The sequence below is a fragment of the Dreissena polymorpha genome, chromosome 16 (genome assembly GCF_020536995.1).
Source record: "Dreissena polymorpha isolate Duluth1 chromosome 16, UMN_Dpol_1.0, whole genome shotgun sequence".
NCBI classification, from domain to species: Eukaryota; Metazoa; Mollusca; class Bivalvia; order Myida; family Dreissenidae; genus Dreissena; species Dreissena polymorpha.
In genome coordinates, this window is record NC_068370.1 from 2,207,869 (window position 1) to 2,451,661 (window position 243,793).

General features: G+C 36.2%; 6 protein-coding genes and 4 long non-coding RNA genes across 11 annotated transcripts; 3 read left to right on the top strand and 7 right to left on the bottom strand.

Moving 5' to 3' along the window:
• Positions 1 to 7,928: 7,928 nt before the first annotated feature.
• LOC127862719 (beta-1,3-galactosyl-O-glycosyl-glycoprotein beta-1,6-N-acetylglucosaminyltransferase-like) lies at positions 7,929 to 17,145 on the bottom strand. Its single transcript, XM_052401979.1, has 3 exons — positions 16,838 to 17,145; positions 12,893 to 13,033; positions 7,929 to 9,639 (listed from the first exon to the last, which is right to left on the bottom strand). The coding sequence occupies exons 1-3, from the start codon at positions 17,143 to 17,145 to the stop codon at positions 8,367 to 8,369; spliced, it is 1,722 nt and encodes a 573-aa protein (XP_052257939.1). The 3' UTR covers positions 7,929 to 8,366.
• A 24,950-nt stretch (positions 17,146 to 42,095) lies between these two features.
• Positions 42,096 to 43,377, top strand: LOC127861860 (uncharacterized). Its single transcript, XM_052400577.1, has one exon. The coding sequence runs from the start codon at positions 42,365 to 42,367 to the stop codon at positions 42,881 to 42,883; it is 519 nt and encodes a 172-aa protein (XP_052256537.1). The 5' UTR covers positions 42,096 to 42,364; the 3' UTR covers positions 42,884 to 43,377.
• Positions 43,378 to 71,555: 28,178 nt separating this feature from the next.
• On the bottom strand, positions 71,556 to 94,440 carry LOC127861865 (uncharacterized). The gene is made up of 3 exons (XR_008040329.1): positions 94,194 to 94,440; positions 92,718 to 93,051; positions 71,556 to 71,924 (listed from the first exon to the last, which is right to left on the bottom strand). It is a non-coding gene; the product is annotated as an uncharacterized LOC127861865 (long non-coding RNA).
• A 4,098-nt stretch (positions 94,441 to 98,538) lies between these two features.
• LOC127861862 (uncharacterized) lies at positions 98,539 to 100,219 on the bottom strand. Its single transcript, XR_008040326.1, has 2 exons — positions 98,882 to 100,219; positions 98,539 to 98,722 (listed from the first exon to the last, which is right to left on the bottom strand). It is a non-coding gene; the product is annotated as an uncharacterized LOC127861862 (long non-coding RNA).
• A 19,514-nt stretch (positions 100,220 to 119,733) lies between these two features.
• On the bottom strand, positions 119,734 to 148,773 carry LOC127861863 (uncharacterized). Its single transcript, XR_008040327.1, has 2 exons — positions 148,656 to 148,773; positions 119,734 to 123,439 (listed from the first exon to the last, which is right to left on the bottom strand). It is a non-coding gene; the product is annotated as an uncharacterized LOC127861863 (long non-coding RNA).
• Positions 121,384 to 133,813, bottom strand: LOC127861855 (uncharacterized). The gene is made up of 3 exons (XM_052400571.1): positions 133,277 to 133,813; positions 129,455 to 130,455; positions 121,384 to 129,282 (listed from the first exon to the last, which is right to left on the bottom strand). The coding sequence occupies exons 1-3, from the start codon at positions 133,606 to 133,608 to the stop codon at positions 128,930 to 128,932; spliced, it is 1,686 nt and encodes a 561-aa protein (XP_052256531.1). The 5' UTR covers positions 133,609 to 133,813; the 3' UTR covers positions 121,384 to 128,929.
• A 165-nt stretch (positions 148,774 to 148,938) lies between the features above and the next one.
• On the top strand, positions 148,939 to 150,556 carry LOC127862720 (uncharacterized). The gene has a single exon (XM_052401980.1). The coding sequence runs from the start codon at positions 148,939 to 148,941 to the stop codon at positions 150,523 to 150,525; it is 1,587 nt and encodes a 528-aa protein (XP_052257940.1). The 3' UTR covers positions 150,526 to 150,556.
• Positions 150,557 to 152,567: 2,011 nt separating this feature from the next.
• LOC127861854 (uncharacterized) lies at positions 152,568 to 159,931 on the bottom strand. The gene is made up of 3 exons (XM_052400570.1): positions 159,243 to 159,931; positions 153,442 to 154,445; positions 152,568 to 153,281 (listed from the first exon to the last, which is right to left on the bottom strand). The coding sequence occupies exons 1-3, from the start codon at positions 159,572 to 159,574 to the stop codon at positions 152,929 to 152,931; spliced, it is 1,689 nt and encodes a 562-aa protein (XP_052256530.1). The 5' UTR covers positions 159,575 to 159,931; the 3' UTR covers positions 152,568 to 152,928.
• Positions 159,932 to 159,946: 15 nt separating this feature from the next.
• On the bottom strand, positions 159,947 to 184,043 carry LOC127861867 (uncharacterized). The gene is made up of 3 exons (XR_008040331.1): positions 183,997 to 184,043; positions 160,878 to 161,007; positions 159,947 to 160,036 (listed from the first exon to the last, which is right to left on the bottom strand). It is a non-coding gene; the product is annotated as an uncharacterized LOC127861867 (long non-coding RNA).
• Positions 184,044 to 184,209: 166 nt separating this feature from the next.
• LOC127861850 (ATPase family AAA domain-containing protein 2-like) lies at positions 184,210 to 242,080 on the top strand. Of its 2 annotated transcripts, none has more exons than XM_052400553.1 (27): positions 184,210 to 184,388; positions 189,774 to 189,883; positions 190,176 to 190,204; positions 199,621 to 200,009; positions 200,215 to 200,394; positions 201,930 to 202,035; positions 202,673 to 202,858; positions 203,443 to 203,572; positions 213,286 to 213,402; positions 215,436 to 215,550; positions 216,222 to 216,363; positions 216,745 to 216,893; positions 218,276 to 218,524; positions 219,016 to 219,106; positions 220,670 to 220,984; positions 222,144 to 222,309; positions 222,638 to 222,824; positions 229,739 to 229,924; positions 231,252 to 231,387; positions 232,349 to 232,545; positions 233,452 to 233,611; positions 233,923 to 234,045; positions 234,900 to 235,048; positions 235,580 to 236,611; positions 237,965 to 238,025; positions 240,732 to 240,982; positions 241,369 to 242,080. In XM_052400553.1, exons 1-27 carry the CDS (start codon positions 184,284 to 184,286, stop codon positions 241,447 to 241,449), a joined length of 5,142 nt encoding a protein of 1,713 aa, XP_052256513.1. In that variant the 5' UTR covers positions 184,210 to 184,283; the 3' UTR covers positions 241,450 to 242,080. The 2 variants fall into 2 exon arrangements, with proteins under 2 accessions (XP_052256513.1, XP_052256515.1); XM_052400555.1 differs by having other exon boundaries at positions 235,595 to 236,611.
• The last annotated feature ends 1,713 nt before the right edge of the window (positions 242,081 to 243,793 follow it).

Below are 243,793 nucleotides of genomic sequence, written 5' to 3' on the forward strand. Positions count from 1 at the left end.
AAAAAAATCTAAATTGGTACCTGAAATGACAGTGTCTGTTAACTTTTAGTATAAAGTTATTTTTTGTCAGTTTTTGCATTTTTGAAAGGTGTGGTGTGTATTCTAAAATGTTTTCACCAATTCTTTGTATTTGTGTACATTATTTGATTTATTTTTTTAGGATAGGTAAACTTCTGTCCTAAGGTGGTTTAGTTGGTATTGACTGATTGGCATTTGTTTGTCAAATTGGTCAATACCATTAATAGCAGTACACATAAACCTTTTTGAAATCTATGATGTGCCATTTAGTCATTATATGTTAACCCTTTCCCACTCAGAAGCAAAGTGAAAATGGCTATGTGCAAACAGCATAAAACCAGAACAGCCTGTGAGTAACTCGCAGTCTGTTCAGATTTTATGCTGTTTGCTGCTCATCAGTATCTAAGGGTTGTAAATGAAGCCTTCAAAACTAGAATATAGTAAGAAAGGTCTACAATTAAAGCTGGCCACACCCAGGGGGTCAAATAGTTCATATAGACTTATTTTGCAAAATAACTTATCAAAATAACTTAAAATATCAATTTTTTCTCTTAAACTGCAAGGCCCAAAGGTTTAATATTTGGTATGTATATTGTATTGTGGTTGTCTACAATTTTTGCACGAATTGCTCTCTGGTCAAAACTAGCCATGCACCAGGGTCCAATTCTTAATTCTTACACCTAAAAGTGTGTATGCACGATTTTGTCAAATATTTATGAATTTATATAAAATGTGTAAAAAACTTATTATACATATATTTCAATATAAATTAAAATAAAAGATAAGAATAAAATGTGTCGAAAAATGTGAACCAAGCCAGATATTTAATACTGAAATCAAAAATCTCTGTACAGTCGAATTCGCCAGCATGCATGTACGATGTGAATCTAAATTTAGTTTTAGTGCAGATTCGTTCACAAAGACACAATTTTGTTTTACGGATCATTTTAATTTCCTGCAATGATATCTATTCATACGACACACAAAGAAGACGAATGCTTTGGTTATTGTAGGAAAATATGTACGAAATGTCTGCGTCACAATTGGCTTGGGGCGCTAATTTGTCTTTGCTGCATTTTATGAAATTCTTCTTCAATGTATAATTTTCTTGCCTATTTTGTGCTATTGTAACATATTTTTCATCAATATATTACAATTTAACACATATAAAAATCGTGCATACACACTTTAATACATATTAAACATTGACAAAGCTAACTGTATGAGAATGTTAATGGGGTTTAAGGTAAGACTATCAGAGTTTGAAAAAAATGTTGGTCTGCCGGTCCTGACTGGCAAATTTTACTCAGAACTGACAAGTGATTTAAGAAAATTGGTTCGATTAACTGACAAAAATATCCAATCATAATATATAAATTCCTAGAAAAAGCATTGGAAGTGACGTCAAATCCAACAATTTCAGCCCATTTCATGACAGTCAAATTACTATACAGGTTTCAGGAGCAGGAATCATACCATATTAAAGTAAAATATTGGTTTGGATCACATTAAAATGCAATAAATCAAGTCGAAAGATTAAATAATTAAACAATTATTATTAAAATAATAAACCACAAATAATCCAAGCTCAGCTGAACTGTAGACTGATTTTGACTACGCGAATCACGTGCATAACGCAATCACAAACCTTAAAACAGACATTTAAACAAGCACCATCTTAAACTTCCTAACAAGATTTATTTATGAAAACTTTTTTAAATTCACATTTTACATTTTGTGCAAAGTAACCCGTATTAATTGTGATCAAAATCAATATGTGTGTTCCGATCCCTGTGAACGATGACAGCTAACTTTCTTTTGAGCTCAATGTCAACAATGTAACAGTGTTTTACTGACAACAATATACCACGGGATCTGTAGCTCAAGATTTTTCACATGGAAAATGAATTTATCCTTACCAAGGCAGTCAAACTTTCTATTTATATCCACTGTGGTTTCTTCCCTTTCCCATTTAAATTTGTTTTTCAATAATTATTAAATCTCTGAGATTTTGTGATATTCGTTCCTTTGTTCAATAATTAATATTTCACAAAGGCGCCATTTGCAAATAAAACAGCAAAGAAATATGAAACACATTTTAAAAGACCGATTTTTATTGGAACATTGGCAAACGACAGCAAATGACATCGCTCGTTTCAAAAAATGCTTAGGCAGAATCTACCAGAGTAGTATGCGGAGAGGTTTCGTTGGCCGCGGATTTTTCTGGCCGCTTATGAAATATGCCCTTGGAATCGGTCATTTTTTTTTTAACAAATGTAAGCCAATCGTAAATGACCCCAGGACAACCCGATCCGCGGAAATCCGCAGAAAAAACACACCCCTGTTCAACCAATCGTAAACGAGGATTTTCACAAGTTTTCCGAGATGCCTCAACTTCGAAGACAATACAAGTGACTGAATTCTGGTGATTACAGATGATTTCGTTTTCAAATTTGTATCGTTTTCAAATTAAAATATTACAAAGGTGCCAAGCCTGGCAATAAAGGCAAATTAAATCCTGCTCTGTCAGATAAGGTCGAAAAAAAAAAGTACAATGAGCACAGAAAAGAAAGAACTTTTTCTAACTCATGGCCATCTGGACAATATTGGCTTGAGTTTGATGCCTCAAAGAGAGTAATGATATGTTTGGTAAGCCTTAAACATGGCTCAGAATCGAATTCAAACAACTTAAATATTATTGGTCATAGATGTGTGTTTGTCTTAAGGTATTAAATAATTCCTAACTCTGAATTGTCATGAAATCTAACAAAATTAATTATTTAAAGACATAACAAGGGACAAAATTGTCACAAAACCAGGTTTTCATTGGGCCACGACTTTTATATTTCTTGGTTTACAAAACCGCCGACCCTAATTTTTGGAAAATGGGAAAAAAAATAAAATCGGAAAATCGTCTTTTTTTTTAAATATTTTATTCCCGACCGCACTTCAAAATGAGCGAAATGGGAAAAAAAACGATCCGGTTTGAGTACGGTTGCGAATAAAATCAAGTAAGTACAATCAACGATTGGTTCACATATATTGCAGAGATCGGGATATTTTTCAATGTGACACATTATGTACCAGTCCTTTTATGGGCACTTCTCAAAATTTATTTCGGGTAAAAATTACAGACAATAAGAAAATCAGCGTCAGTCAAATGTCGACCCCATCAAAATTTATTTCCGTGTCTGTGACGCAACTATATTGTTTAACATGTTAATTATATTAAACAAACCCGATAGTATTTGATAATAATTATAAATAATCCAATAAAACACTGCAATTATTTACGATATATGTGTTTAGGAATTTTGTAAACACGTCCGCCATAGTTTATAGGAACTGTACAGAAAGTTTGGAAATCGGAACAAATCGGTATATCTCGGAAAATCATTGATAAATGTATTTGTCGTTTCAATGCTTAGTGCCGAGTAATTTCGGCAAATCGGAACTCAACTTGTGTAAAACACTAGCTCAATTAACCGTTAAACTCCGCCTCCGTTCTCTGCAAAAGATTCGAAGGCGGGGCTATGCACGTGCTTTTATTAAATTGGAGGATTGCAATTGAGAAACAAACACACGATTGGTTCGGCATATGGATTGCTAGACAAAGGAAGCCAATTTTTTCGGCGCGAAATTTGTCGCTTTATTGCTTCCGACAGAAAGCGGCTTTCCTTTGATGACGTCAAACTGTCAATTCACACAGACTGCACATTGTCGGAAGACTTTAACTGACTCCTTGTTTACAATTCCAGTAAAAAAAACACTTGCTAACATTAAACTTTGGATTAAATTATCAAAATAAAGCAAAAGCGAAGTTGACAAATATGATTAAATTAATTCGCGTTAGTTCAAATAGGAGGTTTTGGGGATTCCGATAATGACGTCACGTTTGCGCATGCTCAAATTTTGGCCGTCAAAACTGCGGCCATTCTGCTATTGTTTGCATGTGATGAACCGCATCGTGATAAGGTTACAATCATATTCGCGACCTTTTTGAAGAACAAAAAATACTCAGAACTTGAAATTTTTTCAGATTAAATTGAATCCAATGAACGAACACAAATAAGGACGAAAACAAACAACAAATTAATTGAATTTATGTAATCAACATATAGAATCTGATTTGAACCTATTTGTCTGTAAAAACTTACCTTGTTACAGATTAACTAAATCCTCTTGATAAATTTAAATCATTTTATTTAATTGTTCACACCAGTTTTGACACTCTTTGTTTCAGCATTTATAATCCAGTGTTTAATTGCCCCTGCCCCTTTGTTTATCACAAACCGATTATCTCGATATAATCGGATATTGTCCAGGCATTTACTAAGAAAACAGTGTGTAATAAACCCAGGGACCTATACTTGTATGACTCTGTGTGGGGTCTCTGCATAAACCACATGTGTCTGGTCATTAAACACAATTTATGATACCTCCATGTCATCTCTTAGCATATTAAGTAAAAAACTTAACAGTTGCTTTAATAAAATATTTGAACATATTTAAAAAATAGACATTTGTCCGAAATGGATTAACAGCCAGTTTAAACATAACAATAAAGTGTTTAATAACTATACATTTAAAATATTTTTCAAATTTACTGCTACACAATTCAAGTATTTAACGGGTACCTGCAAATGTAAACTCTGCTATAATGTGTAAAGATCGTGTGTTACTGCAGTATTCGAAACATCATCATGAAAACAAGCAATCACGTTTTGTCATTATTAACGGATATAAAATACTTGCGTAAAACAAATTAAATGTGTAGATTTATGGTATCATTAAATGCTAGATTTGTATCGCTCATTATCAATAGAGAAGAGTTTTCAATATACATGTACATGCAAAGACAGTTCAATTTGCAAAATATGCAGGTGTAATTTTCAATTGGAATGCTTAAATTATTAATATTTTCATTCAATGTAAACGAAACGAAAATTTATTCAATGTAAAAGAAAATTAAAACAACATTTCAAGATTGAAAAATCAAATGTATTGAGCTATTTAAGGGCTTTGTTTTATAACTGATTCAATACACCCCTTACACTAAATTTCAATCTCTGATGAAAAATAACACTATCGCATCCTAACCACTTATAATAATATTCAAATTATTATATGTTTTATAATTTTTGAAATAGAGCCTATCATTTATTAAAGTCTTACTTAAAAAAGAATACGGGTATTTATAGTTTTGTTTTGTGAAATTGTAAGTATTAAGTCTTCCGACGAACTTTACTCTGATACAATGTAATAGGCCGCGATCGAGAAGTTGACGGCCAATCTATTTTTAGTAACGTAAAACCCCTCTTGTGACGTCACACAAAAACCTCCTATAAGACGTTTTGCGTTGTAAATCAACGAGTTTTCATGACAACAACAACTTTGACAAACATTACCGCGACGATCTACCTCGATTTTTTTTTCATGTACGATCTCATAAGTCGAGTAAGAGCAAACACATACCGGGTAATTTGTGTATGAGTAGTTTATCTTATATAAGATTTATGCAACGGGCATCGCATTGCGTAATAGTGCGCATCCAATTATGGAAATGAAGCGCAGTTTTTCGTTTTAATGGGAGAAGAACGCATGTCATGTAATGGAGTGTTTAAAATTGCCTGATGTTACATAAGGTGCTGTTAGGACTCATTTCATTTGAAGATATAGATGTGTTTCATTGCATAATTTGATTGTTTGTCTCTGTGATAAGGTTATAAAATAACTTTTTTTTCCAATGATGTTTTTTTTTTTTTTTTTTTTTTTTTTTTTTCGACCGCCCGATGGACCATTTTCAAAATTATTTTTGTAAACCAATAGAAAAAAAGTCGTGGCCTTGTGAAAAAAAAATCTGAAAAAGGGAGAAAACTCAAACTGAACTTTTGAAATGACCAAAAAAAATTAACCCCCTTTGTAAGTTTTTTTTTTTTTTTTTAAATCTATTTTAGTCGTGGCGACCTTGACATTGGAGATATTGACGTGATTCTTTCGTGGGACACACCGTCCCATGATGGTGAACAAATGTGCCAAATGATTTTAAAATCTCACAATGAATGACATAGTTATGGCCAGGACAAGCTCATTTATGGCCATTTTTGACCTTTGAACTCAAAGTGTGACCTTGACCTTGGAGATATCGACTTAATTATTTCGCGCGACACACCGTCCAATGATGGTGAACAAATGTGCCAAATGATTTTAAAATCTGACGATGAACGACATAGTTATGGCCCGGACAAGCTTATTCCGCCAGCCCGCCAGCCAGCCAGCCCGCCCGCATTCGCCAATCTAATAACCAGTTTTTTCCTTCGGAAAACCTGGTTAAAAACAAGAATAAGATATTGTTAATACCAGAAATAACAAGAGGGCCCGACCTGCCCAAAGTCGCTCACCTGAGATAAAAAGAAATGACCTGTTCTTTGCAGCCCAACCTCAATGTCAGAAGGAGTTGTTGCCGTACGGTCAGCGCCTTGTTCCGTCGTGTCGGTCTTTGAAGCGACGGCTCCAACAGTCGTACAAGTCTGTCAATGTTGTCAGAAGAAAACCTGTACCTCCGGCGCACCTCATCGTCCGTCAAGTCCGTCTCCTGTCGGTCAATTCGCCTGAATTGTCGAGGTCTGCGTCGTCTGACCAAGTGAATGTCGGCCATCTTTGTTGTGGTTAAACACGCTTACCATGGTAATGAAGGTGGGTAAAAATTAACCATGGTTAGTGCGTGTTTAAATTTCGTTAAATCGTTTATACAATTGGATTAACTTAACTACGGTTCATTTTAACCATAGTAAAAGTATTTACTATGGTTAAATCGTTTATACAATTGGCTGCTGTTCTTTGCAGCCCAAGATATTGTCACACGTTCGTTTACCATGTGCTTTTTTCTTATTTGTTCTTAATTACGCAAACATAATGATTAATCCCGAATGTTGTTTTACATTTCGTGACATCATTTGACGTTGCAACGTCATTTCAGCAAAATAACAAAATGCGATTGGTCAATAAACGAAACAAGAAATCGTCAGAGACGGGTGATGCTCCCCAAAGGTTTTTTTGTCACAATTTTGCACTATATATTCAGATAAAAGGAAACATCTTAAGGGCACAGTAGTTCGGGAGACAATAATTTGTTTATATAAAATTTCAAAGGGCCATAACTCTGTGAAAAATCATCCGACCAGAACCCGCTGAAAATATGCACATCTCCTCTTGGTAGTGAAGCTTCCCATAAACTTTCATTGAATTCCGGTCATTAGTTGCTGAGAAATAGCCCGGTCAAGAATTGCACTATATGTACAGTTAATGGGAAATTTCAAAGGGCCATAACTCTGTGAAAAATCATCCGACCTAAACCCGCTGATAATATGCACATCTCTTCTTGGTAGTAAAGCTTCCCATAAAGTTTCATTGAATTCCGGTCATTAGTTGCTGAGAAATAGCCCGGACAAGAATTGCACTATATGTACAGTTAATGGAAAATTTCAAAGGGCTATAACTCTGTGAAAAATCATCTGACCAGAACCTGCTGATAATATGCACATCTCCTCTTGGTAGTGAAGCTTCCCATAAAGTTTCATTGAATTACGGTCATTAGTTGCTGAGAAATAGCCCGGACAATAATTGCACTATATGTACAATTAATGGAAAATTTCAAAGGGCCATAACTCTGAGAAAAATAATCCGACCAGAACCCGCTGATAATATGCACATCTCCTCTTGGTAGTGAAGCTTACCATAAAGTTTCATTGAAATCCGGTCATAAGTTGCTGAGTTGCTGAGAAATAGCCCGGACAAAAATTGTGCACTGACGGACACACGGAGGGACGGACCGACAGACGAAGAGGCGACTATATGCTCCCCCCAAATTTTTTTTTTAGGGGAGCATAACAATAAGCCAATGTCAACACTTAAAAAGTAAATTACACATTTGTAAGATAAAAATATATGTAATGGTTATATTACATGGGAAACAGGGTATGGCATGTGATAAATACATAAACGTGATAATAAGACTGTATTCACTGTTTAAATTATACATGCAATGTGATACATACAACAAATACACAGGCCCTTATTCACCAGCCACTTTGACTTAGACTAAGACAACCGGTAAGTATAATTATGTATACACAAAAGACTCCTCGTTGTGCATTTTCAAACTTAAGAAAAGTTATTACAAGTTAAATGACGTACATGTATATATCTTTTATTATCAAATGTAAAATATATACTTCAATGATGCATTTCTTAAGATCTTTAACGATACCTGTTTAAACTCATTAAATATCAGTATTATAAAAAACACATTTTGAAATAATTATTTAATGGTTACATTTAATGAAATTTTATCCAACTTTATTTTTCACAAAGTCCAACTGTGTGTAATAGCTGGTGTCGAAAGTCCAACGCCCATAATAATAATCTCTGGTCCGATTAGCAATCAACTCTTCCAGACAATCGTAAGCATATGGATGGAAATCTTGATGAAGTTTGTTAACAAATAAACTCTTGCTCCTGGCCAGCAGGGGTAGGTCACCCGTTCCTATGATACAGACGCCCCTTACTCTTTTCCCAGCACACGGGATGCTGCCCCTGTTTTTGAATCTTGCTATGAAAGATTCAGCTGTCTTATTACCGGTGTAAGCCCCGTGTGCACCAAGGCTTGGATTGTGATTCAGGGTGGCAAAGAAGGTCTCGTCTGGAATGTAAGTCTTCTTCGTCCAGTTGTAGAATTCAACGGCCTTCTCGTTGTGAAGAGCAAATTCCACGAATGCCCGACTGAGCACTGCATGTACCACCCCTTTGACGGGTTTGATGTTAAAGGGTGGAGGACCGGCCACTTTCCATCGGGGAGACCAATTCCCTGTGACATGTTCTACGTCGTTTGATCCGTTGAAAGCTGTCAGAATTTGTACCAATTCAAAGTTCGACTTGAGGGGAAACTCCTGACCTGTCAGGTTAATAAAGTACTTCCATTTACGGCTACGTCGAATGAGATCCTCCATGCAAACTAGTTCCGGTGTAAGAACGGACAATTTGCCCCATACCACATCGATCCTTTGAGACGCCATAAAAACATTTTCAAAGCATCCCGTAATGGAAACGACTGCTTTAAATATTTCGTCACTGGTTTTATCATCCACGTGAATACAATAGAAATTCTGCGGCCTGTAAATTGCACGCAGAAGTCGCTCGAACATTTCAATGTCTTTGAACATTAGAATGCTAAAAGCTATGGGAAATTCTCTTTCAAGCTCTGAAAGTGTGTCAGTTATATAGCCTCTATGAAGTTTAAAGGAAGAACAATTTGCAATCCACTTTTTATAATCATTTGGCTGTAAGTGCGTTCGCTTTAGGGTTTTTGTCAACATATTTGCTCCATTAAGTTCACCCATATCGCCCTTGAAAAGTGCTTTGCAGTTGACATCAGTCACTAATGCACCTTCTTTAAACATGGTCTGTGGTCCAGACAGTTGGCTCGTAGTCGACAAAAGCAGCGCTGGTAGTGAACAAATTCCAACTGTCACAATTGCACATTTCAGTAAAGGCGCCTTAGCTAAGAATGCCATAAACCTGACACAATGGCGGGGCATCGCTGCATATAGTTTTGGTTCAAATCTGCAAATCAGAATAACAGTTGAACAGTATTGACACACAAACACACAGCAAGCAAGATGGCAATAGATCAGAGGTCATCTAGTAAACAAATGTAATTAAAAAACAAATGTTATTCAAACAGTACAGCCAACGCGAAACAAACATAATCCTCGGTTATGCCACGGCAAGAACGTTACTTCTTGGCGGCTGTGTCGTGTGTTCACACAGCAAATCGCAGAGGCACGCGGCATCGATCCGCCCAACGACACCAAATCAGTATTAACCTCACGTACTTTCGCGAAATAAATCCACCGCGTATGTATATTGAGTGCAAAGATATACACCTACATGTACATTTGTGTAGCGTCAAAACATAGATTTATGCTACTTTCATTGTTATTATTTTCACGTTTTAATAAGCGGATATGATTTTTATGTGATGCTTTATAGACTATTTATATAATATATATACAGTAGACTCTGCCAATACCCGACTCTCCGAATATCGGAAATCTCCCGATTCTGAACTGTCGGGCCAGTCCCGTATTTTCCACTTCTATTTCTTTGTTGAAAAATGTTGAATAAACCGAACTCTCTCAAAACCGGAAACGGAACAGATATCTCCTTGAATTTCGTCATTTTCAACGTAAAATACATTGAGTAAACCGGACAGTCCAAATTCTAAAGACGCCCGAGGTGTGTAAATTACAATACCTAGTCAGCACGGCGCGTGCGGTTTCACACATTCCAATCGCGCAATTATCGATAATCGGATTAAACATGCCATAAAGGTGTCAAGTTGTAACTGGGCTATTGAAGTCTGATTAAATAATGTAAAACAAACTGTGTATGTCTATTATAGACGTGCGGTAACACCAAAAAGTGATTGATGCGATCGTGTTATTAAGCTTATGATAAACAATTTAATTACAAAATTAATGCATGCCGTTGCAACGATCACTTTCTTGTAATCTTCTTTAGAAATGTGCACTGAAGCAGAGAGTGATCTCGGACTTTTTAAAAAAATCGTGAACTTCGCACATGTGTAGGTTTTGACAAGACTTGCTGAGATTATGAATGTCTTGAAAATATGACGCTGTTTTTTGCGTGTGTGTGCGTGTATGTTTTGTGAAATGTGTTATGTCTTGAATAATAAATCGCGTGTCCACAACAATCGTATTTATGTCGTAATACGTCGAAATTGTCTATGACGTTTGGCGTTTCCTATTTGTAACAAATAAAAGTTAATTAATTCAGAGCTATTTAAAGCGAACTCGAACAAGACTCGCTCGCCTTTATGACAAATATCACATAGGCATGTACATGTATAAAGCACCACGCTCACTTTGGGATTATTCAAACAAGTCAGTATGGAATGTTTATTGATTTTAATCAAATTAAACACATTTTTTGAAGAATACTTAAAACATGAACATTATGTGAGTACAGTTATCACATGTTACATGTACATATATATATGGTTTGTTCATATTTCGGCAATATATTGTCTACTCTTGGTAAACCGGAACTCTCTGAAAACGGGACCATCAGGCCGGTCCCCAGACCGTCCGGTTTACAGAGAGTCTACTGTATATATATATATAGTATCACTCAAATACATTCAACACGTAATGTGCCTCAACAAATTATAATTGAATTAATTACACACAACTGCAAATGTGGCATTCGATTCTCAAATGAGCATTATTCAATTTTTAATCTGAAACACGCTTCCGAATTTAAATGCCAACGCGACATTTACAATTAAATAAAAGCGTCAAATAAACAGTGCTTTATCCTTTGTCTCAATAAAAAGCGCGCGAAAATTATGCAGACATGTAGAACGTTGCATGGAAAGTGTGGGTGTATTTAGTGTTGTACATGTATAAAAAATCACATACGGCAATTTATGCGTTTTCAGTGGAAAAAAAAAAACGCCTTGATTAATGGACGTTATTTCATCACATCTTTAAATAGAAACAAATGCCAAAATTTATTTGACACTTAAGAAAAATGGCGAACGTTTATATTTCTTGAAATTCATGAGAACCGTAAATATTTACCAGAATTTGCTTTAAAAGTGGAATATACAGGATAATCAGGTAATGAGTAATGAGTAGCCACGGAAAAATATTAAGTATTCAGTAATAGATGCATTTAATTAATTATGATTTTAAATATTATTATAATTGTTCTTTTACAATTTATTGACTAACTAATCATTTTTAAAAGTTTTTCGGCGTAAGCTGTATTAAGCCAGCTTTTCACCCTGACTTGACCTTTGTAAGTGTCCAATAATACTCAAATAAAATTTCCCGCGGCTAGGTACGAATGAATACACTTCATTTATTCCATTGGCTGATTTGAGTATAACACCAGAACATTGGAAACATATCCGCGTCTTTGTAACACTGTTTTACTGCATGAAACAATTTTATCTCTAATGAAAAGGCTCAATAGATAGAACAGTTTTACAATCAATTTTCCAAATAAATACAGTTTGTGCGTTCACCTTTTATTTTCAGAGAATTACCAGCGCAAAAGCGGCCATTTGTGAAAGTCAGAGTTTATATACAGTTCATCACCGGAGTTCGCAGAAGGGGTTGCGATCATTGGTCTTACTGACAATAACGTAGTGACTGTAATGCATTGCATTCAATCCGCAAGGTATCAAGGTCAGTTTGCGGTCAGTTGCAGAAATCTTTATATAAACGCCGTCTCGTAAACTTTGTGCACTTGAAGTCTGTTTTGATCAGAAAGATACTAAATAAAGATATTCGGCGATATTATTGTGGTATGTCAATCATCGATTTTTAATATGGTTTCAACATTTGCATGATAAGGACCAATTTTGATAAAATTAATTAGAAATTTTTATCCATTTAGACCAGTTTATTAAGCATGAGCACAATAATTCACTATACTATAATTATTCAATTAAATAAGATTCGAGTATTGCCGGCTGACCTATATGCACTCGTTTATTTTCATGTTGTGTTTTTCTTTTCTGTAAATATAGATATCTGAGCAATAATATCACATAAAGCAAAATAAGCCACGAAATCTGGCGCAACACCCCGTAATTGATTTGCATTATGATGTAGCTAAGAACTGGGCAGAAAAAAGGCATCCGCTACTTTTTATCTCATGGAGATAACTTTTGATCGTTCATAAACATCGACCACAATCAACGCCGTATATCTTTTTTAAAGATATTTCTTGTTTATTATATGATGCTCATCAACTCGGCGTCATATCGCAAATTGCGGCTTGCCTCGGTGGACAGAAGCGAAGCATTGCGGCGAAATGCGACGTGCCGCCAGATAATGACGCGGCTTCAACTGCCGACTTGGCATTGACTCGTTGGGCCTTGACGCCGCGGATCGCGAAATATGTTTGTTCCGCGTTGTTTGTACTGTAGTTACAATACAAATATTACAAACTGAAAGTATCCAATATCTTAAACATCAAACTTTATGGAATAACTCGCTTAGGGTCAATCCAGGTAAAATCAGACAGGGGTAAAAAATCGGACACCTCATAAAATATCTTATTATGGGACATTAAGTTCATCAACACCAGTTATTTTAGGATCTTATGAGTGAGAGAGTTATTCTTAGAACTGATATTAAAAAAAGAATACTATGTCATCGGGAATTCCTCTTGCATTTAAATGAGTTCTGGGATATTCTGCGAACTACCGCATAACGGGTGCCATGCTCAGCTGCGAAAGCTTGTCATAAGAATTTTTTTTAGAGGTCAGTGACCTTTGACCTAGTTATCCAAAATGGGTGTGGCGTGTAGAACTCATCAATGTGCATCTACATATGAAGTTTCAAAGTTGTAGGTGGAAGCACTTTGATTTTAGAGCCAATGTAAAGGTTTTAGCACGACGCCGGCGGACAACGAGCAGGCTATGACAATACCTCGGGAGAAACAATTTAAATACATACAATATACAGAACTTATATCATGTATATGCTTTTAAAAATGTAAACTTAATTATGATACAAGTAAATAGGAACACTGCATTATGTGAATATGGAATAAGACATCAAACTGGGAATAAACATCATGTTGGTGATTTTCTCAAACAAAACTATTCATTTCATGATCTTAATTTATTTTTGTTATATTTTATCTTTACTTCACGCTTAATAAGCAACTTTCCATGACTTTTTCATGAACAGTGATTGTATGTTTTTCATTTTAACTGTAGTTTTAAACGGTGTTCATACGCCGCATGGACACAGTTTCATTTTATGAGAATTAAAAAAAATAAAGTTTTGTAGTAAAATCAATTTAAATGATGATTTTATATATGCAAGAATATTTTAATTATAATTTATCAAACTAAATAAATACAACATGTAAAACTGCATATTATGCACTGTTGAAAAAAACTAAATTTATTCCCAAATTGATGTCTTGACTTATTCCAACTTCACATAATACTGTGTTCTCATTTAAACTTCTGAATTATTTTATATAATAGAGGCTGATACCGGCGGCTGAATTAAACAGGCTGCATATCAATAATAAAGCAACTTAAGCAAATAAAACCTATAATTAAATTGTCTGTCATTGATTGTAAATTAGGATTGTAGTTTAATTTTTTTTCCTGTACAGTTGTGTTAACTTATAAAAATTGTGATTTTAACAATAATTTTCAGTATCTTTTTGTTCCCTGAAGTTGTAAATTTTAAGCAATTTAACTTTTATTTAAATATATATAATTAGAAATAAAATAAATATCTTACCTGTAAGTCATAGCAGAGGTATTGAACTCATTCAGCATCTGGCTTAATACCAATTTCACCTGCTGTTGTTATATATAATGGTCATAAATGGTTTAGACTTGCTCTGACCCACAATTATGTAATGACAACTAAGTATGCAAGATCAAAAGGGTGCCATTAATAGGCTGTCATTAAGATCTCAAAATGAATAAGTTTTTTGTGACTTAGTCCTAAAGCTATCACAGCAAACTGTGAAAGAATTTATGTCATGTTATAATCTTTGACATGCATTGTTGACCATATTATAAATATAAATCATACAAACTCTTAACAAACAATCAGATTATAATGTATGCAAGTGGTGTTTCAAATAATTAAATTTTGTTTATCTTTTAAACCAAACTAAACCAGTGCAAACATGTCTTTGTGACAACAACTATCAAAGCGCTTAAGGCACTGAAGTTGTTCGCTATTGTATAATCTTAGGCACAACTCAGTTTTCAAAATTATGTTAAAGCTTTTTATATCGCAAGTTTGAAATGACCACAACCCATTCAAATTTATAAAGAGTGTGTCTCATAGCACAGGTCGAGATGTGTTGTTTTTTTCAAATCATTAATAAAAAAGATAGTTTAAGCTTCATTTTGGGAAAACAGGGCTTAAAGCATATGCATTAATTGCCCTCCCAGTACCAGAGACTCTCTTTAAATGAAACCACCATACAATCAGAAAGTGTTGTCCTTGATTAGCCTGTGCACATTACACAGGCTAAGCAGTGTGGACAGTCTAATCTTATCTGACATGCATCAAGCCCCATTTTCCCTGAAAGCAGCTAGTATGTACAGTTTTCAATGATTAACACTAGACTGGCCAATATCGTCTTACAAGCTGTTAAACACTTTTGATTACATACACACAATGCAGTGTACCAGTGGTGAACTATAAACAAGGCAGATGCCCTGGTAAGAGCAGACGCTCCTAGCATTCTTTGTCTGCATAATTTTACTGCAGGTAGTGCAGAAAGGCAGTGGTTATCATTCCTAGCATAGCTAATAATTGACTGACCTGCAGTCATCGTTCTCAGCGTAGCTGTCAGCAGACTGACTTGCAAAACTGCCTCTCTACTAATATCAAAGCGCTGAAGGCACTTAAGTTGTTCGCTATTGCATAATTTAAGACGCAACTCATTTTTCAAAATTAATCGCAAGTTTGAAATGAACACACGCCATTCAATTTATAAAGAGTGTGTCATAATGCACGGGTCGAGATTTGTGTGCACTTTTTATCATCCTATTATTTTATAGAGATAACCATAAAGTTTCATTGAATTCCGGTCATAAGTTGCTGAGAAATAGCCCGGACAAGAATGCACTATATGTACAGTTAATGGAAATTTCAAAGGGCTATAACTCTGTGAAAAATCATCTGACCAGAACCCTGCTGATAATATGCACATCTCCTCTTGGTAGTGAAGCTTCCCATAAAGTTTCATTGAATTACGGTCATTAGTTGCTGAGAATAGCCCGGACAATAATTGCACTATATGTACAATTAATGGAAAATTTCAAAGGGCCATAACTCTGAGAAAAATAATCCGACCAGAACCCGCTGATAATATGCACATCTCCTCTTGGTAGTGAAGCTTACCATAAAGTTTCATTGAAATCCGGTCATAAGTTGCTGAGTTGCTGAGAAATAGCCCGGACAAAAATTGTGCACTGACGGACACACGGAGGACGGACCCGACAGACGAAGAGGCGACTATATGCTCCCCCCAAATTTTTTTTTTTAGGGGAGCATAACAATAAGCCAATGTCAACACTTAAAAAGTAAATTACACATTTGTAAGATAAAAATATATGTAATGGTTATATTACATGGGAAACAGGGTATATGGCATGTGATAAATACATAAACGTGATAATAAGACTGTATTCACTGTTTAAATTATACATGCAATGTGATACATACAACAAATACACAGGCCCTTATTCACCAGCCACTTTGACTTAGACTAAGACAACCGGTAAGTATAATTATGTATACACAAAAGACTCCTCGTTGTGCATTTTCAAACTTAAGAAAAGTTATTACAAGTTAAATGACGTACATGTATATATCTTTATTATCAAATGTAAAATATATACTTCAATGATGCATTTCTTAAGATCTTTAACGATACCTGTTTAAACTCATTAAATATCAGTATTATAAAAAACACATTTTGAAATAATTATTTAATGGTTACATTTAATGAAATTTTATCCAACTTTATTTTTCACAAAGTCCAACTGTGTGTAATAGCTGGTGTCGAAAGTCCAACGCCCATAATAATAATCTCTGGTCCGATTAGCAATCAACTCTTCCAGACAATCGTAAGCATATGGATGGAAATCTTGATGAAGTTTGTTAACAAATAAACTCTTGCTCCTGGCCAGCAGGGGTAGGTCACCCGTTCCTATGATACAGACGCCCCTTACTCTTTTCCCAGCACACGGGATGCTGCCCCTGTTTTTGAATCTGCTATGAAAGATTCAGCTGTCTTATTACCGGTGTAAGCCCCGTGTGCACCAAGGCTTGGATTGTGATTCAGGGTGGCAAAGAAGGTCTCGTCTGGAATGTAAGTCTTCTTCGTCCAGTTGTAGAATTCAACGGCCTTCTCATTGTGAAGAGCAAATTCCACGAATGCCCGACTGAAGCACTGCATGTACCACCCCTTTGACGGGTTTGATGTTAAAGGGTGGAGGACCGGCCACTTTCCATCGGGGAGACCAATTCTCTGTGACATGTTCTACGTCGTTTGTTCCGTTGAAAGCTGTCAGAATTTGTACCAATTCGAAGTTCGACTTGAGGGGAAACTCCTGACCTGTCAGGTTAATAAAGTACTTCCATTTACGGCTACGTCGAATGAGATCCTCCATGCAAACTAGTTCCGGTTGTAAGAACGGACAATTTGCCCCATACCACATCGATCCTTTGAGACGCCATAAAAACATTTTCAAAGCATCCCGTAATGGAAACGACTGCTTTAAATATTTCGTCACTGGTTTTATCATCCACGTGAATACAATAGAAATTCTGCGGCCTGTAAATTGCACGCAGAAGTCGCTCGAACATTTCAATGTCTTTGAACATTAGAATGCTAAAAGCTATGGGAAATTCTCTTTCAAGCTCTGAAAGTGTGTCAGTTATATAGCCTCTATGAAGTTTAAAGGAAGAACAATTTGCAATCCACTTTTTATAATCATTTGGCTGTAAGTGCGTTCGCTTTAGGGTTTTTGTCAACATATTTGCTCCATTAAGTTCACCCATATCGCCCTTGAAAAGTGCTTTACAGTTGACATCAGTCACTAATGCACCTTCTTTAAACATGGTCTGTGGTCCAGACAGTTGGCTCGTAGTCGACAAAAGCAGCGCTGGTAGTGAACAAATTCCAACTGTCACAATTGCACATTTCAGTAAAGGCGCCTTAGCTAAGAATGCCATAAACCTGACACAATTGCGGGGCATCGCTGCATATAGTTTTGGTTCAAATCTGCAAATCAGAATAACAGTTGAACAGTATTGACACACAAACACACAGCAAGCAAGATGGCAATAGATCAGAGGTCATCTAGTAAACAAATGTAATTAAAAAACAAATGTTATTCAAACAGTACAGCCAACGCGAAACAAACATAATCCTCGGTTATGCCACGGCAAGAACGTTACTTCTTGGCGGCTGTGTCGTGTGTTCACACAGCAAATCGCAGAGGCACGCGGCATCGATCCGCCCAACGACACCAAATCAGTATTAACCTCACGTACTTTCGCGAAATAAATCCACCGCGTATGTATATTGAGTGCAAAGATATACACCTACATGTACATTTGTGTAGCGTCAAAACATAGATTTATGCTACTTTCATTGTTATTATTTTCACGTTTTAATAAGCGGATATGATTTTTATGTGATGCTTTATAGACTATTTATATAATATATATACAGTAGTTCTGCCAATACCCGACTCTCCGAATATCGGAAATCTCCCGATTCTGAACTGTCGGGCCAGTCCCGTATTTTCCACTTCTATTTCTTTGTTGAAAAATGTTGAATAAACCGAACTCTCTCAAAACCGGAAACGGAACAGATATCTCCTTGAATTTCGTCATTTTCAACGTAAAATACATTGAGTAAACCGGACAGTCCAAATTCTAAAGACGCCCGAGGTGTGTAAATTACAATACCTAGTCAGCACGGCGCGTGCGGTTTCACACATTCCAATCGCGCAATTATCGATAATCGGATTAAACATGCCATAAAGGTGTCAAGTTGTAACTGGGCTATTGAAGTCTGATTAAATAATGTAAAACAAACTGTGTATGTCTATTATAGACGTGCGGTAACACCAAAAAGTGATTGATGCGATCGTGTTATTAAGCTTATGATAAACAATTTAATTACAAAATTAATGCATGCCGTTGCAACGATCACTTTCTTGTAATCTTCTTTAGAAATGTGCACTGAAGCAGAGAGTGATCTCGGACTTTTTCAAAAAATCGTGAACTTCGCACATGTGTAGGTTTTGACAAGACTTGCTGAGATTATGAATGTCTTGAAAATATGACGCTGTTTTTTGCGTGTGTGTGCGTGTATGTTTTGTGAAATGTGTTATGTCTTGAATAATAAATCGCGTGTCCACAACAATCGTATTTATGTCGTAATACGTCGAAATTGTCTATGACGTTTGGCGTTTCCTATTTGTAACAAATAAAACTTAATTAATTCAGAGCTATTTAAAGCGAACTCGAACAAGACTCGCTCGCCTTTATGACAAATATCACATAGGCATGTACATGTATAAAGCACCACGCTCACTTTGGGATTATTCAAACAAGTCAGTATGGAATGTTTATTGATTTTAATCAAATTAAACACATTTTTTGAAGAATACTTAAAACATGAACATTATGTGAGTACAGTTATCACATGTTACATGTACATATATATATGGTTTGTTCATATTTCGGCAATATATTGTCTACTCTTGGTAAACCGGAACTCTCTGAAAACGGGACCATCAGGCCGGTCCCCAGACCGTCCGGTTTACAGAGAGTCTACTGTATATATATATATAGTATCACTCAAATACATTCAACACGTAATGTGCCTCAACAAATTATAATTGAATTAATTACACACAACTGCAAATGTGGCATTCGATTCTCAAATGAGCATTATTCAATTTTTAATCTGAAACACGCTTCCGAATTTAAATGCCAACGCGACATTTACAATTAAATAAAAGCGTCAAATAAACAGTGCTTTATCCTTTGTCTCAATAAAAAGCGCGCGAAAATTATGCAGACATGTAGAACGTTGCATGGAAAGTGTGGGTGTATTTAGTGTTGTACATGTATAAAAAATCACATACGGCAATTTATGCGTTTTCAGTGGAAAAAAAAAAACGCCTTGATTAATGGACGTTATTTCATCACATCTTTAAATAGAAACAAATGCCAAAATTTATTTGACACTTAAGAAAAATGGCGAACGTTTATATTTCTTGAAATTCATGAGAACCGTAAATATTTACCAGAATTTGCTTTAAAAGTGGAATATACAGGATAATCAGGTAATGAGTAATGAGTAGCCACGGAAAAATATTAAGTATTCAGTAATAGATGCATTTAATTAATTATGATTTTAAATATTATTATAATTGTTCTTTTACAATTTATTGACTAACTAATCATTTTTAAAAGTTTTTCGGCGTAAGCTGTATTAAGCCAGCTTTTCACCCTGACTTGACCTTTGTAAGTGTCCAATAATACTCAAATAAAATTTCCCGCGGCTAGGTACGAATGAATACACTTCATTTATTCCATTGGCTGATTTGAGTATAACACCAGAACATTGGAAACATATCCGCGTCTTTGTAACACTGTTTTACTGCATGAAACAATTTTATCTCTAATGAAAAGGCTCAATAGATAGAACAGTTTTACAATCAATTTTCCAAATAAATACAGTTTGTGCGTTCACCTTTTATTTTCAGAGAATTACCAGCGCAAAAGCGGCCATTTGTGAAAGTCAGAGTTTATATACAGTTCATCACCAGAGTTCGCAGAAGGGGTTGCGATCATTGGTCTTACTGACAATAACGTAGTGACTGTAATGCATTGCATTCAATCCGCAAGGTATCAAGGTCAGTTTGCGGTCAGTTGCAGAAATCTTTATATAAACGCCGTCTCGTAAACTTTGTGCACTTGAAGTCTGTTTTGATCAGAAAGATACTAAATAAAGATATTCGGCGATATTATTGTGGTATGTCAATCATCGATTTTTAATATGGTTTCAACATTTGCATGATAAGGACCAATTTTGATAAAATTAATTAGAAATTTTTATCCATTTAGACCAGTTTATTAAGCATGAGCACAATAATTCACTATACTATAATTATTCAATTAAATAAGATTCGAGTATTGCCGGCTGACCTATATGCACTCGTTTATTTTCATGTTGTGTTTTTCTTTTCTGTAAATATAGATATCTGAGCAATAATATCACATAAAGCAAAATAAGCCACGAAATCTGGCGCAACACCCCGTAATTGATTTGCATTATGATGTAGCTAAGAACTGGGCAGAAAAAAGGCATCCGCTACTTTTTATCTCATGGAGATAACTTTTGATCGTTCATAAACATCGACCACAATCAACGCCGTATATCTTTTTTAAAGATATTTCTTGTTTATTATATGATGCTCATCAACTCGGCGTCATATCGCAAATTGCGGCTTGCCTCGGTGGACAGAAGCGAAGCATTGCGGCGAAATGCGACGTGCCGCCAGATAATGACGCGGCTTCAACTGCCGACTTGGCATTGACTCGTTGGGCCTTGACGCCGCGGATCGCGAAATATGTTTGTTCCGCGTTGTTTGTACTGTAGTTACAATACAAATATTACAAACTGAAAGTATCCAATATCTTAAACATCAAACTTTATGGAATAACTCGCTTAGGGTCAATCCAGGTAAAATCAGACAGGGGTAAAAAATCGGACACCTCATAAAATATCTTATTATGGGACATTAAGTTCATCAACACCAGTTATTTTAGGATCTTATGAGTGAGAGAGTTATTCTTAGAACTGATATTAAAAAAAGAATACTATGTCATCGGGAATTCCTCTTGCATTTAAATGAGTTCTGGGATATTCTGCGAACTACCGCATAACGGGTGCCATGCTCAGCTGCGAAAGCTTGTCATAAGAATTTTTTTTAGAGGTCAGTGACCTTTGACCTAGTTATCCAAAATGGGTGTGGCGTGTAGAACTCATCAATGTGCATCTACATATGAAGTTTCAAAGTTGTAGGTGGAAGCACTTTGATTTTAGAGCCAATGTAAAGGTTTTAGCACGACGCCGGCGGACAACGAGCAGGCTATGACAATACCTCGGGAGAAACAATTTAAATACATACAATATACAGAACTTATATCATGTATATGCTTTTAAAAATGTAAACTTAATTATGATACAAGTAAATAGGAACACTGCATTATGTGAATATGGAATAAGACATCAAACTGGGAATAAACATCATGTTGGTGATTTTCTCAAACAAAACTATTCATTTCATGATCTTAATTTATTTTTGTTATATTTTATCTTTACTTCACGCTTAATAAGCAACTTTCCATGACTTTTTCATGAACAGTGATTGTATGTTTTTCATTTTAACTGTAGTTTTAAACGGTGTTCATACGCCGCATGGACACAGTTTCATTTTATGAGAATTAAAAAAAATAAAGTTTTGTAGTAAAATCAATTTAAATGATGATTTTATATATGCAAGAATATTTTAATTATAATTTATCAAACTAAATAAATACAACATGTAAAACTGCATATTATGCACTGTTGAAAAAAACTAAATTTATTCCCAAATTGATGTCTTATTCCAACTTCACATAATACTGTGTTCTCATTTAAACTTCTGAATTATTTTATATAATAGAGGCTGATACCGGCGGCTGAATTAAACAGGCTGCATATCAATAATAAAGCAACTTAAGCAAATAAAACCTATAATTAAATTGTCTGTCATTGATTGTAAATTAGGATTGTAGTTTAATTTTTTTTCCTGTACAGTTGTGTTAACTTATAAAAATTGTGATTTTAACAATAATTTTCAGTATCTTTTTGTTCCCTGAAGTTGTAAATTTTAAGCAATTTAACTTTTATTTAAATATATATAATTAGAAATAAAATAAATATCTTACCTGTAAGTCATAGCAGAGGTATTGAACTCATTCAGCATCTGGCTTAATACCAATTTCACCTGCTGTTGTTATATATAATGGTCATAAATGGTTTAGACTTGCTCTGACCCACAATTATGTAATGACAACTAAGTATGCAAGATCAAAAGGGTGCCATTAATAGGCTGTCATTAAGATCTCAAAATGAATAAGTTTTTTGTGACTTAGTCCTAAAGCTATCACAGCAAACTGTGAAAGAATTTGTGTCATGTTATAATCTTTGACATGCATTGTTGACCATATTATAAATATAAATCATACAAACTCTTAACAAACAATCAGATTATAATGTATGCAAGTGGTGTTTCAAATAATTAAATTTTGTTTATCTTTTAAACCAAACTAAACCAGTGCAAACATGTCTTTGTGACAACAACTATCAAAGCGCTTAAGGCACTGAAGTTGTTCGCTATTGTATAATCTTAGGCACAACTCAGTTTTCAAAATTATGTTAAAGCTTTTTATATCGCAAGTTTGAAATGACCACAACCCATTCAAATTTATAAAGAGTGTGTCTCATAGCACAGGTCGAGATGTGTTGTTTTTTTCAAATCATTAATAAAAAAGATAGTTTAAGCTTCATTTTGGGAAAACAGGGCTTAAAGCATATGCATTAATTGCCCTCCCAGTACCAGAGACTCTCTTTAAATGAAACCACCATACAATCAGAAAGTGTTGTCCTTGATTAGCCTGTGCACATTACACAGGCTAAGCAGTGTGGACAGTCTAATCTTATCTGACATGCATCAAGCCCCATTTTCCCTGAAAGCAGCTAGTATGTACAGTTTTCAATGATTAACACTAGACTGGCCAATATCGTCTTACAAGCTGTTAAACACTTTTGATTACATACACACAATGCAGTGTACCAGTGGTGAACTATAAACAAGGCAGATGCCCTGGTAAGAGCAGACGCTCCTAGCATTCTTTGTCTGCATAATTTTACTGCAGGTAGTGCAGAAAGGCAGTGGTTATCATTCCTAGCATAGCTAATAATTGACTGACCTGCAGTCATCGTTCTCAGCGTAGCTGTCAGCAGACTGACTTGCAAAACTGCCTCTCTACTAATATCAAAGCGCTGAAGGCACTTAAGTTGTTCGCTATTGCATAATTTAAGACGCAACTCATTTTTCAAAATTAATCTCAAGTTTGAAATGAACACACGCCATTCAATTTATAAAGAGTGTGTCATAATGCACGGGTCGAGATTTGTGTGCACTTTTTATCATCCTATTTATTTTATAGAGATAACTTAGACAAATAACAACAACATGGCCCTTTTTGGACGTTCTGAAAGCATAGAAAGCATGATGAAAATAGTAATGAGAACTGAATATCAAGACAATTTGCAATAACCGTCATATTAAATGAATATTGTTGTATTATCGAATACCTATCTCACTAAGAATATAATTTCATGATGAAAATTCTCTGTACAAAACTTTTGATTTTTGACACCATATACAAATTCAAAATATAAAATAAGATACTTGATGAAAATAAAAAATAAATAAATCTGAGAGCAATATCTTTTACTCACGAATTAGGTAGTCATAAAGACAGCCCTGTTGACCCGTACTTTGTTGTTTATGCATTACTTGTTACCCTAGCAGTTCACAGGGTGTCAACAACTCTGACCTAAACATAGGTATAGAGCACTGATGCGCTTTTTTGGCGTAGCGGTTTTACCCAGCTTTTCACCTTAAATGACCTTTAAATAATGCCAGCAGACATATAAATTGAGAATATAAACAGAAGGAACCTTATACTATTGCTTTGTTTTCCCGATTCTATTAATAGCCTCGAATTATGAATTACCTGTACTACGTCATTAAGACACAGCAGATAGTGAACTATTTTTATCATTCATAAATAATTTCTTCTGCGACACGTATTATACAAACATTGTTTATTGATTCTTTTCTATATAAGCTCCGTTAAAAAATATTCCATTTGACACAATATTCGCATAATGTTTCCATTTGTGAATGAATATAGTTGAAGAACTCAAACCTCTTGCATAAATTATACAACCCTTTCTCGGGCAGATACGGCAGGTGTGGCGGGTAGTAGGCTTTCCTTAGATAAGCTGAACTGACTTGAAATTTTCAGTAACAACATTAGCTGTTCGCTATGCGAACAACTAAAAATTGTGTAAACCCTATATATCCTATTGCCAGAGATGGACCAGAAAATAGACATCAAGTGTAACTGTACCAGATCATGAAAACCTACAAAAATAAACAAATATACAAATGACAACGTGCATTAAACAATTATTAAATTGATCAAATAACTATGAAACTATTACTATAAAATCTTCAAATATGCAAATGACATAAAGCAATTTACAAATATTCAAATGACAAAATAAATTATTAAAATAACACTATGAAAATATCAATAGAACAAATGTTCTAACCAAGTTTCATGAAGAATTAACAACAAATGGCCCCTGGCGGCCATGTTTTTCAACACACACCTGAACCATTTTTTAACTCGTCAAAGATATCATTGGGACAAATCTTCTGACAAAGTTTCATAAAGATCCGACAATAAATGTGGCCTCTATAGATTTAACGAGGCAAATATTCATGTCGCACAATGGAAGACAGACAATTGACAAAAGGTGATCACAAAAGTTCACCATGAGCAAAAAATATTATGCTCATAAAGATTGTCACCATGTTTGAAGACGATAATTATTATAAAAACTAATTGAGTAAAACAAAATCAAGATATGATAACAACATTTGTACTCAGCAAGTGTCATTCAAATTGAACTAAAAATGTGACTAAAAGTATTCACAATGTTTCACTATAAACAACTGTAGACATACAAAAAACTACCACCCCCTACGAGTCTTTTAACAAACATGAACTATTTATTTTCAGACTCACCTTGCAATTATATTTCCAATAAAAAAAATCAATACATCCATTTTTAAACAAAAATCTTTGATAATCACACAAAACAATTCAGACATTTTCAGGGCTATAGATAACTTTTGGGGTATATTGGGTAATCACCCCCTGTTTTTGACAATAGGGTTTTTGTTAATTCAATAGAGTTTTAGCAAAAATGTTCACCGCCTAATTTTGAGCTTATTTGAGTTTCACCCCCGGTTTTTTAACTCAATTGGGTAAGTTAGGGAATGACACATATAATATAAAACAAATGTTCTATGGTTACTATATTATTTACACAAATGGAATTTAAAAAGGTACCTGTACATAACAACAAACAATTACGTTAGTAGAAATCAGATGGGTATACGAATAATTACAACAATACCCCAAAGATTGATAACCACTGTAAAGACTGCCTTCTTTTCTTTATAGGATGGCTTATTAACTATCAGGTGCATTTTTGTACGGAAAATAACCAGTCTTAAAAATACGCAAGGTGTTCCTAAGCATTGCGTTTTGTGACGCAAGTATTTTTACTGGAATTACGTTATTAAATTTGTATTTGTGTTTATGTACGCTTTATATTGAATTTAATTATGTTTTTGGTTATTTTAATTGCGTATTAACGCAAATACGCTTGTTATCTATAGCCCTGACCTCATCAATAAACTGTGTGCCTCAAAATTTATATCTTCTCTTATCTACAGTGCCACACATCAAAGAAATAGCACAACAAGATATCAAGTTGCTGATCTAATCAAAGCGCTGAAGGCACTGAAGTTGTTCGCTATTGCAAAATTTTAGACGCAATTCATTTTTTCAAAATTAATCGCAAGTTTGAAATGAACACACGCCATTCAAATTTATCAAGAATGTGTCATAATGCACGGGTCGAGCTTTGTGTGCACTTTTTGTCATCCTATTTATTTCATAGAGATAACTTAGACAAAATAACAACAACATGGCTCTTTTTGGACGTTCTGAAAGCATATAAAGTATGATGAAAAAATAGAACTGAATATAAAGACAATTTGCAATCACCATCATATTAAATGAATATTGTTGGAATATCGCATACCTATCTCACTAAGAATATAATTTCCCTGTACAAAACTTTTGATTTTTGACACCAGAAACAAATTCAAAATAAACAATAAGATAATTGATGAAAATAAATAAAAAATACATCTGCGAGCAATACTTTTTACTCATGAATTAGGTAGTCATAAAGACAGCCCTGTTGACCCGTACATTTTTGTTTATGAATTATTTTTTACCTGAGCAGTTAACAACTTTGTCAACAACTCTGATCTAAACATAGGTATAGAGCACTAATGCGCTTTTTCGGCGTAGCTGTTTTACTCAGCTTTTCATATTACTGACTTTTACATAATGCCAACAGACAAACATGAATATTTTTGAATATTTCATAGGCTGATTCGAGATACAACCTCTGAACTTTGGCTGCATCACTGTGTCTGTGCTCAGTACAAAGGATGTAGCACTGTTCAGTGTAAGGAATTTCGGACTACCGGTACTCTCTGTATGTTCAAACGACACAAATTATGGCCCAGTTACAATTACGCGTTAAAATCCATCACGCAGAATTTCAGTTTTGCATTCAAGATGAGAAAACAATCATTACCGAAATATTATTGTCACCATAAGACGAAATAGTTTAATTATCAAACCACAATGTTTGGTGTAGTTGGTCAGCACGTCTGGAAAGCGTTCCTGAACGTCTGGATAGGCTGTCATTATTAACAAGTTGTCCATTTTGAATTCAATTTTGTATCAAAAAGCATTGTGCTCAAATGTGCCATTTACAATTTGCAATGAGATTTTTAATGACCCTTGTCATGCGAAAATGGGTCTTATTCCATATGCACCCATCATATATATAATATATAGCCCACTCAGCCTGCGCATCTCTCAGTCTGGTCAGGAGATACATAATGATATCATAACATATTGAGTGATTTTATAGCATTCAGCATTGCCTCTGACCTGACTGTGCAAATGCACATTTTGGGTTTAACAAACTGCTGGCCGAAACGCATAAGATCCATTTTCAAATGACGCGGCTATGAAGGTGTGATTTAATTGTGTCGAAAAACTGCGTATATATCAAATATTAACATACTTTTTTCTATAGTGAAGAAATATACTCATAATAAGGCATGTGAGGACACATATGATGTGCACTCCCGTAGTATATTTTGTATCTACTTACACCAAAGACCTATAGATTAAATTATATCCTATAGGTATTTGCTAACACTAATGTGTGCTTTGACAATGCTAACACACATTTCATGCGTTGAATATGCAACTTACACGTGAAAAAATACAACACAATAGTAAAACTTTTGTTTTCGTTTTATTTATTTATTTTGAAAAGTAAATTGCAAACTTTATTTCCAAGTCTGCGTATATGCCGACTACATTTTTAAAAGATATTTCTTGTTATATTTAGTTGTTTTCAGTTTTAGCGATTATAAAGCATTTTTGAGGTTGTCTAAAGTATGCCTGTAGTTATTGGTGAACTCATGTCCAGAGGTTTATAAATTGAGAACTGTGAATAGGAGGTTTTTGCGTGACATCACAAGAGGGGTTTTCCGTTACTAAAATTAGATTGGCCGTCAACCCTTTCCATCGCGGCCATTAACATTGTATAAGAATAAAGGTCGTCAATGACTAAATACTGACAATTTCACACAAACAAACTATAAATACATGTATTCTTTCTTAAAGTGAGACTTTAATGAATGATATTTCAAAAATAATAAAACATATAATAATTCAATTATAATTATAAGTGGTGTGAATGCGAAAGTGTAATTTATCATCAGCGATTGAAATAAATTGTAAGAGGTGCATTGAATGTTATAAAACAAAGCCCTAAAAAGCGACAAACATTACATTTTTTTAATGTAGTTTTAATTTTCTATTACATTGAATGAATTTGCGTTTTGTTTTCATTGAATGAAAATATTAATAAATTTAATAAGCATTCAAACGGAAAAAAAACCTGCATATTTTGAAAATTGAACTGAACTGGCATGTAGGCCTACATGTATCTTGAAAACTCTTTACTAGTGTTAATGAGCGATACAAATCTAGCATTTTATGATACCATAAAATATATATATATAATTTATTTTACGCAAGTATTTTATATCCCTACTATGATCAAACCTGTTTGCATGTTTTCATTATGATGTTTGGAACACTGCAGTAACGCACGATCTTTACACGTTATAGCGGAGTTTACATTTGCATGTACCCGTTAAATACATTGTGTAGCAGTAAATTTGTAAAATATTTTTAATTCATAGTTATTAAACACTTTTCATTGTTATGTTTAAACTGGCTAATATACATTACACATTTTATAGTTCCTGTTAATAAATGTCGGACAAATATATTCAAATATTTTATTAAAGCAACTGTTAAGTATTTTGCTTAAATGACTGATGAATATGCCAATAGATGACATGGAGGTATCATAAATTGTGTTTAATGACCAAACTCATGTGGTTTATGCAGGGTCACGGCCGTTAATCACGCGCGCCACCTCTTTTTTGAGATGCATTAATAAATGAGCCAATGCAACTTCCGAGTTGGCGCTCAGGCCAGGATGTTTTGAAATTTAACGGATAAATTTACAGGGTGATTAGGTTTAATATGTTTTTCAAAACATTTCGCAATATTTTAAATAATTGGCAAATGTAGTGCGATTCAGCATTATAAATTCATCTAAAAATGTACAGATACATACAATCACAACCCATTTGGAAACGTGAGGACCTTTCTAAGTTGTGGCATGGTAGAATTCGTAAAAGAAAATCGATGTTTTTTGCCTGTGTGACGAGCAAATTCCTGCCAATTAAATCGCTCATTATATAAAACGATTGCTTTGAATGCGTGCACAAAAACATCGGCTTCTAGCCAATCTAATAGATAAATTTGCATTTTTCCAAAAGAGATGGAGCCAATGCCAAGGAGGTGGCGCTCAGATTAGGAGGTGGCGCCAATGCACATTAATAGCTATTTTAAAGTGAAATATTTTATGTTATGGTTTCTATTATTTTTACAGGACTTACATTATGTTTTGTAAGTTGACTACTTCAGCACATTTGCGTCGTGTGCGTTTTAAATTACAAGAAGTAGTTTCTAATAATGTATTGATGGATTTAAACGTTTGTCTTTGTAAGATAACAACATTTAACATGTATTATAAAACAAGATGTGTTTGTGAAACACAATGTCCCCCTATATGACGTTTAACCTTGAAGGATGACCTTGACCGTGACCCTTCACCACTCAAAATGTGCAGCTCCATGAGATACACATGCATGTCAAATATAAAATTGCTAGCTTCAATATTGCAGAAGTTACATTACATGAGCAATTTTGACCCATATATTTGACCTAGAAGGATGACCTTGACCTTTCACCACTCAAAATGTGCAGCTCCATGAGATACACATGCATGCCATATATCAAGTTGCTATCTTCAATATTGCAAAAGTATTCATAAAATAAGCGATTTGGGCCACATATATTTGACCTCTGACCTTGAAGGATGACCTTGACCTTTCACCACTCAAAATGTGCAGCTCCATAAGTTACACATGCATGCCAAATATCAAGTTGCTATCTTCAATATTGCAAAAGTATTCATAAAACAAGGGCTGTTTGTAAAACATGCATGCCCCCCATATGGGCTGTCAGTTGTAGTGGCAGCCATTGTGAGAATACGTTTTTTTGTCACAGTGACCTTGACCTTTGACCTAATGTAAGTTATCATCCGGAAACCATTGTACTATTTCGAGTCATTGTGACCTTGACTGAAAATCAATAGGGGTCATCTGCCAGTCATGATCAAGGGGGGAGTGAGAGGGGGGTATAATGTTTGTTTTTTTTTTTTGGGGGGGGGGGTGAGAGCGGGGTATACTGTGGGGTGTGGTTATTTATTAGATGTTTAAAAAATAAAAATTTTTGGGGGGGTGGGGGGGTAGGGGGTGTAGGGGGAGTGAGAGGGGAGGGGGGGGGGTGTAAACTGTGGTGTTGTGGTCATTTATTAGATGTTTAAAAAAAAAATTGGGGGGTGGGGGATGAGAGGGGGTATAATGTGGGGTGTGGTAATTTATACGATGTTTAAAAAAAAATGTGGGGGGGGGTGGGGGTTGGGGGAGTGAGAGGGGGGTATAATGTGGGGTGTGGTAATTAATTAGATGTTTAAATTTATTTTTTTTTATTGGGAAGGGGCGGGGGGGGTGGGGGGGTAGGGGGTGGGGGTGAGAGGGGGTATAATGTGGGGTGTGGTAATTTATAACAGTGTTTAAAAAAAATGGGGGGTGGGGGGTAGGGGTGGGGTAGGGGGTGGGGGGGGGGTAGGGGCTGGGGGTGAGAGGGGGTAATAATGTGGGGTTTGATTTTTTATTAGATGTTTAAAAAAATTTGGGGGGGGGGTGGGGTGTAGGGGGTTGTAGGGGGGAGTGAGAGGGGGTTATAATGAAGGGTTTGTGGTAATTTATTAGATGTTTAAAAAAAATTGGGGGGGGGAGGGGTAGGGGGAGTGAGAGGGGGTTTATAATGTGGGGTGTGGTAATTAATTAGATGTTTAAAAAAAAAAATGGGGGGTGGGGTGGGGGGTGGGTGGGGGGAGTAAGAGGGGTGTGGTAATAATTAGATGTTAAAAAAAAAATTGGGGGTGGGGGGTTGGGGGTGGGGTGGAGGTGAGAGGGGGCTATATGTGTGGTGTGGTAATTTATAGGGGGGGTAGGGGGTGGGGGGGTAGGGGGTGGGGGGTGAGAGGGGGTTTAATGTGGGGTGTGGTAATTTATAAGATGTTAAAAAAAATTGGGGGGGGAGGGGTAGGGGGAGTGAGAGGGGGTATAATGTGGGGTGTGGTAATTAATTAGATGTTTAAAAAAATATTTGTTTTTGAAAAAAAAAATTTGGGGGGGGGGTGGGGTGGGGGGGAGTAAGAGGGGTGTGGTAATTAATTAGATGTTTAAAAAATTATTTATTTTTTTTGGGGGGGGGGTTGGGGGGGTAGGGGGGTGGGGGGTGCGGGGGGGGTGATGGTGAGAGGGGGTATAATGTGGGTGTGGTAATTTATAGGGGGGTAGGGGGTGGGGGGGGGGGTAGGGGGGGGGTGGGGTGAGAGGGGGGTTTTAATGTGGGGTTGTGGTTATTTATTAGATGATGTTTAAAAAAAAATGGGGGGGGTGATATCCTCTATTCATTAAACATGAAATTTTAACCTATTGCATTTGTTTCCCCTGTATATAAGAAAGATATAATAGTGTATTACCTCCCCTGTCCTGCTTATATTTATATTAATCAACAAAATTAAACATTTACACAATATTTTATATACAAAATATACAAAAAAAATCATATTCTGATAATATTTTTACTGATCCACTTTATTTTACTCAAAGGATGATGTTTCATTGGACTGATAATTATAGATTTAGGATTACAGACCAGTTGCTTCAGTTATATTGTTCAGAGTTCGCCCTGTTGGCCGTGTATGCATTCTTGAGTTATTACTCAAAAACCATTTTACTATTTCAGGGTCACCGTGACCTTGACCTTTGACCTAGTGACCTCAAAATCAATAGGAGTCATCTGCGAGTCATGATCAATGAACCTATGAAGTTTCATGATCCTAGGCCCAAGCGTTCTTGAGTTATCATCTGACAACCACCTGGTGGACAGACCGACAAACAGACTGACAGACAGACCGACATGAGCAAAGCAATATACCCCCTCTTCTTCGAAGGGGGGCATAATAAGCGATTTGGGCCACATATATTTGACCTCTGACCTTGAAGGATGACCTTGACCTTCCACCACTCAAAATGTGCAGCTCCATGAGATACACATGCATGCCAATATCAAGTTGCTATCTTCAATATTGCAAAAGTATTCATAAAATGAGTGATTTTGACCACATACATTTGACCTCTGACCTTGACCTTTCACCACTCAAAATTTGCAGCTCCATGAGATACATATGCATGCCAAATATCAAGTTGCTATATTCAATATAGCAAAAGTTATTGCAAAATGTTAAAGTTGGCGCAAACCAACCAACCAACCAACCAACCAACAGACCAACAGACAGGGCAAAAACAATATGTCCCCCACTACTATAGTGGGGGACATAAAAATGTTAACGCAAAAAGACCGAGCTATCTTCATTTTTTTCGGAGTTGATAGTGGGAAAAACAACATAAATGAGCCTAATTAAGATTCGTTGACCTTGGTCTTTTAGTAAATTAAGTATTTGGAATAACGGCCAAAAATCATTGTTCAATAATAAGTGTTATCTTATACTTATTTCGTGAATTATCATACTGAATACAAATATTGATGTCGATGCATTATTTTGATAACGTTGAACATTAAGTTATTGGTTTCATTGAGTATTACACATTTTTGGTATACATCGTACAATATGTTTTATTCATGTTGGCGACTTCTCAATTGAGTTGATCACTTATATATTTAAAAAACTACATCTAATTTATTATAGATTGTGTTTATGTTCTGTAAAGATTTGGTATGTTCGTTGAAAAATAATTTTAATATAACAAATAACATTATCTATGAAATGTACGTCATGTGATAATGTCATTGTGATACGACTGTTAATTGATACATCCTGCATTAGCTGCCACCTCCTATCATTAGTGCCACCTCCTAAGCATTGGCTTCATCTCTTTTGGAAAAATGCAAAATTATATAATACGTCGGCAAGAAGTCCAATATTTTTGTGGATGCAGCATCTAATTTATGTTGTACGTAATTGTTTGATGCCGTTAGCGATTTAATTGGGTGGACATTTTCACGTCACACAGGAAAAACTCATTGAAATCCTTTTTAAAACTCCACCATTCCACAACTTATAAAGGTTCTCACGTTTTTAAATGGGTTGAGAATGTAAGTGTCTGTACATTCTTGGACGAATCAATCTTTTCCCTGAATTGCACTACATTGCCCGATTTTAAAAATAATGCGAATTATGTAGAAAAAAACATGTGAAATCTTATCACCCTGTAAAAGTGTCCATTAATTTCCAAACATACAGGCCTGAGCGCCACCTCGGGAGTTGCACTGGCTCATTTATTAATGCATCGCAAAAAAAGAGGTGGCGCGCGTGATTAACGGCCGTGGGGTATAAGTCCCTGGGTTTATGACACCCTGTTTTCTTAGTAATTAATTGTCTTGACAGTATTGGATCATATCGAGATAATCGGTTGGTTTAACAAGGGGCAATTAAACACTGGGATAAAAATGCTGAAACAAAGAGTGTCAGAATTGGTGTGGACAATTAAATAAAAACAATTACAATTATCAAGGGGATTTAATTATTCTTTAACAAGGTAAGTTTTTACAGACATATAGGTTCAAATCAGTTTGTGTTGATTAAATAAAATCAATCTTTTTGTTAATTGTTTTCGTCCTTATTAATTTTGTGTTCGTTCATTGAAATCAATTTATTCTGAAAGAATTTTAATTTCTGAGTATTTTGTTGTTCTTAAAAAGGGTCGGGAATATGTGTCAAGTAGAAATTATTATGGTAACCTTATCACGATGCGGTTCATCAAATGCAAACAATAGACCAGTTCATTGTTATTGTTTTGATTCCCAATTTTCGTGCATGCGCAATGCACTGGTAGGCAAAAGCATGGGTAACAGTAACGCAAAACATATGGATAACGACACTTGTTTAGTCAATAAATCGAAAAGAAACTTCGAAAAAACAACACCTAAATAATATTTCAAAAATATAATATTAAGTAACAAAATAATTTATTAAGACATTTATATTTGCATCTTAAAAGAATGCGTCATTGGCATCAAAGTAAAGATCATCTGAAGACTGAAAGACCGACAATTTGACACAACAAAGAGCTTTATGCATAAGCCGCATTATCATTTGCAGAAAAGCTTAAATAAATTACAATAATGATACATCTGATTATAAAATTATAATTATCAAAGGCATGAGTACGCTAGAGTAATAAGAAATGAGTGGTAGAATGTGTCAGGGGTTAGTTGAAACAGGGACGTACTACTAGGCCATATTAAAAGCGAAGTGCATGACGATATTTACATGTAGTTTTAATTTGGATAGGTTTTGTACAGAGAATGACACTATTTAGGAATATTACAACTGAAAAACGCTACGTCACATGATGCAAATTGAACTGTGTAATCATGTATATTGTAAACTCGTTAAGTACTAGTGAGTATGAGTGTCATTAATCTTACATTTTAACACACATATATATACATGTTTATCTATATACATATTGTTTCATTATTATTTTTTTTTGAAAACATTATTTATCGCTGTTGGTGTCAAATGTAATTTCTGGTTTTTATGATGTTGTTTGTGCATTATCGTAACATTAAATCTTCATACGGAATGACAGAGTCTTAATTTACTGATACCCGCTAAATACGTTTAATGTTTTTTACGTACATTTTATAGATCTAATTAATAAATAATTTATGTTTCATAAATTAAACGGGCTAATATCTTTACGGTGTACTATTTCCGATAATCTATATTGGACATTACTTTAAATTTGTACAATATGTAACATATCTAATTTAAGCAACTGTTAAGTATTTCGGTGGTAAATTATTCAACCAAATGACTACTTAATACACCCAGAAAGCGAAGACATCTTGTCATCATCAATTGTGTTTAATGACCAGACTGTCATCTGCCACCCAGTGTGGTTTACGACACCCTGTTGTTAGTTAAGTCTGGACAATATCTCATCAAAACGAGATAATCGGATTATGCAGAACAAAGGGGCAATTTAACACCGAAATACAAAGGTTTACATGATTTTATGATGCAAACAATCAAAAGAAAAATATTGCATTTAATTTAATTAAATATTTATTTAATGTGTCAACAGTTTTAGTTTTCCCAGCTAAATACCATTAGGGTTAATTTCTATATGTTGTATATTTGGAATTGATCTATGTATTGCTTGTTTTCAATCATATTTGTTTCAGTAAAGTAGAACATCTTGTTGGCATGTTGAAAAATAAAATCTAAATATAATCGTTTAAATATAAATGATCACGCTATATTTCTCCCCATTGATTGTGTCTTTCTTTTGCCTACCAATGCAGTCCGGAAGTAAACACGCAGGTGCGTTAACTGGTCTATAGCAAAATGGCAGCAGTTTTGACGGCCAAAATTTAAGCATGCGCAAACGAGACGTCATTATCGGAATCCCCGAAACCTCCTATCCCTTGTCAAAAAATAACCCACTTTCATACCAAAACACACTTAAACCAACATAAAACTGTGTTTTTTCTGAGTTTTTCTTAGTGGAAGTTGGTTTTTGCTAATAAAAGTGAGTTTTATGTGCGCTAAACTGTGCTTAACTGAGTTTAAAGTTGGTTATTTTAAGAAGATGTGTGTTTAAGCGAGTTTTTTTCTATAAGAAGTCGGTTTTTTGAGTGTCAAAAGTGAGCCTTTTTATTTATGAGTTGGTTTATGTGTGTTTATGTGTGTCTTTTTGTTTTATAAGCGAGTCTTTTACAACAGAAGTTGGTCTTTTTTTAAACAGAAGTGGGTTTAAGCGAGTTTAAATTGGTCTTTTTGTTAATTAGTTGAGAGCTGCAACGAGGCTTAAAGACTCACTTTAACACACTTTTCAACAAGTTGGTCTTTTGTTTATTAATATAACTCATCAATGAAACAATAATTCTTCAACTGGGTCTTTGTTTGATGTTTATAGCCATAAATAATACAAGTCAATTGTAAAGGGGCTTTTTTACAGCTTGTTTGCCATTGTCCCTATTGTACATTTGTGTGCTCCCCATAATTTTTAGGGAATATTGGATGAAAATGGCTCTTTCAGAACATCACAGGTTCACAGATGGACAACAAGTATCACTGACAAAAACTATAACAATGGTCAAGCTTAGTTTTATACATGAAAATGAAAGAGTTTGTGTTTCACTTTGATTTTTTTCTTTATGTTTGTTTTTATTATAAACAATATCTTATTATTGTTTTATGTCTTAATTTTTTTTATTTTTTTTTTAAACAATCTTATATGATTGTTTATATTTGTTTAAAACAGTATTTACTTGTTAAATCTGCATATTTAAATAATTATGGTATTGAAAACATTATTTTGAAAATAATCTATTTATTTTTGTACATAAGTTATGCAAGATTTTGATATTTTCATATGATACCATCATATCCATTTTCTTAATTTGCAATAAAATAATAAAATGCCAAACATGACCTGTGTTACATAAACTGTCAACAAAATAACAAGACAATACCTAAAAACACCCTTATTTCACACCACTAACAATAAACAGATAATAATCTGTCAGGCATTCAGAGCTAAACAGGGTACTGATTATCTAGGGGTAGATAAGGCTACTGATGGGGTTTGCCTAGAGATAAGGCTGTGTGGAATGAGATATGAGGCTTTTGATTGGCTAGGAAGAAAACAACAACTTTTGAAAAACAAGCTGGTGTCAGCAATTGAATATTGAGCTAAATTTAATTCAGCAACATTAATATAAAGAAGTGAAAGACTTATAATGGTGAAATTCTGTCAGCATGAAGTATTGTGTGATGAAAACAATGTGTTTTTTACTGCAATGTTGAAATCAACAATAAGTTGGTTGGAAAGGAGGTTGAACTGCCTGTTGTTGTTTTTTTGGAATACTGAAGAACAGTTTTAAGAGGTATGTATTGTCATTTCTTCATCCCTTTTTTATTTAGTTTATTGAATTCATTATGATCATTATCATATTTATGTATTGTCACTAGGAAATGTAAATGGATAAGTTATTGTATTGCAATTTAAAGGAAAAACAACACAATTTGAAGCAAAAATAGATAAACTTGCACATGAAAAAGTGTAAATGTTGTGTACAGTGAATAATTATGGTTGTGTTTCATGGTTATTGTCATCTTAAATTTTATTTATAGCTATTTCTGGTTATAACTGAACGGATTTCTTTCCCTCATACTTAATTAGAACTTATATATTTTAATTTTGAAGGTTAAACTCTTGCCACAAGGCAAAATTGACATTGATGGCCTTCGGAAGATCCTTTGGAAAGAATGTGCATCATCGCCTGCCTGATGTATGGACTTTTATACCTGGTTTTTACCCTGCACAAGCTGGCAAACTTGAGGGGAACAAGAGTGGGAAAACCTCGCCCTGTCCTTGACCAAGAAAGCTCGATTTGTTGAGAGGTAAACTATACAGGTTATTGCATTTACAATGCCACCAGACCACACAGCCAAATGAGACCACGCATCTTGGTACATTTTCAAACTGCATTTTCTACCAAACGCAATTTCTTTTAATAATTGATGAAAAGTGCTAAGTCACATGTGATCACGGGATTAACATTTCAAAAATTAACAAACAAAAACAACAAGCAAATAACTTAAATTTATTACTATTAAAGCAACAAGATTACCATAACAGCAATATTTCATAGTTAAGACGTGGAACGAAAACATAACCAATCATCATGTTTGAAGAATGCCTTGCCCTTTTGAAAGTGATATGGTATTAATCCTTTGCAGATCAACTGGCATAAGAGATGCTCAAGAGAAGAAGGACACAAGCAGCATCAATGGTACATGTCGCTCCAGCACCTGCTTTCCAGGTCTCTCTACCAGCTGCTTTCCAAGTCCCTCCACCCGCCAAGATCAGGTCTAGGTCCCTGCACTGGCTGCTGTCCAGGTCCCCTAGCAGTCAAGGTCTCTCCAGTGGCTGCTGTGCAGGTCCCAACACCGTATGCCGTCAAGGTCCCTCCATAAGCTGAAATCCAGGTTCCTCATTCCACTGCGGTTCAGGTACCTTCAACAGCTGAGATCCAGGTCTCTGCAGCAGCTGCGGTCTAAATACTCCACCCGCAGTGGTTCACTGCGGTCAACCTTTTGCTTTAAAATCTTCCATAAATGTCTATTATTGTATAATGTATTGTAAAAATAATCTGTTTGTATTAATTTGCGGTGTACTATTTTTGTCATATAAACATAATTTTCGTACACATTGTGTGTTTTTTCCTTTTAACCACATGGAGCTCATAATGAAATGTTGTAATTGCTTCACAAAAACCATTTTTTCTAGAACATATCAGTCCAAAATTATTGTTTTCACACTGCAAAATCCCACCTAAGGCTCACAAAAAACCTACTTTCTTAAAAAAACTCACTAAAACACTGTTAAAACCCACAAAAATCAACTTACCCAAACCCACAAATTGCTTTTGTTTTCTTCACAGATAAAATACTGTTAATAACTAGGTTTAAAGCGAGTTAAAAGCATGTTTTCACTGTGAAAAAAACTAAGAAAGGCGTGCTTTCAGCTCACTTTTCGCTCACTTAAAAACCGTGTTTAGCCTGCTTATAGCTCACATTAAAAACACACATTTTACCCACTTAGAACCAACTCCACAGACAGAAGTTGGTCTAAGCATGTTTAAAATACCTCAAAAAAACAACTTGTAGAAAATCATACTCACTTTAAACACACTTATTAGATGATTAAAAAACCCACTATGTTGGTTTAAAGCGAGTTAAACCAAGATTTAACTCAGAAAAAACCAAGTCAGTAAGCTAAAAAACCCAGTCGGTAAGCTAAAAGCGTGTCTGAAAACCCGCTTTGAGCAAAGTGCAAATACCCCAGAGTGAAACACAGCTGCCTGAAGAAAACTCACTTTAAACCCACTTAAGACGGTTAAAAAACCCACTATGTTGGCTTTAAGCGAGTTAAACCAAGATTCAACTCAGATAAAACCAAGTCGGTAAGCAAAAAGTGTGTTTAAAAGACTCGCTTTTAGCTCGGTGCCAATACCGCAGGGTTTAACCCAGTTTAAAACTGGGTTATAACCGGATTTTGCTCACTTTTTTGACAAGGGATATAAACAAGCTTAACCTTCTATTAACCTTCTACTAATGCGTTGCTAGCATCCGTAAATACAGAAGAGCTCTGATATCTGTTGAGAACAAAAGAACGTTTCCCAGAAATCCCCTCTGCAGAAGCATGAACGAGGTTACAAAACAGACCATTGGTATTATTATTTTAATTAATTGTTTTTTATATTCGGTTTTAGCGATTATGAAGCATTTGTGTTGTTGTTAATCGTATCGCTGAAGTTATTGCTGAACTCATGTTCAACGTTTTATAATTGAAAATATAAACAAGCGTAACTATTTGCGTTTGTTTTCCCGAATCTATTAATAGCCTAAGATTATGAATTACCTGTACTACGTCATTGAGGTGTATGTGAGAGCAAGGAACGACAACTCTGCGTGGAGATTGCCGTGCAATCGTACTCTCCCTTGTTAATCGGCAGCCACATCTATTAATAGCCTCAGATTTATGAATGAGCTGAGCAAAAATACTATGTCACGAAGATGCAGCAGAAAGTGGACTTTTTTAATCATTCATAAACAATCTCTTCCGCGACACGTATAATACAATCATAGTTTATTGATTCTTTTCTATATAAGCTCTGTTCGAAACTATTACATTTAACACGATATTCATATAATGTTTCCATTTGTGAATGAATATAGTTGGAGAACTAAAACCTGTTGCATAAATTATACAACTCTTTTTCGCGCGGATACGGCGTGTGTGGCGTTAGTAGGCTCTCCGTATATAAGGCGAACCGACTTGAATTTTGAGCAACGACATAAGCTGGTCGCTAAGCGACCAACTAAAAACAGAACACTAGGTTCACTCAGAAATGCGTATTGATTTTGTGCTCAGGCAGCTGATAAGGGTCAGTTGGAGTAATTAAGTGTGCATTCATGATTGGAATTCAAACAGTTCAAGCTATGAACAGTTTTTTCTCACTAAAGTAATTTTCTGCGAAATAAATATTACTACATTAAACTTTGAGAATATTTGACTAGAATGTAAACAAGGTTTTATTATAGCCATATAAGGAAAAATGCCCCGCCCCCTGGTAGCCATGTTTTTCAACCAATCCAAACCATTTTCAAACTCGTCCAAGATATAATTAGGATGAATCTTCTGACAAAGTTTCATGAAGATTGAACAATAAATGTGGCCTCTAGAGTGTTTATAACAAGGTTTTACAAATTTGAAAGCCATATATAGCCATACATGTATAAGGAAAAATGCCCCGCCCCATGGTAACGATGTTGTTTCAAGCAACCGGAACCATTTTCAAACATGTCCAAGATATCATTTGGACAAATCTTCCGACCAAGTTTCATGAAGATGACAATAAATGTGACCTCTAGAGTGTTAACAAGGTTTTACTATAGCCGTATTTAAGAGTTTATTTATTTTTATCATATTTTCACGTTTTGACCAGAAATACTTTTTTTTAAATCCAGACTAAGAAAGTATGTGCTACAAGAATGTTCTTCAGTTGGAAAACTTACTGTAAATAAATAGCTCATTTTTATATACCAATATTAATACATGTAGTTGTATTTTTAAGTCATTAAGCATTCAGAGCTACATCCAAGTTGTAGAATATTTACAGAGCTAGGAATTTACACTGTAGATTATTGGACGCATATATACGACACTAAAAATTCCACTGTAGATTATTTGGACGCATATACACTATTGAGTTTCTTCTCATAAAAACATGATCTTAATTATCTATATTTGTTTGTCCATTTGAAGATTGTTTAAGGACACAATATAACAATTATAACACAATGTTTTAACAGTTTTACTTACAACATTTGACAAGTTTTCGTTTAAGTGTTTATGTTTATCACTAGTTATTCAAAAACAAGCCATATTTTGAAAGTAATGTATGAAGATGTTCTGTTAAAATGATCTGGTAGTAAACCAATGTTATCAAACCAGGGCAATACAATTGTTTGGATGCTGTCATGAGTGCATTGCAATCAACTCAACTTTAGGAAATCGAGTAAAAAAAAATAAAAAATTAAAGTAACAACATATCCTGTGAAGTTAATGTTCACTTGTATATTTCAAATAACAATTTCAAAATATTCAAATTCCCTGAGTAAAACATCCAAACCAGAGGCCAGGAAGTTCAAACATCTAGTATTTATAAGTTTACATGTACGTAGCCCTGAGTGTGTCAAAGGCTGAGTTTGGTATAAATATTGACTGTTAAGTTTCTGTACATATAGTGCTAGATAAAAATGCTATTAATGATACAGTTAGAGAAAAAATGGTGTCAGAAAGAAAGAAGTCAAAATGTAACATATTACTAAACTGTCAAAAATTCCTATATTTTTCTTGAAAAATGGCTCAAAACTCCTATATTTATGCTGTTATAATTATTTACAATATTAAATAATTGTTTTTATATTTTCAGGTTACTATGGTCACATCATCCACAACACACAGTCACAATACTGGCCACTTAGCCAGAGAAGTTATGAAAGTCGGAGAAGAGATCAAATCCAGTGTCGCCAACAATCGTGGGAACCCAGGTCAACTTTTGAGTGAAACATCCAGTATGTGTATTAGTGGCTGCTGGTGAGCCAGACACATTAAAACATGTTGTTAGACGAATTAAACGTGAAAATACAACACCAGAACCAGCAAATGTAACAGAAATACCCGAGATTCCTGAAGAGTTCACAACCACTGGTGGGGTTGGATAAGATACCATTCTTACTTTATGACAATTACAAACCAGATCAGGAAAATGAAAACAGAATTGTAATATTTGGAACTGAGTTGGGATTAAAACATTTATGTGATAGTGATAAATGGTACATGGATGGAACATTTGGAACCGCTCCTAAACAATTCAAACAGCTGTTCATCATTAGACCTGCTGTCAGTGACGTGTTTGTGACGTGTGTGTATGCATTCCTACCGAACAAACAACAGTCTACGTATGAAGAAGTGTTCGACGCTGTGATGGATGCTTGTGACGGATATGAACTCACACCAAATCCAACTTCAGTCTCTTGTGACTTCGAAATATCAATCCACAGAGCTATCAACATTATGTTAGGTCCTCAGGTAAATATCCAGGGTTGTTTTTACCACCTTATGCAGCCAACATGGAGAAAACTGCAAAGTGATGATCTGTCAGTTCTGTACAAAGAAGATGATTCTATTAAACACTTCTGTGGAATGAGCGATGGGTTGGCATTTTTGCCAACAGACTGTGTGCAGGAGGGAATGCGGTACCTGCGCTCAGTTGAGCCAGAAGAACTCCTTGAAATATTGGAATATTTTGACACTTATTATGTTAGTTGCCCTTACTATTCAACCCAGGAGTCTTGAGGAGTGATCATTAGTGGCCCTTACCATTCAACCCTGGGGTCTTGAGGAGTGATCAAAATTACCCGAACAAACAATCTGAGGTATCCAGTTGATATGCGGAATGTGAATAAAGTGACTCTGAATGACGGGTATGTACCAACAATATTTGTGAGTCTTGGAACAATGGATTCGCCTATCTAGTAGGACAGAAGAACCCCAGTCTGTGGTATTGTATGAGTAGTATTCAGAAGGATCAGATCAATGTGATGACAGAACTTGAACGGTTGAGACAGAGTGATCAAGTGAGGAAATGGGGTGATGAGTGAAGTGAAACAGTACCAACAGAAATTGAAGAGTCTGTGTCAACAGTTCTGGGAGGGAAAGAAGACTGACGTCTCTGCATTTCTGCAGGCGCTTGGACATTTGATCAGATTTAAAATTTGATGACAATGTAAGTTTTGAAAAGTGAAATATGAGAGGATGTCTAAAGTGTGCAAATAATATCATGTATTTGATTTTATTATATGAGTTGTTCCAGTAAGACTGATTAAAATTGTTCAATGGTTCAATGGGTTAGAATGTATATTATTGCATTAATTAATTCCAGTAACAATTTCTAGTTTTTCATATAATATAATGTGTTTTCAATTTACAATAATCATTAAATGGATTTATTGTTATAATATAAAATATTCAGGCTGTCAAGTGACCCTTTATCAAAAAGTAGGAAAAAATAGGAACTACTTTTGCAAAAAAAAGAAGCAAAAAAGTAGTAACTTTTCCCTCAAAAGTAGGAATACATAGTACACAATCTTTAGATACAGGTCCACGAAACATAGCTTGAAACAGAGCATGAGTGCCATCACATGTTTTGTACCGGTACCCACTTGAAGCTACCTTAAGGGCCCAGAGGATTTCAGCCTTTTGTATCTGTTTCTTGTGTGATGGATGTACTTGCATACAGATACATTTATCCCCACCACCCTGAGAGCTGCGTGGCTTTGGAGCACTTCCAAACAAACGCTTTTGTGAATTATCATGCATGTTTTTCATATTTTCCTTGTGATTTTGTCCATCTGCATGACTTATCAGTTGATTAGCACCAGAATTACTACACGAGATGGACTTCATGCAGGCAGTACAATATCCTGCAAAGTGTTTTTCCACTGTTGTCCAACTTCTCCATCCATGAAGGGTTAAACTTTGTTTTCCCACTAGGCATTTTAGCACTTAAAGTGTATCTATGATAATTAAGCTTCAAGCAAAGCTACCCTGTTAAAGAAGTATAGTTAGATGCTGTCCATTTTGGTGTCTCATCAAATAAGTGGTTTGAGATCTTCTGTGTATGGATATAAAAATGGTTATATATTGTGCATGTTATATCCTTAAGCAGAAGATCAAATTTATTTAGTGATACACCAACTTGTTGTACAAGATTAATACTAGTATATAAAGCAGTGTCAATGCTTTGCTACTGCTTCATTTTGAAACCTTTAAATTGACAATAGGGTGCAGTTATAATGACATAAGTTATATTTAAAATGACTGGTCATTGCAGAGCAGATTATGCAACTGGAGATAGGATCTTATCACCTGACATCTTTTATGACATCATTGATTGGTCAATGAAACAGTTGCACTACATTGTTTATTCCAGTTTCAAACTAGCAAATTTGTTGAATTGATATCCCCCGCCAATATGCTTCTGGACACAAAAGTGTTATATTTAACACTAAAAAAGCATTTTTTAAGATACAAAGGGCCATAAATCTATTATTAACAGATGGTGTACAATGCCATTTGGCGTGCATCAACATCTTATCCACATATATACTCATACCAAGTTTTAATGAAATCCGCAAAAGCACTTCCAAGATATGGCTCATATGACAGACAGACAGACAGACAGACAGACATGGCTCATATGACAAACAGACAGACAGACAGACATGGCTCATATGACAGACAGACAGACAGACATGGCTCATATGACAGACAGACAGACAGACATGGCTCATATGACAAACAGACAGACAGACAGACATGGCTCATATGACAGACAGACAGACAGACATGGCTCATATGACAGACAGACAGACAGACATGGCTCATATGACAAACAGACAGACAGACAGACATGGCTCATATGACAGACAGACAGACAGACATGGCTCATATGACAGACAAGGGCGATAGTTAAGCACCGTTGTGGTCAACACAGGCATGGTGGCCAGTATTAACAAATCTCATCAAATGACAATGTCATTACTTCCAAGTCGCGATATACTGAGCCTGGCACACAAATCGAGCAAACTTCATCCGTTAACAAAAATGAAATTGGCTGCTTTCGATATATCTGGAGAGCTTTGCAAAAGCAGGGCATACCGAAACAACCAAGATACCTTATTGTCGAGTCATGGAGAATTAGCACGCGAAAACAGTGTGAAACATATCTGAAACAAGAGGGCCAAGATGGCCCTAGTTCGCTCACCTGAGAGGAGTCGGTTCATTCAATCTTTACCTAATGTCAAACTTGACCTAGATATTTTACCAGACAAAACTCCTGGTCAAGTTTCATCATTATTGAACCAAAACTCTGGCGTAGGGAGTGTTTTTGTTTTTGTAAGATTTGAAATGGTGACCTATATTTTGAGTTGACCCCCCTTACCAAACATAAAACTTTGCTAACAAGGATTTTGTATAATATAATGAAAATTTGGACAATCTAAGGGCAATAATTATGGCATTAATTATGTGATTTTGCTCATCATCAAACTTGACTGAGATCTTTCAGCAACTTTGATAAAGAATGCTTGAGAAATGTGAATGCTAGAGTGTTTACAAACCAAATGTGGACGGACGGACAGCGGACAAAGACCAATCCTAAAACCTCACCTGAGCAATCAGGTGAGCTAAAAAGTGTGTTTCACCGATCTGAGCCATTTTCCAACTTGTCCATGAAATCAATAAAACCAATGTATTGACTAAGTTTCAAGATGATTAGGCAAAAAATGTGACTTCTATAGTGTTCGATCACAAGGTTTCTCTCTATATAGTCACATAAGGAAAACTGCCCCACCCCCTGGCAGCCATGTTTATTGACCCATCAGGACCATTTGCAAACTCATCTGAGATATATATAAAACAAATATATTCACCAAGTTTCATGATGATTGGGCAAAAAATGTGACTTCTAGAGTGTTCACAAGCTTTTTTTTACTATATTAATAAAAGAAAACTGCCCCCCCCCCCGGACAGCCATGTTATTCAACTGACCGAAACCATTTTCCAACTCAAATCGCCTATCAAGGAAACAAATGTTCTGAACAAATTTCATGAAAATTGGGCAAAAAATGTGACTTCTAGAGTGTTTACGAACAAATGTGGACTGACGGACGGTCGACGGACAAAGACCAGTCACAAAAGCTCACCTGATCAATCAGGTGAGCTAAAAACAACAGCTGTCACCATAGGATGACATATGCCCCCTATAAACGCTTTGATAGAAGTTATAGCATTTTTCGAATCCTAAACGCAGATTTCGAAACCAAAACGTGGACCCTAAGTTCAAGCTCAAGGTCACAGGGGTTAAAATTTGAATGCGTATGGAAAGGCCTTGTCCATATAAACATGCATACCAAATATGAAGGTTATATCTCAAGGGACATAGAAGTTATAAGCATTTTTCGAAACCTAAACGCAGATTTGGAAACCTAAACGCGGAATCTAACTTCAAAGTAAAGGTCACAGGGGTAAAAAAATTTGTGCATATGGAAAGGCCTTGTCGATATACACATGCATACCAAATATGAAGGTTATATCTCAAGGGACATAGAAGTTATGAGCATTTTTCGAAATCTAAACGCAGATTTTGAAACCTAAACGGGGACCCTTAGTTCAAGGTCAAGGTCACAGGGGTAAAAAATTGTGTGCCTATGGAAAGGCCTTGTCCATATACACATGCATACCAAATATGAAGGTTATATCTCAAGGGACATAGAAGTTATGAGCATTTTTCGAAACCTAAACGCAGATTTCGAAACCTAAACGTGGACCCTAAGTTCAAGGTCAAGGTCACAGGGGTGAATAAATTTGTGCGTATGGAAAGGCCTTGTCCATATACACATGCATACCAAATATGAAGGTTATATCTCAAGGGACATAGAAGTTATGAGCATTTTTCGAAACCTAAATGCAAAGTGTTATGGAAAGACGGACAGTCCGATCACTATTTGCCCCCTTTTCTTCGAAAAGGGGCATAAAAACATCCAACCTCAAATAACAATTAACACATAAATGAAACACAACTACACTGTATCATTATGAAAACATTAATAATCAAAGGGGAGTAACTACTGTAAACTTAAATGCAATATTTAGAAGAGTTGTCTCGCATGTTACATGATCTTAATTCGTGATTGTTTGCAAGCCTTTTTACTATATAAATATAAGGAAAACTTCCGTGCCCCTGGCAACCATGTTTTTCAACAGACCGGAACCATTTTCAAACTTAACTCACGTATCTAGGAAACAAAAGTTCTGACAAAATTTCATGAAAATTGGGCCAAAAATGTCACTTCTAGAGTGTTGACATGATTTCACTATATACAAATAGAGAAAAATGCCCCGCCCACTGGCAGCCATGTTTTTTCACCGATCTGGACCATTTTCGAACTCGTCTGACATATCAATAAAACAAATATTTTGACCAACTTTCATGATGATTGGGCAAAAATTGTGACTTCCAGAGTGTTTACAAGGTTTCTATATAGCCAAATAAGGAAAACTGCCCCGCCCACTAGCGGCCATGTTTTTCAACGGACCGGAACCACTTTTGAACTCAACCAACATATTATTAAGACAAACATTTTGACAAAGTTACATGAAGATTGGGCATGAAATGTGACTTCTACAGTGTTTACAAGTTTTTCCTTTTTTTGATCTAGTGACCTAGTTTTTGACCCGCCACGACCCAGTTTTGAACTATACCGAGACTTCATTGGGACAAAGCTTCTGACCAAGTTTCGAACTCGACCGAGATTTCATTGGGACAAAGCTTCTGACCAAGTTTCATGAAGATCGGACAATAAATGTGGCCTCTAGAGTGTTTATGTACAAATGTTAACGGACGGACGGACAGACGACGGACAAAGACCGGTCACAAAAGCTCACCTGAGCAATCGGGTGAGCTAAAATGGATACATTATTGTGAGGGGAAAGAAAATCCATTTAAAAAAGATATAAACAACATTTTGTTTTTTTTAGAATTGCTTTACAAATGCGGGGCCAGTTATACGGCTCTAGGAACAGCTAGATCAGCACTGAGTTGCTTTGTGCGGTTAACGGGGCATGTGGATATTACACACAATGAATTACTTGCACGTTTTATGAAAGGTGTGTTCCAAAGAAAGCCGGCGTTACCCCACTATTCCACCACCTGGGATGTGAAAACAGTACTCTATTACTTGGAACATATTGATACGAGTACTCTTTTGGCGTTATCGTGTAAAATGTGCATCATTTTTTCAGGTCAATAGGTCAAAGTCACTGTTACCCCTAATAGAAAAACTGAACCTCAACTCCTAAATGAAAGTGCTTGTACTTAAAACATTCAAGCTTAATATATACTATCAAGCACCGAGAAAATTGGAGCCCAGCACCCGTAGGTGGTGCTCTTGTTATTCTAAAAACTTACAAAAACGCAAACATTTTATACCTTTAGTAACGCTATAAATATCTTCTTTATATTGGAACAAGAGCTGTCAGAGGACAGCGCGCTCGACTATTCGAGTGCTTGACAGTATAACATAAGCCATCATGGGGAAAATGTTCATATGCAATAATTTATTAGACGATCTTTCAAAAATAAAAAAAGGAAAAAATATATAAAATTTGGGGGGGGGGGTTTGAGAGGGGGTATAATGTGGGGTGTGGTCATTTATTAGACGATCTTTCAAAATTAAAAAAAGGGAAAAAAAAAATTTGAGGGGGGGAAGGGGGGGGGGGGGTAGGGGGGTGAGAGGGGGTATCATGTGGGGTGTGGTAATTTATTAGATGATGTTTAAAAAAAAAAAAAAAATTTTTTTTTAGGGGGGTTTAGGGGGGGAGTGAGAGGGGGGTATAATGTGGGGTGTGTTAATTTATTAGATGGTTAAAAAAAAAAATTGGGGGGGGTGGGGGAAAGGGATTTTGGGTAGGGGTGTGGGGTATTTTTTGGGTGGAATCCATTGTGGTATTCAGGTAAGTGTTGTTTTGTCAAAGTAATAATAAAATGTGATCATAAATAAAACAGTTATGGCAAATTAAGCAAAATGTTCAATTATCTAAGTGTAAAAGGGGCCATAATTATATCAAAATGCTTGATACAGTGGTCTGCTCTTGTTTATAGGTTGGGGTTATGTTGGTAAACAAGTATGCAACATATAAAAGCAATATGTCAAAGGATATAGGAAATATTTGGGGTAGTACGCAAACTTTAACATAGATTTATCAATAATATGCATATTCTAAGTATAAAAGGGGCAATAATTATGACAAAATGCTTGATAGAGTTGTCTGCTCTTGTTTATAGGTTGGGGTGATGTTGGTAAACAAGTATGCAAAATATGAAAGCAATATGTCAAGGGACAATGAAAATAAATGGGGTAGTACGAAAACTTTAACATTTGCTGCATATTCTAAGTGGAAAAGGGGCCATAATTATAACAAAATGCTTGATAGAGTTGTCTGCTCTTGTTTATAGGTTGGGGTGATGTTGGTAAACAAGTATGCCAAATATGAAAGCAATATGTCAAGGGACAATGAAAATAATTGGGGTAGTACGAAAACTTTAACATTTGCACGCTAATGCTAACGCAGACGCTAACGCAGACGCCGGGGTGAGTAGGATAGCTCCACTATATGTATTTTAAATATAATAGTCGAGCTAAAAATGTCTCAGACAACTTCCGCAGTTGCTGAGTGGTCTAAGGCGTTAGACTATGTTTTACTGATCTGACAGGCGCTGGTTCCAATCCCACAAGGTGGCTGAAGGAGCTTATTTTTTTCCTTTTTGGAGGCAAAATATAAACAATACTCTAAAGGCTGATCACATGGATCATTTCCTTCCTGATCATCATACAAATTGGTCCAAATGTTTATCTAAATGAAATCTATGTCAAGTTTTAAAGTGGGATATGTGCAGTCAAAAACTCGCCATGTGTAATAACCATTACTCTATCATCTAAAACCGGGGATAAACCTGGGCGCTATTTGCTCTTGCATTTTGTTAATGAAAAACATATTTTTCAGATCCACTGAAGAAGGGAATAGACCTGCTCTGCAGTGTAGTGGTCTTTGGCGACCCAGATACGTGATATCTGAAGACCAGCTCAGAATATTGTTGGAGTTTGGTTTTAGTAACCGAGAGATAAGCAGAATTGTTGACGTCAGTGAATCATCTTCTGACACGTAGATGACGATACCCTTTTGGAATCATGGTTGATGTGCTTGGGACCAAACGCTTGTTTAGTAATAAGGAACGCATTACGCGACGGTATTTCAGCAGCGAACAGTGTTCAGGTGATAGACATGTTAAGTCCATACAGAAACAATGAGTCTCCAACCACTGCTAACATTTGTAACATGTGTATAAGACTTGCAAGGTTTTATCTGATCCAAAATGCTATGTTTCCGTAAATGAACATGGGTATTAATACACAGCGCGGTTAGTTCACCAATCCTGATAGTGTGTCAGGCCTATTCAGAACTTAGACCGACTAATGACAATAATGATGACATGTTATCAACAATAGACCCTATGTCAGGTGAGGATGTTGCCAACACCCAGCATCTGTGTACGGTTTTGATCGACTTGCCTACGTCCTATACCTCTTACAACGAATTCGAACGTGAATTCCTGTCCATACTGCTCTCTGGGTGGTGGGAGATTAATTTCGTTTAAATTCGTTGATCATTGTGTAATGCACTCCGATTTATAAACTGGATTCCCATTGAAATATAATTACATGTGCATATGTGCAACAACGAGTCTTGTGATATGATTATGTATATCTAGGTTACCCATCAAAGGTATCAAATACGAGCATGACCGCAACCTTAAGTGTCAGATTGAGGCCTACAAAACGGGGACTTTGCAGCTAAGGGTAAGTGGCAAATTAAATGGTCATAAATGCATTGTAGTGTAATGGATATGGTGTCCGCCTAGCGACCGGGAGGTCACGGGTTCGATCCCTGCCGTGGGAGCGTTCTTTAGATCTCCCCAAAAGACACCAAGTACTGGTTCTAGGCCCAGGAAACGGACTCGAGAGCCAAGGGCTTTCAATGCAATCCAGCTAAAATAAATAGGTTTAAACTAAATGCATTACTTGATTTTCAAAGATTATAATATATTTTGGTAAGTATTTATTAAAGTGCTCTTATGCACATGGTTTTCATTAAAATCTCTCATTAAAAAACATGTATGTATTTTTAAAGTTGCTATTAATCAGTTGGTGAACTAAGTTGACGTCATGCTGTCGGTTATGTCATAGGAGATAATCAAACTTGGTGAGGAATGGAGAGTTGCGGACATGTCGGGACTCTCCAACAAACTGATCGACGAGAAGAAACTTCAGGAAATTGACCACCTATTAGAGAAGTTTCTGCAGCTGCAGGAAGACATTGCTGACTGCAAGACCGAGACAGGTGTGAAAAACCTGGTAAGGCGAGTAGGATGCCAACTTTGTGAGAGGCTTGCAAATTTTATATTTTGAAAAAAGTCTATGAAAATTAAATGAGTATCGCAGCATTTTTAACCTATATTTTTAACACATCTTCAAGACGGCACTTTCTAGGACTCCACCGCCATTTTCCAAATTAGCTAGTGGCTTTACATTTCTATTCGGCTTTTACTTTTACTTCATAAAACCATATCAAGTATCTAAAATTGCATAATTCTGATATGATATGGTTAATTTGGGTAAAGGAAATTGTTTAGCCAGGGGAGCTCTGTCTTTCTGCTCTTAAAAGCAACCCGCTTGCCATCTGATATTCTCCGAACTTCATGGCTATGCAAATTGAGGAGCTAAGAATCATGACCCCTACCAAGAAGGTACCACTGGTTTTCAAATGTAATAAATTATTTAACGATTTTCACTGAACGTTAATATTTTAAGAGTGTGTCATTGTTTGTTTCTCTTTACATTTGCAGTGATGTTGCTTGTATTATAAAGTGCCTGCAAACTGCGAACTCATGTGTGCCCCAAAAGTAAATGAAGAAATTTGAGAGTTAATGAAATTTGGTAGTGTTAAAAGAACTGACATAAGTTTGAGAGATATTCAGGGTCTTTTATCTGCAGGCATGATCCCTATTTCGTCCCTGGCAAAGTTGGTTCAGCCATATATCTCAAAGTTGCAACAGCTGAAAGAACTGATATTGGATTCATTGACAGTCCTTGGACAGGTTCAATTCCATATGAGCATAAGGCACTGGTACCTCTTAAGGCCTTCTCTGAAAACAAAATATTCCAGCATATGAAATATTAGCACTCCTATCACATCTTACCTTTTCGGTGATGACATAACAAAGGAGTTAAAAAAGTGTGAAACAACTGTTAAAGTTGGCAAATTCTTTTATCCTAACAGATACCCCAAACATACTAGAACCTATGGTCCAATCTCGTGGCAGAGGCACATACAGGGCAAGACCCTACAATGGTTATGGCAGTGGTCCCATGTATGGCAGACAAGCAACAATGCCTAGACACAGTATGGCCAGTTCGGACACGTGCAAAATTATGCCAGTAGACCCGCAAAAAAGTCGTTGTCATGCACAGTAACTTCAGCCCGAACAAGAGGCGCAAGATTTCAATGTAAAGGTTAGCAATTCTGAAAGATTAATATCATGTTTTGACAGGTGGGCAAAAATAACATCGGACAATTGTGTGTTACTAACAGTTCAAGGGTTTCATATTAATTTTGAAACAAATCCAGTACAATCAAAATTACCTGGAAAAATTTGTAAAGTCTTGTTGATCAAGAAATTAATAAAATGTTACATGAACATGCACTTTAATATTCAGAACATTAGGATGGAGAATTCATTTCAAATTCATTTTTGGTTCAAAAACCAAAAGGCAAGTTTAGGCCAGTCATAAATCTAAAACAATTAAATGAGGTTGTACATGTATGTTATGAGAAATTTAAGCAAGAAACCTTGAATTTTGTACATCAATTCATACAACCTAATGACTGGTTTATTTCACTGGATTTACAACCTGCTTTTTTGTCAATTACCATACCTAAAGAGTATTCAAAGTTTCTCAAATTTGAATGGAGAGACCAATGGTCAGGGGGGCATGCTTATACGGAAGCTTACCAGCTTTAAGTGAGGTTAGTTGGAACTTACTTCCAAGATGGCGTCGTTTTTGTGTTCTTCATGAAGGATAAGCGGATATCTTCGCCCGGTAAGCCACATTAACCCTTTCTCACTTAAAATTAAAGTGAAAATGGCTATGTGCAAACAGCATAAAACCAGAACAGCCTGCTAGTACTCACAATCTGTTCAGGTTTTATGCTGTTTGCTGCTAATCAGTATCTAAGGTTTGGAGATAAAGCCTTTAAAACTTGAACCTAGTAAGAAAGGCCTTAAATTAAATTAAACTTTCTATTAAAAAGGACTACAAATGCGTAAAGGACTACAAATGCGTAAAAATACATATCTAGGTGGTAAAGAGTTAATTGACATTTGAGTTAACACCAATGATCATTTAGCCAAGTCGTATATAGCCAAAGTATCCTTACAAAGAATTAAATTACTAATACATATTTATAATATATCTTGGGGTATCATTTAGGCTTTTTGTTGAAGCGTATTGTGAATCATTGTCGGATACCCACGACTAAGTCATTTTGTTTCTCTCTAGCATAAGATGGAGAGAAGCGGAATGGGTCGAACGTATCTGATGATGATTGTGAATATGGTGTCCCTAGTTCGTTTTTCTTGAATACTTCATAAATATAACTTAAATATTGCTGAAAAAGCAGGTAATCGCATCATATTTAATAGTGACATAGGAATCGTGCATTTTGTGAAATAAATATTTATGTTTCATTCTAATATATTTTTATATTTTTAGGACAAACCAAAAATGAGATTACGGGGACTATGCGTCAAGGTATAGTTATACAGTAATCTTATTTAATAATAATATCAGTATTTAAACAGAATAGTTAAAATATTTACTTGTTAACTAATTAAGCATTGTTCATTAACCTGATACAGCATACAGCTAGTTATAAAACTATGTAAGTTATAAAATTTAAGATTAATAATAATATACTTTTTGCCTTTAACAAATTTCATGTATATTCTATTCAGAAAGGGGTGTGATTTAAAAACCACCTCAGGGGAGAAAAATGCCCTACCTTACAACTTACAAGGTTCAACTAAACAAAATATTGAGATCTAAAAAAAAATTTTTTTTTTGAAACCACCCATTGGGAATTTTTAGCTCCCATTTGGATAAAAATATATACTTTTTTCCATTGGGAATGGTATGTATGAACCGTTCACAAAGATCTTGCTTTTGATTTCTTCGGATATACTATCAGAATAATCTTTTGGAAAGCGTCTTCATGCAAGAGTTATGTCCATGAAAGGGAGGTAATGACAATGCAGTTAACTTGTTCATGTGCACTGAACACAAACCATTGTATAATTGAATTCTATATACATGTTTAGGTTGTTTAGGTTGTATTGGATGTGTGACCACTGGGTGCATCCAGAATGCATCAAACGAGACCATGCAGACTGTCCCAAGCCGTTTTTGTGCCCATCATGTTTGGTAAGTAATATTCTAACAGGACACGCAACTTGTTTTCAATAGACAAAGAAGGAAGTCCAGTGAGGGTTATTCTGCAATAATTATGGGCTGAGCTTAATCTTTTGAAAATAGTTCCCGACAGCTCAAGGAATTTTTTGCAGTAAAATGCACCTGTTAAAATGCGCTCTAAATGAAATGCTATAAACTTGCCATGTGAATTAATTAAATGAGTCAAAAACTGGTATATGCAATGATACATGGTATTACTGCATCTTCAAATAACATAATCTTTGTCGGAAAATTAATATTTTTGTCTATAATAGCATGTCAGCTTTTTACTAGCACTAATGAGCGTGACGTCATATTGGTTGTTTATGCTTTTTGTTATCAATGACTCTGACGTCATTTGCAAAATATTTATGAATGAAATCGAAGTAATATGTATGTTATGATTAAATGATGTCGCTCATAGCGTGCAAAATGTACTCTGTAGTAAGATGGGCAGAGTTTTGTAATTTGATTCCTACGCATCTATACTCCTTGCTGTGGGTTATTTGACAACAAAACATGATAGAAAAATAGTATAATAAATAAGGGCTGTTTGTAAAACATTCATGCCCCCCCATATGGGCTGTCAGTTGTAGTGGCAGCCATTGTGTGACTACGTTTTTTGTCACTGTGACCTTGACCTTTGACCTAGTGACATGAAAATCAATAGGGGTCATCTGCCAATCATGATAAATGTACCTATGAACGTTCATGATCCTCGGCATAAGTATTCTTGAGTTATCATCCGGAAACCATTTTACTGTTTGGAGTCACTGTGACCTTGACCTTTGACCTACTGACCTGAAAATCAATAGGGGTCATCTGCTAGTCATGATCAATGTACCTATGAAGTTTCATGATACTAGGCCTAAGCATTATTGAGTTATCATCTGGAAACCATTTTACTGTATTGAGTGGCTGTGACCTTGACCTTTGACCTTGTGACCTGAAAATCAATAGGGGTCATCTGCCAGTCATGATCAATGTACCTATGAAGTTCATGATCTTAGGCATAAGCATTCTTGAGTTATCATCTGGAAATCATTATACTGTTTCAAGTCACTGTGACCTTGACCTTTGACCTAGTAACCTGAAAATCTATAGGGGTCTTCTGCCAGTCATGATCAATGTACCTATGAAGTTTCATGATCCTAGGCCTAAGTGCTCTTGAGTTATCATCCGGAAACCATCTGGTGGACGGACGGACAGACGGACCGACATGTGCAAAACAATATTCCGTCTTTATCCTAATAAACGCGCCTGGGCGCGATGCAAATCACAAAGGGGCGCATTTATTTCACCCCCCTTTAGGTATAATATGAGCCAACACCTCAAATGTGTTTACCTGTATTTGCGAAAAGTTCCAAGTTTATTGCGCAATTGTAAACATATCACAATTAGTTTTACCCAAATACTACACCCTATTATCATGCGAGATGATAGGGCCCTTGTTGATATGAACGTTGTAACAGTACGCGTGGCAGAGAAATTTTCAGACCAATGCCGGGACATTGAGCTCGATTTTCTGGGACTTTTGCCGATTTTCTGGGACGTATACATTTAGCGATAAATAAAAACATATACCGGTATGCTTTTTTTGGTACGTATTTTTTGTTACATCGTTAATTGTTAAGTTCGAAAGCCTATCCAAAATAAAATAGATCAATTAACGTCAAATTAAAATTGCTACTTCTGTTACTAGATACAGGCCATGTGTTTTTCGTGTTAGAAAAGAGCGCCAAATTGCTTTTGTGTACATGTCACATCATGTGCAGGTAACGAGTGGACGAATCTGCTGTATGTTTTGACATGGCGAACGCAATTCAAATTCGCTTATAATTGTTATTGCTATAAATACTGGGGGTTAGAACAAGACAGAAATAAACTTAGTGAGGATGACGTTTTTAAATGTTTATTTTTCGGCGTAAGCTGCATAAGCCAGCTTTTCACCTTAGCCTGACCTTTGTAAGTGTCCAATAAAATTCCAATAAAATTTCCCGCGGCTAGGTACGAATGAATACACTTCATTTATTCCATTGGCTGATTTGAGTATACCACCAGAACATTGGAAACATATCCGCGTCTTTGTAACACTGTTTTACTGTATGAAACAATTTTATCTCGAATGAAAAGGCTTAATAGATAGAACAGTTTTACACTCAATTCTCGACATCAATACAGTTTGTGCGTACACCTTTTATTTTCAGAGTATTACCAGCGCAAGAGCGTTTATACTTAAAAGGCTATGTTCTCATATTTAGTACTTACTTCCTTATTCCTGTCAACATGTTAACATGTAAAAGTATAAAGAGCAATGGAAGCGAGGCCTCACTTTAAAGCATTGCATTTCAACCCGCGAGGTATATCGGGTCAATTCGCGGACATTCAGAGTTTATATACAGGTCATCACCGGAGTTGGCGGCCAGTAAAATAATCGTTATATAATAAAGACGCTATCCGTGAACTAGGTGACCTGGAATTTTCTTTAGACCAGAAATATGTTAAATGAAGATATTCAGCAATATAATTATGGTATGTAAATAATAGATTCTTAATGTGTTTTCAACAATACAATGATAAATATTATTGTTGATAAATTTAACAATAATTATTCGTCCATATTGCCTAATGTACTAAAGTACAGGATATTATGAGCATGTAACAGTTTATAGGTGTCTATCGCAACCGTTGATTATTTTTGATGTTTCTACTTCATATACACTTATATTAATTAATGCAGCATCATCATACTAAAACAATATACCAGAAAGAGAAAAATAATGCATTTGAATATCAACCGTACTTTCGTTTGACAACTGATCATGCGTTTACGAGTTGAACCTAAATTTAGTTTTAGAGCAGATTTGTTCATACGACACAAAGACACGAAATTGTTTTACGGATCATTTCAGCTTACAGGACTGGGTGGGTCACGTAAGAATATCGAATATAAAATATATTTTTATAAACAACTGGTAGCAAGGTGAGTTGCAGATAATTAATCAGTAACCACATTTTAACTAACTATTTTGACCTGTTAATTCTTTTCAGCTCAATTCAACAGTGCAAAATGCCCATAATATCACTTTAAGCATTAGCACGATGATAATTGATACTGTTAATAATCGAATCAAATAGCAATGCCCGACAAACCACTAAAACAGGTTTGTTCGAAGAACGCGCCTATAAATACGGATACTTCTCGTGTGGCCGGTTGACTCATATGTTTAAATTTCACTTCCATTCTTCTTTTGGTTTTCTGTTTTGTATCTATAGGTTTATGACCAGCAATATGTTAAAATGTAAAATAAGCCGCGAAAACTCCCCGTAACATCCCGTACTGCGTGTGATGCAGCTAAGAACTGCACAGAAAAAGACATTCGCTATACTTGATCTCATTCATTAAACTATTTACGCCGTATATCTTTTTTAAAGATATTTCTTGTTTAAATTAACTTCTTTGTCCATTAAACGTGAGAAAATAACCTGCTTTTAATTGTTTACTCAACGATGTGGGACTTCAGAAGTGTGAACAACTCCTTTGCCCTTACGCAGTGGGAAATTTTAACGTAGTACATTAAAGCCAATAACACCCACATTAAACAATGCCACCTTTTCGGTTTGACTGCGAACGTGAGACAATCGATATGATAACATGATCCCTGTTAAAAATGATCGATTTTGACAGTTGAGTAGTCACCTATTTGGGTAGGCATTGCCATGGAGAAGCTGCGGATTAGTGGGAACACAGATTCGAGGTGCAGTTTTATCTAAGATAAGGTTCATGTATAAGTGTTGTTTCACCCATGCAACAGCACTGATGACGCACTTGTATGCTATGACGTCATCAGAAGTGAAAATATTTGAATTTACCCGCTCACTCTTCTGTTGAAATGCCGTCGAAAAGGGCGTACACGGCCTCATTTAAGCTTAAAGTTGTTGAAGTTGCAGAACAACATGAAAAGCACTATGCTTCAAAACAATTTAATGTGCATCGAAAACGTGTACAAGATTGGTGCAAGATGAATAATGAATTGTTAAAAGTCCCAAAAACTGCAAAACATATGCAAAGAGGAGGTCGCCCACTCAAGGTAGATCAAGAGCATATTTATTTACTTTAGCAATTTTATTTTTTGTATGAAAATTAATAATTTTAATTTCTTTATCAAGTTAAATAACTTTGGTAGCGAATAGCATTTTTTAGCAATCCAGGGGCAATTGCGCTTTACCGGTACGCAACACTTAACACCAAACAGCGTACCCTTACCCTTACCCTAACCCTTAACACCTAACACATAACAATCAAGGCTACACCTAATAATCCTTTTCATCCAATATATTTTCTAAGTATCGAGGGCTACCACCCCCAAACCCCAGATTTGTCGATAGCGGTAAACAACTGCGTACCGGTAAAGTGCAATCTAGCGGGCAATCCATACCGTATTTTCCGGGTATTAGAGCATACCCGTAATTTTAAGTATTTTTGTTCTCAATTTTTATTGTGTTAGAATGTAGTAATAAAACTTAAACAAGGGCTGTTTGTAAAACATGCATGCCCCCCTATATGGGCTATAAGTTGTAGTAGCAGCCAATTGCGTGATTACGTTTTTTGTCACTGCGAACAACGGTGGTGGTGGTGGTGGTTATTGATACAATGCATTACAAAAATGCAGTTAGCCTTACATTTGGTAAAATTTAAATATATTACAAGGGAGGCAAATGCTGTAACAAAAACTTATTGCATTTGTTTCCCCTGTATATAAGAAAGATATAATAGTGTATCACCTCCCCTGGCTTATATTTATATTAATCAACAAAATTAAACATTAACACAATATTAAATATACAAAAAATCTCATATTCTGATAATATTTTTACTGATCCACTGTATTTAACTAAAAGGATGATGTTTCATTGGACTGATAATTATAGATTTAGGATTACAGACCAGATGCTTCAGTAATATTGTTCAGAGTGTGCCCTGTTGGCCGCGTATGCATTCTTGAGTTATCATTCAAAAACCATTTTACTATTTCGAGTCACCGTGACCTTGACCTTTGACCTAGTGACCTCAAAATCAATAGGGGTCATTTGCAAGTCATGATCAATGTACCTATGAAGTTTCATGATCCTAGGCCCAAGCGTTCTTGAGTTATCATCTGACAATCACCTGGTGGATGGACCGACAGACAGACAGACAGACCGACATACCGACATGAGCAAAGCAATATACCCCCTCTTCTTCGAAGGGGGGCATAAAAACTTAAAAAGGTTAGGCTCTTTCTGTTATCAATATTTAAAAAAAAAATCAGTAAGACGTAGTTCAACTTCTTAGGGGCTCCAATGGGGGTTCTGGATATCACCTAGCAATAATTATAGCAGTGACACCATGCATAATAGTAGCCTTGATTTTTCAATTGATATACCGGTATCAACACATACCGTTTAATCAAATTAAAACAAACAAACTAAAAAGACCTTAAACAAATAATTTATGTACCTTTTAATCACGCAACAACTGCCATAGCTAGTTAAACATTTTTTCTACATTTTAGTATCCTGACATTGATACATCATTAATGCGATGGTTTGAGGAACGACGGCAGCAGGGGGTTCGGGTGACAGGGAAAAAGTTAAAACAGGAGGCCTCAAGGTTACATAGTGAAAATGGCAACCAGTCCTTCAAGGCCTCAAATGGCTGGTACAGACGCTTCAAAAAGGGACATGGAATAACCTTTCGTAGGTCTACTCACGTGGCTCAACATCCCATACAATTAACTGACTACAAGGTTGACAAGTTTCTACGGTTTGTAATTAAAATGAGACATTTACGGGAATATCATGAATCGGAAATTCTAAACATGGATGAAACCCCGGTGTGGCTAGAAATGCCAGGCAAATTGACGCTTGACACACAAGGGGCACGTGAGGTTCATGTTTCGTCCACCGGACAGAAAAAGAGAAAATAACTGTAACGCTTGGTGTGTATGCAGACGGAACAAAAATGGCACCCCTTGTTCATTTGCCTGGTGTACGACCACCATAAAATGATGACATTCTGTCTGGTATACAAGTGATTATGTGCGGAGCTGGCAAAAAGTCATGGGCCAATGTAGACTCTATAAAATTCTGGCTCCAAAAGTTGCTGGGGATAAACAGCAGAAGACGGCGTCTCTTGGTGTGGGACTCATTCAGAGCACCTATAACACCGGAGATAAAGGATCTGGTAAAAACCAAGTATACCACAGACATGGCGGTGATTCCCGGTGGATGTACTAGTAAACTACAACCAGTCGACGTGTCATTGAACCGGCCGCTTAAATCCAAGTACTATGACGAGTGGATATTTCATGGCACTGTGGAAAAAACACGTTACGGTAACCGGAGGCCACCATCGAAGGCACTACTGTTGAAGTGGATTAAGGAAGCCTGGGCAGAAATTACCCCTGCAATAATTAGAAAGTCGTTAAAAAAATGCGGGATTACCCTAGCCCTCGATGGTACTGAAGACGACCTGTTTCAATAGTCTGACGATGAGCCGTCGTCAGAATTTGAGGGATTCAGCGATGATGACATTGAAATTGCAAAGCAGGTGTGTGGTTATATATAACGAAACCCTTTTCAAAACACTACAAATCATAACGTTACTAAAATAAAAAACGGCTAAATGTTTTCTTTTTATATTTCAGGTTTTTGAGAGTGTGGCCGGGACGACCACAGGGATCGAAATCCCCGAGTCAGACGATGACGTAGACAGCGAAGCCGATGATAACTACGCAAGCAACGATGTCGATAGTGACGGCCATTAACATTTATTATTGAATTGATTGTGAATATTTTGTCCATTAAAATGAAGGAACATTGCAACTATTATTATATTTATTTGTCACCAAGAAAAAACAACAACAACTATAGCAACACAATTAATAGATCCTAAATTTAATTTTTGCAAAGTTAAGCCCCGCATTGTGTCTACACGAAGTGACGTAGCAATCTACCCGGTATGTATACAATGTAAGCCCTGTGCTTCGGCCCAACGAACCGCATATTAGACAACATTGGAAGATCCGTATTTCAAATGCACGGTGTCAAATAAAAATCGTAACATGAATTTTACATTTAAAACTGAGAACACCGATATCGCCTGCATGTTGGAGTTAAAGCCTAACATCGATGTGTTCCAAATATATATATTATTATTATGAAAGTTTTATTTCTTTAAGGTTTTTGCAAATTACCTTGTTGATAAAAAAATAATTTACCGTCAATTAAATGCAATTACTTTACCATTTAGCAGCCGAGAAATGGTGGCGCTATTAATTTAATCACTTCTTCATTTTATTTTACAGACGGGACGCGTTTATTAGAGCGGGAGCGTTTATAAGGATAAAGACGGTACCCCCTCTTCTTCGAAGGCGGGCATAATAAATAATAATAATTATTATTATTCTATATCCAATAAATTCATCCAATGGGCATTCTTCATATGTACCACGTGACCGTCCAATATATTCCGGTATTGGATCCAAAAAGTCTGTATTTTTTCCATATTGGACAGTTGAGTACAAGTGCACTAAGCAATTGTTTTATAACGATAAAAGCCGTTACCGAGAAAAAGTATCCGAATGTACTATAATCGATTCACACAGGCGCTTGTGTTGAAAATAGCATAGATGGAATAAAAGCGTCTGTTTACAGGGAAGCGTTCTTTTATGTTGTCGTTTGGTAAGATGTTGACTGATGAAGAAATTTCAGATTTTGTTGAAGGCCAAAAGGCAAAACATACTGTAAGTAAAACAAAATCAGATGTGGGAATTTTCACTCGTTGGTTAAGAGAAACACTGCCAACAGAAACTCCGAATCTGGAGAACATTCCTGCAGTTCAGCTTAACTCATTCTTGAAAAGTTTCTACTTGAGAGTGAAGAAGTTAATAATTATTGTTGATGAGCAAATGTCAATTGATATTAATAATCTATTGAAAACCCAACAATAAGAAAGTATAAATTGGGTACTTTTGCTGGATTTATAACAATTTTAGCATCATTTATTCAAATAATAACATCATTTCACAGTAAAACAGTGAACCTTTATTGGTAACTGTCTGTGTTATTTTTCACTGTTTTGAATAACCAAATTTAAATCATCAATACTTTCATATAAACTGCAGGAAAGCATAATATTACAATCTCACATTATGATCTGTAAATGAATATCCAAGAAATGGAGCAGGGATCAGAAATCACCTTAATAGTATTCTTAACTCTCCATTATTATGAAATAATTTGTTATCTTTAAGGAGACCACTAGAGATGTGCCAGCCGAAAGCACCTTTCTACCTACAGGTTCATCCATCGTGGGACAGGGAAGTGAATGAGCAACCAACTCAAGTGTGGTTTAAAAACCAGCCATTGGGAGAACACAGCCTTGGCAATATGATGAAACAGATGGCTCATCAGGCTGAACTACCTGGGCACAAAACCAATCATTCAGGTCGAAAGACAACAGTAAAAAGACTTAAAGAAGCCAACTTTGAAAATACTGATATAATACAAGTTACCGGACACAAGAATGTGCAAAGTTTAAACTCATATTGTAACGTACCCCAGAAAATCATGAAAAAAATGTCAGCAACCTTAACATCAACTTTCGGAAATGCATGCAATTAAACATCAACTTTCGGAACTTGCACAGCATTTATATCGCCAAGAAGTGCAAACCCGTAACAATTATTTTCCTTATACTTTTAATTAATACATATTTTATCTTATTGGCGGACATTCTGTGCTTTGACACTTAGTGGACTTGTTCCATTGGATATCACGCATGATCTAATTCCAAAATTGTATCGGTATTGAGTAAAATAAAAGTGATTGTGGTCAAGAATGTTTGGAAGTGTTGTTGAAATTCCTGAAACAAGAGACCTCAAAGAGTAATTTCTTTTGTGATTCCTTTTGCGATGATTATCTACTTTATCATCCTGTTGACATATCTATTTGACATTTATAAGGGGGGGGGGGGGGCACGCCGTCAATAGAGCTATTATAGTACGTGTTACGTTCGCGTTCCTTTGAAGTATAAAAGTTGTCACCAATCAAACACTCTTTTCTTAAAGAACGAGTTAAATGCATTTACACCAATATATTCTGCCAAACGACGTGCATTGGTAATGTTATGCCTTGAAAGTTTAGGAAAGTCGCTGAAAACACAGTGCGTGTGAGTGCATTCATGTACTTGTACGAGCGTGCGCATATGTGAGTGCGTTTGTGCTGCTCAATTTCATGTTATTCATAGTATAAACATATACATATATATGTTAAATCTGAAACGCTGAAGTCGAATACCAGCTATGTAAAATCATATGTATGCATGTTGCTTATCTTGAATTTAGCTTTGTGCTCAATTGGATTTTGGTTTTCGTTGAACACATTTTACCTGCAATTTTTACTTAACATTCTTACTTTTATCAGTGCGTTCCATATAACAAGACATGCATGTTAAATATTAAAAGTGTGTTGTACGTCACTGTCGATGTTTAATGTATACATAGTGTATGTTCCGTTATATTGTATATAATATAGTGATTCATTTATGTCCGCAATAGAACATAATTATCAGTTGATGTATATAACATCTCTACACACGTGTCTACTTTCTACCTAAGTAAACACTGTATTCTTGAAGAAGCAAATCTTCTATATACATGTATTTTATTTATATTTGTATTAAACCAGTATTTTTATAGTCTTTAAAAGGCTCCTGTGATTTATATACTATCTAATTCGAGCTAAAATAGATTGAATGTAATATCTGTTTGACCTCATTCTTTTATGCTTTTTAAAATTTTGAGTGGATGCACACATGCATGCTAATCACATTTATAAACGTGTGTGTTTGTTGTTTAATTCATGTAAATTATATCCACGTTAAAAAATTATCAGTGTTTTGCTTTTTAGCTAACCTGAGCACAACGTGCTCATGGTGAGCTATTGTGATCGCCTTTTGTCCGTCGTGCCTCATGAACATTTACCTTGTTAACACTCTAAAGGTCACATTTATTATCCAATCTTCATGAAACTTGGTTAGAACATGTGTCTCAATAATATCTTGGACGAGTTCGAAAATGGTTCCCGTTGGTTGAAAAACATGGCCACCAGGGGGCGTGGCAGTTTTCCTAATATGGCTATTGTAAAACCTTGTTAACACTCTAGAAGTCACATTTTTAGTCCAATCTTCATGAAACTTTGTCAGAACATGTGTCCCAATACTATCTAGGACGAGTTCGAAAATGGTTCCGGTTGGTTGAAAAACATGGCCGCCAGGGGGGGGGGGGGCATGGCAGTTTTCCTTATATGGCTATAGTAAAACCTTGTTAACACTCTAGAAGACACATTTTTAGTCCAATCTTCATGAAACTTGGTCAAAACAGGTGTCCCAATAATATCTTGGACGAGTTCGAAAATGGTTCCAGTTGAATGAAAAACATGGCAGCCATGGGGCGGGGCAGTTTTCCTTATATGGCTTTACTGTATGGTAAAATCTTGTTAACACTCTAGAAGTCACATTTGTGGTCCAATGCTCATGAAACTTTGTCAGAATATTTGAACTAATAATATCTGGGCTAAGTTCAAAAATGGTTGAGATCTGTTAAAAAACATGGCCGCAAGGGGGCGTGGCATTTTTCCTTAAATGGCTATTTACTACAAAACCTTGTTAACACTCTAGAAGTCGCATTTATTATCAAATCTTTATGAAACTTGATCAGAACATTTGTTCTAACAATAGCTCGATTGAGTTTGAAAATGGTTATGGTTCGTTGAAAAACATGGCTGCCAGGGCAGTTGTCCTTATATGGCTTTAGTGAAAACTTGTTGACACAATATTAGCCACATTTATTGGCCAATCTTCATGAAACTTGGTCAGAACATTTGTCCCAATGAAATTTTGCCAGAGATTGAAGCTGGGTCATATGAGCTCAAAAACTAGGTCACAAGGTCAAATATAAAAAAACATGTTAAAAGTCACTTTTTTGGTCCAAAATAATCTTCATGAATCAGCTTGCATTTTTTTCAGAATAGTCTAGTTCCTTTGGCTTTCAGGTGAGCGCCTTAGGCCCTGATGGCCCTCTTGTATATGAGTTTACTTTAGAATCATCAGAAATGATTGTTACTTTCGGCTCGTCCAATATGACTTCAAACTGTGTGCTCGTCCAAATATATCTCCGTATTGTACAGTAAAACGTCGAATAACCTATAATTATAATAATAATTTCATATAATAATACTAATATGCATCATTATCAAGAACATCAGCTTCAGCAGCATACACTTTAAAGTATTTATCAATTCTGTTTTTGTTTTTTATTATGGTTAGGAATGAAATGATTTTTATCTTATAATAGAATAATACGGCTCTATATACTGTATGTGTTTATCATTATCGATGTCAAATATAACGATTTATTATTTTGACATTTACAGAATGCCTACACAAGGAAATGGGAAGTCAATGACAGTGCCAAAAAATGTGGATTCGAAGAATCAGATGTATGTATGGGCCATTACAATGAAATATAATGGAAAAACAAAACAACGCATCATGCCTTCTAATTTATTCTGTTGAAAAACCTTTTTATTCAAGTATGGTAAATAAGGTTAAAACCTAATGTTACTGTATAGCAATTGACAAGAACTGTTTTCAAGGTAATAACCGTAACATTTTTATTGTATAACCCAGGGTCCAGAAGATGTCGAGCGTTTTCTTATAACGATTGACGTGGCAGTGAAACTGGTATGCATCATCTATTTGTGTCTAGTTTCATTTGTAAAAAGCTGCATTTCATAAATACCCAGATACCGAAAAATTATTTTTTATAAACAGCTTAAGACCATAAAGCGGAAACAACCTGTTGGTAAAATAATAAATTGTATTTTTCATAAAATCTTCATACTGTTAATTGCAATAGCCGTTGATGCATGAACATTATTTTACATCGAGTGTAAATAGCATTTGCATCGTTTCAAACATTCATTTTGATAAATGAACGTTCATAAGAAATATTTGTTGAAAGATCTGAATGTATGAAATGGTCTTAATTATATTGATTGCACTGCGACTTTACAAAAAGGTAACATTAAATATATTTTTATTTGTTAAATACCAACAAGCCATTTTGTTAACAATGGTACGTAAAAGGAACTCTTCATAGAATCTATCACAAAGCAGAATACCTTGTAAATTAATTCAATCATTTCAATGTGAGCATGATTTTAGTTCCTCGTGTATTCCAATTAAGAACAAGAGCTGTCAGAGGACAGCGCGCTCGACTAATTGAGTGCTTGACAGTATAACGTAAGCCATCATGGGGAAATTGTTCATATTCAATATTTTATTAGACGATCTTTCAAAAATAAAAAAAGGAAAAAAAAACAAAACATTGGGGGGGGGGGGTAGGGGGAGGGTAGGGGGGTATAATGTGGTAATTTATTAGATGATGTTTAAAAAAAAAAAAAAAATATTTTTTGGGGGGGTGGGGGGTGAGGTTGGGGGGGAGGGGAGGGCGGGAAAGGGATTCTGGTAGGGGCGTGGGGTATTGTTTGGGTGGAATCCATTGTGATATTCAGGTAAGTGTTGTTTTGTCGAAGTAATAATAAAATGTGATCATAAATACAGAAGTTATGGCAATTTAAGCAAAATGTTCAATTATCTAAGTGTAAAAGGGGCCATAATTATGTCAAAATGCTTGATGCAGTGGTCTGCTCTTGTTTATAGGTTGGGGTCATGTTGGTAAACAAGTATGCAACATATAAAAGCAATATGTCAAAGGATATAGGAAATATTTGGGGTAGTACGCAAACTTAAACATAGATTTATCAATAAAATGCATATTCTAAGTATAAAAGCGGCAATAATTATGACAAAATGCTTGATAAAGTTGTCTGCTCTTCTTTATAGGTTGGGGTGATGTTGGTTTTCAAGTATGCAAAATATAAAAGCAATATGTTAAGGGACAATGAAAATACATGGGTTAGTACGAAAACTTAAACATTTGCTGCATATTCTAAGTGGAAAAGGGGCCATAATTATGACAAAATGCTTAATAGAGTTGTCTGCTCTTGTTTATAGGTTGGAGTCATGTTGGTAAACAAGTATGCAAAATATGAAAGCAAAATGTCAAGGGACAAAGAAAATATTTGGGGTAGTACGAAAACTATTTGCACGCTAACGCAGACGCCGAGGTGAGTAGGATAGCTCCACTATACATGTACATGTGTATATATTTCATATATAATAGTCGAGCTAAAAATAACAATGTGTACTTATGCGCAAATTATCCACTTAATATTTGTGTTGACTGTCAAGTTATTATTCGAAGCCAATACATTGTTTGCTTTTCCTGCTATCTAGGCTCCTGTGGCATACAAAACGTGCTTTTTGATTGTCACATGGACTGTGGAAAACAGGTAAGCAATGGTTTCATATGATTTCTACATGTGCTAGTTGTTAAGATAATGTAAAAGAAAGTCATATTTATTATTACTCTCCATTGGATCACATAATTTTCATCTGAGTTTGAGTCGAAGTTTTATCGCCATTTCATTCTGATCTTTTATATATATATTTCAGTGACGTTTTGTGGTTGCAAAACCATTGTTAATTTCTTACAAACATAGACACGGCACACAAGTTCAATTGAATATGGCAGTCTTCTAAATTAGCACACGCCCGATCGCCCGTGGCGAGTAAAATTACTGCCGGGCACATACCAAAATTCACGTTTGTGGCCCGCCGGGCATGTAAATTATTGAAGCCAATTGACAGTTTATAAAAGAAAATCGTAAGCGGTTCTTGATATTTGCAGATCTATTTTTCAATTTTGCGAACAAACACCTTGCCGTAAGTTGTAAAACAATGAAATTCGAATGGTTTAACAACACGCACCTGCTTGCACACGTCATCGTTATTGTTTTTGACCGATGCAGTTCGGTCACATTCGGTTCTCATGGACGGTTTCTCTAGACATTAATCGAGATGCTTTTTGAATCGATCATTTCAATCAAGTAATACGCTTCCGTTTTTGTCAATGTAAACAAATGTCATTGTTGACATAGAGGCAGTATCTTAGTATGTTGATGGGGCTAAGCCCGATAAAGCACTTCCAAAATAGAAAATTGACAATGATTTAGAGAAAAAGGAAGCCAAGAAATGGTACGAGGACACCAGAGAACGCTCTTTTCAAGAGCACTGGTGTAACGATCGACCGTCTTAATTCTAGTGATTGATTAGATGTAATTGTATTCACTACTATTGAAACAAATGTTCTGCTTTACTATGTGTAGCATGTAAGTGTTAAAACGTTGTGATTTGTTATAATTTTGGTTAAAAAAGTTTGGGCATGTAAAAAATATGTTGGGCATGTAAAAATTCTTAAGTAATTGGCCCGACTGGCATGTAACTTTTCAAAGCTAATTTCGAAGACTGATATGGATTTGGCGTATTTACGTTAGAGGTATTAATTCATACATTAATCTCCGTTGCATGCATATTGATTATCATATTCTAATATTAAAGCACAATTTTAATAACGTATCGTCGTACTCTTGAAACGGTGAACATGTTATAATCATTTGGTTCTTTTTTATCAGTTTTTCCCCATTAAATTCAGGCACTGACTGTCTTGGAGAGAAACATCAAAGATACCTTTTCAGGTAACATGTTTTAAGCATGGCTTCTCGAGATATGATTGCGCGAGAATTCGAGTGTTTGAAGGGTGAATTTAAGTTCACTTTCAACAATTTGAAAGAAAAACAGATAAATGTTATAGCCAGCATTGTCAAAAAAGTTGACTGTAAAGCTATTTTTCCGACAGGGTTTGGCAAAAGTGCTTGCTACATACTGCCGCCCCTTATAATGACAAACATGCGTAAGAGACATTTCTATGCCATTGTTGTGTCTCCACTAAGGTCTCTTATTAATGACCAGGTTCGCCAGTTGGCTAACATAGGAATTAATGCTGTTATCTATGGTCCTGATACCACTGCAGAAAAAAAGAAAAGTGGGTCAAATAGTTGAAATTTAAATATATATGTACATATGAACGGTTTTTACCCCACCAATATTTATTTACATATATATATAAGAAAGTAAGTTAAAGAATAAAGTAACAGTACATTTAAGTAACAAATAATAGTGTTTGGATTAAAAAAACTTATTCAGCTTTGGAATCTCATTTAACAGATCCCTTAATTTTCTTCTGATATAATTACAATTAAAGGGGCCTTTTCACAGATTTTGGCATGTTTTGAAGTTTGTCATTAAATGCTTAATATTGATAAATGTAAACATAAAATTTTAAAGCTCTAGTAAAAAATCAAAAGTAAAATTTAAAAAAGGAAAAACAATGTAGCCCACAGCAGGGCTCGAACCAGTGACTCCCGGAATCCTGAAGTAAAAACGCATAAGCCTACTGAGCTATCCTGCCAAGCATACATAAGCTGAGTATTTTATACGTTATATAAGCAATCTTCTTAGTTTCACAAATTTAAATGACAACAACAGAACTCTCCAAATTATTCAATCGTTTCGCGTTGCAACACTTTATAATTTTTAGGTTTTTAAATCGTCAAAAGATGCATATAATGGCTATATTAGACCATGGCAAATGTTCAGTAATACTGTTTCCTCACAAATATCATAACTAAACAGAAATTTGCGATTCTGAAACAACTTTTTTCAATTTTGTCAATTTACCAAACCGTGAAAAGATCCCTTTAATTTCTATATCCATTTGAAATGGTTATTATGCTTCTTAACAAGGTTGGAGGATTGGATGTACACCAGTTATAGTTACTTAAAAAGTTAAAATACAATTACTTCCACATGCATCATTTTCAGTCAGTCAACCGCTTTGAATAAATTATTTTAATATGCATCAAACACTTACTGGATAATGACAACACTTATTGAAAATGACAAGGTTATAATGGATATGGTGAACACTAAGTAAATGGGAGGTACAATCCCCACTATGGAGCATGAGATTTTAAGTAATACATTACCACAATATCTCAAATGCGATTGCAATAAAATGCAATAACAAGTTTATAGTGCTTACTTGTTTGCTAGAATAATTATAACACTGTATTATGTGAATTGGGAATAAGACATCAATTTGGGAATAAATTGTGTTTTATCAAAAGTGCATAATATGCAGTTTTATATGTTGTATTTATCTAGTTTGACAAATTATAATTAAAACAGATACTTGCATATATAATAGCATCATTCAAATTGATTTTACTTCAAAACTGGATTTTTTATAAATTAAAAAAAAAAATCCTCATGAAATTAACTGTGTCCATGCCGTGCATGGACACGGTTTAAAAATACACTTTAAATGATAAAAATACAATCACTGTTCATGAAAAAGTCATGCAAAATTGCTTATTAAGCTTAAATTATAGATAATATATTACAAAAATAAATGTAGATCATGAAATGAATAGTTTTGTTTGAGAAAATCACCAAAATGATGTCCATTCCCAGTTTGATGTCTTATTCCCAATTCACATAATACAGTGTTTTTATGTATTTTTAATAATGGATTTTTTTTTAATTAAACTATGCATTTTACTTATTTAGGGGAGAAGAGTTCAGACCAGCATTTAACAGAATAGTTGAGCTGAGAGGTTTGTTCATCAAAGTGCCAGTGCTGCTTCTATCAGCCACATGCACTAAGACAGTACCACTAGCTTTAATCCAGAAGCAGCAACTCCAACCAGGCATTCAAGTTGAATGGGAGGTTCCAGACAGGTATATAATCATAAATTTGCAATGACTCCAATTGTTTTCTGCAATATGTGTAATCGATTCATAACTTCAAAACACCTTAGACATCTACAGTGTATAACTTTATTGCATATTTGTCATTCATATATTGGCCGTGCGTGGCGCGAGGACGACTAGTTGGCTTGGTCGTGCATGGCACGAGCATGACTAGATGGCTTAGTCCTTTGTGGCAAGAGGACGACTAGATGGCTTGGTCGTGCGTGGCGCTAGGATGACTAGATGGCTTGGTTGTGCGTGGCGCCAAGACGACTAGATGGCTTGGTTGTGCGAGGCCCGAGGACGACAAGATGGCTTGGTCGTGCGTGGCGCAAGGACGACTTTCCGGCTAGGTCCTTGGTAGTACGTTTGGGTCGAATGCTGGAAGCTGAGAACAAAGACTTTTGTGAGACAAAGCTGTTGTGTGACTGGGAACTTTAGATAACTTTATTGACGCTGTGGGTTGTGCGTGTTGGATTTTACTATAAGTGACTAAGAAAAACAAAACAAAAACTAACAATTACAGATGGATATAAACTGCGGAATGTTGAATGACACTACATTTTGGAAAATTCACTTGACATGGTGAATCTTTATGGATTTTTACTGTGTGTGAAAGTGTATATTATAGTCATTTTGGACTGTTTTCTTAAATTGTTTAGCATTATAATATGTTTCTCTCATTATTTAAAAATTGCTTTGCTTTAGGTGAAGTATCTTGAAAGATGCTGTTTTGCTTTTATCTGCCAGAGATATTGTATTGATTTTTTTTGATTTTTTTTTTATGTTGATGAAAATTGTATTCCGATAATTATTAACAGTATTTGTTTATGGACTGTTCATGGATAAATATAAAATATTTTATGACTGTGTGGATGAAATTTTTTGAATGGCAAAGGCCTGATTTAAAATATTTTATTTTTAAATTTACCATATTTTTTTTCTTAGAGTAGCAACAACAAAAAATTGTAGTTTGTAAATTTACTGTTTGAATGTGTCTAGTAATTGCATATTATCTTTTCGCCAGGAGGCTCCAATCTGAAAGGAGGGCAGTGTTGCATTTTTTTAATAAGCCTATTTGGGCCATATAATTAAGTTCAAGGTGGGAGTAATGAATACTTCTATAATCTTAATGCTGGGCACACACTTTTGACAAATACCAGGTGTAGGCCATCTTTCCAGTGACTGGTGACTCACATAGCTCTAAATTTCTGCAAATTGCTATAAATCTTACTTCTGCTAATTGCGATAAATCATTTTCTGAGAATTCCCAGAAATTTGCATTTACCCAGAAATGTGCATACAAATTGCAAATGCCATGGTGGCAGCAAAATTACCGCTGAGAAATTGCCCAAACTAATTCATGTTGTTTTGGGCCATGTGCTAACTGACCGTGGGGAGAAAACGGTTACACTCGCTGCCACCATTGACTCCTAATAAAAATGACAAATAATGCTCGAATTAACGATGGATATTGTACATTTATAAGGAATTAATGAAATGCATGTGATAATCAATGATGCATAAAACGTTTTAGGTACCAACAACATATTTAGTTGTAATCTACTTAGTTGAAGTATGTCAGGAAAAAGAGCGTTTGCAAAGTTTTAGGGGTTCAGTTTACTTGCAAAGTTAAAACATCTGACAAGATTATTGTTAAAAAATGGAATAAGACAAACAAGGATGACGAGGAGGATACAGAGTGCTCTGAAGCTGCCATCTACAAAATATCAAAACTGAGCGACACCAAACTAGATCTCGGGTTTAATACGAATGGAGATAGACACAGATTTCGTGAAAAAACTACGAACTGACACATCCATGCGCATTTCAGACGATGGCACAGATATGTTTGGAGGGCTTACATCACACTCACAGGTATGATACTTTATGTATGGCAGAGAATAAATTTGCATGAAGTGTTCGGGTTTAATACGAATGGAGATAGACACAGATTTCGTGAAAAAACTATGAACTGACACATCCATGTGCATTTCAGACGATGGCCCAGATGTGTTTAGAAGGCCTACATCACACTCACAGGTATGATACTTTATGTATGGCAGAGAATAAATTGGCATGAACTGTTATTTGCAATCCTTATCAATTACACCCTACCTGCAATAAATCTATCCAGAACTGTCCAACATATAAACTTCTTTTAAAAACATGTGATAAACAGTTTGGGCTAGTAAACTTTGGTTCAGGCTAGTGAAAAATTCCATCTGGTAGTCCGAACGGGCTAGTGGTTTCAAAAGTGAAATTGGCATACTGTATTAATGAATCGAAAAATATACTGACTTGAGTATAACAAATTAATGAAGCATGATCTACATGTAGATATAACACAGGACCCATAAAAATGTTTTTTTTTAATTACAAGTGCAATTTACTTCCAGTGGGATCACTCAGATGGCAAGACTTGCCTTGGACATAACGGCTAACCTTGGAAATGCAGCTGATGCAAATGGCACCAAGGTGTTTAACCCATTTATGCCTAGTGGACTCTCCCATCCTTCTAAATTGGATCAATTTATTACCAAAATTAGGGATGTTTAGTATATTTATTTCTATATTTAGAATATTTCTTACAGAAATTCCTTTAAGCAAACAGCGTAGACCCTGATGAGACGCCGCATGATTCGGCATCTCATCTGGGTCTACGCTGTTTGCCAAGGCCTTTCTTTTAGACGCTAGGCATAAATGGGTTAAGCTGTACCATTCTGGTATGTGTAACAGTGACTTTAAGTCAATCCTGAAAGAGTTTACCAAACCAGATAATTGTACAAGATTCCTCATTTCTTCAATTGCACTGAGAATTGGGATAAACATTCCAGAGATAGGGTTTATGATACATTGGGGGGCACCAAAAACATTGGAAGATTATTGGCAGGAGGTTGGAAGGGCAGGTTGTGATGGTAAAGCAGCACAGGCAAAAATGTATGCTACCAAGTATCCCTGCTCAACTGTTCATAGGAAATCAAAACACTGGTCAAGAGTGAGGGATGCTACCGGATTTGTTGTCGGTGACTCCGACATTCAAGGCACCCTCAAAAGTGTGTGGTAATTACAGCAAATGCGTTGTGTGTGAATGTCATATGTGCATGTGCTGCTCTAACTGCCAGAAGAAATGTTCATGTTATCAATTTAATTTAACGTTTGGACACACATAAATCCATCAGTCAATGAAAGCATTGTGGACAATTGGAGTGCTATACTGCTGGGACAACTGGAGTTTCACTTTTGTATATTATTTTGCTTTCAAACAAGGAACTAATCTCATATGTTTTATATGACCATCTTCACATTTAGGCCATCCAACTGTGAAAGTTTGAACAACACTCACTCAGTAGCTTATGAGGATTAGAAAACACAACCTACATGTGACTGTATATGCCAAGGCCATTTTTGCAATATATCATGGCCATTATAAACAGGCCTCGACACTTACGGTGTCCCGGGAACCCGAGAACACCAGATTTTGGCGAGGGTCACCAGTTCTTTTAAGCTTGGTGATCCTTCAAGAACCCTTAATTTATAGAACCACTTGGAATTGATTGACCAATTGAATCCGCGTAATTATCTTTTATTTCTTTCCGTGTTTATAAGAAGAACTTTCAAAACAGTAAGTAGTGTATTTTTAATATCTCGGACCAGTTACTATTTGGTACATGCACGAAGTATTCCGATTACTCGAAGGGAAGTAACTCGTGGTCCATTACTAAAACAGTTTTCGCGACCCCACAGCAAAGAAAAAAGTTCTGTTATAAATTTTATAATTTAAACAAAAATGTGAAGATATCTGGAGGGTGTTAAAGAGCCCGCACCCAAAAAAACAAAAACGATTATGCAGAGCTGTTCGAAACGCGTCTAACGAGAAAGAAAAACGAAATAGGCAATTTCAAGATTGGGCAAATATCTGGTATTGGTTGTCCTAAGAGAAGAAAAAAACTATGGTATGCACAATTCGCCAGAAATAAGACAATGAGGGGAAATGTGATGATGATGATGAAAGAAATGATATCCAAAGTTTACAAAACACGGCTTATAAGCTATTAATGGGTCTACTTAAAATGGCAACTGAATTGAATATTGGAAATTTAAATGTGTACTAGTATGCTTCTTGTACTTCTTTGCCCTTACACTGTGCGTCAAAACAAGAGGGAACCCTAGTTTGGGTGAGGGTCACCAAAAGTTTAAAGTAGGGTTCCTTCCGGGAACTCTGTCACAAAAGTTAGTGTCAAGGCCTGATAAAGTACTTAAATACAAAATGTGATATGGACATTTGGCTGCCTTTTATATATGCTGACATTTACATGAAGCCTGTGCATTGTACAAGATTTCCTCAGATTTTGTGAAGTTAAAACTCATATCAAGAAAAGTGAGCAGTGCCGCCGTCAGCAAATCTAAGCTTAAAATTCAGGTAAGTATGTAAGTTAATTGTCACGGTGCAATGTCCTACTGAAAAATTAAAAATCGATAAAATTGTTAATTTTAAAGTCACACCAGTCAAAAATCATAAAAATCGACATTTAAAGTTAAAGCCAGAACTAAGTTGCCTCCAGAGTGACAGGTACACACTGGTTGCCCCATTTGTTTAATGGGATCAACTTCCTCATGCTCACATTCATTTGTTAACCCTCAGCCATTAATATCCAAAAGCTGAAGGGTTGCTGAGAATAATGCTCAGCAAATGTTGTTGCTTTCATGCTGTTCCTTTAAGTAAAATTCAAACAAAAATGTTCAAAATAAATTGTTCTAGAATTGTTTGTTTTTTGCTCTGTATTTTTGTATATTAAAATGGTTGTTTGATTTCCAAATACATGCAAAAACAGCAAATGTCTCATTAAAAATCATCTTTTTATACCAACAAATGATACTGGAGCCTCTAATGAAGCTGTTCATGAAATTACAGCAATCAGAAACTTCACTACCCGACAGTCTTGTTTAGGTCAAGACTACCATAGACCTGCTAGATGAAGCAAAAACAAAGTGAGTGATTGTAAACGGTGATCCATCATATGCTATAAATTGTGCTATAAATGGTGATCCATCATATGCTATAAATTGTGCTGTAAATGGTGATCTATCATATGCTATAAATTGTGCTGTAAATGGTGATCAATCATAAACCATACATTGTGCTGCTATCGATTTAGCATATTTACACAGGAAAAATATATATATTATCTTTTTTCCCCATGTCATTTTTTTATTTACAAACCCTACATGATTTTAATTTAATAACAGGAATAATGAACAGCTAGTGGCAGTTTTGGAGTCAGGAACTTTTGAGACTATTCCACAATGACAGACAAGCCCAATTCTATCTCCCTCCGCCTTGGGGGGGGGGGGTAAAAATACTCTTTTATATTAATACTATTTTATGTTTATCATGCGTATATTTTCAATTGAGATTGTGGATGGGTTGAGCCAAGAGATGGAAGTGTTTGAGGACCTCGAAAACCAGCCAACTGTGTGTGTAACATGTGCGGGGGCCATCAGTACACCAGCTTCCACAGCTATAAACGTCATTGGTCTGCAAAACACGAGTCTAAGTTTACACTCTCTTTTTGTCCTTCCTGTTAAAAAAAGTATGGGCAGATTTGATTTGGTGGCTCACCAAAAAAAGATTCACAATTTACTGACAACGCCAATCAAACAGGAAATAGAAACAAGTTGTTAATTTTCTAAAAAAAATAAAATATTCCATCTCAAGAAATATGATTTAATCAAGCTAAATATGCATTAGTTTGGTTATTTTCTTATATATTGGCTTTTTTTTACCTATACCTTGACTTATGAATGACCTTGACCTTGTATTAACTATCAACTTCTCTAAAAGGGGGCATATGCTGTCCTATGGATGCAGGTCTTGTTTTAATAAAAAAAAATTACCATGGTCAACATAGAATGCTTTAATTGTACCTTCAAGTACTAAGAATAGAGAATAGTAAAGTGACTGTCTTTACACAGCTCTGTTAACTTTAATTGGCATTTTTTCTTTTTCAGTACCAACTGTTGAGACAAGGAAGCAGGACGGAGATGGAGATGTTCTTGAAGAGAGTCATAGGGACAATCAGAAGCAGTTTGTTTGGCCTAAAGGAATCGTGTTGAAACTAATTGATCTTCATCAAGACTATGAGGCACAGTTTAAGAAACCAGGCATCAAAAAGAAGTCTGTGTGGTGTAAAATTGCTGCAGACATTAACACAGAGAAAGAAGTTCAAGTAAGTGCAACACAGTGTGAACAAAAATGGAAAAACTTAACAAAGACATTCAGAGATATGGTAGACCACAACTCCAAATCTGGAAATGAGCGCAAAGAATGTGCATTTTTCAAGGAACTTCAAGAAAGCCATGGCTACCGACCAAATGTAAAACCCATTTATGTCAGTGGTTCACACAGTTCATCCTCAAAAGAAAGTGATGAAACAGAGGAGGAAAATTCAGAAATGAATGATGAAAAATTACAAACAAAAACAAAGAAACCAAGACAGAACAGAAAAGATGCAGTTATTGAACTGATGAATGAAATGAGGGCAGATTTTCGAGAAGAACAAAAGCAGTTACAGAGCAGTCCTACCAAGCAGCATGAGGACAGAATGAAAAACAAAAAATGCAAGTTAGATTTGTTGGCCAAGTTGGTTTCAGCTGTTGAGAAAAAAGATTAAAAACCTATTTAGAAATGTTAGTTGTTTAGATGTTAGTTGCATCTACTCACTTCTACTTTTCCATCTACTGACAAAAAATGTCTAGTCAGCTTTATCTGTTGAACTTTGTTAAGAAGACAAATCATTCAGAAAAAGTTATTGTCAATTGTATTTATATTGTTGAATATTTTGCAAGGAAGTCAAATTTTTCAGAATAGTTATTGTCAGTTTTATTATTGTTGAAGACGTTGTCAGGAGGACAGAGCATTGAGAATAGTTATTGTCAGTTTTATTATTGTTGAATACTTTGTCAGGAAGACACATATTCATTTTCATGACCAGTCATGTGTTTTCCATCATGAAACTTGGCGGTAATATTATTAGTGTTTTTTTATATAAATTGTTGGTGTTTTATTATTCTTATTCTTAAAATAGTTGAGCTAAAAAAAAAAATTTTTTTTTTACTTTTGTAGCTCAACTATTCGAAGAATATGGTAGCTATCTTAGTCATAAGCGAACTTTATCAGCTATCATGTTATTTTACTTATGTGCAAGATTTTGAAATAAATAATAGATACATTATTAGTGTTTATTTTTTTCCCAAATAAAATATTTAAATAATTGTACTTATTCATAACATGAACAGTTACTTGTTACATAAAGTTTAAAAATTGAAAACTGTCTGAAAGCAAAATTCAGTCTCTATCCCATGCATTCCTTATTTCTGTCGCAGTCTTATTCAAACTTAAACAATATGTATAGCTTAATATCAGATTGGTTAGATCACCTGGTTATATGACAGTGTTGAAAGGTATCCAAATTGCTATATACAAATTTATGCTCATGGTCAGGTTCCATCTTAAAAATTCGTGTACAAATATGTACAACCAAGATAACTTAGAGATAGAGTGTACTCTTTGAGTGTCATGGGTATGATCCCTGGTCGTGCAATACCATAGGTTTTTAAGTGGTACCATAAGTTTCCTTTTTCAAGTGCTCCACATAAAATAGAAAACCCAACTCTTGTACAGGGTGTTTCAAAATACATGTTACAGTAACAACTGTTTATATCAGAGCTTGACAAAACAGTTATATTATGTTGTAACATATCAATCTAAAGGGCTTGTGACACAGTTTTTAATGTATTCAAGTAAGTCCTCTGCACTGTCCATACAAACTTGATGGAATGCACAGCACCTTAGTACTACATGACCAATACATTGAATATCTACCTAATCAATAAATTTAAATCGGCGCAAGCGTCCCTTTAGAGCCCCCAAATGTACGTTTGATGCACATCCTTGATGCACTATGTACATAATTGTGCTAATAAAGAGCCTGATAGGGTTCCATCCAAATCGACAGTTTTGAGTATGAACTTACAGCGTCTTTTTCTTTCTCATCAACAATTAGCTGAAGTATTCTCAAAAGAAAAAACAACACATGTTTAATGACTGATGAAACATCAAAGTTTGGGAGTAAATTTATGGGGTACGAAGCTTCAGATTCAAGTGGAAATTTGTGGGGTTTGGGGTTTACTTGAAATTGAAACAAAAAGTGCAGATGATACATTGAAAGTTTTTAGAAAAATTCTTATGGACATTGACGATATTTCAAGCTCCAATTCAGTATCAAAAGACATTGTCACACATACCGTATCTCATCGAGAATGTCTGACAGGGGGGCAACAGACGTTAAATTCAATGAATTACTAGAAACCTACCAAAAAGAAATTCTTCCCTTAACATATGGCAACTATGATCAATTTACAGATGAAGAAACAAACAAACTAGGTGCTCTTAATATTTTTTTGTGTGGATTACATGCTTTAGTCAACCAAGCTCAGGCAGCCCAAAAAGCGATTCAGGAAGTTGAAAATAAAATGTTTGAAGGAAAAAGTCCCACATTTGATCCAACATACAACACAAATGAACCAGGCGCCACTGTAGATTGATTTGAACTGCAACCAAATGTTTTGGCCAAGGTAGTGGGGGAGATAAGAAAAGTGGTTGTCAGGGCCAATTTAGAACTTATATTTCTGACTTCATGCATGAACATCATTTGCAATCAGTTCCACTTAGAGCATATAAAGGATCACGTTTCAACATTCTTTCCAGTAATGCTTGTTCAGTATATTTTTAGCATAAAAAAATGGTATCATATCTCAAAACAGTTAGTTCAACAAACAAACTTCAAAAATCAATTCTTTTGTATTTAAAAGTTCCAGAATCTCTTAATGGCGTGGGCTCTAGCACTTTTAAGTAAATTTGTTACCTGTCCTTTGTGGTGTCAATTAGAAAATAAACAAGTTTCAATGTTTCAAATGAACAACAGGTACTTGCAGCTTGTAACCTACCTTAAAGATGCCTCAACTGATGTTGCTAATTTCATGTCGGGCAATATGCTCCTTTTCAATGAATCAGTTCAAAAAGATGCCATGTTAGAAAGTTTACTTGTATCTCAAACATATGATCACATTGTTGAAGGTTTTTTTACAAGTAATTCTAGCAACTTTGTGTCAGTTGTGTAAAAAACTGTATAAAGAGCACCTACCTGGTGGAAAATTAACTCTAATTGATAGTGAATTGACAAAAGGAACTCCCAAAACATCATGTTTCGCTGAAAGTGTCTTTGGTCAACTGGACCCATTAATGAGGACTAAACCAAATTTGAGCACTTTGGCCGCTGAGTCATACTTAACATTATTAAATAACAAAACAATGCAATGGATGAATTCAAAAGACTTAAATGAAAAAAAAAAGATATTTGAAGCATCTGCTCAGGTAAAAAAAATATAAATTGAATTTTAAAACAAGATTAATAGCGATTGAAGAAAAAAGGAGAGAAAAAATGCAAGACAATATTATGGCCCTGAATCGCTCACCTGACTAACCAAATACAATCCCAACCCAGATTTCATCAAGATAAACATTCTGACCAATTTCATAAAGATTGGATGAAAACTGTGACCTCTATTGTCTATACAAGGTTTTTCTATTATTTGACCTAGTGACCTAGCTTTTGACCTAGTGACCTAGTTGTTGACCTCAGATGACCCAAATACCATCCCAACTCAGTTTTTATCAAGATAAACTTTCTGACCAAATTTCATTAAGAGTGGATGAAAAACGTGACCTCTACTGTCTACACAAACAAATTGTTGACGTTTTTTCTATTATTTGACCTAGTGACCTAATTTTTGACCCCAGATGACCCAAATACGATCCCAACTCAGATTTCATCAAGATAAAGATTCTGACCAAATTTCATAAAGATTGGATGAAAACTGCGACCTCTATTGTCTATACACGGTTTTTCTATTATTTGACCTAGTTTTTTACCTAGTGACCTAGTTTTGTCTCCAGATGACCCAAATACAATCCCAACCCAGATTCCATCAAAATAAACATTCTGACCAAATTTCATAAAGGTTGCATGAAAACTGCGACCTCTATTGTCTACACAGAGTTTTTCTATAATTTGACCTAGTGTTTGACCTAGTGACCTAGTTTTTGACCTCAGATGATCCAAATACAATCCCAACCCAGATTTCATCAAGATAAACATTCTGACTAAATTTGATAAAGATTGGATGAAAACTGCGACCTCTAGTCTACACAAGGTTTTTCAATTATTTGACCTAGTTTTTGACCTAGTGACCTAGTTTTTGACCCCAGATAAAGCAAATACAATCCCAACCCAGATTTTATCAAGATAAACATTCTGACCAAATTTCATAAAGATTGGATGAAAACTGTGACCTCTACTACACAAGCAAATTGTTGACGGACCACGCATACATATACGGACGCATAACATCACACGGTCACATAAGATCACCATGTCACTTCGTGACAGGTGAGCTAAAAACAAACTTCATATACAAATAATATTGTGTTACAGGGTCTGTGGCAGTCCGAAAATGAAGTGGACAATATATTAGATAGCTACTCAACAACCAAAGAAAGAATTGAAGTATTGAAAGCGCAAATAAAATTCAGAAAAGAAGTACTTCTTCAAATTCCAGACAACAAAACAACTTTTAATTTCATCAAATCCGTTGAAGGGAAAAAAAGCAATAAAATCATTAAGCATTGATGAATTAAAATTAAATCTCAAAAACTTAGTAAAACAAGACTATTATCAAGCAATATAGTCCCCTACCGGCTCCACCATTGTCAGAAATTCCACCATTGTCAGAATTTGTTGTTGTTGCCATAGCAACCAGAATTTTTGACGTAGGAACAAAATGAAATGACGTGAATAATGTCAATATTGCCATCTATCCATGTTTGAAGTTTCATGAAGAAATATTAAGAACTTTTAAAGTTATTCCAGGATCCAGAAAACCACCATTTTCAGCAGTATTTTTAGTCTATTTGTTGCCATAGCAACCAGAATTTTTGACATAGGAACAAAATGAAATGACGTGCGTAATGTCCATATTGCCATCTATCCATGTTTCAAGTTTCATGAAAAAATATTAAGAACTTTTAAAGTTATCGCAGGATTCAGAAAAGTGTGACTGACTGACAGACTGACAGACAGAATCTGCGGGTCATGATCAATGAATCTATGAAGTTTCATGATCCTAGGCATAAGCGTTCTTGAGTTATCATCCGGAAACCATTTTACTGCTTTGGGTCACCGTGACCTTGACCTTTGACCTAGTCACCTAAAAATCAAAAGGGATCATCTGCGAGTCATGATCAATGTATCTATGAAGTTTCATGATCCTAGGCATAAGTGTTCTTGAGTTATCATCCGGAAACCATGTTACTATAATTTCGGGTCATCGTCACCTTGACCTTTGACCTAGTGACCTGAAAATCAATAGGAGTCATCTGCGAGTCATGATCAATGTACCTATGAAGTTTCATGATCCTTGGCATAAGCGCTCTTGAGTTATCATCCGGAAACCATCTGGTGGACGGATGGACCGACATGAGCAAAACAATATACCCCCTCTTCTTCGAAAGGGGGGGGGGCATAATTAGAAAACTGCCCCCTCCCAGCAGCCATGTTATTCAACTGACCGGAACCATTTTTGAACTCAACTCTCGTATCAAGGAAACAAATGTTCTGAGCAAGAGCAAGTTTCATGAAAATTGGGCCAAAAATGTGACTTCTACTGTGTTCACATGTTTTCACTATATACATATAGAGAAAAATGCCCCACTGGCGGCCATGTTTTTTCACCGATCCCGACCATTTTCAAACTGTTCCGAGATATCAATAAAACCAATGTTTTGACCAGTTTTCATGATTGGGCAAAAATTGTGACTTCTAGAGTGTTTACAAGGTTTCTCTATAGCCAAATAGGGAAAACTGCTACTATATACATATAGAGAAAAATGCCCCGCCCACTGGCGGGCATGTTTTTTCACCAATCTCGACCATTTTCGAACTGGTCCGAGACATCTATTGAACCAATGTTTTGACCAACTTTCATGATGATTGGGCAAAAATTGTGACTTCTAGAGTGTTTACAAGGTTCTCTATAGCCAAATAAGAAAAACTGCCCCGCCCACTGGCTGCCATGTTTTTAACAGATTGAAGCCACTTTTGAACTCAACCAAGATTTCATTAAGACAAACATTTTGACAAAGTTACATGAAGAGTGGGCATGAAATGTGACTTCTACAGTGTTTACAAGGTTTTTCGTTTTTTTGACTTAGTGACCTAGTTTTTGACCCGGCACAACCTAGTTTCGAACTCGGCCGAGATTTCATTGCAACAAAGCTTCTGACCAAGTTTCATGAAGATGGGACAAGAAATGTGGCCTCTAGAGTGTTTACATGCAAATGTTAACGGATGGACGGACGATCATACGACGGACAAAGACCGGTCACAAAAGCTCACCTGAGCAATCAGGTGAGCTAAAAAACACTGCGACTTTGGACTCATGGAAAAGATATGAAATAATATATTTTTAACCTTGGTACGTTTATCAAGCACTTTTGAAGCCTAAAGTAAGCACTTGTTAAGCATTTATAAGTTTGTATATGCAAATAAGCACTGTTTGAGCACTCCTCAGCCCTTATAAGCACTGTTCAAGGAGAACATTGAAATTCAAGCACTTTTCAAGGTCTGTGCGAACCCTGTTTCATAAGTGTTCTATTATAAATCAAAGAATTTCTTGGCTTTTGCTTGATTTCTTGATTTTTAACATGGAAAGTTTATAGTACATTATTTGTTTGTATGTCCCTTCATTTATTTGCATTGGTTACAATATAATGATTTATCGACTTGGGTCCCAAATGTCTTCTTATATAAAAATGTATCTACCACATATTATTGATCTCAGTGATGCTGTGTTGGTGTTTCAATACTCTTAATGTGTTGTACAATTAATAGCAATACACCAATTACTTTTGTCAGAAATGGGCCAAGTACTGCCGTATTGGCCATTTGATGGTTGGTGTTCATACCAACGATGGAATCGAGCGCCTTCATGGGACGTTTAAAGCTCAGTGTTTGAAAGGGAACTCAATAATGACTCTTACCAGCACGGTGTCTGTTCTTGTAAAGAAGTTCTTGCCAAAGAAGTACCAAAGGTGAGATAAATTATGTTTGATTGATTTAAACATGTATTGAGATGCCATGAGATTCGATGTTTTTTTAGTATAACTTCACCCAGTTCGAGTCTATTTCCTGACGCAGATTACATCAGCGACACACCCGCAGTAATGTTTTCTACGACCATAGTTCCTTGGTCAATCCACATCTATAAGTCAAACATCACATTGAGAATAAAGCTTAATAAATTGTCCAACATAGATGAATAAAAAATGCCGCTATAACGACCACTCAAATAAGATGCACAATAACAATATGTTATAACATAAATTTTGTTCTGTTCGTCTTGTATAGTTTACAATTTATTTGTAGCTTAATAAGGTTGTGTTAAATTATAGCCATGTGGAGGAAAATCTTAAGCTCACTGGTACATACCAGCAGTATGCACCAGAAATACCACAGTTTCTCCACAGACGTCCTGTAAAGTTCATTTAGCATTGCACGAAAAAGATTGGAAAAGCAAAGCTCTGCAAGTGAGTATTTTCTTAATACAACCACTATATTAGTCGATAATACCACTTTTGCTACATTGCTTATGAGTCTGGTGTTCTAATTTGTCAAGATTTCTAAGACTCTGAGGAAAAAAGAAAGCAAGCCAGAAAGAGAAGGCCAAATGAGAAATTGCAAGAAAACCGACAGAAGAGCAAAATAATGGGGACCATGCCAGCATTCATAAAGCTCCTAAACAAAATGGAGATCACACTAAGATATATGTGGATTTTTTTTAGTATCGTCTGCAGACAACTTTAGTAAGAACAATCTATTTACAGGTCCATCAACCATACGAATGAGTGGGATGCGATTTGATGGGTCCGTTTACTGAGAAGCCAGCTGAGAATCGCTACATATCGTTACATATTCACAGCCACTGACTATTATTCCAAATGGGTGGAGGCCTTTGCAAGTCCAAATAAATCTGCTGTCCAGGTGTGCAAATGTGTCAGGAAGCATATTTATTGGCAACCAATACAGAAACCCTCATCAAACTACTGATGGAAACCTAAGTCCCATTGAAACAAGTACCGTTGAAAACGATGGATGCTCCAGGATAAAGCGCTTCGTCAATCTATGTGTTAATAACCACCTAAAAAAATCTATTATTAGCCTTGGTGACTTTGACCCCAAATGACATCAAGCGTCATCAAAAGGAAGAGGTCCATGCAAGGTACCTACATGCCATATATGAAAGCGATTGGTAAAGTAATGAAGGCGCTATGAGAAACGGTAGCACAATTGTGATGGAAGGAAGTCTAATATTAGCCTCGGTGACCTTGACCCCAGTGACCTCAAACCTCATCAAAAGGTAGAGGTCCATGCAAGGTACCTACATGCAAAATATGAAAGCGATTGATAAAGTTTTGAAGGCGCTTATGAGAAACGGTAGCAAAAGTGTGACAGAAGGAAGTAAGGAGGACAAACTGGCAACTATATGCTCCGCCGAAATTTTATTTTGGGGAGCATAAAAACTTGAGCCTCATTTTCCATGCATAGATATAACAGCTACTAAATGCCTCTGAAACAGTCAATTGCTGGACGTTTAATATTCACTATTTTAAAAGAGAGCACAAGAGCTGGTGGGAGACCTTTTGGCATTGTTTTTTCAAGGGCATTTCTTTGTCCTGATTATAAATGTGTGGTTCAATTTGTAGGAGAAGAGGTTGCCGCTGTAAAAGTATTACTTTTGTTGTTGCTTTGATTTGTATTTTTTTTAAGTGCAAATTATATCATAATACTCAAACACATTACAGGCAGCCCTCTCTTTAATTCCAAATACACCATCCTCACTGAGGCTATAATGAATGTAATCAGGAAAGAGAGCGTGGACATTCAGGGCATTGGATCCAGCAGCCTAGACAAGACTATGATGCAATTAACTGATATGTGTTGTTTTTTTTTCCAGTCATATTGATTAAATTGAATACAACATAGCAAATATTTGTTCATACTATGACTAGGTTACCAACCTCCTTTGTTCATGTATGTAAAATATTTTTTTACATTTGTAAAACAAGATGTGTTTGTGAAACACAATGTCCCCCTATATGAAGTTTGACCTTGAAGGATGACCTTGACCTTGTGAAGGATGACCTTGAACTTGATCTTTCACCACTCAAAATGTGCAGCTCCATGAGATACACATGCATGCCAAATATCAAGTTGCGATCTTCAATATTGCAAAAGTATTCATAAAATAAGCGATTTGGGCCACATATATTTGACCTCTGACCTTGAAGGATGACCTTGACCTTGACCTTTCACCACTCAAAATGTGCAGCTCCATGAGATTCACATGCATGCCAAATATCAAGTTGCTATCTTCAATACTGCAAAAGTATTTATAAAATAAGCGTTTTGGGCCACATATATTTGACCTCTGACCTTGAAGGATGACCTTGACCTTTCACCACTCAAAATGTGCACCTTTCACCACTCAAAATGTGCAGCTCCATGAGATACACATGCATGCCAAATATCAAGTTGCTATCTTCAATATTGCAAAAGTATTCATAAAACGAGCGATTTTGGCCACATATATTTGACCTCTGACCTTGAAGGATGACCTTTACCTTGACCTTTCACCACTCAAAATGTGCAGCTTCATGAGATACACATGCATGCCAAATATGAAGTTGCTGTCTTCAATATAGCGAAAGTTATTGCAAAATGTTAAAGTTGGCGCAAACAGACCAACAGACCAACAGACAGGGCAAAAACAATAAGTCCCCCACTACTATAGTGGGGGACATAAAAATAAAATAAAATGATAACATAAATTGTATAACAAAAAATAACATTCAAGATATAAACAATGTTATTTCAATGCAGTTGTTTCTATTTTAATATATTCATGATTTGTTCCATTATTCAACTTTTTTTATTTTTCATTATAGGTTAAATAAGAGCTTGACCTTGGGAACTAAAATTTGAGAAAGAAAGTCAATCAAATGGCCATTGCTAGTGTTAGGTTAGTATTCCATCTATCCGCATCCGTATCCGCATCCGCAAAATCGTAATACGGACGCTATATCCATTTATCTGCATTATGTCGAACGTATCTTTCTTTTTTGGGATAAAAATATAGTTGAAACTGAAAATTATAATTTAGATAATTATTATGAAGGAGAAGCGTGAATTTAAGTAGATATATGGCTACAAATCATCATTCTGTCTGTAAAAGAATACAAATGGTAAATACATGAAACATCTTCTTGTCTTGGCTATGCTTTTCCAAACATTTGAAGTAAAATCAGAGTCCCGATATGCTAGAACTGCGTTGCTTATATAAATCCGGGTAATTTTTTACGAAATCGATTAGTTTTTCAGTTGATTTTTGAGTTGACAGCTTTCCTCATCGTGCTTAATGAAGTCTGTATCTTGCCCGCATCCGCATTAGAATGCTCACTTGAGCGTTCTTTTGCGGACGCCTTTTGCGCGTGCGAATATGCGGATGAATGGAATAAGCGCAGTGCATTTCAACCTGTTCTATTTTTTTGTGGTTCGGATATGCGGATATGGACAGATGGAATAGTAGCCTTACTGGTGAAACGCCCTGCAGCTTCACAAGAGACCAACAAACAAACACATGTTCCTGTCCATTCAATGTCATGAGGACATTCAATCATAAGCCATTGGATTTGTTGAGCTATGCCAGATGCTGATATCAGCAGAGTCTAAGGTGCATATCACTTCTGGCCTAGTAAACTCAGATGCAGTTAAAAACCTGTTGAACCAACAAAGGTCTACATACAATTGGCAAATAATAATCCAAATGTGCTACAGTACAGAAGATCATTGAATAATATTCTCCTGGACAATCTACTGCATCCAAATGCTGAATTAGGATTAGGGCTGTCACGATACGCCGTGAGCGTACCGCGGTATATCGTGGTACGGCAACACTGTATCGCGGTACGTACCGCGTTATTTTACAGAATATGTATCTGTGAAGAAAACAGCAGAATAACAAGTTTAACAAACTTTATTAAACTCAATAATCAGAAAACACTGGTATCATAGTATGACTAGAAACTGTAAAAGAAACTGTAATAAACTTGATAGAAGTAGTCATTGTTATTGTTCGCGTCTTTTTCTAAAATGTCCGCCATGTTGTTTACAATAGCTGTTACTACGATCTGTGTAAATTGAACACTTCAAGGGCATGTTCAAAATGCGGAGTCAGCGGGCCCAGTATTGAAATTCCGTAGCGTTCTGACTCTTCCTCGACTTATTCAGACTCTTAAGATAACATGATTCGGAAGTGCCATGCTTTGAACGATCAATATACTAAAGAAAGAAAATAAGAAATAGAATAGACATCTTTTGGATAATTATGAACTTATTTGCAAAGGAAATCTGTTCCTAATTCCAAAAAAGGTACGGACCCATACATCGCCGTATTTTAAACGTGAAAGTTAAACATCTACAAGTGGAAGCGCTTGCTTGACCTGGATATTAACGGATTATTTATTTAGCCCTTTTGAATCGCTTTTACATTTTTTAAAACGATATCTATATCAAAATAATTATGTAATGTATTTATATCTGTGCTAATATAATAATATTAAAAAAACAGGTGCGGCAACGATGTACCCCGGTGCGATTTTTTTCACGACATGCACCGCGATATACCGATATACCGGTGAATTGTGACAGCTCTAATTAGGATGGTTAGTTGGACAGTCCAACTCTAGATCATCTGTAAATTAAGTGAAAGGAGCATGTTGCACTCTTATAGTCCATCCTTAGTTAACACTTTTCCTATTTTTGTACTAGAGTGTGACATATTGAATATTCATTTTGCTAGGATGATAAATGTTGTTGTACAGTGAGTTTATTTTATTTTTTCTGCAACACTGGGATCGCCGTTAACAGGACATCGATGTCATCCACTAATGCAGTCAGGAGAATGACACATACTGTTCTGACAGACATGCATACCCCAAGAGATCCACTTATGACCTCTGTCTGTTTGTATGTGTCTGATCTCAAATATGAGTAACAATTATGTCATTTCGGAATAATTGTCAATACCTCTATACAAAAGTGAGTGTTATTGAGTTACCCGTTAGTGTTGGCCCCTTTGGTAACCTTAATATGTCATTAAATTTGTTTGAAAGCATGCCTGACACTGTCGAGAATAGTCCTTTCCAGACACACTGTACCAATGTGCCTTTCAATTAGTTGCTCAAGGTTGTTGAGTCAACACTGACCTCTGCTCAATTTTCAAAGTACTGCTCTGCATTACTAAGAAATACAGAGCTTGAGAAAAATTGTATCAATTTACTTGGAAAATGTACAAACTGTAGTAATCAAAACCAGCTGTCAATTCTGCAAAGAAAATTGCCAATGACTTGTTTACCTTACCAAAACCAACCAATTCTTTTCAAATGAAGCAAAAATCAAATGTTTTGCGTAGCTTTTTTGTCACAATAGCTGATTAAATTGTACCATGAAAAGGTTGCAAAAGTGAAGAAAAGAAAAATTGTTGAGAAACAACAAAGAAAGATTTAAAGAAGAGATGATACTAAAACTTCCAAAACAGGCCCAACAGGCAAACATACCACTCGTTTTACTACAGGGTTCGTGGGATTAGTTCGATTCTGATATCAGCAACCTAGGTTCTGTTGATGACAACCTTGCAATGTGTGACAATAACATGACCGACTGGTAAATACTACTAATGAAACTAGAGTTTTTGAACAGTGTATGTGAATTTAAATATTGTTTCAAAATTTAACATTGTTCATTGGATAATGATTTATAAGAACATGCTAGAGAACAAAAACATGTCTATGAAGAAAAAGCAAATGGTACCAAGGGCAAAGAGAATACTACTTTCATGATCAAAGCAAATGTACCGCATTTTCTCACCTAATTAATTTTAGGACTGGAAAGTTGAAACAGAGAGTATGCTGATGGCAAATATATTCCATAAGGAGATACTTAGACAATCCAGTAGAAATTTAAAAATAAAATTTCCTGCTCATCATAGTGCCTTTGTTATGCATTATATTTTGTATTTTTTTAATCATAGTGTTTAAACAAAATGTTTGTAACAAGAATGATTTTGATCCAATCCAAAACATTTAGAAAGGAATCCATGATTCCTCACCCAAGCCAAAATAGAGTTGTAGCTAGGCCTGACAATGGCGTCCAACAGACGAGTCTTCTTATGTTTGGTCAAATGGAATGATCATGCATGTTTGGTGTACCAGATCTCCAAGCCTGCACATACACATGCACATTTTTCCAACCAATTTAGCTGAAAGTAACCTTTATGTTTATTTATCCTGCTAATTATTTTCCAAGACACTTTTCCCGCTAATTATTTTGCAAGGTAATGCTTAATTAAGGGGGCCACCGTTTTTGCCATGAGTATGACACGATTACTACCCTTTATGTACTTTAACTTACATGAAAATGTTGCATTCCTACAATGGGAATATTTGTACCATTTTTCTTTTGTCCCAAAGTAGATACCATAATACTAATAACCAATTTTCTTAAAGTACATCTCAATGACAGTTTTAACATTGTGAACACACTTTTTTTTTGTTAAAAACTTACAAACAAAAATTCATATGTGGTGAATAAAATTAAAGCTCCTTTTTACCTATTTTTCAATGAAGTTTGATTAAATACATTATTAAGGTTAAACCAGTTTTCAAACAAGATGTGTTTGTGAAACACAATGTCCCCCTATATGATGTTTGACCTTGAAGGATGACCTTGACCTTGTGAAGGATGACCTTGACCTTTCACCACTCAAAATGTGCAGCTCCATGAGATACACATGCATGCCAAATATCAAGTTGCTATCTTCAATATTGCAAAAGTATTCATAAAATAAGTGATTTGGGCCACATATATTTGACCTCTGACCTTGAAGGATTACCTTGACCTTTCACCACTCAAAATGTGCAGCTCCATGAGATGCACATGCATGCCAAATATCAAGTTGCTATCTTCAATATTGCAAAAGTATTTATAAAATAAGCGATTTGGGCCACATGTATTTGACCTCTGACCTTGAAGGATGACCTTGACCTTGAGCTTTCACCACTCAAAATTTGCAGCTCCATGAGATACACATGCATGCTTAATATCAAGTTGCTATCTTAAATATTGCAAAAGTATTCATAAAATGAGCAATTTTGGCCACATATATTTGACCTCTGACCTTGAAGGATGACCTTGACCTTGAACTTTCACCACTCAAAATGTGCAGCTTCATGAGATACACATGCATGCCAAATATGAAGTTGCTATCTTCAATATAACAAAAGTTATTGCAAAATGTTAAAGTTGGCGCAAACAGACCAACAGACAGACCAACAGACCAACAGACAGACAGACAGGGCAAAAACAATATGTCCCCCACTACTATAGTGGGGGACATAAAAACTTTCCACAGTCTCTACAATCCCAACTTAATGCCAGGACAAGAAAGTCAAGAATAATGCCCTTGATATAAATTTCAGAAATCTTCCTAGTACCATACCTGTTAGAGAAACCATTGCAGCAGACATGAATCTTCCTAAAAAGTTAAGTTGAATAATACCAGTTGTTGATGAGAAACAGCCCAAGTAATAAATAAATAAATTTAACAAATTTTAATTTATATAAGTTTTAAGAAATCTTTAAGTCCCAAATTTCTGATACAAATAATTTAAGTGGAAAGTTCAGGCAGTAGGAATTACCGCTTTGGGTAATTACGCATCGCACAAGGTTTCCGTAAATGCCTTATTGCTAAGAAAAAGGCCACACAAGACAGTGAGACGGAATACGGACTAACAAAGTGGCAACTATATGCTCCTTAAATAAACATTTCAAGAAGCATACAAATACATGTAACACAGGCAAATGATTCATAAATAACCACTAAGTAACCACTAAGTAAGTAATGGCGAGGAATCTTCTAGGATGTATTTAGTGAAATACTAAGGTACCTTCCGATGGCAGTTTTATGAGGGCTGTAATCAAACTACGCAAAGACATGTATGCAGATGCCAAGCAGATGGCAAGACGTGGGGGCAGCTGATGAAACTGGCCAAATATCGAAACGCCTTGTCGGTGGCCAATGTGGCAGACGTGAATGGAGATGAATATGAGATGAACTGAACTTTTTCAGCATTTTTGCAGCCTACCAATCACCTCTGTAGGTAGGTAGGTAGTTGGCTGGTTCAGGCTGCATCTCAGGCACAACAAGTCTATTTGCAGTGCGTATGTGTCAAAGCAGAGCTACCTCTTCTGCGCAGGCTACCATCAAAACAACGCTTCCAACTACAACAAAAAAAGGAGCAATTCTTGTATCGTATCTGAGATATTACCCTGAAAAGTTACATCATACAAAATCAACAAAGGGCAATAACTCTTTATTTTAGAATTTGTAGGGTTATGCATGGTTCTTCTCATTGGCATCCATACACCCATGAAGTTTGAGGTTGAAATCTCATATAGTTAATATGATATAGCTACATCTTTGTGAAAAACGGACAAACTGACTGACAAACAGATTGACAACAGCAAACTTTGCCCCTAAAAGTAAGTTTATGCGTCATATTATCAACATTTCTTTAATACTTGAACTGTAATTTGAACAAGCAATATTATGATCTAGAAAAATCAAATGTGTCTTGTGCTGACAAAACTGGGCATAATGCATGTGTGTAAAGTGCCGTCCCAGATAAGCCTGTGCAGTCCACACAGGCTTATCAGGGACGACACTTTCCTGTTAAACTTGATTTTCGGTAAGAAGGGACTTCCTTCAAACTAAAAATACCATTAAAACCGGAAAGTGTCGTCCCTGATTAGCCTGTGCGGACTGCACAGGCTAATCTGGGACGGCACTTTATGCACATGTATTATGCCCAGTTTTATCAAAACAAGACACAAATATATTCACCTACATTTAACCTACTTATATTTTTCATCTAATGCACAGTTTCAGGGGAGGTGATAAACAACATGACCATGTTATACTACTGGACACCCACAATGGCAGTGGTTCTGATCAGTAAAAGGTTATTTTCATGGAAAACACATATAAACGCAAACAAGTACCTGTGTTCTAATCAAACTTACTTTGCCGATACTTGTTTTCCATTTGGCCTTTAAGCCTTAAAAAATTACAAACCAATAACATTTTTTCTTAATAAACATTCATATCAGTTCTCGCAGTAAGTATATGGGTGGACAGTGTACAAAATTATAAATTTAGTGTACAGTGTACTTTTATGCAAAATAATGTCTATCTCAGTAAAGATTTGTCATCGAAACTTAATATATATGTGAGATAATTTGTGGAAGCTTTTAGGCCAAAATGGAAGAGTAGGTTCACTAATGTTGATTAGTACAGAGGTACTTTAGGACTATTGTTTACGACATAATTTAAGTGTTTATGTGTGGTTTAAGCAAAATATTACCTTTCACTGACCAGATATGCCGCAACTCTTGGTGTCCGGTGTACAAACATGTCCCTGCGGTTTATCTCCCAGCATATTTTTGGTCTCATAACAGCCATCTAACCAAAACACACCCACCATGACCAGTTAGTTAAGAAGTCCAGCATCACTGAAAAACAACAATATTGATATGTGAGCCTCACATTCGAGGGTGTTCTTGTTTTTAGCTTTCCAGATAATAATGAAGGTGTATGCTTTCCAGATCATAATCAAGGTTTATGCTTTCCAGATCATAATCAAGGTTTATGCTTTCCAGATGATAATCAAGGTTTATGCTTTCCAGATCATAATCAAGGTTTATGCTTTCCAGATCATAATCAAGGTTTATGCTTTCCAGATCATAATCAAGGTTTATGCTTTCCAGATGATAATCAAGGTTTATGCTTTCCAGATGATAATCAAGGTTTATGCTTTCCAGATGATAATCAAGGTTTTTGCTTTCCAGATGATAATCAAGGTTTTTGCTTTCCAGATGAAAATCAAGGTTTATGCTTTCCAGATGAAAATCAAGGTTTATGCTTTCCAGATCATAATCAAGGTTTATGCTTTCCAGATCATAATCAAGGTTTATGCTTTCCAGATATGAAAATCAAGGTTTATGCTTTCCAGATCATAATCAAGGTTAATGCTTTCCAGATCATAATCAAGGTTAATGCTTTCCAGATCATAATCAAGGTTTATGCTTTCCAGATAAAAATCAAGGTTTATGCTTTCCAGATCATAATCAAGGTTTATGCTTTCCAGATCATAATCAAGGTTTATGCTTTCCAGATCATAATCAAGGTTTATGCTTTCCAGATCATAATCAAGGTTTATGCTTTCCAGATGAAAATCAAGGTTTATGCTCTCCAGATCATAATCAAGGTTTATGCTTTCCAGATGAAAATCAAGGTTTATGCTTTCCAGATCATAATCAAAGTTTATGTTTTCCAGATCATAATAAGGGTTTATGCTTTCCAGATCATAATCAAAGTTTATGCTTTCCAGATCAAGGTTTATGCTTTCCAGATCATAATCAAGGTTTATGCTTTCCAGATCATAATCAAGGTTAATGCTTTCGTGATCATAATCAGGGTCTATGCTTTCGAAATCATAATCAAGGTTCATAAAGTATATAAATTACACTACAATTTTTAAAGGGAGTTTTTAGTTATGTTCTTATAAGGCCATAGAAAGTAAATTCCTAGATTCTCATCCCCACCCGCCCATCGAAAATAGTCCCGCCTGAATGTTTTTTATTTTGAAAAAGAAATCCGTAAAAACAATTTGAGACTCAAAATTTTGAGGACGAAGCGGCTGAATGAGTACGAAAATAGCTAAGTCCGAATTGGCAACTCCGAGATGCTTATTGATTTTTAACGGCGCTGAGTACGAAAATACCGTAAAAACAATTTGAGACTCAAAATTTTGAGGACGAAGCGGCTGAATGAGTACGAAAATAGCCTAAGTCCAAATCAGCAACTCCGAGACGCTTATTGATTTTTAACGAGCGTCGTCTGAAATTAAAGTGATGAAGTGAAAACAGCAACAAAATGTTTCTTATTTTGAGGTCGCGGACCCAGGGCTTCCTCTGGCTCAAAAAATTCTTTAGCCAAATTCGCCTTGCTATGGCAAAATTCTTCTATTTTTGGCTATTTTTAGGTTTTAATGAAGAAAATGTTGTAGCCAAATAAAATTTTCTTTAGCCAAATAGGTCAATTTGTAGCCATTGGCTAATTTGGCAAATGGCAGAGTAATCCCTGGGACCTGTACGATGAGTTCATTTGTGGTTCGTATAATCAAGCCGCATCGTTGAAAGTTGACCACCGAAAATCGTCTGTGCCTTCGTCAGCTGAAATAAATTAGAATTGACACAGGTGTCACCCAATGTTACAGTTAGTCAAGCTATGGCTGTTTAGGAAATTGTATTGACTTTAGTATTGGAGACACCCTGAAACTTCCCATAAATCTCCACCAGGTACATCGGAAAGAAAAGATGCTTTCACTTTGCTTATGTTAGCAGCCAACATGGCACCAAATAATGCAAAAGCCACACTTTGTTATGACATCAATTCGGATTTATCAAACCTAGTTTGAGCATGATATAAGGAGCTTTTATAGAAAAGTGTTTGATAAAAATTGAACATAGATATGTAATTAAATGTGTATCATCTTCATTCTCAACATCTTCATCCAATTAATACAAACTGAACTTGAAATAGTAAATGCTGTCTATTGAATGCATATCATGTTTAATCAATAATATCTAGTCATACTGAAAAAATAACGTAAAGGGTTCAGTTACAGATTTGTATTTTCTTTAATACTTTGTCTCGTCAATGTTTTATTGAATGTCAGAATATGTGTAACATGATATTAAAAGGGTAAAATAAAACACACTAGTCAAATTTTGATAATGTATTTCTATTATTCTATATAATTTTACATACATATAAACATATAGGCGTTATGCATATAAACCAACAAATTCGTGAACATTTCAATACTTACATATAGGTCCGACACATAAAATGAACAAGAAAAAAGAAAACCCAACCACCCGCCCCAATTTTAACCAAAATTTGAATGAGAATCTAGTTATTTATTTTCTATTGCCTAATCAGAATAACGCTTGTTAAGCTGGGCTGATTTTTACCACTCACAAGTTCGCAGAAAACTCCTCAACACTACATTACAGCAAGATTGATTGATCTAAATATAAACAAGAAATATCTTTAAAAAAGATATACGGCGTTGATAGTTCAACAAATGAGATCAAGGATAGCAAATGTCTTTTTCTGTGCAGCTCTTAGCTGCATCACACGCATTACTGGATGTTACGCGGAGTTTTCGCGGCTTATTTTACATTATTACATATTGCTGGTCATAAACCTATAGATACAAAACAGAAAACCAAAAGAAGAATGGAAGTGAAATTAAAACATATGAGTCAACCCGCCACTACCGAAGTATCCATATTTATAGGCGCGTTCTTCGAACAAACTTGTTTTAGTGGTTTGTCGGGCATTGCTATTTGGTTTGATTATTAACAGTATCGAGAATCATCGCGCTCATGCTTAATACATAAGTCAATATGGTGGAATAATTATTGTTTAATTAATCAAAAATAGTATTTATCATTGTATTGTTGAAAACACATTTAGAATCCATTATTGACATACCATAATTATATTGCTGAATATCTTCATTTAACATATTTCTGGTCTTAAGAACATTCCAGGTCACCTAGTTCATGGATAGCGTCTTTATTATATAACGATTATTTTACGGGCCGTGAACTCCGGTGATGACCTGTATATAAACTCTGACATTCACACACTAACCGCGAATTGACCCGATACCTCGCGGGTTGAAATGCAATACATTAAAGTGAGGCTTCGCTTCCACTGCTCTTTATACTTTTACATGTTAACATGTTGACAGGAATATGGAAGTAAGTACTAAATATGAGAATATAGCCTTTAAGTATAAACGCTTTTGCGCTGGTAATTCTCTGAAAATCAAAGATGCACGCACAAACTGTATTGATGTCGAGAATTGAGTGTAAAACTGTTCTATCTATTAAGCCTTTTCATTAGAGACAAGAGTTCCGCGGTCGGAGATGACCGCATTGAAGCCGGATTTTTGATTTAAATGACAGGAAAGTACCTTTCGTGTTTTTGTCAATGCAATACTTAAATTACTGAAATATTGTTCAAAGGTCAAAATGAAATGTAAGTACTTTTCAAGGCATGAGCAAACCTTGTGTTATGTTTTGAATGCATGCATATACATGAACAACAATAACATTTAAGGTCACAAATATGAACTTGAATTGACAATTAGGAAAGTTTGATCTCAATTTTTTTATTAGCAAATTAGTAACATATTGTTTGAAGTTTCCATCAATTTCATTATCAAATGTAAGAAAATAAACTTATATAATTATAATATTTTAGAGCCCTTTCACATTTGAAGTTGCCGCAACTGTGAACCTCAATTGAATGTCCTTGAAATTACCAGTGGTAAGCATACCAAAGTTAAATCATGAAAAAAATATTCACATTTAAGGTCACTGTCAATTGAAAGACTTTAAAATGACCAGTTGTTCTCTTGACCAGTGGTCATCTGTTAGTCATGGCAAAGTCCATGTCCAAGCATACGAAAGTTAAAACAACTTTTAATTTTTAACATTCAAGGTCACAGTGACCTTGACCTTCAATGACCTTAAAATGACCAATTGTCATCTACTAGTGCTGGCCAACCTTCATGTCCAGTTTGAAGACTGTAAGTCCAAGCATAAGAAAGTTATACCATGAAATAAGAATTTTAACATTTTTACATTCAAGGTCACGGTGACCTTGACCTTAAAATGACCAGTGGTCATCTACTAGTTCTGGCCAACCTTCATATCAAGTTTGAAGACTCTAGGTCTAAGCATACCAAAGTATTAACAACTTTAACATATTTACATCCAAGGTCACAGTGACCTCGACCTTCAAATGAATGACCTTGAAATGACCAGTGGTCATCTAAGTGTGCTTGCAAACCTTTACGTCAAGTTTGCGATTCTAGGTCCAAGCATACCAAAGTTACAACAATTTTAACATTTTAACATTTAAGTTCACAGTGACCTTGACCTTCAAATGAATGACATTGAAATGAATGACCTTGAAATGACCAGTGGTCATCTAAGTGTGCTTGCAAACCTTTACGTCAAGTTTGAGATTCTAGGTCCAAGCATACCAAAGTTATAACAATTTTAACATTTTAACATTGAAGGTCACAGTGACCTTGACCTTCAAATGAATGACATTGAAATGAGCAGTGGTGATCTTCTAGTACTGGCCAACCTTTATGTCAAGTTTGAAGACTCTAGGTACAAGCATACCAAAGTTATAACATGGAATAAGAACTTTAACATTTTTACCTACCAAAGTTATAAGAACTTTAACATTTTTACATTCAAGGTCACAGTGACCTTGACCTTAGAATGAATGACCTTGAAATGACCAGTGGTCATCTAAGTGTGCTTGCAAACCTTCATGTCAAGTTTGAAGACTCTATGTCCAAGCATACCAAAGTTATAACAATTTTAACATTTTAACATTTAAGGTCACAGTGACCTTGACCTTCAAATGAATGACAGTGAAATGACCAGTGGTCATCTTCTAGTACTGGCCAATCTTTATTTCAAGTTTGAAGACTCTAGGTACAAGCATACCAAAGTTATAACATGAAATAAGAACTTTAACATTTTTACATTCAAGGTCACAGTGACCTTGACCTTCAAATGAATGACCGTGAAATGTCCAGTGGTTACTTACTAGTTCTGGCCAACCTTCATGTCAAGTTTCAAGACTCTAGGTCCAAGCATACCAAAGTTATAACAACTTTAACATTTTTACATTCAAGGTCACAGTGACCTTGACCTTCAAATGAATGACCTTGAAATGTCCAGTGGTTACTTACTAGTTCTGGCCAACCTTCATGTCAAGTTTCAAGACTCTAGGTCCAAGCATACCAAAGTTATAACAACTTTAACATTTTTATATTGAAGGTCACAGTGACCTTCACCTTCAAATGAATGACCTTGAAATGACCAGTGGTCATCTGTTAATCCTGGCCAACCTTCATGTCAAGTTTGAAGACTCTAGGTCCAAGCATACCAAAGTTATACCATGAAATATGAACTTTAACATTTTTACATTCAAGGTCACAGTGACCTTGACCTTCAAATGAATGACCTTGAAATGACCAGTGGTTACTAACTAGTTATGGCCAACCTTCATGTCAAGTTTCAAGACTCTAGGTCCAAGCATACCAAAGTTATAACAACTTTAACATTTTTTATATTGAAGGTCACAGTGACCTTGACCTTCAAATGAATGACCTTGAAATGACCAGTGGTCATCTGTTAATCCTGGCCAACCTTCATGTCAAGTTTGAAGACTCTAGGTCCAAGCATACCAAAGTTATACCATGAAATAAGAACTTTAACATTTTCGAGCACGCCGCCATCCCGCCCGCCCGCCCGCCCCCCCCGCCCGCCCGACAACATCAATCTATAAGCCGAGATTTTTTCGAAAAAAATCCGGCTAATAAAATTGTTTCATGCAGTAAAACAGTGTTACAAAGACGCGTATATGTTTCCAATGTTCTGGTGGTATACTCAAAACAGCCAATGGAATAAATGAAGTGTATTCATTCGTAGCTAGCCGCGGGAAATTTTATTTGAATTTTATTGGACACTTACAAAGGTCAGGTAAAGGTGAAAAGCTGGCTTAATACAGCTTACGCCGAAAAAATCAGAACAGAGCAAGAGCTCCGTGGTCAGAGACACATGTCCCCCCAAACAGGGCTTTGAACTAGTGACCCCAATTTCAGGGGTATAGCTAGGAGAATTAGCATAAAAATCTTGCAAATCTGTAAGCAAGCATGAAATTTTGAATGAACTCTCAGTTTGTTATGCACTATTGATAGAAATCGTTAGCCACACAAAAATTCAAAATGGTGGCCATTTTAAAGATGGCCGCCCTTTCCGATTCAATCTATACAGCCATGTTAGGTATATCTTAAGCAACTGTGCGTTAAAATTAACCAAATCTTCAATTAAGCATGAAATTTGGTATAAACACTAAGTTTGATACACACTTTTGATAGTTAGTAAAAAATTCAAGATGCCATCCAGTTACAAGATGGCCACCATTTCTGGTCTCAGTCCATGTGAACAAGTTGGGCAGCTTACATAAGTAAGCATAATAATTTAGAAAATCAGTTAGGAAACATGCAATTTGGTATAAAAACTAAGTTTGATGTGCGTTTTTAATAAAACCTTTTAGCCACCCGAAGATAGAAGATGGCGTCGTTTTTTTTTCAAGATGGCAGCCGTTTCCGGTCTCAGTTTTGATGTCCAAGTTGGGTTTATCGTAAACTAGTATTATTTGGGTATTTTAGACATGAGTATTAGTATATGTGACAATTAAGGCTTGTAGATCTTAGATTTGTATATATATATACAGGATATATATATATATATATATATATATATATATATATATATACAGGGATCATATTTTTTCGGTTTTAGCGGTCCTAGACCGATTGGGGTCATGAAAGACCGATTGAAAATCCCAAACAGTCGGTCCGATTCTGTTTGCTAAAATTCCCATGTCATGAAATCGATTACACAGTGCACATGCTAACACATCCTTATTACATTCTTATCTTGATTAAGTGTGATACACCATTGGCTGCAGTCTCTAAACCGGTCTGGACCAGTTTATTGCAAATCAGCCGACTAGTATCAGAATATGACCCCAAGCAGCAAAGATTCGCGCGGTTGTGTATTAGTCATGCGTGAATAATCCCGTGTCAATATCAATCGATAATTTCACTGGCTTATACCTTGCACACTAATCAGTCCTTAATGTGTACTTGTCCACGATAAAATCGTTGACAGTTACTTCGGAGATGAAAACCTTGATGTTATCCTCGAGGACATTGTGCCTTTCATGCATGATACAATAAACTTTCATATAAACAAAAGAGAAAATTGGATATTCTGCAATAATTGTGGGCAGACCTTATACACTGAAAGCACGCGCTGTAACTTAACAAAACATGCCGATACATTTTCCTTCAGCGTAATAATCCGGCAATAAATGAATGAAAGTCGCGGATCTGATCGACAGAACAGCTAGCGGAAAGTTATTTTTATGGGCGAAACTTCACATAAAATAGTACACAAGAAAAATAATATACATTGTATAAATCTTTAGTAACAATCGTGTTAGAATCAAAATAATTCATGGACTTTATTGTTGAATAACCCACGACCGGAAGTTTAGATGCGTGGTTTCATTAATTGTGGAACAACTTGCGGTATTTTGGCATATGATTTGTATGGTGATATCCGGGGAGTTCTTTCTGTAATACCTGTTAACTCTGCCTTGCACACAGTTCTTCTTGAATGATTGGAGCTTTTATGAGTACATTTGTTTACTGACCCTGGGTGTCATATAGCTGAGAGTTTGATTATTGCAAGTGTCCCGTATAATAATATTGTGAAAGTAAGTCATTGAGAATATGTGAAAGATTGATAACAATGCTCACAGGGATCAAAAACAAAATAATACACATTTAGGAATTCAACCCAATGAATACTGTTACATATGTATCCTTAATATGAGAAGTGTAAGATATAAAAAACGGTTTTTATACATATTTTGTTTTGAAAAGTCCCACTAGCAATACTAAGTGTGTGTATTATTATGTCTGTTTTAAAAGATTTGTCACTAAGTTATGCATGTCACTTTTCCAGAGTCAATGTACTTTGGCCCCCTGTGACTTCTTTGTGATCACACCTCTTCTATTTCTTTAAATTACAAGTATTTACAATAGCTTTACTGGAACCTCAGTACGTAAACTTTTTCATTTGTAGTTATTATTTCCATTTGTTTGTGAACAACTACGTAAGCGGTATTGAAGATATGACAAAATCACAAACATATCATATTGATGTAGAGTATTTTTACGGAAAATCAAGAATCATTCCTCATTTCAGTCTATTAAGACACAACTAAACATTACAAACTTACACATGTTTATTTAAATGTATTGAAATACACGAATCTACTATCATAGGTATGTTTTCTGTATATCAAGCTGATATTATCAGCAGCTATAATTGCTACCTAGAATTATCCAGTGATGATTGAATCACGCGTGTCAACTATCACTCGCAAGATGCGATTGACTCATTTGAGGACACTTCATCCAAGATCAATAAATTTAAATAAACTCTTGTTTACATCTATTGATTAAAATATGTTTAGTTTTGAAAAATATAGTTTAGCTTTCGCAAATAGCACGATACTAGACCTTGTCTGAAAAGTAACCGTAACAATCCTTACTGCTGAGTTCATGAATATTGAGTCGTAACGTTATTATGAAGTTTTTCACTAAGTTTTATATTTTGGGGTCAGCATGTCATTTGTATACTGCAAATCAATGAAACGATTGAATATCCATGCACAACATTAAATGCTGACTTGGCTAATAGCTTGCAACCTTTATCTGAAAATCACATGTTATAGAAAATGACACCTTGATTTTATCATCCCGCGTTCAATAAATTAAATATCTAAAACACAGATACTATTTGAATTATCTTATGTTTAGGTCACCTCGTCACATGAATGATCGCATGTTGATAAATCACCTGATATGCATATACAGGTTAAATGCTAGGACGTCAACAACACGTGTTTGGGGTTTTATCCGTATTTATCTTGATAAAGTCTATTGACGAGTGTTTACATCATTTATTTATCTCAAACTTAGATAGTTGCAATATAGATTGCCATTTTATCAGCCAAGTTACATATTTAATATAAAGCAATCTTCGGACTATGAGTTTTCATACTCTGCATTGATTGTAGCGCGTATGTAAACAGTACCAATTACAATAAAGTGCCAGTAAATGTCTTAATAAGATCATATGTTTAATCATACCATAGTAAAACACCCTACGATCCTTAAACAATATATGTGAATAAAGAAAGTTCATATACATTATAAGGAGAGAAGTTCTGAAAAACCCTGCTAGTATTTCAAACTCAATTAAAAGTCAGTAAACAAGATTGATCACACATAACTTAGAGTCAATAAATATAAGTCTTCAAGTAATGATGTTGCACCTCTAGATAAACAATAAACTATTATTAATAATTTGAAGTTCAAACTAGTCGTTATGACAAAGGTGATGATTGTGGTTTATATTGTGTTATTTTTATTTTTTGGAAGGTACTGTCCAACAATTGATACCATTGTATGCAATAAATCCATAATTAGCGCACCCCTAGGTGTAAAATAGTTTTCTTTTTAAATGCTATATATACTTATTTATTCAACATGTTTTAACACAGCTGTTTATGTGTGCCATACATGTGTGTGTATTGTCTTTATATTATAACTTTATTGTGATAAATACGTACATATGTGGTTCACAATTATTGTGCAAATTGCGACAATTTTGATACAAATGTACAATATTTCACATCTAAATGTCAAAGAAGAATAATTTGTATCTTTTAAACATTCTTAGCAACAAAGCAACCTGAATAATGTTTGTTTTCATAAGTCTACGAGTGCAAATACCTTGATTTTCAATAAAAATTTATACACAATTATGCAGCCGCCATCTTGAAAAAAAAATGGCCGCCATGTTATTATTTTTGGTGACTAACGGGTTTTTTAGGAAATAGCACATATTAAGGTACATTCATGGAAAATTTGGTGCTTGCTTACAAGTTTGCAAGATTTTGCTGATAAATGAACCTAAATACCCAAGCTAGTAATCTACTGTCCAATCGGTAAATTCCTTGACACGTTATTGGTCAGGAACAATGTTCACACTTATTGTGACTTATTGTGAATGTGACCTTGACCTAGTGACCCCAATTTCAATAAGGGTCATCTACTGTCTAAGGCCAATGCACATGGGGAGTTATAAGCCAATCGGTGAATCATGTTGACGAGTTATTGATTGGGAAGGATTTCACACTTAAGTGTGACAATGACCTTTGACCTAGAAACCCCAATTTTCAAAAGGGGCCATCTACTGTCCAACAGTCAATGCACATGAGAAGTATCATGCCAATGGGTCCCTCCGTTCACAAGTTATTGATCAGAAACAATTTTCACTCTTAAGTGTGACAATGACCTTGACATTTGACCTAGTTACCCCAATTTAAATAGGGACAGACTGACTGACATAAAGCAAAACAAAATACCTTGAAAGAATATGGGGGCATAAAAAAGTTTATAAATATAAACTAGCATAAACGTTCTGAAGAACAGGTAGTAGATAATTAACAAAATATGAGTTTTACACAATCACTGCGGGGAATCACCTGATCACAAAAGTACATCGTACGCACAAAATGGCGGAAAAAGCTCTCACTTAATGACGAAAATCAAGGTATTATCATATTTTATAATATCAAAATGTAAGCATGTTATCAAGCAAAAAATGTTGTATGTATTTGGTTGTTTGTCGTCTTGAATAGCAAACACGTCGAAATAAAGTATGTTCAGACAATATGTACAATTTTCATAGTTTATTGTTCCTGAATGTTTGAGAAAACTACAGAATCTAAGAAAAACGACAATTACCAGAGTACATAAGTCGACTAAGTGGGTACTCTGCGCATAGTTATCATTTATTTTGATAATATAAAATATGAGGATACCTTGATTTTGGTCATTAAGCGAGAGCTTTTTACGCCATTTTGTGCGTACGATGTACTTTTGTGATCATGTGATTCCCTGCAGTGACAATTACAAATAATTTTTGTTAGAGCGATAGAAAAATAATTCTTGTCCAAAAACATGTATTTTGTTGTTTAAAGGGACATTCCCACTATTTTGTGCAGCTTTGTTCATACGACATATAAACACAGCTTTTATTCAGCCAAAAATACAAGTAAACCTGTTGGTATCATCTTAAACTTGGTGTTTATGAATTTCAAAGAAGTAGCAAACACAATACCAACAAATATCATTGCAGGTTGCCGTGGGGTAATGGATAATGATCATTACAATTATTAGACAAGATATAAATATTATTTAATTTTCCTTATTCCTATTCATCAGTTTAAGATTAAGAAAAAAATATTTTGAAATTGAAATCCTATTTACTGGCTTTACATGAAAGTGCAAGAAAGGAGCCTGACCAAATCACAAGCAGTCATAAGCTGCTAAAGTGTTACCAACAAAATGATATTACTAAAGTATCAAAAGGTTAAATAATATATAGTAAAATATAAATGATAAAAGTAATGTGAAACAGTTTCAGACAATGTTATTGGCTAAATTTAAAAGCAGTTAATTGATATTACCAGTTTAAACATGCGAGCAATAATTTGTATATGTCTTGAAACCAAGAACATGTTTCAGGCTCTAATATATGAGACCGAGAATCTGAGCAAGTCCTTGTCAAAATTAACCAGTGCAGGGCTTACTGGCTTGTGCTTATCTAGATCACTGGTTACTTATTGCTTATTTAGACGATTATAGTCATCCGTGCCTTCGGCTGCTTCATGCAAGGATATAAGCTGGGCTCTGTGAAAATGGAGGCTAATCAGAGAGGACACTTTCCGCTTTTATGGAATTTTTCGTTTAATGCAAGTCTAGTTTAAAAGATAAGCCAGTCTAGGACGGAAAAAGTTGTCCCTGATAAAACTACACAAGCTAATCTGGGACAACACTTTAAACACACGCATTAAACCCTGGTTTCTCAAAGCAAGGCTCATATATTTTAGCATTTAGTTCTTACCCAGGCATAAAAAGTGTAACATTAAGGGTTGCCACTGTGACAGAGAAGTCCAACACACAGACTGGTAGGATCTTGCCTTACACGGCACCCATGATTGGACACTTTACCATCATGGACATTGTGTTCACTGAAAGAAAGTAATGAGCCTCGCTCTGTGAAAACAGGGTTTAATGCTTGTGCGTAGTGTGTCGTCCCAGATAACCCTCTGCAGTCTGCACAGGCTAATAAATGACCACACTTTCCGCTTTCATGATAGTTTTCATATAAAGAAAGTTTCTTCTTAGCAATATTCCATTTTAAGGATATAGTGGCATCACTAACTAGCCTGTGCACAGGCTAATCTGAGACCACACTTTACGCACATGCATTAAACCCCCTTTTCATAGAGTGAGTCTCAGATGAGCACATAACAAAAGAAATCTACTGTAGATGTTCCTACAGTGAAACAAGTTCTTCTTGAATGCTCTGAGCTTTTATGAGTACATACATACAGCTCATAGTTCTTCTTGATTAAGCCTAATTTAATGTAAAAAAATAATGTCTCACATATGTCCATAAAATTGAGTTCAATCAACCTAATACATCGTAACAAACGCAGACCTGTTTACCCTACTGATTGCTTCTCAGCAGTATGGAGGGCATCTCTCAGTAGTTTGGGGCTGTTGTCAGTAGTTTTAAACTTTTCAATCATTTTGAGCATTAAAACACCATGACTGGGTCACATATCAGTTTAACGGTACATAAAGCATTAGATGAATTTACTTGCTAATAATAAAATCTGTTTGGTGATTTTTTTTTTTTGCTTTGATGTTTTCCAGCCTGTATCATTTGGATTGGGAAAATTAGCGCAATAAACCATGAAATTGGAAAAAAACGCGATAAACCATGAAACTTGTAGACATTAAGCATTATACATATGAATATAAGTAACAAAATTTAAATTGTTTTTAAGTGCATGTTTGACAGCATTTTATATTATAAAGTGCTGCTTCAATGTCTTCTTAAAATGAAGACAATATTTAGATAATATCCATCCACATGCATATTAAACTTGCAATAATCTATGGATTCTTAAATACACCATTTGATCATAAGCTCTTGAAGAGTACAGACAGGTCGTCAGTTCCGAAAAGTCGCCAGTTCCGAAACAAATTACATTTAATTCAACATTGAAAAATAAGTCTTACCACTTATGATTGAACAAATTGTACAGCCATACACCTTATATTTGATGATTGTTTTCGCAACAAACTGGAAGAAAATAGACAAATGTAAAAAACCTGCACTGTCGAAACGCTCGCAGACAAATTTTCGAATTGCGGCAAAATCCTGTGTGCGCGATCGGTCATCGGAAATTAGAACGCGTTTGCTTCTATAACGGATTGTCCATTGTAAGTGATCTTGGTATTGATTTGAAGGTAATTTATCAGGAAATAAGAAAACAATAAGATTGATACATTTTCAGTCAAAATGTGAATTTAGAGTCTCGAAAATGACTCACTGCCATAGGTGTCAGTTCCGAAACAGACATTTAATAAACCAGGGGTAATCTCAAACAATCTTTTACCTGTCAAACATCGTTAAGTAATATTGTAAATTTTATTATTGGCCATTGCACATGGCCTGGGATGAAACGCAATTATTTGTTATGCTTAATAGATCTACTGCTTGAAAACAATGTAATTATATTTGGTCCCAACCAGCATTTTTTATATTGCATTATTGAATAGGAAATATGATGTTGCTACTATGAAAACACGTGAGTAGAACTGACTAGAAGCAACAGGGGATTCAAAAATGTATGTAACCATTTATATATGAGCATCTTACTATTAATTACTTTATACTGTTTGAAAATATAATTCAAGTTTATCTTTTATTTCTTTATAATGCTTGAAGTTACATTGCAATTTTATTTTTAAACATAAATAAATACATGTATCACATCCCACACAGGGTGATAACAACATAATGTTTACCCGAGAATGGTTATGTTAACATAACCCAGTTTTATCAACCTGTATGGATGTGATATTTATTTTATTATGCTGAACAAAGAAAACACAACAACTTAATAAGAGAAACACAATTGCTTGTTTATTCATTTACTAAGCACTCTGGCTCATACATTTCTGAATGTGCGGACGTTTAAAAGGCAGGTTGCTGATATTAACTCATAAACAAAGGAAAACAATTTATTCCAATTTAATTAAATCCGATTATAAAAATTTTAAATTGTGTGATTTTATTTTTGTTTTTATTAAAAAAATATGCAAATGCCAGAAAGAAAAATGAAGTAAATGCAGTATACTTATATATTCTCTTGATGAGGAAAACTAATGGTGCTATTTTCAGCTCCACAAAAATGGTGATAAAATAATGTCGCATGTGACTGTAATATGGGTAAATAGGAATTGACATGTGCTAGTCACGTGAGGTATACTAAAAATAGTAAGGCTTATATCATTATTTTTTTCAGTATTGTGAAGGACGCAGACGTGCCCCGACAGGCAATGGGGGAAATGCAGCAGCCCATACCTTTCACCCATGCATCTGTGATGTGTTTAGCTCTACCGATGTGAATATATGAGTGTTGTACACTTGCCAAAGCTCTCTAGCAGTTGCTAATTAACCAACCTCTCCCTTATTTTAATTGATTCCTAGTTTGTTAATTTTTTCTTGTTTTTACCAAAAGCTTGAATTCCTATTTGTCTAGAAATTGATTAAGTTATTTTTCATGGTCAGTTGACTTGTTCATATTTTGAATTGATATGATTTGTGAGACTGAGTTCATCCCCTCTGAAAAAATAACAACTACTTATGGGTATATTTTAATAAAATACTTAATTCCAGTATCTGGGGCAGCAGCCTATATAATGCCGTGTTTCTTTGGAAAGTGAGCCCATGTTCCACTTATATTTTGTGGAATAAGTTTGCACAAAACATCACTTTAAATGTCATTGTGTATATTTTGCTTATCCTTTACAATAGGTTTTCTTAGTCAAGTGAGATTAAAACACCATCATAATCATATTATCTGGATAAAGTTTACATGAATATTTACTACAATAGAACCTTGACATGTATTGTGTGCTATTGCTTCCTTATACATTCTCATAGTTTTGTGTGACAATACTGTATGGCGTGCTATCAAGATTTGATTCATACGATAGGTTGTTTTCATTTATTTTTACTGTCATTTCAGTATCAGAAAATGCTGTCCTATACAAGCATTAACACTACATAGATATATGCATTTATTTTTTATCACTGCCTTTTGCATTAAAATGTACCATCCGTGTCGGAGCTGAGCAGGACTGTTCAATTTATTGGAAACTCCTTTAGAAAACTGGTCCTTGTTATTTGCATTAACTGTAATCGTGAATTGTCATGTGCAACCTACACAGGTTGAAATCGCTCATTATTTTCTGGTTTCATGTAATTGTTTGTTTAGAATCTCTAATTTGTGCTCTGAGAAATGAAACTTTCCACTCCGAAAGCTTGTGTTGTCTCCAGTAGGCAAAGGCTAATCTAAGATACCATGGGGCAACATAAGATTGTATATTATAGTATATTTTATGCAAGTGCAAGTGTGTGATATCAGGTAGGGCCTATTTTATTTCGTTTTATCTATTCCTACTTCTTGTTGTCTATGTTGTTGCTTGGAAACAGTATACTGTATAGTGTAGTACATATGTACAGTATGCAGGTGCCCTTCATTGTGTGATCTCATGTAGAGGTCCATTTAATTTTGTTTTGTTATTTTTTACTTTTTGCTTTCTTTATTGTTTTTTACAAAAAACTGTGATCAAAAGCTAGTCTGGTTATATTGTTATAAACGTTAAATAAACTATTTTGACAGTTCAAGTTTGTTTTGAGACGATCCCTAGTCATAAAGTGCACATTCTGTCACGTGATTCGCTATTGGGGAATATTAACCGGAAATGGAGAAAGGTTTGGGTTTAGAAATAACATAAACACTCATTTATATATTTAGAACCAAATTCAAAATCAAGGTAAGCGAAGCATAGGGGTTAAAATTATATGTAATACGCCCTAAATCCTAAATTAAAATCGATCGCCGTTTTAAAATATACATGGGTAGTTTCGATAGTGATTCGGAACTGACAACCTCACTGTAGCTATTAATTTAATTCAGTATTTTTTAAAATTAAATATCATAAGGGGAAAACATAAACAAATATTGACAAACATCCTTTAGTGTTCTTGTTGTGTTAATGATGTATTGAATGGAGTTAGAATAATATATTTTAATTGTTTACCTTTCAATATCTTGCACTTGACAACCTCAGTTCAATGCTATTTCATTAAACTGTACAGCGTAACAAACATAATAAAGCAGAATATGCATATGAATCTGAGTATACACAGATCCACTAACATATAAATCAAATCATGTTTGTCTCTTTCCATTTTCGAACGATACTCATCTTATTACAATAAATGCTCTAACTTTGTGAGTAGACTAAACTCCAATTTTCCAACACTCGTTTCCGTGACGCACATTCACTGTGCAGATTTCTGATAAATATTTGTTGTTGTTTTTTAATCTCAAACGTAGTATGTTGCGTTAATTGACACACGCATTACATTATTCCCTTATGACCATATGATATTATCCGTTGTTAATTTGAATGGTATTTATTATTTTCGCCATTAATCTCAATTTCTCGTCTGCTTGCCGCCATCTTGGACGTGTGTAAAAACAGGCGTGCTCAATCCCGATACATCGACTATCGTCAGTATTCTCCGCAATAGAAAGAGAGATGTGTATACTGGATAGCAACGAAAAATCGTATATATTCGGCTAAATTTGCGAACCAATATGCAAGTCAGTTCGGTGACGACTCGACAAGCTCGATCAGCACTCGTTCCCCAGGAGGCTTGAATTTCAACGTTTTTTACTACGCAAGCGCCAAAATGATTATGATTGATAAATTACCGGTTAAGACCGAAAATAAGTGAAAGTACGATTAAAATCTGAAATTTGACCATTTTGATCGATGGATCCGTAGTTTTTCAGTACAAATCCGTAGTGCGTAGTTTAGCCAAATAATCCGTAGTAACTACGGCGAATCCGTAGAAGTAAACAGGTCTGCAAACGCAATAAATGTTACCATCGACACCCATTTGCGGGTATTTTGTTGAGAAATGCTCAAAACATAAACTTGATAACAAATCATTGTCGATTAGTGCAAAGCGAAAGAAAAGGTTACACTGCACAAATTGTTTCACCGTAGTATCTGACGATCTGGTCTTATGGTAGCAGATGAAATTGTATTGCGTATAACAGTGTAGTTTGAATTAAGACACATTCTTATTATTATTCTCGCTGTGATCAGATAAGTGGTAGAGTCCGTGCTTTTAGATACGGCATTGTAGAAACAGTTATTGCGCTGTATACTAATTGAACTGAAAATCCGGAAAAAAACTGGATGTAGTGTCGGGTGTTCTTACATGCCTTAGAGATAAGGCTGTAGTATGGAATACTTAATAAATTATTTATTTTTTCATGCTGTACAATTAAGTATTTAATTAATTAACTGAATGAAATAAATATTAGCATAAACGTATATAGATGTATGTATACGTATGTACATATTGTAAAGCTTGATACTGTGTGTGATTATGAAATAAATATTAAAATAAAAGTGCATATATGTATGTCTCCTAGTGTACATATTGTAAAGCTTTGATAATGTGTGTAAATATTGAAATACATATTAAAATAAAAGCATATAGAACCCGTCCCTTGCAGTTGTCTATCCGTATGGTCGTTCGTTAGTGGACTGAGAGAGACGTTTAGGAGTGTTGAGTGCTTGAGGCTGTCTGTATTAAAGACTTTGTTGACTAAAGAGATGGGTGAAAGTGTGTTATGCATAGGGAAGGTTGCGTTTAAAGGAATTGTTCTGTACGTGAGTGTGATCTTTGTTAGTGTTGTTCGAGGTGCTGTGCAAAATGCGGATGTGCTGGTGTTTTGGAGAGATTTTTCATTTGATTACTGTCACTTATTAAAATGTTATGATAGACAGACAAGAATAACAAGCGAATATTATATATATATATATATATATATATATATATATATATATATATATATATATATATATATATATATATATATCTATATATATATATATATACTGGCATTTCCCCAGGAATTTGGTCAGGCAGCTGAGGCAGGCGGTTGGTGTCGAATTCTTTATATACTTTCTAAATGTTATAAATCAAAATCCACTCTACTTTGGAGCTACCAAATCACAACATTTCTTTTAATATTTATGTATTTGTCCTCAGTTCATTTCATTCAAGTCATATATTTTAATATTAAATAACAACCAAAATAAACAGAAAGCAAAATAAATATTGAAAAACATTCTGTGACCCATGGAAAATCTTGCTTCCAACTACAGGTTGTTTATCAGATTGTATTCTGTCATTAACAAAGACTAAAGAAAAATGTGTTGCAGGTATATAGCGAATTTCGTAAATATGAAAGAAACTATATATCTATTGGATCTGAATATATTAAATATTGGTACTGTTAAGTTATAGTTGCGTTAAGAAAATAATGTGAACAAATTCTAAAGTCTCTATAACGCTCAAAATCAACGAAAATTTCGTTAAGTATTTAGTAAAATAAAGTTAACACCTTAACAATCAGTGTTCCTAAATATCCAAAATTTCAACACTAGATGTGGTATGATTACATAGATTTTTGTAGATACAAAATGCTTGTGTTTATTTATTTGTGGCCACAATTAATTCCCGCAGTATATCTATTCATACGACACACAAACACCATTTTAGTGTCCATGTGTCGTATGAATAGATATGCAAAACAATAATGAAAACGAGCATTTTGTATCTACAATCATCTATTTTACCAGTCCACATCTGGCGTTGAAATTTCGGCAATTGCCATAGGGAACACTGATTTTTAATTGGTTAAGTTCATTTAACGAACAATTGTATGAAATGTTCTATGATTTTGAGTAGTAATGTAACTGTAAATGGTCGGGAGCAATCAAATAAGACGTTTGATTCCAATTAATTGTATTTATAACTTAAATTAGGCACAACCGCAACACACATCAGTTACGGTTTATTTTTGAAGCAAGTTGTTTATACTTTTTTATTTTCTGCAATAGTCATAAACAATTAAAATATTTAAAAGATCGCTGTGGCGTAGTGAATATGGTGTCCGCCTAGAGATCGGGAGGTCACGGGTTCGAACCCACTGGGAGCGTTCCTTTGATCTCCCCCAAAAGACACCAAGTACTGGTTCTAGTCCCAGGAAACGGACTCCAGAGCATTTATATAAGCCTATGGCTTTTGATGCAATCAATCTACAATAAATAGATTTAAACTAATTAAAATAAAACAAACACAAAATTTGAGCATATCTTTAATTGCTCTTACTCCACATGTACCTGTAATAATAGATCATTTTCTGCCATTATTAGGGGACAAACACCATAATTGGTCCCCATGAACGACCCGTAAATCGTTCATACATGTTATCTAAGCCTCTTATGCACACACCGCTGATAAGAGCTTGCATGTTTTGATTGAACATTGGCCGAATGCAGACAGCAAGCGCTTTTGAGAATTTCAAGTGCACGCATTTTAGCCCGCTGCGCTAAAATCGCCTGGGGAAATCATAATTCTTATAATCCATGCATTACACTTTTGTTATTTTCTATTTTGTATATGACTAAAAGCAATTGTATGCTTCAGAGCTAATACATGTTGCTGCTGTAGATGTTGTATTATAATTTCCTTACGGCAGATCTAAGGGTCGTCGTTCCTTTTGTTTCTTCCAAATGTATGATGTCTGACCGCTATTCATATACAATTAACATAAGTATTAATTAAAATTTAAACAAATTATATATAAAATTTCTGTCCAATTAAAACAAATATCTAATATTTGAAAATAAACTTTCTTAAAAACATAAATTGTATGTTCGGAGAAAAGCATAGGTAAATCGTTTATTGGTACATGTTGTTGTAAACACACCGCGTGCGTTCCTTTAATTTTTCTTTTGGTTAATAACAACTGTTCCATATGCAAACAAGTTGACATTTACATTTACGGTTGACGTGTTTGAAACTTTGATTAAAATCTTTCTTCTGCGAGCACACCATATCATGTAAGTTATCTTAATTTGCTCATTATAGATATATTGACGATCTATTTGTGTTAATTCATGACAAAAAAAATTTATGTTGCTAATTTAACCAATAAATCAGCGCCCGGAATCCAGGCGGTAAAATTGCTATGGTAAATCGTGAAACCAGTTGCAACTCCCAGGACCCGGAGGGTCAATAGCTGGGAGTTGGATTATTGCAACTAACAGTGAAACTTCTGTACCTAAAGATTTTAACGAGATGAATGAATTGCTTAAAAAAATTTAAGGACAAAAAAAGGTACTTTTCGAGTTTCCCATTTCATGTTTCCCAACCCTAAGTTAGAAAGATAAGCTAACACTTCTGAGACTAGAATAACTTAACTGTCATCGACTTAGAACAATTGATAATGAAACAATCAAGATAGTATGCTGTTTATTCTGCACATTTCTTTCCCTTTTTGGATTCCTTATTCAATGTACAAAGTTTAAATTGAATACCGTCAATGCTAACATAATTATGATGAGCTAAAGGCAATAACTCTGCAAATCCTAAAGCGAGTTAGTGTTTTTGTACACTGTATGTAAATTTTCATATGAATACCTTCAAAACTATGAATCCTTTGTTATGCTCTGCACAAGAAGTCAGACAGTCTGATGGATGGAAAGATGGATTACTACATGCATCTTTTTAGACAGTCTAAAGAAATGTGTTACTGTGATCACACAATTAGCATGTCTGTGAATAATTGTGGAATCTAGCCAACAGTGGCTGTTTTCAAGAAACAGTTGACAAGGCAACGCCAGTTTTCCATTTATTCAAATGATTCAAATTAACTAATAAAACTGCATGTTTGTTGGCAACATGTCAAACCCATTGTCAATCAAGCATGTTATTGTTTTACCTAACTACACCATACATGTTTGACCTTTTGTCCTTTAGTTTGACCTTGATGATTGTCCAAGGGGCGCAGGCCTTCCGCATGAAAAACCTAATCTAAATGATGAGCATTGATGGTAAATCATTTTTTCAAAAAGTGATGAATGATTAGTGTTACAACAAAATGACAAATATTATGTAACCGACGTATGCTGTACGTCATGTGCCAAATTGTACTGATTGATGATTGTTAAATACCACACTGTTTATTAAATTTAATGTTGAAATATATATTTTAGCATATTTAATGTAAGCTTTGTTAGCAATGAATTTTTAATTATTTCATAGGATTTTTTTAATTAGTTTTACATAAAACTATGCTAACCAGGGTTTTTTTTGGCCTGATTTTATAGCAGAAATTCGGCTATATTCCCATCGCAAAAGTATACTTTTTTCCAAAATTTGCTAAAAAATTCCCAAATGGGAAAACAAACAACTAATGACATCGGCTGTTTCGCTTTTTAACAAAGCGTAATCCGATCCGGTCTCATACAGGTTTTAGAATATACCTGATTTGGATAACTTCGGCATAATTTGTTTGCACAATTTTCTCCGTATTGTTCAGGCGCTTATTATATTTGCGATGAAATTCAAGCGTTTTGTGATTCGGCTGAATGGAAAACAAAGATGTCGCGCAATTTGAAATATAACGTGTACAAGATTCCAAAGCAAAAATCTGGCGGCAAAACCAAAACTGTTGATTTTTTTTAAAGAAATCATCATTAAAAAAACAAACATCTTCAAGAAGTACAAGTTTTCCAGTTGAAACTCCTTTCATTTTTAATGTATTATTAAGTAATTTAATAACAAGTGACTCTTTTGCATCGTCATCTTTGATTTCCAAAAGCGAAATGCTGACTGATCATAAAAATGTTGATAGCAGTAGTTCTTCAGAAGATGAAGCGCCTCCTAATAAAATGGTGCCTGATGTGACTGAAGACTTTGTGTGAGCTTATTGTGTGGACAACCGTTGATCATTATGGTGTTTGTGATTAAAGATGCTGAACTAATTCATGTAGTTTTAAATCCCAATTTATTTTCCCAATTTCTTTAAAATGCCGATAAAATTCCCAATTTCAAAGCCATGGGCAATCTTCCCAAAATCTGGGAAAAAAACACTGCTAACCATGCACACACTCGATCATGGCGACTGCTTAAGCTAGCTTTCCTCAATCTCTGACAAACACAATTCAAAGGACATTCCGGTGAAAAATTATCAAAATCTACAAATTGTAGTTGAGAACAAGAGCTGCCTTTGTGACACAAAATGCCCTCTACTGCACCGTGAAGCCACACAGTAGCTATATTCCAATTGAAAACATCAGAAAACCGTCCAAGGCCCTTTACTTTGCAAAAAATCAATGTACCAGAGTGAAACTAACACTTTATCATACTGTAAGTCATGTCGGTAGAATCACATATCATTAGCGAAATAGTATAGTGTCACGATAAGAGAAAATCGTTTAATTATCATACCACAATGTTTGCCGTACTTGGTCAGCACGTCTGGAAATCATTCCTTAATGTGTGGATAGGCTGCCATTATTAACAAGTTTGCTATTTTCAATTCAATTTTGTATCAAAAAGCATTGTTCTTAAACGTGGCATTTTCAATTCGCAATGAGATTTGTAATGACCCTCGTCATGCGAAAATTGGTCTTATTCCATATGCGCCCATCATATAAATAGCCCACTCAGCTATCCCTCCTTCTGGTAAGGAGAAACATAACATATTGAGTGATTTTAAAGTGAACAGCATCGCCCATGGCCTGACTGCGCAAAAGCACATGTTGGGTTTAACAAACGCTTGCCGAAATGAATAAGACCCATTTTCGCATGACGGCGCTATTGACGTGTGATTTAAATGTGTCGAAAGAAAACTGCGTTTAAATCAAATATAAACATACGATATATTTCGATAGTGAAGAAAGATACTCATAATAAAGCATATGAGGACACATATGAAGTGCTTTCGCGTAGTATATTTTTTATTTACTCACACTAATGTGTGGTTTGACAATGCTAACACACATTTCATGCGGTGAATATGCAGCTTACAAGTGAAAAACACAACACAATAGTTTAACTTTTGTTTAATTGTATTTAATTATTTAGAAAAGTAAATTGCTAACTTTATTTCAAAGTCAGCGTATACGCCGACTACATTTTTAAAAGACATTTATTGTTATAAATATATTTAATATAATATATTAAGTTGTTTTCGGTTTTAGCGATTAAAAAGCATTTTCGAGGTTGCCTTTAGTATGTCTGTAGTAATTGATGAACTCATATCCAACTGTCTATGTATTGAGAACTGTGAAAATAAACAAGCTTAACCTTCTACTAACCTTCTACTATTGCATTCGTATTATTATTATAAATTGTTTGTTATATTCGGGTTTAGCAATTATGAAACTTTTTTTTTGTCTATCGTATCGCTGAAGTTATTGTTGAACTTATGTTCAACATTTTATAAATTGAAAATATAAATAAGCGTCAACTTTTTCCCGAATCTCTCAATTTACGACCTGTACTACGTCATTGAGTTGTATGCAAGAGCGTAACCTATTGCGTTGTTATAACCCGTAAACTTTCCTTTGTTTATCGACAGGCGCATCTATTAATAGCCTCATATCATGAATGCCAAAACACCCGCGAAAAAGAACCGCGTGACCAAATAGGACGCAAAACGCAAATACCATGCGACTACGACTTTTATTATGTAAGAACGCTCCGCAATTCCTTTGAAGCCGGAGCCTTGTGATTGCTATTACGTAAATTATTGACCTCTAACTGAAGTAAGCAAAGGAAACGCAGCACCTAATTGACCCATTCCTTCTATGTGCGAAGGCAGATTGAATTTTACTAATGTATGGTTTGCCTATTATAACACACATTATAATGCGGTAAATATGCGACTAACAAGTAAAAAACGCTATAATTAAACTTTTGTTTTGAATTAAGTTATTTAGAAAACAAAATTCCAAACCTTATTTCAAAACAGCAAGACTACATTTTTTAGAGAATATTATTGTTATATTTAAATGTTTTTTTAACAGTTTCAGCGATAATGAAACATTTTTTTATGTTGTCTATCGTATCCCTGTAATAATTGTTGAACTCGTGGTCAACGTATTATTAATTGAGACCTGTGAATATAAACAAGCGTAACCTTATACTATTGCGTTATTCTCACACGGACTCCCCTTTGTTTATCGCCAGCCTCAGATTTATGAATGAGCTGAGCGAAAATACTACGTCACGCACACGCAGCAGAAAGTGGACTATTTTAATCATTCATAAACAATCTCCTCCGCGACACGTACAATACGATCATTGTTTATTGATTCTTTTCTATAAAACACCGTTCGAAAATATTGAAAGTAACACGATATTAATATTATGTTTCCATTTGTGAATACACATAATTGGAGAACTCAAACCACTTGCATAAATTATACAACTCTTTATTGCGCGGATACGCAAGCTGGTATTGGGTTAATCATACCTAGGCCGTATCGACCTGAATTTCACACTTAGCAAATTAGACGGTCGCTAAAGCGACCATCTAAAAAACCCTCAGAGAACAGAAAATTGTGAAGTCCAAGGCCCATAACTTTGCAAACAATCAATGGACCAGAACCAATCTCAGACTTAATCTGTTAGCCACGTAAGTTAACTCACAAACCAAATATCTGAAAGCCTTTCGAAAAAAAAAACTCCCGAAAACGTTAATCATAAAGAAAATTTTTGAAGTCCAAGCTTCATAACTTCGCCAAAAATTAATTTACTAAAACAAAACTCTCACTTCATCTGTAAGTCTTGTAGGTAAACTCACATACCAAAACTCAGCTCAATATCTGAAAGCGTTGCGTAAAAAACCTCCAGAAAACAGTTATTTTTTATAGAGAAAATTTCTCAGTTCAAAAACCATAACTTCCCAAAAATCAATGGACCTGAATGTAACTCACACTTCATCTGTAGGTCATGTAGGTACTTACATACCAAAAATCAGCTCAATATCTGGAAAGCGTTGTGTAAAAAACTCTGCAGAATGGAATGAGACAGACTGATGGACAATGCTAACAATTTATCCTTGAATATGTTTAATTGTCAAACTCTTCCAACTAATTTTATTGATTTCCAGAATATTGTTCTTTCAACACAAAAATTATGTAGTATTATGACTCCATGCACTACAAAAGGCACTCATACAACAAGAGATTGCCAAGCAATATGGTCCCCTACCGGTGAAACTACACCATTGTCAGATTTTTTATATATATTTGTTGCCATAGCAACCAGAATTATTGACGAAGGAACAAAATGAAACTAGAACTTTGTCACAGATGTGACATATACCCCCACATGCCGCATTGACACAGACTATTTTGCATGCTGTCTTCACAAAACAAGAGAATCAAATTTATGGCGATTTTTAAGAATTATTATGCCATTATCATATATGGCCATTTCGACCTTTGAACTCTTTAAATCTTTTGCATGACATGCCGTCCAAATTTATCGCCATGTTTTTACTTTTGAACTCCAAGTGTGACCTAGACCTTGGAGTTATCGACATAATTCTTTCGCATGACACATCGTCCAATGATTGTGAACAAATGTACCAGTTTTTTTTTAAATCTCACAATAAATGACATAGTTATGGCCCGGACAAGATCATTTATGGCCATTTTTGACCTTTGAACTCACAGTGTGACCTTGACGTCGCAGATATCGACGTAATTCTTTCGCGCGGCACACCGTCCAATAATGGTGAACAAATGTGCCAAATGATTTTAAAATCTCAAAATGAACAACATAGTTATGGCCCGGACAAGCTCATTTATGGCCATTTTTGACCTTTGAACTCAAAGTGTGACCTTGACCTTGGATTTATTGACGTTATTCTTTCGCGCGACACACACGGTTCAATGATGGTGAACAAATATGCCAAATGATTTTAAAATCTCACAATGAACGACATAGTTATTGCCCAGAAAAGCCCATTTATGGCCATTTTCAACATTTGAACTCAAAGTGTGACCTTGACCTTTGAGATATTGACATAATTCTTTTGCGCGACAAACCGTCCCATGCTGGTGAACAAATTTGCCAAATGATTTTAAAATCTCACAATAAATGATAAAGTTATGGCCCGGACAGGCATTTGACCCTTGAACTCCAAGTGTGACCTTGACCTTGGAGATATCGACGCACTTTTTTCATGCGACACTCTGTCCCATGATGGTGTAAAAATTTACCAAGTTATTTTAAAATCTAACGATAAATGACATAGTTATGGTCCGGACAAACGTTCGGTTTAAAACACACTAAGTGACCCCGTGACCTAGTTTTTGACCCAGCGTGACCCATATTCAAACTTGACCTTTACATCATCAAGATACAACTTGTGACCAAGTTTGGTGAAGATCGGATGAAATTTCGGGACAGACCGACCGACCGACAAAGTGACTCCTATAAAGCCCCCATTACCAATGGTAATGGGGGTATAATGATGTGCATAATCTCCATATTGCCATCTATCCATGTTTAAAGTTTCATGAACAAATATGAAGAACTATTAAAGTTATCGCAGGATCCAGAAAAGTGTGACGGACAGACTGACAGACCGGTAGGGGACAACAATGGCACCCATACCAAATATCATAAGTTGCAATTTTTAATGATTAATAACAGACACATATTTACATGTATATGCCATAAACAACAACTGGATTATGAAGCATCTTTTTATCAGAACATATAAAATCAATATATAATCAAATATCAATACATCAATAAAATTACTAAACATAATACATGTACCTTTATTACAGCATATTTATGTTAAATATGTTATCATTTGTTTGGTAAAAAACACTTTTGTTTTTAACATAACAACTGAGGCAACACTTAAAAGATAGCAATTGCTAGATCTTTTTTCATGCAAACAAAACTTCATGTTCAATTTTGCAAACTTTGAAAGGATAGACTATGACACACAAGGCAGTTTCATTTCTATATAACCAGTGTTTTTTTTTCACTTATAGGGGAATGGTGGCGGGGCCCGTCCAAAAGGGAAAAAATGCGTCGTTTTTTAGGAAAAGGGGAAAATTAAAAATTCACTTGTTTATATGTAATGATATTTATTATATTGATACACATGTTTGTATGAATATAATATTCACAGCTGAATGTCTTTGTCCTTTTTCTTAAAATTAAAATATATATATCAATGATATTTTCAACATTAGTTTCAGACATTTCAGCCTTCATGCACAGTCTCAGTTTTCTTAGCCATTTTGAGTCTATTTGGGATCTTTTAAATCGATAAAATGGCAAATTTGATCATTTTTTATCAATAAAATGGACCAAATTGGAATGATTTTATCAACCAATATTGACACAAAATAGATACATCAGGCCTTTTCTTGGCCATTTTGGGAGAAAAATGCAATTAATGTGAAAAGTCCACTGATTTGGGAAAAACTATTTAATACAACTCTTTAAAAGAATTCAAAATAATATAAATTATAGTTATATACTTTGTTAGTTGTTTATGAAATAAATTTGAGATATATTTATCATGATTATGGGACAGTTCTTTCTAAAAAAAAAAAAAAAAAAATTATATTTTTTTTTTAACTTCTACAGGGGATTATTTTTACAAAATGGGGAAAAAATATATACTCTTTTTTGAGGGGAATGGGGCCGAATATCGGCCCCGAAATAGCCATATAAAAACACTGATAACAATTATTAGCAGGTGTCCATCAATACAGATAATTAAACTAGAGCTTTGTCACAGACGTGATGTATACCCCCACATGCTGCATTAACACAGACTATTTTGCATGCTGTCTTTACAAAACAAGAGAAGCTAATTTTAATATGGCGATTTTTAAGAATTATTATGCCATTATCATTTATGGCCATTTTGACCTTCTAACTCTTGAGTTCTTTCGCATGACACCCCATCTAATGACTGTGAAAAAAAAATGCACAGTCATTTTAAAATCTCACAATGAATGACATTGTTATGGCCTGGACAAGATCTTTTATGGCCATTTTTGACCTTTGAACTAAAAATATGACCTTGACCTTGGAAATATCGACATAATTCTTTCGTGTGACACACTGTCCAATGATGTTGAACAAATGTTTTTTAGATCTCACAATCAACGACATAGTTATGGCCCGGACAAGCTAATTTATGGCCATTTTTGACCTTTAAACTCAGTGTGACCTTGAGCTTGGTCATATTGGTGTAATTCTTTCGCGCGACACACCGTCCAATGATGGTGAACAAATGTGCCAAATGATTTTAAAATCTCACAATGAACGACATAGTTATTGCCATGACAAGCTCATTTATGGTCATTTTTTACCTTTAAACTCAAAGTGTGACGTTGACCTTGGAGAAATCGATGTAATACTTTCGCGCGACTCAACGTCCAATGATGGTAAACAAATGTGACAAATGATTTAATAATCTCAAAATGAATGACATAGTTATGGCCAGGACAAGCTTATTTATGGCCTTTTTTGACCTTTGAAATCAAAGTGTGACCTTGACCTTGGAGATATCAACGTAATTCTTTCGCGAGACACACCGTCCAATGATGGTCAACAAATGTGCCAATTGATTTTAAAATCTCACAATGAACGACATAGTTATGGCCCAGATAAGCTCATTTATGGCCATTTTTTACCTTTGAACTCAAAGTGTGGCCTTCACCTTGGAGATATCCACGTAATTCTTTCGCGAAGCTCATTTATGGCCATTTTTTACCTTTGAACTCAAAGTGTGGCCTTGACCTTGGAGAAATCAGCGTAATTTTTATTGCGCGACACACCATCCAATGATGGTGAACAAATGTGCCAAATGATTTGAAAATCTCACAATGAACGACATAGTTATGGCCCGGACAAGCTCATGTATGGCCATTTTGAAGATTTGGACTCAAAGTGTGACCTTGACCTTGGAGATATCAACATAATTCTTTCGCGCAACACACCGTCCAATCATGGTGAACAAATGTGCCAAATTATTTTAAAATCTCACAATGAATGACATAGTTATGGCCAGGACAAGCTAATTTATGGCCATTTTTTACCTTTGAACTCAAAGTGTGACCTTGACCTTGGAGATATCGACGTAATTCTTTCACACGACACACCCTCCAATGATGGTGAACAAATGTACCAAATGATTTAAAAATCTCACAATGAACAACATAGTTATGGCCGGGACAAGCTAATTTAGGGCCACTTTTGAGCTTTGAACTCAAAGTGTAACCTTGACCTTGGAGATATCGACGTAATTCTTTCACGGGACACACCGTTCAATGATGGTGAACAAATGTGCCAAATGATTTTAAAATCTCACTATAAACGACAATGTTATGGCCCGGACAAGCATTTTACCTTTGAACTCCAAGTGCGACCTTGGAGATCTCAACGTAATTCTTTCACCAAGTCATTTTAAAATCTAACGATAAATGCCATAGTTATGGGCTGGACAAACTTTGGGTTTAAAACACACTAAGTGACCCTGTGACCTAGTTTTTGACCCAGCATGACCCATATTAAAACTTGACCTTGACAACATCTCGATAGAACTTCTGTCCAAGTTTGGTGAAGATCGGATGAAATTTTCGGGACAGACAGACCGACAAAGTGACTCCTATATAGCCCCCATTACCAGTAATGGTGGTATAATAACTCTAAGGTAAATGAAAACAAGAGGGCCATGATGGCCCTGTATCGCTCCACTGTTTTTTTATGCGAAAAAAACGCGCAATGCGCATGGGTTGAAACGTACTCAAGCATGTGACTTTCTCTGTCTATCCCTCGTCCCACTGGGCGCTTAAAGTTGGAAGGGTGAGCATTTTTATATATGGAAAAAGTTACTACCGTGTTAACTAAACAGACTAAAAAGCCCGGGAATTGTTCCTTTGAAGCACAGTCCCATTGCTTATAACGTAGGCACATTTATCTCTCCAAAAGATATTGTCATTCTTTCTATTTCACATATTTTTAGATGCTGAAGATCAAATATACGCATTTGATTTGAAACAGATTCACAAGACCCGTAGGAATCAAAATGCCTTAGCCCTTTACCAAACGACACATTTTGGACTTTCCCAATTTGAAAAAGGTTGCAGACGACAATTTAATTGTAATGGAATATTAAGGAAATAATCAGGTAGGGTAGAAATAATTGTGATAAAAGGAGAAATTGCTCATCTTGAGCAATTTCTCATTTTATCATAATTATTTATAAAGTCGTCAGCTATAAACCCGTAAAATCCTGTTGGTGTTTGGTAAAGGGTTGATAATCTCTGGTTCCTTCTTAGAGCCTTTCACACATTTATAACAAATACAATAGTAGCATCTTTCTTTGTAAAGAATCATCTCAAACAAGGGCTGTTTGTAAAACATCCATGCCCCCCCCCATATGGGCTGTCAGTTGTAGTGGCAGCCATTGAGTGAATACGTTTTTTGGCACTGTGACCTTGACCTTTGACCTAGTGACCTGAAAATCAATAGGGGTCCATCTGTGAGTCATGATTAATGTACCTATGAAGTTTCATGATCCTAGGCGTAAGCTTTCTTTAGTTATCATCCGGAAACCATTTTACTGTGTGAAGTCACCGTGACCTTGACCTTTGTCCTAGTGACCTGAAAGTCAATAGGGGTCATCTGCGAGTCATGATAAGTGTTCTTGAGTTATAATCCGGAAACCATTTTTCTAAGTTGAGTCACCGTGACCTTTGATCTAGTGACTGAAAATCAATAGGGGAAATCTGCGAGTCATGATCCATGTACCTATGAAGTTTCATGATCCTAGGAATAAGCGTTCTTGAGTTAACATTTTACTATTTCGGGTCACAGTGACCTTGACCTTTCACCTGAGAATCAATAGGGTCATCTGCGAATCATGATCAATGCAACTATAAAGTTTCATGATCCTAAGCATAAAACGTTCTTGAGTTATCATCCGGAAACCATTTTACTATTTCCGGTCACCGTGACCTTGACATTTGACCTAGTGACCTGAAAATCAATAGGGGTCATCTGCGAGTCATGATCAATGTACCTATGAAGTTTCATGATCATAGGCATAAGTGTTCTTGAGTTATCATCCGGAAAACATTTTACTATTTCCAGTCACCGTGACCTTGACCATTGACCTAGTGACTTCAAAATCAGCAGGGGTCATCTGCGAGTCATGATCAATGTACCTTTGAAGTGTCATGATCCTAGGCCTAAGCGTTCTTGAGTTATCATCCAGAAACTATCTGGTGAACGGACATACGGATGACGGACGGACCGACATGTGCAAAACAATAAACACCCTCTTCTTCGAAGAGGGGCATACATATAATTAACAACCCACACATCCCTTAGACCAACAGGCCTGAGAATATTATGATAATCTAAAGATTATTTCTTATATTTATAAATGTATTTAATTAAGAAATACATATGACTTCTAAGATCAATTCATAACTTATATTAAGAAAATTATAAAATGATCAGAAATTTATATGGATCGTTGAGCAATTGACAATCATATCTCCACAATTCATGAGTCACAATTCACAAATGGAACAATGAATCATTAGTTACAAAAAAGCAGCATATACGATAGTTAAGAACATTGCACTTCATTAATTCCAACACCTTCTCTTGGATACAAAGTTTGAGTTTACAATGCAGTATCATATATTGACTTTTATGGAAATAATTATGTTCATGGAAGTTGTATTTTAAAATCAAAAAGATATTATTAAACTGGTTTAAACACTACAAAAAAGACATTAAATAAACATGTCATCCAAAAAATTTTTATCCGGATATATGGTCACTTTCGACATATTTAAATAAATCCCGACTTTTTTCAGTTCATAAGAAAAACATTCAGAACACATGTTCTTACTTCAATTCCTTTGTAAGCAGTCACCATCTGATCTAAAATGGCACTAAATGACAGGGTTTTATCTAATGTTTACAGGATGTTGTTGTTGTTGTTGGTCACAACCACACGGCCGCAGTAATCTCCCCTGGTACACATCATATGTTCAGTTTTGTGACCTCCCAGGACAGGGTCAAATTTGAGCCCTGGGGAATAATTTGAACAAATTTGGTAGAGAACTATTAGATATCACAACATACCAAATTTAGTAGCCCTAGGCTCTATAATTAAGAACAAGAAGATTTTTGAAGTTTGCACAAAAAAGGCCTTATTTAAGCATATGTTCATTTTTGTGACCCCTGGGGCAAGGTCAAATTTGTTCCCAGGGGCATAATTTGAAAAAACTTAGTAGAGAACTATTAGATGTCACTACCTACCAAATTTGATAGAAATAGGCCCAATGGTTATGGACAAGAAGATTTTTTATAGTTTGCACAAAATGGGCCCAATATAAGCATATGTTCAATTTTGTGACCCCTGGGGAACGGTCAAATTTGATCCCAGGGGCTTAATTTGAACAAACTTGGTAGAGGACTATAAGATGGCATTACATACCAAATTTGGTAGCCCTATGCCATACGGTTATGGACAAGAAGATTTTTAAAGTTTGCACAAAATAGGACTTATAAAAGCAAATTTTCGATTTTTTGACTCCCCGGGGCAGAGTCAAATTTGACCCCAGGGCCTTAATTTGAACAAACTTGGTAGAGGACAATCAGATGTCACTACATACCAAATTTGGTAGCCCTTGGCCCAATGGTTATGGACAAGAAGATTTTTAAAGTTTTTTACAAAATAGGCCTTATATAAGTAAAGGTTTAATTGTTTGACCCCCCGGGGCAGGGTCAAATGTGACCCCAGGGGCATAATTTGAAAAAAATTGGTAGAAGACTATAAGATGTCACTACATAGCAAATTTGGTAGCCTTAGGCCCAATGGTTATGGTTAAAAAGATTTTTAAAGTTTGCACAAAATAGGCCTTATATAAGCAAATTTTCAATTTTTTAACCCCCCCGGGGCAGGGTCAAATTTGACCCCAGAGTCATAATTTGAACAAACTTGGTAGAGGACTATAAGATGTCACTACATAGAAAATTTGGTAGCTCTAGGCCCAATGGTTATGGACAAGAAGATTTTTAAAGTTTGCACAAAATAGGCCTTATAAAAGCAAATTTCCAATTTTTTAACCCCCTGGGGCAGGTTCAAATTTGACCCCAGGGGCATAGTTTGAACAAACTTGGTAGAAAACTATAAGATGTCACTACATAGCAAATTTGATAGCCCTAGGCCCAATGGTTATGGACAAGAAGATTTTTAAAGTTTGCACAAAATAGGCCTTATATAGCAAATTTTCAATTTTTTGACCCCCCGGGGCAGAGTCAAATTTGACCCCAGGGGCATAATTTGAACAAACTTGGTAGAGGACTATAAGATGTCACTACATACCAAATTTGGTAGCCCTACACTATATGGTTATAGACAAGAAGATTTTTAAAATTTGCACAAAAAAGGCCTTATATAAGCAAATTTTCAATTTTTTGACCCCCAGGGCAGGGTAAAATTTGACCCCAGCGGCATAATTTGAACAAACTTGGTAGAGGACTATAAGATGTCACTACATACCAAGTTTGGTATCCCTAGGCCCAATGGTTCTTGACAAGAAGATTTATAAAGTTTGCACAAAATAGGCCTTATATAAGCAAATTTTCAATTTTTTGACCCCCAGGGGCAAAGTCAAATTTGACCCCAGGGGCATCATTTGAACAAATTTGAAAGAGGTTCACCACAGGAACATTCCTAAGAAATTTCATCAGAATTGGACCAGTAGCTTAGGAGAAGATGTTTTAAGAAAAAGTTAACGCACGCACTCACACACGACGGACACAGGACCATGACATAAGCCCCGCTGGCCTCTGGCCAGTGGAGCTAAAAAATAATCCTGAACATAGAACAATTTCATTTTTACACCAAATAAATATATTTTGAGTAGGGACAATGTCATTGGTAAGGTAGGCATATCAATAAAAAGATATTTTTTTGGGGCATAATATGAAGCAAGACTAAAGAACTGATCAGCATCAACATTTAAGATAGTTATAAATGCTTGTTTTGTACAATCTTTAAAGAGTTACAGAAACTCATTTAAAAAAAGTTTCATTATATGTTAAGCACAATAGATAAACTGTATTAACAAGCATTTTCTTACCTACACATAAACATGAATTAAGAACACGTGCGATTAAAAAAACAAAATAACATTTATAGGCATTTAAATATCAATGTGTTTTTTAATGTCAAGAGCTATTGTAATTCCCAAACTTTTATTTTATCATTACTATATAGCCCAACAAGGATCTGGTGATTGTTGGTGTTGTAGTAGACAGATATTGGATTGATCACTCCATCTTTGTTTGATATCAGAGTTGCCAGTCTCTTACTTCCCTCACGATCCACCTGTATGACAGTATGGGAGCTGTATCCACACACCAGTACTTGTCCAGAAGGCGTAACGTGAACACCCCATGGGTTTTGCAATTCAGGGTCCGTGAAGGTGGATATCAGGGTGCCATCTGTAGCCAAAGTGATGAGTTTGTGTTGCGTGAAGTTGGTGACATAGATCCTGTCCCCAGCAGGACTCACTGCACATCCGTACACTGCATAGCAATGAACAAGTAGATTAGGATTATAATATATGCATTAACTCTTTTGTTCCTTTCTTAAATGTTTCTACTTGATTTTAATTACAATGATGTTCACTAGTGTTTAAAAATATCAAATATCAACAAAATAGATTATCCTTTAATTTTTATTTTTCAATCTATTTACCTGTATGAGAGTCACTTGCATCCTCGTACAGCTTTTTCACAAGTGATCCAGTAAGGGTGTAGTGGTACAGGGCAGTGCCAGAGGTGATATACAATGCTCCCTGATGGTGGCCAATACCGAAAGCTGCATGCTGTAACTGAAACTTCCCCCCATTCACCAGTTGCCCATTGCTCACAGAGATAAACTGCACAGCACTATCAACAGTAACAGCCACCTCACTGGATGTGATTTGGCAAATACTATATAAGTTACCAGTAACATCACAGTGGCTGGTCTCGTTGTAATGCTGGTCCAACAGTTTCACTTTTGTATAAACATCAATAACAATGACCTGGCCACTAGGCAGGCAGCAAATGTCTTTGATCCCGAAGGTCTGATTTGTGTCACTTGATATTCTCACACTATACTCAGATTTGCTCTTCACAGTCAAGACCTGGTCTGGATTCATATTGAGTGTGAGGGACTGCATACTTTCTACAATTCTCCCTAGATTTGCCTGTTGGGACAGGTTCTTCTCAATATCAATGTTTGCCTCGAATATAATTGAACTCTGCATCTTCACGGAGTTATGCTTCAGATATGACTCAGACTCTTGTATTTTGTCCAGACATATTCTGCTGGCTATGAACTCAAGCTCTTTCTTGCTCTTATCACAAAGGCCCTGTACAGTTTCCCTCAGTTGTTTCAGTTCATCCTTCAGTCTGTTGCAGTTGTCAACATCTTTCTTGAGAGCAGCTTGCAGTGTGGTCCTAAGTTCATTGAGTTCTGCCAAGGTTGTATTTTCTAGTGCATCCAAAGCAGCATTCAATTTCTTTCGCTGGTTTCTGATTTCTTGCAGCTTTTCACTATATGATACCTCAACGGACTTAATGCTTTCATCTTGAGAACTCTTAAACTTATTTAGTTCATCAAGAATAGTTTGAAGATCGCTTGACAACTGTTGCATATCCACCGACATCTTGTTGACTGACTCAGAAATTAGCTTGACATTTGTACACTGTCTGAAACAGCAATATAAATCATAATTACCACATGTATCATTCCAATTAAATTAATAAACATGAAATATCTTCACAGTAGTGCCAAATACCCGCCGAAATGTGTTTGCTTGTATGGCAACATTTGTTACAGAGAGTAGAATAATATTTGTAAAACATGGCACCTGGGTTATCTATTTATATTTCAAGGATCAATTAATTATATAGTGTTGGAATTATGATGTAGAGAATTAAATATATGGACATGAAGGAAAGGGAGGTAATTAAAAAAGAAAACTATAAACAGTTACTGTTCTTGATCACTGTATTTTTCCTTAAACTCATCTATTCATTTTACAGTGAATACTTCAGTGTTCAAATTAAAATATTATTGTAAAATTAGATAAAGGGAGATATGAAAACTGAAAAGCTAAAATATAAACTATGAAATTTAATTAAAGATCATTTAAAATTATAAATAAATACAAAATTAAAAAAATAAAAATAAATAAAGGGAGATAATTCAAAAACTAAGGCCAAAAGAGTTATGGTTCTCAGTCACTGCACTTCTCCTTCTTGCCATCTGTTTATATTTAAAGTTTCAAGTAAGTCCCTTTAGTAGATTTAGAGTTATGCTCAGGACAAAAAATTACTATGAAATTATATAAAAGGGGAGATAATTAAAAAACAAAGGTAGATAGAGTTATGGTTCTTGGTCACTGCACTTCTTCTAGTTGCCATCTATTTATATTTTAAGTTTCAAGTAAATCCCTTCAGTAGATTTGGAGTTATGCTCCGGACAAAAATTTACTATGAAATTATATAAAAGGGGAGATAGTTCAAAAACTAAGGTAGATAGAGTTATGGTTCTTGGTCACTGCACTTCTCCTACTCGCCATCTGTTTATATTTAAAGTTTCAAGTAAATCCCTTCAGTAGATTAGAAGTTATGCTCTGGACAAATTTTCAGACAGAAAGACGGACGCACAGGACCAATTACTATATCCCTTCCAAATTTTTTTCAGCGGGGATAATAAAACATGTAACACAAAAATTATAATCAAAACAAAACATGTATTTACAACTTACAGTTTAAATTAAAAACTTTGCTTTGATAGTGTCATGGACTGTTTGAGTCAGTCACCTGATATAAAACCTGTGGAGACAAATTTCAGCACAATACTCCAAAGCAAAAGTAATTTAGTGAACACACCATTTTTTTCATTTAAGTAACAGTAACTTTCATCCAACTAGCTAGAAATAAAATATCCAGCTCTTTCCGCATGTAAACTACCTTCACACAAACTTACAGCAAAATACATCAATCAAAACTGAAGTCTTAAAGGATTTTCGTTTTTATATTTCAATAACAGTGACCTTGACCCTACTAGTTCTAATTGCAATCCAACACTGGATCAGAATGTACGCTTCATACGCATACAAATATTTTCATAGTAACTTAATTATTGAAAAGAAATTCATAATGGATTTATAGCAACTGTGATCCAACTGGACCCAAAGACAGGGTCTCCATGCAGGCTTGATATATCCAAAGTTTCATCAAGGTTAGTCAATGCAAACTTAAGTTATTAATGAGAAAAATACACTTTTAACTAAATTTTACAAGTACAAAAGGGGATTTACTCAACTTAATTGCAGGTCAGAGTGTTGGCACCTGGTCAGTGACCACTTAGACACATATTGATATTAATTGAATATCTATAGTGGAGCTTTTGCAAACAAACATTAACATTAATTGTCAAGCATAATAACAAGTAGTTTCATCTTACGAGTGAACCTTAACCTGATTTTTACAGGTACAAAAGAGGGTATAATCTAGCTTAAAAAGCTATAATGAAGTTTAACTTGTTGGGCAAACAACGTCATAAAGGCCCTGAAAATTAATGTTCATTTTTATTTATATATCTGCAGTTGATATACAGATATGGAGTTGTTGCATGTAAATGTTAATCTGAATTGTACAAAAGGGGCATAATTCTGCAAAACTGCAGGTTAGAGTTATAAAAACTTGTTCAGCGAATCACATAATGACCATGAAGACATGTGTGAAGTTTCAATAGAATACTTGTAGTAGAAACACTAATATGCAGATGTTGCACGTTCATCTTAACCCATTTCCTAAGAACAAAAATGGGCATAATTTTGCTAAATTTCATGTCAGAGTTATGGAACTGGGTGAGTGACCTCACCCAATGACCCCAAATATGCGCAAAATTTCAAAAGAATACCTCTTATAGAAACCATGATATGAGGAAGTTGCACATTTACCTTAACCAGAGCATTATGCAGATGCTGACACCGCTAATATTGTGGGAGTGGGATAGCTCAGAATATTCAGTGAATTGTCAAGCTAAAATTCCACATTTACAACTTTTATAAACAAGATCTTGACAGTAATGGTGACCAGTACGGTCATCTACCCATGAAAACGTTTATTGATTAAAGATTGGGCATAACAATCTGATTTGTAATCTAGACTGCCTTCAAACATTACAACCATTTACAATTTTAGATTGTTTAGAGTAACTGTTAAAATGCATAAATTGACTATGAAGTGCAGCTGAAGAATGAACATTAAGACAGTTATTTAAATGATTGAAATGAAAGCAGCAAACTTTCTATAACCTCATTAACTTACAATAAATAGACACATCACAAATTGCACTACACTTGGGAAAAACCCACAAATACAAACAAACAAACAAGGCTATCCAACCCATCTTATGCACCAATAGTCGATTCAATCAAATTATTTTGAAAGGATTTGAAATGGACCAGCTTTGTTTGTAACGTCTGAGATTTGTTAATGACTGTGTGTAACTCACCTGTGATTCAGTAAATCACAATGCGTGCAACACAACTGACTGTGGTCCTCGCAAAACATCTCCAGGTTCTTGTCCTTGTGGACATCACATTTCAGTAGCAAATCCTCAATTTTCTTTGTTAGAGGCCATTTATTTGTCTCTTCTCTTCCATATTTGGAATGATTTGTATAAAATTGGTCATGTTGATAAATGCATTTTCTGCAGAAAAACTTCTTACACGTTTCACAAAAGTAATCAGCACTTTCTTCTAAATGTTTACCTTCGCAGGCGAAACAAACATAGTCCTTCACTAAATCAGAACTGCTATGAACAGAGCCCACAGAAGTTGCCATCTTGCTATAGATATTGTGATGTGGTCTTTGATCGATAAGCTACTTATTTAATACAATTATAATCTGAATATGAGTAATTATAAGAAAAGACAAAGCTTTCAGTTAGTAAATTAAAAACTATCCTAAACTTCAACCTTGCAAAAGCTGAATTATTATGGCTGTTTACGCCCACAATCCTATTTAAATTACACTGAAGTACAAAGTCCTTAGTCAAGTAAAAATACCCACATGAATATACTAGTTGGCTAAATGTTTCACTGATAAACTGATAACACAGGGACAAACCAAATTTTTCTGAAAATAGGGTGAAACGTAATATTCAGATATCAAGCATGCTTCTAAAATTGGTCGATAAAACCTGTCTCAATCAGGAAGTAAATTCACACCATGGAGTTTTATCTAGACTATGCTTTTCTAAAACACATTGAATACTCATCTGTACTTCAGATTTTGAAAACAATATAAGTAATTATGGGTTCTACATTAAATTTCAATTCAATATTTTGAAGAACATAAATAAAACAAGAGATTGCCAAGCAATGTGGTTTAACCCCAGGGGCATAATTTGAGCAAACTTTGTAGAAGACTACTATATCTCACTACATGTACATACAAGGTCCTAGAGTTAAGGACAAGAATATTTTTAAAGTTTTCACAAAATAAGCAAGATATAAGCGTATATAATGTTCAATTTTGTGACCCCCGGGCCAGTTTCGAATTTGACCCCAGGGGCATAATTTGAACAAACTAAGAAGAGAACTATAACATGTCACTACATACCAAATTTGGTAGCCCTAAGCCATACGATTATGGACAGAAAGATTTTTTAAAGTTTTCCAACAATAGGCCTTATATAAGCATATGTTCAATTTTGTGACCCTCGGGGCAGGGTCAAACTTGACCCCAGGGGCATAATTTGAACAAACTTGGTAGAGGACTATAAGATGTCACTACATACCAAATTTGGTAACCCTAGACCCAATGTTTATAGACAAGAGATTTTTTTAAGTTTTCAAAAAATAACACCTTTATAAGCATATATTCAATTTTGTGACTCCCGGGGCAGTTTCAAATTTGACCCCAGGGGCATAATTTGAACAAACTAAGAAGAGAACTATTACATGTCACTTCATACCAAATTTGGTAGCCCTATGCCATACAGTAATGGACAAAAAGATTTTTAAAGTTTCCACAAAATAGGCCTAATATAAGCATATGTTCAATTTTGTTACCCTCGGGCAGGGTCAAACTTGACCCCAGGGGTATAATTTGAAAAAACTTAAAAGAGGACTATAAGATGTCACTACATACCAAATTTGGTAGCCCTATAGGCCCTAGGCCCAATGGTTATGGACGGATAGATTTTTAAAGTTGTCACAAAATAGACCCTATATAAGCATATGTTCAATATTGTGACCCCCGGGCAGGGTCAAATTTGACCCCAGGGGCATAATTTGAAGAAATTTGGTAGAGGACTATTAGATGTCTCTACATACCAAATTCATTAGCCCTATGCTCAATGATTATGGACAAAAAGATTTTTAACGTTTTCACAAAATAGGACTAATATTAGCATATGTTCAATTTTGTGACCCCCGGGGCAGGGTCAAATTTGACCCCAGGGGCATAATTTGAAGAAATTGGGTAGAGAACTATTAGATGTCACTACATACCAAATTTGGTAGCCCTAGGCCCAATGGTTATGGACAAAAAGATTTTTTTTAATTCACAAAATAGGCCGTATATAAGCATATGTTCAATTTTGTGACCCCAGGGGCAGGGTCAAATTTGACCTCAGGGGCATAATTTGAAAAAACTTAATAGAGGACTATAAGATGTCACTACATACCAAATTTGGTAGCCCTACGCCCAATGGTTATGGACTGATAGATTTTTAAAGTTTTCACAAAATAGACCCTATATAAGCATATGTTCAATATTGTGACCCCGGGGCAGGGTCAAATTTGACCCCAGGGGCATTATTTTACAAAAAATTGTAGAGGACTATTAGATGTCTCTACATACCAAATTCATTAGCCCTATGCTCAATGATTATGGACAAAAAGATTTTTAACGTTTTCACAAAATAGGCCTAATATTAGCATATGTTCCAATTTTGTGACCCCCGGGGCAGGGTCAAATTTGACCCCAGGGGCATAATTTGAAGAAATTGGGTAGAGGACTATTAGATGTCACTACTTACCAAATTTGGTAGCCCTAGGCCCAATGGTTATGGACAAAAAGATTTTTTTTAATTCACAAAATAGGCCTTATATAAGCATATGTTCAATTTTGTGACCCCAGGGGCAGGGTCAAATTTGACCCCAGGGGCATAATTTGAACAAATTTGGAAGAGGACTATAAGATGTCACTACATACCAAATTTGGTAGCCCTACGCCCAATGGTTATGGACAGATAGATTTTTAAAGTTTTCACAAAATAGACCCTATATAAGCATATGTTCAATATTGTGACCCCGGGGCAGGGTCAAATTTGACCCCAGGGGCATTATTTTACAAAATTTGGTAGAGGACTATTAGATGTCTCTACATACCAAATTCATTAGCCCTATGCTCAATGATTATGGACAAAAAGATTTTTAACGTTTTCACAAAATAGGCCTAATATTAGCATATGTTCAATTTTGTGACCCCCGGGGCAGGGTCAAATTTGACCCCAGGGTCATAATTTGAAGAAATTGGGTAGAGGACTATTAGATGTCACTACATACCAAATGTGGTAGCCCTAGGCCCAATGGTTATGGACAAAAAGATTTTTAAAGTTTTCACAAAATAGACCCTATATAAGCATATGTTCAATTTTGTGACCCGGGGGCAGGGTCAAATTTGACCCCAGGGGCATAATTTGAACAAATTTGGTAGAAGACTATTAGATGTCTCTACATACCAAATTTGGTAGCCATAGGCCTAATAGTTATGGACAAAAAGATTTTTAAAGTTTTCACAAAATAGGCCTAATATAAGCATATGTTCAATTTTGTGACCCCCAGGACAGGGTCAAATTTGACCCCAGGGGTATAATTTGAAAAAAATTTGGTAGAGGACTATAAGATGTATCTACATACCAAATTTGATAGCCCTAGGCCCAATGGTTATGGACAGGAAGATTTTGAAAGTTTTCACAAAATCAGCCTTCTAAAAGCATATGTTCAATTTTGTGACCCCCGGGGCAGGGTCAAATTTGACCCCAGGGGCATAATTTGAAGAAATTTGGAAGAGGACTATTAGATGTCTCTACATACCAAATTTGATAGCCCTAGGCCCAATGGTTATGGACGAGAAGATTTTTTAAGTTTTCACAAAATAGGCCTTATATAAGCATATGTTCAATTTTATGACCCCCGGGGCAGGGTCAAATTTGACCCTTCGGGAATTATTTTAAGGAATTTGGTAGAGGAATATTAGATGTCTCTACATACCAAATTTGATAGCCATAGGCTCAATGGCTATGGACGAGAAAAATTTGAAAGTTTTCACAAAATAGGCCTTATATAAGCAAATTTTCATTTTTGTGACCCCTGGGGCAGGGTCAAATTTGACCCCAGGGGCATAATTTGAACAAATAATAAAGAGGTTCACCCCAGGAACATTCCTGAGAAATTTCATCAGAATCGGACCAGTCGTTTAGGAGATGTTTTAAGGAAAAGTTAATGCACGCGAACGGACGCACGACGGGCACAGGACCATGACATAAGCCCTGCTGGCCTCTGGCCAGTGGAGCTAAAAATATGAAGAACTTTTAAAGTTATCGTGGATCCAGAAAAGTGTGACAGACCAACAGACAGACTGACAGACAGACGGAGTGCAAACCATAAGTCCCCTCCGGTTTTACCAGTAGGGGACAATAAAGTTGTTATTAAGTAATTAAACTTTGGTTTGAAAACTTCAGCATTCAGTACTTACCCACTGTAAGTGTAACATGAAGAGCTGCGACTGTGACAGCGAAATCTCACTCACAGGCTGGTAAGATCATGCATTGCACAGCACCAGTGTTTGGAGACATTACCATCATGGACATTGTATTCACTGAAAGAAACAAATGAGCCTCGATCTGTGAAAACAGGGTTTAATGCTTCTGCGTAGTGTGTCATCCCAGATAACCCTCTGCAGTCTGCACAGGCTAGTAAATTACCACATTTTCTACTTTTATGATATTTTTTGTTTAAATGTAGTCTCTTAAAATGTCATCCCTGATTAGCCCGTGCAGACTTCACAGGCTAATCTAGGACAGCACTATAGGCCACAATTAAAATATTGTTGGTTTGCCCTTTACCGACCCTAGATTTTACAGGTAGGTACGTACATGAAGGTAGGAAAATTATTTTATTTTATTTGAAAAATTATGTTTTTAATACACTAATAGTCTATGAATATTTAAAACACTGTTATTAAAGCACTGTTGCAGTGTATGAAGCCCTATGTAGCTTAACCATTATATCTTGTTTGCTGTTTTCTTGCATATATTGATATCAAATGCATGCTTGTATGCTATTACTTCAAATATGTGTTCAGCAAATGATGTTAATTGCTCAAATGCATTTGCCATTATTTAACTGCCAGGCTGCTTTTATTTTAAACTTAAACCTTTCCCTTTAGCATACAACAATAATTGAAGGAGTGTAGAAAGGCAGCCCAAATCCTTAAAGCCTAGAAAAATTCAGACATGGCGAAACATGTCATAATTTACAGGCCAGACTGACCTAACAGGAGAAAAAATTCACAGGCCAGTTGAAATTTTCACAGGCCTCAATTTTAAGTGCTTGACTGGGAATTGCATAGAGCCATTAGTCTCAGCATTGCAAAGTAAATTCACAAAAGGGCAAACATAAGCATGAAAACTTGATTTAGGGAAAAAAATAAGCGTGTTAAACATATATACTTGAGTGTTGATGTATTTAGCTAAGAGTAATTAATATATTAAATAAGTTTACCTTTAAATATCCATTTCACTAAAATGCCATTACAGTAAATTATAGAGTGGCAAACATAATAAAGCAGAATATGCACATGATATGTTCATGATCAATGTACCTAGTTTCATGATCCTAGGCGTAAGCATTCTTGAGTTACAATCCGGAAACCATTTTACTGGTTCATGTCACCGTGACCTTGACCTTTGACCTAGTGACCTGAAAATCAATAGGGGTAATCTGCAAGTCATGATCAATGTACCTATGAAGTTTCATGATCATAGGCGTAAGCGTTGTTGAGTTATCATCCGGAAACCATTTTTATGTGTCGAGTAACCGTGACCTTTGACCTAGTGACCTGAAAATCAACAGGGGTCATCTGCAAGTCATGATCAATGTACCTATGAAGTTTCATGATCCTAGGCATAAGTGTTCTTGAGTTATCATCCAGAAACTATTTTTCTGTGTCGAGTCACAGTGACCTTGACCTAGTGACCTGAAAATCAATAGGGGTCATCTGCAAGTCATGATCAATGTACCTATGAAGTTTAATGATCCTAGGCATAAGCGTTCTTGAGTTATCATCCGGAAACCATTTTACTGGTTCTAGTCACCGTGACCTTGACCTAGTGACCTGAAAATCAATAGGGATCATCTGCGAGTCATGATAAAGGTACCTATGAAGTTTCATGATCCTAGGCATAAGCGTTCTTGAGTTATCATACAGAAACCATTTGGTAGACGGACTAACGGACGGAAGGACGGACCGACCAACATGTGCAAAACAATATACCCCCTCTTCTTCGAAGGGGGGCATGAAAATAAATATATAGAGGATATTTGTTGGATTCGGTGAATTATCGATTTTAATTCACGAGTGATAATAGAAAATCATATTGACACGAGTGAAAATATATATTTTCTATGATCATGATTGAATTAAAATTGATATTCCACCGAATCCAACAAATTTTCGTTTTATTTTATGCTTTTTTTCACCGTTTATATACATTGTTAAAGGGTTAAACTAAGAAATTTTGCTGGGATAATGACGTCATTTCATCGAAAAAAAAGACGTCATTTCATGGTAAACAGTGAAAATTATAGATAATTTTCACTGATAATTTTCATTGTCTGAAACAGTGAAATTATAAGTTGTAAATCACTGATATTTCTCTTTAAACCACAGGAAAGCATAAAATAACAAGAGGGCCATGATGGCCCTGAATCACTCACCTGACTAACCAAATACAATCCCAACCCAGTTTTCATCAAGATAAACATTCTGACAAAATTTCATAAAGATTGGATGATAACTGTGACCTCTATTGTCTACCCAAGGTTTTTCTAATATTTGACCTATTGACCTAGTTTTTGTACTGAGGTGACCCAAATACAATCCCAACCCAGAATTCATTAAGACACACATTCTTACCAAATTTCATGAAGATTGGATAAAATCTGTCACCTCTACTGTCAACACAAACAAATTGTTGACGTTTTTTTTTATTATTTGACCTAGTGACCTAGTTTTTGTCCTCAGATGACCCAAATACAATCCCAACCCAGATTTCATCAAGATTAACATTCTGACCAAATGTCATAAAGGTTGGATGAAAACTGCGACCTCTATTGTCTACACAAGGTTTTTCTATTATTTGACCTATTATGTGACCTAGTTTTTGACCTAGTGACCTAGTTTTTGACCCCAGATGACCCAAATACAATCCCAACCCAAATTTGATCTAGATGAACATTCTGACCAAATTTCATAAAGATTGGATGAAAACTGTGACCTCTACTGTCTACACAAACAAATTGTTGACGGACGCATGCACACACGCACGCACACACAACGGACACCGGACATCACACGGTCACATAAGCTCACCATGTCACTTCGTGACAGGTGAGCAAAAAATGGTAAAAGTAATGTGAACAGTTTCAGACAATGTTATTGGCTCATTTTAAACGCAGTTATTTAATATTACAAGTTTCAAAAAGAAGCAATAATTTATATATTTTTCTTGAAACCAAGAACATGTTTCAGGCCCTAATATATGAGACCAAGAATCTGAGCAAGTCCCTGTCAAAATTAACCAGTGCATGGCTTACTGGCTTGTGCTTATCTAGATCATCGGTTACTTATTGCTTATTTAGACGATTATTGTCATTCCGTGCCTAAGGCTGCTTCATGCAAGGATATAAGCTGGGCTCTGTGAAAATGGAGGCTAATCAGAGAGGACACTTTCCGCTTTTATGGAATTTTTCGTTTAATGCAAGTCTAGTTTAAAGGATAAGCCAGTCTAGGTGGAAAAAGTTGTCCCTGATAAAACTGCACAAGCTAATCTGGGACGACACTTTAAACACACGCATTAAACCCTGGTTTCTCAAAGCAAGGCTCATATATTTTAGCATTTAGTTCTTACCCAGGCATAAAAGTGTAACATGAAGAGTTGCCACTGTGACAGCGAAATCTCACTCACAGGCTGGTAAGATCATGCCTAGCACGGCACCAATGATTGGACACTTTACCATCATGGACACTGTGTTCACTGAAAGAAAGTAATGAGCCTTGCTCTGTGAAAACAGGGTTTAATGCATGTGCTTAATGTGTCGTCCCAGATAAGCCTCTGCACTCTGCACAGGCTAATTGAGACGACACTTTTCGCTTTCATGATAATTTTCATATAAAGAAAGTTTCTTCTTAGCAATATTCCATTTCAAGCATATAGTGGCATCACTAACACGCCTGTGCAAGCTGCATAGGCTAATCTGGGACCACACTTTACGCAAATGCATTAAACCCCCCTTTCATAGAGTTAGTCTCAGATGAGCACATAGCAAAAGAAATCTACTGTAGATGTTCCTACAGTGAAACTTCTGTACCTAAAGATTTCAACGGGATGACGAAAATGCTTTAAAAAATTAAGGTACTTATCGAGATTCCCCATTTCATGTTTCCCAACCCTAAGTTAGAAAGATTAGCTAACACTTCTGAGACTAGAATAACTTAACTGTCAGGGACTAAGAACAATTGATAATGAAACAATCAAGATAGTATGCTGTTTATTCTTCGCATTTCTTTCCCTTTTAGGATTCCTTATTCAATGTACAAAGTTGTAATTGAATACCGTCAATGCTAACATAATTAAGATGAGCTAAAGGCAATACCTCTGCAAATCCTAAAGCGAGTTAGTGTTTTTGTACACTGTATGTAAATTTTCATATGAATACCTTCAAACTATGAATCCTTTGTTATGCTCTGCACAAGAAGTCAGACAGTCTGATGGATGGAAAGATGGATGATTAGATTACTACATGCATCTTTTTGGACAGTCTAAAGAAATGTGTTACTTTGATCACACAATTAGCATGTCTGTGAATAATTGTGGAATCTAGCCAACCGTGGCTGTTTTCAAGAAACAGTTGACAAGGCAACGCCAGTTTTCCATATATTCAGATGATTCAAATTAACTTATAAAACTGCATGTTTGTTGACAACATGTCAAACCCATTGTCAATCAAGCATGTAATTGTTTTAACTAACTACACCATACATGTTTGACCTTTTGACCTTTAGTTTGACCTTGATGATTGTCCAAGGGGCACAGGCCTTCCGCATGAAAAACCTAATCTAAATGATGAGCATTGATGGTTAATCATTTTTTCAAAACATGATGAATGATAAGTGTTACAACAAAATGACAAATATTATGTAACAGACGTATGCTGTACGGCATGTGCCAAATTGTACTGATTGATGATTGTTAAATACCACACTGTTTATTAAATTTAATGTTTAAATATATATCTTAGCATATTTAATGTAAGCTTTGTTAGCAATGAATTTTTAATTATTTCATAGGATTTTTTTAATTAGTTTCACATAAAACTATGCTAACCAGTTTTTTTTTGCCTGATTTTATAGCAGAAATTCGACTATATTCCCATCGCAAAAGTATACTTTTTCCAAAATTTGCTAAAAAATTCCCAAATGGGAAAACAAACAACTAAAGACATCGGCTGTTTTGCTTTTGAACAAAGCGTAATCCGATCCAGTCTCGTACAGGTTTTAGAATATACCCGATTTGGATAACTTCGGCATTATTCGTTTGCACAATATTCTCCGTATTGTCCAGGCGCTCATTATATTTGCGATGTACTTCAAGCATTTTGTGATTCGGCTGAATGGAAAACAAAGATGTCGCACAATTCAAAATCTTATGTGAAAGATTCCTAAGCAAAAACCTGGCGGCAAAACCAAAACTGTTCATTTTTTTTAAAGAAATAATCATTAAAAAAACAAACATCAACAAGAAGTACAAGTTTTCCCATTGAAACTCTTCATTTTTAATGATAGTAATTTAATAACAAGTGACTCTTTTGCATCGTGATCTTTGATTTCCGAAAACAAAGTGCTGACTGATAATAAACATGTTGATAGCAGTAGTTCTTCAGAAGATGAAGCGCCTCCTAATATAATGGTGCCTGATGTGACTGAAGACTTTGTGTGAGCTTATTGTGTGGACAACCGTTGATCATTATGGTGTTTGTGATTAAAGATGCTGAACTAATTCATGTAGTTTTAAATGTCAATTTATTTTCACAATTTCTTAAAAATGCCGATAAAATTCCCAATTTCAAAGCCATTTTCTTCCCAAAAATCTGGAAAAAAACAACTGCTAACCATGCATTTTGTCTGCAGAGTTCAAAGATTAATATCACGTACAATATGAATATGTAATTAATTAATAAAAATATTCCATCTATAACATTGTTGTTTGTTCTTCAACTAAAGTCTTTAACACCTTCAAATGAAATGCTGCAAGTCATGACACAAATTGACATACCGTTATTCTCTTTATCCTGGGACTGCACATGACCAGTACCTATTGTTTATGGCTGTTTACCCAACAACAGTCCACTGAAATTATGACTGTCATACAGTTGTAAAAACAAATGACAAATTTAAAGTCCGTACAAGATAAGTTCGAACACACGCACACACTCGAATGCTTAAGCTAGCTTTCCTCAATCTCTGACAAAGACAATTCAAAGGGCATTCCAGTGAAAAATTATCAAAATCTACCAAGTAAATTGTAGTTGAGAACAAGAGCTGCCTTTGTGACACAAAATGCCCCCTACTGCACCGTGAAGCCACACAGTAGCTCTATTCCAATTGAAAACATCAGAAAACCGTCCAAGGCCCTTAACTTTGCCAAAAATCAATGGACCAGAGTGAAACTAACACTTCATCATTCTGTAAGTCATGTCGGAAGAATCACATACCCAAGATCAGCTAAATATCTTAGAGCATTTTATTTTTAAATCTGGAAAATGGATATTACCCTATGGAGGAAATTTCTAAGTCCAATGCCCATAACTTACATCATAACCAAAAATCAATTGACTGTAACAAAACTCACTCTTCATCTGTAAGCCATGTGGGTAGACTCACATACTTAAAATCAGCTAAATACCTGAAAGCATTTTTTGGTAAAAAAAACTCTCCAGAAAACGGAAAATTTCGAAGTGTGCTGCCCATAAGTTAACTTCACCAAGAACAGAACGAAACTAACACTTAATCTGTAAGTCATGCAGGTAGACTCACATACCAAAAAGCAGCTAAATATCTGAAAGCATTTTGTAAAAAAACCCTCAAAGAATAGAAAATTGTGAAGTCCAAGGCCCATAACTTTGCAAAAAATCAATGGACCAAAACCAAACTCAGACTTAATCTGTTAGCCACGTAAGTTAACTCACATACCAAATTTCTGAAAGCCTTTCGAAAAAAAACTCCCGAAAACGGTTATCATAAAGACATTTTTTGAAGTCCAAGCTTCATAACTTCGCAAAAAATTAATTTACTAAAACAAAACTCTCACTTATCTGTAAGTCATGTAGGTAGCCTCACATACCAAAACTCAGCTCAATATCTGAAAACGTTGCGTAAAAAACCTCCAGAAAACAGTAATTTTTTAAAGAGAAAATTTCTCAGTTCAACACCCATAACTTCCCAAAAATCAATGGACCTGAATGTAACTCACACTTCATCTGTAGGTAATTTAGGTAGACTTACATACCAAAAATCAGCTCAATATCTGGAAGTATTGTGTAAAAAACTCTGGAGAATGGAATGAGACAGACTGATGGACAATGCTAACAATTTATCCTTGAATATGTTTAATTGTCAAAGAAACTCTTCCAGCTAATTTTATTGATTTTCAGAATATTGTTCTTCCAACACAAAAATTATGTAGTATTATGACTTCATGCACTACAAAAGGAACTCATACAACAAGAGATTGCCAAGAAATATGGTCCCCTACCGGTGAAACTACACCATTGTCATATTTTTTTTATATATTTGTTGCCATAGCAACCAGAATTATTGACGTAGGAACAAAATGAAACTAGAGCTTTGTCACAGACGTGACGTATACCCCCACGTGCCACATTGACACAGACTATTTTGCACAAAACAAGAAAATCAAATTTATGGCGATTTTTAAGAATTATAATGCCATTATCATTTATGGCCATTTCGACCTTTGAACTCTTTAATTTTTTCGCATGACATGCCGTCCAAATTTATGGCCATTTTTTTACTTTTGAACTCCCAAGTGTGACCTAGATCTTGGAGTTATATCGACATAATTCTTTCGCATGACACATCGTCCAATGATTGTTAACAAATGTACAAGGTATTTTTAAAATCTCACAATAAATAACATAGTTATGGCCCGCACAAGCTCATTTATGGCCATTTTTTACCTTTGAACTAACAGTGTGACCTTGACGTTGCAGATATCAACATAATTCTTTCAAGCGACACACCGTCCAATAATGGTGAACAAATGTGCCAAATGATTTTAAAATCTCACAATGAATGACATAGTTATTGCTCAGACAAGCTCATTTATGGCCATTTTTAACATTTGAACTCAAAGTGTGACCTTGACCATCGAGATATTGACATAATTCTTTCGCAACACACTGTCCAATGATGGTGAACAAATTTGCCAAATGAATTTAAAATCTCACAATAAATGATAAAGTTATGGCCCGGACAAGCATTTGACCCTTGAACTCCAAGTGTGACCTTGACCTTGGAGATATCAACGTACTTTTTTTACACGACACACTGTCCCATGATGGTAAACAAATGTACCAAGTTATTTTAAAATCTAACGATAAATGACATAGTTATGGTCCAGACAAACTCTGGTTTAAAACACACTAAGTGACCTGGTGACCTGGTTTTTGACCCGGCATGATCCATATTAAAACTTGACCTATACATCATCGAGATACAACTTGTAACCAAGTTTGGTGAAGATCTGATGAAATTTTGGGACAGACCGACAGACCGATCGACCGACAAAGTGACTCCTATATAGTCCCTATTACCAATGGTAACGGGGGTATAATGATGTGCATAATCTCCATATTGCCATCTATCCATGTCTTAAGTTTCATGAACAAATATGAAGAACTTATCGAGAAGTTATTGCAGGATCCAGAAAAATGTGACGGATAGACTGACAGACAGACAGACTGACAGACAGATTGAGCCCAAACCATAAGTCCCCTCCGGTTTCACTGGTAGGGGACAAAAATGGCACACATATCAAATATCATAAGTGGCAATTTTTAATGATTAATAACAGACACATATTTACAGGTATATGCCATAAACAACAACTGGATTATGAAGCATCTTTTTATCAGAACATATAAAAACAATATATAATCAAATATTAATACATCAAAATAATTACTTAACATAATACATGTAAATTTATTACAGCATATTTATGAAACACAATGTCCCCCTATTTGACGTTTGACCTTGTAGGATGACCTTGACCCTTCACCACTCAAAATGTGCAGCTCTATGAGATATACATGCATTTCAAATATAAAATTGCTAGCTTCAATATTGCAGAAGTGACATTACATGAGCAATTTTGACCCATATATTTGACCTTGAAGGATGACCTTGACCATTCACCACTCAAAATGTGCAGCTCCATGAGATACACATGCATGCCAAATATCAAGTTGCTATCTTGAATATTGAAATACTGCAAAAGTGTACATTAAATGAGCGATTTTGACTCATATATTTGACCTTTGACCTTGAAGGATGACCTTGACCTTTCACAACTCAAAATGTGCAGCTCCATGAGATATGCATGCCAAATATCAAGTTCCTATCTTCAATATTGCAAAAATTATTGCAAATGTTAAAGTTGGCGCAAACCAACCAACAGACCAACCAACAGACAGGGCAAAAACAATATGTCCCCCACTACTATAGTGGGGGACATAAAAAAACTTTTTTTTTGTAACATAACAACTGAGGCAACACTTAAAAGATAGCAATTGCTAAATATTTTTTCTTGCAAAAAAACGTCATGTTCAATTTTGCAAACTTTGAAAGGATAGTCTATGACACACAAGGCAAGTTCATTTCTATATAACCATTATTAGCAAGTTTCCATCAATACAGATAATTAAACTAGAGCTTTGTCACTGATGTGATGTATACCCCCACATGCTGCATTTACACCGACTATTTTGCATGCTGTCTTCACAAAACAAGAGAAGCTAATTTATGGCGATTTTTAAAAATTATTATGCCATTATCATTTATGTCAATTTTGACCTTCGTACTCTTTGAGTTCTTTCGCATGACACGCCATCCAATGACTGTGAACAAAATTAATGTACAGAGTCATTTTAAAATCTCACAATGAATGACATTGTTATGGCCCGGACAAGATCATTGATGGCCATTTTTGACCTTTGAAGTGTGACCTTGACCTTGGAGAAATCGACATAATTCTTTTGTGTGACACATTGTCCAATAATGTTGAACAAATGATTTTTAAATCTCACAATCAACGACATAGTCAGGGAATAATCTAGAATTTACTATCTATGGGTCCCTGAACTCACAGTTTTTAGACCAATGAGTCCCATGCCAAAATTAATGAGTCCACCTTAAAAAAGAACGGGTCCCAAATTTTTAAAGATGCCAGAAGTGAAGAAAATGAGTCTAAATGACACTAGCACAATAACTATATTTTGCATTAAACTTTTAAAAATCTCAAAAACAGTGAATTTTGAAACCAAAAACAAATTCAGGGTTATCACTTTCTTGTTTGCCTTCAAATAGGCTATAACAGTGTCTGTTACTTGTTACAACATTTCAACTTGATTCAAGTCAATGATAATATTATTGTTAACATCATAATTGCGAGCCTGATAATATTATTGTTGACGTCCGAATTGCTAGCCGTTGACCTACCGTTATTAAAGTTTAGAGTTGTTTGTTTTGGATCTAGCTTCAACACCTTATTTCGGAGGCATTATTTCTGTTTTATTTATGACTAAGTTCCAAAAAGTTAAAGCAGGCCTTCGTCAGGGGACTCTAGAAAATATCATATCACACGTTATTCAAAAGATCAATTCTAATTGGTTCGTATTATACAGCAGCGGCTTGACTAGAGCCAATCAGAAGACTTGTTGCTGTCTTCGGTTAAACTCAGCGTTCATCACTTCACTTTTGACTCATACCCAAGATGATTTGTACTTATCGTGATTCGCATATGCGTTTACAGATTGGTTTCAGCAATGCGTCCGAGTGGACGCACATATTTCAAAACTATGCGTCTATTTCGATATTTGTGCGTCATAGACGCGGGACGCGCATGTAGATTATTCCCTGCATAGTTATGGCCCAGACAAGCTAATTTATGGCCATTTTTGACCTTTAAACTCAGTGTGACCTTGACCTTGGACATATCGATGTAATTCTTACGCGCTATACACCGTTCAATGATGGTGAACAAATGTGCCAAATGATTTTAAAATCTCACCATGAACGACATATATATATATATAGTTATGGCCATGACAAGCTCATTTATGGCCATTTTTTACCTTTAAACTCAAAGTGTGACCTTGACCTTGAAGAAATCGACGTAATACTTTTGCGCTACACACCGTCCAATGATGGTAAACAAATGTGACAAACGATTTAAAAATCTCACAATGAATGACATAGTTATGGCCTGGACAAGCTCATTTATGGCCATTTTTTACCTTTGAACTCAAAGTGTGGCCTTGACCTTGGAGAAATCGACGTAATTCCTTCGCGTGACACACCATCCAATGATGGTGAACAAATGTGCCAAATGATTTGAAAATCTCACAATGAACGACATAGTAATGGCCTGGACAAGGAGGAGTCCTGTCCCCGACGCTCTTCTTACTCTTCATCAACGATCTTGTGTCTGAATTGCCAAGGGGAGTGAAGGCGGCACTTTATGCTGATGATCTTGTGATATGGTGCAAAGAAGAGCATGCCACCACAGCCACATACAGAATGCAAGAAGCAATAGACAAACTTACCGCATGGGCTGAAGACTGGTGTGTAATGATCAACAAAGAGAAATCATCCACCACACTATTCACATTGTCATCAAAACAGAAAGCAGGGACGGTGAGAATGGGAGACACTCCTATGACTGAAGCAGACGAGACCACGTACCTGGGAGTCACCTTTGACAAGAGGCAAACGTGGAAGCCACACCTCATGAAAGCAGAAGGAAGGGCCCGAAGAAAACTTGCAATGATGCGAAAGCTTGCGGGAACTACATGGGGGGCAAATGAGCACATACTCAAGACAGTCTATCAAGGCACAGTGAGACCCCAACTAGAGTATAGTTCCCCCACATGGTCTTCCACAGCCAAATCCAATCGCCAGGCTCTGGATAAAATCCAGAACCAAGCTCTGCGCATCATGACAGGAGCAACCAAGTCCACACCAATTGCCTTCATGGAAAAGATAACAGGAATACAACCACTTCAAGAAAGAAGAGATGTCAAAATCCTGCTTCAGACAGAGAAGTATAAATGTCTAACGGATCACCCCATGTCAGCCAGAGTTAAAGGGTACACCAAAAATCGGATCAAGCGTAGCAGCTTTGTACACGAAGCTAAGAAGCTGGACAAGGCCTATGCAACGGATCTGACCATCCCCACCACTCCGCTTGGTCAAGAAGACATCATAGATCCATTACAAAATGACCTGTCAAATGTTGCAGTAAGATCCAGTGTTCCTCACCTACAGCCAGGTAAACAAGAGGATGAGCATATCAGAAAGAGCCTCACACTTGCCATGATCGATGACGAATACCCAAGAGAGGCATGGACTTATGTCTACACAGACGGTTCTGCCACTAGAGCAGTCATAAATGGAGGTGCTGGCATCGTCATTCTGTACCCATCCGGAAAACGAGAAACACATCATGCAGCAACCGGAACACACTGTAGCAACTACAGAGCAGAGACTTTAGCCCTCATGAAGGCAGTGTCAATGATTGAAGACTCGACCGAAGATGTCAACTCGATAGTCTTCTTTACAGATGCCATGTCTGTATTAGAAGCCCTGACCAACAACAAGGTTCCTCAGCTTGCAAATGCCTTACAAAGAATCAGCACCAACCTAAACGTGACCCTCCAGTGGATCCCAGCACACTGTGGAGTGGCCGGAAATGAAGATGCTGACCAACTGGCAAAACAAGGTGCTCAGTTAGATCAGCCACCTGTGCAAGTAAGCTACAAGGAGAAAGTTACCATCATTAAATCACTTACCCGGCCAAGACAAGAGGCAGATGCATATCATCTCCTAAGCAGGGCAGAGCAAGTGATAATGGTCAGACTCCGATCAGGGCACAACCGACTCAATGCACACATGCATAAAAAATACAGACTGGCCCCGTCACCGACCTGTCCGTGTGGCACAGAAGACCAAACAGCTGAACACATCCTCCAAAGATGTAAACGTCACGACCAGGAGCGAGCTACAAAGTGGCCCCAGGACACAACCCTCCATCAGAAACTTTATGGAGACGTGGATGACCTGAGACGGACCACATCATTTATTGAAGAAACTGGTGTGATCGTGTAGAGCGAACGCCAAGAAGAAGAAGAAGAAGCCTGGACAAGCTCATTTATGGCCATTTTTTAACTTTGAACTCAAAGATTGACCTTGACCTTGGAGATATTGACATAATTCTTTCACTCGACACACCGTCCAATGATGGTGAACAAATGTGCCAAATGATTTGAAAATCTAACAATGAAAAACATACAGTACAGCCAAAGCGGAACACGTATTTCACTATCCGTAGCGGCAAGGTCAAACGAGTCGATTCCGCATCAGTCGTTGAAGCCGTGTCCGTATGCAGCGGCAAGTCGCATTTCGCCGCGAAACTTCGCATCTGTCCGCCGAGGCATGCCGCTATCCGCGACATGATGCCGAGAAGCGCATCATGAAATAAAAATCTTTTAAAAATTATATGTTACATGTAGTTAACAAATTTTGAAAGAACAATTATAATAATGATTAAAATCATAATAAATTTATTGTGCGCAGATTGTATTAGCATATACATGTAAGCATAGTTAATGTGTCTGGCCAATTAAGTTTGTTTCCCGCCCGTAGTGTATGTATTTCACACATAAACAAGGTCACGTAATTATGTTTACACACATACAAGTGGTCAAGGCTCTTGCATATGGTGGATTTATAAATTAATTGCATGTTGAATTTGCTATTATATTTAAGCTGAGAAAATTAGTAGCTTGAAGCCACATCAATAATCAAGACGGTGACTACATATTTGTTGTTTTGTTAATTATCAGCTTATTATAACTATTGTTTGAATATGCGTATATAAATACGTTTTATTTTGTTCATATTATATAGTTAATATCGCTACTAATTACCCGATAATCCCGTATATTCCAGTTTTGAAGCAAATGCTGGTAAATATTTACGATACACAAACATTCTCGATATTTCCTTTAGTATCAAATACATTTTGGCATTTTTTACTATTTATAGAGATGATAAAATAATGTCTAATCGGGGCGTTTTTTTTCCCCACTGAACACGCGATTTACGCCTGACGTGATGTTCATGTATTTATACAACACAAAATACACCCAAACTTTCCAAACAACGTTCTACATGTCTGCATAATTTTCGCGCGCTTTTTATGAAACAAAGAATATTTTAGCACTGTTTATTTGACGCTAGAATTTGCCAAATGTCGCGTTATTTGCCGAAGTGTGTTTCGGATTACAAATTTAATAATGATAATCGAACGAAACATTAACAGTTGCGTGTAAATTAATTCTACGCTACACATACATGTATGTACATGTAGGTGGATATCTTTTCACTCGATCCGCGGCGTACGTATGCGGCGGATTTACTCCGCGAAAGTACGCGAGATTAACTTCAGACTCGGCGTCGTTGCGCGGATCGATGCCGAGTGCCAAGGCGATACGCTGCGTCAACACACGATTCGGCCGCCGCGTACTAATAATCTGGCCGTGACGTAGCCGCGGATTATGTTTGTGCCGCTTTGGCTGTACTGTAGTTATGGCCCGGACAAGCTAATTCATGGCCACTTTTGACTTTTCAACTCAAAGTGTGACCTTGACCTCGGAGATATCGACGTAATTATTTCGCGGGACACACCGTCCAATGATGGTGAACAAAGGTGCCAAATGATTTTAAAATCTCACTATAAAAGACAAAGTTATGGCCCGGACAAGCATTTTACCTTTGAACACCTAGTGTTACATTGACCTTGGAGATCTCAACATAATTCTTTCACGCGACACACCGTCCCATGGTGGAGAGCAAATGTACCAAGTCATTTTAAAATCTAACGATAAATGACATAGTTATGGGCTGGACAAACTTTGGGTTTAAAACGCACTTAGTGATCCTGTGACCTAGTTTTTGACCCGGCATGACCCATATTAAAACTTGACCTTGACATCATCTAGATAGAACTTCTGACCAAGTTTGGTGAAGATCGGATGAAATTTTCAGGAAAGACAGACCAACAGACAGACAAAGTGTCTCCTATATAGCCCCCATTACCAGTAATGGGGATATAATTACTCTAAGGTAAATGAAAAAAATTAATCCTGAACATAGAACAATTTCATTTTTACACCAAATACATATATGTTGAGTAGGGACAATGTCATTGGTAAGGTAGGCATATCAATAAAAAGAATATTTTTTGGGGCATAATATGAAGCAAGACTAAAGAACTGATCAGCATCAACATTTAAGATAGTTATAAATGCTTGTTTTGGACAATCTTCAGAGAGTTACAGCAACTCATTAAAAAAAAGTTTCATAATATGTTAATCACAAAAGATAAACTGTATTAACAAGCATTTTCTTTCCTACACATAAACATGAATTAAGAACACATGTGCGATAAAAAAAAAAAAACAACATTTATAGGCATTTAAATATCAATGTTTTTTTTAATGTCAAGAGCTATTGTAATTCCAAAACTTTTATTTTATCAAGTCTATGTAGCCCCACAAGGATCTGGTGAGTGTTGGTGTTGTAGCAGACAGATATTGGACTGCTCACTCCATCTTTGTTTGATACCAGAGTTGCCAGTCTCTTACTTCCCTCATGATTCACCTGTATGACAGTATGGGAGTTGGTTCCACACACCAGTACTTGTCCAGAAGGCGTAACATGAACAACCCATGGGTATTTCAGTTCAGGGTCCTTGAAGGTGGATATCAGGGTGCCATCTGTAGCAAAAGTGATGAGCTTGTGTTGTGAGGGGTTGGTTACATAGATCCTGTCCCCAGCAGGACTCACTGCACATTTCCACACTGCATAACATGGAACATATAGATCAGGATTATAATACATGCATTAACCCTTTTCTTCCTTTCTTAAATTTTTCTACTTGATTTTAATTACAATGATGTTCATTAGTGTTTAAAAATATCAAATATCAACAAAATATCCTTTAATTTTTATTTTTCATACCTGTAATAGAGCGACTTGCATCCTCGTACAGCTTTTTCACAAGTGATCCAGTAAGGGTGTAGTGGTACAGGGCAGTGCCAGAGGTGATATACAATGCTCCCTGATGGTGGCCAATACTTAAAGCTGCATGCTGTAACTGAAACTTCCTCCCATTCACCAGTTGCCCATTGCTCACAGAGATAAACTGCACATCACTAGCAACAGCAACAGCCACCTCACTGGATGTGATCTGGCAAATACTATCTGGGTTACCAGTAACATCACAGTGGCTGGTCATATTGTACTGCTGGTCAAACAGCTTCACTTTGTAATTATAAGAATCTGTAACAATGACCAGGCCACTAGGCAGGCAGCAAATACCACTGATCAGGCAAGTCTTCTTTGTGTCACTTGACATTCTCACACTATACTCAGATTTGCTCTTCACAGTCAAGATCTGGTTGGGACTAATCTTGAGCGTAAGAGACGGCTTGCTCTCTACAAACTTCCCAAGACTTGTCTGTTGAGACAGGTACTTCTCAATATCAATGTTTGCCTTAAATATAATTGAACTCTGCATCTTCACAGAGTTCTCCTTCAGATATGACTCAGACTCTTGTAGTTTGTCCAAGCATTTCCTGCTGGCTATGAACTCCATTTCTTTCTTGCTCTTTTCACAAAGGCCCTGTACAGCTTCACTGAGTTGTTTCAGTTCATCCTTCAGTCTGCTGCAGTTTTCAACATCTTTCTTGAGAGCTGCTTGCAATGTGGTCCTTAGTTCATCCAGTTCTTTCAAGGTTGTGTTTTCTAGCGCATCCAAAGTTGCATTTAATTTCTTTCGCAGGTCTCGGATTTCTTGCAGTTTTTCACTGTATGATACCTCAACGGACTGAATGCTGACCTCTTGTGAACTCTTAAACTTATTTAGTTCATCGAGAATAGTTTGAAGATTACTTGACAACTGTTGCATATCCACCGACATCTTGTTGACTGACTCAGAAATTAGCTTGACATTGGTACACTGTCTGAAAGAGCAATTTAAATCATAATTACCACATGTATCATTCCAATGCATTTAATAAACATGAAATAACTTAATGAAATAAAACATATAAAACAAGATGTGTTTGTGAAACACTATGTCCCCCCATATACTTGACCTTTGACCTTAAAGGATGACCTTGACCTTTCACCACTCAAAATATGCAGCTCCATGAGATAAACATGCATGCCAAATATCAAGTTGCTATGTTCAATATTGCAAAAGTTATGGCCAATGTTAATGTTAATGGGTGACATAAAAAATATAATCAAAACAGGACATGTATTTACAAACTTATAGTTTAAATTAAAAACTCTGCTTTGAAAGTATCATGAATGGTTTTAGTCACCTGATATAATACCTGTGGAGACAAATTTAAGCACCATTTTTTTCCATTTAAGTAACAGTAACTTTCAACCAACTAGCCCGAAATACAATATCCTGCTATGTTTGCATGTAAACTACCTTCACATAAACTTACAGCAAATATATCAATCCAAACTGAAGTCATTACAGGATTTTCGTTTTTCTATTTGAAGTAACAGTGACTGATTCTAATTGCAATCCAACAATAGATAAGTATGTACACTATATATGCACACAACCATTTCCATAACTAAGTTATTGAAAAGAAATTAATAATCGATTTATAGAAACTGTGACCCAACTGGCCCCAAATGCAGGGTCTCATCAAGGTTGGTCAATTCAAACTTAAGTTATTATTTAGAAACTAAAACTTTTAACTAACTTTTATAAGTACAAAAGGGGCATTAGTCTACTAAATTGCAGGTCAGAGTGGTGGCACCTGGTACCACTGAGACATATATTGATATTTAATTAAATATCTATAGTAGATATATAGATATTTGTATGGAGTAGTTGAACTTGAACATTAATCTGAATTTTATAAGTACAGTCCAGAGAATCATGCCACAAAAATGGCTCATTCAGGCTGGTCAGTGACAACCATATGTACAGTTACAGATAATGGCAAGATGCCCATTAATGTGTGCTGTGGTCAGCACCCCATCATGATCAGAGTAATTAAGGGGCCATTGTGGTTGATAAGAAGTTGGCTGGTATGCCCAAACTTCAATTCTGAGGTAACTTCTGCGTTTTTAGTACTTCACAGCTACACAGTGTTTTATTCACTACAAAATCCTGGAAACACATGCAAAAATTGTTGGAAATCGAGATTTAATACCTTGTGCATAATAAACATTACGTGGAAATTGTTTGAATTTTTTCAACAACAACCATTTCTACAGACATCTGAAAACAGAAGGTAAGTTGAATTTATGTATATTTGTAAATGTTGAGTGTCAGTCCTGGAGATTAATGACAGCACAAACTATACTTAATTCCTGTAGAAGTTTGGCATGGTTTTGCGTCCAGGCATCAATATGACGTGTTTCTGGTTAAACCGTTTTTTTTATGATGATTGCAATTTGCTTATTGAAATTGGGTCTAGGCAATCTTATTAACTTGTATTAGATTGAATGATCTTTGTATGTAAATGAAATAAAACATGATGCATCATTTAGTGCACCAACTGTTTGTTTCTGTATATGTAACAAGAACATCTTCTATTCATTTTACATTCAGCATTTATGAGGTAATGGGTTGGTATACAGTCATGTAGTGGGTTGTTTAACATTAATTAATCAAAGCACTGAATGCACTGAAGTTGTTCGCTATTGAATAATCTTAGACGCAACTCAGTTTTCAATATGTGATAGCTTTTTATATCGCAAGTTGACACAACCCATAAATTTATAAAGAGTGTGTATTAAAGCACTGGGCGAGATGTGTGTATTTTCAAATCATTAATAAAAAAGATAAGTTGGGCAGTCTTTCCGAAATACCGTCGGTCCTCGGATTTTTCCGGTAATAATTTGGAAAATCCGGAAATGATTCTAATATTGCCGGACCTCGTGTCTGGTAAAAAAATTATGGCAAAATTTGGAATTCCATAAGCTATTTCCAGAAAAGTTTCAAGGCAAAAGTGGGAATTTACCGAGTTATTTATGAATACTCCAATCATGTAAAACATTTTTTCATTGGTTGCATTTCTTGAATGACGTACGTGCATTACGGTATCCGAAGATGTTTGCTGCGTTGTCAATGCAAATTACACACTACGTCATCACTATATGAGTAGATTCGCAAAGGGAGAGAATCGATACCATATACTTTTGGTTCCCGTTATATCCGATTAATTCGTAAGCAAGCAGGGCATTAACACAGGTCATTGTGATCTTCCCGCGATCTGTCAACACCTTCACAGGAGTTCAAAGCGATCTGACAATATCAACACAGGGGTTCGAAGGAAAACACAGTATCCAGATATATACTAGTAACTGGTGATTTTGTTTTCATGTTATTTTTAAATATCTTAAAACGTTTAAATTAAAATTTGGTGAAGGAGCCAAACCAAACTCTCATGGCATGATGATCAAACTCAGCACTGCAGATGTTACAACTTATGACCCTTCAGCAGCTGTAGACAAATGGCTGTTAAGATTCGATGGTTTTATGTAAAATTAAATATTAATGAGGTTTTAACGTAACAAACTCACACCTACATACAGGACCAACAAAGGTTTCTACCATAATTAAAAAAAATCATCAAAATAATTCACTCAAAAGCATTGCGATTGACTTTAAGACTAGTATAATATTATAAGGTATGCTAGCCTACAACAGCTTAGCAAAACGATTAAGTATTGTATGCTCATGATACAGGGAGATGGTCTTCATGATGGACTTAATTATTAGCGCCTACCCAAGGCTATGCCTGATTGGTATCCAACGAAAGAAGATTAGTCAGAGGATGTGTCTTTAGTAGAGGATTCAGATATCCAGAATGAAGAGACAAATACTGAATAAATCTTGGCAATTCTGAATGATTAAATGCATAATTTGTATATTAATCTGATAATATTAAAATATTGTTAAAAATGTCATCTTTGTCTTTCTTTGTCATTTTTTACTTTTTCGGCCTGAAATAATCAGTCTGGGCCGGAAATGGCTGCATGATTATAGGACCTCATGGCTGGCAATAAATGATAATTTTGGGAAGGACTGAGTAAGGCTTCAGTCTGGGAAAACAGGGTTAAATTTTTTAATTTTGTAGTAGTTGAAGCGAGTGCGTTCAGGCGTGTGTGTATGCGTGAGATCTCAGGCCTGTGTGAGCATGTGTCATATTTACAAGCAGAGTAGGCTTGTTTTGCAAGATTTTTTTTTCTTTTTAACTGTCAGGTAATTATGAATTGAAGACAAAAGATCATTGCAAAAATATTTCGAAAATTTCAATAGGGGTCATATACTGTCCAAAACCAATGCGCATGAAAAGTATCAAGCTAATCAGTTGACAAGTTATTGATCGGAAACGATTTCACACTTAGTGCGTAACAGTGACCTCCTTGACCTTTGACCTAGTGACCCCAATTTCAATAGAGGTCTTATACTGTCCAAGGCCAATGCACATGAGAAGCATCAAGCCAATGGATGAATCAGTTGACGAGTTATTGATCAGAACAATTTCACACTTAGTGTGTAACAGTGACCTTCACCTTTGACCATTAAAATTAAGTGACCCCAATTTCAATAGGGGTCATCTACTGTCCAAGGCCTATGCACATGTAAAGTATCAAGCCAATAGGTCAATTGGTTAACGAGTTATTGATCGGAATCGAAATGGTCTACCGACAGACAGACCGGCCGACATCCATCAAAACAATAAACTCCTTCTTCTTCCAATAGGAGCATAATAAAGAGGTCATGAGTTTTTACACACAAACATAAACACAATTTTCAAGCATAATAACAAGGAGTTTTATTTTACAAATAAACATTAACCTGACTTTTACAGGTACAAAAACGGGTATAATCAAGCTTAAAAAGCTAGATGCAGTTTAATGTGTTGGGCAAAGAATTGGGTAAAGAATTGTCATGAAGGCCCTGAAAATGTATATCCATTTTTATTTCTATATCTGCAGTAGACATACAGATATGGAGTTGTTGTATGTAAACGTTAATCTGAATTGTTTAAGTACAAAAAGGGGCATAATTCTATGAAATTGCAGGTTAGTAATAAAACTTAGTTAGTGACCTCACATAATGACCCTGAAGTTTCATTTGTGAAGTTTCATTTGAATACTGCATGGTAGTAGAATCACTAGTATGGAGATGTTGCATGTTTATCTTAACCAATTACTACCTAAGGACAAAACGGGGCATTATTCTGTTAAATTTTACATCAGATTTATGGAACTGGGTAAGTCATCTCACACAATGACCCCAAACATGTGCAAAGTTTTAACCTAAAAGAAACAGTGATAATATGGAGAGGTTGCACATTTACCTTAACCAGAGCATTATGCAGATGCTGACACCGCTAACATTGTGGGAGTGGGATAGCTCAGAATATTCAGTGAATAGTCAAGCTAAAAATTCACGTGAACTACACATTTGAAACTTTTATTAAAAAGATTTTGACAGTAATGGTGACCACATTACACAGATATTCAATTGATTCAGATGAATGCAGCAAACTTTATATAACCTCATTAACTTTTAAAAATAAATAGACACACAAGTTGCACTACACTGGAAATACCCACCAATACAAACATACAGACAAGGCTGACCAACCAATTTTATGCACTAAAAGTCGATTAAATCAAATTATTTTGAAAGGATTTTAAATGGATCAAGTTTGTTTGTAAGGTTTGTGGTTGGCTTTCCCCCATTTATTCCATGACTGTGTGTAACTCACCTGTGATCCAACAAAAAACAATCTGTGCAACACAGCTGACTGTGGTCCTGGCAAAACATCTTCAGTTTCTTGTCCTTGTGGACATCACATTTCAGTAGCAAATCCTCGATTTTCTTAGGAAGAGGCCATTTTTTTGTTTCTCCTCTTCCATATTTGGAATGAGTTGTATATAATTGGTCATGTTGATAAATGCATTTTCCGCAGAAAAACTTCATACACGTTTCACAAAAGTAATCAGCACTTTCTTCTAAATTTTTACATTCGCAGGCGAAACAAACATAGTCCTTAACTAAATCTGAACTGCTATGAACAGAGCCCACAGAAGTTGCCATCTTGCAATAGATATTGTGAAGTGGTCTTTGATCGATAAACTATTTATTCACTATAATAATAATCCCATCCCCATACACAGAATGTGTAATTATGAAGACAGACACAGTTTTTAGTAGTTACATTAAACACTGTACTAAACTTTAATCTTCAGCAACGGCTGAATTAAAATGGCTGTTTAAGCCCACAACCCCATATAAATTCAAACAGAAGTATGCAGTCCACAGTCAAGATACAAAAGAGCGTGTATATAATTTATAGCTATAAGTTTTGCTGATATCACAGGGACAAACCATTTTCTGAAAATAGGGTGAAACCAGATATCAAGTTATCAAGCAAGTTCCTAAAATGGGTAGATAAAAATCATCTGATTTACCTCAATGTTTATCTATTAGTCTGCTCCACAGTTTAACCGTTCTCAAGCAGGAAGTAAATTCACACCATGGAGTTTTATCTCGGCCTTCCTAAAACACATTGAATATTCATCTGCATTTCCGTTTTTGAAGTCAATATGAATCATTATGAGGTCTAAATTAAATTTCAATTCAATATTTTGAAGAACATAAATAAAATAAAGTAGTAACTTAGTTATTAAATTTGGTTTGCAAACTTGGTCATTATAAATCAAAATACTTTAGATGGATACAAAAACTGGTTATACTTAGAATACTGTACATGTAGGTGGTTAACGCACATGCAAATAAGTCCGATGGTAGCAGTCAAACGAAAAGGGTTAACTTTAAATAGAACAAAGTCAAGCAATTTTGACACCTTATGCTCTAAAACTGATCAAGTCATTCCTTTTGAAATAACCTTAATATGGCAAGTCTAAATGTGAAAAATTGCTTACAAATTCAATATCGTTCTCAGCAGCATCCAAAATATCAACGACTTTCTAATTGTCTCAGCTGATTATTTTGACAGTTGTTGACTAATTTTGTTTTTATTTTACTGTTTTCGTTAACAAAACATCATATTTGATGCTGTCTACAGTGTCTTTATGTTTTCATAATACATCCTGCACTTAGTCTCAAGTCCCAAAGGGCATTGTATTGAAATCAATAGGAATGACGTTTCTTGCACTTTTAACATTTGCCTTAAGCTGCATAATGCAATAATTAAATAATATGAGCCGCTCTCTGTGAAAGTTTAAAGGAAGTCTCGTTTAAAAGATAAGCCAGTATAGGCTAAAAGTGTCATCCCTAATAAAACTGCACAGGCTAATCTGGAATGACACTTTCCACACATGCATTAAACTTTGGTTTCTCAGAGCAAGGCTTCTGTATATCAGCATTCAGTTCTTACCCAGACATGATAAGAGTCACATGGAGAGTGGTGACTGTGACGCGTTCAAAATCGCACACATGGACTGGTAGGATCATGCCTAGCAGGGCACCATTGATTGTATACGATACCATCATGGACACTATGTTCACTGAAAGAAAACAAGAGATGTGTTTGTCAGAAACACAATGCCCCCTATTGCGCCGCTTTGAAGCCATAAATTTGACCTTTGACCTTGAAGGATGACCTTGACCTTTCACCACTGCCAAATATCAAGTTGCTATCTTCAATATTCAAAAAGTTATGACAAAACTTTAACGAAGGTTTAAGTTTTAGGAAAGAAATATACAATGTTTTTTTACCTTTGACCTTAAAGGATGACCTTGACCTTGACTTTTCACCACTCAAAATGTGCAGCTCCAAGGTTAAAGTTTTGGGACACACACAATGGCAGACAGACAGGCCAATAACAATAAATTTCGATCCGGGGGCATAAAAATTAGCCTCTCTCTCTGTGAAAACGGGGGTTACTGCATGTACGTAATGTGTTGTCCCAGATCAGCCTCTGCAGTTCACACAGGCTTATCAGGGACGACACTTTCCGCTTTTATGATATTTTTTTTAAGAAATTCTCTTCTTAGCAAAAATCCATTTATAAGCGTAAATAGAGAATATTATGTGAGTGTCGGATAGAGATCAAGTTTATCATGCGAGGCTGAGAAACATGTAGTGCGAGGCTTGCCGACCGCTACAAATTTTCGAGCCGAGCATGATAAACTTGATCTCTATCCGACACTCACATAATATTCTATTTATCCTAATATTTTGTGGTCGTTTATCGTTCAAAAAGAGTAAAAATACTTTAAAATTCAAAGAAACAGCGCTGGTTTTTCAAGTTGACTCCGAAGTGTTTGTTAACTTCAACGTCATCATTTGCTATGACGTCACATTGAAACATATAGTGTTCTTTAGATAGAGGTCGGAAAACCATGGTCTAAAAATAGCGATGGTATAAAGGTAAAGTTTATACGATCGTTGTTATACTATCGATTTTCATCTGGTAATAGGATAACATGTCACCCCAGAATAGCCTGTGCCGGCAGGGACCACACTTTACTCACATGCATTAAACCCCCTTTCCACACAGCCAGTCTCAAATGAGCACATAAAAAAGGAAAACTACTGTAGATGTTCCTACAGTGAAAATTCCAGGGTTTTTTCACCATTTTGGGAATGAGGCTGGGTACCTTTGGCTTGGGAAAAATGGCGGCGTTTTGACTAAATTTGGGAAATTCGTGTTGTTTTTTGCTAACAAATGCTTCAAAAATGAGAATACAAGTGAAAATGGTCGCATTTGGAATGACACCGTTTTCCGGTGCCAACTTTATATAGAGGTAAAATGCTGCTATCACTATTTTTACAACGCATAAAACTTTCAGAGCCATAAACAAACATTGACAAACCAACATATTTGTCAGGGCTCAGGGCCCTCAATCTGTCAAATCCACGGCCGAAATTCGGCCGCATTCCCCCCCCCTGAAAAGTATACTTTTTTCCCCTTTTTGGGGGAAAAATTCCCCCTAAAAAAAAAAAAAAATTTTTTTTTTTTTTTATAGATAGATGTCTCATAAATATTATATCTCAATTCTTTTTTAATTTAATCTTGTCAAACATACTAAATTATGAAATAAGCAATGAATATGGTGCAAACATGTACAAATGTAATAATTAGAGAGTAAGTTAAAAATCCCCCAAAAAGGGAAACGCCGCGAAAATTCCCCCTGCTATGGGTAGCGACCCGCTTCCCCTAAAATGGATTGAGGGCCCTGGGGCTTTAGATAACTTTTGGGGTATATATATTGGGCAATCAACCCCTGTTTTTGAAAATAGGGTTTTTGTAAATTCAATAGTTTAGCAAAAAATTTCACCCCCTACTTTTGAGCTTAAGTGGGTTTCTCCCCCCCCCCCATTTTTTTAACTCAATTGGATAATTTAGAGAATGACATTTGTATACATAATATAGTAACCTTAGTAGATTTTTATTATATTATATATATATAATATAATAAAAATCTACTAAGGTTACTATATTATTTATACAAATGGAATTCAAAAAGGTTCCTGTACATAACAACAAACAGTTACTAAATTTCTGATCAAAGTTCATTCATTTTTGCGTTGAATAAGACCAAGTACGTGAAAATCGCTGCACAATTGATTGAGTTATGACTGTTCAAAGCGAAGCACCCTGTTTTCGGGTCATTTAGAGTTGAATACCTTGAAAATGAAAGTAGAACTCGGACGGGTCTACGAATAATTACACTAATACCCCAAAGATTGATAACCGCGGGAAAGACTGCCTTCTTTTCTTCATTGGTCGGCATATAAACTATCCGGTACATTTTTGTATGGAAAATAACCATTCTAATAAATACGCCTGGTGTTCATAAGAATTGTGTTTTGTGATGCAAGGTTTTTTACAGGAATAACGTTATTGAATTTGTATTTTCGTTTTTGTATGCTTCGTTTTGAATTTAATTACGTTTTTATGCCCCCTGATCGAATGATCGGGGGCATATTGTTTTTGGCCTGTCTGTCTATTATTCTGTCCCTAAACTTTAACCTTGGTTAAAGTTTTGCGATAACTTTTGCAATATTCAAGATAGAAACTTGATATTTGGCATGCATGTGTATCTCATGAAACTACACATTTTGAGTGGTGAAAGGTCAAGGTCATCCTTCAAGGTCAAAAGAATACAATCCAAGGGAAGTAATAAGCTTTAAAAGGGAGATAATTTCTAAACCTGCCAAATGATATATTGAAAATTTATTTCAAAGCGGCGCAATAGGGGGCATTGTATTTCTGACAAACACATCTCTTGTTGATTATTTTAATTTCGTAATAACGCATATACGCTTGTTATCTTTAGCCCTGTTTGTTCTCAATTTTTTTATCAGACAATAGACCCTGTAAATAACATGTTTGGCAGAGACTGAATAAGTGTGAACTTGTACCAAATTTAATCATGTTCAGGGGTGGCAAAATCTAAAAAAAACTATACAAATGTACTTGTCTACGTACAACCATTTAGGTAATTTCACTTGTCTGTTGCTGAACTACTCTTTTCTGTTAAATTTAATTTTTTATATAAATTATCAACGCATTTATTAATAAATGTACAATATTGTGGAAATAATCATTAATAATGAGTATTATTTGCTTGTTTCCGTTACATTTTTCATAATTTTGTATTTCCAGGGTACATTCTTTATAGCAGTATATTATAAACAATGTAAATACTTACATATTTTATATGTAGCAATTTGATCATCATCAACTTGTAACCATGGAAAATCCTTTAGCCAACTTTCTTGAAAAGTTCTGGATCATTTATTTAAATCATATTTTTTATCATAATCTTTCTAATTTTTTGGGGGTATGGGGTGGGGTGGACTGCTCAAAGCTTTGGGTTTCTGCTCTGTTGAAGTTGAAGATTTAACAAGGGCTGTTTGTAAAACATGAATGCCCCCCATATGGGCTGTCAGTTGTGTTTGTAAAACATGCATGCCCCCCATATGGGCTGTCAGTTGTAGTGGCAGCCATTGTGTGAATACGTTTTGTGTCACTGTGCCTTGACCTTTGACCTAGCTGTAAGCATTCTTGAGTTATCATCCGGAAACCATTTTACTATTTCAAGTCACTGTGACCTTTGGCTTAGTGATCTGAAAATCAATACCTGTTATCTGCCAGTCATTATCAATGTACCAATGAAGTTTCATGATCTTAGGCGTAAGCATTCTTGAGTTATCATCCGGAAACCATTTTACTGGTTCAAGTCACCGTGACCTTGACCAAGTGACCTGAAAATCAATAGGAGTCATCTGCCAGTCATGATCAATGTACCTATGAAGTTTCATTATCCTAGGCCTTAGCTTTCTTGAGTTATCATCCGGGAACCAACTGGTGGACGGACCGAGCGACCGACATGTGCAACAATATACCCCCTCTTCTTCGAAGGGGGGCATAAAAATATGAGCTGCCCAGATTAACAAATGTACGACTTGGGCAACTTGGTCATTTGATTTTGCCACCCATGAATTGTTAATAATCATAATGTCTCCAAATTTGATACAACTATGTAGTGGCACAGGGTTGCAGTGTTACAAAGACCATAGGCGGATCCAGGGGAGGTGGGGGGGCGGACGCGGCCCCCTAAAATCGCCAAAGTAAAGTCAATTCATAAAATCATGGAGCTTCCGGGAGGCTTCGCCCCCTGGACCCCCAAAACTATAAACTTTGTTTTTTTGGCATTATAAGACGGTACTTTGATGAAAGTATATAAGGCGTAACATGCTCAAGAAGTGGTTGTCAAAGCCTTCAAAATCATTAAATTCGTGAAGCTTACGGGGGGGTTCGCCCCCCTGGACCCCCTAAACGATAAACTATGCACTTTATTGGCATTATAAGAACGTACTTTGATTAAAGTATATAAGGCGTGACATGCCCAAGAAGTGGTTGTCAAAGCTTTCAAAATCACTAAATTCGTAGTGCTTACAGGGGGCTTTTGCCCTCCCTGGACCCCCTAGCAGGTCTTTGCCCTGCACCCCCAGCAAATCTTTCAAGATCCCGCCCCCCCCTAACCAGAAATCCTGGCTCCGCCCCTGAAGTCTGCATCTTAAAATCTAATCTAGTCTCCTTACAGGTTAATAAAACTTGTTTCTTGCGCTCTTTTACTGTTTTTTGCATTAATCAATTAAACACAATTTAAATTTTAATAAACATGAAAAAGAATTTAAAAAAAAATAGTAACTGTTGTTCAAAATGGCGGTTAACGGGTGATTTTTGAATGTTTTCGTCAGAGTTTTTGAAAGGTTTGTACATTTACCATACTTATTCGACATTGTTACTGAAAGTGGGGGTATTGTGCTCAACAGTTATGGAAATGGGGTTTAATTTTCGAATGTTGATGAATATATATTGCGATTGCCTGTTGGAAGCATCCTGGTGCTGATACAAGGTAAGCTATGATGGTTCTTGAATCCACCTTTCCATGAAAACTGCTGAGAAACCCTTATATATGGTCTAAAATTGCACATACAATGAACCGTGTCAATCGTAAACAATGAGGCATTTGCGTATAAAATCTTCAATAACTTTTTTAATATTGATAATGCATCTACACTGATTTATACTGAGGTTAAATGAATATCAGTAGATCATCCTGCGCGTAAGGACAATGTCGAATAAGTATGGTAAATGTACAAACCTTTCAAAAATACCGATGAAAACATTAAAATATCACCCGTTAACCGCCATTTTGAACAACAGTTACTATTTTTCTCACTTAAACCACGCCAGTTACTTGCTTACTATAATCCACCCCCTGCGTTTTCTAACTTCGTTGTTTTCCGATGGTACAAACGAGCCATCGTGCACTCCATTTTTCCGGATGTTTATACCAGAAGATGCAGACACATTTTTTCCAAGAAACGAGGAGACATCAAAGTGAGTAAAATGATAACCATCGCTATGTTTCAATAACAAGAGGGCCAAGATGGCCCTAGTTCGCTCACCTGCGAGGAGTCGGTTCATTCAATCTTTACCTAATGTCAAACATGACCTAGATATTGACCAGACAAACATCCTGGTCAAGTTTCATCATTATCGGGGTTTTTTTGGGTTGTGGGGGAAGGGGCCTTAAGCCCTTATGTGGGAAAAATTTTACGCGGGATTTTATTACTCTGGGGAAAAATTGTGCGCGTGGGAATTTTCGCGGCGTTCCCCTTTCTGGGGGAATTTGTTTACTTACTCTCTCATTATTACAATACATTTGTACATGTTTGCACTATATTCATTGTTTTTTTCATAATTTATTACGTTTTGCAAGATTAAATTGAAATAGAATTGAGATATTATGAGACACATCTTTCTATTAAAAAAAAAAGTGGGGGAAGACGCCGATATTCGGCGTCTGTTATTTAAAGGTAAAAACCCCCTGATTATTGAACCAAAACTCTGGTATAGGGAGTGTTTTTGTTTTTGTAAGATTTGAAATGGTGACCTTTATTTTGAGTTGACCCCCCAAACATCAAACTTTGCTTACAAGGATTTTGTATAATATAATGAAAATTTGGACAATCTAAGGGAAATAATTATGGCATTAATTATGTGATTTTGCTTATCATCAAACTTGACTGAGATCTTTCAGCAACTTTGATAAAGAATGCTTGAGAAATGTAAATGCTAGAGTGTTTACAAACCAAATGTGGACGGACGGACAGCGGACAAAGACCAATCCTAAAACCTCACCTGAGCAATCATGTGAGCTAAAAAGTGTGTTTCACCAATCTGAGCCATTTTCCAACTTGTCCAAGAAATCAATAAAACCAATGTATTGACTAAGTTTCACGATGATTAGGCAAAAAATGTGACTTCTATAGTGTTCGATCACAAGGTTTCTCTCTATATAGTCACATAAGAAAAACTGCCCCACCCCCCTGGCAGCCATGTTTATTGACCCATCGGGACCATTTGCAAACTCATCTGAGATACATAAAAAACAAATCTATTCACCAAGTTTCATGATGATTTGCCAAAAAATGTGACTTCTAGATTGTTTACAAGCTTTTTTTTTACTATATAAATATAAGAAAACTGCCCCCCCACCCCCCCGGCAGCCATGTAATTCAACTGACCGGAACCATTTTCCCACTCAACTCTCATATCAAGGAAACAAATGGTCTGACCAAATTTCATGAAAATTGGGCAAAAATGTGACTTCTAGATTGTTCACATATGTTTTCACTACACTTCAACACCGTTAATTCGAACACCGCTAATCTGAAGTCACCGTTATTTCGAAGTATTTTTCCCGTCCCGAATTTGGTTCTTCTTTGTTTAATGTAAAATTTCATTGTTAATCCGAACTTCCTTAAACTGAAAAAATTGTTAATTTGAAGTGATTCTGTCGGTCCCGACAATATAATTCGCAACTTATCATCAATCTTTAATCCGAAATCAAAGCTGCAAAACGCTAAGCAAAATATTTTACACCTTTGTCGTCTGGGCGTGGCGCGTCAAAAGCTGATAATTACTCCTTTGACGTCTGCGCGTGGACGTTAATTTTATGTCGTCAAAAGCCGATAATTACTATTTATGTAGAGACAATACCAAACTTCCAGATTGATGTCAGACATTCGGTCTGACGGATTGACAAACTCTGTCAAACCGGATGATTGTTTATCAGACCAAACAAAAAGAGAGAAAACACAAAATGAAATGACTGTTACACATAGTATCTATTTATATCATAATGACATATTTCAAGTATGTACTATCTAGTAATATCATAAAACAAGTGGTTACTATATATTACTAGATATTATCAGATATCGGAATAGAGATTGGAATTCAAATAATTGATTATCTTCTTCTCATTGTCTCCTTCCTCCTGAAAATCTGAACAGTAATCACTCTTGTCATCTTTACAGTATTGACAATTGATTTGTTGAGTTTCTGTGTCAAAGTCTACGACATTATCAGGTTAAGCAGTCTCCTGCTCATCTGAGGTACCTTCAATTAATAGATGATCAATTACTTGAGTCTCGATAAATTTGTTTTGCCAATATTCTCAATAGTCAATATAATAGTTTCAGTACCAGGTAATACTTTGGTAAGAAACCCCAGCATATCAGGCAAATCTCACAATACAAAATATAAAGACAATAAAATTAGTTGTGAAATTATCTTTTGGAAAGAAGACAACAATATTTTGAAAACGAACATCTGAAAACAATTATACGTCAACGTTATTTTCGCTTCGCAATGCTGTTTACATTGAAGACAATTGACCTCTAACATATGCGAGCACCTTGCTGCATGGTCCTGGCTCTCGCATTTTGCGAATTGACATGCACATATGAGCGTGGAACTAGTACTTAATAAATATCCGTTTGGAAATTTCCAGACGCTGTCACGGAATATACCGAGTTGCAACAGTTTGTATTTCAGATACATCGGAACACACTCGGCAAATTTCGTCTCTACGTTCAGAATATTTTACGAATATAGTATTGCGTGATCCGAGTTATTTCGAAAAAAAAAACGCGTATAACCGAACATGTGTGAGCTATTCTTACTGGAGGACACAAATAGATCGAAAACATGTTTTTATGGCAAATATTGGAATCCCACGGAGCATCAGACGATGATTAAAAAAGATATTTATTATATTTTTTGGAGTCGGACATTTTGGTCCGACGGAATTGCAAAATTGATCGGACCTTGTCATATTCTGTCAGATATGTCTGTCGGTCCGACGAAGTTTGGTATTGTCTGTATGTAGGTTTGCATTCTTTAGTAACAAATAAACGTGTCACGTTAGGTCTGAGTAAATGTGGTCCAATGAAATTCATCTTATATAAACTCTACCTTCTGCGAGCAAACACGGGCGGAAGTGAGTGCTTCAATGTCCTTGACACATAGAGAAATATGTTACACGCGTCCCGTTTAGTGCTGCTAAGTCCAGTGTTCAGAGAGACATCGCGTCTTATTTTCAAACAAGGGCTGTTTGTAAAGCATGCATGCCCCCCATATGGGCTGTCCGTTGTAGTGGCAGCCATTGTGTGAATACCATATTTGTCACTGTGACCTTGACCTTTGACCTAGTGACCTGAAAATCAATAGGGGTCATCTGCGAGTCACGATCAATGTACCTATGAAGTGTCATGATCCTAGGCGTAAGCATTCTTGAGTTATCATCCAGAAACCATTTTACTGTTTCGAGTCACTGTGACCTTGACCTTTGACCTAGTGACCTGAAAATCAATAGGGGTCATCTGCCAGTCATGATCAATGTACCTATGAAGTTTCATGATCCTAGGCGTATGCGTTCTTGAGTAATCATCCGAAAACCATTTTACTATTTCTGGTCACCGTGACCTTGACCTTTGACCTAGTGACCTCAAAATCAATAGGGGTCATCTGCGAGTCATGATCAATCTACCCATGAAGTTTCACGATCCTAGGCGTATGCGTTCTTGAGTTATCATCCGGAAACCATTTTACTATTTCGGGTCACCGTGACCTTAACCTTTGACCTAGTGACCTCAAAAGCAATAGGTGTCATCTGCAAGTCATGATCAATCTACCCATGAAGTTTCATGATCCTAGGCTATGTGTTCTTGATTTATCAATCAAAAACCATTTTACTATTTCTGGTCACCGTGACCTTTACCTTTGACCTAGTGACCTCAAAATCAATAGGGGTCATCTGCGAGTCATGATCATTGTACCTATGAAGTTTCATGATCCTAGGCCCAAGCGTTCTTGAGTTATCGTCTGACAACCACCTGGTGGACGGACCGACAGACCGACAGACATGAGCAAAGCAATATACCCCCTCTTCTTCGAAGGGGGGCATAAAAATGTTAATACATTTCCGAAAATGTATTTATCTGCATTTACATGTATGACAATTTGTTCTATTCGTTATATTTTATATGTTCTGATAATAAGTGCCAGGGTTTTTTTTGGGTTGTGGGTGGGGGAAGGGGCCTTAAGCCCTTATGTGAAGGAAATTTTACGCGGGATTTTCCACTTTGGGGAAAAATTGTGCGCGTGGGAATTTTCGCGTCGTTCCCCATTTTGGGGGATTTGTTTACTTACTCTCTCATTATTACAATACATTTGTACATGTTTGCACTATATTCATTGTTTTTTTCATAAGTTATTACGTTTGGCAAGATTAAATTGAAATAGAATTGAGATATTATAATCATGAGACACATCTTTCTATTAAAAAAAAACAAAAACAAAAATTAATTTTTTTTTTTTTAAGGGGAATTTTTGGTTCTGAAAGGGGAAAAAAACAGCCTAGTTTGGTGGGGGAAGACGCCGATATTCGGCGTCTGTTATATAAGGTAAAAAACCCCTGAGTGCATATTCATTATATTTAAAATGTTCTGTACTTAGAGAAAACATAAAAAGAAGAACAAAAATCGTTTTATTCCTTCGTTTGTTACAAGTAGAAATCTATTGCCATCTGACTAGTTTACGTTTTTAAGTAAAACAATTATTAATAGTAGCATGTAACCGAACCATGCGAATTCCACAACGTTTTATTATTAAAGAATCAAAGAAGTCGTCTGTCAAATGTTTATTTCGAATTATCGTTAATCCGAAGTTTTTTTAACGGTCCCGACGACTTCGAAATAACGGTGTTGAAGTGTATATACATATAGAGAAAAATGCCCCGCCCACTGAAAGCCATGTTTTTTTACGGATCTGGACCATTTTCGTACTCGTCCAACATATCAATAAAACCAATGTTTTGATAAACTTTCATGATGATTGGGCCAAAATTGTGACTTCTAGAGTGTTTACAAGGTTTCTTTATAGCCATATAAGGAAAACTGCCCCGCCCACTGGTGGCCATGTTTATCAATGGACCGGAACCACTTTTGAACTCAACCAACATATCATTAACACAGACATATAGACAAAGTTACATGAAGATCGGGCATTAAATGTGACTTCTACCAGGGTTCGACATTAACTTTTTTTACCGCAAGACTGTCGGACCAGCTCCTCTTAAAATGTACTAGCCCGAACCTGATGTCTACTAGACCACAAATGACATAGCAAATGAACACAATTGTGTCATGTTACTGTTTAATCAGGATTTATCAGTAAATAATCAGTGAACACCAGATTTTTGTATGCATATAGTAAAACAATAAAATAACACTTTTTTTGGCTTTTCTCCGTCAAATTCAATCCATGGGAACTGACTCGATCACCATCTAGGATAAAATTGACGTTTTCGTGTTAAGCGTCGGATTCTTTTTTATTAACTGATTTGTCGGACGAAAATCCCAACTTGATCAAAGCCATTCTTTAAATTACATTCTCTTGTCTGCTACGCAAAAATGTTTACATTGACGATACCGATTTTCGATAGAAGTCGTAAAATCATGCTCTACAGTTTTACGACACTGCAGAAAATCATTAATATTCATGACAACTTGACCAATGGAAACAAGCAATTTCTGCAGGAAGCTCTCCTTTGCGTCTAAAAATAGCGATGAATCATGTGAATGCTCCGCGTTTATTTAAACACACTAGTTTTGTTTTAATGTAAATAACGGATACGAGAGTAATTTTACACATTAAAAATAAAGGTTTTCACAGTAGTTAGTTATAGTTATATGAATCAGTATAGATTTTTTATGTACGACCAGTCGGACAAGCTAGCCCGCATTTTTACTAGCCCGACCACCGATCTTACTAAACAATGTCTGTTGGACGTGCCTTAGTGTCGAACCCTGTTTACAACCTTTTTTTTTTTTTTTACCTAGTGACATAGTTTTTGACCCAACATGACCCAGTTTCAGACTCGATCGAGATTTCATTGGGACAAATCTTCTGACCAATTTTCATGAAGATCAGACAATAAATGTGGCCACTAGAGTGTTTACGAACAAATGTGGACGGACGGACGACAGACGAAGACCAGTCACAAAAGCTCACCTGAGCAATCAGGTGAGCTAAAAACAAGAGCTGTCACCATAGGATGACATATGCCCCCTATAAACGCTTTGATAGAAGTTAAAGCATTTTTCGAAACCTAAACGAAGATTTCGATACCTAAGACGGACCCTAAGTTCAAGGTCAAGGTCACAGGGGTCAAAATTTGTGTGCGTATGGAAAGGCCTTGTCCATATAAACATGCATACCAAATATGAAGGTTATATCTCAAGGGACATAGAAGTTATGAGCTTTTTTCGAAACCTAAACGCAGATTTCGAAACCTAAACGCAGACCCTAAGTTCAAGGTCAAGGTCACAGGGAAAAAAAAATGTGTGCGTATGGAAAGGCCTTGTCCATATACACATGCATACCAAATATGAAGGTTATATCTCAAGGGACATAGAAGTTATGAGCATTTTTCGAAACCTAAAAGCAGATTTTGAAACCTAAACGCGAACCCTATTTCATGGTCAAGGTCACATTGTAAAAATTGTTGTGCTAATGGAAAGGCCTTGTCCATATACACATGCATACCAAATATGAAGGTTATATCTCAAGGGACATAGAAGTTATGAGCATTTTCGAAACCTAAACGCAGATTTAGATGGAAAGACATTGTCCATATACACATGCATACCAAATATGAAGGTTATATCTCAAGGGACATAGAAGTTATGAGCAGTTTTCGAAACCTAAACACAGATTTCGAAACCTAAACGCGGACCCTAAGGTCAACGTCAAGGTCACAGGGGTAAAAAAATTTGTGCGTATGGAAAGGCCTTGTCTATATACACATGCATACCAAATATGAAGGTTATATCTCAAGGGACATAGAAGTTATGAGCATTTTTAAAAAACCTTAACGCAGATTTCGAAACCTAAACGAGGACCCTAAGTTCAAGGTCAAGGTCACAGGGAAAAAAAAAAAATGTGCTTATGGAAAGGCCTTGTCCATATACACATGCATACCAAATATGAAGGTTATATCTCAAGGGACATAGAAGTTATGAGCATTTTTCGAAACCTAAACGCAGATTTTGAAACCTAAACGCGGACCCCATTTCAAGGTCAAGGTCACAGGGGTAAAAATTGTTGTGCGTATGGAAAGGCCTTGTCCATATACACATGCATACTAAATATGAAGGTTATATCTCAAGGGACATAGAAGTCATGAGCATTTTTTGAAACCTAAACGCAGACTTTGAAACCTAAACGCAGATCCTAAGTTCAAGGTCAAGGTCACAGGGGTTAAAAATTGTGTGCGTATGGAAAGGCCTTGTCCATATACACATGCATACCAAATATGAAGGTTATATCTCAAGGGACATAGAAGTTATGAGCATTTTTCGAAACCTTAACGCAGATTTCGAAACCTTAACGCGGACCCGAAGTTCAAGGTCAAGGTCACAGGGGTAAACAAATTTGTGCGCATGGAAAGGCCTTGTCCACATACACATGCATACCAAATATGAAGGTTATTTCTCAAGGGACATAGAAGTTATGAGCATTTTTCGAAACCTTAACGCAGATTTTGAAATCTAAACGCGGACCCGAAGTTCAAGGTCAAGGTCACAGGGCTAAAAAAATGTGTGCGTAAGGAAAGGCCTTGTCCATATACACATGCATACCAAATATGAAGGTTATATCTCAAGGGACATGGAAGTTATGAGCATTTTTGGAAACCTAAATACAAAGTGTGACGGAAAGACTGACAGACTGACAGACAGACAGACGGACGGATGGACAGTCCTATCACTATATGCCCCCTTTTCTTCGAAAGGGGGCATAAAAACATCCAACCTCGAATAACAATTAACACATAAATGAAACAAAACTACACTGTATTATTATGAAACATTAATAATCAAAGGGGAGTAACTACTGTATTCTTAAATGCAATATTTAGAAGAGTTGTCTCACATGTTACATGCCTTAATTCATGATTGTTTGCAAGCCTTTCTACTATATAAATATAAGGGAAACTGCCACGTCCCCCTGGCAACCATGTTTTTCAACAGACCGGGACCATTTTCAAACTTAACTCACGTATCTAGGAAACAAAAGTTCTGACAAAATTTCATGAAAATTGGGCCCAAAATGTGACTTCACGAGTGTTTACATGTTTTCACTACATACATAAAGAGAAAAATGCCCCGCCCACTGTCGGCCATGTTTTTTCACCGATCTGGACCATTTGCGAACTCGTCCGAGAAATCAATAAAACCAATGTTTTGACCAACTTTCATGATGATTGGGCAAATATTGTGACTTCCAGAGTGTTTACAAGCTTTCTCTATAGCCAAATAAGGAAAACTGCCCCGCCCACTGGCGGCCATGTTTTTCAACCGACCGGAACCACTTCAACTCAACCAACATATTATTAAGGCCTAAATTAAAATTAAGTTTGTTTGCCCTTTACCGACCGACCCACTTTTTACCCCCCGACCCCAATAAATTTATTGCGATTTCTGAAAACGGTTTTTTTTTTCGCCGATCATAAGAGCCGACTGCAATATTTATTCGTGCGCGTATTTATATCCCTGTCCATTATTATCGCCTCTGACCGATCTAGGTCGCTCCGATGGTTGGAATTTCATATGCCCCAGACAGTAATGCAAGCGTCTTTAACCAGCATCGCGATCGGCGGTGTTCCGTGAAAATGGCCGAACGACATCATACTTAACTATTGGTTCGCGAAAGTAGTCGGACATATACGAGTTTAGGTTCGTTGCACACATGTTGTTAACGTGATCTAAGATGGCGGACAATTAAAAGAAATAACGATGCTCAGCGAGGACAAATGACTATCGAATTTACGACGGACATCATATAATTAGTATGGATTAATGAAAAGAGCGTGTCATTCTACAATGGAGCATACATTTTAGATACAAATAAAACTCTTTTTTTTTTGGAAATGTATGAACTGAATGTCACAGAACAAGTGTTTGAAAATTGGAATGCAGTCTACTCGCAAAGAAAAATACATCTAACGGTTACAGGATTATCGTTCGAAAATGCAAAATAAAAGACAAACATGATTTGATTTATATGCAAGTGGATCTGTGTTTAATCAGATTCATGTGCATATTCCGCTTTATTATGTTTGCCACTCTAAACAGTTTACTGTAATGGCATGTTAGTGAAATGGATATGTAAAGGTAAACTTATTTAATATATTAATGTCTCTTAGCTCAATACATCGACAACACTCAAGTATATATGTTTAAAGCGTTAATATATCCACAAACTGAAACTAACACTCTTAATTTATTTCCCCAAATCAAGTTTTCATGCTTATGTTAGTTGCAATAATACAACTCCCAGCTATTGACCCTCTGAGCTGCACGTATGTACTCATAAAAGCTCAGAGCATTCAAGAAGAACTAATGCTTATGTTCAGTTTGCCCTTTTATGAATTTACTTTGCCATGCCCAGACTATAAACTAACCGGTCAAACACTTAAAATTGAGGCCTGTAAAAATTTCAACTGGCTTGTGAATTGTTTCTCCTGGTAGGCAAGTCTGGCCTGTAAAATGTGATGGTCTTTTGCCATGTCTGAATTTTTCCATTTGGTGGTGGTGGTGGTGGTGGTGGTGGTGGTGTGGTGGTGGTGGTGGTGGTGGTGGTGGTGGTGGTGGTGGTGGTGGTGGTGGTGGTGGTGGAGGTGGTGGTGGAGGAGGAGGAGGAGGAGGAGGAGGAGGAGGAGGAGGAGGAGGAGGAGGAGGAGGAGAAGTAGTAGTAGTAGTAGTAGTAGTAGTAGTAGAAGTAGTAGTAGTAGTAGTAGTAGTAGTAGTAGTAGTAGAAGTAGTAGAAGTAGTAGTAGTAGTAGTAGTAGTAGTAGTAGTAGTAGTAGTAGTAGTAGTAGTAGCAGCAGCAGCAGCAGCAGTAGCAGCAGCAGTAGCAGCATTACAATACCAATACTTAAGAATGATCAAATGGGAAAAGGTAACCTAGCACTGGCAGTAAATATGGGGCTCATTTACAGGTCAGATTTGGAATCTCTGCTGTAAAATGAGATTTTAAATGAATTAAAGGGAGGCAAATCTGTAATAAAAAGAACATGCATAAACCGTAGTTGTTTCCCTTGTTTGAACCATGCTAAATCCTTATAAATTTATAATGCCTATTTCCAGTAACTGTGACCTTCACCTGTGACCTTGACCTTTGACCGAGTGACCTCAAAATCAATAGGGGTCATCTGCGAGTCATGATCAATGTACCTATGAAGTTTCATGATCCTAGGCCCAAGCGTTCTTGAGTTATCATCCGGAAACCACCTGGTGGACCGACAGACCGACCGACATGTGCAAAGCAATATACCCCCTCTTCTTCGAAGGGAGGCATAAAAATAAAAGCTGTCTGGCTGTTAAATAATGACAAATGCATTTGAGCAATTAACATCATATAATAAACACATATTTGATGTAATAACACACAAGCATGCATTTGATATTAATATTTGCAGGAAACAGCAAACAAGATAGTGTTAAGCTACATAGGGCTTCGTACACTGCAACAGTGCTTTAATAACAGTGTTTTAAATATTCATTGACTATTAGTGTATTAAAAATATAATTTCTCAAATAAAATAAAATAATTTTCCTACCTACCTACCCTCCTGTAAAATTTAAGGTCGGTAAAGGGCAATCCAACAATATTTTAATTGTGGCCTAAGACAAACATTTTGACAAAGTTACATGAAGATTGGGCATGAAATGTGACTTCTACAGTGTTAACAAGTTTTTTCTTTTTTTTTACCTAGTGACCTAGTTTTTGACCCGGCAAGACCCAGTTTCGAACTCTACTGAGATTTCATTGGGACGAAGCTTTTGACCAAGTTTCATAAAGATCGGACAATAAATGTGGCCTCTAAGAGTGTTTACGAACAAATGTTAACGGACGGACAGACGTATGACAGACAAAGACGGTCACAAAGGCTCACTGAGCAATCAGGTGAGCTAATAAAAATACAAACAAGAAATGTGTCCACAGGACACGGATGCCCCCAACTGTAACTTTGTCACTACATAAAAGTATAACTGTGTAAACGCTTGGTAGAAGTTATTAGGTTTTTTTCAAATCCTAAACGAAGATTTCAAACCTAAACGCGGACCCTAAGTTCAAGGTCAAGGTCACAGGGGTCAAAATTTGTGTGCGTATAGAAAGGCCTTGTCCATATACACATGCATGCCAAATATAAAATTGCTATCTGAAGCGACATAGAAGTTATGAGCATTTTTAGAAATCTAAACGCAAAGTGCAGTCTTCATGATAGTTAATTTTATCCACTAGCCATTCGGACTACTGGAATGGTGAAGACAAGTAGCCCAGCAGCAAAATTACTAGCCCAAAGTAAATTTGTTAAAATATACACCCTGGTAAAGGGTTTCATCTTTCAATAGCAGTTAATCTTTTAAAAGTAAAATTGTATCCAGGGTATGCTAACTGTAAAGCCTATTGCAAAAACAATTGCAACACAATATAACAAGTCAAGGTAATTATGTCCTTTATTAATCATAAGTCTTTAACATGTGATAAACAACTTCTTCGTTCATCTCATCATCACTGCAATCCTGGAGATCCTCTTTGTCAGAAACCATATCCTGTTAGTTATTTTCCAGAAGTTTACTTGACAAGTGAAGGCATAGATGGCATACTTTTATCATACATGTTGACTTTTTTCTTATGCTGTGTTATTAAGCGTAGCTTATTAAACTCTGTCTTACATAAGTAGCTTCTCCTTCATTACTGATTTTTTAACCACTTTTCTTGAAATTCACGTTTCCGTGATTTTTCATAGTCATTTGTTGACTTACGATCAGTAGTGGGCAGTTTCTTGCCAGGCATTGCTCCAGCTACGTATTTAAGCATTATGCAGCCTTATGCGCGTATGGACTTACAACTTTGGAAATAAACACATAAACAAGGTTACAAAGTAAAATGATGTTTATTCCGGAAATGCAAGCCGCGTACGTCGTTTGGTTTACCTCAGCAGTATACACATCAGCATGACGTATGCCAAAAGTAAATAACCAGTCTAAATTGTTCACCACGTGGCCTGGGTTACGACTCGAAAATGACCGTTGAATGTATGGACCAATCGGAACGCGCTTAAATGTCGTATTTTAGGCGAAGTTGAACAAAGTTCTGTCGGAAATCTTCGCGAAGTGCTCACAAAGTAATGACGTTTATCACACTTAAAAATTTAAACAATATTGATAATGGAATTTCTACTGGCCCGACAGGCATACGATATGGCAATTTTAATTGGCCCGAGTTATAATTTACACGCCCAGGCCAACGGACGTGCGCTTATTTCGCAGACTGAAAGTGTGACGGACAGACGGACGGACAGTCTGATCACTATATGCTTTCCTTCGGGGGCATAAAAATGTCTTAGAATATCAAAATAAATCAGAAAGCCACATAAACTAGAGAGCGGACAACATGCTTAATCCTTGAAATGCACTAAGTGACCCGGTGACCTAGTTTTTGACCCGGCATGACCCATATTCGAACTTGACCTAGATATTGTCTTAATACAACTTCCTACCAAGTTTAGTAAAGATCAGATGAAAAGTACTTCAATAAGAGAGCGGACACCATGCTAAATCCTTGAAATGCACTAAGTGACCCAGTGACCTAGTTTTTGACCCGGCATGACCCCAGGGTTTTTTTTCCACTTTTTGGGAAGATAGCCCATGGCTTTGGAATTGGGAATTTTATCGGCATTTTCATGAAATTGGGAAAATAAATTCATTAGCATTTTTTTCCACATGAAAAGTCCACTGATTAGGGAAATACTAAATTTGATAAAACTCTTTATAATCATTCAAATTAAAAGAACAAAATCATATAATACTTTGTTAGATGTAATTGAATTGAAATTGAGATAAAATACGCATAAGACTTTTATCTAAAAAAAAAAAAAATAAATAAAATAAAAATTTTTTTTTTTTTTTTTTTTTTTTTTTTTTGGAAATTGGGAATTTTTTGCCACATTTTGGGAAAAAAGTATACTTTTTGGGATTGGGAACATAGCCGAATTTCGGCTATAAAATCGGGCCAAAAAAAACCCTGGACCCATATTCGAACTTGACCTAGATATTGTCTGGATACAACTTCTGACCAAGTTTGGTAAAGATCGGATGAAAACTATTTGAATTAGAGAGCGGACACGAAGTGTGACCGACCGACTGACCGACCGACAGTGCGAAAACTATATACCCCCTTTTCTTCGAAATGGGGGCATAATAAAAATGCTATATCCCCTTCGTTCACATATTGAAGGAAATGAATAGTCCAAGAAACCCGTACTTACAGCTGAACCTAAGAAATGCAATATTGTACTGTTACTAGGATGGCAATGCTTGTGCAGATGTTGATTTCTGCATGACATTCAATTGAATGTATCAAACAGATCATCTTGTATCAAAATCATATGACTCTGTCTCTTCAAATAAAAAAAAACACGAAAAAGGGCTATATCATGGTGTCCCTCTGCAGAAACTATAAAACTATGGAAGCCCATTCTGACATACCTATCTTTTTATAAATCCAATCTGCTCATTTCTACTAAGAATTAATCTTATATTATACTGCAAATAAAGAATCCCAACATTGGCAGATATTACCACAGAATGAGCCAACCTAAGTTTGCCAACCGATATTTGGCCAACGTAAGCCCAACGTAAGCATGCCAACGCCTACATCATGTTAACGTGATGCTGACGTTCGGGGGAAACGTCGGTCTGCTATCTGGGTCTGCTATATTCATTTTTTTCTTACGTCGGTCTGCTATCTGGGTCTGCTATATTCATTTTTTTCTTTTGCAAATCCAAGAATAAACATACATGAAAATACTTAAGGAAAGCCAAAGGATTTATTTGAGCCAATTTGTTTTCATGGGATATCAAAAAATAATTATTAAAGAGGTTTAATGAGTTCATCTTGTTAAATTCGTTGCCATTACATCGTAGGGGGCTCGGAGACAGGGGTGTACAGTCAATCTTTAGTATATACACTTCCCCCCCCCTTCCTAAACATTAGTGGCAGAAATTGTCGTCCCTCTATGAAAATTCTTCAAGCTTCCACCTACATTGCAGGTAATCTACTCAGATGTTGCGGCACTTACATGTATACGAATCTTACTGACAATGCCAGCTACAAAAGCCACTAGCGAGAGGACGTTCTCTGCGCTTCGGAGAATTAAGACATATCTGAGAAGTACAATGTCCCAAACTAGACTCAACAACCTTATGACTTTTCATGTTCATAAGCAAAGAACGGACACTCTTGACTTAACTTAAATTGCAGGGGAGTTCGTTGCTCAAGGAGAAAGGCGCAGCTGTGTATTTGGAAAATTTTGAAGGAGTTACAGCACTTCAACTTAGCAAATTAACAACTGGAGCGGAAGGAAATGGATTCCTTCAAACTATTTTCCCTTGTTTATCGCATTTGCAAATAATATGGAGCCTGGAGTAAGATCTTTGGCCTCAAAACCGCCTTCATGTTTAAAAAAAAATTCATGGGGAGACTGCCCCCAGACCCACACTCCCTAGTAGCTTCGCGCTTACGGCGCTTGCAGGCCTCCGGCTCTTAAAGCCTGACCACTTTGAAATGTCCGACGACGGCCCTGCAAACCTATCTATCTATCTATCTATACTGTCTAACTCCCCTTGCGGGTATTATTGACAGGTTAAACCACAAGTAGCGACTTCAATGATTTTTATTTTTGTTAAATAAACAATTGATGTTATACATAATTTTGAAGGGAATAACATCACAATTACAAAACTGAAAAAAAAAAGAAAATCAGTTGAACGTAAGTGGAGTTATCCCCCTTTGAAAATTTCAAAAAATGTGATTTTTCTGCTAAAAGCACATTTCGAGCTATTTAATTAATACTTTGGTGAGAACTTAGTGATTATATGTATCATTTTGAAAGGAATGACATAACAAGTACAAAACTGTAAAAAAAAAATGAAAAACGATTGACTATTAGCGGAGTTATCTCCCTTTGAAAATTGAAATAAAGGCGATTTTTCAGGTAAAAAACACATTTTGAGTGTTGAAATTATTAATGTGATATTATGATGCAGAATACAAGTTGTCTGCTGATAAATGTTAAATATGTGAATGTCAAAGTAAGAAAATAATTTATTTTATGCTTTCCGGTGGTTTATAGAAAAATATCACTGAAATAAAACTGGTATTTCACTGTTTGAAACAGTGAAAAATAACTGAAAAATATCGATATTTTTATTGTGAAATGACGTCATTTTTTCAACGAAATAACGTCATAAATCCAGCGAAATTATACAGCTTAACTCTTTTACAATGTAAATAAACGGTGAAAAAAGCATAAAATAAAAAGAAAATTTGTTGGATTCGATGGCATATCGATTTTAATTCACTCGTGATCATAAAAAATACATATTTTCACTCGTGGCGAATTTCACTCGTGGCTTCGCCATTCGTGAAAATATTATTTTATATGATCACTCGTGAAATAAAATCGATATTCCACCTAATCCAACAAATATCCTCTATATAAACAATCACATTTGCCATAAACAATAATGGCAAACTACAGTCAAACCCAACTATCTGTAAAATCACACACTGACAAAAAAAAATGTACAAAATAAATGCAAGTATTCTGACTTAAAACATGTGGTAATAGCTCCCCTTCTGTTATGTTAATGTCGTTCACTAATCATTAAACAGCATGTCAAGATGCATTTGTCTCACCACCTTTCTTATATTCTAAACACGGATCAAAACGTCACCATCCTGGAACTCCTCTTCTAGCCTTGCCGTGTAAATATCGTCATCATCCTCATATTTCAGGTTGAACCATTCCGGAAAGCCAGGAACCTATAGAACAGTGGAAAAAAATTTAACATATTTATTTTAAACACATTGAAAGAAAACATGTATTCGTATGTGTGCTCTTGTTAGCTCACTTATTACTATTTTATTACATGAAATTGATTTATTATACAAAAACTTATGCTGTAATGTTATATGTTACGTTATTTATATTGTATTAGTTATGGTCGCTGTGGCGTAATGGATATGGTGTCCACCTAGTGACAAGGAGGTCATGGGTTCGATCCCCACTGTGGCAGCGTTCTTTAGATCTCCCCTATAGACACCAAGTACTGGTTCTAGTCCCAGGAAATGGACTCAAGAGCATTTCAAATAAGCCTTAGGCTTTCTATGCAATCGAGCTTAAATAAATAGGTTTAAACTAAAAATTAAACTATATTGTAACACAAAGTTGTCAGTCCAAATGAAGTTTTATGTAAAGCACAGACACATGTTGTTGTTTTGATTTTTAAGAATACCTGAGAGATAACTGTTCCATTGTACCATTTGTACTGTCCATTTTCTTCTATAAATCTGTGCATTATATTTCTACCAACCAAGTCATGTAGCGTTTCAGATGCAGGAATTTCCTTTGCTTTGTTCATGAGTATAATTACATTTTTTTTTAGTTCCTCGACAGATAAGCTTATTCTTTTTCCATTAATGGTTGAGCTCATTTTGTAAATATCTCACTACATTGTTGCTTAAAAACATTCTTTCTAAATCTTAGTTGAACTTTTAAAGCTTCTTCTTGTGCAGTTTTGGATTTAATTTTATAAAGTGCATCTTCCATCTGTTGTTCATTCTGCCATAACCCATAAAAAGTCATATCAAGTGTTTCTTTTTCTAGTTTAGCAATTATTCTCCTTTCCATATCTTCTTTCTTTTTGAAATCGTCTAGCTGCTTTTCAAGGCGTTTTGCATGCATATTTTCTTCTCTTCGTTTGAATTTAATTTTTTCATTTTTTACCTCCTTGCGACTTTGTGTTATGATTTCTTGAGCATTGCTATGTTCAGCAAGCCATTCTGATGTTTTGTTAAGTGAGAATGTAATGTGTGATTCCATAGTTATTGTATTAATGTTGGGTTTGCAAGACAGCAGATGATCTACATAAGAAAAAACACGTTCAGGGAATTTATTGTGCTTATCTACACTCTTAGTTTGTATGAGATTTAGGTTGACCAATGCACCACCAGGAAGATGTTCTTTATAATGATTTTTAATTAATTGAGCGAATGCAGGTAACATTACACTGAGTATAAAAATTACATGCTTATCAATTTCAGAACTTTCCAAGAGGTATTTATATAGTTTATCTTCTTTAACAGGCACATCATCATACAACATCATTTTTCCACCGGTAGGGGACAAAAAGCTAATCTGTTAACAGGTACCTTAAAATTTAAACTTATGAGAAACAAACCTATATATTGCAAAAACAATGCTTCCAGAACCGTAAAATATATCTAAGAATTAATAATTGTCCGACCAAAATGTGCTATTGGTAGAAATCGTGTGGTGCATCTTTTCATGCAGTCGACAAAATACAAATTCCCTCCCTTGAATACTCTTGAAAACCCATCTTCGATATTCTGCAGTGCGAACTTTAACATGTTTTAATATTTAAAAAAATATATTGTTACAGTTGGTCTGTATTTAACACATACTGTGAAGCAAAAGGACTGATTGAAACCTCTTTGTGCGTCACATTACAAATAAAAGACACGATTTACCACGTATTATTAAATTCTTGTCCTGCCGTAGCAGCTTTCGATCTCCCGCCATATTTCTAAAGTATTCATGAGCAATAATAAAACATCTGAAATAAATAAGTAATCTACATTTATAGAAAATATATAATTAGAGCCAATGTGTTTTATTTAAATAAAATATATATATTATAAGGGCCGTGTTATTCAACAAAACTCTTCTAACACGATATAGTTCATGAACTATTTTTTTCACCTGAAAATCGGCCTAGTAAAATGGTGTCTGATTCGGAAAAAATATTGGCGGAATAATGGTGAGAACAAGGCATAATCGAGACCTTGAGGACGAGTCCGTTGAAACATTTGATTCTTTGGAATCCAGATCATCGGCTAGAAGAAGAAAAGACGCTCTGAAGGTCAGCTTTGCAATAGATCGGAAAAATTCCTTTGTTCATGTTTACAAACTTAGTTGTTGTTCAAGTGGGTGGGGTAAGTTTGATGTCTCCAATACATATGCTCTCATATATGAACTGTACTTTTGATAAAGAGTAAAGAAATATGTCGCTACATTTCCTGCTTTATAAAACATGCGTTGTATATTCCCGTTTTATAAAACTGTCATAGCATATTCATAAATTGGAAATAAAAGTTAGGGCCTTTTTCCCCATAGACTCACTCATTATGATCCTCTGTAGTCTTATTTATAAGACATGCAAAGAATTTAGAGATACTTTTTTAAAGTTTTTATATGGGCTAAATTCTTTGGAACATCTCATCAGCGAAGGACCAATTAATTGGTGGAAACCAGAAAGTTTAAATGTTCGTCAATTTGCATAAAATTGCAAAATAACATTACCAAATCATAAAGTTTTAGTTCAGAAGTCCATTTTACCTCAAATATCGTCAAATTTAAATTAGAAAGGCATAAATTCTTCAGTTTAACTTCTGCTTAAATCGCAATAAAATAACTGTCCTCTTGCCATGCTATGAAACAGATTTAAATATGACCCAATCAGAAAAAGGCAATACGGTGTAACATGTACGCGTAAGTTTTATTTAACATGAACTTTTGACATCGACTTTTACCAAAGTAGATCTTGTATGCTCATCTTTGTATATTTAACAAGCATATGTTCAAGACATATGGTGCAGTTTCTATTCACTCTTTTTAGTTTCAGCAACTTTTTATGCATGTCTTTTTCACACCACTGTCTGTGTTGTTGTATGTACTTACATTCTACGTTTCATAGGATGGCAGGGTTTTACGGGATGTGTCAAATACACATAAAATGCCAGTCAGGACCCGTCATATTTGTTAATTTGCATCCTATGGGACGCACAATCATTTTGACTTAATGGTTCTCGTAATATCAACAAGAAACTCTGAAAGACAACTGCAGTACGTAATTTTCTTGTAGGATGTACGAATTGTATTGCTTGTTGATTTATCAACCAATCGTATTATCGCGCACCTGCTGTTGCTTTGTGCAAAGTCCCGAATTGAGATTACATTGCGTTAATGTGAGCTATTTATGTCGCTATGAAAGAAAAGCTTATTGAGGTTATGGTAGCTTATTATCTGGCAAGCAAGATTAAACTATAAACATAAATACAATCTTTAATTGTATAGGTGTGTGTTAAATCTTGGCTATTGTTTACGTAAATAATTGATTACTATACTTTTAACAAATTGACATTGACACAGCCAGCTTATTTATTTGGACCCCCATTTTTATGCTCCCCAAAAAAATTTGGGGGAGCATATAGTCGCCGCTTCGTCTGTCTGTCCGTCCGTGCACAATTTTTATCCGGGCTATTTCTCACCAACTAATGACCGGAATTCGATGAAACTTTATGGGAAGCTTCACTAACAAGAGGAGATGTGCATATTATCAGCGGGTTCTGGTCTGATGATTTTTCACAGAGTTATAGCCCTTTGAAATTTTCCATTAACTGTTCATATAGTGCAATTCTTGTCTGGGCTATTTCTCAGCAACTAATGACCGGAATTCAATGAAACTTTATGGGAAGCTTCACTACCAAGAGGAGATGTGCATATTATCAGCGGGTTCTGGTCGGATGATTTTTCACAGAGATATGGTCCTTTGAAATTTTCCATTAACTGTACATATAGTGCATTTCTTGTCCAGGCTATTTCTCAGCAACTAATGACCGGAATTCAATGAAACTTTATGGGAAGCTTCACTACCAAGAGGAGATGTGCATATTTATATTCACAGCGGGTTCTTGTCGGATGATTTTTCACAGAGTTATGGCCCTTTAAAATTTCCCATTAACTGTACATATAGTGCAATTTTTGTCAGGGCTATTTCTTAGCAACTAATGACCGGAATTCAATGAAACTTTATGGGAAGCTTCACTACCAAGAGGAGATGTGCCCTGAAGATGATGATTATGAACAATAATAATGTAAAATTCTAATCACCATTATGGAGTTTTTCTACTGAATGGAGAAAATGATGGTTATTTAGACACTTAAACATTGTCTATATAAATTATTTTTAATATTATTATTATAGACAAACAGTGGCTCCAACTTTTTCCAAGCAACAAAATTTAGTGGAGACAACTTTTGACCTGTCAAACCCCTGTTTATTCATACTAGAAAAGCTGTACATATACATGTTATGGCAAATGGCACAATGTCAACTGAACATGGCAATATATGAGCATTCATCCTTGTTATATTGGTTTGCAGTGTACGTTTATTGTTAATGACCACAGATTAAAACATTCAAGTAAGGACTAGTGTAAAAATAGTTTTTAGCCGGATTTTTTTCGAAAAAATCTCGGCTTATAGATTGATGTTGTCGGGCGGGCGGGGGGGCGGGCGGGCGGGCGGCGTGCTCGAAAATGTTAAAGTTCTTATTTCATGGTATAACTTTGGTATGCTTGGACCTAGAGTCTTCAAACTTGACATGAAGGTTGGCCAGGATTAACAGATGACCACTGGTCATTTCAAGGTCATTCATTTGAAGGTCAAGGTCACTGTGACCTTCAATATAAAAAATGTTAAAGTTGTTATAACTTTGGTATGCTTGGACCTAGAGTCTTGAAACTTGACATGAAGGTTGGCCATAACTAGTTAGTAACCACTGGTCATTTCAAGGTCATTCATTTGAAGGTCAAGGTCACTGTGACCTTGAATGTAAAAATGTTAAAGTTCTTATTTCATGGTATAACTTTGGTATGCTTGGACCTAGAGTCTTCAAACTTGACATGAAGGTTGGCCAGGATTAACAGATGACCACTGGTCATTTCAAGGTCATTCATTTGAAGGTGAAGGTCACTGTGACCTTCAATATAAAAATGTTAAAGTTGTTATAACTTTGGTATGCTTGGACCTAGAGTCTTGAAACTTGACATGAAGGTTGGCCAGAACTAGTAAGTAACCACTGGACATTTCAAGGTCATTCATTTGAAGGTCAAGGTCACTGTGACCTTGAATGTAAAAATGTTAAAGTTGTTATAACTTTGGTATGCTTGGACCTAGAGTCTTGAAACTTGACATGAAGGTTGGCCAGAACTAGTAAGTAACCACTGGACATTTCAAGGTCATTCATTTGAAGGTCAAGGTCACTGTGACCTTGAATGTAAAAATGTTAAAGTTCTTATTTCATGTTATAACTTTGGTATGCTTGTACCTAGAGTCTTCAAACTTGAAATAAAGATTGGCCAGTACTAGAAGATGACCACTGGTCATTTCAATGTCATTCATTTGAAGGTCAAGGTCACTGTGACCTTAAATGTTAAAATGTTAAAATTGTTATAACTTTGGTATGCTTGGACATAGAGTCTTCAAACTTGACATGAAGGTTTGCAAGCACACTTAGATGACCACTGGTCATTTCAAGGTCATTCATTCTAAGGTCAAGGTCACTGTGACCTTGAATGTAAAAATGTTAAAGTTCTTATAACTTTGGTAGGTAAAAATGTTAAAGTTCTTATTCCATGTTATAACTTTGGTATGCTTGTACCTAGAGTCTTCAAACTTGACATAAAGGTTGGCCAGTACTAGAAGATCACCACTGCTCATTTCAATGTCATTCATTTGAAGGTCAAGGTCACTGTGACCTTCAATGTTAAAATGTTAAAATTGTTATAACTTTGGTATGCTTGGACCTAGAATCTCAAACTTGACGTAAAGGTTTGCAAGCACACTTAGATGACCACTGGTCATTTCAAGGTCATTCATTTCAATGTCATTCATTTGAAGGTCAAGGTTTTCATTTTGACCTTTGAACAATATTTCAGTAATTTAAGTATTGCATTGACCAGTCTTCACGCTAAATATTTTAGACCAATAGCCCTTCGGACTAATCAGATAGAATTTTTAATAGCCCGAAGATAGTTTCAATAGCCCGAAAAGGTTAACATACATTTTATGACTTTTTTGGCTCGGAGCAACAAAAACATTCATTTCCAATCACAAATAACTTCTAATGAGTAAAAACATTTGCCTGTCCCATTTTCAACAGACTGTATTATTTATTTTTGATAACAACAGCAAAGGCATGCTCTCCGGACATCTCTATATTTCTTAGTGTTTCAGATCGGCCCCAATTTCCTCAGGACAGGTTTCCTCAAATGGCTAAATGGGCAATTTTTTTCAGGACATTTGTCCTAAATCATGAAACAATTTTCATACATTTTTGTTAGCGCCCTGAGCCCTAACCTATTATACTTTCTTAGTCTTTCTAGTTGCAATTTCTGGTGAAAACAATGCAAAATATTATAAATCATACCATCTGTATCACCGCATGTGTATTCATCATTCTATAGACATTTTCATAAAGAATGTCGAAAATAAATTTAAATCGACAAAAACAAAACTGTATCCGAAAATAACAGTCCGAGAATATGAAAGTGTTTTACACATGAAATCAAATGTGCATATCGTATGATTCAAGAAAAATGAAAACCAGTTACCTAGCAAATACGTAATAAATATATAATTTTGTTAACATATTGCTTAAATATATGCTATTGCAGTGCTTAATTTTGCTAATCGATCACTCAAACTTTTTCATTTGCAACGTTTGCTGACTTGTACGATTTTCGGAAAGTAGCGAAGATTTTTCGTCAGTTGTTTTTCTATCCGCTAACAAATCAAAAATCAATAATAAAATAGTCCATCTCCGGAGTCTCCGTAAGAGTGGAACTCAGATGTGTTGATTGGCTGACGACTTGTACCGACTATTGATTATGTCTTTAACCCAAATAGCTGACCGGTGTTCATGTATTTTTTTCACTTTGTTTATTTTTTTAAGCTAAAATATTCAATCGACCGGTCGGGCTATTTAATATGCATTTATGATCGACCGACCGTCCCAAGAATCGACTCGGGCTACGGGCTTATAGGCTAATTCGAAGACTGATTGACAAAAACACGAAAGGTACTTTCCTGTCATTTAAATCAAAAATCCGGCTTCAATGCGGTCATCTCCGACCGCGGAACTCTTGTTTTATAATAAAACAAAGAATAGTATTATGTATATTCATTCTTTATAATAATGGATTGCTGACAATTTGAATTTGCTTCCAATATTCCTTTGAGACTTTTTCCATGTAAGGAGTACCAGGACCTAGTAATAAAAAATTAAGTATACTAATGAGACCCCTGGCCTTGAATCTCTCAATCACACCCCTGGGCATATATTGGTCTTAATACCAAAATGTTAAGAAAAGCCCCATTTTCCAAGACCTTTTGCAACTACACATACGAAATAGATAAAGCAAAAGCAAGTCTTGACACAAAATTTGTTGTTGTTTTTTTTAAGGAAAATGAAGATAGTGATGACAGTGGTGTGATCAACTTCAACAAGAAAGGAGCCAATAAAGCCGAAAATAAAGCACCAATCAAGAGAGAATCGCGCTCAACAGCAAAACGGTAATTGTGTAATTTACAATAAACAGATTTTTCATATTAGTCAATGACAAGAGACAAGATAATAGGAAGAAGCATCACTTTCTCTCTAAACACACTCACACAGACACGCACACAATTATAAAATGTATTAAAAGACATAAACATTTGCACATATCAGTAGAAATTAATTCATATTTTATTTAGTACACACATTCAAGTCTTGTTTGTATATATAAAAGTATATTGCAGTTCAGTATTTATCTTATAATTAAACACTTGAAAGTCATATATTTAATGATTGTTTTATTTTCAGGGTTACATATGTAGAGGATTATTTAGATGGTATGTATGTGATCATTAATAATAGAGCTTATTATTCCCCGCCATTGGCAGAGGGATATTGTTTTGGCGTTGTCCGTCTTTCCGTCCTTCCTTCCGTCCGACAGGCATGGCGAAATTAGAAAAAATCTGCCGGTCATCCGGACAGGCATTTCAGAAAATGTGCCGGTCCGGAGAAAATTTAGCCGGACCGTAAAGCAACAACAACTTAACTAGAAAATTCAAAAATGGCAGCGATCACATCTTGATCTCTTTATTCAACCGGCCGTTAAATTGATTTTAATCGCTTAGAGGTTACACTGGCAGCTAATTGGTGTTAATCGGTTGTGTAATGTCAATCATGTTGTGAAAAATTCGCGTGTCAGTTTTTATTACATGTATTCCCTATTAGAACGGTTCGGTGCGATAATTTCAATAACGTATGTGCAAGCCGAATAATTATCAAATTAAAGTTATTCGAAACGATTTAAACATTCTTACTTTAATATGATTGCAGTTTGGAGCGGCTGTTAAAATATACTGCGCACAGTACAAAACACGTTACCTGACATTTAATGATTAAGGCATTTCATTTTTCAGAACGTTTACTAGTAATTAATTAAATAAAAAAGACGATTTATTTACATGCTAACGCAGTGTAATTGTTAACAGAGATTCATTTTCATTTTTGACCAGTATCAGAAAGTCCCCGGGAAGCACGTTTTTTTACATGGCACTGCATATGATGCAATAAAAACATTTCTTTGTACATGTATCGTATTGCATTCAATCTAAATTTAAATTCGCTCGTCCAATGAAAGCTCTGCCCCATAATGCACTGTACTCTTTACACTTATGAAAAATGGCGTATGCATATGGTTGTGTTGATCACGATACCATATTTTATTGTCCTTATCCTACTCGAAAAATATGTAAAAGCTATCAAGATCTTTTTTGTTAGAACGCAGTTGGCGATTTTGCAAACGAGTTTAAAGTAGGTGTTGTGTAACAAGTTGGATTTGCTAATTGTACGTATTAACAAACCTACAGCAAACATCAAAACAACGAGCGATTTCATTTTCATGATGTAGTAAGCGATTTGCTCTTCGAATTTTCAACTTGAAAAAAAAAAGATTTGTTTGCAATCATTTCACATTTTGCCGGTCACCAGGACCGACATTCTTGTTAAACCTGCCGGACCAAATTGAAATCTGCCGGTCAGGACCGGCGGACCGGCAATTTCGCCAAGCCTGGTCCGAAGCCATATCTTGGAAGTGCTTTGGCAGATTTCATTGAAACTTGGTATGAGTATACATATGGATAAGACAGGGCTTTTTTTCATGATTTTGTGAAGCGGCCCTGGCCCCCTCACTTTGTGAAAAATGAGTCGCAAACTTTTCAAAATTGTGAAAAAATGAGTGCGAACTTCTGAAAATTGTGAAAAACCAGTTGCAAACTTGTACAAATTGTGAAATTCAGAATTCAATGCATAAGTATAGTAAAAGCATTTTTAACACTTAAATATTATGCAAATTTCCTTAAATAATTTTATAAAATAATATATTCCTGTAAAGATACTATATTTAGGGGTTTCACCGGCCCCCAAATAGTTGTCGCCACTTAATCGCGGTGTAAAAACCGCCAGTTATTCCGACTTTATTAATTAGAACAATCATTTAAAGAACCTAACTACATTAATGAATAATGGCATTGACCATATTTTTATAACTTGAAGTATGTTAATACATAAATAACAATAAGTACCTTCATAAGTCTTAATAAGCTTTATTTTTATATAAATAACTTTTTTCCACTTGATTATCCAGATAACCAACATAATATAATAATGTTAACAATAATGTAACAGACACTAACAATATGCTGCATAAATGTTGCAGAATTATTTATAAAAAAACTAGAATCACACAAATGTACATCATCTGAAAGGAAAAATAAATCAAACATGAGAAAATAAAGCATCTCAATTCAAATTGTTAAACAGTTACATTTGGTCATTTGTACATGTTATAAATGAACTTCTGCTTATTATCAAATTTCACAAATTTTAAAACAACACCTATTGTTAAAATGTTTTTTGTTAGCTGTGGTGGTTGATTTCCAGGTTCAATGAAATGAATAATTTTCACATCTATTTCTTGACAGAAAGACCCAGGATACTTGCCACCATTCATTCTTGTTGTCTGAAATAACTCAAAACATATTTTCACAAACTATCAACAACAAATCAACACATGAATATTATCACTATCTTTAGATGACCGAATTTTAAAATATGCGAAATATAGTAGATCAAGTGAAAGACCTACTTTTGATTTTAGAAATAGTTGGTATCTTAATTTAATTATATTGTTCCGGGTTCCCAGAACATTATAATAATGAAACTGTTGAACATGTTCATGTGAATGGACAGTTAAACTTTATTTGAACCAATATTTACAATTCTTGCCAACGGATAAGATATTGAATAACAAGTCTTGCTCTCGGTTATCAATACATAAATCATATCATGCTTTCATTTGCATAAACAATAAATTCATAATTACTTTCCTTATAATTTAAATTAATCCATGCCGGTTTTAATAGTGCATTGTAAAACACTTACTCTTCTGTAGAAGTATTCGGCTTTTTTATGGTTATCCCGAATATCAATAAATCTGGATTATGTGGTGTGTGTTTTCTTTTTATACGCCCGTATAAAATACGGGACGTATTATGTGAAACCCCTTGGCGGGCGGGCGGGCGGGCGGCGGGCGGAAGGCATCACTTTGTCCGGACTCTAATTCAAATTGTATTCATCCGATCTTCACCAAACTTGGTCAGCAGTTGCATCTAGTTGATATCTAGGCCAAGTTCGAATATGGATCATGCCGGGTCAAAAACTAGGTCATAGGGTCAATAAGTGCATTTTCAAAGGGGCCACTTTGTCCGGACTCTATTTCAAATTGTATTCATCCGATCTTCACCAAACTTGGTCAGCAGTTGCATCTAGTTGATATATAGGCCAAGTTCGAATATGGGTCATGCATGGTCAAAAACTAGGTCATAGGGTCAATTAGTGCATTTTCAACGGCGCCACTTTGTCCGGACTCTAATTCAAATTGTATTCATCCGATCTTTACCAAACTTGGTCAGTAGTTTCAAGATAAGTAATATCAGTACAGGAAATACTGCCATTCTATACCTATGTAGGTCTAAACAATTATGATTTAAATATTGTGTTTTAGAGAACAAATGAGACTAAGTGTACACTTATTGATATCAATGCATATATATGAATATATCAGTTATATAAGTTGTTGTTGTTTTTTTTGCTTATTTCCAAAACAAATACATCAATCATCAGTGTATCATCTCCAATGGCACACGAATCGGGCGTATATTGCTCCGTCATGCGGCGCTCTTGTTTGCATAGTGCCGCGAGTTGCGCGACGTAATTTTGGAAGTTTGGATAATGGTGAGGTCGATCGGCCGTGCGTAAACAAATATGCACCGGTTTAAAAATTTTAATCGATTTATGTTTGTAATCGATTGAAACATCACACCATTTAAACGATAAGTAAACAAAAATTGCGAACTCAAAATGAAAAACGGTGAAATAAAACTTAATTTAAATTCTGAAATGTCCGTTTTTGACAGTTTTGAGCACAAAATGTCAGTTTTTTTGTAAAAAATCGCGTCCGTGTTACATTTGTGAATTGTCCGTGTCAAAATGTCCGTCCACGGCCAGTCTCAAAAAAGGAAAAAAAGCCCTGTAGGATGATGATGCATGCAAAATGGCATTGTACACCATCTGTAAATAACGGATTTATTGCCCTTTGTATCTTGAAAAAATGCTTTTTATGCCCCCTTTCGAAGAAAAGGGGGGTATATAGTTTTCGCACTGTCCGTCGGTCAGTCTGTCACACTTTTCGTGTCCGCTCTCTAATTCAAATATTTTTCATCCGATCTTTACCAAACTTGGTCAGAAGTTGTATCTAGACAATATCTAGGTCAAGTTCAAATATGGGTCATGCCGGGTCAAAAAACTAGGTCACAGGGTCACTTAGTGCGTTTTAATAACTTCTATGAAAGCGTTTATTGGGGGCATATGTCATCTTATGGAGACAGCTCTTGTTAATATAAGCTTAGAGCTTTATCTCCATTAACACATGAGCCAGAGCCATGAAACTTGCCATAGTTGTTCTCAATCATCTGGGGGTGCTTCACATTAAACACCCATAATCCTAGGGGCTAAGGTCAAGGTCACACATTGAGGTCCAAGGGCATTGTCCATCTGTCCAAAAAACTTTTGTGTCCAGAAGCTTATTAGCGGGGGATATGAATATAACGAATTTGCTTGTTTACAATTCATTTACCATGTAGATGTATAATTTGTATATTTTAGTCAAAACCACTGAGAGCTTTTTTATGCTCACCCAAAAAAAAATTCAGGAAGAATATGGTCGCCGCTTCGTCTGTCCGTCCGTCCGTGCACAATTTTTGTCCGGGCTATTTCTCAGCAACTAATGACCGGAATTCAATGAAACTTTATGGGAAGCTTCACTACCAAGAGGAGATGTGCATATTATCAGCGGGTTCTGGTCGGATGATTTTTACAGAGTTATAGCCCTTTGAAATTTTCCATTAACTGTACATATAGTGCGATTCTTGTCCGGGCTATTTCTCAGCAACTAATGACCGGAATTCAATGAAACTTTATGGGAAGCTTCACAACCAAGAGAAGATGTGCATATTATCAGCGGGTTCTGGTCGGATGATTTTTCACAGAGTTATGGCCCTTTGAAATTTTATATAAAAAAATAATTGTCCCCCCAACTACTGTGCCCTCAAGACGTTTCCTTTTATTAGCCGGATTTTTTTCGAAAAAATCTCGGCTTATAGATTGATGTTGTCGGGCGGGCGGGGGGGCGGGGTGGCGGCGTGCTCGAAAATGTTAAAGTTCTTATTTCATGGTATAACTTTGGTATGCTAGGACCTAGAGTCTTCAAACTTGACATGAAGGTTGGCCAGGATTAACAGATGACCACTGGTCATTTCAAGGTCATTCATTTGAAGGTCAAGGTCACTGTGACCTTCAATATAAAAAATGTTAAAAGTTGTTATAACTTTGGTATGCTTGGACCTAGAGTCTTGAAACTTGACATGAAGGTTGGCCATAACTAGTTAGTAACCACTGGTCATTTCAAGGTCATTCATTTGAAGGTCAAGGTCACTGTGACCTTGAATGTAAAAATGTTAAAGTTCTTATTTCATGGTATAACTTTGGTATGCTTGGACCTAGAGTCTTCAAACTTGACATGAAGGTTGGCCAGGATTAACAGATGACCACTGGTCATTTCAAGGTCATTCATTTGAAGGTGAAGGTCACTGTGACCTTCAATATAAAAATGTTAAAGTTGTTATAACTTTGGTATGCTTGGACCTAGAGTCTTGAAACTTGACATGAAGGTTGGCCAGAACTAGTAAGTAACCACTGGACATTTCAAGGTCATTCATTTGAAGGTCAAGGTCACTGTGACCTTGAATGTAAAAATGTTAAAGTTGTTATAACTTTGGTATGCTTGGACCTAGAGTCTTGAAACTTGACATGAAGGTTGGCCAGAACTAGTAAGTAACCACTGGACATTTCAAGGTCATTCATTTGAAGGTCAAGGTCACTGTGACCTTGAATGTAAAAATGTTAAAGCTCTTATTTCATGTTATAACTTTGGTATGCTTGTACCTAGAGTCTTCAAACTTGAAATAAAGATTGGCCAGTACTAGAAGATGACCACTGGTCATTTCAATGTCATTCATTTGAAGGTCAAGGTCACTGTGACCTTAAATGTTAAAATGTTAAAATTGTTATAACTTTGGTATGCTTGGACATAGAGTCTTCAAACTTGACATGAAGGTTTGCAAGCACACTTAGATGACCACTGGTCATTTCAAGGTCATTCATTCTAAGGTCAAGGTCACTGTGACCTTGAATGTAAAAATGTTAAAGTTCTTATAACTTTGGTAGGTAAAAATGTTAAAGTTCTTATTCCATGTTATAACTTTGGTATGCTTGTACCTAGAGTCTTCAAACTTGACATAAAGGTTGGCCAGTACTAGAAGATCACCACTGCTCATTTCAATGTCATTCATTTGAAGGTCAAGGTCACTGTGACCTTCAATGTTAAAATGTTAAAATTGTTATAACTTTGGTATGCTTGGACCTAGAATCTCAAACTTGACGTAAAGGTTTGCAAGCACATTTAGATGACCACTGGTCATTTCAAGGTCATTCATTTCAATGTCATTCATTTGAAGGTCAAGGTCACTGTGAACTTAAATGTTAAAATGTTAAAATTGTTGTAACTTTGGTATGCAACAATATGTTACTAATTTGCTAATAAAAAAATTGAGATCAAACTTTCCTAATTGTCAATTCAAGTTCATATTTGTGACCTTAAATGTTATTGTTGTTCATGTATATGCATGCATTCAAAACATAACACAAGGTTTGCTCATGCCTTGAAAAGTACTTACATTTCATTTTGACCTTTGAACAATATTTCAGTAATTTAAGTATTGCATTGACAAAAACACGAAAGGTACTTTCCTGTCATTTAAATAAAAAATCCGGCTTCAATGCGGTCATCTCCGACCGCGGAACTCTTGTCTGAATATATAGTGCAATATTGTGACAAAAAAACCTTTGGGGAGCATCACCCGTCTCCGACGGTTTCTTGTTTATTATGCCCCCCTTCGAAAAAGAGGGGGTATATTGCTTTGCTCATGTCGGTCGGTCTGTCGGTCCGTCCACCAGGTGGTTGTCAGACGATAACTCAAGAACGCTTGGGCCTAGGATCATGAAACTTCATAGGTACATTGATCATGACTCGCAGATGACCCCTATTGATTTTGAGGTCACTAGGTCAAAGGTCAAGGTCACGGTGACCCGAAATAGTAAAATGGTTTTTGAATGATAACTCAAGAACGCATACGCCTAGGATCATGAAACTTCATGGGTAGATTGATCATGACTCGTAGATGACCCCTATTGATTTTGAGGTCACTAGGTCAAAGGTCACGGTGACCCGAAATAGTAAAATGGTTTCCGGATGATAACTCAAGAATGCATACGCCTAGGATCATGAAACTTCATTGGTAGATTGATCATGACTCGCAGATGACCCCTATTGATTTTGAGGTCACTAGGTCAAAGGTCAAGGTCACGGTGACCCGAAATAGTAAAATGGTTTTCGGATGATACAGTCATTGAAATTCAGATTTAAATCTACAAGCAAGTCGGGCTAGTACTATGGGAATTTGAACAAGCCCGAGTCAGATTTTACTAGCCCAAACATTTTTGTTAAAAATGCAGATAAACATAACATAAAACATCCAAAGAAGCATTCATTTATTCAATCTTTAGAATACAATACAAATCTCTTATTAATTTTATCCTCATCCAAGTTAGCTTCATCGTCATCTCTGCCAGTCTCTTTCGGATCCTGAAATAAGAAGAAATTAATTTCACACACGGATTTCAATCAAATCACAATTATAAATATAAACATAAAGTTTAGGTAAAAAATTAGCAGAAATGTATCCCATATATCCATGTGAAAGAGAGAGCTAACCTGAACCAACAGAAAATATATAAGCTATTAAGTGCCAGGTTATTCTACAAAAAGCCAGTTGACAAATGCGTCAATCACAGTTACCCCAGATTCGTATTCCTGAACTTGAATGACAACTGTTCGGCCATTACTCTCTGTGTCCCGAACTTAACGCAAAACATTTATTTTACATATTAGTAATCCGGGAACCACAAAACCATGCGCTTTATGCGCAGTAATCCAATTATCGGCTGATTGTCCAGCACGTGTGCGCAGTGTCTTAAAACATAAGCGGCTGTTGATTTAAGCGGCTCAAAACTTTGTTTACAAATATTGAAAATGAAAGTGGAACTCGTTTTCTGTTTAACAAATTGTACAAGCACGTCAGGCTTGTAATATTGGATTTTCTACTAGCCCGAAAGAAAAAATACTAGTTTTTTGCTGTCGGACTAGTGCGAATTTCGACGACTGATGATAACTCAAGAACGCATATGCCTAGGATCATGAAACTTCACAGGTAGATTGATCATGACTGGCAGATGACCCCTATTGATTTTGAGGTCACAAGGTCAAAGGTCAAGGTCACAGTGACCCGAAATAGTAAAATGATTTTCGGATGATAACTCAAGAATGCTTTTGCCTAGGATCATGACACTTCATAGGTACATTGATCGTGACTCGCAGATGACCCCTATTGATTTTCAGGTCACTAGGTCAAAGGTCAAGGTCACAGTGACAAAAAACGTATTCACACAATGGCTGCCACTACAACGGACAGCCCATATGGGGGGCATGCATGTTTTACAAACAGCCCTTGTATTACATTCTGTATTTGATGCTATATAATATCTTGTTGTTTTAGAGATAAAACATAAAAAATATCAGCTTTTGATAATACGAAGTGCAAATTTGTAAACAGGGGTCTGGCGAGTGGGCGAAGTGGGCAATTTCTTCGCAAAATTAACCTTAACTTCGCAAATTAATTTCATGAAGGCGAAGTGACTTCTTTTCATTTAAATGATTTACTTTGTGCCTGAAATTGACTGATTAAAATCAACTTGCTGTGGAGAATTGGACACAAGAGGATTCTCAGCCATAAGTTGCCCCATTTACAGGTCATGCAAAGCTGAACATTCAAAAGAAAAGTCTGGAGCTATTACACTTCATGAAATTGTTAATAGATGATGCCTTGATTAATTGCCTTGTGCTGGCTACCAAAAACTATGCTTCAGCAATGTTAAATGGCCCATAAAAACAATACTAAGGAATGATCAAATGGGAAGATGTAACCTAGCACTGGCAATAAATATGGGGCTCATTTACAGGTCATATTTGGAATCTCTGCTTTAAAATGAGATTTTAAATGAATTTTAAATTTAAAACAAATATTTGTAACAAAATATGAATTTGATTTAATGTTGAATTGCTTAAAATTAATAAGGAAGTAAAAAGATTCTGAACATTATTGGCTTGTTGCAATTGAAGTTTATTGATAACCTGTTCAGGAAAAAAAAATAAAAGTACAATCATAATCAACAATAAATGAGAAATAAGAAAAATGTCGGTTTTATACACGTAACATGTCTTATTTTATAAAACAAGTATAGAGTTGATTGAAAGCTGAACAGAAACCACTCATCCGTTAAGTTGCTGCAAAATATTTAACAACTAAGATCTATGACGCAAATGTACCATTTCTCCTAAAGATGTTACCAATTCTCCCTATTTTGGCTTGAGGGAGAAGTGACTTCTCCCTAAATTTTGAGCCTAGCTAGACCCCTGGTAAATAACATAAATATTTGAATTGAGATTCTTTGGTTTCACATCTAGAGAGTGACAGTGATATAGAAATCAAACCAGCTCGAAGAGTAGGGAGACCTCCTAAAGCTATCCATGATGACGAAGACAATGATATACAGATTGACACAGAAGCAACCAGCGGTGAGGAAGACACCACTCCTGGATATTCAACTCGTAAGAAAAGGGCTGGTAGTCCACACTCGCCAATAAGTACTGGTCTTGGGACAGCATTTTCCATGTCTACCAAAGCCCAAGGCAAATCAATTTCCCCAAAAGGCCGTGGGCGTTCAAGGCTAGTGCAAGATGATGATGAAGAAGATGGTGACGATGAGGAAGATGACAAGTGTGTTGGTATGCTGAGGAGAACTAGAAGAAGAGCTGACTATAATACCTCAGATCGTGAATCGAAGCAAAGGAAGGTAAGTGCAAGAATTGACTGGTTCATAATGTATATATGTATGTTTAATGACTGCCACATGGTATAATATTTCTGACAACAATGTAATAATTATTATTTCTTTTGTCCAAAAATGTTCTCTTATATTTGCTTGTTTCAGGCACTTGCTCTATATAAATAAGTCAATATGAACATTAAAAAAATAGTTTTGTGTATTTCAAACTCAGTTAGAAGTATTATCTGAGCATGAAGACGGATGCATGCGCCGCAGCTCTAGAACACGTAAGACTTTATATGGGACATACAACCAAGATGAGATTATTAACGGATATGGGCTGGATGATCAACCACCAAGAAAGAGGGCCCCGAGAGATGTACACCTTGAAGATAATGAGGAAGGTTCTAATGTAAGCTAAGTTTCTATTAAGTCAGAGCTGCGTTGAGTTTTGTACAGGTTTTTATACCCCCACAAACGAAGTCATGCCAGGTCAAAAAACTAGGTCACGGGGTCACTAAGGGTTTTAAACATTGAGCATGGTGTCCGCTCTCTAATTCAAGTAGTTTTCATCCGAGCTTCACCAAACTTGGTCAGAAGCAGAGCTACAGATAAGCTGCGTATTTGCGTAAATACGCAATCAAAAATAGGTGGATACGCAATTTTTTCAAAATCTTTGCGTACCGGTACGCAAAACAAACCGCCGATACCCAATTCGAGTCGCCTTATATGCGTAATGAAAAATCCGGTTTTGTTTTGGCCGTTTTGACTCGAGTCTAAATCGACAAGCGCTTGTTTTATCTGGTAACGTATTCACCAATCGTTTAGATGATAACACATGCGAGTCAAACAAAATGGCGTCTCGAGGCAGACGAAAAGTTTCGCAAAAAATACAAAAAAACATATAGATTCCTTTGTCGTGGTAAATAAATCTAAAACAATTGCAACGGGCATTGTTAATGACATTATTAACTCCATATTTTGTTCCGTGGACATCTGCGGTAGTATTTTAGATGAACTTGTTGATGGGGTGCACAGGGGGCTGGAACGGTGTTGGGATAGTATAATAAAGTGTGTTTAGACCAAAAAACAAGTAGTAACACATTCAATGAGTGGGTTGAGAAATTCCATTGGCTTCAGATTGTTGAATCTGGCAGCAGAAAGATGAAACAACCTATACTGCAATTGAATACATAACAGTGACTTTATGTAGGTACGGTTTTGAGAAGCTAAATTCATGTTTTATTGCAATTACCCAATTCACTTGTTTGTTTTGGTACAAATACCCAATTATTTTTTATATGAGCGGGTATCATACTTTTGGATACCCAATCACGTTTTCCATTACCCAATTCATTCTTATTTTGAAGGGTATTACCCAATTACCACAAAAAACTTATCTGTAGCTCTGGTCAGAAGTTGTATCTAGTTGATGTCTAGGCCAAGTTTGAATATGGGTTATGCCAGGTCAAAAACTAGGTCACCGGGTCACTTAGTGCGTTTTAAACATTAAGCATGGTGTCCTATGTTTTTTGTGAAGACAACATGCAAAATATTCTGTGTCAATGTTGCATGTGGGGGTATTGGTCATGTCTGTGACAAAGCTCTAGTTTAATTTTCCCTGCTTTCAGCTTATTTCCTTCTTTGAAAAAAAAGTAAAATTGGGTTTAATTGGGAAATTTCAATTACCAATAATAATCAAGTAAGCTATCTTAAGTTAAAAGTCAAATTATAACTATCTAATAATTTTGTTATCTAATAGGTTAACAGATGAGATTGTCGTAAAAAAAGATCAGAGTTTGCATTTTGGGGTTTACCTGGCCTGTTAGTCAATGGTTATAAATTTTTTGTAATAAAACTGTTAAATCAAAGTACCGGTATGCTTGTTAAATTTGCTGTTTATGTGCAGTTCAGTTGAATGTTGTGTTAATGATCTGTAAATTGCAGGAGTACACAGATATCTACAGCCGCGTGAAGCGCCAGAGGAAACAGGTCAAGAGGGACATGTACGGGATGCCTATTGAAACAGACAATGAAGAAAATGAAGATGATGGTATAACCACTGTAGCTTTGGATGTATTTAGTTTAATTTGGCCTTTAGGGATAGATCTAGGATCACAAAAGTTCAGGGGTGTCAATTGTCAATTAGTCTGAAAATTGGGATTTTAACTGTCCAGGTTTTAGTTTTAGATACAGGGTGAAAAGCTGGACTAGTCTGATCTTAGAAATAACTGGTCTAACACGTGTAATTGGATAGTCTTCATGTGCTATTGAATATTTGCAAAAATATATTGCGTTTATAAAGATTTTCACATTTTGCATGTTGACAATTCCAAAGGCCCAAGAGGAAGGTAGCAACTAAGAGTTTGGTAAATGTTTGTTGTGTAAATCATTGGAGTTTTATATGACACTTATTCTCGGAAAATGGGTTTAATGCATGTGCTTTAAGTATTGTCCCAAATTAGCCTGTGCAGTCTGCACAGGCTAATCAGGGACGACACTTTCTCCTTTGGTATTTATTGGTTTAAATAAAGTCTCTTGTTAGCAAAAATCCAGTTCAAGCAAAAAGTGTTGTCCCTGTTCAGCCTGCGCTGATTTCAAAGGCTTATCTGGGTCGACACTTGATGCACATGTATGAAGCCCTGTTTTCTCAGAGGGACACTCATATGTTGAACAATGTTGTATATAAGGTGACCACAAGGAGGAGGATGATAACCAAGACAGCAGTGGTGACGATGACAATGAAGACAATGATGATGAAGAAGATGATGAGGAAGATTATGATGATGATCAAACTTCCCCGCAGAAGGCCCGTAGATCGTACAATCTTAGGGAGAACAAACCAAGGACTCAGCTCTACATTGCTCCTGTCGCGGGTAATTGCCCCCTTTAAAATAATCTGTACTTTTTCAGTGATTTTTTTACAAACTGCCATAAACAAGTCCTGGTACTCTATGACTTGCAAATGCATGAGTCCAAACATTGAAAGAACGAGTCCAAACATTTTTTTTTAAACATTAAAGTAACCTGTTGCAGAAATTTGTAAAACTGGCTTCTTTATACTTAATGCTGTTGAAAACCCGCATACTGATTATTATTAAGATATTCTGCAATCTTCAAAACTAAATTTTGTTAGAAATCTCCATGCATCATTGGGACTCGCATGATTTGAAACTTTGCATCCTCGCTGATTTTTGTGAGTCCAGGACTCGGGGCTCGCAGGTACAAAAATCACTGCTTTTTCCATCAAATCAAATATTTAATCGAATCAACTGCTTTTATCACATCCACTTATGACAATATGCAATATGCAGCTTATTCAATCCTTCGAAAATTATTTTTTAGGAGGTGGGGGTGGTTGATTTAAGGATAGGTATATTTTTATATAAAAATTAAGCTTTTATCTGTATCAATCAGAAAAATTCCCCCGTTGTCTTTAAATGAGAGTCTTGATTTGCAGAGAAGAGACGGCGTAACAATACACGGTTCCTGGCAGATGAGATATCAGCCTCCCGGTCTCCTGCCAGGAGGAGACGTGTGGAGAAACTGGGATACCTCTCACCCGCCCGCAAACACAGTCTCGGCAGGGGGTATGTACAGTCATTGTGGTACCTTTCACCCACTTCCAAACACAGCCTAGGCAGGGGGTATGTACAGTCATTGTGGTACATTTACCCCACTTCCAAACACAGTCTAGGCAGGGGGTATGTACAGTCGTTGTGGTACCTTTCACCTGCTTCCAAACACAGTCTAGGCAGGGGGTATGTACAGTCATTGTGGTACCTTTCACCCTCTTCCAAACACAGCCTAGGCAGGGGGTATAAACAGTCATTGTGGTACCTTTCACCCTCTTCCAAACACAGCCTAGGCAGGGGGTATAAACAGTCATTGTGGTACCTTTCACCCTCTTCCAAACACAGCCTAGGCAGGGGGTATAAACAGTCATTGTGGTACCTTTCACCCTCACCCAAATACAGTCTAGGCAGGGGGTATGGCACTGCAATTGTTTTATGAACATTTTATGTACAAATATTTTATAACATTCTCAGGGTTAAAAGTCTTCCGGTTTGTGCCGGAATTCCGTTTTTTCAGGGCACCAAAAGGTCGTTTTCGTAATTCATGTAAATTCTATGAGATAATTTAGGGGGTGACCCCCCTCGCATTGTCCAAGCAACACGAAACGTTTATCAAGCAAACAAAAACACGGAACTAAAAAAAGACGCTTTGTAATTGATATTGCTGAACATGTTTCGGTGAATGAGCTTCAATTTCGGTAAATTAACAAAAGCAGGTGCCCGAAAGAGTCATCGTTGTAATCCGCGCGAAAAATAAAGGGACCCAAGCGTTTGCGTTTGCGACATTGTCGAATTATTTACGTCAAACGAGCGCCATAATAAAAAATAGTTGCTTTTCGACGTAAAACAAATAAAAAAAATGAAGTTCCTTGAGCTGAATTCGAGTACAAAGGTGCTAGAATTGGACGTCAAGAATAAATGGCGACGGGAGTGGTTGGCTGAAGTTGATGAATGTGGAGTTAAATTTTGCGAATAGCTGAAAAAACGTATTGCCTGGTACAGTCAGTCAACAAGTTTAGAATCGCCCCGCAAAAAACGTTAATTCTTTTGACCACAATAATTTCTTTCCGTATTTAGTGTCAATGTGAGAAGATGTAAAAATAAAGGGTAAAATTATTTTGTTTGATAACAGGTTAGGCCAGACGGCATATGCAGTTTTTTGTCGAAAATAGCCAATTAAAGTTCACCCTTCGGCAAAGTATTAAAAATCATTCAACTTACAGAATTAGTATTTCAAAACATTTTCATGGCATTTGTTTTCAATCAGCAAAAAGCTTATTTGAAAATAATAAAGCCTTCTATATTCATATGCACATTTCAAAACATAACTCATTCAATCAGTTCCAGTTAACTTTTTGCTGCATTTAATGATTTATCCCCCCTGTAAGCGTTATACAAAGCTTTCTTGCTAAAAATTGGTTAATTTACTCCTTTACCTAATGTATACCGTAGACACTTATCATTTTGTTTTTATTGGGGCATTATGGAAAATTAAAAACAAAATAATAGGAACTGCTGATTATCCGGAACTGTATATACAAACTGTATATGTTCATTGTTGATTGAAATTTTTGGTTTCTTACTATAAAAAATATATATATTAACTCTCCTTTATAAAATGAACTTGCAGAACAGGTGTGATTTTTAACATTTTTGTTAATTTCTTAGCTATTTTTATGCCCCCCTTCGAAGAAGAGGGGGTATATTGCTTTGCTCATGTCGGTCGGTCGGTCTGTCGGTCCGTCCACCAGGTGGTTGTCAGACGATAACTCAAGAACGCTTGGGCCTAGGATCATGAAACTTCATAGCTACATTGATCATGACTGGCAGATGACCCCTATTGATTTTGAGGTCACTAGGTCAAAGGTCAAGGTCACGGTGACCAGAAATAGTAAAATGGTTTCCGGATGATAACTCAAGAACGCTTAGGCCTAGGATCATGAAACTTGATAGGTAGATTGATCATGACTCGCAGATGACCCCTATTGATTTTGAGGTCACTAGGTCAAAGGTCAAGGTCACAGTGACCCGAAATAGTAAAATGGTTTCCGGATGATAACTCAAGAACGCTTAGGCCTAGGATCATGAAACTTGATAGGTAGATTGATCAGGACTCGAAGATGACCCCTATTGATTTTGAGGTCACTAGGTCAAAGGTCAAGGTCACAGTGACCCGAAATAGTAAAATGGTTTCCGGATGATAACTCAAGAACGCTTAGGCCTAGGATCATGAAACTTGATAGGTAGATTGATCAGGACTCGAAGATGACCCCTTATTGATTTTGAGGTCACTAGGTCAAAGGTCAAGGTCACAGTGACCCAAAATAGTAAAATGGTTTCCGGATGATAACTCAAGAACGCTTAGGCCTAGGATCATGAAACTTGATAGGTAGATTGATCAAGACTCGCAGATGACCCCTATTGATTTTCAGGTCACTAGGTCAAAGGTCAAGGTCACGATGACCCGAAATAGTAAAATGGTTTCCGGATGATAACTGAAGAACGCTTATTCCTAGGATCATGAAACTTTATAGGTAGAATGATCATGACTCGCAGATGACCCCTATTGATTTTCAGGTCACTAGGTCAAAGGTCAAGGTCACGGTGACCCGAAATAGTAAAATGGTGTCCGGATGATAACTCAAGAATGCTTATGGCTAGGATCATGAAACTTCATACAGTACAGCCAAAGCGGAACAAACGTATTTCGCGATCCGCGGCGGCAAGGCGAAACGAGTCGATGCCGCGTCAGTCGTTGAAGACGCGTCAGTATGCGGCGGCAAGTCGCATTTCGCCGCGAAACTTCGCATCTGTCCGCCGAGGCATGCCGCGGTCCGGGACATGATGCCGAGTCGATGCGATCATGATTTTTTTTTTTTTTAATTATTAGTTACATGTAGTTTACAAATTTTGAAAGAACAATTATAATTAATAATTAAAATCATAATAAATGTATTGTGCGCGGATTGTATTAGCATATACATGTAAGCATAGTTAATGTGTCTGGCCAATTATTAAGTTTGTTTCCCGCCCGTAGCGTATTTATTTTACGACTGCAACGATAAAACAACACATTACTCCATTTAACTAGTTTAATGACCCGATTCCAAAATATTTTGCCTCCCAATAAACATCACAAAATGTAATAGAATGCACAAAGTATTCACTAACAGATCTCTTTAATATTATACGAGTAAAAAGTGGGATATAAAAGGCCGCAGCGAAAAAACAGCCGGTGGTAACCACGAGCCTAACGAAAAATCGGCTACTCACTCGTGGAAACCTGTTACTTTGAAAATATACCTACCGGAGGTGGATGAGCACACGATAAAATTACAAAACGTGAAGTAACACCGTTATAGTAGCAACACCGTGTACCCAAAATAAAAATGCTATTGCTCATCAAGCGACCGAACTAGGAAGAACCATATACTTTGCTGGGCTAAACCTAGTTCTACCAATCGCTTGACCATTGTATCCACTTTTACATGATAATCGCCATGACACTTTTAATGACACACTAAAACTTTTACTTGATCACTACACTTGTGATCGCACTTTTTTCGCACTTGCGAATTACATACTTAATTGGACATTGATCACTACACTTGTGATCACACTTTTGCGCTCTGGCGATAACACTTACTTGATCACTACACTTGTGATCTTTTACATACTTAATCGGACATTGATCACTACACTTGTGATCACACTTTTTGCGCACTTGCGTTAACACTTACTTGATCACTACACTTGTGATCCAATACTTTTACTTGTACCTTTTACATACTTAATCGGACATTGATCACTACACTTGTGATCACACTTTTTCGCACTTGCGATAATATACTTAATCGGACATTGATCACTACACTTGTGATCACACTTTTTCGCACTTGCGATAATACTTTTACTTGATCACTACACTTGTGATCACTTTTATCGCCACACTTGCGATAATATTACTTGTACCTTTTTACAATCTTAATCGGACATTAAAATACAACTTATCGCTCAGGCAGCGATTTGACACCTAAACGTTTTTTACCCTACGGTATTGCTACTATTTTTTATTCTGTTCAAGCAGCTTAAACTTTAATAACTTGGAATTACCCGAAAGGACAAGGATGATAAACTACGCAAGTAGTCACAGAGTCCATTCAGATAAATGTAAACTTGGAATTACCCGAAAGGACAAGGATGATAAACTACGCAAGTAGTCACAGAGTCCATTCAGATAAATGTATAAATGCGCATGCCCATCCGACCCCCGGCAAACAGAATTAAACACGAGACAGTTCATTGTTCACCGGCAGAATGCATGTGCTCTATATAAACGTGCGACAGTGCGTTTGTCCATTGTAGCATTCGATGAAGACAGTCCAAGCGCCGAGTCACGCTGTCCGCTGGAAAGCGCCCCAGTTGTACAAGACCAAGTTTGGCACCATCTCGATCGACTGTAAGGGGTGTGGCCTGGCCCCGGCACCAAAATGGGTGTGAATGACTGCTATCAGATTTTAGGATCCCGCCATGAGCCGGTGTACATGTACTGGAAATATAGAACTTGCCGGCAGAATCGTATAGCTCAAATGTATAGTCCATTTATGTGCAAGATATGTTTTTAAATCGACTCTGAGCATCTTAAAATGTGGATGTCGGACCAGTCGAGATATTAATCAGGGTGCGGTGGGTGGTGTTTGTTGACGATCCGAACAAAAGCACAGGCAGTTTGCAAAAGGCGGAATGACGTAATATCACGTGGTACGGAAATGCGTAATTTCATTGTTTTAACGAACTCTACCGAAGCATTCCGTACATAACGTTACATCCGTAATCGTATCTATAGAAACCAGCAAACAACATTCGTTTCCGCGAAAATAAATATTATATATTCAGAAATTAATAAGTCGTATTTCACACATAAACAAGGTCACGTAATTATGTTTTCGCACATACAAGTGGTCAAGGCTCCAGCATATGGTGGATTTATAAATTAATTGCATGTTGATTCCGCTATTGTATTTTAGCTGAGAAAATTAGCAGTTTGAAGCCACATCAATAATCAAGACGGTGACGACGTATTTGTAGTTTTGTTAATTATCAGCTTATTACAACTATTGTTTGAATATGCGTATATAAACACGTTTTATTTTGTTCATATTATACAGTTAATATCGCTACTAATTACCCGATAATCCCGTATATTCCAGTTTTAAAGCAAATGCTGGTAAATATTTACGATACACAAACATTCTAGATATTTCCTTAAGTATCAAATACATTTGGGCATTTGTTACTATTTATAGAGATGGTGAAATAACGTCTAATCGGGGCGTTTTTTTTCTCTACTGAACACGCGATTTACGCCTGACGTGATGTTCATGTATTTATACAACACAAAATACACCCAAACTTTCCAAACGACGTTCTACATGTCTGCATTATTTTCGCGCGCTTTTTATGAAACAAAGGATATTTTAGCACTGTTTATTTGACGCTAGAATTTGCCAAAGGACGCGTTAGCATTAAAATTCTGAAGTGTGTTTCGGATTACAAATATAATAATGATAATCGAACGAAACATAAACAGTTGCGCGTCATTAATTCTACGCTACACATACATGTATGTACATGTAGGTGGATATCTTTTCACTCGATCCGCCGCGTACGTATGCGGCGGATTTACTCCGCGAAAGTACGCGAGGTTAATACAGACTCGGCGTCGTTGCGCGGATCGATGCCGAGTGCCACGGCGATACGCCGCGTGAACACACGATTCCGCCGCCGCGGACTAATAATCTGGCCGTGGCGTAGCTGCGGATTATGTTTGTGCCGCTTTGGCTGTACTGTAGATACATTTATCATGACTGGCAGATGACCCCTATTGATTTTCAGGTCACTAGGTCAAAGGTCAAGGTCACAGTGACAAAAAACATATTTACACAATGGCACTCACTACAACGAAGAGCCCATATGGGAGGCATGCATGTTTTACAAACAGCCCTTGTTTATTTGTTATTTTGCTAAGTCTCAGGAGCTTCCGGGGCATTCGGCCCCCTACCAGGGCTTTGCCCTGGACCCAACGGGGCTCCTGGCGGCCGCCAGCTAAAATTTTCAGGTTGTATAGTTTTGCCAACTTTTAACCCTGCATTCTTGTCTTTCAATTTAATGAGATTATAAGGAAAAGCACTGACACAACGCTTCTATCCACCTCTGTACATGGGAGATATTGTTTTGGCGTTGTCAATCTGTATGTCTGAAACACTGTTGTATACTTAACAATATCTTGGCTCTGCTTGGGCTGATTGCATCGAAACTTGGTATGAGTGTATATATGGAAAAGAGAATAATGCACTTCAAATTGCAATCCAAACTGTTTGTCAATAATGAAGTTATGGCCCTTATTCACTTGAAAATACCCATGATCATAAGGGATTTTTTCTGTCTTGAGCTGTGTCTTTAATAACATATGAGCCACAGCCACAGAACTTACCACAGTTGTTTTCAATCATCTGTGGCTGAGCCGTATGCAATACCCATAACCCTAGGGGCCATGGTCAAAGATCGAGGCCAAAAGATCACAAATTTGATAAATTATCAATAATTAAGCCATAACTTCACTAAGAATCTAGGGATTCTGTTATAACAGTCGCTCTCCTCTATCAGACAGGTCTCATAGGTAAGACTGGGGTATCCAAGGTCAAGTTTGCTCTTATGTGTTCATTGATACAAATTTTGATAAAATATGCCTTATTTTGTTAAGATTCTACCAAACATCAAGGGATTTTCAAATGCTCTGATGTAATTGTTCGTAATTATCAGGCAGTCAGGGACATGCAAGACCCTTGTTCTTATCGCCAAGGTCAAGGTTAAAAAAATCATTGCACACCTCATTTTACTAGCAGAGTTATCGCCATTTCTTACTTAAAAATTTCCCTTTTTGTTAGCTTTTTGGTAGATTAAATTAAAAGTTGGTTGCAAGTATATACAGTCCAACCTGTCAATAAAGACCACTCAAGGGATTTGGTCGTTGTGGTCTTTGTTCACAGGTGGTCTTTATTCGCAGGGTCGATCGAAACTTTGCAAAATATGATAGTAGTTTTTTAACAGGTACCTTATCTATGTATGTGCTCTATTGTTTAAATGTTTGAATACTTATGCATGTATAATGAAATAAAGGATTGAAAACACAGTTTTGTTATACATTTGTATATTTATTATCCCCACGCTTTTTGAAAAAAAGGTGGGGATATTGTGGTGATCTCCGCCGTCCGTCCGTCTGTCTGTCCGTCCGTCCTGGCCACTATCTCCTCCTACACTAAAAGCACTAGAACCTTGAAACTTACACACATGGTAGCTATGAGCATATGTGCGACCCTGCACTATTTGGAATTTTGATCTGACCCCTGGGTCAAAAGTTATAGCGGTTGGGGTGGGGCCGCGTCAGAAATTATCACTCATTTTTTTAGGTTATTTTACATTTACTTCTTTATTTCTACACCGATTCACTTCAAATTGATACTGGACCTCTCTTATGACAATACGGTCAATCTCAACCATGCATGGCCCCATTCCCAACCCTGGGGCGCCCCGCCCACATAGGCCACACCCACCAAAAATTTCCATTTACTATAATTTTTTCATTTCTACACGGATTCACTTCAAATTGATACTGAACTTTTGTTATGACATTAGGGTCAATCTCAACTATGCATGGCCCCAATCCTAACCCTGGGGCGCCCGCCCACATAGGCCACACCCACCAAAAAATTCCATTTACTATAATTTTTTCATTTCTACACGGATTCACTTCAAATTGATACTGAACTTCTCTTATGACATTAGGGTCAATCTCAACTATGCATGGCCCCATAACCAACCCTGGGGCCCCGCCCACATAGACCACACCCACCCAAAATTGCCTTTACTATAATTTCTTCATTTCTACACCGATTCACTTCAAATTGATATTGAACTTCTCTTATGACAATACAGTCAATCTCAACTATGCATGGCCCCATTACCAACCCTGGGGCGCCCCGCCCACATAGACCACACCCACCCAAAATTGCCTTTTACTATAATTTCTTCATTTCTACACCGATTCACTTCAAATTGATACTGAACCTCTCTTATGACAATACGGTCAATCTCAACTATGCATGGCCCCATTACCAACCCTGGGGCCCCGCCCACATAGACCACACCCGCCCAAAATTGCCTTTTACTATAATTTCTTCATTTCTACACCGATTCACTTCAAATTGATACTGAACTTCTCTTATGACAATACGGTCAATCTCAACTATGCAAGGCACAATTACCAACCCTGGGGCGCCCTGCCCACATATGTCACACCCACCCAAAATTGCCTTTTACTATAACTTCTTCATTTCTACACCAATTCACTTCTAATTGATGATGAACTTCTCTTATGACAATACGGTCAATCTCAGCTATGCATGGCCCCATTACCAACCCTGGGGCACACCTAGGTCAAACATTCGGCGTGGGGATACGCGTCGGCCTCTGCCGCGCCATTTCTAGTTACATGTTGTATTTCTATTCCCTTATGTTTTTATTATTTATTTAATTTATAGGTCCAGACACAGGCAAGAGCCTTGCACTTGCGTCAACAAACCACTTATTCACTAAGTCATTCACTGACGCGAATTCCGACTCACGCTTAGGGCGTTTACTTTCACAGTTTACGTTCTCCTTGAATTCGTCCATAATCTCATGTTTACGCTTTAAAATGCTCTGAATTTGAGTTTTTCCTACACCAAGATCACTAGCCACTCGTCTACAACTGTGTCCGTTACCTAACAAACTAATGACCTTAACGCGTTCTTCCAACGTCAAGAACTTACGCTCGGAAGCCATGATGGTTAACTTGAACTGACAATTTACTTTTCTATTATCTATGAACGTCTTATTACGGAGAAATTTAAGAAGAGAATGACTATCAAAATGTTTGTCTTTAATAGGCATCGTAAATGATATAAAACCGTTAATTTCCTTAATGAGTTTATGAAAGCCCCAAATTTGTCTTTGATATTTTCGGCAATTAGTACATTAATCGAGAGTCACTTAAATAGAAAGGCAAATTTTTACACTTTTGACAAACTGTCAAATGCATAAAAGAAGCAGGCGACTACCAATTAGCAATGCATGTTAAATAAACAAACAACTGCTATCGAGTGCAATAAACTGTCACTTGCCAATATCTCCATAGCGACCGACGAGTCCACTGCTAAGATGTGTATCACGTGACTACGCAGCGTCCTGGCCCCCATTTTGTTTTTTGAAAGTTGCGAAATCGTTGATTTTTATAATGGCAGTGGTCGTTGTAAGCTATCAAAATGGAGGTTTCGGAATGTAAAAGGGTGGTCGTTGGTCTTTGTTCACAGGTGGGCTTTATTCGCAGGTTCAATATATAGTGAAATCGTTCGGGAGGAAATCGGTGTGGTCGTTATTGACTGTTGGTCGCTATTAACAGGCGGTCGCTCGGGCAGGTTGGACTGTACAGAGATAGCTGGACGAGGCACAACAGTTGTTAGTTCACACCATCTTTTAATAGCATCCTTTGTTACTTACAAGAGTAACACTTGTTTTGGGTATTTTTTAAGCCTTTACTAGCACCTTTTCATTAAGTTCTGCACCCATCCACATACAAAATTTCATTATAGGGGAATATCAATTGAACGAATTTGTTTCTTTTTTTGCAGTCACAAGCGTCGTGCGTTCCATGGCTCTAGCTCCACATCCTCCTCCAGTGAGTCGAGCAGTGACGAGGAGAAGTTCCAGAGACGCAAGGCCAAGAGCATGATGAAGGCCAGGCAAAAGTACTCACCGCTTTCTTTTTACCCTCATTTTGGCAATTTGGCTTGTAGATTTGACATCAAGTGTTACTCCTGTCAGAGTGAAATTTAAAAATAAATTGCACAAATGATCAATATATCAAGACAGCATGATGTTGTTAAGTCTCACCAGGAGCTACACTGTCCTCCATTAAGTCATGGTTTCGTGGTCCTAATAACAGAAAGAGTACAGTGGAGTTTTTTTGCTAAAATTGGGGACCTGTAAACAGCCCCGTTCTGAATAGAAAAAAGATCTCAACATTTAGTTAATCTCCCATCCAGCTCTATAAATTGAACCTTAGTAATTATAATCTTGAAAACCCATATTCAATTTTGAAGCATTTGTTAGCGAAACAACAACTACACAGATTTCCCAATATTAGTCAACACTGTGATTTTTATGTCCCCCACTATAGTAGTGGGGTACATATTGTTTTTGCCCTGTCTGTTGGTTGGTCTGTTGGTCCGTTGGTCTGTCTGTCTGTTTGCGCCAACTTTAACATTTTGCAATAACTTTTGCTATATTGAAGATAGCAACTTCATATTTGGCATGCGTATGTATCTTATGAAGCTGCACATTTTGAGTGGTGAAAGGTCAAGGTCATCCTTCAAGGTCAGAGGTCAAATATATGTGGCCAAAATCGCTCATTTTATGAATACTTTTGCAATATTGAAGATAGCAACTTGATATTTGGCATGCATGTGTATCTCATGGAGCTGCTTATTTTGAGTGGTGAAAGGTCAAGGTCATCCTTCAAGGTCAGAGGTCAAATATATGTGGCCCAAATCGCTTATTTTATAAATACTTTTGCAATATTGAAGATAGCAACTTGATATTTGGCATGCATGTGCATCTCATGGAGCTGCACATTTTGAGTGGTGAAAGGTCAAGGTCAAGGTCATCCTTCAAGGTCAGAGATCAAATATATGTGGCCCAAATCGCTTATTTTATGAATTCTTTTGCAATATTGAAGATAGCAACTTGATATTTGGCATGCATGTGTATCTCATGGAGCTGCACATTTTGAGTGGTGAAAGGTCAAGGTCATCCTTCACAAGGTCAAGGTCATCCTTCAAGGTCAAACATCATATAGGGGGACATTGTGTTTCACAAGCGCATCTTGTTACCAATCCAAAGGGACCCGGCCCCATTCCCAAAATGGTGGGCAAAAAACACTGGGGTAGCTGCACTTGCCACATAAAGCATAAGACCCATTTGCGCATGAAGTGGCTCATATTTAGGAACATAATGGCATAGCTAATGATTCAAAGTCTGGCTGACCCTGGTTTCCTCTTCAACATATGTACTCTGTTTTCCCACTGCTCTGGAAATGGTACCAATACCAGTCATATTTACATCTTACAAAAGTGGACATTTCATAACCCCAATTATTATGCAAATTAATCGTTAAACCATTCATAAATGAATACCTAAACACTAAAAAAAAATCATAAATTATTTTACTGTAAAGTTATAAGTGGGAAAACATCAATATTTTCAGTTTCTGAATTTTTTATCTTTTTTTAACAAAAATGTGGGTACTTCATAAATGTATTTTAATTACAATTCAACTTATACATGAAGCATTAGTAGTTTTAGTTTTTATAGCTCAGCGTTTTTCGGAGAAAACCAGAGGTATTGTCATAGCCAGCTCGTCGTGTTGTCCGATGTCCGCCGGCGGCGTGTTTAAACCTTGACATTTTGCTCTAAAATCAAATTGCTTCCACCTACAACTTTGAAACTTCATATGTAGATGCACCTTGATGAGTTCTACATGCCACACCAATTTTTGGGTCACTAGGTCAAGGTCACTGTGACCTATAAAAAAAATCTTCAAAACTGCACCCGAGCGTTGGCACCTGTTAGTCGGTGCTCTTGATGTGAATATACTTCTAGAAGATGGAACTCGACTTGGCCTTGGAACTTCTTAAACAATTTTACAGCCAGTGTTAGTTTCTTATTTCATATTCTACCAGAGCCCATTTAAAATGTTTAAATTTGTTGTTGTTGTTCCTAGTTTGCTGCCCATGAACTTCGAGTCTGATGACATCATGAAGTCTTCTCTACTTCGGGACAGACAGAAGATTGGCTCCAGTTTGGCTGATGTCGACCCTATGACCATTGACAAAACTGTAAGCCTGTGTCATTTGTTGTTTTCAGCACCCTCTGTCAGGTTTAGAAAATTTGTATGGATTTTGTGGATTAGTTGTGAATAAGATTTGCTTTGGTGTGCAAGTTATAGAAAATTGAAGTAGGTTGTGTAGCTTACTAACTTTGGCTTTTAAATGCATTTTAAAATGGCATTGCAGTCAATGAACTGCATTTCTTTCTTGACAAATTTATAATGAAAAAATATAAGTACCAATATCAGGTGTGTGTTGCCACAAATCAGGTGACATTTGACAGTTTGGAAGGCCTGTGATTAATAACGAAAAATGCCATTTAAGCCTGTGGGGACAGCATAGGCTAATCTGGGGCAATGCTTTACACACATGCTTTTTAGCCCAGTTACCCATAGGGATACTCAATGTGTCTTGTTCTGAGAAAACTGGGCTTAATTCATGTGCGTAAAGTGTCGTCCCCGATTAGCCTGTGCAGTGCGCACAGGCTAATCATGGACGACACTTTCCGCCTTAACTTCATTTTAGGTAAGGAGGGACTTCCTTGAAACTAAAACTACCATAAAAGCGGAAAGTGTCGTCCCTGATTAGCCTGTGCGGACTGCAAAGGCTAATCTGGGACGACACTTTACGCACATGAATTAAGCCCAGTTTTCTCAGAACAAGACACCATTGTATTTCAGGTGACGTTTGACAGTGTGGGAGGCTTGGGAAAGCATGTACAGGCCCTGAAAGAGATGGTTGTGTTCCCCCTGATGTATCCGGAGATCTTCGAGAGGTTCAAGATCACCCCACCCAGAGGCGTCCTCTTCTATGGACCACCTGGTATAAAAAAAAATGGGTTTTTTGTAAGCCCTCACAATTACACAAAAATTGTTAAGGAACATTTAAGTGTTACTCTGTCTGTGGAGTCATAATTGAGTTCTTAGAAAAAAAACTCAAAGTTTTAAGATATTATGACTTTGTTGCTTTAAAATAATGTGTTTGTTATAACTTATCACTTCAAGGGTAATGAAAATGGAATGAATGTATGTGTCTTTGAAATGCTATGAAGATACAACCATTTCACACTCAACTCTTGGCTGTTCACTAGTGAACAGCAATCTTAAAGAATGTAAGTTATTGGCCCAAAGGTTTGGCAAGTATTTAGGAAGGGATTGTCACGCTTTCAACATGCTAATACTATTTTTTCAACAATCTCTTCAGGTACTGGTAAGACCCTTGTTGCTAGGGCGCTGGCCAATGAATGCAGTACTGACGGTCGTCGGGTTGCTTTCTACATGAGGAAAGGGGCGGACTGCCTCAGCAAGTGGGTGGGGGAATCAGAACGGCAACTCAGACTGCTCTTTGATCAGGTAGTTTCCAAATTAATGTTAAAATCAGTAAACTGGCAAACCATTGCAGGAAATTGCATGTGAATTTGTCATCTTAATTATTAGTTTTTATTGACTTGACTTTGAGAGTGAAAACACACTACAGGACAGACATTTGTTGGAATGTGATCTAAAAGTAGCAAGGCCGTGGTTGTCATACACCTTGAAGGCCATCTTTGATTTTGTTGAGGTATAAGTCTATGTACTGATGCCAAACTGATTGTCTGGCTGCCCGGTTAGTGCAGTGGTTTGTACATGCGTTTCCCACCTTGGCAACCTGGGTTCAATCCCTGCTTTCGGCTCATGTGAGCCTGGTTGGCAGCCACCACAAGGGACAGTTAAGATTTCCTGTGAATACTTTGGCTTCCCTGCACAGCTCAGGACCACACCAAATTCAACAGTCTTTCATTAGAAATTAAATAATATGAAATAAGAAAATAGCTTTCATTCAAAATTCATCACAACCGGTTGTGGTAAAAATGGTATTATTTTTAGAAACTTCAATGTTGACATCATTGTATCAAATGGTGGCATACCTACCCCAAGTTCAGATAGATAAAATTCATATGCATATCACTTGTTTATGTAGATAAAGACATCCCTTAAATTCTGTATATCTTTATACACAAATAGTGTACACTACTTATAATTTGTGTCATTAATCTTTATTCTTAAATTCCAACCATGTTAAACTATTTACTTTCAATACTTTTCAGTGTGTATAATTCTGTAATACTTACAAAAAAAACTTATTTAGCATTATTCTGACCACTAGATGAACGAAACTAAATAGTAACAACAGCTTAATCACGACCAAATGTACAGCAGTGTGATAGTTGTCCACATGATATGTGTCATCCAAAATAACTTGTCAGCTACTGATATACAGCATTATTGCTGCAATAATGTCCTATTTACAAAAAATGTGTAGTAGTAACAGAATGAGCATTATGTATAAGAAACATAAGTGTACACAGTGATCTGTTATTTTTATGCCCCCGAAGGAGGGCATATAGTGATCAGACTGTCCGTCTGTCTGTCTGTCCATCTCACTTTTGTGTTTAGGTTTCGAAAATTGCTCATAACTTCTATGTCGCATCAGATGTAACCTTCATATTTGGTATGCATGTGTATATGGACCAGGTCTTTCCATACACACAAAAAGTTTGACCCCCTTGACCTTGAACTTAGGGTCCGTGTTTAGGTTTCGAAAAAGCGTTTTTCGGGGGCATATGTCTTCTGATGGAGACAGCTCTTGTTCTTCTTGTTTCTGTTCAGTAGCCATTGACTTTGTTTATTACCCAGGCCTTTAATAAATGAAATCTCTGTTCAGTCTTCTGATGTTGATTATGTTCATTTCCCAGGCTTATCAGACTCGCCCTTCCATCATCTTCTTTGACGAGATAGACGGGCTGGCCCCAGTCCGTTCCAGCAGACAGGACCAGATCCACAGTTCCATCGTCTCCACTCTCCTAGCCCTTATGGACGGGCTGGACAGCAGGGGGGAGATTGTGGTCATCGGGGCCACTAACAGACTGGATTCTATTGATCCAGCTCTCAGGCGACCCGGTAGATTTGACAGGGAGTTCCTCTTCCCTCTGCCTTCTATACAGGTAAGTTTGTTTTGGTGTTAAGGAAAGGGGCTTAAACTCTTTAACATTGTTATATCTCTGACTTATACCTGTCATAGTGGAGGTTTCTAAGTATTTTACATATGTCGTTCTTAGAGCATGGTTTACTTAATTTTTCTAAATTATATATCACCTTTCTTGTATGAGATAATTTATGAAGATTATTTATTGAAATACCTAAACATAAATATGAAGTACATGAATCACAAAAAATTAATGTCTCAAATCCATAACCCATAATTTGTGTCGCACTTTCTAAGAACACATCATATAATATAATTAAAAGAAAATTAACATGGGTTGCTATGAAGAAACAATAAATCTTTGTCAATATGTATGTTATTGACCTTGTTTATAAATTCCTTACAAATCTTGATGCAGAGAATTGAAATAAATATCTGCTGAAATCAGTGTCATATAGATTTGTGAACACATAGCAAGAATATGGCATGTTGTCCATTTCAATTCCGCAGGCCAGAAAGCAGATCCTGAAGATCCACACAAAGGAATGGAACCCCAGGCTGTGTGACAAGTTTGTGGCAGAAGTGGCCGAGAAATGCACAGGTAAATAAGGATTCTTGTTATAACCCATGTGAATGGGTGTATTCTAGAGTTGCCATGTTGTCTGTTAGAATTTCTTTTCCCTCAGACTGCCAATTCAATTTATGTCAAATTCAGATTGTGCCATTAAATATTTATATGCAAATGATTTAGAAATGGGGGAACGAAGAAGGCAAAATAAAGCAGTTGCACTGTCTGTTTGTAAAAAATTGCCTGTCTCAGCCATACCTTTGCTGTAAAGGTTATAAATATAAACATAGAACAGTCTGTTATGTAAAATACTGTAGTAGATGTTAGAAGAAAACTACCATTATCTTAAATATCAGATGGTCTGAGGCGAGTAATCGACAATTTGAGGCTTATGGCTTTCTTAAGACATTGCCTTTTCTAATACCTGCCTTGCATCTGTTGTCTTTTGTTGAATATTACAAAAGCATGTAATAATGGATTGATACTTGTCAAATATTAAATTTAATATATAGCAAGAATAAAATGGATGATGTCATGAAATGATTTGATGATTATGAAAAAACTTGGCACAAATGTCCACAATCATAAGACAATGTCGCATGTAACATCTGTCTCCTTATCTCAAAGGTCAAAATAACACTTAAGAGGCCATATTTGGTATAAAACAGTTGAAAATTCTGTCACAGCTATAACTTTGCCTTATATAAATGGAATTTTCAATAACTAGGCATAAATGAAATCCATTGTAACACAATTTGTTGCATGTAGCACTTGTCTCCCTACCTCAAAGTTCAAGGGCATGTTAAAGAATTTTAGGGTCATTTAATGTCAAATTTAGCCATAAACAACTTGTTGGCACTGTTACCTTGTCATTCATTGTGGTATTCTATAATAACATACCTCTTATAACCACCAACAGGAGGCGGAATTTCAAATGTAAAACCTGTCTGCCTAACTCAGAGTTCCAGGTTCACTTGAGGTCCAATGTAAAATAAGGCCATAAAACATCTTGTCCAGGTCGTTATTTTGTCATTCATTATGTCATTGTAATATTACCTACCACAAATCACCACCACAAGAAGACTGAGCGTCTTTTGTATAATCTTTCTCAATGAGGTCAATAGTTAAATTTGGCGATAAACAGCTTGTTTTTTACAGAATCAAAGTTTTTGGAGCATCCATGCCTTATGGACACTTTTCTTATTTCTAATGACATTCAAAATGACTGACTTGCGTCATCTTGTAGAAAAGTTGGTCTCCTAAACAACTTTTTACATTTGTGTTCAACTTATGCCTAAGTTCTCATGCTCAATATTCATAGTAATGGATGACATTTATTTGTGGTCTCAATCAGATTGGAAAATAGCCATGATTGATTTTTTGGTGGCGCTGATTTCTAAAAAAACTTCATATAATCAATGAACGTAATTCATAATCATGTTTCACATAATGTTTTCAACAAAACTTAAAATGGCTGCCTAGATAAATTTCAAAATGGCTGAATGATGGCTATATAATAGTTTTCATTTAAACTACTTTTGCAATGTTTGATTGTGTGTACACCACTCACCTGATCATGTTCTCTCCCCTGCACAGGCTACTGCGGTGCAGACATGAATGCCCTGTGCACGGAGGTAGCCCTGCTGGCGCTCCGGCGACGCTACCCACAGATCTACACGTCTTCAGAGAAGCTCCAGATCGACGTCCAGTCTGTGAACGTCAATGCTAAAGACTTCCATAATGCCATGCAGCTGATAGTCCCCGCCTCTCAGAGGTCAGTTACCTCCCCTGCCCGCGCGCTGTCCCCCCAGGTGGCGCCATTGATGTCTGGACTACTCAGCAGGGCGCTGACCATGCTCAACGATCTCTTCCCCTCTGTGTTGATGCAGCTACAGAATCTGGATGCTCCTGGTAAGTTGCTTTTTCCCAAAATTTAAGGTACAACCCTCTTTTGTTTGAAATTGGTCGTTTTTAAATATTTACTGCGCTAAAGTCATCAGTGTCACTTTGAAACAACCCATCAGAGCTCTGCAAAAAGTTGCATCTTGTTATTGATTAAAAATTGATGATACTTGTGGTATAGATGCTTGAAAGTAGGAGAAAGACTTTATGGGTTGGTTAAATACCCTGCAATCAAATTTTGTTTTAGTATACTTGAATCACTTGACAGGGGGTTGGTTGGTCAGTCGGTTGTTCTGTCATGCTGCACATGTTTATTTTGTGGAGCGAAATAGTCTCTCAGTTTTTAACCAGGTTTTCCGAAGGAGAAAACTGGTTATTAGATTGGCGATGTCGGCGGGCGAGCTGGCGGGCGGAACAAGCTTGTCCGGACCATAACTTTGGTAACTGCGAAAAAATTACGTCAATATCTCCAAGGCCAAGGTCACAATTTGAGTTTGAAGGTCAAAAATGGTCATAAATGAGCTTGTCCGGGCCATAACTTTGTCATTCATTGTCAGATTTTAAAATCGTTTGGCACATTTGTTCACCATCAATAGACAGTGTGTTGCGCGAAAGAATTACGTCGATATCTCCAAGGTCAAGGTCACAATTTGATTTAAAAGTAAAAAATGGCCATAAATGAGCTTGTCCGGGCCATTACTTTGTGATTCATTGTGAGATTTTAAAATCATTTGGCACATTTGTTCACCATCATTAGATGGTATGTCGCGCAAAAGAATCACGTCGATATCTCCAAGATCAAGGTCACAATTTGAGTTTGAAGGTCAAAAATGAACATAAATGAGCTTGTCTGGGCCATTACTATGTCATTCATGGTGACATTTTAAAATCATTTGGCACATTTGTTCACCATTATTGGACGGTGTGTCGCGCGAAAGGATTACATCAATATCTCCAAGGTCAAGGTCGCCACAACTAAAAATAGATTGATTTTGAAACAACTACATGTATGTTACTATGAACAATCAGTAACAATACACATTTTGAATTGTCTCCCTTTATCAGACTTTTTTTCAACTGGAAACCTGGTTTTGTGACAATTTTGTCCCTTGTCTGCTGATTAAAATGAAATTATATATGTATGTTGTTACTTCTGCTACATTTTCAGCAACTGAAGCCAGTGCTGGTAATGGAGGAGGCACTTCCTTGACGATAACAGAGCTTGACAGCGACGATGATGAGAGGAATGCATGCATATTTGAGCAGAAAATTGACAAGCGCCGCAAACAGTCCAACATTCCAGAACTTCCAGAGACTTTCTTGAATATTGCAAGGTTTTTCCCTTTCATATGCTATGATTCTGTAATTACTTACCAAAATTTTTAGGTACAGAATTTTTCTTTGATCCATATAAGCTAAAAGTTGATAAAATTATATATTTTTATTTCATAATTTCTGCTTTTATATCAAAATTAAGCTTGTTATAACTTTGATAAGGTTAAAAACGATAATTTTTATAATAGTTTACCTTCATATTTCTGCCTAATAAATCAGTGCAATAAATTGTACAAATTAAAAGAGGAAAAATACTCCAAATGGCCTCTTCATAGAGTTTTGAGCATAGAAAAAGTTTTGAGCAGGTCCCAATTTTTCCTTGGGCAGATATGCAGACCGTCACCCCAGTACCCATCGGCCCCGTTTCTTGTTGGCTGGTTCCCAGGACCAGGGCCAGACCAGCCACCTGGCGCCGGCCCTGCTGCACCATCTGGAGCAACTTCCTGTACACAAGTTGGACCTCTCGGCACTGTACGCAGTCAGTGCTAGGACTCCCGAGGAATCCTGTGCACATGTGAGTAGCAGTGGTCTGTGCTCTGGTTAGAAAAATAGGGCTTAATGCATGTGCGTAAAGTGACATCCCAGATTGGCCTTTGCAGGGTTGACACCGCTTTAACTGGGTTTTGGCTAGAAAGAGACTTCCTTTAACCCTTTCAGTGTGGGAACCGAATTTTGAAGGCCTTTGCAAACAGTTTTGATCCAGATGAGACGCCACAAAACCACTGCCACTGTTTGCTATTCTGATAATATTCTTTGAAAAAAAATCGAAGAAAATGCTAATTTTAGAAATTAAGCAGACAACATTTTAGCAGACGACAAATTTCCCAGCATGCAAAGGGTTAAATGAAAAATTCCATAAAGGTGGAAAGTATCGCACCTGATTAGCCTGTGATGACGGCACAGGCTAATCTGAGATGACACTTTTCGCACATGCATTAAGCCCCATTTTCCCAGAGCAAGTCTCAAATTCATGAATAATAAAAAAGTTCTGAACTTTAAAGATTGTCACTTATTTTACCAATAGGGCAGTATTCACATAATGTTTGTCAACACTTATTTCCGTGTCCAGTGGCATTTGACTGGTTTCTAGTTTCTCTCTATTTTTGAAATGTTTTAACAATTAAATGTTCCTTGATCGACAGTTTTATTCAATTCTTTTAACCAGGGATGTGATTTTTTTTCCTTACATTGTCAAACTTAATGTCCCCACGCTTTTTGAAAAGCGTGGGGATATTGTGGTTATATCCGCCGTCCGTCCTGGCCACTATCTCCTCCTACGCTATAAGCACTAGAACATTGAAACTTACACACATGGTAGCTATGAGCATATGTGCGACCCTGCACTTTTTGGAATTTTGATCTGACCCCTGGGTCAAAAGTTATGGGAGTTGGGGTGGTGCCGGGTCAGAGATTTTCACTAATTTTTAGCTTGGCTGTTTTCGGAGAAAACCCGAGGTATTGTCATAACACGCTCGTCGTGTCCGCCGTCCGTAAAGGTTTTGAAGATTGGCTCTAAAATCAAAATGCTTCAACCTACAACTTTGAAACTTCATATGTAGATGCACCTTGATGAGTTATACACGCCAAACCCATTTTGGGGTCACTAGGTCAAAGGTCAAGGTCACTGCAGTTTTTTTTTTCCCACTTTTTGGGAAGATAGCCCATGGCTTTGGAATTGGGAATTTTATCGGCATTTTCATGAAATTGGGAAAATAAATTCATTAGTCTTTTTTTTTCCACACGAAAAGTCCACTGATTAGGGAAATACTAAATTTTACATAACTCTTTATAATCATTCAAATTAAAAGAACAAAATCATATAATACTTTGTTAGTTGAAATTCGGCTATAAAATCAGGCCAAAAAAAACCCTGCACTGTGACCTCTAAAAAAAAAATATTCTGTCAAGCTTTCATTTATTCAAAACTGCAGCCGAGCGTGGCACCCGTTATGCGGTGCTCTTGTTTATTTTATGTACTTACATTGGCCATAACTTTTGCAATATTGAAGATAGCAACTTGATATTTGGCATGCATGTGTATCTCATGGAGCTGCACATTTTGAGTGGTGAAAGGTCAAGGTCATCCTTCAAGGTCAAAGGTCAAAAAAAACAAATCCAAGGAAAGAAATAAGCTTTAAAGGGAGGTAATTAATGAACCTGCCAAATGATTTAAATTTTTTTAATAAATCAAAGTGGCGCAGTAGGGGGCATTGTGTTTCTGACAAACACATCTCTTGTTTTATGTTATTTTACATTAACTTCTTCATTTCTACACCGATTTACTTACAATTGTTACTGAATATCTCCTATGACAATACGGTCATTCTCAACTATGCACTGCCCCATTACCAACCCTGGGGCGCCCCCTTTGTCAAACATGCGGCATGGGGATACGCGTTGGCCTCTGCCGCGCCTTTTCTAGTTTTACAAATGGTTATTCACTTTTCTTAGTCTGTGTACACATGAAGTATTTAAATGAATTCTGTTCGGGGGCTATGGCATATTGGTATTTTCTCTGGTTTTTAAATCACATACCCCTGCTAACTTACCGTATTTCTTTGATTGTAAGACAGATTGACTATAAGATGAGACCCCAACTTTAGGTCTCAGATCGGCTGTATTTTGCGTGGCCTCGCTAATAAGACGGGGCAATTTTTTAGGACGAAAATCTGTAAATTTTAAATAGTCAAAATACCCGTAATGGTTTACACAATGCGTGTTTTATGGCCCAACATGTCACTATCAATTGATAATTTCAGGGGTTTATTGCAGTTTATGGCTTTTTACCTACCACATTAATCGGACCGTACATTGTACTTCACCGCGATAAAGTAAAGGCAAGTTACGTAAGAGACTGATGATAGTCAGCGGGTGTTATCCTACTGGAAAGTGTGCTTTTAATGCATAATATTATCAAAACATTTTTTTCGACACGTAAAGCGTTGTAACAAATTAATATTTAATTCATAACAAATATACAACAAGTTTAAATGTTCCCTTAAATTCCCATATGAGAATAATAATTTGTAATCCGAAACACACTTCCGATTTTTTAATGTTTACAGGACGTTTACAAATGCTTGCAATATAGTCATCATGTATATTTCTTGACAAAAGAGCGCGAAAATTATGCGGCAATGTACAAGGTCAAGGTATATATACGTATGTAAAGCGTGCGTGTATTGATTTTTTATACAAACTGTGTAACGCAGAGAACATTGAATTCTGATGATTTCAGTTAAATGTTTCTTTGGTATATTTAACACAATTGTATCGCGAACAATTTGATATTTCTTCTAAATTAATTTCAATTCAAACACGCTGTACCTTTATCGTTACGGTCTTTTATTAATTATTGAAACAGTAATTGTACTGTTAATTGTGGGACAGTTGTGATTAAGTCGACGAAACCACACCTTCATCCAATCAAAAAATATACCGTGTGAAGTTGAACAATAATGATTGGTTGAGGGCGTATCAAGCGATTGAGTAATTATTTTTAATTGGTCAGAAGTAGTTTGCAGCAGAACCGTTGTGCATATCATTCAGAGCTACAGATAAGCTGCGTATTTGCGTAAATACGCAATCAAAAATAGGTGGATACGCATTTTTTCCAAAATCTGTGCGTACCGGTACGCAAAACAAATCGCCGATACCCAATTCGAGCCGCCTTCTATGCGTAATGAAAAATCCCGTTTTGTTTTGGCCGTTTTGACTCGAGTCTTAATCGACAAGCGCTTGTTTTATCTGAAAACGTATTTACCAATCGTTTAGATGATAACACATGCGAGTCAAACAAAATGGCGTCTCGAGGCAGACGAAAAGTTCCGCAAAAAATACAAAAAAAACCCATAAAGATTCATTTGTCGTGGTAAATAAATCAAAATCTAAAACAATTGCAAAGGGCATAGTTAATGACATTATTAACTCCATGTTTTGTTCCGTGGACATCTGCGGTAGTATTTTAGATGAACTTGTTGATGGGGTGCACAGGGGGCAGGAACGGTGTTGGGATAGTATAATAAAGTGTGTTTAGACCGAAAATGCCAAAAAAATAATTTTTAATATACTAAAAGTAACAAGGGTTTCAAATAAAAAAAAAATTCTGACAGCCATCAATCAGATATGTTTAAGTTCTCCAAAATAAGATTTTCATTGCCTTGTGCTGAAAGTTGTTATTGTTAATTGATAGAGCTATGTCTTAGATACGTCTAAATGCCAAAGTGGTTTATTTGTATTATTTTTTGGCAATGCAACCGGACTCTGATTGATGGCTATCAGAAAATAAAAAAGTGTTACTATTATTATATTTAATTTTGGTTTTGGGCATTTTCGGTCAAAATACACTATATTATACTATCAAAACACCGTTCCAGCCCCCTATGATGGGGTAGATTGTGTTTCCAAAACGAAAGAACTGGCCCATATTGGAACAAAAACAAGTAGTAACACATTCGATGAGTGGGTTGAGAAATTGGACCTACCTATTATACTGCAATTGAATACATAACAGTGACTTTATGTAGGTACGGTTTTGAGCAGCTAAATTCATGTTTTATTGCAATTACCCAATTCACTTGTTTGTTTTGGTACAAATACCCAATTATTTTTTATATGAGCGGGTATCATACTTTTGGATACACAATCACGTTTTCCATTACCCAATTCATTCTTAATTTGAAGGGTATTACCCAATTACCCCAAAAAGCTTATCTGTAGCTCTGATATCATTATAAAATCGGATAACTGTATCCTTATCGTAACAGTCTATTAGTTGAGTAATTATTGACACAGCAATTGTACTGCATACTGATTCAAGAGAACATCTGGACAGAACTGGAAGTAAGTGTTTGGCGTTATGAAAACACCCATAGCATGTCTACTGACCTATTGTGTAGACTGCTGTCTGCGGTGTTTAGACAAAAGGGATAAACATGTGTGATTGCATTTCTGCAGATTTGGTCCATAATTACCGGTAATACATTGTTTTGAATGTCATTATTTTAATCAATGTATTCTTATTAATATAATGGAAAAATAATAAATGAACGTATAATTTTTTTCGATAATAAACTCGCGAGTATTCCAAACAGACATTTATATCATTATATAATTTATAATATATAATAACATAAGGATATAAGCGGCAAATCATGTATCTAAACGAAAGTAGTTTCTTTTCGTCATCAGAAATACGGTGAAATATCACTTATCTATCTATCTATATATACTGCTAGTTGCCAATAATTAGCATTTCAAGCAGGCGCGTGTCAGTGCTAGGAAATTAAGGAAGAAGTGTATAGGAGATAAAAAGCAATACATAATGTATTTGTGAGACCTAGAAACAAAGGTGATAGTGTTAGTTAAAAGAAGAAATATTCAGATAAAAGGTTAAAAACAGCCAACCTGCTTAGAAACTGTGGTCTAGTTTGGTCACCCCCTGCCTAAACTGGTCCAGGGTAGGTGCCTGTACAATATTGGCTGGTAGAGAGTTCCATAGGACAATAGTGGCTGGATAGAAGGAAAATTTATATGCTTGGAGTGGGGATTTGTCTGAATGAAAGAGGATGCAGATGTCTAGTGAGCCAGGTCGGAGGAGTGACGTAGGGAGGCATTGGTACAGCAACCAGTCCGTGGACAATTTTATAGAACATCAGTAGCCGGGAGTCATACCTTCTGTTCTCAAGTGAATGCCACCCTAATTTGTCTAGCATGTGTGTGACACTGTTGTGATATGAGTAGTCATTTGTAACCCATGGAGCGGCCCTGCGTTGGACCATCTCGATCTTGTTTGTGTTGTGTTGTGTGTGTGGGCTCCACACTGAGCTACTATACTCAAGTTGTGGGCGGACCAGGGTTTTGAAGGCAAATTCTCTAAAGCGTGGGTGTTTTATGAGAATGTTGCGTTTGATGAAGTTAAGTGTTTGACTGACTGTTGCAGTAACCTGGTTTATGTGTTTATTCCAGCTGAGGTCAGATGTGATGCTAACACCCAAGTATTTAGCATCACTAACTGTTTCATGGGTATAACGGTGGAGTGTTTAAGTGGATTTGTAGGGATGTTTTGACCTGGTGATGTTTATGACCGTACACTTGGAAGGATTAAATTCCATATCCCAAGAGTGTTCCCATTTTTGTAGCCGATCTAGATCTTCTTGCAGGGTATTTTGTTCAGTGGGATTGTTGACCGTGATATAGACAGCAGTGTCATCAGCAAATAACCGGACCTGTGACACTATGTTTTCTGGCAGATCGTTTATGTAAAGCAAGAAGAGCAGAGGGCCGAGAACAGAGCCCTGACAGGGTTCGACATTAACTTTTTTTACAGCAAGACCGTCGGACCAGCTCCTCTTAAAATGTACTAGCCCGAACCTGATGTCGACTAGACCATAAATGACATAGCAAATGAACACAATTGTGTCATGTAACTGTTTAATCAGGATTTGCAGTAAATAATCAGTGAACACCAGATTTTTTATGCATAAAACAATAAAATAACCCTTTTTTTTGCTTTTCTTCGTCAAATTCAAGCCATGGGAACTGACTCGATTTTCCATCTAGGATAAAATTGACGTTTTCGTGTTTCTTCATATTTAGGTTTCGTGTCAGTTAAGCGTCGGATTCTTTTTTTTTAACTGATTTGTCGGACAAAAATCCGAACTTGAACACAGCCATTCTTTAAATTACATTATCTTGTCTGCTACGCAAAAAATGTTTACATTGACGATACCGATTTTCGATAGAAGTCGTAAAATCATGCTCTACAGTTTTACGTCACTGCAGAAAATCATTAATATTCATGACAACTTGACCAATTTAAACAAGCAATTTCTGCAGGAAGCTCTCCTTTGCGTCTAAAAATAGCGATGAATCATGTGAATGCTCCGCGTTTATTTAAATATACTAGTTTTGTTTTAATGTAAATAACGGATACAAGAGTAATTTTAAACATTAAAAGTAAAGGTTTTCACAGCAGTTATTTATAGTTATATGAATCAGTATAGATTTTTTTTATATTTATGTACGACCAGTCGGACAAGCTAGCCTGCAGTTTTACTAGCCCGACCACCGATCTTACTAGACAATGTCTGTCGGACGTGCCTTAGTGTCGAACCCTGCCTGAGGGACACCTGATGTGACTGGAACCTCGTCTGAATTGTCACCATTTACCAAGACAGACTGAAGTCGACCTATAAGGAAAGATTTGACCCATTGTAATGTGCTATCTAGGATGCCGTGTTGGCACGGCACTTCACAAATATCAGTAAAAAAATCTAAGTTTTTTTTTTTAGGATGCTCTTATAAGACGACCCCCCAACTTTATGCCTTAAAAAATCGGGAAAAAAACCTGTCTTACAATAGAAGAAATACGGTACTAATCAAATGCAAATTAGATGCAAGTATTTTACTAAGCTATCTTCCATTCAGATATTCTGTGAAGCCAGACGCACTGCCCCCAGTATTGTGTACCTGCCCCACGTCAACCAGTGGTGGGATGTCGTCGGAGAAACAGTGAGGTCAACCATCGTGACCTTGATACACGACCTTGACCCCAACAGCCCTGTACTGCTGCTTGCCACCAGTGAAGAGAAATTTGAAAGTCTGGACTTCAATGTAAGGCAATACAATAATCTATTTTCATATCTCATATTATTAATATTAGGCAAGTGTGAAGTTTAAATTGAGTAACTTGGATTTAAAAGTATCATGAAGTATATATTGGATTTTTTTTATTTCATGTTTATCTATAAATTTTTTAATGATGATCCAGTTTTCTCAATAATTTTCATAATAATTTCTATGACCATTCTTTCCTCACCTCTATTACTAGGATAAGTACTAGCTTATGGGTGCTGATATACTGCATTGATTAGCTCAGCTTGATTTCAAAAAGTGTGCGAAGGTTTACTGACCACTATTATTTGACTGAAATACTGTTATATTAGCAAACAAATGATATGCAGGATTTCCCAACTGCAGGAGCTGATTGACCAGTTATCTTTGTATGAGCTGACTTAAACAGTGGCATAGATGATATCTTTTTGTCTAGCTGCCTTACAATTACTTCTGATACATGTGTGTACATTTCCACTCTGCAGGACCTTTTTGACCGATTCTCTAGTTGTAATGTTTATGTCCTGTAGCTGCCTCATTCTTGAGAAAACTGGGCTAAATGCATGTGTGAAAAGTGTTGTCCTAGATCGCCTATGCAGACTGCAGGGAGGACAATCTGGGAGGACACCGTCGGTCCAAACTGGATTTCCTAAAGAGACTTCCTATTAAAGGGATCTTTTCACGGTTTGGTAAATTGACAAAATTGAAAAAAGTTGTTTCAGATTCCCAAATTTTCGTTTTAGTTATGATATTTGTGAGGAAACAGTATTACTGAACATTTACCATAGTCCAATATAGCCATTATATGTATCTTTTGACGATTTGAAAACCTAAAAATTATAAAGCGTTGCAACACGAAACGATTGAATAATTTGGAGAGTTCTGTTGTTGTCATTTAAATTTACGAAACTACGAAGATTGCTTATATATCGTTTAAAATACTTAAACTGTGTATACCTGGCGGAATAGCCGTGAGGGCTAATGCGTTTTAGCTTAAGACTTAATCCAGGACTCCGGGGGTCACTGGTTCGAGCCCTGGTACCGGCTACTTTTTTTTTCCTTTTTTTAATTTTATTCTTGATTTTTTACTGGAGCTTTTAAGATCCAATGTTTACATCTATCAATATAAAGCATTTAATGACAAACTTCAAAATATGCCAAAATCTGTGAAAAGGCCTCTTTAAAAAAAAACATTTCCATAAAAGCCGAAAGTGTCGATCCTGATTAGAATGTGCTGAGTGCCCAGGGAAATCTGGGATAACACTTTTCGCACCCAGTTTTCTCATAACGAGACTGATAATTCTTGACATGTGTCTACATTTCTCAGCTTCAGGACCTGTTTGACCAGTTCTGTGGTGAGGTACTGGAGATGTGGAACCCAGGTCGGCAGGAGAGGCGAGACTTCTTCAAGGACCTTCTCCTAAACCAGGCCACACGCCCACCCACACAGAGGAAGGTGGCAGGTAACACTATAGGGAGGTGTATGTGAATTTAGAGCAAAGGGACCTTCCTTTAAGGCAGGTCCCGAAAAAATAGATTTAGTTTTGTGACCGGGAATAGTGCATAATATTAAGGAGAAGCCCTATTCTGGCTAAACTTGCAGGGATATAAATAAGTGGTTGGCCATTTGTCCAGGGCAAGGAGATTTATGTTCCATAATGTTTATTTCAAAATTTAGTTGTTTGTTTGAGCATTTTACTTTTTAAAAAGCTTAAAAAGTTTTCCCGCAATTTATCACTTTTTTAAGCACTATGAATCAGGCTCATAAAAGGGCATTATACATTTTATGATAACTTATAAAGTTAACAGTTGACAGCAATTTAAAAATATTGTCTGAATTTGTTTTGTTAAAAACAGTATTAGATACTAAGTCCTTGGTTGGGCTACCAAAGGACAAGAGATCGGGGAAACTAACCTTAAAAGTCTCTATATCTGACCGTGAGTCATTAACTGCTCAGTATAAAGCCTATACACTGTGACATGATTTAGTGCCGTATGCATTTAGAAGATAAGGTGTGGCAGGAGCTCATACTTGCCATCCCTTTTTGGCTTAATTGTAATGCCAATGCATTTCCCATTGTCCAGTTTATAATAAAATCTTTCTCACCTAAGTGACCATGAATTTTAAAGGATTATTACGTTATTACACTAGAAAATTATTTAGGCCGTGCTCTGTGAAAAGGGGGTTTAATACATGTGCGAAAAGTATTTTCTTAGATTAGCCTGTGCAGTCCACACAGGCTAATCAGGGACAACACTCCGCTTTTATGATATTTTGCGTGTAAAGGAAGTCTATTCTTAGCAAAAATCCAGTTTAGGCGTAAAGTGTCGTCCCTGATTAGCCTGTGTGGGACAACACTTTATGCACATGCATTAAAACCCCTTTTCATAGAGCATGGCCCATTTAAAAAAATATGCTTTCAGCTGAAAGATTGCTAGAAGTCCTACCCAAGGCCCCACCACCTGAACCACGAAAGTTGACGGAGAACGAATTGAGGAAGCTTCATGAACATGAGGGGGCAACTCTGACAGAACTTCGTCTATTTCTTAGGGACGTGCTCAACAAACTCGGCAGGGATAGGAAATTCTTTATATTCACCAAGCCAGTGGATATTGATGATGTAAGTGGGGATCCTTCTGACAAGGCTTTTTTATAAATTGTGCCGCATATGTTTTCACTTGATGCTGTAGTAATATTGTGGTGCCTAATGTTGAAGCCTTAGTGGTCCTTTGGTACATGAACACATACATGTTTATATTGCCACAGTTTTAGGGTATAAAGAAGGAACAGATCTTTTTGTTGTATTAAATGATCTAGTTTTTCAGATTAATTGGCCTTTGTATTTTTGGCAACTTTTTAATATATAATTGATTTTGCTGTCCAAGCATAATTAGTGGTGCATAAGTGTCTTTGACTTTTTTCTAGTTATTACTAGAATGTCTTATTAAAAACAATTAATCCTAGCTGTTGTAATAGCTAAATATATTTATATGAATTACCAGCCACAGTGTTGTAATATGACTAATATCTAAAGTGTCTACCTTGCAACTAGGAGTACTGGTCTTCCCAGGAAATGGACTCGAGACTGTTTACATAAGCTAAGGTTTACATACAGGCTTTTGATGATTCAAGCTAAAATAAATAGGTTTTAAACTAATTGAATTACAACAATTTCTGCTCCAAAAAAGTTTTATTTTTGTTTATCTTCTCAGAATGCTGTATCGTCAATGACCATTAAATGATAAGCCTTATTCTTTGAAATCTGGGCATTATGCATGTGTAAAGTGTCATCGTTGACTAGCCTGTGCTGGCTGCACAGGCAAATCAGGGACGACACTTTCCATTAAATGGTGTTTTTTATTAAAGGAAGAAACTTCTTAGCAAAAATCAACTTTCAGGGGAAAGTGTATCGCTGTTTACCCAGTGCAGCCTGCACAGGCTAATCTGGGACAATACTTAAACGCACATACTTAACGCCCAGTTTTCTCAGAACAAGGCTTTAATGCATACATTCTCCATATCACAGGTGCCTGACTACTACGAAATCATCAAGAAGCCAATGGACCTGTCAACGATGATGTCCAAGATTGACCTACACCAGTACCAGAGTGTACAGGAGTTCCTGGGGGATATTGATCTCATCTGTCTCAACGCCCTGGAGTATAACCCAGACAAGGACCCCCAGAGTAAGGCAATAAATAAGACCCGCTCTGGAAAATGGGGCTTATGGCATGTTAGTTAAGTGTTGTCCCAGGTGATTGGGTGCAGTCTGCATAGGTTAATCAGGAACCACCAGAACTGCCTGCGAGTAACTCAGTCTGTTCAGGTTTTATGCTGTTTGCTGCTCATTAGTATCTAAGGGTTTGAATTGAAGCCTTTAAATGTTGAATATATAATGAAAAGTCTCAAATGTATTTTGTTTTTCTAAGGGGACTATACACATGTCAAAATGCGTAACTTATTGTTGAAGAGTTAATGTTGACATTTTGTTTAACAGGTCGAGTTATCCGACATCGAGCCTGTGCCTTGAAGGACACAACGAACGCCATCATCAAAGCAGAGCTGGATCCAGAGTTTGAGAAAATTTGCCTCGGCATTATGGAGTCCAGAAAACAGCGAGGTTTGCCCATATGTTGGAATAATACTGGAGCAAAACAATCTAAGCAGTATGACGAAAACAATGCACACAATTTCTTTAACATTTGCATTGGTGAATGTCCGGTTATAAGTGTACCATATGCTGCATGACTATCACGAGGAGACAGCATGTTGTGGGAAGACCTTTCAAATATGTTGAATTTGGCCTCAAATCTGCTTGTCTGGACCAGTAATCATAGACTACAAACATAGTGATTAAAGCACAAGTTGTTCATAAAAAAATTGCTCTGGACTACTATACCTTTTCTGTTCAACATGCAATTCGAACATTCCTTACCACAAATTGTCACCATGTTGTGACTGTGTGTGTGTTGTTACTGTGACCCTACTTTTAAGGTCAAGAACACATTTAAAGGTGAAAGGTTAAAGTTGACTATTAAACAGCTTGTCCAGACTGTAACTTCATCCTTCAGTCATGCAATTTTAAAATGATGTACCAGCAAAGTTAACCATGTGAAGAAGGTTTGTCATACATTGGTCAAAAGACAAGGGCACACTGAGAGCCACAGGCCAAACACATGCATGGTTTAGCTTGTTAAATAATGACAGGCCAAAGGTCAAACATATGCATGGATTAGCTAGTTAAATAATGACAAGCATTATAGACAATAGGTTTTACGTGCATCTAATTCCCATTCTATTTGTGAGAATCATGTTTGAACCATCTTACATGTATAACAAAACACAGTATGTTAGCTTCCTATTTAATTCCAGTTCTTTGAAAAATGCTTTTGAATATATGGGCTCAGGTATTGCGATATACTTTATACAATCTATAAGGAAAACACATAAAAACACAAATAGATTGTGTTACAGGTGAGGAAGGCAAGGCATCTGTCCTTCCCTTCTACCACACACGGCCCCTGGGTCAGGGTCAGGTGCACTCAGATACCAGCGCCAGACAATCTACCTCACAAGACAATTCAACCAGGGACTCAAACCTGCGCCCCACTCGCAAACATAGGGTGAGATAATTTTCCTCATATAGCTCCGGCATTCCAGGGGTTTAATGAATGCTTAATAATATAGTATTTCTTACACTTTTAGGGGAGAGTAGCCTGGTGTTTTGGTATATGTTGGGCAAAAATAGCCAAATAAATTCTCTGCCTCTCTAGTCTTAAGGAAATCACAACCTTTTGAATACACATTTTTCATAAAATCAAGCAGGTTTAAAAAAAATAGGTTACTTAATCCACTGTATTGATTCCCAATTTTTACCAGTGCCCCTCATTTCAATCAGACTGAAAAACCAAACTCTTTATTTCAGCTCGGGGTTAAGTCAGGAATAACTGATTAGTTCAAATCACACATTATATTCATGCAAACAATTTCCTTAATTCATTTGATTCTACTTGTTTTGACCATTTGTGTCATCATGGAAGGTCACTGGGTTATTTCAATAAACACTTTTTTCCAAAGTGCAGAATGAATTTGTTACTTATTGTGGGCATCTTTTGATTCATATACATGTCCTCTTTTCATTTCTCATAACTCAGGACGTATCTTCACAGGGCGCTATTCTAGAAGAGCTGCCTTCATTGGAGGAAGTGGAGCGTAATGCTCGAGCACATCGCAGTCTGCTTCGGCAACAAAACTCTCCAAAGAAGGTCGAAAACGACCAAGCCACTCCGCGAGATCAGCTCAAGAAAAACACTCCCAGTTCTCGCGATTTCTCAGGGAAAGAACGATCTCTAAGTTCACAGAGCTCAGGAAAAAAATCATCTCCTCATAAAACACCATCATCATCATCCATAAAGAAGCCTGCCAAAAAAGACATCTGGGGTTCAGGCAGTTATAAAAGTAGAAAAAGACGCTTTAAACGTAGACGAATTGACAGCGATAATGAGAATGATGATGTCGAAGATGATATGGTCGAGTTGCCTAATGGTGAGGATGACGATAATGAGGATGGTACTAATATAGACTATGACAACAATGTAGATATGGAAGAGGAAAGTGAAAGTGTCAATAATAGATCTCCTGATCATGGGAACAGAAGGCAGGAAGCAAAGGATAACGATCACGGTGATAAAGACAATGGTACTAGTTTGCTCAGCATCGATGTTCAAGACACTAATTCAAAGGACAACAAATCACCTCAGCATTCACCCAGGGCCAGTCAACGATCGCCAAGGTCTGAGGGTCAACGGTCACCAAGGGGTCGTTTACAGGCATCAGAACCGTCTTCCGGTTTGGACTCGAAAAGACGCATATCAGCAGACTCGAGATCTAAGTCCCCGAGATGCTCAGATCAGACTTTGTGTCAGGATAACCAGTCTAAAGAATCTGCTGGAACAGTTAGATCACCTCTTGGCATAAAATGTAATAAACAGAGCTCAGTTGACAGTGGGGATAGTGGAGTACATTCAGAGATCATCTCGTCTTCTCAGGGCAAACCTCTGGCTCAAAATCACTTATTGAATGGTTTTGTGGATAGTGGTATTGGTACCTCGGACAGTAGCAATGATAGCGTGGGGAAGATTAGAGCTGTTGGCACCAGCAAAGCTGAGGAATCTTCTAAGAGCTTGGTAATATTAGTTGTTTAATTGAGAGCTTTATATGTGCTTTGGCATGAATTTTCCAATTTATCACAAACTTTGCTGAACTTTTTTTAATATTTATAAAGTAAACATTTTTATTGCAAGTACATTGAAATGGCTCCTGAAGATCCATGCTTTTTTTGTTTTTTGTTTAAAATCCATATATTAGACAACACAATTTGTTAATTAATATGCGTTAATATATGATATTTGGTGTATTTAAATACATAGAGTTATTTACGCTGTTTGATTGTTCTAATAGTATATATCAAAACAAGACCATGAGTGGCTTGTGTTTTGGCATTTCACATTGAATAGGATATCCTGTGTGATGTGAAATAGTGCGAGCCACAAGAACTGAATGATACATACAATAGGACCATACAACTAGCCTTGTATGGGTTTTACCATGTGCACCCATACACCTCTATTTTCTAACAATTTTGACAATGATTATTGTGATACAGTACAATACACTATACTTTATTATAACAACATTAAATGCCAAAAACAGAGAACAGGCTACTATTATTGTGGTAATACAGGATAAAAAAAACAGCAAGTAGCTTGACACATTTTTTATGTCCCCCAGTCTATACAGGGGGACATATTGTTTTTGCCCTGTTTGTTTGTTTGCGTCAAACTTTAAGATTGGCCATAACTTTTGCAATATTTAAGATAGCAACTTGATATTTGGCATGCATGTGTATCTCATGGAGCTGCACATTTTGATGGTGAAAGGTCAAGGTCATTCTTTAAGGTCAAAGGTCAAATACATGGGGGGGGGAGCACAAACACATCTTGTTTTCCATTGACTTCTATTTGTATTTCTTTCGTTTAAACCTATTTATTTTAGCTCGATTTCATAGAAAGATTAAGGCTTATTTGGAATGCCCTTGAGTCCATTTCCTGGGACTAGAACCAGTACATGGTGTCTATTGGGGAGATCTAAAGAACCAACCTGTGACCTCCCAGTCCCTTGGCTACACCATATCTATTACCCCACACTGACCTCGACCTTGTTTTTTTTTATTGATAAAGCCTGTTATTTGTTAAGATTTAACAGGTCCATAATGAAAAATAATTATTGTGTCTTTGACTGGAAAGTTCAAAGTAATTAACACCAATCATGCATATATAAAATTATATTCAAAGGTGACTATTCTATTTTCAGTATTTGTATATGTTGCCATCCCTATTAGTATTTTAAGCTTATTTATACAAATGTTAAGTTTTAAATGTAGGTTAATTAGATTTTTGTGGTAAAAACATTCACTTTCAAAATAATAATCAAATTGGTAAAGACGTTATAGAAATAACGTTTTCTCTGTTCCTGTGCAGGTTGTTGTCACAGAACCAATGGAGGAAGACTCACACACTGAAACTCAGACGCCAGCTAATGGTATGTATAATAAACTGAGCCAAAGTCTGGGAAAACCAGGCTAAATACATGTGTGCGGTCTTCACGATAGTTCATTTTATCCACTAGCCATTCGGGCTACTGGAATGGTGAAGACAAGAAGCCCAGCAGCAAAATTACTAGCCGGAACTAAAAAATTAAAAATATACACCCTGCTTATGGGTTTCATCTTTCAATATCAGATAATCTATTAAAAAGTACAAGTTCTCAGGTTATGTTAGCTGTAAAGCCTTTTGCAAAAACAATTACAACACAATATAACAAGTCAAGGTAAATATTTCCTTCATTAATCATAACTCTATAATTTGTGATAAACAACTTCTTGGTTCATCTCATCATCACTGCCATCCTGGAAATCCTCTGTCAGAAACCATATCCTGTAAAACAAGCAACCTTGACTTTATTGACTTGCTTGCAGTTTCTTGCCAGGCTTCGCTCCAGCTACGTATTTAAGCATAATGCAGCCTTACGCGCGTAGGGACTTACAACATTGGAAATAAACTTACGGAAAGTAAACACACACACAAGGTTACATAATAAAAAGATGTTTATTCCGGAAATGCAAGCCGCGGTCGTTGATTGGTTTACTTCAGCAGTAAACACATCAGCATGACGTGTGCCAATAGTACACAACCAGTCTAAATTATTCACCACGTGCCATGGATTACGACTGGAAAATAACCGATTAATGTATGGACCAATCGGAACGCGTTTAAATCTCGTATTTAAGGCGAACTCGAACTAAGTTCTTTCAGAAATCTTCGCGAAGTACTCACAAAATAATGACGTTTATCACACTTAAAAATGTAAACAATATTGAAACACAGAATTTCTACTGGCCGAAAGGGCGAACGATATGGCAATTTTAATAGGCCCGAGCTATAATTTACACGCCCAGGCTGCAGGGCGTGCGCTTATTTCGCAGACTGTGTGTGTAAAGTGACGTCCCAGATTACCCTGTGCAGTGTCCCAGATTAGCCTGTGCAGTGTCCCAGATTAGTCTGTGCAGTGTCCCAGATTAGCCTGTGCAGTGTCCCAGATTAGCCTGTGCAGTGTCCCAGATTAGCCTGTGCAGTGTCCCAGATTAGCCTGTGCAGTGTCCCAGATTAGCCGGTGCAGTGTCCCAGATAAGCCTGTGCAGTGTCCCAGATTAGCCGGTGCAGTGTCCCAGATAAGCCTGTGCAGTGTCCCAGATTAGCCGGTGCAGTGTCCCAGATAAGCCTGTGCAGTGTCCCAGATTAGCCTATGCAGTGTCCCAGATTAGCCTGTGCAGTGTCCCAGATTAGCCTGTGCAGTGTCCCAGATTAGCCTGTGCAGTGTCCCAGATTAGCCTGTGCAGTGTCCCAGATTAGCCTGTGCAGTGTCCCAGATTAGCCTGTGCAGTGTCCCAGATTAGCCTGTGCAGTGTCCCAGATTAGCCTGTGCAGTGTCCCAGATTAGCCTGTGCAGTCAGAGTTTTGTTAAGAAGAGACTTCCTTTTAACAAAAAAATGCCATAAAAGCGTAAAGTGTTGTCCCTGTTTAGCCTGTGCAAAGTCCACACAGGCTTATCTGGGATAACACTAATCACACACACATTAAGTCCCGTTTTCCCAGAGCCAGGCTCCACTACATTTAAATTGAGGGCTACATTTCTTAAGTGTTTTTTATTATTTTTGAAATCGTAATTATTTTACAACCACCTGACTTATGAGTTCTCTTGATAGATAGTAGTTTGCATTTATATTCCATTAGTTGCAAACCCTGAGTATACATCCAACATCCATTTCCACATTACATCAAGTAATTCCCCTTACAAATATAACCCTGAAACATCAGTGTGACTACTCGATTGACAACAAACACCTTGGAATATTTGTGCATTGTACTGTACTAGTAACTGTTATTTGTTGTTACATGTATGTTAAAATAGCTTAAATTGAAGTTGTTGTTATCTTTAAATAACATCAATTGATGTTGTTTTTATGTTTCAATAACGTAAATTGAATCTTGTTTTTTTAAGCCACAGGTATATTGAGACACTTCAATCACTTTGTAAAGGTTTTGTCTTAATAGATGAGATTTCATTTTAATGCTCCCAAACTGGGATCAAAATCACGGTCGCAAGTTCTCCACCACTTTTCTAAACGGAAACTGAAAGCTGTTACAATCATGAAATTCATATACTGACTTTCATAGTTTATATTTAAATGCCTTTAAGCAAAGTTTCAGGGTTTTTTAGTCATTCTTTGTGCCAATTGGTATGTCAGTCCGCTGAAATTGTTTTTGGAGGGAATACTTCTCAAGCAATTGACTCAAAACTAAAATATGTCATCACCAAAGCACTTTTCATTCCTTCTGTTTCACACATTCCTTAGTTATTTGCCCTTGTAGTACAAAGCTTACAAAATAGTACCTCACATTCTTAGTTATTTGCCCTGGAACGTAGCTGACATAATGGTACTAGGATATATGTAATATTAATGACACAGGTTTAGTTTGTTTGGTGTTTAAGCAAGGTGAAAATGGCTATATCTAAACAGAATAAAACCAGAACAGCCTCAAATTCTGTTCAGGTTTTATGCTGTTTGCTGCTCATCAGTACAGTAGAGTCCAAAATGAAGCCTTTAAAACCTGAATCTAATAGATCTTTAATTTGATTTTCTAATGCGTCTTGGTACGTTTCTGAGTGGTAAAGTATCAATTTCAGCTCCGTCCTCGCCTGTGTTCCATCTGACCCGTGCACGTGTGCAGACTAAAGCCCAGGAGCACGCTGCCACAGTCATCAGCGAGCTTCAGCAACCCTTGGTCATCGATCGTGAACGTCTCGTGCGCCTACTGGACAGATGTGTCGAGCTAACAGAGGAGTATACCGTCCCTATGCTGGAGAAACTGTACAGCCTGTTTGGCCAGTGTATCTACCAGCAACGTCTCGAGTATAACAAGACTCCGCTATTGGAGGTAATAGTGGGCCTCTTCCTGGGTAAACTGGACTGTGCGTTAAGTGTTGTCACAGACAATGCTTTTACGGCAATTTCTCATTTCTAAGCTCATTTTTCCTGATGTGCTTTTGGGCTAGATAATGTGAAATTTTTCTTTTGACTACCCCTTAGGCTTTACAAAATATTTAGTTAATTAGTTTCATCTGAAAAAATTACCATTTGGTCTTCTTTAGTCTTATAAAAATTTATGGAAAGATTGTGTGCCATAAACAAAATGTATCATTTGTATGATGGCACGAATCTAACTGTTATGGATTTGTGCTAATTATTGTCTGATTTCCTGTACAATTAATGAGTTTTAGTCTAAAAAAAATGTGATTTCTACAGTCCTCCTTACTTTTTCAGGACATGGAGCAAAAGCTTGTGCGGTTCACAAACGGAATGTCACAGAGAATGAAACTGCACAAATCCAGAGCTCTGTCATAAAATCATGAAACTTTCATCAGGTTTCAGGGGCTTTATTTATATATATATATATTTATAGAGGCCTTACCTTTTGAGGTCTTTCCTACTTTGCTACAATTATTGTCATCATTTCATAACTCATGAATTTACCGTTTCTCATAATTTGCTGTGAATGGTTGTTGTGGTTCTTGTTTATTTATGAGAGAAATGTGAAGAATTAATGCCACTGAATTGTTTAAAGAACAGACTTGCCTTGTCAGATAACCTATTGATACATGTATTTACTTACCATTTGGTAATTTGTTTTTTTGAGAGGCAAATATTAAGATTATATTCCGAGGCTGCATACAATTGTTAACCCTTGACCCCTTAGATACGCATTTTGACACATATGTGGTCCCTTAAAAAGTTATATTTAATTAAAGACCTTTCTTACTAAATTCAAGTTTTAAAAGCTTCATTTCCTACCATTATAAACTGATGAGCAGCAAACAGCATAAAACTTTATAAACAGGCTGTTCTGGTTTTATGCTGTTTGCACATAGCCATTTTCACTTTGCTTCTGAGTGGGAAAGGATTAATATGTTATTGTACTGTAATATAAAGAAATCAACGGATAAAGCCTGTTCATTGTTTATTTCATGTCACTTAAATGTGATTCGTATCCTTAATAATATAGAATGCAAATATTAAATATTGAATTCTTCATGTAATATTGTGCCCCATTTTGTGTGCATTTGAAGGAAAGATCAAACCCTCAACATGGATGTTTCATTCTTGCTAGAGATTTAATTAAATTTCAGCATGTTTGAAATCAAGTGGTTTTTAGGATATATTTATGTTGACAAATGCATACATTTTTTTCTTTTAAATTCTGTTTCATATATAAATTTCTTTAATGTTTATATAATCTGTTAAATATTATCAAGTTGATTTGTAAAACCAAGAAGACGCCAAAATTTAACTCTTTGTCTGTTATTCCATTCTGCATAGGTTTAACTGTTCAAATAATATTGAACTGCCAACATTTCTAAGCATCCTATGTTAATATCCTTTTTGACAGATATTGTCCTTATGAGAAAATTAAACGTAGCTCTTCCTCACTGATTCCAGTACACAATTTGGTAAATAATATGTTTTAGTTTAACACTATAGGGAAAACAAAATGTTGATTGTGTATTATTTTCATTGGGTGTGTTATAAGTTATTTTAAATGTTTTGGTCTAACATAAGAAATTTGAAATCACTTTAATCAGCTGGGGGAATTGTGTTCCATTGAGATTGCGTGGCTAAATGATAGATATGAGTAGCGTTCTGAGAAAACTGGGCATGATGCATGTGCGTAATGTGTCGTCTTAGATTAGCCTGTGCAATCCACGCAGGCTAATCATGGGCAACACTTTCCACTTTTATGAGATTTTTCATTTAAATGAAGTGTCTTCTTTGCAAAAATCCAATTTATGCGGAAAGTGTCGACCCTGATAAGCCTGTGCGAACTGCACAGGCTAATCTGGTACGACACTTTAAAAACATGAATTATGCCCAGTTTTCTCAGAACGTGACTCATATATTTAAAGTTAGTTTGTTTCCTTATACTTAATACAGTTTACTCACTTTTCCAATTACATGTGTACTTTTGTTCAATTATTTTCAAATTTTAAAAAAATATGTTATTTAAATTAACAAATGAGCCATGCTCTGTGGAAATAGGACTTAATGCATTTGCATGTGCGTTACGTGTTATTCCAGAATATCCTGTGAAGTCCGCAGAGCCTTATCAGGGACGACACATTCCGCTTTTATAGTATTTTCGTTTAAAGGAAGTCATTTCTAAGCCAAAATCCAGTTAAGGCGGAAAGTGACGTCCATGATGAGCCTGTAATCTGTATAAAGCCTCGTTAACCCGGACCAATGCTCATATGTTTTCAAAAGGTAAAGCCTTGCTATAAAGCTTTACAACAAGTATCACATGTGGTTATTTTGTTATGCCCCCGGATGGAATGGGTATATTGTTTTTGGCCTGTCTGTCTGCCATTGTGTGTGTCTGTCTGTTTGTCCCAAAACTTTAACCTCTGTCATAACTTTTGCAATATTGAAGATAGCAACTTGATATTTTGCATGCATGTGTATCTCATTGAGCTGCACATTTTAAGCGGTGAAAGGTCAAGGTCAGCCTTCAAGGTCAAAGGTCAAATATATGGATTCAAAGAGGCGCAGAAGGGGGCATTGTGTTTTACAAACGCAGCTCTTGTTTAAAATAGAAGTTACATGGTATGTATTTCTTGGGTGATGACAAATACTGTTCACATATATAATATTTAGTTATATTTGACAGAGTACCTAAAATGAACTTTTGTTATATGTG

Excerpts from the sequence above, each read along its gene's own strand:
- LOC127862719 (XM_052401979.1), bottom strand. The coding sequence starts at position 17,145 with ATGTCACAGAGAATTGGTCTCCCCGATGGAAAGTGGCCGGTCCTCCAC. Across the intron at positions 13,034-16,837 it reads TCCCGTGTGCTGGGAAAAGA|TACAAACAACGCGGAACAAA; the intron begins GTAAGGGGCGTC and ends TTGTAACTACAG. Across the intron at positions 9,640-12,892 it reads CTTCGCTTCTGTCCACCGAG|ATTTGAACCAAAACTATATG; the intron begins GCAAGCCGCAAT and ends TCTGATTTGCAG.
- LOC127861860 (XM_052400577.1), top strand. The coding sequence starts at position 42,365 with ATGGATGGAACATTTGGAACCGCTCCTAAACAATTCAAACAGCTGTTC.
- LOC127861855 (XM_052400571.1), bottom strand. The coding sequence starts at position 133,608 with ATGGCAACTTCTGTGGGCTCTGTTCATAGCAGTTCTGATTTAGTGAAG. Across the intron at positions 130,456-133,276 it reads TGTGATTTACTGAATCACAG|ACAGTGTACAAATGTCAAGC; the intron begins GTGAGTTACACA and ends TTGCTGTTTCAG. Across the intron at positions 129,283-129,454 it reads TGCAAGTGACTCTCATACAG|TGTACGGATGTGCAGTGAGT; the intron begins GTAAATAGATTG and ends ATTGCTATGCAG.
- LOC127862720 (XM_052401980.1), top strand. The coding sequence starts at position 148,939 with ATGCAAGAAGCAATAGACAAACTTACCGCATGGGCTGAAGACTGGTGT.
- LOC127861854 (XM_052400570.1), bottom strand. The coding sequence starts at position 159,574 with ATGGCAACTTCTGTGGGCTCTGTTCATAGCAGTTCAGATTTAGTTAAG. Across the intron at positions 154,446-159,242 it reads TGTTTTTTGTTGGATCACAG|ACAGTGTACCAATGTCAAGC; the intron begins GTGAGTTACACA and ends TTGCTCTTTCAG. Across the intron at positions 153,282-153,441 it reads TGCAAGTCGCTCTATTACAG|TGTGGAAATGTGCAGTGAGT; the intron begins GTATGAAAAATA and ends CATGTTATGCAG.
- LOC127861850 (XM_052400553.1), top strand. The coding sequence starts at position 184,284 with ATGGTGAGAACAAGGCATAATCGAGACCTTGAGGACGAGTCCGTTGAA. Across the intron at positions 215,551-216,221 it reads CTATGACCATTGACAAAACT|GTGACGTTTGACAGTGTGGG; the intron begins GTAAGCCTGTGT and ends ATTGTATTTCAG. Across the intron at positions 216,894-218,275 it reads TCAGACTGCTCTTTGATCAG|GCTTATCAGACTCGCCCTTC; the intron begins GTAGTTTCCAAA and ends TTCATTTCCCAG.